Source organism: Ursus arctos, unplaced genomic scaffold, assembly GCF_023065955.2.
Source record: "Ursus arctos isolate Adak ecotype North America unplaced genomic scaffold, UrsArc2.0 scaffold_1, whole genome shotgun sequence".
NCBI lineage: Eukaryota > Metazoa > Chordata > Mammalia > Carnivora > Ursidae > Ursus > Ursus arctos.
The window spans coordinates 104,936,895-105,225,252 of record NW_026622763.1 but is presented as its reverse complement, the minus strand read 5'-3'; the positions used below and the strand labels follow the sequence as shown (position 1 = coordinate 105,225,252).

The 288,358-nt window shown below is 48.9% G+C and overlaps 2 protein-coding genes and 1 long non-coding RNA gene across 4 annotated transcripts; 1 reads left to right on the top strand and 2 right to left on the bottom strand.

Annotated features, from left to right (window-relative positions):
- Positions 1 to 45,560: 45,560 nt before the first annotated feature.
- On the bottom strand, positions 45,561 to 59,574 carry LOC130542442 (uncharacterized). The gene is made up of 2 exons (XR_008956995.1): positions 58,965 to 59,574; positions 45,561 to 50,837 (listed from the first exon to the last, which is right to left on the bottom strand). It is a non-coding gene; the product is annotated as an uncharacterized LOC130542442 (long non-coding RNA).
- Positions 59,575 to 83,843: 24,269 nt separating this feature from the next.
- ACKR3 (atypical chemokine receptor 3) lies at positions 83,844 to 95,386 on the bottom strand. Of its 2 annotated transcripts, none has more exons than XM_026491625.4 (2): positions 95,269 to 95,386; positions 83,844 to 85,738 (listed from the first exon to the last, which is right to left on the bottom strand). In XM_026491625.4, the coding sequence occupies exon 2, from the start codon at positions 85,710 to 85,712 to the stop codon at positions 84,624 to 84,626; it is 1,089 nt and encodes a 362-aa protein (XP_026347410.1). In that variant the 5' UTR covers positions 85,713 to 85,738; positions 95,269 to 95,386; the 3' UTR covers positions 83,844 to 84,623. The 2 variants fall into 2 exon arrangements, with proteins under 2 accessions (XP_026347410.1, XP_026347411.1); XM_026491626.4 differs by lacking the exon at positions 95,269 to 95,386 and adding an exon at positions 89,169 to 90,110.
- A 44,654-nt stretch (positions 95,387 to 140,040) lies between these two features.
- IQCA1 (IQ motif containing with AAA domain 1) lies at positions 140,041 to 286,494 on the top strand. The gene is made up of 19 exons (XM_026491627.4): positions 140,041 to 140,287; positions 148,903 to 149,227; positions 152,559 to 152,678; positions 155,880 to 156,071; positions 158,113 to 158,184; positions 175,010 to 175,215; positions 202,549 to 202,633; positions 213,248 to 213,379; positions 222,133 to 222,208; positions 228,190 to 228,296; positions 228,467 to 228,568; positions 235,898 to 235,965; positions 239,507 to 239,589; positions 247,326 to 247,433; positions 250,529 to 250,728; positions 264,587 to 264,673; positions 274,540 to 274,717; positions 280,838 to 281,076; positions 285,948 to 286,494. Exons 1-19 carry the CDS (start codon positions 140,277 to 140,279, stop codon positions 286,074 to 286,076), a joined length of 2,520 nt encoding a protein of 839 aa, XP_026347412.2. The 5' UTR covers positions 140,041 to 140,276; the 3' UTR covers positions 286,077 to 286,494.
- Positions 286,495 to 288,358: the final 1,864 nt, after the last annotated feature.

The window sequence follows — 288,358 nt, the reverse complement described above, 5'->3', positions numbered from 1 at the left end:
GAGCCCGATGCAGGACTCGATCCCAGGACCCTGGGATCATGACCTGAGCCGAAGGCAGACGCTTCACCGACTGAGCCGCCCAGGCGCCCTTCTTACGTGGTCTCCCACTGCTGTTTATTTCCGGCAAGGTCCAGGGCAGGTGACTTCTGTCATTGGCATGAAGCACATCCTTCCTAGGGTTACAAATCTTTCCTGAGGAACAGAAGTCATCAGCACACAGAAACACCGCTGGTCTCATCCATAGCGATTATACTTTTTCTCATTCCTCCACCGTGTTTTTACCTCGTTCTAAAAATAGATCCTAAAAATGACCTAACTCGGCTTTTGGAATCCTGACTGACTTTTACATTTGCTAACCCATTTTATGTTTTTCTTTTTCTCTAACCACTGCTTCTTGAATCTGCCATTCCCTTATTCATCTCCGCCTGGCGTGTCCTAATTCCCTCCTGACTGGGCAGAGTACGTAAAAGGGGAAAGACGCTGGTGTCTACATTTCCCTCCTGTTTCCTGTAGTAAATTCTTCTCAATGTGTTTGCTCCCTGTCGGTTGCAACATGAGTTTGCCTCCTTCTGTGACGTGGCCGCCTTCCCACGGGTAAGGACGCAGGGCTGGGCCATCACAGGATGCTGTCTGACCAGAACGGCATCTCTGGGAGTCACTTTCTGGGCGCCTCCTCCCTCCGGGCATGTCACCCACCCCAGTCTTCAGCTGGTGAACAGGCCCCTACAGATTTACAGGGAAGGTGCTGGGTCTCCAGGGCTGACAGCAGGTGTGGCCTTGCCCGGTCCCTTGGTCTCTGCCTGACATCTTCTCTCACTGATGAAACCCTCACATGGAGACCCAGGTGTCCAGCCAGGCCAGCGCTCCAGCACCCAGGGTGGCTTTGGCTGGCTCCTATCTGCCGAATTAGGGGATTACTACCTCCCACCTCCAGTGAGACTTCGGACCACGAACGTGCCCCATGAAATCAGATCTTCCTGGGGTCTGAAGGAGCCACTTGGAGACAAGCTCCACATCAACTGACTTTCCATTCGGCCTCCCTGAGGGTCACTGCAGGCAGGGCAAAGGGAACGCAAGCGGCGACTCCACCTGGGCCCAGTGTCACCTTAAGCCCTGTGTCCCAAGGCCCAGGTTGTGGTGAGCTTCCCTGAAAGACCACCTACCAACACCCCCGGCCGTCACTGACTCCTGGGGAAAGGTGAGGTGCCTCCTGGGACCTCTGCAACCTGTCTCATCTACACCACACCCAGCAGAAAGCCCCCAACATTGGCGGCCACGGAGCCTCCCACCTCTACGACTCCCAGCGCTGGTGGCGTTTGCCTACCTAGCTGTGTCCTACCATCAGTCTTGGCCTTCGGTTCCAAGGAGAGAGAGAGAGAAGCTGCAGGGTTGGTCTTCCCCCCACCCCCGACGTGTATAGGAATAACAACAGCTAGGACACGAATGAGGCACTCCTCGTGTGCCAAGAACAGTCTTGAGTGTCCAGCATATACCAACCCACCTAATCTTCACAAGGCAGGTGGCACTGTCAGGATTCCCACATTACAGAAGCAGTGACTGGTCCCCAGTCATACAGGCCTGAGAGGTGCCAACAATCGAACTCAACAAGCTGAGTCTGCCTCTCAGTGCCCTTCTGTACGTTCCCATCCATCCACGCGTGGAACTGGTCCCAGCTGCTGTCCGCTCCAGCATGTCGTTCCCCAGGTGACAGAGAAGGGAGAACACGAGGACCAGTCGTGCAAGCTTACATTCTGGCCCCTACCAGCAGTCTCAGAGCGGACCCTTGGACCTTACGTCCGCTGTAAGATAAACAGATCACAGGGCCAGGAGCCTCCCTGGAAGGGCTCGCCCAGCTTTGTGCCAGGGCTGCTCGAGCAGACAACACCTCTGTGGTCATCAGGGCAAGTCCATGAATGGCCCTTCCTCACCACGCTTCGGAGAAGCATCTGCAGAAAAGCTGCCACCTGGCTGCACGTGGAACACGACAAGCCCTTGGCCTACGCACAGACCCGTGAGCGAGCACTCACACCAGGACGTTCTGCTTCCCTTAACCCTCTTCAACCAGCGCGATGTGGCATGTTCTCCATCTCAGGAACAATGTAAAGTTTAACAGAAATATAACTTGGCAAATGTAAGAAGTGCAGAGAAAATGCCAGCTAACCATCCCCCAGCCAGTGCCCGAGAAGAGCAGATGCCTGGATGGTAATGACATTCGGGTCGATGCCTTCACTGGTTGGTGACGTCACAGCGCTCTCTCTGACACCACCCACCCCGCAGCCCTGTGATCCCCACTACATATACACATACACCCCCCCCCAAGGCCAAGTGCAAATTTACTCTGGAAGCCATGGAAAAAAATCACCACGATGTCTTTATCCAAATGGGATGTCTCCCAAACTGTTTATTCTCCAGCTACCAAAATGCTAACTTCATTGCCAGAGAATCCAAGTACTTAAAAGATACTTTGCCAAATGAATGCTATGACATACAGACGTAAGTGTTGTGAGGTTTTTACTTTCCTTAATTAAAGATCTCCATGGAGAAATAAACAAATACGTTCTATTCAACAACATTGAGATAAGAGGTTGGGAATGCATCACCATCTGAGGTACAGGAACTTCTAAATGTCAGGAGGTGTGTGGTTAATTTGGAGTATTCTGAGGTCTTCCTGGGTGATCTCAAGCAAGTTTCCATGCCTCGGTTGACTTTTCCAATCTGTAAAATCTTGCAGGGATATTAAGATCAGTCAAAGAATGCCTATAAAGCGCTTTGAACTCCTTGAGTTAGACATTAAATAAATACCCTGTGTTATTAGAACTCCATTGGGGCAATAGAATGTTCGAAATGGGACTTTATTATAAATACTCCCTGAAGTTTGCCAAGAATAAATTGAATGGGCAAAGCCAACATACTTGGCTGTAACTTAATCCAAACTTGGCATATTTGCCAAAACTTGGCATCACGATGCATGAATAGGGAACTCCGCAGCGAACATGAAAGGGTTCTATTATTTTGAGCCAACTGTTTTAGCTGAATTTCCATACCATTCATTTACTTGTTCTATCCTTTAAGTTGCAGACATATAGAGGAAAGCCAAAGTACGAAATAAAAATAAAAGTTCCGTAAGCCTGTTTGCATTTTCCTACAATTAATGTGACTGAATGTAAATTGGTTTAAATATCACAAAATCAACCTCCACGTTGATTGATGGGGATGGGTAAAAACCAAGACCCCCTTTCTTAAGTTCCCAGAGCAAAAGCTGCCGCAGCATGAAACTGCCTTTGCATGGTAATAACTATGTTCTCTGAGTTGATCAGAGAAAGCTATGTGGACAATCAAATTAGATGTATTTTAACGTCTAACATTTTACAAAGAAATCATGATTTTCCGTGAGTTGGAAGGAGGGGTAGAATTGCAAATTCAAACCTTTTGCATTGCCTCAAAGCGTGCATTATGATTTTGGAGTCTTTCTAAAGACACAACATGAGGCAATCACCGTTACTAAGGAGCTGGGTATTCGGTCTGTCAGGAGATCAATCAGGGGAGATAGCGGGGTGCACAGAAAACCCCGACCGATCTTGGACTTGGGACTTCTGGAGTCTGGCCTCACCTCGGTCATGAACTAATTGTGTGGGAGAGTTAATCCCCGCCCCGCACTGCCCTGTCCTTAGCTGTAAAGTGACCGCACAGATCCAGTGACCCCTCTTCTCTCCATGGTGTTCGGAGTTGAGGATGTGACTGAAGGATACATTCCAGGAGGAAACAGCCCCAGACTGATGCCCAAACCCTTACTCATACCCGAGAATAAAGGTGTGGGAACACCATTCTTGAATCCAACCTGATGGCTAAGTGTTTCCTCCCTCACCTACTCACTGGAGAAAGAAAATGACCTTATGTTCATTCGACGCTGTTGGGCACCTCCAGCAGCCGACCCCGGAGCCCGCGTGTCCCCGGGTTTCCACGCAGCACGTATTCTAGTTCTTGCGTCCACATACATACTCGGAGGTGAGATACGCTTAGCAGGGATGGCACCCCCGTGATGGACCGCAGGGGCGGCCTGTGACTTGGAAATATGAGTCGCATGGGTTCTGGGTGGACACGTGGGGGAAAATACCGGGTCTGAGAGATGAGTCCACAAAGCGGCACACTCAGGGTTTCCGTCTTGAGCACATGATTTCAGCCAATGAGAAAACCGTCCGAATGCTCTGTCTTAAGATGGAAAATAAACGCCCGCCAACATGGCCTTCAGCAAACTACGGGAATTAGAACCACACACGCAACCAGACCCACACCGCCTCCACCCAGCCTTCCAAGCTGCCTTCCCCCCACCCCACCCCCAAGCCCCCGGAGAGTGGACGGCCCACGGCGAGCCTGAGCTCTGCCTGGGGTCTGAGCGTGGGCTGCGCTGCCAGGCTCAGCAAAGCTGGCTGCTGACGTCTGCAGACCCGCACCATCTTCAAGAGAAAACAGACACAGACGCTGGAATTCGGGACGTGCCTGGCTCACCAGGAGGCTGCTGCCGTCAACGGGCATCACCCTCCTGCCAGAGAGGAACTGAAACACGTCTGAGTCCCACCCCGGGGCCCAATGAGGAAGAGTGGCCTCACTGTGCCCAGACCCTGGCAGGCGCCGCTGGCCCCTGAGGAGCGGGACCCGAAGCCCGCCCCCGCAGCTCGTTAAACACAGGCTCACGGTGAGGACTGAACACGATCGTGTACTGAGGTACTCAATACCGGGCCCAGGAGCTGTGGGCACGGGTTGCCTACTCTCTCGCAGAAGATGCAGATTCCCACGGCCTCGGTGGTCCCACCCCCAACCGGAACATCGTGCATCATTGCATCGAACTTCCCGGACTCGCGCCAGGCAGCAGCTGCAGAACCATCTGGGAGTCCTGTCTACTCAAGCTCCTCATGCCCTCTGAGGTTCACCGTGACGGTACCAGCCCAGCTCCCGCATGGGCTTTGCACTGACGCAGTAAGCAATAATAGCTATCAAACAGGAGGGGGAAATCGCTGTTTGGCTTCATTTCCCGGTGTGAAAGAAGGCTTCCCGAGAGCATCCTGTCCTCCCGATTTCCCCAGGCCACGGAGGAAATGTAGCATGTTCGCCTCATTGTTCCAGCCGTCCCGGCGGTGGGCTAATCTGAGCGTAAATACCACTCATCCCCTTTTCCACATCCTTGCCCAGAAAGGTCAGAGCGGACTCGTTTCAAAGCCAAGGCCTGGCGATTTCTAGCCCTCATCTGAACTTGGGGGATGTGAGAGAATGAAATCGGGAACGTTCGTCGTTCTTGTGGCACGGTGGGGAGAGGTGACAGGACTTGCACGTACACTCAGACACTCGCACATATGCCAACACAGGTGTGCACACCCAATGCTCACGCACTTGTGCACACGAACACATGTACACACCCACATTGCATGCACTCACACACACGCACACTCAGGCCAAGGCGTACACACACTCATACTCAGAGACACACGGGCAAACACAAACTCACCCACATGTGCACAGACAGCCTGTAACACCGCATGCTGACAGGCCAAGGTCACGGCCCAAACCCCTGTACCAGGCGCATCTCTACCCGAGCCTGCGGAACCCTCAGGCCACAGAGGAGCTTGTTTGTGGATGCCCTTTGTCGACAACACACCAGCTTATAGGGCAAGAAGTCGTCCACACTGTCCCTCAGCCAGCAGCCAGGCCACTGGCGGGCAGGCCTGGCATCACTGTTGCTGCAGAGCGTGACCCTGACCGAGCCCTCGGACCTTGAGACCTGGGTCTCCGCGCAGCAGAGTGCGCATGCCTGCACGTCCCTGCACACGTACGGACACACATGCATGCCTACACGTGCGTGCGCACACACACACACACACACACACACAGAGTTCTCAACCACATTTGTTCAAGCTCGGCGCCTGGATCTCGGCCTCAGTTTGCAGAGTTTCAGCTGCATCTGGAACCTTCCCTGAGTCCCAGTCCACTTGGAGGAGGTTCGAGCTCCCTGCTATTCAATGAACCTCCTTTTTTTCCTTGTAAGATAAAATTTGGCGGCACAGTAAACATCTTGTACTCTTATTATCATGGAGGACTGACATTTCAGTTTCAAAACCTGCATCACAAACGTTTGGGAAGCAAATTTTTAGCATGTCCACGTGAAATGAATTCCACTGCACTGACACAAGCAGGCTGTCAACTTACTCCGTGTCAAACAGCAAGATTCATCCCGAGATGGGCTGTCTCGCCCAGGCTGCACGCTGTGTCCGTGATGGTGGCTTCTCCCCTCTCCTGCGGGCCACCACTGACAGGCCCTGGGCTGCGATCCCTTACCGGGGTCCCACTGCACGGCTGCCATCCTCGGTCCCTCCATGTCAGCCAGCATGGGCATCAGAACCTCCATGTCCCACCCGGTCACAATGTGGGGGTTCCCCCGGAAAGACCAGCCAGAACCCAAAACTGTCCCCACCAGCCTCCAGGTGTGGCCACTGCCCAGAGGCGCCCTCACCCCCATCACCCCCTCCTTTGTGCAACGGAGACCCGTCTGGCACCCACCGTGCTGGCTCAGGACGAGGGGTGCAAAGAGCAGGGGACCCGCAGCTGTGCACTTCTGTGCTGACCGCCTGGGACAGGTGCTCTGGCAGAGGGACGTGGGGACACACGGTGTCCATGGAGGGGTTAGGAGGGGCTGTGGGGAGCAGGGACGTGTGAGCGGGTCCTGGCGAAGGAGCAAAGGTGCACACCCTGCTCACACAGGCATGGAGATGCTCTCATGGGATTATTTATAACAACAAACACACATGACAAGGTCTGCATTCCTTTGCTAGGACGGTTGTAACAAAGTCCCACAGACTGGGGCCCTTAAAGCAACATTGTCTCTCAGCTCTGGAGGCCAGAAGTCCAGGGTCACGGCGTCAGCCAGCCTGGTTCCCTCTGAGGCTGTGAGGGAGAACCTGCCCCAGGCCTCTCTCCTTGGCGTGTGGACGGCCGCCCTCTCCCTGTGTCTTCACATGGTCCTCCCTCGATGTCTATCTGTCTCCGGGTCCAAATTTCCCCTGATATAAGGACGCCAGTCATTAGGTTTAAGACCCACCTGAATGACCTCATGTTCCCTTGATTTCCTCTGGAAGGACCCTGTCTCCAAATAAGGTCCCATTCTGGGGCCTGCGATGCCAGCATAGGAATCGGGGGAGATGCAACCTAACCCACCCAATGTCCAACTGTGACGACTGGTCAAATAGGGGTAAATGACAAGCCATTACAAGGGTGAAGAGCACTCACGTTTGATGTGCCTGGGCTGTGATAGGACACGATACACAGGAGAAGACGCCTGAGAAGAGCGTGTGTGCAGAAGGCAGACGGTCGTCCGGGAGCCTGTCCCTGTGCTGTGGTCCAGGTGTTATTTGGTGGGTCCCACCACGGTCACCGCCGCGCTCGGCGCTGGAGCCCCAGCCTCTGCCTGCGCTGGCAGCAAGCGTCAGGGCTGCACAAACATTCCTTTCCGTTCTCGAGAGGCTGCAAACGCCACCAGGGGTCCACGGGGCCCCAGGCACAGCAGATGCCTCATGCCTGGTCGGGGGCCCCACCTCCAGTCCGCGGAGGAGCTGAGGTGGCTGAGCTGCCGGGTCTTCCTACAACCCAGGCTCCTGCACGAGGACATCCGGGGGTCTGCGTCCTGCTGGATGGGCCCCTGCATGGCTGGCCCAGGGGCAGGACGATTGTCCTCAGGCCTCAGAGTAGAACGTGCTGAAGGGACCAGGGAGTGAAACTGGCCATGCTTCCTCCAGCCCAGTGGTGTCCTGTGTCCGACAATCCAGGCGCTAGCTGGTGAGGGACCGGGAGCGGTGCTACGATGCCATCAGCATCTGCCTGACATGATGGCAGCCTGGCTGGTCAGGGGACCCCAGGCTCAGCCGTTTGACCTGGGCAAGGAGACGGCCAGTACAGGAGCGGGGAGCACGCCACTCAGAGTCAGACTAAGTACCAGGCTTCAGAAACCCTTACAAGCTGGAAAGGGAAGGACGCCGTGCAAAGTGGCAGGACATTCCTGTCTCTCCAGCTGGTCATTTGGCTTCATCTTTGAAGACAGATTGCTACTCTGTTTGGGGAAAAATAATGATAAAACACTCTCATAATCACTGTGCAAGGGAAAGTCAGACTCCTTCCAGGGCGGGAGTGTCGGAGATACCCAGGAGCCAGACTGCTGTGTGCGGGAAGAATGTCAAAGGCTGCCTTTGTTGCTGGCACATTTGTAACAGGGAAGACGTCATGACAAGGGCCCCAGTGGGACCGTGGGGGTGGGGAGAAAGCTGTCCCTCGAAGTGCTTAGGAGTGCAGACTCTAGGAAGGGAGGGCAAGGTCCAGGAGGTAGGAAGCACCCCTAAAACACAGCAACAGGGGGAGCGCTAAGAGCAGATGGAAAAGAACAGCCGGAAGTCCCCGCCAAGTTGACTTTCTGCTTCACAATCCCCCTGCTGGCCCAGCCTTCGCTCAAGCTGTGTGGGCCATGACAGCTCCATCTTTGCTGTCCTTTGAGTAATGAATACAAGGTGCCGTGGACTTCCAGCCTGGACTGGGGAGAGGCCAGGCACTCGGGGTAGTGAGCAGCCTCTCAAGACGTTCAGGGGAACCTGCAGAGACAGTGAGCCCAGCTCAGGGAGACCGCCAGCTCCGTACGAGTGACCACCAGGACGGTCTTGGAACGTGTATCACCAGGGGCCACCAGAATGTGGTGGGTGGACGGAGCGTGAATTTCTTGTGATTGGGTTGTTAAGAGTCCACCTGGGTGGCCCGAACATGTGGCTCTGGGGGCAGGAGCTCCAGGGAGATCTTGCCATCGTCACCGGAGCCGCTGACCAATGAGAGCTGGGGACAGTGGACAACAGAGCCAGTCCACGTTGTCTGTCAGGACAGACCAGGTTACGCTCATGATAAACCACCCCACTCAGCTCCTCCGGGCCCCGTCCCCATAGATGGACAAGGTGAAGCCAACCTCGTGCTTCCCCTCCAGCCGCTGGCTCTGTCTGAACGTAGAGGCAGGTTCCCCAGGGGCACAGAGCTTAGGTTCCCCCAAGAATGCAGGGACGTTGAACACAGTCCAGCCCTGTGGCTGGCTGACCAGCCGCCTGCGTCCTGGAGAAGCAGATCTACTCAAGACCTCAAGACCGTGCGCTGTGACCCACAGGCCACTCATAACAGCAGCCTGACTTCAGCTCAAGAAAAAATGATTCACCTTGAATTTCCTAAGGCGAAGGCCCGAGATGTTCTTTCTACTGAGAAGAGCAACCCAATTCTATCAGTAAATGTGGAAAATCCTTGTGGCAGCACGACGCCCAGGCACGCGGTCGTGTCCGTGTGCGATTACACCTGACCTCACATGGTAACTGCAGAGTGCCTGCAGACTCGATCAAGGCTGGGTGCCGAGGGCCTCAGCGTGTTCCCACGACCCTCGCTCCTTCCTCCCCGGGGCATGTCTGCAATCTGCTCCAGCTCTGGCCAGTGCTCAAAATCAGTAGCCAGTGGGCTGAATCCAGCCCCCCCAAGGTGTTCTGTTTGTCTCCGGTTTTTTTAAAAAATCAAGTTGGTTGCCAATATTTTAAAAGTCATCTTAATTTTAAGTATTTATAAACCAGTTCACGTTTTCAAAATGCCAGGTATCTGAAAACCCAGGTGATCCAAACTCCCCGGGCCTGCACCCCTGCGGGGCAGCCTGGCACCCACGTCAGCCTCCTCCACACTGCCCACCCCTTCCTGTACCCACCTGGCCCGGAGACATCGCAGCCTGCGGTCTCCGGAGAGAGGGTGGGTGTTATGAGGGCGCAGCAAGGCAGGGGTGCTCCCGAATCCCAGCTTCAGCACCTAGAATCATGTCCGGTCCCGGGAAGACCAGTGATCCCTGCTGAATGAATGACTGAATGAATGAGCGCTCACATCGAGACACATACCGAGCCTTTGAGCCAGGCACCTGGACTAACCCCTTAGCTCGGCCTCTCGCTAGTTTTCTGGGCCATTTGCTCATAACCACATACACACATCAGATCTGCTGGTATTAGTTGAAACACACAGATGGCAGTGCCCAGCTCTGCAAGCTGCAAGGACCCTTCCCAGGTGAGGAGGGTCCGCCCTCCATCGCAGCCCATCCTTGGGGTCAGCAGTGGCAGTGACCAGAATTGGTCTGGTCCTCACACCTGACTCTGGCCCACGTTTCCACCTTCCTTTTCCACTTTGAAGAGCCTTGTGATTACACTGGGGCCAGCACGATGCTCTCCCTATATTCATATCAATCAGTTAGCAACCTTAATTCCCCTTTCCATGTAACCTAACACCTTCACCAGCTCCAGGGATGAGGATAGGGATGTCCTTAGTGGGGCACTTTCCACGCCCACCCCAGGCACATCCCCAGAAAGTGATGGGATGACACGGAAGTCCTGCTTGCAGGATTTTCCTTGTGGTAAAGCTCCCCCCGAGCAGATGCGATCACGGCTTACATCAAACCGGGGCAGCCGAGGTCAGTCTTCAAGGGCACATAGGACGCGGTGGGTGCCTTTCAAAGGCCCGTTGCCAGGTGCTCACCACGTGGTAGGTGTGGCGACGGGGGCTCAGGGGAAGAGGAGAAGGGGGCCGCGGGCGCTGTAAGAGAGCAGGAGGGCCGGTGGGGAAGCCGTGGGCAGCTGTCCACACAGTGCTCCCTCCATGGCTGGTGGGGGGGCAGGGCAAAGAGCATGTCAAGGCAAATCATTTCATTTCCTTAAAACTTCATTTACTCAGCAGCAAAACAGAGTTGAGAATGGCCGCCTCACAGGGGTGTGGCCAGGAGGAAGACATGGGGCATGCGTGCGCTTCGCCATCCCCCGTTCCGGGTGCACGGTGGTCATCGGGGTGGGCTGGCTTTCCACGGAAGCCGAATGAGAGCAAATCGAGTCTGCACTCTCGTCTTCCCGCCCAGGGCTTGCTCACCCCGCTTCGATCCTGCAGAGACACAACCCACTCCCCCATCACTGCTCATGATACATCTGTTAGCTTAAAGGAAGAGAAAAGTGGCCTTCTTTAGAAAACCACCTGAGGCCAGCCTTCCAGCCCTGAAGAATTGTCCTTCTTTCTGAGTTCGGCACTGGTGCGGGTGACGCCTGGGGCCAGCAGCACCAACAGATCAGGCTCACGGCAGCTACCAGCTGTGTGACCTCACACCACTCACACAACCTCTCTGATCATCTCCTGTAATATCAGGCCCTGGGGCCATCCATTCATCTTGGTTCTCACTCACTCTGTGTGCCCCCAAAGACTGTCGACCTTTGTGCTTTGCCAGTTCACACCAAGGCCTGGCTTCTCTGAAGCTCAGCTGAAACCCTTGGTTCCACAAATCAAACTGTTATAACTTGTTCTAATTACTTAATAAATCTTGTAGGATGCTTAACACCCATCTGGATGAAAACAGCATTATTAATATAAAACATTATTATTACACCAACACGCACCATTTTGCCAAAATTCCCGAGTCCCACCCCTCGGGAAAGAGTATTGAGCGATGCCCTTGGTCTCCAGGTGCTGGTCCGGACAATGGGACGCCTGTCTGGATGGGGTGGGCAGGAGGGGGAATGGGAAGTGGTGTGGGTCTCCAAAGGGACGGTATTCCCAAGTCCGCGTTCCGTGAGCGCACAGAATCCAGGCAGGCTTTTGCTAAAATGTCAGCCACGTGCCTCGGTGATTAGGGCTGCGGTTTGGGCAGCCTTTCAAAGACGCCCCCAGGAGACACTCAAAGCCCTTCTCGGCCCCAAGCAGGCTGCACCGTGTTTTCATTGCAGGGCGATCCAGGGTTTCTAGGAGAGCAAGTGATATCCTATAAGCCGTGCACGCACACTCATTCCCCACTTGTGTCCTAAACTTTGCAGCAATGGTTTGCCTTTTCTCCTCCCCTTGCAGGCGAGCTTCAGGTTTGGCGGCGAGAGCCAGCCCCACCGACAGGACGCCGAGGCCGTTCCAGCGGGAGGAGAGCCAGGGAGACTGTGCTCGTGGCCTTGAAGCGTCCCGCAGGTCTGCTCCTGGAATTTCAACCCTCGCTGTCCCCGTTTGCCTCCCGGCCCAGCGTGAACATCACTGGGGCCAAAAAATCACTACACAGGAACAGGATGAAGCAGGGGCTGGAACAGAAGTCAGCAAAGCACACGAAGGAAACCTCAGGATTTTCTTAACTGTGAACTTAGGCAGAGCCATCGGCAGGGCTCGTGTGAACCTTCCCTCGGTGAGAGCTGGGTTGTGCTCGGAGAGCCAAGTCCGACCTCGCCACAACTTCCGTGTCGCTGTTCTGTGCCTGCCTCTGAACCACAGACTAAGCCCCAACTCTTGTAAAAAAAAAAAAGCCCCAACTCTTCTGTGCACAGAGGGCAGCCGCCACACACCCAGGGCTTCCCGACACGCAGGGGAGCTCCCTGGGTCTCCAGGCCCTGCCTGCTCTCACAGCTAGCCACCTGCTCCTTGAGGTGGGGGGGGGGGGTCTGGGGTGGGAGGTGCTTCTGCCCTGCACACTTCCTTGGGCTGCTCTCTCTCTGGAGCTGTCCAGTCTGAGGCTGGAAGGGATTCATTCACTAGGAAGACACACTAGCATGTCTCAACCTCGGCACTATGGACGTTCTGGGCTGGATCATTCTGCACCGGGGGGGGGGGGGGTGCCCTGTGCCCTGTAGGATGTAGGAGGCTTAGCAGCTTCCCTGACCTCTACCCACCAGAAGCCAGTAGCACTTCCTCTTGGCAGTGACCAACCAACCATGTCTGCAGACATCGCTAATGTCCCTCGGGAGACAAAGTCACCTGGTTGAGAACCACTGGGGTGGAATATTGATTAGGACCCCTCCACCTGCAGGGTCCTAACCTTGATGATTCCTTGAATTTCTTACCTTTTCCCGGATCATCAGCTCCATTCAGACAGTGAAACTACTACGAGCATAAGACTAATTGAACCAGGACAGCAACGAGAACAAGAAACTTGGTATTGTGAACATCCTCAGTGAATAGTACAAGGATGACGGTGCTGAAGATGAGGGAAAAACACACCCAGTTCCCGTGCGATGCAGGAGCAGGGGGGTGCTGAGCTGGGCGGAGGGCAGGCCACAGACACAGGGCTCCTCGGGACTTCCTTTGGAGCCGAGAGCACTCACAGCAGTCAGCTTCATAATGAACGCCACAGATGTCCTTCCCACCTGGAGATGACGGTTGCCCGTCATTCCAGCCTCAGGAAGGGGGAGGAACGAAAAGAGCCCATGTTTCGATGAAATGGAATAACTGGTGCTTGGACCTCGTCAAACCAATGGCCGGCAGGCTGAAACAAGGGAAGTTTTAAAAAATTGAGAGCCAGCCTTCAGACTCCTAGCTGCTGCTGGCTGTAGGATGACCAGATTCGCAGACTGGTGTAAGGATGCCCGGCAAAGCCTGACCCAAGATTTCAGAGCATGATTCTGGTTTACAGAGAACTCAGAAATCCACAGGAAGAACATCCACGCCTCCCACATCTCCTGTGTCGTGGAATTTCATTATCAGAGTCCTGAACTTGGGTTATAAAGCCAAGGACATGATTCCTTTCCCTCACTGCCTGCCTGGGGCTTCTCGAAAACATCCTTCTAGTTTGACTTCTTCAGTAGGGGTAAGATTGGTGGCTAGGATTGAAACGAGTGCTTTTAAAGAAGTTCCTGCACTGTTTTTATTCCTAAAACAGAAGTGCCTGGGTGTTGTCCGCGACAGGCACACAGGTGAAGGAATCGAGACGGAGTGTCAGGACTGGCTTCCCTGCCTGCTGCTCCTTGGGACTGCCTGCTGTCCCAGGAGCTCACCTGTGTCTGTCTTAAATGCTTGGTACATCTGAGCACAGACAAGAAGCTTTTCTGTTCCCAGAACTCAGCAGAATCAGGGTGTGAGTGAGAGGGTGCCAGCTTTGAAGGCTACTGATAAAACAACCCAGACCTCAGTGTATTCCCAAGCACCTGAGAAATGACCCATTTTGCCATCAGAGTCACCAGTGGGGGAGAAGGGCTGTGCACCCAGGTTGTGGTCTATTCTAGAAAAAGCAATGGTGTAGAGGCACAGGCTAGCAACCTCGGGGGTGGTTGGTGTGAACAGCCCTGATGTGCAGCTCTTGCCAAATGACTAATCCCACCATGGCCAATTTCAGGCTGCCCACGTGCAGCCAGCCAGCTCTCCAAATGGCTGAAAATTTAACTTTAAGCTCTTGCAAGCAAGTGTGAGTCACATCGGGCACGCCACTGAGTCTGGGGCTCTTTCTCCTCTGCAACACCACCTCACTCAGCTCCGATGTACCTTATTTACTCTTGTCTCATAAATGCCGAAGAATTAAAAACATTCTTTGGCGAGAGAACCAGACAATCTGGCTCTGGAAAAGACAAAGGGGATTTTGAGCAAATTCGAGGTTGCTTTTTTTTATAAGAGACATGGTAGCTGCAAAAGAGGGCAAGAAACTTGAATACTCTCAGCCGCGAACCCTAAAGAACACACGCTGTATCCAGCATCAAACGCAGCCAGATTTTATCTCCCAGAAGAGGGAAAGGGGATTTATGTTTCTTCAACTCTTCTCAACTAGGGAGTAGCCTGCCTCATAAAATGAAGCTAATCTTTATTATATATCAGGATTGCTTTTACCCAGTAATTTTTTATTATGGTCGAATACTGATAATGTCTCCAAAAACGACTAACTCTACTTTACCTGCCTTCATAAAATGATTTTAGAATTTTAAGTTTCTCTTTAGTAGCTTCATAGATGGACTTGCAATGTTAGGGTCATTGCTTCCTTATTTAAAAATAACTGACCACTTCTGATGAAATGAAGACCACAGGTTAACAAGGTACACTCCTTGAGAACTCCCCAGGGCAAAGAGAGCGTCTGAGCAAATGGGGACCCCAGGACCAACCATCAGGAAGAGAAATGGCCTTATAAACATAAACGCAGTAATAACCTAGAAAGGTTAGGGAGAGACCTTTACCACGACACATCAGATAACTTCATATAATCATCCAAAGCCACCGGAAGCCCCCTTCTCACTCGTGTTGCGCCTTCATGTTTATTCCAAATGACAAACAGCTGGAAAGAGTTGAGGAGATAAACAATGGCCATTCATCCTTCAGGATTTCCGGGGAGACAATGCGCATGACTTTATCTTGATGGCCTTTCTAACTGGGTTAATTTGTAATCCCTTCACTTAACCCTGGGCCGGGGCAGGGGGTAGGTGAGGGGTGGCCAATGGGAGATGAGAATGCCTTCAGAGCTAATTGCTGGGCTCCCTCTTAAGCAAACTCACCGAGCACTCATAACTTGGAACCAGTTCAGGTCACTCTAATTTGCTAGACATGTCCGCTATTATCCATACTTTAACGTACAAAGGCAACACAAGAGCCAAACGGCAAGGTGGTGCCAAGACTCAATCACCATTAATGTGCGTATTAAAGGTCAGCGGGCCTCATAGTTCAGTTTCACCGTGCAGTAATCCGTCATGTCTAGTGTAACCCAAGGACTCCTTGAGACAGCCCATAAAGCCATCTAAATTTGACTGTTTGTGAAGGTTAACCCAAGAGCACTGATTACAGCCACGGAGTTGACACACATAATTAGGTTAGAAAAGCTCTCTAAGTGAAACCGTAGACAGAATCTTATAGAAACAGATGTTTATCCAACTAATGCTGTTGGGTGAGTGCCATGTGGCCCTGGCCGCGAGATGCTCGAGTCTGGAACATCCTCTTACTCTCTTGCCTAATTGTAACTCAGAGGTTTCTGTTTAATGGCAAACGATTGCACGGCCCTGGGACCAGCCAAATGTGGCGAGAGAGGGCAGGCCTACCTGTTGCCCTGTTCCTCGCACCTCTTCTGCAGCCTTGGACTTAACACCAGGCAAATGACAGACTGGAGTCTCCCACAGAAAGAACCTGGCAGAGACAGCAAGGTCATAGGGAAAAGAGAAGCAGCTGTCCTGATATCAAAGCAACATGGCGGTCAATACAACCCCAACCAAAAGGCCACTTTCTCTTACACAATTAGTAGAGGAGCGAGTCACAGGGGAGGATCCCTAAGCTGGGGAAATGGGATAAGCCACAGGACGCAGCATTCAAGACACCGAGTGTCTTATCTTCTCACCCTGGGAGGGAAAAGGAAGGGAGTGGTGACTGATAACCAAGGTGGACCTCAGAGAGCAACATCAGCTCCCCACCATCCCACCACCACCAAGGGGTTTTCTTTCTGAGTCACAAGTGGGAGAATCCCTAGCCACAACTCAGCAGAGAGGAAACACTATCTCTCACCAAGGAACACACACTGGTAACCAGAGCAACCTGACAAGCAGCTCTAGTCTGTGCATGTGTCCCTGACGTCCTTGAGAAATGCAAACTCCCTTCCCATTCTGATTCATTGTCTTCCTCTCCCTACAATTTCACAGATAACAGAAGTCTAGTATATTACCATAAAGTATGATACCCATGGTTGCTCGTCCCCTTCTATCCCCAAACTCCCTCCTGCATTCCATTCCTTCCTTGCTAACTGGCCAGCCATCAGACAGTCTCTGTGGCCTCATCCCCACTGCCACACCACCACTAATTCTTATCAATTCTGCTTCCAAAATTGCCTTGAGTCCGTCCTCCTTTGCCCATCTCCTCTGCGGCCACCTGCTCCAGGCCTCTGCCCTGGTCTCATGCTCCATGTCCCTCCCCCCACGCTTGCCCACTGCACTCCATTCCCCATGTGACAACCAGAATGATCCGTTTAAATCCTTATTCAGTCAGGTCATCTCCCTGCCAAAACCCTTTTATGGCTTCCTACTGCCATTTGGATAACATCCAAAACCCCTTTCATGTTGAAAAGCACGATGGAATGTAATGAAAAGTAGTACAATTAGAGACCATCTTAAAGAAGCAGAAGGGGTGGGTGTCCCAATATCCTGATATGAGCTTATTATAACAAGTTAACATTAAATTAAGCCATAAGTTTCCTAAAAGCCAGTCAGAAGTAGAACACTCTGGGCATAATTGGCACTTTTAAAACAAAAGGTGCCATGAAAATACATCTGGAGAAACCACCTAACGCTAAACCAAAGGATTTAACTCAACCCTTGTCTAGTGACGGGAAACCCGTTCATCATGACTGGCGTGATGAACCTGTCTGCAAGTCCACAGGGAAAAACAGGGACTAATGCACGGCTCAAACAAGACGCCGGTGTACATGAAAGTGCTTCGTAAACTGCGAAGGGCGTTAACCAATCTTAGGTAGTCTGCACTGAAAGCCGTATTCCATTTCCACGCTGTTTGTGTTGCCCCTCTGTTCTCGTAACTGAATGGAAACGTTTCTGTGGGGGATCATTGAGGTCATGTGGTCAAGGTATTATGCTTCTTGATGACCTAAAAGTGTTTGGCGAGTTTGCTCATCCTAGAAAAAAAGAATAGACAAGATCTGTCTCCCAAAGCGGAGGCATGCGTGCGGAGGGGATGCTGCAAATTCAAGGAGCACGAGCTGTGGGTTCTACAGCGGATGTGAGAGCGGGCAGCGTCATCCGGTCGTGAAATTTGACACAGCGCTCTAAGAATTTAGTTGTGTGGGACTAACAAATCATTCATCCTTCCATCAATTCAGAAGAGACACCCAAGTAATGATCAAGTGTCTGTTTAGTGCTTTTGGCCATGAACACAAATCAAGAGCATTTTCAATGGAAAATAGTCAATCATGTCATGAACCCAAGGAAAGGATTTTGTTCCAACATTGTTGGAAAGTGATTCAGTGTGCTCCTGAATCCAAACCTCCCTTCCTTTGCTGCCTGACTCTCCTTCACCCTTCTCAGTTCTCTGCCTCCCACACCCCTCAAGTAGCCAGGAGGTTCTCTACTCCTCACCTGCCCAAAGCAGGTGCCTAAGGGCATGCTCTTCAGAGACATTTGAAACTTTAGAACATTGATGTAAGGGGAGGTGTCCTGTCCCAGGGCTACCTGCGCGATCATGCTGGTCTGTATAGCGCACATTCCAGTGAACACCTTGTTATCATGACTGATTTTCTACTGCACCCTGGACATCTGGGTAGTATATCGGGCAATCTGGATCTTCTATGAATCTCCTATTTTAACAGCAGTCACTCAGTCTATATTTAGTGCACAGGTCCTGGCCCATATGTGTGGGCTGTAGTTCCAGTGACAATTTGGATTGGAGCCCTTGCTGTTCTATTCTGGTCTACTTCGTACACTGCTCAGAGGCCATGTCCAGTTCTCGAAACTTCTGGTATGTTTATTCAGGTCATTTCATATTTGAGCAGTTAGATGTCTATCCAGGACTCCTTATGCGGGTTTTAAAAATCCCTTTATTCAGCTCCCTCCCATCTGAAATTCTTTCAGTCTCTGAGTTGGCAGGGGGAGGGGCACCAGCTGCCATGAGAGAGGAAGGCTAGGGTCTCCTGTTTGTCTTCATTGTCACTAAAACAGGGAGAAAAGAGAGAGCCTCTCCAGGTCCTCAGTGGCTGCCCAGAGTGGGTATCTGCACTCCCCTCTCAGGCTCTGCAGACACCACCTTGGGGTGGGAGGTGGGGGGCATCCATGCTATCGGGTTGGGGCACAGGGATGTTGCCAAAAAATTTTTCTGTCCTACTGGGATGTCTGTTTCCTGGTCTGACTTATCACAGGAGAGCCTAACCTTAATCACTTGATTAACGTGGCATCTGTGAGGCTTCTCCACTGCAGTGCTGGGATTCTTCCTTTCCATACTTTGTTTTTTGGAAGCCAGTCATTACGTCTGCCCACTTAAGCGTAGAGAGGATTTTCAGCTCCACTTCTGGGAAAGGGAGTTCTATCTGTCTGATTTAGAATTCTTCTGAAAGGAAGACTTGTTTCTTCTCTCCCATGTCTTTATTCAATTCTTTATTTACAACAGTATGGGGTCATGTGTGATTACTTCATGCTGTATGTTATAATCCAATACTACATTATCTATTTCGTTGCCAAAATTGTTTGAGCTTTGGGCACTGGGGCCCCTTTCAGGTCATTCTTCCTCAGTTCTAAGAGTGAAACTGGGGAAGAAAGTCCAAACCCTACATTTGTAGGATCCCCCATAACCCCGACCACACCCCTCTCCACAATCAACCTCTCATTCATAATGAATATTGAAGTAGGGATCTTTGGCCATATTCAAAGTTTCCGAAACTATCTTTTAAATTCAAATTTTGTTTAGTTAATCTTATAACTAGAGTAAATTCTTCCCTTGGTAAACAGAAATCAACTTTGAGTTTCAAATACCTCCAAACTTGAGATAGCTCATGTGAAATTCTCACTACACTGCTGCCATGGGCTTTGTTAAACAGCAACTGAAGTACTACCCTCGCACCAGTCAGAAGGAAAAGAGACCAGTGGACTCAGGAAAGTCACTTTTAAATAAGTTACATTTATAAGACATGAGCCTAGGGGCGCCTGCGTAGCTCAGTCAGTTAAGCATCTGACTCTTGGTTTCAGCTCAGGTCATGATCTCAGGGTCATGAGATCAAGCCCTGCATCGGGCTCTGAGCTTAGCCCAGAGTCTGCTTGGGACTCTCTCTCCCTCTCCTTCTGCCCCTCCCCCCTGTTCTCTCTCGCTCACTCTCTCTCTAAAATAAATGAATAAATCTTTAAAAAATAAAATAAAACATCATCCTAAGAATTATAATTCTACTGAGCTCCCACTTGAGCATTTGTATAATCACTTAACTATAGCATCAAATCAAATAGGACAAATTCAATATTACTTTCAAGAGAGACCAAACTTTACTCTTTCTGGATCAACAGAAGATATTGTTCAACAGTAGTAAAAAAAATACTGTTGTACCATCTACAAATAAGACAGGATGGAAACAATTGACTAACAAGATTCACGCTTGTATAATACATATTTATAAAACACCACCCCAAAAATTATGAATCAAGTCTCCATTCGAGATGTTTTATAGTTACTTCACAACAGTAAAACCAAAATAAAACAAATTTCAAAATTATTCTAGAAGAAAGACCAAATAAAATTCCTGCCATGTTTTTGGATGATTTTAGTTAACTTGTTAACAACAGTAAAGATACTACAATTGCACTATCTACACATAAAATAAAATGGAATCAAGTAATTCATGAGTCACATTTAAATAATCTGCAGTTGTAAAACATTATCTAAAAATAATAAAATCCTATCAAGTTTCCATTTGGGCCAATAAAAACTAACAGCAGTAAAACTAAAAAGCAAAAAACAAAAATTATTTTGGTGGAGAGAAAAGTGCCTCCCTGTGGTTCTGGGTCTTCAGAAGCAGCCTCATTGAAGGTGGGGGCTACTCAGAAGCAACTCACTTCTGCTTTCAGGCTGTGTGGACAGTGCTTGGTGTAGACATATTTCTCTGCACCTCAGGAGAAGATGTACTGGGCGAGGTGGGCCCCAAGGTGGGGAAGACCCCTGGACAGTTGTTTCCTCCTGGTCTAGAATCTGTGGAAGGACACAGTCCTTCTCCCAGAAGCTGCCCCCGCACCCCAGGGCTCCTGGAACCTGTGCCATCTGACAAAGGAGGATGGAGCCCGGGCCAGCCGCACTCTGATCTCTAGCAAGGTTGGATCAAAGCCAGCCCCTTCTCCTCATGTTCGGTGAACAGCTGCCATGTGGGGCTGGGACTGACCTAGTGAATGCTCTTAACCCAGGGCCCTGAACCCTGGCTCCCACCAGCCACAGTCCCAGGGCTCCTGCTCTCTCAGGTCTGCCAAATGCCCCATCAGCCACAGCAGGGACAGACGGATACTTTAGAAACCTTTAAAATTCTTCCTCAATATTTTTGGTCTCAGATAAGCGCTCTCATTTTTTAAGTTGTGTGGGGGTCTCTCAGCCAAAAGAGCACTCAATGCATTATCCTGAGCTTTTTCTCTTGAAAAATAAATTGCTTGGATAATAGCCAGTGAATCCTTCAAATTTTTCCAAAAGAACTTTGGCTTGTATTTTACAGGTGTCATATGCAACACCTTCACACGTGTGACTGCTCCTAGCATGTGCTTTGGAAGACTCTCCTGTACCCTGACAGGATAAACTCCCTCCAAATCAGATAACTGGTGAACATTCTTTCTTCTCCGTGATGCAGTCCAGGAGGACACAACCTCCTCCTTCAGACTGATTTTCTAGCCGTGGCAACACTTTCCCAGGGTAGTGACTTCTTGTGTGATACTTAAGGGCATCCATATTTTATCTGCTTCAGTTAAACTAGTACACATTTGGATTCTTTTCTCCTCAAGGGTTTTTACATAGGTATTTAACTCAGCCACATCAAGCTGTGTCTAGAATCCTTTGATTCACCCATGACACAATCAAATCTCTGTTAAGGGCTCAAAGGAGACTTGCCCCAATGAACCCTGCCACCTTCCTCCCTCAGTTCCAGAATCCAGCTCTGTACAAGCATTAGAACCTGGAATCTGAGTTTTCTACAAGGTGCAATCCAGTTTCCCAAACTAGTTTCCCTATAGCACCCTTGTCTGCCCCAACATCTCATGACTCTGATCAACATCTCCCAAACACAGCATTTCAGGGCACACAATGGGAAAGATAGATGTGGTGAGATGCAATCATTGTAGGTGTTTAACAAGGCATGTGAACTTGGATTTGGGACCTGTCCCATCCATGTAGAGGACATAGCACAGCATCTGACACCCAGACAGTACCCATTCTTGGAGAATAGGTCTGCTCTGTCCCACAAGCTCTGTTCTTTGGTTTGGGTGTCCTGTAGATACCCCCAGCCTTCTTGGGAAAAGATTCCTAAGATCTTGTCTATGACAGGGAGTGACTCCAACCCTTCTTGAACCCTTTGGATCTGACCAGAACCAGGTTGTTTTGACCTGCTGTTAATGGCTTTCCAATTGTGGCCTCCCTCTCCCTGTGAGCCTCACAACCAGAAGGCTGAGAAGGAGACTCCAACATGACTTTGCTGGACTTCTGGTGTTAGTTGGACATGTAAAGAGCTTGGAAGTCAGCATTCCATACTTGCAATAAGAAAAGCTGGATGAACTGAATATTGACAACTTTTCTTGGACCCTTCAGAGAACCGAGGTCTCGGGACAAACCACCACCCTGATATTTGAAGGAATAGGTGCCCTTAGGAGACAGAGGACCTTATATTGATTAACCTGGAGCAGAAATCACCAGATGCCACAAACCAATAGGAACATGAAGGTAAGAATTTCAAGAAATTGCTAGACTCTCAGTGAGGGATACTGAGTGAGACCCTCCTGGGAGCCATGGTTTTAGAGAAGGCCCCATGTTTCTTCAGGTTTTTCCTCCAGGAACTCCAACGAACCCTTGAGAGGATTGGGTGAATGCAAAGGGAATACCCCTGATACTTCCCATGGTCCTGATAGGAGGAAGGAAGGAGTGTCTAATCCAACCAGAACTTCTTCCTTACAGAACAAAGCCTTCATCTTGGGAAGGACATTCCCAAATAGCAGCAGTGACACGCCATCCAGTGTGTGAGCCAATCCCCTCCCCCATTCCCTAAACCACCTGGTTAGGCCTCCATCCACAATGCTAGTGGACAATAGCTGTGTTATTGTCAGAGACAAGCTCTGAGGAGACACACAAAGGGAGACAAGAACAATTGAGTTCAGTGGTGCCAGCCCCCCAACAACACTGTTCTACGTTCAGCTACCATGGCACATTAACTGAGGAATTGTATATAGCACAGGCTTCACCACCGGCTCTCCAGTCTACAGACCGTGACATAAATAATGACATGCATCATATCAGCCACCAGTCCCATCACTTCTTCCCGAGTCTATGGTAGATGGTCACACTCTTACCCAGTGCTTCATGGGCAGCAAATTGTCTATTTCTATTACCTCCTTTTGTCCCAGTGATAAAACCATGCAGTATTTACGAAGAATGGATAATCATTTTTTTAAGATTTTACTTATTTATTTAAGGGGGGGAGAGCATGAGTGGGGAGAGAGGCAGATGGTGAGAGGGAAGCAGACTCCCTGCTGAGCAGGGAGCCCAATGTGGGGCTTGATCCCAACACCCTGGGATCATGACCTGAGCCAAAGGCAGACACTTAACTAACTGAGCCACCAAAGTGCCCAAGGATGGATAATCAAAAGAGGAAATTGGCCAATATACATGTGATTGCATGAAATAAACGAAAAGTGGTTTGTTCAGGAAATATTCAAATGGAGCAGGAATGGATTTATAGAAGAAGTAGATGACCACGGCAATGCCGGCCCCACTGCCATGAAGAGGCTCCACACGTGAACCAGGAACTTAGGGAGGCACACTGCTCAACACACGTGAGGACAGTGGTTCTGACAAAAACAATGAGGATTTCCCAGTGCCAGGTGCTGGTTCAACTTCACACTAAAGGAATGTCCAGAGATATTTCATGACATTATAAAAGCAAAGGAGAAAATGTTGGAGGCTGATCAAAATGGCAACTTGCTGCAGCACAGAGAGGATCTCGGTGCCTACAGAAGTTACATGTGAGAAGAAGGCAAGCACTCTGCACACACTTAGTGGTTTCTTACAAAGAATGAAACACTTAAATTCTCCATGTTTCTAATGTTTTACATTATGGTACTCTAAGTAAATATTAGTTTTACTATTTTTTTCATTTTCCTATACATTTGTAACCAACATGAGAGTTTTTAATGTTTTGACAAAATATTTTTTTAAGTTCATGGAACCATCATATTTTTCACATTGATTATTGAGATCACTCCATGTGGTTTCAGCTTCCATGGTCATTTCTACAGCCCTACACAACTATACAAAGCAAGGATGCCTGTATATAAACAATCATCTTATTTTTTTATTTAATTTTTTAAGTAGGCTCCACACCTAGCATGGATCCCAAGGTGGGGCTTGAGCTCATGACCCTGAGATCAAGACCTGAGCTGAAATCAAGAGTCAGACTCTTAACCAACTGAGCCATCCAGGTGCTCCTGAACAATCACTTTAAATGCAAATGGTCCGAACACAACAGATAGAAGACAGAGACTGTCAAATAGATTAAAAAGAAATAAAAGGACTCGACTATATGCTATCCATAGAAACACATTTTAAATATAAAGATTCAAATATAGGGGTACCTGCATGGCTCAGTCGGTTAAGCTGCCAACTCTTGATTTCGGCTCAGGTCATGATCTCAGGGTCGTGAGATAGAGCCCTATGTCAGGCTCTGTGCTCAGCAGGGAGTCTGCTTGAGATTCTCTTTCTTCCTCTCTCTCTCTGCTCCTCCCTGCATATTCTCTCTCGCTCATTCTCTCAAATAAATAAATAAATCTTTTAAGAAAAAGACTCAAATACATTAAGTGTTAAAAAATAAAGAAAGATATACCATAGATATAATCTAAATAATGCTATAGCCACATTAGCCTCAGACGAAACAGAATTCTGAACAAGGAAGATTATCAGGAACAAAGAGAGACATTATATAATGATAAGTGATCATTTCTTATGGAAGACAGCAATACTAAACATGTATGCACATAATAATAGGATGGCAAAATACACAAATCAAAATCTTATAGAACTGAAAGAAGAAATCAATAATCACGATCAGAATTGGGGACTTCAACATTTCTCTCTCAGTAATTGACAGACAGAGCGGATAGAAAATAGGAAGGAAGTAAATGACCTGAACAGCACTACCACCCAACCTGGCCTAATTGACATCCAACAATATTAGAGTACACATTCATTTCAAGCACACATGAAACATTCCCTAAGGTAGACTGCATTCTGGGGCAGAAAACCCACCTTAACAAATTTTAAAAGACAGAACTCACACAAAATACATTCTCAGACTATAACAAAATTAAGCTGGAAATTAGTAACAGGTAGATAACTGGAAAATTCTTAAATATTTGGAAATTATACACTACTCTTCTAAATAACACATGAGTCAAAGAAGAAGTCTCAAAGAAGTCAGAAAAAATATTTGGACTAGGAGAAAATGAAAATAAAACAAAAATTTGTTTGATGCAGTGAAATCAATGCTTAGAGAAAAATTTATAGCATTAAATGCATATTTTAGAGAAATATATTTAAAATCAACCATCTAAACTTTTGCCTTGGTAAAATAAAGGAAGAAGAATAAGTTAAACCTAAATGCAAGTAGAGGAAGAAAATAATAAAAAATAGAACAGAAGTCAATGAAATTTACAATAGAAAAATTGTAGACAAAAACAAGAAACCAAAAGCTGGTTCTTTGGAAAGACCAATAAAGTTAATAAAACCTCTAGTCAGGCTAATCAAGAAAAAAGACAGAAGACACAAGTTATTAATACCAAGAACGAAAGAGGGTAAAAATAAACATGTAGATCTATGGGACAGAAGCGAGCGCTCAGAAAGAGACCCCCACGAAGAGGGTCAATTGATTTTCAACATGTGCAAAAGGCAATTCAAGGAAGAAAGGGTAGTCTTCAACCAATGGTGCTGGAAAAATTTGCCGTCCGTATGCAAAAAATAAGCCTGACCTGCATCTGCTATCTCATGTAAAACGTAAGTCGGTGGTCACAGAACTAAACGTACCTTGTAAAACTGTAAAGGGGTTAGAAAAAATGCAGGAAACAAATACGTGACCACGTGTTAGGCGAAGAGGTCTTAGGATAATGAAAGCACAATCCGTAAAAGAAAAAGGAGAAAAAACTGAACATCATCAAAATTTCAAAATATTTGTCCTACGACAGAGAAAGAGAAGACAAGCCACTTACTGAGAGGAAATATTTGTGAGTCATGTGAGCTGTGAAGAGGAAATATTTGTGAGTCACTGACAATGAGCGTGTATCGAGAATGTATAAACACTCTCAAAATTCAACAAAAACGACTTTTTTAAATGGACAAAATTCAAACAGACACTTCACTAAAGAAGATACACAGGTGGAAAATAAGCACATGAAAAGCTGCTCAACATCATTCCTGCCTAAGAAAACGCATATGAAGACCACAATGAGCTACCGCTGCATGCTCACCAGAACGATGCGAAACCTTTTCTTGAACGGACAGTACCAAGTGCTTGCGTGGATGCAGAACAGCCAGAACTCTCACACATCGCTTGTGGGAATCAAAATCAGACAGCTTTCCAAAGCAATTTGACAGCTTCCAATAAAGTTAAACATACTCTTCCCACATAACTCAACTCTCCATTTTGAAGTTCTTACCCGAGAGAAATGAAAACACATGTCCACAAAAAAACCAAAACAAAACAAAAAAACAGAAACAAACAAACAAAAAAACCCTGTGCAGGAGTTTCATAACAGCTTTATTTCTAAATGGCAAAAGCTGAAAACGACCAAAGTTCCCCCCAGTGGGCATATGGGTGAAGAAACTGATACAGCCATACAACGGAACTTCGCTCCTCAATGAAAGGACCAGGCTGTTGACAGGTACAACACGAACGACTCGCAAATGTTCTATACGAAGTGAAAGAAGCCAGACTCAAAAACTTACCTAAGCGTTAGTCTATGTATTTGATCTTTAGGCAAAAACCTGACTAACTCTAAGGACAGAGAACAGATCAGTGTGACTACGAAGAGCAGCTGGGGGATTCGGGGTGGGGGTGGGGCCGCTCTCTATCCTGATTGCAACGGTGGTTCCATGACGATGCGTTTGCCAAAACACATAGAACTGCACACCAGAAAGAGTGGATGTTACTTCATGTAAATTTTTTAATAACCTTAAGAAGTCAAGTCCATTGTAAGTATCCACTCATTTACGCACTCAGTGTTTACCGAGTGACTATTTTATGATGCAGACTTTGCTGGATTCTGTGCAGTAGCAAACAAGATAGATATGGTCTCCACTCTCTAAACTCACTCTCTAATGTACAGGTTGGTGAACTACAGTCCAGGGGCCAAATCCAACCCACCTCTTATTTTTGTAAATAAAGTTTTATTGGAACATAGCCGTGTCCATCTATCTATGTATTGCTATGGCAAAGTTAAGTTATCACAGAGACCTATGGCCCACAAAACCTAAAACATTTACTATTTAATCCTTTAAAGAAAATGTTTGCCAACTCCTAATATAGGGGGTCTCCAACTTTATATTGACCGAGTATCTTTTTGGAGTCTATTAAACTCAAGTTCTATCCAGAAAATTTCTAACTGAGGAGGTTTGGAGCAAACCCAATCATCTACAGATTTCTAGATGATTCTAAAGCAAGTGGTTCTGGACCTCACTTGGGAAAAGCTATTTTGGAAATACAGACATGAAACAAAGAATAGCAATTGAGTGAATCTTGTTTGCAGGGTTCAACTACAATTCATACATTAAACTCAAGCTTGACAGCCTGGCCCTTTTAGAAGTTGTTTCAACTATTTGAAGGTGGCACCCTCTGGGTAAAATAATATTTTGAAAACAGATGTTTCAGAAGAATTATGGGCACGGGGTTATTTTACTCACCTTATCTCCCATTATGAATACATATAAAACTGTTCAAGAATTTGGTAATAAAACCACACATTATTTTCTGCTTCAGTCCCAGTCCAGCCCAGCCAGGGTTCATCAGCGAGACAAGACGACCCCCCTGCAGGGAGGGCCATAGCTGTCTCCATGTGTAATTCTGGGAGCAGAGGGGTTGAGGTGGGGGGTGGGAGGCTGGGGCGAGGGTCATGGGGGTGCTGCGGGAGTGGGGAAGCCATGTTGGAAGAACCGGAGGCACTTTGGGGGAGACTTGCCAACAATGCTCACTGCACAACTACCCCCACCTCTAGAACTTTCCACAGTAGGCCAGTCTGCCAGAGCTCCCTGTCCCCACTTGGCCTGCTTCACCCCTCTGTCAGAGCGTGAAGGCCAGGTCCTAGCTGGGCCCTGGTGTCCCCACGCTCTTGCAGAACACGACATAAAATGAAAGCTCCAAGCAGAAGAGGGACCGTCCTCAAGGAGCAGAGGATGTGGGTACAAAATAATCATTGTCCGCGAACGCTAAACTTGCCTCTGACTTTCCTAAAAGCTAGAGTGGAAACCAGAATAAACAAACCACAAACTGCTCATCAGCAGAACGCCCTGGCCATGGGCAGTGGCAAGTCATAAAATGGGGGAAGGGCCTGGAGCCGAGGTGGTATCTGTGTTTCTAGCTGTGCCCATCGGCCTGTCTCAACCAGCAGCCCCAGGGGACCCGCCATTAGCTGATGTCTGTTCGTTTCAAAGGACAAGTTTGGGGGTCGATTTCGGGACTCTGCAGTCAGCCCAAAGTAATCCAGTCGGCTTTAGGGCTCTAAGAATAACTCTTTGAGAACATTGCAAGATGGGAATATAATTGCTTTTATTAGTAATTAAATGACATCATGGCTGGGAAGACTTTATTTTAAGAGTGAAGGTACCCAAGATGAAAAGTAAAAATATTTTTGGTCTCTCGTAGCATCTCCTTGACGGCTTATAATTCTGAAGTCTCACAGAACGTATGAACCATGTCCAACATGTAAACATCAACTTTTTTACTACTACTGACTTTGCAAATATTCGTAGCTTGAACTCTGCATCTGAAGCTAAAATGGCCTTGCTCTATAATTAGTAATGAATTCTTGTCTGTCTTCTTTCAATTATTTTCTTTCTGGTTATTATTTGACAAAAGTAGTAGGTCCAACAGGTGTCCCATCTGACCTTTCTCATCAGATCCCTTGACTGGAGCATTCCGCCGTGATGGATGGGAAGGAGATGAAGGGAATGTATTTGGTGCAGGCAGAAAATCAGAAGACAAATTTCAGACTGGAATGAAAAGAATCCCTATTGCTCTGTGGACAGTAGGGCCATAGTGAGGCTACCAGTGATTGATCCTGCTTGAAACAAGACTTCCTACACCCTCACAAAGGAGCAGAGAAAATCAGAACTCCAGGACCCTCTTCTCAATTAATGGTCATGGTAGGAGCTGACGTGAAGACAGAAAAGAAGTAGTTAAAGCTCCTCTGGCCCCTTGTGAAGTCATGACTCACTTACCTCTCTAGATGTCTTTAGAAAGATCTGTTCTAACACAATATAATAAAAAAATATTATTATAAAAAAAAAGAAATATCTGTTCTAGGGGCACCTGGATGGCTCAGTAGGTTAAGTGTCTGACTTTGGCTCAGGTTGTGATCTCGTGGTCCTGGAATTGAGCCCCAAGTTGGTGGGGGGGGGGGGGTCCCTGCTCAGTGGGGAGTCTGCTATTCCCTCTCCCTCTGTCCCTACCCCCAACTCATGCTCTCTCACTCTCTCTCAAATAAACTTAAAAAAATGAAATTTAAAATAAAAGAGGTATTTGCTCTATCTAGGACTGTCTTATCAAAAGCCATATTGAAAGAAAATACCCTTTCAGAGAACGTCAAACTCTAAAAGCTGAGAGATGAAATAGTGACAAAATGCATGATCTCCAGATATTATATCTATATTCTAGATCACACTAATAGTCATGGTGAATTTAGGGCTTTTACCCTCAGAACAATGTTCAAAATATGATTAGCTGTATAATATGCTGAAAACCTTTACGTTTTCAGTCTCAGAAAGGAAACACTGGCATCCCCTGTGCTGTGAAACAGTCACTATCTCAAAGTCAACACACACCCCCAAATGTGGGTAAGAAACATCATCAAGAGTCTTCATCAAAATCCAAAATGGCTCAAATCATCTTTAAAATCCCAATGATAAAGGACAGAGTCACAGAACATATTTCAAGGAGAAAAAAATAGAACATCTCAGAGGACGGCTGTGTGACAGGGTCTTGTAGTCGATGAGACATCAGGTGTGCAGTGGAACCAGGGCCACCAGGGGCAGCCTGGGGGCCTCAGGGGCAGACAGGCCAGGCCAACTGAGCTGGTTCCAGAAGGAGAAGGGCCCTGGAACCACAGGACAGTGGCCCCCATGAGGGGGCGGCCTAAGGGACAGGGTGATGAACTTCAGAACAGTCAGCTGAGCCCCTCCAGCTGCAGGGGTGCCCAGGCACAGAACTGAGGGCAGGACGGACGTTCCGGGGCAGTGACCTGGAGACTGAGGCTAAATAGTGGGGCGTCTGCTGGGCGCAGCGCAGGGCCGGGCTGGAAGGTAAGTAGAGGCCCCAGGAGGAGAGGATCCTGGTGTCTGCTGTGGCCTCCGTCCTGGCTGCCCTCTGGCTCCCATCAGGAGTCCAGGCCTCGTGTGTAGCCGGCTCACCGGGGTGCATGCATGCGTGCGTGTGTGTGTACGTGTTGTTTACGTTTCCTGGGGCCGCCATAACAAATTACCATAAACCGGGTGGCTTCAAACAACAGAAACTCTCACAGTTCTGGAGGTCAGAGTGTGAGGGAAGGTGACTGCTGGGCCACAGACCCAGGGTCCCGCTGAGGGCCCTTCCTGCCTCTTCCAGCTTCTGGCGGCCCCAGGCGGCCCTTGGCGTGTGATCACATCACTCCAGTCTGCCTTCCAGGTGTCTCTACGAGCACACTGGCAGTGGATTTAGGACCTACCAGGTAAACTAAGATGATCTCTTCACCTCAAAGACTCTCCTTAAATTTTGTGCATTTTCCTTATTACATATTTTATTAAAATAACATTCCCGGGTACTGGTGATCAGGGCACAGACACACCTTTCAGAGGTCACCATCCCACCCGTATGCCTGTGTAGTCCGTGTTTTAACGAAACGTTTTGCTCCGCTTTCTCACGGACGTCAACATAAGCTACGGACTCCTGTCCAGAGGGACTGAATCTCGAAAGGTGGAAAGAGGGTGCCTGGCAGCCCCGGTGGGCCTAGAGGTGTCATTCAGGAGACCAAGTGGCTCCAGGGACCATGGGAGCCCCAGGACACAGGACCCCAGGTGGGTCTTGAGTCCCTCCCAGTTGATCATCAGTGACCTTCCCAGAGAAGGGCCCAGAGAGAAGATGTTAGGTGTCTGCCTGAGATGCCAGGCAGGCAGCAACTAGAGCTTAATAAATGTGGTCCGGGACAGCTAACTGTTTGGGTTACAATATTTTAAACTAATAGAACCATAGAAAAAATGAGGTCCAAAATCCAAGCAATTCTCAGGAAACCAGCCCATAACACTTCTGAGACTGTTTTCTCTCATATTTTGAACAATTCACCTTTCTGTTTAACACACACAAAACGCACGTTGCTAGGCCAGGCTTGGGCTTTTTCTTGGAAAAGGCATGATTCAAGTGAACCCCGAGGCCGATTGTGAAATAGTGCTGAGCCGGCGGCCGTGACTCAGCACTTGGAGGCAAAGCCGCCCCAGGAAGACCGCCCTGCCTCCGTCTGCAAACACGCTTCTTTGAAATCGAGCCCATTTGTCATCCCATGGGCTATTTTTCCTTCACGGCACCACTAGGGCTCAAATGACCCTTCAGAAGGCCCAGGGCCAGCCAGCGAACGGGAAAACATCCCTCCCGGAGCGGAGGGGGTGCTGCGCGTCTGGGGTCTGGGGGGACAGCAGGTGTGAACGCAGAGCGGGGGCTCCGGGGTGGCTCCGTCTCACTCGGGAAGAACGTGCATGACCCAAGCACTGAGTCACTCCTTCGGCGTTGTTTTTCTGAACCTCGGAGACGTTCTGGAAGCCGCTTCACCGCCCCTCCCCTGGAAAGAGCTCTGCTGGACATCCTTCTGGTCAGGTGGTTCTCCAGCAGACACATGCGTCAGAAGACCCCGGGAACTCTTTCAAGAGTACGTGCCCGCAGGCCCCACCCAGACCTGCCGAAGAAGAAGCCCCAGGAGTGGGAGCCGGCTGTGTGTTTGGTGGTTTTCATTTTCCTTTCGTGTTCATGTTCCACAGGTGACTCTGAGGTTTGCCACTGGGCCACTAGGAAGCCCTGAGTCCACTGACCAGGACACAGAGCCCAAGGACACCAAATGAGCTCCCAAAGACCCCGATCCCTAACTCCCCAAAGTATTGACTCCTGTCACATGCCCGTGGACAGCCCTTTAGGGGAGAATCAACCCCCCGATGTCTGAGAATTCAGAATCCCTGCCTCATCCTGGCACATTGATCCAACCCCCGTGGGGGAAGCAAGGAGACAATGCTGTTTGGAAAAGAGAAAAGATGACCAGCTTACATGTGAAGGTGTTTTAGGAGGCAGAAACCCACCCGTTGAGAAATAGTTGTGAACTGGCCAGGAGGACGTGGATACACCAGTAAAATCTTCCATAGATTCCGGGGATCTAGGGGTCAGGTTATGGGACAACCGAATAAAGCTGATCCATCCCCCACCAGAGTCGGAGCAGGGAAGTGACCTGGTTGCCCCTCAGTGAGGCAGGATTACAGGGAACCACAGCTCGCAGAGCGCTGGCAGGCTCCCGCCAGCCAATGGGACCCTCCCGCCTGGGAGGGGGGGCTGGAGGGAGCCCCAGGACTCCAGCAGGCTGGAGGCTCAGTCCTGGGAGCACCGTTCCCAAGGCAACCACACGCTGCCGTGAGTGCACCCACAAACAGAAACCAGAACGGAAGAGCCCCCTTGGCGCTGAGGCTACGTTCGCCCTCCCCGGTTGTCCCAGGATGCCTCTTACAGAACTTGTACTCTCGCCCCCAGGATCCCATTAAGCTTCTTTCTCCGCATTTTATTGTTTTCATTTTTTTTCTCCCTTTTTTTAAAATTTTAGAACAGGTCTCCATCTACCACCGTCTGGTGTGTTTATTTTTCATGGCATGGAACGGAGTCCAGGCTGGTGTCTTGCAGAATGTCTGGAATTCTGGATCTGCCTGATTATTTCTTTATTAACAGTTTGGGGAGGAATGCCACACAGGTGTCACTGCCACACATAATTATTGTTAGGATAGACGGTCTGTCTACTGGGAGCCCGTCCTTGCCCGCCCCTGTGTCATTGCACATGTCCCTTCCAGCCCAGGAGCAGCCCCCTGGCTTCTGAAGTCAGACGCTCCTGATTTCGGTACGCCTCCCGGCAGGCAGCAACTGTCTCTCCAAGAGGGAGACCAGAAATAAAGGCAGGTCAGATCCAGATGGTAACTTGATGTCTACCTGTGATAGAATTCAACACGGCATGCCCTCTCTGTGGAAACATGGTGTCAGCAGGACAAAAAGGAGAAGGGGTCCCATAACGTCCAAGCAGCAGGGATGTTTTGCCGGCTCAGAAGCTGTCCAGACAGCCGCCAGAAGTGAGTAGAGGGGTTTCGTGGGCTACACCAGAGACACGGTCGTAATCGGCAGGTTAATCAGTGCACGGGGTGCAGTGTGTATCAGAAACAAAGTCAGTTCTGCAGATTAGAAAGTTGAAGCATTTACGTAGGATTGCACACACGTACGGCACAGTGACAGGTAAAATGACGCCTAGAAAAGCAGCCTCGTCCTCAAGAGCAGGGATTCTCAACTTGGGTATCCGTGAACCCTCCGAAATCCCTTGCAAAATGTATGCGTGGATTTTCGCAGGGGGAGTAGGCGGAGTTTTCATCAAGTTTTAAAAGGAGTTTGTGACTCAAAACATTTTAAAAGTTAAGAAACACTGATGTGGGGCCGGGACGCCAATGACGGAGCAGACGGCTGTGGTCTCGCATTGATGTAGTCAGTGTAGTCAGGGAGAAGGACCTTCCTGGGCTTCCTCTGTTAGAGACGCGGCTGTTCTTTGCCTACGTTATCTCATGCGTTCTCAGAACAGTGCTCTTAATTAGCCCTGTCCCAGAGGGATCGATAACACCCCCAAGGCCATGACATTGGCAAATGGTAAAGCTGGGATTTGAGCCCACACCTGCCTTATTCCAGAGGCCACACGCTGAAGCCAGCATCAAATGGCTTCTCACCAGTCTGGCCACGGCCGACGCACCACATCTAGTCCTGTGGACCTTACCTAGAGACCAAGTGGGAACATAGCCGGAGAGGAGTGTCCACATGGTGTGAGCGCTCACAACCCCATCACTGCAAAGACCAATCAGGTGCTCTTTCCGACTCCCCTCTCCTCATAACCCCAGCCAGCCGAGCCCCCTGCAGCCTCCCCCTGCCAATGCCTATATCATGGAGCTCCCAAGAGCAGAGGGGGCTGCTCAGTCCTCAGCCTACTGGCTCCGCTACAGCCCTGCTCTGGCCAGCCTCAGCTCCAGCTCCTGAGGCCAAGTCACCACGTTTGCCCCCCTCTGGAATCTGGATCCCCATGTAGGTCTGCATTCTGCTTTCCTTGCCTTCTGGACCTTACTCCTGCCTGCTGGTTCCCTCCCAGGAAGCCCCACCCCTCCACCTGCTGGCCCGGGCTCCTACCCCTGTCCAGAGCCTTGCTGTTGTGCCCACACCCTCGCCAGCATCGACTCCACCAGACCCCTCCTGCCCTCTGGACATGTCATGTTTTCTCCCAGACGGAATTCCTCCCAGAGCCTCCAGCTGGCTCTGCTGTTCCCAACAGCACCTGCAGGTTTGTCTTTAGACACATAATGTCCTTAAAGGTCGTGAAATGAGCTCTTCTTTCAGAAATGCATCGTGTTTGCAATCAAGAAATTAATGCCAAAAGCTAAATTAGGGTTTATTATTATTTTTGAGTTCATTCTAAAAACCTTGTATCACATGCCAACATTGTTGAAAGCGCCCCATCTTGCAGAGGAGAGAGTGTGGCAACCCCGCATTGCAGGACTGCCCAGCGGGCCCAGAGCCTCATGGATACTGAGGCCAGTAGATAAATAAATATTACTGATACTGAGGCGTCCGGTGTAAATACGACTAATATCAAACGGAAAGAATCCACTTATTTGAAATTATGGCAAAATGTTGTAATTCCACTTTCACTGGACTGCATTTTTCTTAAAATTGGTCTTTTTCCATGGCTTTTCTCTGGAGGGAAGTTAGGCATATTTTCCAATATTTAATAAGGAATCATCCCCTTCTTAAGGACATCCTTGTGTTTTAAATCCGGTGTTTGTCCTCAATTTAACAGATGGGATTTTCCATTAGCTCCTTCAGAGAAAACTTGGACCCTGTGTGTCTGTAGCCAGTCCTGAAGCCCTACCTCTCCCGATAACACCACCGCTCAGCTAGGTGCTTAGCAGACCCACATATAGCCCTTCGCATGCGCCAGGCACAGTTCTAAATGCTGCAAATAGTAACTCCTAGGTACAGAGGCATAACCCCGTAAAGTGTGTGAACATGGGGTTCTACGTGTCGTTTAGAATTTTCTAGAAATAGAATTTGTTTTTAATTTTATGCCATCTCAAGGGAAAAAAAGACGTGTACAATGCTATGGTGAGAAGTTAACAGGATGGGAGAGGGGTGAGTGACAAGCCACTGGTAACGGCTTTCTTTTGGGGGTGATTAGAATGTTCTGGAATCAGAGTGGTGTTGTTTGCACAGCTTTGTGACTATTAAAAAAAACACACAACTGATTCGTACAATTGGAAAGGGTACATTTTCTAACATGTGATTTGTATCTGGATTTTTTTTTTTTAACAGGATAAGAAGACAAGAAAAGCAACAGCTCTCCCACTCCTTCCCATGTCCTCATTGCTCACACTCCAAACTGGCCATGACTTTTTCCCCTCTTGCCTGGGACTCAGATGGAGAGGGAGGAAACAATAAAATTAAAGAAAGAAAAGAAGGTATGATGGTGTTGTCAGAGTGACCAGAGTGGCCATCATCTCTTGGAAGTGGGGACCATTTGAGCAGAACGCGAACATCCTGGCCCCTCCGCCTGGCCCAAGCCCTACCTTGCAGCCTTTGTGTTCAGCAGCTTTCACCATGTGACCACCAAGCAGGGCCGACAGACCTGCCTGGGTGCTGGAGTGGGGCAGTGGGGACAGGCAAGAGACAAGCAGAAAAGCAGAACAGTGTCCATGCCCTGAGATGCACGACCCTCAGGAGGAGAAAGGTGGGGAGGGAGGAGCCCAGCACAGGTAGACGGTCCTGAGACAGAAGCAGAGCTCAGAGCGGAGGGAGCAACGGGCTCTGCTGAGGACTCAGGAGAGCTTCCCAAAGCAGATGCATGTGAGCAGGGTCTTTTAGGATGATTAGAAGTCCACCAGGAGGCCAGGTGGACCCAGGCAGTGGGCGCACTGGAAAATGGGGGTCAGGAACGACCCTATAAGTAGAACATAAATGCATGATGGTGGAAGAGGTTAGAAAGACAAGCCGGGAAGGCCTTGCATGCCATCGAGAAGAAGATCCAGCAAAAGGCTTTCAGAAGGTGTGTCTGAGAACAGCCGCACTGGAGGGGGCACAGATGCTGGATCCAGGGACGACGGAACAAGATGCCAAGGGAGAGGACTCAGTGCAGGCCAGTCCCGGGGCTTCTGGCTTCGCAACAGGAATCCCTTTTTGGAAACACCAAGTTGCCCATGGCCATGGAGACATCCTGCATTACGCGTGGGTCTGGAGCTCAGGGGACAGGAGAGCCTGCACTGAAACAGTGGGGCTTAGCCTGCCTGGAGGACAGAAGCTGTGGCGAGAAGTATGGGAAGAGAGCTCAGGACAGACCCACGGGGGACAGAGAGAGGACAGTCCACAAAGGAACTGAGAACAGGAGAAGGACCATACCCAGGCAATGAGAGGTGGAGAAGTGGGGGGAGGGAAGGCCTCAAGGTGGTCATCCAGACACGCGGGGCTCCAAGGAGACACATCAGATGTGATGGGGAGGTGGCCTCGTCTAGGCTGAGCACTGCTCCCAACGAGATCTCATCCTATGTGCTCCCCAAGTACGCTACAACTCCTCCTAGAAAAAGAGCTCGTCTTCTCCTTCCTCAGTGGAAAGGATGAGGCCCAGCCAGACTCCTCACCCGAGCCAGGGGCGGACGCCGCACTCCCCACATACTCGCTCCCTTCATGCTGCTCTCCTTGCCCAGAGCGTGTGTTCCTGAGCCACGCTGGTGCTCCGGACTCAGGCTGCGGAGGACACCCCGGAACAGAGAGCTGTCGTGCCAAGTGGCTCACAGCAGCGCAGACGCCTCTTACAGACGGCGCTCCGCGTGGGCCCGGGCGGCTTCCCAGCGCACTCACAGAGAGTGCTTTCTGGGGGCCTTTTGTAAATGCAGGATTTTCTGCGGCTGGCAAAGGATCTGTTGAGGAAAAAAATGAGCCATCACGTGAGAATGAGAAGTGTATGGTTACATGATACGGGTAATGTAGGCATCACACGCACGCACGCGAGCCACGACCTCCTAGCTGCTTCTCGCTAAGCCCCAGCAGCGGACTCTGCGGCTCTGTCTGGGTTCTTCCTCTTCCAGGCTCCCAGGACCCCAGGCCATCTGAGCCGAAGTCATTCCACGTTTAAAATCTCATTTACTAGTTGAACAAATTGGTTAGACTTTAATCTGAAGCTTTGATCAGCTCCCCATTTAAATGCATTCTTTACCTGAAGGTTTCTACAAGGCTTGAATCTGCCAAAGAACTTTCCAAAATGGAGGTTTGCCGCCTGCCCTGTGGGCTCAGGAGTGATGGGCGGTTGGAAGGACCAGCAGCCTTGCAGCTCCTTTCTCTCTGTTCTTACGTCCCGTCAGTGTTTGCCCTGCCGGAGGGGAGGCAGCTCCAGTCCCCCTTCAGAGCCCCTGCTGAACGAGCATCTCCTGTGAAGCAGGCCGTGGACTCCGGTCTCTGGTTCTAGAGAGCTCCTGTGACCTGAGCACGGATGGTCAACTTCACCTGGGCTACCCCAGTAGCTCTCAAAGACTCCCAGCAAGCATGTGAAATCCAGAAGATTCTGACATAGTCTGGTGGGACTCAGGGGATCATAGTTTTTAAAATGGGTTTGTCCAGCCAGGTCATACTCTGATACAAGGTGCTGAAGAAAAGTCATTGTGACCTCAACTGTGACCGCTGGCCTTCCTTGGGGCCTCAGCGCCTCCCTCTATCACGTTAGCAAGACAGAAGCGGATGTTGGGGTGCCAGCGTGGTGCACTGGTTCAAACTGCCTGCTGGTTTGGGGGCTGAATTAATTACTGTGTGAGTCTACACACACCCCAGTTCATCCCACAAAACAGTTGATGTAGCTTGTCAAACATCTTCAAGTTTTTTACAATAAAATAATAAAATAGTGAAATAATGGAAAACTACTGAAAATAATTTTCTCCTTCCTGGCTCGGAAGATCTGCAGCCTGGTGGAGATTACTGTGATTCTGAGTGAGCAAAAACCCGAAGGGGGCCCCCAGGGGCTCCACGAAGCCCCAGGCAGGAGGCAAAGCACTTCCTTGGGCGCAGACGGGAGGGACGATTAGAAATAGTAAGAGCCAGTAGGGTCGAGCCCTGAGGCAGAAGTACTCCTCACTTCGTCTTCCCACCATCTCGAAGAGGGATGGGACAGTGTGTATGAGTTTCTGGCAGCCTCTGTAGCAAAATGCCACAACCTGGTGAACAAACTGGGAGGATTCACACAGCAGAGATTTTTTCTTTTCCTCACACAGTCCTGGAAGCCAGAAGTCCAAAATCCAGGTGTTGGCAGGGCCGTGCTCTCCCAAGTCTCTCGGGGAGAATCCTCCATGTGTCTTCCCAGCACGTGGAGGCTCTGGGCATTCCCCAGCTTGTGGCCGCCTCTCTCTGACCTCTCCACACACTCTTCTTCTCTGCACGTCTGTTTGTCCTCTCCTCTGCCCATCAACACACCAGTCCTTGGGTTTAGGGCCCACCCTAATCCAGGATAACCTCTTCTCAAGATCCTGAACTAATTACAGCTGCAAAGAACCTAATTCCAAATGAGGCCGCGTTCACAGGCACCAGGGTTTGGATAGGGACATATTTTTGGCGGGGGTGGGGGGTGACACTATCCAATCAACTGCAGGAGGTGACCATGCCGCCCATATTCTAGAGATGAAGACGTAAGAGGAAAACCCAGTAGCTGATAAGGGCACACAGCTGTCAAGAAGCTCCGAGCACAGCAGCGGTGTGTGTGAGTGTGAGTGTGTGTGAGTTCTGGAGAAAGAGAGACGGGTCTTTGATTTCTGATTATTCCCTAAGGCAGAACTGAGTACCCAGAAATGGCACTGGTGTTGAGCCTTCTAGAACCGGGGCGCTTAGGCAGACTGTCTATCCCTAGAACGCAGGCCACCCAACCATAGTGTGAGCGTGGCCTATGGCAGGCAGGGGCCCCCCACCCCGGTCTGTGCCGGCGACATCGGAGACAACCACCGCGAGATGGAAGGACGCGGTTCCCACAAACACACTCGCTGGCTTCTCTCCCTGAGTGAGCAAGGACGCTTCCTGCTAATTAACAAAGACTCACTGGCAGGGGTCTCACCTGGGGCTCACGAGGCAGCCTTAATTTATGAGGATTGATCATAAATCCTGATTTAATGGGAATCATTCCTCAGCGTGCGGGGAATATGTCAGCTGTCACAAGCACCCAGGGGCTTCGCTTTCCTCCTCTGGTGAGTTGAGCCTGATGCTTGGAGAGAAGGCGCCTGAACCATCCTCTGGAAAAATTACAGAGATCTAGGAAGAGACATCTGAGATTCCAGACCACTGATCCAAGACTGAAGGAATGACAGCAGAAACCGTGGCCGGGCAGGACGCTGCCGCAGCGAACTTCTGCCTCTGACTTAGAGGAACAGGGAGGCGGGAGGGAGCGGACCAGACGGGAAGTTAATTAACCTGCCAAATGGATAATCCGTCACCTGCATCTCAGAGCCGAGAAGAGAATGGCGAGAAGAGAATGGCGCAGGAACAGAGGGGAGCTGTCCCTAGAGCTGAGAGCACGTAGAAGCTGTCCTGGTTGTGCGAACTGGAGGCCGGAGAAATCGGGAGGCCAGCTGGAGGTCCAGGCTCATGACCCGGCTCAGCCCATCACGCCAGAAAAGCAGGCTTCCTGTTTCGTGAGCTGCCGAGCGGCCCCCATGACTCTACTCACCATCAGCTGGGACAGATTTCTTCTGAAAGCAGGAGTAGGCCTCCGGCTGGGTTGGCGCAGATTGTCATGGCATGGGGGGCAGGTGAAGCCGGTTGGGCAGAGGGGTGTCAAACAGAACCTCGGGTTCAATGAAAGTGGCACGGCTCGTTCTGCAAAGATGCCCAAGCGTGAGGAAGCAAAGAGCCCAGAAACTGGTTTTTAACGGATTGGAGTTAGCCTCTGATCCTACTACAGGAATGTTCCAGAAATGTAAAGCCATGGTAGCGGTATTTATCTACAACATCTAATATTGTTGGCGTGGTTGCATATTTGTAGAGCTTGTCAGCTTGCCAACACTCAGGCCCCGTGGACCCTGCTCCTGACCGGCTCCTCTGCGCATGCCCTAGGACCCTCTCTCCTGGTCCCTCGCCCCGGCCCCCCACCACACACAGACCGAGGACCTGCAGATTCTACTCTCCATCCCAGATCTGTCCGCATGTGTCCAACTCTGCAGGTGGAGCTGATCTCCTTCCGCCTCCTGTCACCTGGAAACCCATCCGTGTGGTCCCTGGCAGGGACAGCAGCCCCACCTTCTGTCCAACCCAGAGGAAGGGGCCACCGCCACCCCTCAGGTCTCAGGCTGGCAGGTCTCCACTCAATCCCCTGTTTGTCTTCCCTTCCCTTGTCTTAACTCTCTTGGTCCTTTTCTCCCAATTGCCCGTGGCTGAGGTCCTCCCCTGCCTCTGGTGAAGCCTGGGGCAGTCAGCTCCTAACTTCCCTCTCGTACCTGCTTCCACAAGGGCTTGCCACGTGGCTCCCTGAGTGCCCTCCACAGCCTCTAAGCCTACACGAGGAGGCCCAAGTCATGGCGTGACCCGCAGGCCTTCCACAGTCCCCCATCCCCACCGCCACATCAACACCATGCCCTAGAAACACAAAGCCACCCCAGTTCTGGCCCAGCACCCACTCATGTGCTGAGCCCCTTGTGCCACACTTCTCCCCACCACCTGCCAGGCCATCCTTTAAAAACTCTTTCCGACGAGGTGTCCATAAAGCCTCCTCTGACAGCTCCCACCCCACAGGGTCAGTTCATTCCCGCCCCTCCTTCCCCTCGTGCCCCTCCCCCTCTCAGGCCCTTGCACCTGTCCCCTGTCCTGCCTGTCACCTGCCATGCCCCCCCTATTGTTGTCTGCATGCTTCCATCCCTTTCAAACCGTGTCTGGGAGCTCCTCGAGAGACACCTGCCTCGTGCCTTTCCAAATCCCAGAGCCCACTGCTCTGCTTGGCATGGGCGTGTGGGTCACAGTCCCCCAGCAGGAACACGTCATGCTGACAGCATGGACCTTAGACATGATGTAACAAGAAGGGCACTTCAGCTCTGTGGGCTCCCCCCAAACCCCCCAACCCCGGTCAAACCATGGGAACAGCAGACAAACCGAGACGGAGGGACAGATGTGCTACAACACAGCCCTCTTTAAATCCCCCCACCCCCACCCCGGCAGAAGGAAAAGCTTGGCGACAACGTCCACAATGAGCCTGGACCCTTCTGTGGCCACAGAGGATTTCTGCACTTTCGGGCAAGCTGACAACAGGACTCTCGGGCTCAGGGCGGAGACCACAAAGGCGTGGCCACGCAGCCACCTCCTGCCCGGGCCTCACTCCAGCCTGAAGGCACATGGTTTCAGCAGTGACTCATGGAAAGCTACTCCCCACCTAAAATGGCCCGTGCTTCTCTCCGCCCTTGGAAAGAAACCTGGAGTCCACACTCGGGTCTGGAAGACTTGGCTTGGCGTGGCCCTGCCTCTATTCCTCCCTCCTCACCGCGGGCAGCCACACTGCGCCCCTTCTGCCCCTCACACACCCCAGCCTCTGCCTCCTGGGCCTGCCCTCCCCCAGCCCCACATGCTGGCTCCCCTGACCCTTCAGGCCTCCTCTTGATTCCCCCTTGGAGCAGCGGCCCCGCTCACAGGCAAACCAGCATCCCCCCAGCGGGGACTTTGTCACGACAGCAACCGCCGTTCTCGGTTATGACGTCCTGCCTCCCCTCCGCTGCCCCCACTGAACCCTGGGCCCCGTGCAGGCAGGGATCGCAGACCATCCCAGCGATCCAGGCCCAGTGGCTCACGGGGCTCCTGAAGGGATCGAGGCAGGAGGCCATCTGTGGCTCAGCGTCCCGGAGAGACCGTGTAGACTCTGGTGCCAAATACCCGGGGATCTGAAGCGGGACGTCGAGAAAGCGCATAGACGGCTGAGCCTACTTCCCCATAAAACTGCAGATAAAGACACTCCCTCGTCAGGTTGTCAGGATCACGTAAGACAGCGCGTTTGAAGAGCCAAGGGCCGCGTCTGGCACGGAGTGCGATGCTCTTAATCCCCTAATTTTTTAAAGATATGGGGAAGCCAACAGTGCGTGGTGCTTAAACCCTGTCCCAAACCGATCTCATTGCTGTCCTCCGTCCACACCCACAAAAGGGCCTCGTGTTTTATCTCCCCCCGGAGTCGCCAGCAGCAGCCCGTTTTTTTAAAAACGTTGACTTTCTACCTTTCCCATCTATCCTGAGTTCCAAAAAGATACTATCACAATACGTTTGGAAGCAAATGTTTCTTTTTCTGCCGCTAGAAAATACAAGAGAAATTGTGAACGTGCCCGAGGTGAGGGATGCCGGCTTCAGTGAGGTTGCCTTGCAGACGGCCCGCAGAGGAGGGACCTCAAGGGGAGGCGGATTGGAACAGACAACGGAAGGGGAGAAAATAAACCCACGAAGCCTCCATCCCACCTTTGCTTTTAAACTTACGCTGGTCAGGGGCGCCTGGGTGGCTCAGTGGGTTAAGTGTCTGCCTTCGGCTCTGGTCTTGATCTCAGGGTCCTGGAATCGAGTCCCGTATGGGGGGGAGGGTCCCTGCTCAGCAGGGAGCCTGCTTCTCCCTCAGCCGCTCCCCCTCCTTGGGCTCACTTTCTCTCTCTGACAAACAAATAAAATCTTTAAAGATAAATAAATAAACTTGCCCTGGTCAAATTATAAAAAGAAAGAATCCTTTCCTTAGTGATGATGATAACACTTCCCCCCAAAATGACTTAAATGATGGGAAAGGCATAATTTAGTGTAGGGAAGACAAATGTCCGTCTGGGGAAACAACGTGCAGAAAGGCGAAGAGATTGAGATCCCCCAAAACAACGAGCGGCGGGGGCGAGGCCTTGAATCGGGACACCGGGCCTGGCCCCACCATGCCCAGGAATGAAGGTAGAGTTGCACAACCGTTTGCCCCAGAAAAGGACACAGAAGAGTGCGGAGAACAGAGCCGTGCCGGAGAGACACGTCATGGCTTTGTGTCGGGGCGCTGGAGAGCTCGGGATGGATCGTGGGGATGTGAGGGGGCGTTGCGCACGGCGAGGAGGAACCATCTGGTGCTCTCGCTCTCCGCTCTCCGTGAGGGTTGGACGGGCCCTGCTGGGCCGTTTGTGCAGAGAGGCCCCAGTGCTCGGCTGGCTCACAGCCATGACCAGCCACTAATCGAAGCCAAGCCTGAACCTGTTTTTTCTGAGCAGAGTCGGGGTGCAGATTGTGGGAGCAGAAGGAACACTGGGGTCTTTGCTTCTAGCCCTTCAGACTGCAGGTGAGGACAGGGAGCTTGGGGCTAGAGCCTCAGACCCCTGAGCATGCTGGGCCAGGGCCCCTCGGACAGACCACGCTGCCTGGATTCTGAACTCAAAGAGTCAAGGAAAGAATCACTCCCTCTACCCAGAGACGCTGGCTTAGGAAAACACCTAAGATAGTGCTTTCATCACACAGCACGCCCCAGATTCCAGCGGAACAGCTTTCGGTCAGCTGAGTCACCAGAAAATGCACGATTGCTCAGCTAAGCTCAGGCCAGGGACCCGGGCACCTGGACTCTGGGGAAGGCAGGCACGACCGGCAGGGGCCATGGATGCAGCCAGCTCCACTGCGTGGTCAGAACAAGCCCTCATTTGGGCAGGTTTAGCAGAGCAGGCGTGGTTCCAGCCAAAGCACCCCAACTTCTGTGTGCGGCTGAGTGTTGTGGGTCGAATGTGCCCCCCAAAAGTTATGTCTACATGTTGGAATCAGAATGTGACCCGATTTGAAAAAAGGGGTCTTTGCAGCTTTCCTGGGGCCCATGTTCCTGCAGGCAGTGATTCCCTTCACCTCTTCCTCCCATGAAGGCCCCCTCAACTACACCCAGAAGTTCGGGGTTCAGCACCTCCCCACCCACTCCAGCCTGGGGGATGAGCAACATCCTGGCCAGCCCAAGCAGCTGTCGGTGGGGGGCTCCCGGGACACAGGACCTTCAGTGCTGAACCAGTAAGTAGCAAGGAAACCGGGACAAAGTGTTCCCCCTCCTCACAGCCTTCTTAGAGGGTCGAGGCCCCCAGAGTCAGAGAGGAGGTCTGCCCTGAAAGTCACCTGTCCTGGGTCACACCCTCTGACCCACATGACACAAACCCTCCCCACGGGTCACCAGCTGTCAACTCCCCAGACCCCACACCCCATAATAAGCATTGGTGGTATCAGGAGGACAGGGGTGGAAAAGGCAGCTGGTGTTTCCTCTGCACTCATCGGGAGGCTTCTGTCTTCTGGGGTCCCCCCAACACCATATCTTCTTACTGACATTGGCCTCTTGGCAGCCAGCAGCTGCTGATCAGTGCAGGGAAAGCCCTGGACACAGCTGGGGCTCCCAGTGCCTTTCCCACCATGTCCCCCAACCGTGGCATCGGGGATGGGACCAGCACCAGTTTTGCACAATCCTGCCTCCTTCATAGGGGAGGGGCAGACCCGCTCTGAGGGTGCAGAGCTGCAGACATGCAGATGTGGGGGGCGGGGGGCGGGAGCCACACCAGGAGGGATCGCAGGCAGGTCTGAACCATCCCTCCATCTGATCCCAGCACCGTAAGGCCATCCCCAGGGCAGCTTGCCTCCATTCCTGTCATATGACACCAGTTCCCCTCAACAAAAGAGCACACACTTGTTTTACCCTGTCCACACCCCTCAGGGTAAGGGTTTGCCTCCCCGGGCCCTCTGTGGAGACAAGATCTTCTCCCTTAGTCGCCCCTTAGCCTCCAGGTGTCTTCAGCAAGCACGGACCCTGGCACCCACTTTTCCCTTGGATTTGGGGCTGGAGGTCCCTGTCCTCCTGGAGAAACGCTGTTAGCCCATCCTAAGGTGCCTTTTGGGGTCTGAAAACAGGACCTCACATTAGTCTGGGGAAGCCCTTGCCCTGTGCCCCGTCCTCACTGAAACCCCCAGGCCACCACAAGGGACGAGGACTGAATAGGGACTCAAGGTGCATCCAGGTAAGTGCTCAGATCTACGGACAGGAAAACAGAGTGAAACCCGATGGGTGCAGTTCACGTCAAGTGGCCCAGTCACCCTACTTTCAAACACGCCACCCCACTGAAGAATAGCCTAGGATCCTCGGCATCTGTGGGTTCCAAGGTCTAGGTTTCAACCAGTCTACACAAGAAGGTATCTGCACCTTGCCAAAGCATCCGTCCGTCACTGGCAGTGGGAGCTGGGGGCCAAGGGCCTCGCTCGGCTGGCAACGGGCCTGACCTCAGGCGGCTGTGGCCCCAGCATGGCTTAGTCCCCTCCCAGCTCACGGGCGGTGACCCTAGGGGAGCAGGAGTGGCTCCTGAGGATGGTTTTGGGAAACACAGGGACAGGAGAAACCGCTTCTTGGCCTGACCTGTGATGTTTCTGCCAGGTTGATTCATTAGTCCAGTGTTCCCTTTTCTGAGAGATCAGATGGAACTGCAGGGAGACACTCCCCTCTGTGCCTTGGGGCACGTCCAGCACACGGGGGACATCACTCCTCGCAGGTGCAGAGCCCTGGCTCCACTATTACACCCATTTTGCAAATGAGAAAACTTGAGACTCAGATGTGAAATCACTTTATCAAGATTTATCACACAGTGGGGGCGGCTTCAAGCTGGGGTCCTGACTCCTATTCCGGAACTTAGTTAATCATTTAACAAATGTTCAGCATAGGCAGACATGAGCCAGGCCCAGCTTTCGGCGCGGGGGCACAACCATGAGCAAGACGAGCAGAAGCTCCCGCCCTTGGAGGTTCCCAACCCGGTCGGGAGGACAGGTGTTGACCGGACACGAGACAGCAGGTCGGACGGTGGTAACGAAGCATCAGGTGTAGGACATCCAGGAGGGCGCTGAGACGCCTTGTCTGCTACCCGAAGGTCTCAAACATTCCGTAAGCAAAGAGAAGTTAACGCTGACCCCAAAAAATCTTACGTAGAATTGCAAAAAGTAGAACTAATCTAAAGGGCTCTCCAGCTGAAATGGGAGAAGAATGGTCCTGTCAGTGCCCCCTCCCTGCCCTCTAGCTCATCCCTCACCCCTCTCTCTGAGGCCCATCTGGGGAACATCAGGATCTGTGGGTCCCAAAGGGAAATTCAGTCCAATGGCTGAGACTCTTCTCAGCTTGGATGCTTTGTACTACTCCACGGAGCCCCCCACACCAGCTGCCTGCTGAGAGCCCGGCCAGGCGGAACTGGGAGGCCGGGGGTGCCTGAGACCCGCCACTGTGCAGGCCAGCCTTCAGAAGCTGGCCAGATTCCCTAAGTGACACCACAGGGGCTGTCCCCCCTCCCACCACTCCACCCACTCCGAGGGGCTTCTGCATTAAGAAGCTGAGATCCTGGCACCCTGTTGGGGAAGGGGGCCACCTCCAGGGTGCTTTCCTGGAAACCGATGACCGTGACAAATGGCCCTCTGTCTAGAAGGCTCAGACCCCCATCGTGGTGAGCACCCAGGCCATGCTGCATTAGCAGGGTCCTGAGAAAGGGGGCCGCCCGGACTGCCTCCCCCCACCTCTATTCACACACCATCATCTTTCTGCCGTGGAGACAGAGCCAAACAAGGGGCAGCGAGGTAGGCGAGGCCGGTTTCTGAGCAGTGGGCAGCGGTTTCCCTCGGGGCTCACGGGAAGCCTTTGACTCTGCTTTCACTGGAGGCTGAGTTGCGGAGTGAAACACTGACCCACGGGGTTGGAGCTGGGGGAGGCACCCGAGAGCTCCCCCCATCTTCCCCACACGTGCCCAACACCAGGAAGAAGCCCACCCTCCCTGAGGGCTCACCCCACCCGCCTCTGTGTACTCGTGGGTTTTATAAACTTCCCTAAATCTTCAGGCTGGCTTCTCTCACCTGCTCTGCCCTCCCTTCTCCAAGTTGTATTATTACTGCCAGCTCCCTTCCCGGCTTGTGTGAAGCGCTCGCTTTAGAACCACTGATGGATTGGATTAAAAAGCTGGAAATTGTTAAAGGGAAATCAGCGTCAGGAAGCCCGGTCCCATTTGCGCCGGTTTCCAGCTCTGAGCAAATGGCGAGGCTGCCGTCCACAGCCCTAGAGTTAGGGAGGCAGAAAGCGAAGCGAGGTGTGCGTCTCTCTGCTGGCACAGTGGGCGCCCATGCCCCAGCCCCCAGCTGCCTGGATGGCCTTGTTTCCCCTGAGGGAATCAGGTGTCACCTCCTCTCTGTGACCCCACTCGCCCAGGCTCAGGGCCCTCATTTTGTCCCCAACTCTTCATGCCACACGCCCCCAATCCCAGGCGCTGGGACCTCCACGTGGCATGGCTCCAGGTCACCTTTCATGTCGTGGGGTGAATGGGTGGCACCTTTGTGTTTGCCTCCCCACGATGCCCCAACCCCTCCACCTGGGCCTCTTAAGCACAGGAATCCCATCTTCTTCACCCTGTACCCCAAAGCCTACCTGTGCTTGGCACATAGTGGGAGTTCAGCAGGGCTTGTCTTGGACCCCCGGCTCCCCACATTTCTATTGTGGAACTCCTCCTCACCTCTGCTATGAGCCGCCAGCCCCAGGCTGCCTCCCCTGGGGCATTGGGGGTCTCCCTGAGCACAAAGTGCTGTGGACCCCTTAGCTCTGCTCCTTACAAGCTCGGTCAGCCTCTGTGGAATATACACCGACATCCTGGGTGCATCTCAGGCTAGACTCCCAGTCGTGAACTCGGCGTCCACAAACCCACCACGCTCCCTCCTCACCCCCGAAACACAGGAGCTAATAACGCAAAGTCACCAAACGGAATAGGTCAAAAAACTGTTAAACTAGGAACCTTTCTGAGGCCGAAGCCATCCAGAGGAAGTTGAGGATAAAGCTGGAGAGCACATCCGAGGTTCCCGTTTCCTGCAGACAGTACTGCCTGGGTCAAGAAAGGCTCAACTTTGGAAACGAGGAGCCAACCGGCCCCCCGTTCCCTGCAACGTCTCCTCCTCCCTGAACATGCCCCGGATGGTTTCCAAGTCCTCAGCCTCCCATCCTCCTTCAGAACCTGCCCCCCAACCCGCACCAAGCAGACCAAGAGCAGGCTGCAGGGCAAAAGGTTGATTCCCAAACAAAGGTGAACACAGGGCAGGCTGGACACTGGGAACCGGAGCGGCCAGGCTGACCTGCTCAGATTTCCCACATCCAGAGGATGTGGAGTGACAGGCTTTCGAGGCTGGAAGCTCAACCCCATTTCATGCACATCCTCTACACTGTCCAAGATAAGTGGGTGAATGCCTCCTCTTGGATGCCTCCTTTGGCCGGGATCTCATCACCACTAATTCACATTAGGCACCAATGACCCGGGACATCTCTACACTGAGCTGGCCTCTGCGGCTACTCGTCTTGGAACCCTCATCTGGGAGCACAGAGAATGAGTTGAACCCACATCCGCACATACCGCCTCCAGGCAGCCCTCTCACTCCCTGACCAGCTCTGCCCGCCAGCTCGATGCACCTGGCCTTCCCCTCCCCTCTTCACATCCGGCCTGGGACCCAGGGCCACACTGCAAACGTGGTCTGAGTAGCGCACGGCTCCGGGGAGCCCACACCTTGACATGATGGGCTGTTTCCGTCTCGAGGCCCAGGACATTTGAGCAGCCTCCCCACTGTCCTGACTCGCTCTATATTTACAGCCCAATGCCCCTCGCGTCATTTTCAGAGGAACGGTTGTGCAGCCAGCTCTCTCAACTGTCCTTGCCCAGTTGGGCTTTTCTGTATTTAGTGTAAGACTTGGAAATAAGCACTGCTGTCTGTCTCTCCAGACACCTGAGTACCTTCTGATGAAGACGCACGTGCAGGCAAAGGGGAGAAGCTTCCCATACATGAAGGAAAGGCACGGCCAGTTCCACCTGTTCCTGGAAATGAGATGCTTATTGCATTGTGCAAGCTTTTGCACAGAGCCTCCTGGAAGACAATGCAACAAGGGAACATGGCAGGTTTCCACTGGCCGCTAAAAGGAGGCACTGTGGGCCCCAAGTCAAGACCAGCTTTTTCGGGGCAGGAATTCAGAGAGAAGTCTGTGTCACGTATTTGCTTACGTGAGCGCCATTAAGTAACATACTGGGGAAAACTGGTCACAGTGGGGTTCTTCGGGTTGGCGTTTCTCCTAATCAGACGAGGGGAGGAGAAGCCGTCTGGCGCTCGCCCTGGGACGCAGAGGCAGTCCCATCGAGACCACATTTCAGCACGTTCGGAGCACTGTGTGATCCAGCCCACTGGGTCCTTCTGGACCCAGAGATGCTTCCAGCAAACCAGATGTCCGCACAGCCCGTGTCATGAGCGTGAACACGAGTGGTCGCTGGAGTTGGCACCCGTGACACTGGCAGCAGGGTTGAGCAGACGGGGACAGGGCAGAGTCGGAGGGTGCCACATGCATGACTTGGACCAGAAGACGCAGGCTTGGCGCCCCGGAGCAGCCTCCCGCTGACCGGTGTCTCTGCGGCGGAGCACAAGGGCGGCCCCGCGGAGGGCGAGCCATCAGCGACAGAGAGGCGCCTCGAGAGGCCAGGAGGGCAGGCCCAGGCGCCCATCCCACACTCAGAACTGGCTGCCGCAGAGCGCACAAGGTCCGGGCAGGCTCTGCACCTCACCGGGCGGAGGTGTCAGGGCCTCAGAAGACCCCTCAGACCGTGTCAGAAAACCGTTTCGAGCCTAGATTATTGGCGCAACCATTTCCATCCATTCTTCCTGGCTTCCACCGCCTCGATCACGGTTTTCCTCTCTAGTTTATGTTTCTCATTTGTTTCTCCTAGTATTGTTTCCTACTTATTTTTAATGTTTTTAGTCCTAGTTTACAAATCAGGTAAGCAGGGTGAGGCGAGTCTCCACGCTCAGCCACCGGACAGCCTTCCATCCCCGTCCTCCCAGGATAAAGCCTCCAGCACCTCCAGCGGTGGATCCCCATGACATCGAACTGCCCTTCTAGACCCTCCATGACTCAGCTCCGTGAGAGCGCATGGGTCCTGCCAGGGCACGGTTGCTTCCCATCCCCGAGCCTCAGACACTTGGTTTCACCTGATCTCCGCCTGTGAACTCATGGACATCCATCAGTCCTCGTGACAGCCTCCAGCCAGCGTTGCTGCCAGCGACCCCAGTGGTCGATCGGCCCTCACACCGAACGGTACCTCCCATCCTCGTCCATGTGGTGGAGCCCCTGCTGGGCACCGACTGTGGCAATCTTACGTGGCTGCATGACAAGGCAGAAAGAGCATGCATTTTGGACTTAGATTCTCAAAGCAGCATGGCCTCTTCGGCCCCCTCCCCATGTGTTCCCAGGTAGCACCACTAGCCCTTCTGAACCCCACTCCCCGTTTGTGGTTGGGGGGTGCAGTCTGTTCCCACTCGCTGCAGAACGAGACCCACCCGTGAACGCCCTGCCATGAGTCCTCTCGGGCTAGATGCAAGAGGTGACACCTGTCATTATGATTAGAAATCTACAACAGGCTGCTTCCAGAGAAGTAGCACCCCCATCCCGGCCGAGTGTGCCCTCCTGGGGTGCCTGCTGATGCCCCAGGGGAAGGAGCTCGGCCAGAGGCCCAGGAAAATGCATGCCCCATCCCCGCCCTTCCTGACCAGCGATGGTCTCGGTCCTCGGGCCTGTTCTCGCCTGGCCTCTGAGCGCCGGCAGGGAGAGGGCGAGAGGCGCCAGGTCCCGGGAGGAGCTGTGAGGATACAGGGAAGCAAGAAGATCACAGAATCCAGCACCGAAGTCTAAAGGCCATAGAGCTATCAGAATTGAGATACGACTGGTCCGAAGAGAAGGGAAGGGCTTCAAGATAGGCGTTGGCCTCCGGGTCGGGTAGAAGAGAGGACAGGGTGGCCGGAGGTCAGGGTCGCGGAGCCAAGCATCATCACATCCCTGCAGGGCAAGCAGAGGCTTGTTTCACTCGGCCGGCCGGGGCAAACACCTTGGAGCCCCCTCTTCCTTCAGAGCTCTGGCTGCTCCCTTCTCTTCCTTTGGAAAAGGGGAGTGCTCCCACCGGCCTCACTGGGTCATCTCGCAGCCCGTCCTCAGCCGGTCCCACCACTTCCCTGACAAGACCCCGGCTGTGCCTTCCTCGGTGTCTTCCCCCCGCCCCGCCCCCCAGCTGGCCCCGATGTTACTGTCGCCACTCCATCCTCCTGCATGACTGCCCACTCTCTACCCCTTCCTCTGGACCCCCCCACGCCACCCCAGCCTCTTGAAGTTCTCCTCCTTGCTCCATTTCTCGGAGCTTACACCAGCCCCGCACCGGCCCCCTACCCCCCTACCCTCTGCTCCTCTCCCGTGTCCCTGAGATGATGGCAAAACTTGACACATGTCTCCGAAATCGCAGAGCTGCCCCCACGGTGCACGGCAGGACCCACGTCTAGCCCTCCCTCCCTGTGCTCGTCAGCGGCCACCGGCGGGGGTGGGGGGGTAGGTTCCGCCGAGGCTCCGTGGCTCGCAGAGGGCTGTCTTCCCTCTGCGTCTGTACTGATCTCCTCTTCTTACAAGGACTCCAATCAGGTTGGATCAGGATCCACTCCAGAGACCCCGTTGTGCCTTAGGGACCTTGTTAAGGTCAGCAAAGACAGTCACATTCAGGGGTACTGGGGGCTATGGCTTCAACATACAGACAAAGGGGGGACACAATGCAGCCCAGAACTTACCCTCTAAATAAGCACCTCAAAAGGCCGTCCTCTCCCTCATCCCCTCTGCTGAACGGTGATCCTCCCAGCACTGCCCGGCAGCTGGGGCACCATTCCCTGGGCCTCCCAGGCTCCAGGCTCCCCTTTCCCCAATTCACCAGTCAAGCTGCCCCTAGTCGGTCAGGCTGGCTCTCCGTTTAAATAGCTTTGCTACGACCCCGTTCCTTGCAGGAAGCAAACACTTACGGCTCGCCCCATCTGCCCCAGCTGTTTCTCCCCTCACCCTGCCCACCGGGTGCCTTAAATGGACACGTGAACCAACTTTGTGGCAGGGTCAGGGGCTGCCCTGGCCTTCCCGCTGGGCCCAAGGCTCCATCTGTCCCTTACTTCTTTACTGGAAAACCAAACCGCATCTCTTCCTTCAAGATCCCACCAAATGCCCCTCCACCTGAGGCCTCCTGCCCTGGCTGTGGCTAATGGTCAGTCCGTGCTCGGTGCGCCCAGGGCACTTTATGAAGATGCTATCTCCCGCGCGGAGCCGAGGGGGGCAGTTTGCAGGCTCCTCACCCAGCAGCTCAGCCGACAGGGGCCGGGCCCCTTTCATCTTTGTATTCACAGTGCCCGGCCCATGGCGCGGCGGACACCCCTAGGTGCTGGATCAACGAATGAATGATTGATTCAATGCACAAACCTACAGCCTGGTGTCTCCCCTACCGAAGAGTAAACAGAGTCTTACAGAGAGCTTATTTTGCACTAACTTGCAGGGGCTGAAAAATAAATAACTTGCTCAGAATTCTAAGAAATCCAATATCAAAGCCCTTAACAGGGGGCCGACGCGAGCATGTCACTGACGGGGCAGAGGAATTTTAAGGAGCCCTGGGTTTCCCAGCACCCGCTGGTCCATGTGAGCCCAAAGCCCCCCAGCCTTCTGCAGGGACAGCAAGGCCATTCATAGCGGCTGGCCTCAGCACCGGCTCCGGCTGGACCTTTCCCTCCGCGTGTATTTTGCAAGCAAACATAATGAAATGTGAAGGGTTCCAGCAGGTTCGGCGAATAAACAGTCTGCTGGACCGAGCGAGCAGGAGAGACCGCGCGGAACACAGCTGGCCCTGCGAGGCCCCGGGCCGGCCCTCCCGTCCGCGGCGAGTCTGGGGTTAGAGCTGGAATGCAGGGACAGTTCTGGGCCTGTCTCATAAGCAGGAAAGACTCCAAGAGAAGGAATGGTTTCTGAATAATAAGGAGTCTGCTTGTTGGCGGGGAATGTGTTCCTTGGTTTACAGAAACGAATGCTCAGGGCTAAGTCTCCCGTCTTCTCCTTCAGAAAGTGGGACAAAACCCAAAGCTGCCCACCTCGCAGCGTTCCCCTCTCCGCCTGCCAAATCCCCATCAGTATTCGCTCCACCGCCTTCACCTTTTCTCTGGGTTCAATGGAACCTTGCACAAAGCTCATACTCCACAGGCGGGCCCACGCCTCGGGAACAGAGCAGGTGGAGGGCTGGCCTCTGTCGGGGCCCCGTTCCCAATTCTGGCACAGGTCATGCCCAGCCCCCATCCCAGGTTCCCACGGGGATTTACAGAGCCTAGCATGGGGCGACGCTGGCCCAGGAGCACCAGCCCAGTGCCTGCTGTCCTAAGGAGGAATCTTTGCATTTATTCCTTCTTTCAACAAATTCTTGGGTACCTAGTTGGCACCAGACACTGTAGCCACAGTCTGAGGCACTGAGTGTCCCCCAGTGGAAAAGTCGGGCCAAACCCTGAGCTTTCTCCAGCCCAGACACCTCCTTCCCCTTCGACACCCACCCCGGCCCCGGACCACCGGTCAGGTGGGAGGGACGCCCTTTGCAGATGAAGAAGGGACCATGAGCCAAGGAACTCGGGCCTCTAGAAACCGGAAAGGCAAGGAAACATTTTCCCCTGAGCCTCCAGGAAGGGCCACTTGGCCAGCACCTTGATTTTAGCCTAATGAAACCGATCTCAGATGTGCGGCCTGCAGAACTGCAGGTGTGTATTGTTTTAACCACTAAGCTTGCTGTCATCTGTCACGGCAGCCATAGACCACTAATGCATGCCTCTTCCCTCGGGTGGGGCTTTCACTGTGCCACAGTGTGCAGGCCTGGGAGGGCCCCCTGGGCCCCCTGATATTTCTCCAGATTCGTGACATGCATCAGTTCACTACCTGGGCAAGTCTCTCGGAGCATGTCGAGTCAGGCCTGGTGCTGCTGCTGGGAGCCAAGTGGTCAAGAACAGCCCCAGGGCTTGTCCTTGTAGAGTTGCCTCCCTGCCATGAGGCTGCTTGCACACGTCCAGTGACAGGGAGCTCACTCCCATTTAGCGAAACCCATTTTATCCTAGGACCAATCTGGCTGTTAGAAAGTTCTTTCTAACTCCTTGGAAATCACTTCTTCCAATGATTTCTGAGGAAGCCAGCTGCCCAGGGATGAAGGCCACATTGCCAGGTCTTCGTTCCACACTCCACACATCTGTGAATGTGGCCACAACTGAATCACTCACCCCTGAATCCGTTCCTTCATCCAGAACCCAGCCTCTTACACACCTGCCATCATCAAACATATCCTTGTTCCTACGTAATATTGGTTTTTTGAGGCCAGGTCAGTTTTGCTTATGAAACTATCCTTTTAGGTATGATGTGGTATTTCTCCCGACTATGTCATCCAGCACGCCCATAGACCTCTCAGCTGTCTAATAGAAAAAGAGTTCTATTTTTGGTCAACGTAGAAACCTCAGTGATGTTTCTTTGCAAATGACATCTCCTGACCCCCAGGCCCACTGAGGGCCACTGGACGCACACTCCAAGGCCCCGCCATCGGCCTCCTACCACCGGCTCTTCTGCTGTGCTTTCAGGCAGCGCCGGCTTCTCCCAGAGCAAGAATTGGTTCACTCAGCCCCGAGCTCCACCACCTGGAGGCCCAGCTGCCGGCCCTCGCGTGCCCGCATTCCGTGAGCATTAGGGTACCAGGCAAACCCCCCCACCGGGATTCCACAGAGGACGCACGGAGGCAAAGAGCGTGCTCACCAGGACCTGGCCTCCCACAAAGACAGTGAGCATTCCGTATCGGTCTCGGGACACACACTGACCCCCGGCGCAGAACGGTCACCGGCAGTTACAGGCCAGCCGTTCATCAGACACGAAGGACAGTGTAACTAGGAAGCCCCGTATGGGAGGATGGAAAGGGAACAGTCAAAATATATCATTGGGGTGGCGATCCAGAAGGGGAGCCCCCCGAGATCCCTCCAGCCCCCCAGCGAAACACGTCTCTCCCCGCGGGTCTATGTGGCTTGTCGCTCACAAGTGGTTCACAGCACAGGAACCCAGAGATGAGCACAGCCTCCGTGTGCAAAGTCGGCGAAGTCCCGCGGGCCCGTCCGGACACCATCTTCCCAACGCCGGGAATAAGCGTTAACAACAACGTGTGGTTCATCCATGCAGATCCTCTCCTGGGCACGTACACACGGGACGCTACTGGGGACACATGCGTCTGTCTCGGCACGCGGACACTCACGGCTTCTGCCTTGTCCAGGGAGGCTCTTCGTCCAGTCCACGGTGCGGGCTGCGGTTCCCTTCGTGTCCGTCTGTGTACGCGGACTTCACCTTCACGGCAAGAGAGCGCTGGTCCGTGGAGACACCCCTCCGCTTGTCCCGTCACCCCTTTCATGACGAACAATGTGGCCGTTTCCAGGTATTTTCTGTTACTAACGACGCCTCCCTGAAGTCTTCATGAGCCAGCCAGCCCTGCCGTCGTGGGCTGAGGTTGGTGGCACTCCACCCAGGAGCCACGCCCTGGACACGTGGAGCTCCCCCCCCCCCGTGATGTGGCCCCGCAGTGGCCTGCCGGAATGCCCCCCCGCACGGCCTGCTGGTCCCCCACCAGACCTGTGTCCCCGCCTGCACACTGGGCCCCGGGGGGCCTCCGCTGAGCCTGTCAAGCATCTTCCCAGGCCGAGTCTGTGGCTCTCCGTGTTCAGAAAAGTCCCCGTCTCCTCACCCTGATTTTGCACCCAGCACCTGCCACGGTGCCTGGACTGCAGCAGGCGCTCGGTACCTATTTGCTGAACGGATACAAAAACAAATGAGGGGGCGCCTGGGTGGCACAGCGGTTAAGCGTCTGCCTTCGGCTCAGGGCGTGATCCCGGCATGATGGGATCGAGCCCCACATCAGGCTCCTCCGCTGGGAGCCTGCTTCTTCCTCTCCCACTCCCCCTGCTTGTGTTCCCTCTCTCGCTGGCTGTCTCTATCTCTGTCAAATAAATAAATAAAAATCTTTAAAAAAAAAAAAAAAACAAAAACAAATGAAACTTCACGCAAAACATGGCAGATGCAGGACTTCCTGCAGCCCACGCGCACCCCCAGTGGGACCCAGCTCAGCGCTGTGCACTTCCAAGGCTCCGCACATCTGCATTCCGGAGTCGCTATCGGCCGCCCCTCGATGCCACGGCCCTTGGACAACCATGTCTTCCATGTTCCGCCCCGTGGAAGCTCTTGGTGGCGCAGCAAGGAAAGTAAAGGTGCTTTCCGAGCGGCCATGTGCCAGATGCTGAGGCATGGTCTCCCTCAGTCTCGTTCAGGAATCACCAGGTCCGTCTGCACTGGGTTGGACAGTGTCCCTCAAAACTTCAGACCCACCCAGACCCTGGAGACGCGTCCTTGTTTACACATAGAGTCTTTGCGGTTATAATCCAGTTACGCTGAGGCCACGCTGGTAAGGGTGGGCTCTAAATCCAATAGGGTCAAACTGGGGTATGGACCGAATGATTGCGTCGTCCCCTAAAACTCAAATACCGAAACCCTCATCCGTGCAATGGTATGTAGACATGGGACCTTTGGGAGGTGATCAGGTCATGAGGCTGGAGCCCCCGGGAATGGGATCAGCTCCCCCATGAGAGGCGGCCAGCGAGCTAGGCCAGGATGGCCGGAAATAGATGTGTGACGTCTGTAAGCCCGCCGGTCTGTGGTCCTTAGTTCTAGCAGCCCAGACGAGGACCTCTGGTGTCCTCACAAGGAGCGAGGAGACACACAGACACCTGAGGAGGGGAGGGGAGGGCTGCCGTGCGACCAGGAAGGCTGGCACCCCCAAGCCGACAAGCTCCGAGGGTGGCCAGAAGCTCCCAGAAGCTGGAGGGAGCACGGCAGGCCTCTCCCCTGCAGGTTTCAGAGGCCGCGGGCCCCGCGACACCTTGATTCAGACATCTGGCCTCCAAACTGCTGGACAATGCATTTTCTTGTGCTCAGTGCCCAGCCCTCAGCGCACTGTCGTTGCAGCCCTTGGGGACCGACCTGCCGTCCTTCCTTCCTTCCTCCTTCCTCCCCTCCTGAGGTAATGAAGGCGGGCAGCCAGGCTACATGAATCCCCCGCTCGTGGGCCCGGCACTCCCATACCCTCGGAGCGGGGAGCAGACCCAGAGCAGCACACAGTCTGAGGGGCCCAGTGCAAAACCAACGCGCAGCTTCTCTTGTTCAAAGCGTTCCGTTTGCCTCCTCCGTCTGTCTCTACCACAGTGGGGTTTGTTGGCTATTCATGTCACCCTCGCTCGGGCACAGAGATGCGTGCCGGGTGACCACAGGCCTGCACAGGGGTCAGGCCCCGCTGCGCACCCGCCCAGGCCTCCGCGGGGGGTAGAGCACCGTGGAGGGGCCTGAGCAGGGTGGGTGGGAAATGGGGGCTCAGGGAGGTGCAGGGGTGCACGCTCCATCCTCCCATCGGATGTAGCTCACAAAACACAGATCCAAAGATGAAATCGGGTTTCCAGATGGCGAGCGCAGAAGTGCAGGCCCATCTCAGCGCACGTCCTGTGACGGGCTGGTCCCACCCCTGCTCCCACCAACCCAAGGCCACTCAGGAGAAGGGCAGGAACATCTCAGGAGCCTTTGCGGGCCGGCTTGGCAATTGAAAAGCCGTGTCTCCCATGTCCGCCAGGCCCTGGTGTAGCTGTTCCTTTTCCCAGATGAGCGCACTGAGGTTCACGGCAGCGAAGTTAAGGTGAGCCCTTCCCAGATGCTGGCATTGTCTTTCCTTAAATGCTCGGCTCCCTGGGACGGCCAAGCCACCAGCCAGCCCACACAGCGATGGAGAAGAAAGCGGCTTATTTCCGGAGAAGGTTTGGGGCCATTTACACCCAGAAAGATGCAACAAATCCCCAAGCCACTGCAGCATAAATTAAAAGACAGGGAAAGAATAAGGTGGAGAGGCCAATATTCTCACCAGAAAACCTAAGCGGAGAGAGAGGACCTCGGTGGCTGCACAGAGCTCGGCTCCGGGCTCTTCGGCAGCCGTGACAAAGAGAAGACATGATGATCCCACAGCTGTCATCTCTGAGAAATGCCCGTCTGCCAGGACAGAGAATGTTTCTCCTACAGCAGAGCCACGGAGAGAACATGCCACCTGCGTCTCCGAGGGACGGGCACAGAACAGCAGGATGGATTTCTAGAATTGAGGGATAGCAGTTTTGCAGAAACATGCAGAGGCTCCCAGTCTAGCCATTTCATAAAATCATGCTTCGTGCGAAGACGGAGGGCCCCACGTAGGGGTGGCCATGCAGCAGAGAAACAGTGACCCGGGGGGATCAGTTCACCAGGTCGGCACTGACACCCTCAGCCCTGAGACCTCGGGGGGCCTTTGGGAGGACTGGTGAGGCTGCCCTGCACGTTCTCTGTCAGTGGGGAGGAGACGGAGACGCAGGAGGGACCGTGCGTTCAGCGACAACCCCCGTGGACAGAAAGCACCCCTCCTTCCCCGCTGCTCCTGCATAGACACCCGCACATACCACCTCCAGACTCCAAAATCTATTTTCAGCACAACGAATGGTTCTAAAATAGTCCAGATAATATTTCCTTCTTTGAAAGGATGGTGGTTTTTGTTGCAGTTGAGAAAAGGGTATGTTGCTGACATAAGTGCTTTCTCGGCCAGGTAAAACGTGGTGGGGAGATGTTCATTTGGTGGCCTTGGCAAATGCCAACCTTGGAGAGACTCCTAGAGACAAAAACCAACCTGGCAGATGGTGTGAAGGACTCAGGTCCTGCAGTCAAGCGTGGAGAAGTAAAGGAGCAGCTGAGGTCAGGGTGGGAGAGCCAGGGGCCTCCCTCCAGGCTTGAAGCGCTCCGGGTGGACTGAGCAAGAGGCAGCGAGGCTGGGCAAGGGCTGCACCTGCAGCTAGACCATCGGCAGGGCTCCCCCCCGCCCGACACCACGGACCAGCAGGGCACCCACACGCACCCCCAGCCTCCCCATCTGTAGATCAGACCAGAACTGTTACAAGCCTGAGAATAAGCATCAAGTACCCACCCAGAGCTGGAAACACAACCTCTTGGCCACGCCTTCCCTCCCCACCCAGCTAGGGGCACCCACCGCCGCACACTCACCGGCACGCATCCCGTGAGGCACACAGAGCTCTGTATCCTTGTGAGAAGGCAGCAAGGCAACAAGAAGCTCTTGCAAGTACATCTCAGCCCAGAGTCTCCTGATTCCTGCACAGGACTCTCCGGGGTCCCTGCAAGGAGCTGGCGCCCTCCTCGGTCTTAGCAATCAGCTCAGAAAACCAACGGGGAGCCCTGACCGACTAGAAAACGCGACCGTGGCTCTTGCTGCTTTTCCTTGAATCTCACTGTTCCGTGAGTGCCAGCAGAGACCCTGGACAGGGCTCACCCTCCGCACAAGGGCTGGGCAGGTCCGCGTCCAAGCCAGCCACACGTGGACAAGCTGCCCAGGTTCCATGTCCTGTGGCCTTCCCATGAGGACCGCAGGGCCAAGAAGAGGCTGCCCCTTCGGAGAGCCAGAACAGAGGTCCCTCAGGCGAAACAAGCTGTTTCTTCAGGGGGAGGGAGAGTTGGAGGGGCAGGGCCCAGTTGATCAGAAGCACAGAGTACAGAGCAGCTGTGGGTCATGGGACCCTGGTTTTCTGATACAGGTGCAGGGAGCAGAGGCCAGAGTCCAGGAGGAGGCGAGCAGAAGGCAGCACTATGTCATGCTGAATAAGGCCTGCCAGAGGTCAAGGAGGAGCCCCAGGGCAAATGGCACTGAGGATTCAGGCAGCCCACGGACTTCCTGTGTGAGTCACGTGTGGACACAGCACTAAAGCTCCCTCAGGGCAAGGGGAGGCACAGAGGCAACAATTAAGGGTTTTTTTCAATCTGTGTGACTGATCCAAGAGCCTGGGAGCCTCTGGGTATCCGTCAAGAGATCTGGACGTTTCCAGGACCCACACAAACCTTAGCTGTAGACTTGCCCCGTGCCAAACTAGGTCCCTTGCAGAGAAGTGACAGGTGAGCGGCCCCTTAGCTTCCGTGCCCAAGGCCATTCATAGCAGAAACCTGTTGTGAACCCCAAACTGTCCTTCCGAAAGATAGAAAACCAGAACTTTAGTGAAGAAAGATCATTTGTGGCTTTCCTTTGAGTAAACTGGTCACCTCATCTCTACTGGACCTCCATTCCAGTCCATCCACCCAACATGCATGTCCTGAGAACCCCATGCCACATGCAGGTGCTGGGGCCGGTGGACACTTGAACGAGGTTCAAGCCTGCCCTCGGGGAGCGTGCAGTCTAACACAGAAGGAGACCACAGCAGGTGGCCCTCACGGTCAGACCCTCTATTAAGTAGCAGTGATTTCAACCCCATGTGGTTCTAAGACCAGACTTTAGCATGACCAGCAGGCAACGGCCAAGCTGTCTGGTCCCCAGTTCCCGCCCCCACATGACCCAATGGGTGACCCCCCAGTTTCAGGCTTCCTTAGTGCTGGACCCCTGGAACCAAGGCAGCTGACAAGTTTCACCTCCAGGGCCAACCCCAGCTGATTGGCAGAGCGTCTGTGAACCCTGTGTTAGCAGGATTTCAAGCCAAGCCCGCAGGACTGTGTGCGGGAGAGAACCGGGGTCGGTAAGCCATGCCGGCCACCGCCACCAAAGGTGTTAGCAATGCCGCACGTTCATTCCCCACCTACAGGTCTTTCAGCTGGCTTCGCTTCCCCAGCTCCACCCAAGCCAATGACCCAACTCCTAAAAAGAGCTCCTCTAACTCGAGACCACAGTGACCTTGAGAGCAGGGCAGCCTCCACCCCTCCCGACTCGCCACTGGGTCTGAGCTCGCAAGAGGAGGCCGGTCTGGCCCCAGGGTACAGCTCGCCTGAGACTGTTAGCAAAATACATTTGGACATAATTAGTTCGCTCAAGCCGTCCACCACCAAGAAACGGGCTAGAAGGTTTGCGCTGATGCATAATTATTACTGACATTGAAGGTAATTAGTATATAATGTTGAGCAGTTGAAATGGAACTCCGCTGAGCTTACATCACAAGACGAAGCATCGGGAAGGATTACTTTCAAAGGGCTAGTAGGTATCGCCGAACTTCCATGGGCTCCCACCTGCATCTGAACCAAGTCCAGCACCAAAGGCTCGCTATCAATTTGACGTTGCTTTAATAAAGCCTTTGTGGGACCACGGCACCAGCAGATTGCTTTATTGAGAAACCCCAAGGCTGAATCCAGGACTGAGAACACCTGCATTACGGGGTACACGTTCCACTGGCCGGTTTCCCCCACTGTGAGGCTCTCTGGTTGCAGGAGCTTTTCTCACAGTGATCTGAAGAAAGCCCCTGGACCTTGTCTTCTGAATTCTGCCCCTTTAAGACCAGAGGTGGTCCACGCCTTCCACTCGTGTACCTTTCAGGTGTGTTCTGTGTCAGAACAGGACATCTGGCCCTGGGCCCTAACTTCCCGAGCAAATGTGTATGCTGTAGGGCTCACTCCCAAGTTCCTGAACAGCCTGGATGTGCGTTCTGAAGAGTGGAAGCCGCCAACCTGTGTTCTCATGCGTCATCAGCTAATACACGCGGGGCCACCACAGGGGGAGCTGGCTCCGCTCTTGCGTGACGTCAAATGTATCCATACACAAGGCACGTGGAGGAGGGCCCCGCGTAAGTGCCCTCTAAGTCCTCACCTTCACCAGCCAGGCACAAACCATTCTTTATGATTCATCCCAAGTCACATCAAAAAGAAAACCCGTCCCACTCTACCCTGAAGAAAAGAAGGTCTTGGAATTAAGCAGACCCATGCTCCGATGCTAACAGCATCTCCCCAGGCATGCTGGCGGGAGAGATCAGAGGCATGCCATCTTGCAGAGTGGCCGAGAGCCTGAGGGACAACTAATGACAAGCCCTTGTCACACCTCGGGAACCCCGTGAGTTAGGGATGTCGTCCACGGGGACCTGGTGGCACAAAGGAGCAGCACCTTCTCCCGAATCTTCATGCCTAGAGCATGATTTTTCCCACCTGCCTTCGGGGCACAGCTTTGGTTTAGTGGTATCTCATTCAGAAGCTATCATCTAAAACCTTCATTTTATTTTGAAAATCAGCTTTACACAAACAGATGGGGAGCCGTGATGGCTTTGCTTTTCATTGTTTTTCTCATTTTTCCATTCCTTTTTTTTTTTAAGATTTTGTATATTTATTTGAGAGGGAGAAGCAGACTCCCTGCTGAGCAGGGAGCCCAACATGGGACTTGATCCCAGGACCCTGAGATCATGACCTGAGCCAAAGGCAGACATTTAACCAACTGAGCCACCCAGGCGCCCCTTCCATTTCTTTCTACAACAAATCCAAAGTAAGTCACAAATATAGACAATAACTTGATTTTTTTTAATACCAAACAAAAGTGAGAAAGGAAAGAAGTCAGGTGAGCCAAGAAGGTGGCTGGGATTAATTATAACTTGACTCTGAGTCTTGCATTTGTAGACGGCAGTTGGAGCCCATGGGCTTCATTCCCCTCCACCCTTAAGCATTCCCACGGAATTTTCTTTGAAAATAGGAGAGAAATTCAGTAGCTGAACTGGAAAATAATTTTGGTGTTGCCATGGGTAATAAATAACAAGGATTTCCCATAGGTATGTCACTGATGGGACAAGGACCCCACTTGCCATTGGGGACGTGACAAAGCCACACGGTAAAAGAGCATGGGTAAGAAGACATTACTGCAAATATCTTTGGGAAATGTGATCTGTCGTGGTCTATTAACTATTTTACCATCACCTGTGGTATTATCAGTTAAGGAACTAGTTCAAATAAGTGGTATGGAAATAATTGTTATTTATCTGTGTTTCAAAATAAAATTAATGCGGAGTTGCTGGGTGATTTTTCATGAAGGCGTAGAAACAGATCGGTGTCTCTCATCTATGGAACATAAGAACTAGGAAGATCGGTAGGAGAAGAAAGGGATAAAGAAAGGGGGGGGTAATCAGAAGGGGGAATAAAGCATGAGAGACTATGGACTCTGAGAAACAAACTGAGGGCTTCAGAGGGGAGGGGGGTGGGGGAATGGGATAGACCGGTGATGGGTAGTAAGGAGGGCACGTATTGCACGGTGCACTGGGTGTTATGCGCAACTAATGAATCATCGAACTTTACATAATATAATAAAAAATATTATTATAAGGAAAAAAAAAAAAGAAACAGATCAGTGAAGAGTAACCTGCACAGTAGCTTGCCTGGGTCTTAGCCTCGTCCTGTGGTCCTTGCACCACGTTCTGTGGCAGTCCCTGGCGTTCGCCGCGGAGAGGGGGAGGGGGAGCCTCCTTCTCCTGACTCGCACCTTCACCAGAACAGCTGTGATTTTTCTATTTTTCTCTGTATTTCATTTCACCTGAACAAAGGTCATGTATCTCAAAAATGTTTCAACCCCATCCAGCTAATCCCATCTGCCTTGTTTATAGGTAAGGAAATGGAGGCTGGACTCCGTGGGACCTGCTTAAAGCCCCAGAGCTGCCTGAACACCGAGCAGATCCCGGGGCCCAACTCTGTACCCCTCCCCGGGCGCCCCTGCTGAGACACCGGGCGGCCGCCACACGCCTGCGCTTCTGTACCGGCCCCCAGTCCCACCGCGCTCCGTGGGGCCTTCGTCATACTTCTAGGTCATCGGGTGCTTTTGTTCTTCGCAAGATATGAGCTTGAATTACATTGAATCATAACAGCAGAATCACACAGTGCAGGCAGACCTGGCATTTTTCTCATAGGACTTGACGGAAAAAGGAGCTGTTAGATCATTTTAGATTGTTTCAGAAAACTACATGCAAAACAAACAAGGCTGAGGATAAGCACGGCTCTTGGGTTCTGTTGGACCCTCAGAGGCCTTTCATCTCTGCCACACTGGCAAATAATGTCAAGACCCAAAAATGTCAGCGACATCTCTTACTGGAGACTCTGATTTTGTTTTGAAGAGTCAAAATCTGGTTGTTATCTCCCGTTTAGCTTGCAGAAATGTCCGGACACGCGCCCCGTGAGACCCAGCCAGCCCGACTCACATCCAGGACAGGCTCGCGATCCTGGTACTTCAGATCTCTCATCTGGAATTCATTATGCGGTAATATTATCAAGCTCCTAGTCAAGTGGAAAAAAGAACTGTATTCATTGGAAATGTGAAGGTATTTGAATGTCAGCAACCAGGCCCTACCTCGAGGGACAAGGTTTTCTTGAAAGAAGTGTTGCTACAGCAACAAGTCTGTTTTCCTGGTGATTTCACCATTTCCATGTTGCTGTCACCAAACCTCACTGTCAAAACTGATGTGGGATAGGTTACCAAGCTTCGTGTGGGTGGGGCACCGTCCCCCACTGTGAGCCAGCCTCCGGGACCCCAGCCCCGAGGCATGGGCAGGGCACCTCTCGGCAGGTCGGACAGGTGGATGGACGTGGCTGAGGTCACCCAGGTGAGACGTGGCAGAGTTGGTTCTCGAACACTGCTCCTCGGTCTCCTGGCTCAATGCACCACTCTGGGTACCCCCTCCACAATTTCCAAGCCCCAAATGCCTCTGCTGTACGCTGAACTGGGTTCCCCAGAATTCGCACATTGCAAACCTAACTCCCGATGGCACTGTGTTTGGAGGCAATGCTTCTAGGGAGGTCATGAAAGTTAAATGAGGTCACAAGTGGGGCCTGAAGCAGACAGGGCTGTGGCCGTACAAGCGGAGGGTAAGGTGCAAGAGAGAATCGCTCTCTCCCTCCTCCCACCCCATGTGCACAAAGGAAGGGCCATGTGCGGACACAGAGAAAGTGGCCGTGCACAAGCCGGGCAGTGGGCTTTCACCAGAGAGCATGTTTGCCAGCACCTTGATCTTAGACTCCTGGCTTCCAGAACTGTGAGGAAAAAACTACTGTTTGAGCTCCCTTGTCTGAGGGCTTTGCTTTGACAGCCCAGGCTGACTAGGAGGTGAAGGCCTTAGAGGGCCGAGGGAAGGAGTCCAGGAAGGAGGGCAGGGGTCCTTTCTGAAGGAGAGCAGACAGGAGTGGAGATGTGAGGGCCATAGGAAGGGATGGGGCCGTGTGGTCACTGCTCTGTGCAGGTGCCTGCCTTGAGGCCTGAGAGCAGGGCCATGTGTAAAGCCATGGCACTTCCCGTCTGGGTGGAGTCCACTGAACAACAGCCCAGCCAGGCTGCAAGGCAATGGGCCCCACTCCTGACCGAGGGAAGGGTGAGCTGGAGATCTGGGGGTTACTTAGCAATGCCGTGGGAACCTGGCCAGCCCTGCTAGGTCAGAGGCAATCTCAGAAAGGACCCAGGGTCAAGGGCAGAACTGGTGCCCTAACAGCCTCCCTGGACAGTCAGGCCCCAAAAGGTGCCTTTGGGATCCGAGCTGTTGTCCCTGGTCTTCCGGCCTGTGCCGGGAGAAACATCTCAACTCCTCCGGCTGGGGGGCGGGGGGGGGGGGGGGGGCAGGTGGAAGAAAAGAAGGTTGGTGTGGGCAAGCAGCTTTGTTTGAGTTCCTGAGAAGACACCAGGAAGTGTCCAGAGAGTGGGTAGGAACACGGATCTGGGTCTCAGACGGCAAGTGGGGACTGGACACGCAGAGCAAGGAGTCCACTGACTCCCAGAAGGGATTCGGAACCCACATATGCTAAGATCACCATGTCGTAGGTGACTGGGACCTGCACCCCGACCTGTTCGGGAGGCCCTCGCCTGCGTATCTCAGAACGCGGCCACATCTGGGGATCGGGCCCTTAAGGAGGCACGAAACTTAAAACGAAGCCGTCAGAGAAGGCTGTGCTCCAGTCTGGCTGGCGTCCTCACAGAAGAGCTGTAGACACACCGAGGGACAGCAGGGACACTCACGCGCAGAGGAAACAGCGGGTGCGGACTCTGAGAGAAGACAGACATCCGCACGCCGTGGAGAATGCTCTCCGCAGAAACCGACCCCCGCAGCACCCCGATCTCAGACCTCCCGCCTCCAGAACCAGGAGGAAGTTTCTGTCATTCAAGCCCGGGCTGTGGCACTTTGTGACTGAGGCCCGGGCCCAGTGACATGTCATCCAAGGACAAGCAAGGGGTTCTGCAGGAAAACAACGTGAGGGAGTTGGAGAAAACCAGCAACGGACGGGGACCCCTGTGAAGAGCCCCAGGAGCAGCAGGCAAGCTCCGTGCGCACCTCCTGGAGCAGATGCTCCCCGGGGAGGCCGCCCGCCCGCCGAGAGCCAAGGCCGCTTCTGTGAGCAGGAGGGACAAAGCGGGGGCTGGACCGAATGCGGTCAGGGGCAGGCCCGGCCGCGGACACAGCAGGAGGAGACACTCTTCGAGAGGCTTGGGTGAAGGGCAGACGGGACGGGGCAGCAGCCTCAGGCCGCCAGGCGTCCAGGGAAGATTCTACAAGTCCGTTTTCTTTTGTTCCCGGTAAAGAGCACGTACACTGTGTGGGAAACGCAAGGCTGCTTTTGGGCAAGAAAGGGGCGTGGGGCATGGCTGGGACACGACGCATCCTACACGATCCAGCAGGAAGCACCCGGCACACTCAGCGGCGCTGTGGACAGAATTGAGCCCTGGGAGCACGGCGGGCAGCGTCGAAGAACGGAGAGGGATGCTGAGACACCCACGGACAAAGTCAGTAAGCACTCAGGCCCAGACGGAAGAGAGCAAGAAACAGGGATGGCCACGTCAGGCAAGAACGGGAACCGTGGAAGGGAAGGGGTCCTGGGTTAGAGGCTCAGTCAGTTAAGCCACCAACTCTTGCTGTCGGCTCAGGGCATGATCGCAGCGTCCTGAAATCGAGCCCCATGTCGGGCTCCACGCTCAGCACGGAGTCTACTTGGGGCACGCTCTCTCTCTCCCTCTGCCCCCCGCCCCGCTGTCTCTTTCTCTCAAATAAATGAATAAATCTTAAAAAAAAAAAAAAAAAAGTCGTGCATTAGAGGACTTGGTGTTTTTCTCAGGACTACAGCATCGACGCAGGGAGGGACGGAAGGAAAGCCTTAACGTCTGCCTCTTTTCACCTCCGATCTCCTAGAGGCCCCTGTAGACAAACCCATCCAAAGACCGAGGGCCAGAATGCACAGCGAGAGAGCCAGGCCACAGGGGTCATGCCCTGGGGCACAGAGGGGATCACGAGTCTGCAGGATGTGATGGGTGGATTGTGTCTTCTCCAAAAAGATATGTTGAGGTCCTATCCCCCAGTCCCTCACACTGTGACCTTCTCTAGAAATAGGCTGGTTGCAGATGTTCTAAGTTGAAATGAGGTCACACTGGAGTAGGTGGGCCCTAGTCCAGCAGGACTGATGTCCTCAGGACAAGGCAGCTGCGTGAAGCCAGAAACACAGGCAGAACACTGTGTAAAGACAGAGGATTAGAAGGAAGCATCCACAAGCCCGGAATGCCAAGGATCACTGCCAAGGATTGAAGCAGAGAGAAAGGCAGGGGCAGACTCTCCCCTAGAGTCTCCGGGGAGCGCACGGCCCAGCTGGCACCTTGACTTCGGACCTCCAGCCTCCAGAACTTTGGAACAACAAATCTCTGTTGTCTTCAAGTGGCAGTTTGTGGTACTTCGTAAGGACAGCCCCACTGGGAGCTACTGGGGGATGTGCAGGCGAATGGGCGCATTTGGGAAACAGCCCTGAGCAAAGCCCTGACTGCAGGGCCGCGTCTGGAGTGGAGGCTGTAAATGAGCCTCCTGGGAAAAAGGGGGGAGGGGACATTCCAAAGAGGATTAAGGGCAAGCCCTTCCTTCTCCAGGGTGTGACAGGCAAGGTCATCTGCCCTGATACAGGGGTGGGGCTGGAGTCCAAGTTGGAAGGGAGAGGGAGGTTTCTGAAGAAGGACATAATTGTAAGGGTCTGGGGACCCCACCACATCCATGTGATGGGGACCAGTCTACATGGTCTAGGGATTTTTCTCCAGCAGCAACTGTCCTGGGACGGGACAGGATGGGGATGTGTGTATCAATCCCGTGCTGGGGACCTGCAGTGTGGACCCTGGGGAGCAGCACGACAGAGCAGGACTTCTGTGATGAAGGAAATGCTCTTTATTTTTTTAAATTTTATTTAAATTCAATTAATTAACATATAGTGTATTATCAGTTTCAGAGGTAGAGTTCAGGGATTCCTCAGCTGCATGTAACACCCAGTGCTCATTACATCACACGCCCTCCTTAATGCCCATCCCCCAGGGACCCCATCCCTCCATCCCCCTCCCCTCCAGCAACCCTCAGTTTGTTCCCTAGAGCTAAGAGTCTCTTATGGTTTGTCTCCCTCTCTGATTTGGTCTTATTTTATTTTTCCCTCCCTTCCCCTATGTTCATCTGTCTTGTTTCTGAAATTCCACATATGAGTGAAATCATATAATAATTGTCTTTCTCTGATTGACTTATTTTGCTTCACATAATACCCTCCAGTTCCATCCACGTCGTTGCAAATGGTAAGATTTCATTTTTTTGATGGCTGAGAAATCTGCACTGTCCAGTGAGAGAGCCACAAACCACACATGGCGACTGAATGCTTGCATACAGGCTGGTGCAACTAACCAACTGAATTTGTCTGGTTTCGTTCATGGAGATGGAAATAAGCACGGGTAGCTCTCGGCTGCCATATTGGATCCAGCATGCAGTAGAGCAGGCGAGGGAAGGCAAGGTCGGTTCGAGCCAACGAGTGCACTCAGGCAGCCGGCACCGCAAGGTCCGAGGCCCAGCTGGAGGCTCATTCAGGCAAAAGAACAGTCTGGAATCATTAGATTCTTTCTTTATCAAACTTTTCAAGGAGGAAATGGGCGCTGGCCTCGAAGCTGGTGGGCAACGCCTTGGACATTTTTAAGGGTGACAGTTGTATTGAGGCATGAATCCTGGAAATTATAATTATTCTCTAATACCACAGTTCTTTTCTTACTCAACACAGGCCACTGTGTCCTCCAAGTATCCTGGGCTTCTCTTACGTGTGAACAGCTTCCTAAAATGTTTAAAAGCTTCCCAGATGTGCTGAGGAGACGTGTCCTAGAGAAGCTGCAGTCGTGGTATTTTCATGGTGCTTCATTGTACTATTGGATGCTTCCTCCAATGTTTTGAAGAAATCCCATAGGGGGGATAAGATGTCTGTTGATTAATTAAACTGTGTAATAAGTCATTTGCCCTCTCCTGAGCCTTATTAAGTTACAGATATTCCATAAAGGAGACCCTAAAGGAACTGTAGTGTTTTTCTGGAGAAAAATATTTAACCACCCTGAATCATCTGTTAAATTTCTCACTGGTTTTCTCGAGGACAAAACGCATTTTTGGAAACTTGGCAGTTCCCCTCTGCTCACCCCCCATAAATTCTTGGATCCTTAAATGGGGGAGCTGTGCTTCCCAGGCATATTCCAGAAAAGCAAGCTGGGACAGGGTCTCTGGGCAGAAAGCACCCAACCCAGACCTCCAAACTCTCAATTTGGACCTCTTCTGCTACGTAATGTCACCTCCCAAGCACTACTGACCCAGAGCAAAGCAAAATTACCTTCAATTTCACCCCTCTTTTCCAAGTTCCATAAAATTTCCACCATGGTATTTGCTCGGACACAAGAGGAAAAAAAGAACTGTCTTATAAACAGTCATACGAAAGAATTCCAAGTACAGAAGAAAAATAAATGTTGGGGAATCTATACTTGTGCCAGTAATGGAAAGATGTGCCCACTGATACGTTTGAGAACGACTGATAAACTGTCCCTTTAAGAGAGTAGGAAACGTGGCCACAGGGCCTGGCACCGTGGCTCATACAGCCCTGGGGGACGCTGCTCTGTGCCCCACATGCCAATAACTGCTCATCATAAATTTCCAAGTGCAAAAAGCCGGGGGGGGGGGCAGGGGGGCAGCTGTTTCTGATGATAAAATTCACAAGACGAATGAAAACTCACCTTACACAATATTTTTCCTGGGTTGACAAAAGATACCTGCTAACCATTTGTTGAGGCCGGCTGTGGTCTCTGACAGCACCAACGCTGGGGTGGCGGTCTCAGAGCCCCACGGCCGCGTGCCCCCGGTGACCCTGGGCCCCCCGCGCACCCCATGCCCCCCCCCCAGCAGCTGCAGCGTGGGAGAAAGGGACCCCTTTGTGGTCACCTGCTCATCCGGTCTGTGGATTTTTCATACCTAACCCTTCAGAGCTCTGTTTTTGCTTTTCCCCGTTTATTCAAACATAATTGACGAGAAAAATCATTCAGAGAACCCTCATTAAATACTGTGGTTTTTATTCTAACATAGTGGTTATGATGTCATTTGAGCACTTTTGAAAAACAACCTTTTTTTCCCCCAAAATCTATGAAGCTGGCCTCACCTCTTGAAAGTCCGGGTGTTATCTCAGTAAAATGAGTATCCCCAGGCGATGTTTTCAGAGGGAACGGCCTGGTCAACCCGCACACAGGTGACCAAAACGGCAATATTTCTCTTCAGCCAAACAGCACATGAGGGTTCTCTTACTAAAGCAACATCCAAAGCCCGCCTTTGGCTCCTGCTGGTAAAAATCAGTTTTAGCGCCAGCACGGACGGACGGCGGGGCTTAGTGATGAATGGAGTCATTCTAGGTAGAGTGGTCGCGGAGCTAACGTCTCTCATGAGCTGCAGAGCTAAACAAAAGTAACTCACTCTGACTTGTGAGTTTTGTTCTCAGTAGGAAAACGGAACCATTCAAACTAGTAGTTTGTGTGTATCTTCCTCTGAAAGTTACCTGCCAGGTGCTGGGGTGGAGGTGGGCGTGGGAAGCGGCCCGAGGTTGGTCCAGAGGCTTCCCCATCATCCGTCGGAGCATCGTCCCCATCATCCGTCGGAGCATCGTCCCCGTCACGCCACTTTCCTAGGACGCCAGAAGGCACGGCATTGACAGCTACGGGCTCTGTTGTGATGATTGGTATTATTTGCGGATCCGTCGGATGTGCGGCCCCACCACCCGCCGAGGCTGCTCCCCACAGACACACTGCACGTAATTAGAGGGGAGCCTGCTTCCCCGGGGCTGTCGCCGGTGAGTCCTGGCACGATTTACGTTGTTTGGTTTTCATTAGGGAACCCGCAGATAGCTGCTTTCAGGAACGCAGGCTGCCCCGAAGCTGGATGTGGTCAGTCTCCGCCAAATTTCTGAGAGCTTCGTTCAAGGGCGTAAATCAATCAGCTGGGTCTGAATGAGTGAAGTCTTGTTCTCTCAAAGCGCACGGGTCCCATTCATTCATTCATTCCTTATCCCAGCAGGGACGCAGGGCTCCTCTGCGTGCTGGGCACGTTTGCGGACTGGAAGACATCAAGACAAGCCGGACGGTCTCCTGTTCAATGGTTCTGCTGCCCTCCTTTTAGGTGAAAACTACAGCAGGAGTTGGAGAACCCGCAGGTGAAACAGAACCCAGACCCATCTCTTCTGTGTCAGCGGCGCCCAGGTGGGCGGGGTGCCTGAGCTTCCCTGTCCCTTCTCTGCCACACCTGAGATCGCACAGAGATGGACCGTGGGAGGCACTGGGTGCTCAAGGACTAACAGAGGACAGCTGCCTCAAAAAGGCATGTGGGGTAGATTCTGATAAAGAACCCTCAAGGAATTCCACCTCCTCCAGGAAGCCCTCGAGGGTCTGTAGGGCAAGCTGGAGCCCCACCCGTTTCGTTTGCGGGGTGGGTGCTGTGCCACAAACCGAATTAGCTGACCTCTGGGAATGCTGTCTGCTGACCACCACATACTCAGGCCCTGGCTAAGACCGAGGGTAACGTGAATTGAGTCATCATAGGTGGGGACAAGAATTTGTTTTTTATTTTCCCCACTGTTAGCAATTTTTGGAAATATGTGAATTCCTCAGATATTATGCATGTAACCCCAGGGTGGAGTTTTAGAAACTAACCGCAAGGGGCTATTAAAATGGGAAAAGAACTTGACATTTGAAATGTAAGAACAAACAACCTCTAGTAAATCTGTATAGAGAGTGATGATAGGGAAAGAATCCCTCTTCGAGGGGACCAAGAGGAGCGCACGGCAATCAGCTGCATCCTGATAAAGTTGAACCTGCCAAGTGTCCTAATGGGGGAATGGAGCTAATCCACGGATGCGCGTGATAACCTCAGAGCCCCGCCTGCAGCCACAGGTGTTCCCAACGGCGTCCAGGCCTGCCTGTCACAGGCTTCCTCACACATCCTCCCAGCTGTCCCTTGACGAGAACGTCACACATTGAAGCGAGAGAGGAAGAAGAGACAGACAGGCGGGGGACGGGAAGGGGGCGCTGATGGACAAGTGTGAAGCCTGGACTGTCACAGAACTGTCTGGATCCCCTCTCACCACACACTTTGAGACAGATGCCAGAGTGGAGCCCGTACTCTAGAGGACAGAGTCAAGCTCGAGGGGCTGAGATGCTTGTCCAGAGTGAGAATTTGAATCTAGAGGGGTCTGATTCTTAAGCTCCGATGCCATCTCTGAAACAGAAGGTGCTGGAAAGAAAGCAACAAGCACTTGGCAGGCAGAGGCAGCCAGCTTGGGGGGATGGGCAGTCCTTGCTTCCAGAGCCCAGCTGTGAGCTTGGTGGGCCATCCCAGGGAAATCCGAAATGAAAGTCCGACTTACTGAGCTCCTGGCTTCAAAGACTCGAGCTGGAGGAATCCCGTGAGGACTGGTCCCCTGGTGCAATCTGGCCCACCCCAAAGCCAGGGAAGTTTGGAGAAATGCATCCCAAAGTGGAGTGAAACACACTTCATCTGGCCCAAAGCCAGACCTGACCCCCACGATCATCATCTCCTCGGTCTTGGCCAACTTCTTGGAGCTGAGTTAAAATCCAAATGGGTCCACTCAGTCTGCGTGTTCCCTAACTGGAGGAAGTGTTGCCAAAAAGAGCAGCCATTCAATTGTCTATGGAGTCAATGAGCCTCTGTGAGTCCGGCTACGTTGCCAGGCACCGTGTGAGACGCCGGAGCCACGGAGGTGCGGAAGCCGTCCCCCCAGCGAGGCCGCTCTTGGAATATGATTGAATGAGAAGCTGCCAAGCACAGAGAAACATGCAAAGACTGCTTGCTGGCCATGCGAATGCACGGTGTCTTCTGAATCAAGTAACCAAAGTAGGCACTGCACATGAGTCAATAGCTCGTTATAGAAATGACTGTTGAAGCAAAGCCCTGCTTTATGATCAGAAATGCAGTGAAAAGCATGGCCCCCTCTCTATAGAGGATCTTCATGGAGCAGTGCAGCCTCAGATTGGCCTCCCCTAAAAACATATCAAGTTTCAGGCATTTCAGGATTTTACACCAAAAAATAAGCCACGTCGTTTGGGGTTTCCGCCTTCCTTGCCTACCATCTCTCTATGGCAGCCATCCAGCTGCTACGAATAAGGTCTCCATCCATACGGCAATCAGTATTACTTTTATACATTGTCAGGAAGAAGAATGAATTGCCAGTTTAACAACCTCAGAGCAACCTCAGAAGACCAAATCTGGCTATTGGAGAGAAAGGAAGGGAATATGAACCCCCAAGTAGAAATTGATGAACTTTGCTTAGGTTTAAACCTACTTCTTCATCTGTCCATCCTTTTGAGTAGAACCCCAGAGGTCCAATTAACTATTTTCAAATAGTACTCCTGGATGGCAATCTTGTTTGGCCTTTGGATAACCTCTGACTTCGGCAAATTCTGTAAAATAAATGTGTATTTCATCGGGGTATCTGCTCTTGGGCACGGAGAATCAAGGACTTATGCTCAAATCCATAGCTCGGAGGGACGGGAGGAAAAAGAAAATTCTTTTGTAAATTGGGTTTGGGTCTCTGGCAGTGCTGGGGTTTCCTCTGGGCAGCCGGGCCAGCTGGCTCAGAGCACCCACTGGGTCCCTGCTACGGTCTGCTGAGACTGAGTTCCTTCCAGGGGCAGCCTAGGGGAGCGACCTCAGAACCTGCCAGGTTTAGGTTCAGATTTCGGCCTCACCCATTTGCCCTCCTTGTGCCAGCACCTCTATGTATGAAACAGATGGAGATCAAGTGATAGGCTTAGCCCAGCGTCCACACTGGCGTTTCCTCCTCCCACCTGCTGCCAAGGGTTCCCACTCCACTGTCTCCAGTGGCTGCTCCTGTGGCATTCACTGCCAGAGCCGCCTAAACACCCAAAGCTTGAGCAGAACTGCCAAGCTTTTATACGCTAAGAAAACAGTCGCTTTTTTGTTTTTGTTTTTTTCGGTTGTGTGGGCCTCATACTACTGTGTAAGTCAAAACACATGGAGATACTTCTTCTGCCTTTGCATGGAGAAAAGAAAATCCGTATACAGCTTAGTATCTCAGTTTCCAGGTCTCTGAGCAGGAAACCATTTGACACTGTGGGAGGACCAAGTCCAAGGCCACCTCCCACCCAGATCTGTGGAGTCGGATGCCCTATCTGCTCTCACTTCTGAAGGTAGCCACAGACGAACATGCATGAGAGCATCCCTTAATCCGCTAACACCAATCACGTTCCTGCTTTCACTGTGTCTGCTGTCACCGCGTTCCCTCTGCAGGCGAGGTAATGGAGGGCCAGCTCGGAGCGCTGTTCATCCATCTGTCTACGAACAGCTCCGCACTGAGCAAGCGGCACAGAGCCAGGCTCGGTGCTGGGCACTGGGGGAGCAGAGACGAATTCCCGGTCTCTCTGGAAGTGAAGGTGGGCAGGACAAAGCTCGTGGGAAGCCCACGGGACGAATAACGTCTGCCGACGGCACCTGCCCGATCGTGAAGGCCTGTGTTTGTCAGGCATGGTGCCGCGCAGTTTATACCCTTTTTCTCTAATTTAATCCTCAAAACGAGCCCATGAAGAAGATCCCTCCAGAATTCCCATATTACAGTCACAGACCCTAAAGCTCTGAGAGCTTATGTAACTTTCCCAAAGTCACACAGAGGGAAGTGGGGAGTAAAACCCAGATCGACGAGAACAAAGTTGGAGTTTGTGACAGCTCTTGTACCTGCTGTTTGTTCCACCTGTGACCTCTGCGTAGCCAGCCACACCTTTCTCTGGGTTGTCTGCGATTCAAAACCCCCGAGGCATCTTGATAGTGGAGGGTAGAAGGTTTAAAAAAATACATATATGTAAAGCATTATTAATAAATTCCTGAGTTTTCTCTACAAGGAAGTCCTCGGTGAGCTAAGTACGACTGGGTGCTTTCAACAACCCCGAAACTTAATTGGAAGATGAGATATGGTTGCTTATTAAACATAACTTATTCAGCTGATTTTCAGATTCTTTTGTGCGGCCAAGCTTAACCATACGAGGTTCGTAAGGCTGGCAAGGAGCCCTGCCCAGCCTGGCTCCAGCTCACTGCGGGGTCCACCAGGCAGGGTGCTTGTCCAGGGCCTTCTGGTTCTACTGGAATCACCCTTCCCTGGAGCTCCATTCCGTGAGAGCGGGAGAGCCCCGGTTTTGCCGGTCGCTCTGTCCTTCACGGAGGCCACAGCCCTGACAGCTGATCTGGCGGCCAGGCCCACCGTTCAAGCTCCCCTCTGCAAAGGGTTTGCCGGCCTAACTGCCTTCCCCGTTAGTAAGAGGTACTTTGTGGATCAGTTCTAATCCATGGCCTTGGGCTCTTCCTAAAGTAGTTTTAAATGTGTCCGCACTTCTCAGATGTCTCTTATGACTTGATTTTTCCGTGTCATATTGAGCACAGAACACATTTCCCAGGCTGGGTGGAAATGGGCTGTAAGCATTCGCCAGGTTGCCGGGCAAGCCAGGGATGAATAAACATTCGTGGAGGAGAACATTTCCTCCTGCTGCTTCCCGAAGGGAGAGCTGCTAATTTAGCAGTCCCGGGCAGTGCCTCTGGGGGAGACGTTTTCCTGCCACTCAACGTCAGGGCAAGCCCCCAGGGTAAAGCTGCCTCCCCCACAGCCATCTTCCCCAGCCCTTGAAAGGATGACTGCCCTGCCGAGGTCTGTCCTGAGACATTTCCCAGGATGCCCACGCACAGGGTGAGTCGGAGGACGGGCATGGGCCCCCACGGACTTCCCTCTCCCATCCACCTCTGGGATACTCAGACTTCAATCAAAACCAAGAAACAACTCGACTGTTGGGTTCTGAGGCCTCTAAAATGCTTCCATGGGCACGTGAGTCCAAATTCTCATCTGAATCATGATCAGAATCACCTGGAAAACTTTTAAAGAGTGTGGACTGCAGGGTGCACCCCGGAGCTCCTAACCCAAAACAGCAATGGGTGGGCCCCGGGAATCACGTTTGTCTCAAATCCTTCCCAGTGGGTCTCCCCGTTGCCAGGCTTAGAAACCCTGCCAGGTGCAGGCTAACCCAGCTCTGCGGGCCGGAAACACCAGCTCTGTGAGGATGGGGCTCCGCACAGCCAGCAAACCCGAGAGGGTTTCTTCACTCTCGGACATCGCGAGCATCAGCTTTCCCAGGTGCGGGTGAAGTTCCTGCAAATGCAAGACAGCGCGTCTCAAACCTGTCTGACCCCAGAAACCTCTTTCTCAAGGAACGCTCCGGGACTCTGGCGGGGCCGGGCACCCCTGGGAAACGTTGCCAGGACACAAAGGAGCAGGTATCCCCTTCATTCGTCATCCTCAGCGTTCATATTTGTGCCCTTGGAGCCCATGCTGCTCAGAGCTGACCGCGGAGACGCGTTCCCGTAAAACCAATCCCGATGACCCTGCTGGCGGACCTCAGCTGCCCCCTTGCGCTCGCGGGGTCTGTTTCTTCACCATACGACAGAGCTGCCTGAACCCCACGGGCTCACATCTGAGAAGGCCGAGTCTGTCACCTGTGAGTGTCCAGCCTGAACACACAGGTCCGGTTAGGAAGCCGGACCAGGACCAGGGGCAGTCAGCGGAGACTGAGCAGCCCAGAGATGATGAACAGCTTGAGTCAGCCTCGAGGCAGGCCACCAGTGACCACACCTAATTACTCACTGGCCACTTGGGGCCTCTCTGCTTGGATTCTGCATCCCGGCTCAGGCCACTGGGTGTGCTTCCTTCTCCAGCACGCGTGTCGCGCGGCTGTCCCAGACCGCTGGGTGACTTCTGTTAGCACCGCTGCTTTTGGTCACCATTGGTGACCCCCTGAGTGCTCGCCAGGTGCTATTTGCGGTCGCAGGAGTCTGCTTGGGCAGCATGAGAAATAACGTAAAGTTTGACCCACGGCGTGACAAGTATTGGAATTGACTCCGAGGAAAACAGACAAGAAAAATGTTGAGTGCAAAGGGAGAGGGAATGGCGAATGAGAATCAGGGATGCTCCCACGCCCACCCTGCCCTTGGCAGGAGACTTGGTCAGGTTTGGGGAAGGACTCACTAAGTCATCAGATTCAGCCAGCAACAAGGAGACCACGCCAGCCACCGAGGGAAAGAATGTAGCACGGGGGCCTTCATAAAAGGTGCTGACAGCCCTGAGAAGCCGTTTGAGGACAATGAGGCAACCCAGCCATCGTTGTCAGGGAGGGACACCACCCATAGGGCCCGCGGGACCCTGGAGGAGGTGGGTTACCCAAGCCAAAAGGTCAAGGCCACCTGGCAGGAGATGTTCTATGGCCAGGCACCACGGGTGCACACAAGGACCACAGAGGATGGAGCCACTGCCGAGACGCTGTGCGAAGCAGGGAGGGAGGAGAGAATGCCCTGGGTCTCCCTCCTGCCCCCACCGGCCCAGGGTGGCCAGAAGCCAGCGGCCGGGGATCCCCAGAGTGCAGGGCCCCTGAGAGAGCAAGTCTGACACTCGTATGAATGATGAGTCGGTTGGACGGAGACAAAGTTGGGGGCCAACCCACACATGAGACCGAGCCAAGAGCCATGGTGGGAGAGTGACGGGGGGCTGCCGACCATGTGGGGACAGCAACCCCATCAGACACCTGACTTAGCTCCACCGCTCCAGAACAATCAGGAGAAGAAATTGGAACAGAGGAAGTTCAATAGAAAGGCTTATAAACTATAGCAAGGAATCCCTGGCATATCTTCCAAAATCCTCACCACAATGGCCATGGGGAAAATTCACAGAAACATAAAAACACACATAGGCACGTGTATCATCTTTTAGTTTCTATCTTCCAAACCCAGAATGAAATCCAAAGAAGTTTTGCAGAGAGCAAAACCAATAAGAAACACATTTTATTTATGCCACAAACCCCAGAAAGCCTCAGAAATTTGAGCGGCCAGGTGCCAGCGAGAGGGCGGGATGTGACCCAGTGGCGTGGGGTGCTAAAGCCCACTCATACCAGCTTGCAAGAGCCCACGGTTGCACTTCTAGAACTTCCGTGAGTCAGGTACTAAACACAGCCATTATTAAAGCTATATTATATAAATTTCAGAATAAATGCCCTGCGTGAAAAACAAAGGCAATCAACACTCAGAACGCATCACTTCCTGATTCTTCGGTTCCATTTCACCCCTCTCTGCACTCTTGCGGCAATCGACAGGATTGCATCTCGCCGCTGGAAGGGCCACCGAAGGTATGCCACGGACCCTCTCGCCTCCACTCTGCCTTCAGGGACATCACACAGGAAGCGCGAAATCAGCCGCAGTGAGAATATTTATGCCGGAGGAATCAACAGACACTGGAAATCAGGACTTCTTCCGTCCAGAGGGACCGTTGTTGAACATTCAGCCAAGACACTCTGCGATCTAGACCCTTATGTTCCACCCCTACTCCACAGTCGGGAGACCCCCCTTCCCTCTCCACCCTAAACCAGGTGCCTCCCGTGGAGAAACAGAGTCAGAGTCTGGGCTCCGAGGCCTCAGGCGGAGCAGCCGGTGGTGAGAGGCAAAGGCTAGAATTGGGACAATTAAGCAAAAGTCACGTGGCCAGTCTTCATTACAGACCCAGAGCCCCAGGGCCCAGGACAGCAGCCTGAGGGTACAGCTCAAGTGCTGAGCAGCCAAGCACTCAGACCGGGTAAGAAAGGCAGGGGCAGCTGGGCGCCCGGGATGCGCTCTCCCTGCCACCTGTGGCAGCGTCCCGAGTGTGTTTTGTACATGGCACATGACCAAGCTCTCAGCCTGAAGACCCTGCGTGAGCTGGGAGGAGAGAAAGCAAGGAAAACACTGGGTTTCGGGGGTCTGGGGGAGAAGGCAAGAAGCCAGCACTTACGACGTGATCTCCGTCTCCTCCACAAGGCACCGCAAAGACCTGGCAGACGCCCGTCACCCGCGGTAGGTGCCACCAAGCAGGACACGGAAGGGAGTGTAGCTCACAGAGAACTGCCCTTTCCTTTTGGAAACGGCTCCAAGGGGGCCTTCCAGAGCTGGTGAGAACAGAGTGCAGATTCCCCCCAAGCCTCTCTGGCCACTCCCCTGACGTTCTTGTCCTAAAGCCTCATTTTCCGTCCTCAGGGTGGGGGTGGCCACGAAGACCTTTAATTCCCACTGAGAAATAGGCTGCCATCACACAGCGATGAATGACGCCAGTATGCGTTAACTCCTGGCCACCTCTTGGATGCCTTCACTTCTCCGTAACACACTCACTTTCGACAGTGACGGCATCCCAGCGACTCTCCCGAGGCCTGCTGTCCCGCTCCATGTCGCCTGGGCCTGCCTGCTGGAGTCCGCCCGTCCTCGGGCTGGGATAGGAGGACCCCTTCTTTGTAAGCCTCCCCTGATTCCTTCTGTAAAGGATTACTCCCTCCCGTCCGCTCTGAATATTTCCAGAAAAAGGCCACCAGGATCCTTCTGACCCCGCTGCCCCGTAACGATTTCTCTACGTCTCATTGTCCGTCTCCTCTTCCAGGCTGGGAGCCTATCAAAAGGAAAGACAAAGCCCTGGCCGTCTCTGACATTTTAAAGACAAGCACAGTGCCTGGCACACAGTGGGCTCTGCGCAGAGCTCGTCGGATCCGTGATTGAATGAACAAGGGCACAGATGGGTGAATACGTGAACGGAAGCCAGTGTGGAATAAATTGCAGAGAAAGACATCCATCGGTTGCACAGCTGGGCCACTGACGACTTCTCATTTACACTTCAGGCTCCGCACGAAATTCAAATTCTCATTACAGGACCGCATAAAACACAATCCGCACTTTCAACAACGACCCTGAGAAATGCGGCGGCGGGAAAACCTTTAATGTGCTCTTCCTATTGATTACAATGCTGCAAAAGGGAATGAAAAGATTTAGCTTCAAACGCTTTCATGTGAAAGGCTAAAAGGAAGCAAATCCAGCATGGTATAGCGGAGCCCGGGGCTCTTTCAGACGTGCGGCGGCCACCGACACGTCGTGTTTGCGGCTCGCCCCATGACATGTTGCCGTGCCAACGTACATTCTGAGTCACCCAAGCAGATTTAATGCCATTGCCACAATGACGCTCTCTTTGCTGTTTCTTCTAAAACTTGTTAAAGGGAAGATTCCGACCTACCTAGGAAATGATTTCAATCAGTTTAGTTCCGGAAATAGCTATGGAAATTCAGACTTCTCCATTCTGTGGCTTCGGCACGTTATCTTGTGACAAACGACGGATGATCACCGCATGTCCCCAACACGTTGGGAGACATGACATGATTGGCAGCCATCCTGACTCCCACATGGAAAGGTCTGAGGAAATAAGCATATGAAAAGCCAAAAAACTGAAGCTTTTGAAAAATAAGAAAAACACCAAATTTGCCCATCACTCTTCTCATACCATACGATGACCATCCCCTCCTTCGGTAAGAATCCACCCCTGTGGCCGTTTCTCTCAGTTTGGCAAGCACGACCCTGGGGCATCTAGACAGAGGCCACGTGTACCGTGTCGTGCAGCCATACACAGGTGAACAGAAACCCACTCGTAACGGTCCAACAAGCCTGGAAAGTACGAGAGTGCACCAGAGGTAGGACACACAGGTCTTCCCCGCTTAGGATGGGCTTACATCCCAAGAAACTGCAAAATCCGTTGCAAATGCAAACTGCCTACAATGACTAAGTCGGTTTCCTATCACGCCGTACGCGAACTACTATCGTTCCATATCGAGGGGTGTCAGGATCTGGGGCTGCTCGCAGGCCCTGCATATCTGTGCACCATCCAGGATGCAAGGAGCTCTCCCTGGGAATTCCGGGACTAGGACATGCGGTGGGAAGTGCTTTAGAACACTGGCAGATCTTCTCAAGCATTTAGGCCCCCTGGAAACCATCACCCTGGAAGGACAGAAGCGTCAGGGGCATGCATCTACCCAAAGACATCCCTGCAGTTTAGGAGCGAGGCCCGAACCTCCAGGAGAGGACTTCCTGCACCCCTCCGCCCTTGCACTAGACCCCATCTGGTGCACAACCGCAGCTCCCCTTGGGTCCCCAGGTTCTGAGATACTGGGCTCAGTGTGGATAGGGGAACCACCTGGACCCAGGAAGAAGCCCAGTGAGTCAGAATTGCCAGGTGCCTCGTAGATAGGCCACATCCTGGGCTGCTGCCTCAGACCTCCAGAAGCATGGAGATTTTAAATTTCTTGTTACCCAGTAAGAGAGAACACAAGTGTCCGTGGGCTCTCATGCCGGCTTGCCCTGAGCCTTCCTAGAGGGCTGAAGTCCATCATCCAGGGGCCAGATTTATTCCGTGATGCCCACAGGATTTTACAACTGGTGTTTTCGGCTGCGGTACTTTCCCTCTTTACTGGCAGGGACCCAGGAAGCCATTTATGTTGGCGCACAGGGAAAGCCTTCACTGGTGACTCCCTGACACAAGCTGCCATCAGGTCAGAGCCCTGGCGCTGGCCTGCCTCTGCCTTTGGAGCAGGGTCAGGGGGAGGCGGTAGAACAGGAAAGCCCCTCCTCGCTCCAGTGGAGTGGGGGCTCCAGGCCACTTCTCTCCCCACCCCATACCCCATCTTCTGCTGGAGCGCCAGCCACCCCTCTTGGGGTCCACATGCCATCGTGCAAGAAATCACTACCATGTCGCAAGGCTGGCATTTTCAAAGATCTTTCCATCAGAAGGGTTGCCAATCGAATGAACCTCAAAAGGGAGAAACGTCAGCATCAGGCTTTCTGGACAATGAATTTGAGGAGAACCGGGGGCTCCTGCCCCAATCTTCTTCCCCCTAGAGCCCACCTCCTACCCAAAATCTGGCACGGGGCTCCTTCTCCTAACCCCACATCCACATCCACATGGGTGCGATGGAATTTCTTTAGTATTAACTGATTATCCGCCCCCTCACAGAGTTCTGACCCTTGACCCGTGCCTCCATACCCACCTGCAGCGCCACAGTCCAGAGCCAGAGCTCCCAGGAAGGCTGGACAGCCAGAGATCAAAGGAAGGGCTTTGGAGTCTGGATAACCGGGATGAATCGAGCAAGTCTTCAAGTCCCAGGCAGGGCGAAGAAGGGGATTTCAAGGAGCAGAGAGATCTCAGTCACCGCAGCGTCCCCGAGACAAAGCTTGCACACCAGAGACCCCACAGAGCTCTGAGGGCACCACGTCCTGGGGTCTGGGGGGAGATGGGAGTCCCCACAAAGCAAGAAGTGCTGCGTGGTATGTCCAGAATCCGTTGAACATCTGCACGCCCTCCCTCCACCCCTCAGTGCAGGAGGGGGCAGCTGGGTGATTCTTGTGGGCCAAGGGTGGTCAGAAGTCAGAAAAGGGCCAGGGCAGTCCCCAAGCATCCCATGACCCAACGTGGGGTTGGAGAAAACAGAAAGAGGCCCTGCAATGGGGTGACACAGAGGAGACTTGTATAAGCACCAGGCAGGCAGTGATGGGCATTTCTGAAGATGCTGGAAGGAGAGTGAGGACGGCCCCCCACCTCCCCACGTCCCCTCCCTGCAGAGCTTGCCCCAAATCCCAGGGTAACTGGGCAGGGGTGCGGAGCCTCTGAACTGACTGACGTGGGGCGTTGAAGGAGAAACTCTCTGGAATTACTTTTATATTAAACCTACTGCACAGCGGAGCTTATGGCCTCTGCCCCCACCTTGAATTTACTACTTGGTGAGTGTGTTTCTGTCTGGACTTAGACCACTAGGAAACTCGGAGCAGACTGCAATCCTGTCCTATTGTCGGGAACATGTGTCTGGGGCATGATTCACGGACTCCACTGGGCCGTCTGCTCTTACTTGCCCTGGCTCTTGGGATCTTCGCCTGTAGTCAAGCTATTGTCCCACAGGCTATACTATTGTTATCCAACCGGAGTCCTATTTGGAACAAGGCAAGGCACATACGCACCTGAGAACATGTGTGTGTACCAAGGAGATATTTGGAGTAATTTATAACCGTGGTTTGAAAATTCTCAGCCATAAGCCTTTGAGGACATAGGAGCCCTTCTGCAGCAGGCTCCATCTATGGGCCGTGGGGGGCTGTGGGGTGTGGACGAGGTGCACGAGGACTTCCCTATATGGTAGCAGCCCCCAAGCTCACAGGTGAGAGCAGAGCTCCCAGCCGGGGTCCATCCTTGTGTTGGCAAATAGCTCCCTGTGCAAATCAGTCCCATCAGAGGTGGAGGTGGTAAGGGCAGCTTTGGGGAGCCGGGTCCTGCCCCGAAGCACCTGCCTGCTAAGGCCTCCACCATTCTCTCTTTTGCGACATCCCCCCCCCCAGAGCCTCGGTGAGGTCCCGGCAGAGCTGGCCACTCTGACCGTGCTCTTTCAAGCCTCTCGTAAACGGATTTATTTGGTAATGCACAGACTGACCATTAGCTCATTGCTCGGCCTCAAGAAGAGGGTCACTGATTGGTGTCATCTTTTAAATGAAGAATTTGTCCTGGGCACAGAAAGAGAAAGCAGAACTTAAACCACAGAACAGGGAAGCATCAAGGGGCTGTGACATGTGGCCCTGGGGGCACATGGGGGCCTACACGACAATGTGAGTCCTGGGCTCTGGACAGCTCTGGGCCGCCAGCAGCCGAGGACCTACCAGCACCAGCATGGCCTTGAGAGCCACACCTACCAGCCATCTCTTCTCCCACAAATACGTTGCACGACATATTTTTAAAAAACCAAAACCCTCAATACGCTCGAATGTTTTTCCTTTTATGTCACTGCATCCAAGTTAACCCCTTGGGTTTTGCCTTCGTGGTAGCACTCTTTTCTTAAGCATATTAGGTCAAGCTGACATGCGGTATATATCTGTACTATTATTATCACACACGCCACCTGAATGCCAAACATGCTTTTAACACGGAGACTCGGATGCCTTTTTAGGAAAAACAAATCTTTATTAAAAAAAAATAATAACTTACAAGTCGAGAGAACTCTCCGAAATACACTGTTCATTCTGTGCACAGCATTGCAGCCTGGAACAGCTCTGCTCCGTTTTGCTTTTTTAATGTAACTTTACAAAACTATGACTATCACAAGCAGCTTTATGGGGTCATTCCTGTTGCATGTCCCATGCCGGTTCAGAGCACCACACAGATATAAAACTATCGTAAATACAACATTTCAGCCAGGACTGGAATAGATTTATAGATTTATAGATTTTTATATATATATATATATATATATAATTTCAAAACAGCTAACAATTAATGTCATCCTTAGTCAGAACTGAAATCAAACTAGCCTTAAAACTACAACACTCTGAATACACGTCAGCGTTATAGCTCTAATACAATATTTAAAATATATTTAAACTTTCAAATACATTTATAAGGTACACCAATAATGAGAAAATAAAGTCTTAAGATTTAAATACATATCACCGTATAAAACCTCCAGGGAACACAGAACGTCCTATTGTACAGAAGTGCAGGCAAGCCTGCCCCGTGGCCGGCGTGGACACGTGACAGGTCTCGGACCCGTCAGGACGCACAGCTGCGCGACGGCCACCGGGGCGGCCCGAGAAGGAGGGGAAGGGTGCGCGGCGGCACCCGCTCCCCGCTCCCCGCGACTCCAGCCTCAAGCCCCGAAGCCACCTTGCTTCACTCTTGGAACGACGCAAGCCCGCTCGTCCCGGAGAGCCCCCGAGGGGCGCGTCACTTGGTGTTCTGCTCCAGGGCGGAGTACTCTGTTTCCGACACCCTGGAGGCGTCGATGAGCTTGGTGAGCCCCGTCTTGGCCGAGTACTTGAAGATGAAGGCCTTCATCAGCTCGTACCTGTAGTTGCGGCTGATGAAGCTGTAGAGCACGGGGTTGACGCAGCAGTGCACCAGCGACAGGCACTGCGTGACGTGCAGAGCCGTGAAGAGGAAGTTCTCCAGCTGGCAGGTGAAGGGGATGTAGTGGAGGATGGAGAAGATGTCCAGGAGCACCACCACGTGGTAGGGGAGCCAGCACACGAGGAAGACCACCACGTACGAGAAGATGATTCTGCGGCTGCTCTGCTTCTCCTGGTCACTGGACGCGGCGAGGGCGCGGGCCAGCAGGCAGTAGAAGACGGCGATGACGCAGAAGGGGATGGCGAAGCCCAGGACCACAGAGACCAGCTCCATGCTGATGAGCCACTCCTTGACGCTGTGCTCGGGGTAGAAGGAGCGGCAGTAGGTCTCGTTGTTGGACGCCGACGTGACGGTCTTCAGGTAGTAGGTGTCGGGCAGGGACACGCAGAAGGCCAGCAGCCACACCAGCACGCAGACGGCGCGGCGGACCGCCTTCTTCCTGCGGCTCGAGGTGCTGGCGAAGCGGGTGACGGAGAGGTAGCGGTCCACGCTCATGCACGTGAGGAAGAAGATGCTGCCGAACAGGTTGATGGAGAAGATGAGGTGGGTGATCTTGCACGTGAGCTCCCCCATGGGCCACTGGTTATGCTGCACGAGGCTGACCACCCAGACGGGGATGGTCACCACCACCCACAGGTCAGCGATGGCCAGGTTGAGGATGTAGCAGTGCGTGTCGTAGCCGGTGGTCTTGGCCTGGATGTTCACCCAGACCACCACGGAGTTGGCGATCATGCCGATCACGAAGATGAAGATGTAGAGGAAGGACAGCGTGTACAGCAGCACGCTCTTGCTGGGCATGCTGGGGCACAGCACCGTGTCGACGGCGATGCAGTCGCTGCTGTTGCACGGCCAGCCGATGTCGGAGAAGTTCCCCGGCTCCGGGTAGTCGAAGAGGTGCAGATCCATGGCGCTGTGGGCAGCGAGCAAACGGCCTGCGCAGAAATCAAACAGAAAGGATGCGATGGAAAAGTGGCTTCCTTAGGCAATACCGGAGGGCCGGCCAAGGCGCTTTTCCAGGGCCCACGCGCTCGGCGGTATCTTCCCAAAGAAAGGAGAAAAGGAAACGGTAGCAGAGCTCCGCACAACGACATAAAACAGGCCCAGCATCTAAGTTCGCGCGGTGCCTAAGCGAGAAAGAGGGACTGCCTTCTTTATCTCTTTATGGCTGTGTTCTCCAGCCATCACCAGCCTGGCTGTGCCCACAGTGTGAGATCAGCATGGTCCAGGGGCCAGAGAAACGTCTGAGAGCCACAGTGACGCAGACAGCTGACTCATTCTTGGCACAGGACAGCGGAGCCATCGTCCCCACGTCCCAAAGAACGGCAGAGTCCATCTGCTCCTGTTACTGCTGTATTACGAGTACCCCGCTCTGCTCTTAATGAGGTTCCCTCCCAAGTGCACATCAAAAATGGGGCTCAGTGCTTTTGACCTTCCTGCAAAATGTGCACAGAAACCTGGGTCTTGGGTCACCTTCGCTTTGCAGTCATGGAGATCACAGGTGTGCAACGCCCTGCAGCTTGACTGCACCCCAAACCTGCAGACCCTGGGTTTGCCGTGGGGTTTTTACGAAGGGCAGCCACCCAGCTGTCTGGAGCTGCGGGCCACTGCCTCGTTTCCCCTTCTTTTGTTTATCCAACTGTTTCAAGAGCAACTTGTGCCAAGACCCAGAGCACAAAAGTCACCACCTGCTGCACTTTTGGGGGAGGGGACAATCATCTCAACTCTCTTGCAAGTTCATCCAAAGTGGACCCCGGGTCACATAGGAGGATGGGTGACCCTGGTCCATGGGTCAACGCCCAGGTGGCTACGCGAACAGTATGAGGACACATAGCTGGGAAAAGCACCCATCCCGAGACCAGACCTTCCCGGGTAGGAATCCTGATTCCTTCCTCGGTGGTGTTTAACTTGACTCGCTAACCTGTCTTCGGCTGCATTCTTGGGACAGCATCTCACAAAGGTGCCCAAGAACCAAAAGGCCCAATCCAGAATCTAGCACACAGCAGATGCTCTGTAAATCCCCCCCACCCCGCCGCCCCTCCCCATCCCTTTGGCAAAAAGCACAGCCTCCGTTAATTCTTCCTCCACATTTCAAAGGACCTCTTAACAGCCTAAGTGACACACGTCCCTGCCTGGAGGGAGACTCGGGGGCAGCTGACGGGTTTACCTTCAGGATAACTGAACAAAATCCCTGATGAGTGAGACATTCTGCTGCCTCCCAGGACCAGCTTCTTGGCCTCAAAACTCACAAGAGGTGACCTAATCTTAAGTCTCAGTTAGCGGAGACCACCTGCAGGCTTCTGAGCAGTTCGTCTCTGCGGGTTCAAAGTGGCCATCGGTCCCTCTCCCAGTGACCTAAGCAGGTCCCCGTGTCCCCGCTGCTGAAGGGAGAAGGCTGGGCCTCCCAGGGGGGGTGGGCAGGGGCAGGGCCCAGAGCCAGGGAGCCTGGTGGTCCTCAGAGCACCCCACCAGGAGGATCCCCATGCCCTAGGACCACCAACTTGGGCCAGACCAGACAGACACACAAGCACACGGGGCACCCACGGAGACTCAGCACGACCACGTTTACGACAAAGAAACTCCTCACATTACCAGACTTTGGACCACCCCGTCCTAAGAGGCAGCCTAAGGACCCCAAAGGACGTGGGCACAAGAGGCAGCAGAGGGCGCCTTTGAGGAGCCAGGGCTCCCTGACCCACCGGACTGGCCTCAGGGTGGGCAGCCAGCCCCAGACGGTGCTTTGAAGCTCCTATTGCCACCTTCCCCTGGCCACTCACCTGCCTGGGGCTGACCTTCCCCTCCCCATTCCTTGAAGCCCCCAATTCCAAACTAAGCAAAGATTTCATGGTTCTCCTGTGGTGACCCCTTTTCCCCCCATCTCCTTAAAATGAAACACACATGCAGCACAGCCTAGTTTATAAAGGGCCTTCGCCTCAGGACCTCATCTGACCCTGGAGTCCCTGCAGAGCAGACGAGCTCTGCTGCTGGGCACGTCGCAGCCCCATCGGAAGGGTGGGCCCGGGTCAGGCGGGGGCGCCCTCCTCAGCCTGCTCCAGCACAGCCCTGCAAGGCCTCGGCAGCCACAGCCACAAAGCCTGGGGGTTCGCCCGTCCACGTCCACGGGGCGGGAGAGGAAGGAATGCGCCCCAGCCCTGGTTGCCTGACTGGGTCCAAGCACCCCCAGCTCTTCGCTCACCACAAGGAGACAGTGAGCGAGCTCCGGCCACCCGTGCTATTCAGTGGACAGGCGCCGGGCCTGTGTAGTATGGACAGCCAGACCCACGCAGGGGCAGGGGTCTATGAGAAGTCATCTGCCTCACACACCTTGCCCTTCTGGAAATTACCAGGTCAAGGTGTCCAGATCCACCCTCTGGGGCTGCCAACCATCATTATTCCCAGAGTTCCAGCTATGGTGGGGGAGGGGTCCAGCCCTATCCTTGCTTTCCACCTCTGCCCTCTGGGCAATGAAGATTTCGTGATCACGTCATTACGTGATCACGTGATCTGAGCCAGAAGTATTACCTGCTCTCAGGGCACGGCTCCTTTCCAGCCGTCCCGTCCCGTCCCGTCCCTTCGGGGGCACAGTGGGACTCTTCCAGCCAGGGCTGAAGGGGAGAGCAGAGGCTTCGAGGCTCCTGGCCTGAGTGCGAAAGCCAGCTGGCCCCCGATCACCGATCTCCTACCACCCATCAGCCCAGGAGCTGCAGCCCGAGGCCCTTGCCCTGGCCACCGCCTCCCCCAAGGGGACCCTTTGTACCCCCTCCCAGGGCGGAAGGCCTTAGTGGTCAAGAGAAGGAGGGAGGCACAGAGAGAAGATGAAACAAACTGCAGTCCTCAAACTCCTGCAAATCCAAACAGGGACGAAAGAGGGAAACAAGACTCCCAAAAGCTCAGCCCTGTCCTTTCGGTATTCTTCATGCATTTGGCTTTGGAAACAATCAAGGGTTGTTTCCAGAAAAGAACATGATTTGACAAAGACAATCTGCACGGTACGTCCCATGGGGTCTGCAGCAAAGGCCCGTCTGCCCCAGCGAGTGTCCAGGATGGCTGGGGCAGGTACGTCCACGTCACGCCATTCCACCGACGGTGCGTGGCCACCATCAGAGAGAGGACTCTTCCTCATCCACTGGCAGAGATCTTCACAAGCGGCACCCGCAGAGCCACCAATGTGGCAAGCCACGGAGTGTCTACCCAGGCCCCTGGTTTCCAAAGGCCTGGTGACAAAGCTCCTAGCAGGCCATAGGAAACCTCCCTTCCTGTCCCCGTGGAGGGAGGGGGCCGCCTAATGAGCCACAGGGCCACGTGAAGTCCCTGAGAGTCCCACCCCAGAATCCCAGCTGCCCTCCAGCAAGAGCAGGCCATCACCTGAGCCGGTACATGGACAGCCAAGCGCGTTCTGCGTCAGTCGGGAAGCATCTGCGCTCCCGTCTAAGCCGTCAGGCCTCCGAGCCAGTGTGCTGGTCTGTTCATGTTGGGAGGCAGGAGCGGTCTGCCCCGGACCTGGAGAAGACCCCTCTTCCCACTGGGACCAGCCGCTCTCTGCTGGGATAAGCCAGCAACTCCATTCCCGCCGCCGGGGGCCGGAGCTTGGAGTCAGTCACACTTGAGCACGGCCTGCGTCCCTGCGCGCTCAGAGCCCCCGCCAGCGCAGGCGGCAGGATGAGACCCACTTACAACCAAGTGGTAGGTCATCTGTGAAAAGAGTCCTGAGAGAAGGAAAAAAAGAGGGCTTTGCATTTTTTACAGCTTTTTGATTTTACAAGTTCACTCATTTCTCCTCTCGAAAGATTCGTGTGTCCCCAACTGTACACGCGAGTATGTTTACTGAAGCTCTCTCCGTTAGCAAAAAATCGGAGGCAACATAGACGTCCATCGGGAGAGGGGTGGTTTGATCAAGTAGGGCGTACCCACTGCCTGAAATACAACAGAGCTGTGAGAAGACAGAGGGGCCTGCGCACCTGAAGGGAAAGGCGATAGGCAGATGCACGCACTGAGCATAACCTCGTGGACGTAAAAACCGGAGCAAAGAGTACACGCAGCTTTCTATGTAAACACCTGCGCACAAAGGCACAGAAAAAAGACCTTCAAGGTTAAAGCTTTGGGCAGGCAGGGAAGGGTGGGGGCACAAAGGGGGGATTATAGATTTTACTCCATAAACTTCTGTACTATTTGAAATTTGACATCAGGAATGACGTCGATTCTGACGGAGGGATGTTTCACAAAACCTGAGCGGTTCAAGTTCCACTGTCCTAGAGCCCAGAGACCCAACGAGAGCAGAGAGCTGTCCCCCTCCGCTCCCTTCTCCCCGTACTCCCCGTGCTTTCTCTGACCCTCCCCCCTCTGCAGCGGCCACGGCCACGTGCTCTACACCCTGACCCCCACTCGCGCGCAGGGAGCGTCCCACCTCTGCTGGGACAGGAAGGGGAGCTTCCTACGGCCAGCGGAGGACCCAGTGTCTGGCCGGTCCCCCCCCACCAGCCTGGCATTTGCAGAGGGACTCATTCGCCGCCCCCCCCCAGCCCCCATGGAGGAAGGCTCCTCTTCGTCAACGGGAGGACTTTCCTGGGAGACGTGCCTCCCACATCTCAGGCTCCTTAGTCAACAAGTATCCCCACAACGACTGAACTACCACAAGCGGCCGGAGGCATCTCGCTGCCTCCAAACGGCGGCCGGAGCTCACCCAGGGAGCTGGCGGTCAAGCCAGAATTAGTCGTCCCCCAGGCTGGCCTGCACAGGGTGGCAGATGGCCTGCAGAAAACAGGCCCTCTGGCCCAAAGTCAGTCCCTCCGTGACGGAGACTGCCAAGTGTTCGGGCATCTGGACGCTCTTCAGTAAGACGGCCTCCAGCGTGTTTGCAAATCCCCATCACAGACCTGGAAGATTCTTCCCAACCAACCCCTTAGCTGCCTCTACCCCAATTAACGTGTCCCGCTTCTCACGCCTTGCCCCGCACCCAGACCATCTCTATGCAATGTCACCGCACCATCTTCCTGCCCAAGCCCCGCACCCCCACGAGGTCTTCACCCTCATGTACCATTCCCAGCACGAGGCGGGTGATTGCTGCATCCGGTCAGTAAGTCAGCAGTGACAATCTGGCTCCCCCAAGTCCTGGGCTCCGAGGCCATCCCTGGGAACAGGAGTCCAGAAGCACTTTTCCAAACCCTCATGGAGCTGAGACAAACAACAGCCTTTTCAAGCCCCAAATGTTTATGGAGTGTCCTCTGTGAGGGGCACTGCTCTGGGCCTAATAGACCAGAATCGCCATGCCCCGTCCCCCAAAAACTCGCCAGCCAACCGAGAAGGGCAAGAAGGCGGCAGGGTGGTGGTGGGTGGCCCCCCGAGCAGGAGGTGAGGAATTTCCGCTCCAGTGGTTTATGGGGGGAGAATGAAGCGGTGAGATGATCAAGCATATGCCATGAAGAGGGTCCCTGAATCTGGCTGAGGCCAAGCTCCCCACAGAGGAAAGCTGGCGACCAGAGTCAGGGGCAGGGGTGCGGGGAGTGGGGGAGTCAGGCTGGGCCTGCCCCGCAGGAGCCACAGAGATTCTGAGCAAGGGAGCAGCTTGCAGCAGAAAAGGCTCTTGGGGGCGGAGGTGACAGCACCCAGGTCGAAGGCAGGCAGTGGGGTGCCTTGGTGACAGGGTGCAAACAGGCTGGAGGAAGGTGCTCCTGCCCAGTCCCCGGTGGTGCAGATAAGATGACACCGGCCAGGCCAGGGCTGGGCACCAGTCGGACAGCGAGGGGCCCTCTGGCCCTCAGGGCTCTTTAGGACCTCTGCCTCCAGGTGACTTTTTTATTGGCCTTCTGCAATCTGGGATCTGCGTCCTCCCAGGAGGGAATCTCCCAGAGCAGTTCAGTGCCGCTCAGACCGAATCACCTCGTTCAGCCCCTCACTGCTGCGCACCCACGGGCCGAGGCCAGAAGAGACCCGCTTATCTCCATCTGTGGCTCACAACAGCTCTCCTCACGGTCCCAGCTTCTCCAGAGGCTTCGCCCAGGGGGAGCCACGCTCTGGCCTGCTTGCCGGAGGCCTGCCCCTTCTACTCTAGCTGGCGTGCGGTTCAGGTAAGGAGAACCCACAACTTCTAGAAAATCGTTAGGCAATTGTACGTCATTGGGGTCAGGGTTTTTTGGGGTTGGTTTTTTTGGGGGGGGGTTGTTTGTTTGTTTGTATTTTACCAATGCTGCATGAAATCTACGGGGAAGTCCAAAAAAGCTTCAGGCCCGGCAGTCTCCCCGCGGCCTCCCTGCGGCCAGCTGCTGGGGCTGACGGCAGACAGGGGATCAGTCCATCCCCCAGTGCCAGGCAAAGAGAAACAATGCTGTCTTGACTACAACTTACTTCACACAAGTCAGGAACTGCCCTAAATCATAAGAAAACCCTAAAAGTAATAAAGAGAGTCAAAAGGACAAAAACACCGTATCCTGATTCAGACGGAGGCCGCCTACCACTGCGGTCCTCAACATACTTCCTGTTAACACACGGGGTGCGGCATCCTCACCCACTTTTAAGCATTTGGGGGAGAAAACGAACCCCACAGCCAGAAACCCGATCTGGCCTATTGTGTTCAGCTGCCCACGGGGAAGCAGGGCTGTGCCCAGAAGGGCAGATCCAGAGATCGCGTCACAGAGCCTGCAGGCTGGGTTGGCCCCGTGTAACCAGAGCCCTCACTCCCACCCAGCTCAGGACCTGGATGAGGCAGTGGGAGGTCAGCCAGGCTCTGGGCAAGACACAATAGGGTTCCCAGGAGAAGACTACTCCATCTTGGCCTCTCCTCCTAAAACTCAGGGATGATCCCCACAAAGGTATGTTACCGTACGAAAATTCGAAGATGCTGGCTATCCAGACGCACAGCCCTTTACTTGTCCCTTAGCCAACAGCGGTCCAAAGTCACCGAGTTACTCTCAGTCCCTCCACCCTTCGAGCACAAACAAAACCAAGTCAGCTCCCAAACCTACCTGTGGCTCACCAGAATGTTCATCATAAAAATATGCAGTCCCCTCATTCATCACTTTAACAAGGAAAGCACCTACTTTTTTTCTCCAATTCTAAATTAGTAGATCCTTAGATTAAAAAAAAAAATCAAATATTCCCTGCAGAAAACCATCAAGTATTCAAAATCAGATAATCCCCCTTTTATTCCTTTTCTTTTCTTCTCTCCCTCTCACCCTGTCTCTCTCTCTCTCTTTTTTTTTCTTCCTTGTTTGTTTTTACTTTAATAGAAAATGTGTGTCCCAGGGCTATAATTTTCTGGACTTGAAAAATACTTGACGTAAGCCAGCTTTGGGTTTCTTTCTAAACTCTACCTACATGCATGGAACTCAACTAGAAAGGCGTTCTGACACCGTACTTGTTCCTAAAAGTAAAACTAAGTTCAAACCCTATACATTTTAGTTCCAAATTCCATGTGTGCCCGGCAAAACCACTGACAAAAATCTAAAGTCCTGAAATCTTGAAGGTTTTTCTCCTCCTCGGTTGACTCTTAGGGTTTCTAGAGTGACGGTCGGCCAGTCTCAGGTCTGAGTAACTTCAGCCAGCTCTCTCACGCCTCCCCGAAAACAGGAGCCCCTCTGCCTAGATGATTGCACAAAAAGCCACTGTTCCTGATTAAGTAGGTTTTTTTGTTTGGATTTTTTTTTTTTTTTTCCATCCAGAAAGCCTATACTCTGCCTGTTCTGGGTCTGATTAGAAACCATAATACCTTCTCAATTCTCCCAGGACTTGCTGTTAATAAGGGAAAAACTCACCTCCAAAGTCCTGACTCAGTTAGCACCGGCATGCTGCCTTGGATATACTCTCTGGAACTTTTTTAAAACTATGATTGCAATGCATGCCCCTTTTAAAAATTGGACAGGCAGCAAAACACAGGCATTTCTCAATTTTCTCTTACTCTTCCACACACCCCCGGCACCCCCCCCCCCCTTGATCCCCTGGAGGCTGTGGCATCTAGCTCAGCAGTTGCGCGCACACTCAAGTGTTTATGGCAGAGACGGGGGAAAAAGAGCAAATTGTTTCCAAGCTAGAGCTCCCATGTGCAACTTTGCTTCAGAGAAAGGCTTTGCATCTGGGGAAGCTCGGTGCTGATGGGAGGAAGGACAGGCAGTTTATCCATTTAAAATCTATAGAAAGTTAAGCACAGACCCCAGCCGCCTCCACTTTCTTTTCTGGGCAAGCCTATTTGATCTCCGCATTTTCCTGGAATAAATAAAAGGACACAAAGGCGGCATCTGCGTTTAAAAAGAAAAGAAAAAGTTACCACATTGAGACTCTGCAGAATGAAGTTTCAGGGGATGTCAGCGTACCAAATACCTTCAAAGAGCTATAAACCATGTCAGGGGGGCCCTCTTCTACTTCTGGAAAACCTAATGATCCTGTTGTGAGCAAGTGAATGGGGGGGGGGGGAGAGAAAGAGAAGAAAAGAAAAAAAAAAGAAAAGAGAAAGAGAAAGAAAGGAAGACAGAGAGAGAAAAGAAGAAAGAAAGAAAGGAAGAAAGAGAGACAGAAAAAAGAAGGAGGGAGGGAGGGAGGGAGGGAGGGAGGGAGGGAGACAGCCAGTCTGACTTTTACAACTTCTCATTCTGCCTGGAAGTTACAAGTCTTGGCTAACCACCCACCCCTGACCTCACTCCAAAGCTCTCACTATCAGTCACCCCTTGAATCTTTATGCATGCTAACAATATTGAACAAAAGTCATGCTTTACCTTAAGGGTATATTTAAATTACAAAATCCTAGACTTGTGTGTGTGCCTTTTTTTTTTCTAACTGAAGTTGGACTTACCTAGCACGATAAATACTCAAATCAGATTAGCAAGGATGCAATCAAAGCCACGAAGACCGAGTAGAATGAACATTCACCCTTATAGCTTCCGGGCTTACAGAAGCTGGTAATCCCCCAAAGCCCCGAATTCAAATACATTCTGGAATCACAAAGATTCACAGCTCAGTTCAGTGCTTCACTTAAGGAAGCCCCTTAATAAAGTGTACATCTTTCTGCAATTACCTATCTACTGGCAAGTCCCTCTATTTCCCGACGATCTATCAGTGAACGAGGTTAGCAGTGGTGCCAGGCTGTTCCCTATGCCAACTCTGAGCAAGCAGAATGGACAGTCTGCATTCTTGCAAAGTTCTCTACTTGCCGGAGCTTAAACACCCACAGCAACAAATAAACACCAGATGCCTAAAGCGAACACACACACGGAGCGTCCCTTCCACGAGTGACTTAAGGAAATCTGACCTTTTTACTTTCTGCAGCAGAAAGGCGAAGCCCCCAAGTTAGCAGACAGGCTTTGCAAAGCAGCCGCGCAGCATGCAGCCCTTTCGGAAACCAGACCTGCAGACTCCCAGCAACCATCACAGAGATTCAGAAAGAGTCGTCTGGAAAAGACCGCTTAGCTCAAGAACAGAAACCCTGCCCGCCGTCCTCCCCTTCCTCTCCAGGCACGGCTGCGGAGAGCAGTTTCCTTACCTCCCGGCTGGGCTCGGGCTCTGGGCTCCCCGCGCCGCCGCTGTGCTCACCGCCTCGGGGCTGCGCAGTGTTTGCAGGACTGAGCTCTCCGCCGGCGGACCTGCGTTATATACGCTGCAGGAAGGCGCCTCTAGGTGGCAGCTTTGTAACCCGCATCTCCCTCCCTCCCCACCCGCGCCGCGCCCCACACACGTGCAGGCGCGCACACACGCACACACACACACGCGCGCGCACGCGCGCTCATGCACGCACACACTGGCATGCACGCACACACTCGCGCACACCCCTCTGGTAAACCCTGGTCTGTCTTTTCCCGCGCAGCTCCGCACCCCACAACTCACTCTGGGGGAAACCCCAGCCGCCCTTGACTTGCAAAGTCTAATGAAGCCACAAGGTCCGGACCCCATGGGGAAATATGTGTCAGCAGAAGAAAAGCTGCAGAGAAACCCTAGTGCTTTGCGAAATCATCAAATATTTATCTGGTCTCAGGTATATCTTTAATAATCCCATTACCACCAAGAGTTCCTTTGAATGCGTCTTAGCTCCAGGGAAGACTTTGTTCCCAAGACAAATTGCTCTGACCTTCTGAACCTCGGTGTTCATTTATTTGGCCTGGGTTTTCTTTGTTAATTTCTCCAAAACAGAAGTAACACTTTTGGTATGAGCAATTAATCGGCACCATTTTACATACCCCAAGAGTGGGGGGAAAGAGCTTTAGAAATAGATTTTAAGGTTTTATTTGAATACTTTTATTTGTAAAGTATTTCAGGTCCAAAGTCCTTGAAAATCTAAACACTATGGTGTTCTGAAACACATACCCAGTGCCGGACACACATTAGGGTTATAATAAAGGTCTTTTCATATAGTCCTTTTTTGAAGTGAGTTTAACAAATCCATTATTATGATTTATTATTATTATTACTACTGAAATCTACATTCTCATCTAGAAGTGTATAGCTACAGTTCTGTCCACGGGGCAATTCAATATGGAATGTGTTCCATATGATATTCACCTCTAACACCCTATTTAGAAAAATCGACCATGAAACAACGACCTAAACTTTCACTTTTAAAACCTGTGCTCACTGAGCTTTTTCCCCCTAGATTATCGTGCAACGTTTTGGCTTTTGGCTTGCTTTCTGCTTCTCGTGGGGTTCTCTAAGGGCACCTAGGCGTGGAGGCACCCGCATGTTCCCACTTTCTCCTCAGCTAAAACTTTTTGAGATTCTTTTTATACTTCTTGCTAAAAATAACAGCAGACGGCGAAATGCCGAGCCTGGAGGGAGTGAGAGGTCAAACTCTCCTGTGGCTAGAAGGCCCTGGTGTGGAGAACGCCCTTAACAAAAGAAATACTCTGTTGAGATCAAAGCTTCCCATTTTTCTCCCGCGGGGGAGCAGCACCACGTGCATGCGCCAAGCGCACACCTGCTCCCCCCCTCCCCAGGGCTCACGGAGGGGGGTCTGCCCGCAGGGCCCGCCCCAGCCCCCGCACGGGTCCCCCGGTCGCCTGGGCAGCGGAACTCCACCTCCCGGCGCCCGGGCGAGAAAGCTGCGCCAAAGAAAAGCTGAGGGGTCGCGGTGTGCGCACCGCGCGCGGCCCGGGACTGAGCGCCCGCTGCAAGATCGCTTTGCCACAACTTTCTGGTCCTGGTTTCTTCTTGCGCGTGACCCTGTGTCTGAGCCTGCTGGAAACGCACGCACCGGCCAGCGAGCAGAGGTCGCCTCTGTGACACTGACACACAGGCCTGGCGTTCTGCTTCCAAGAACTTGACAGTCTCTTCTTTGGGAAACCGTTTCTGCTTTGGCAAGCTCGGAGGGACGCAGGAGCGCAGCCCGGCCGGGCTGGAATCCGCTCTCAGTGAGCGGCTCTCTCTCAAAGAAAACACGCACTGACGAGCAACGAGCAACGTGCTGCAGGATGCAGTCGCTCAAGTGGAGGAAGGAAAACCCAACGTAGTTGTCAAAAACAACAAACAAAAAAACCCACCCCGGTTTCGGCGGTGGGGCCGGCTCTCCACGGGTTTGCAGAGGCCCCGGTACGCGGAGCACCCCTGACCCGGCCCTGGCTCGGCTGCGTGCGCCCAGCCCCCGCCCCACCAGGTGCCAGAACCCGGCCCTGGGGACAATGAGAGGCTCAGTAAGCACCGCTTTGGAAGGGGACCGGATTCCAGCGGTCCGGGCCCTAAAATGTCTCTTGGAACCTTTGCGGGTCGGGTGGGCTCCAGCTCTGCGGAAGGCTCGCGTTTGTAAGGGAAGCGGCACACAGAGTGGTTAGCTGGGTGGGAAGGAGTTCCGTTACCCCCGCTAGGGAAGTCTGAGAAGGCAGGAATGGGCCGCTGTCGCTGGAGTTCTGTCCCAGCTGACTCATGACTCCGTTCTCGCTGCGTTTTCTAGCCCTGAGCACTGGGTGGGAGGCTCGGTGGAGGGGTTTTCAGCCGAGCTCGCCCCTCCTTCCCTGTGTCTAATCTGCACCTGGGATTGTAGACTCCACCGAGCAGACTCTCCCCCCTCTGACCTGATTTGCCTGCAGAGAAAATCATTATAATAGAAGCCTCTCTTCTTGCCTGGGTTGTAGCCACCCAAGGGGCCTGCTGCCTGAACCCCACCTCACTCGATCAGCGCGGGCATCCTTGGTAGGCTGGGTCTGGCCTCGTAGGGAGCACCATCAGAATGGAGTCAGCGTGGAATCTGACGGCTGCGGCTTGGCCACAGGGACGCTCAAGGGCACCATGGGCCTGAAGCTGGAAGGCTGACTTTGCACAACCTTGGGTCTTGGCTCCAATCTCCAGAGTATCACATTCCAGACTCCCGGAGTCATGCCCCTGGAAGAAGCTGCATCATCTCATCTCGTGCCTGGGCCTGTGGGAGTGGTCTCAGCTGGCACTGGATGTTCCCCCTGAAGGGCAGATACAGGCCCCTTCTCTGGGGGAAGGATCTAGAAATAAAGACAGAGCCCCGCCCCCAAGGAGATAGGGTCCCCAGCCTGGGCTCCCTCCAGACAGGTCTGACCTGGAGCTCCAACCCACGCACCACATCTCCTTAGGCAGCTTAGCCTTTTTGAAAATGAAGTTCCTATCTTTAAAATGATTATAATAGGGGTGCCTGGGTGGCTCAGTTGGTTAAGCCTCCAACTCTTGATTTCAGCTCAGGTCAAGATCTAGGGGTCATGGGATTGAGCCTCAGACTGGGCTCCACGCTCAATGTGAAGTCAGCTTAAGATTCTCTTCTCCCTCAGCCCCTCTCTCCCCACCCCCCCTCTCAAATAAATAAATAAGTAAAATCTTTTAAAAAATAATGATTATAATAAAACCTTCTATTCCTGCCAGGTGCTTCTCAGGATATAATGAAAGATTACATATTAGAGACGCCTCACAGGTCCCAGAGAGGCTACTTCTCTTCCTCCTCCCACCCCTGGCTAACGAAATTCCAGTGACACGGCGTGTTTTTTTTAAGCAATAAAATAGATATATAACCCAAGGCTTGCAACATTTTATGAACCCTTTGGTTAAGTCTGGACAGGTTTCATAATAAGAGCGTTTGCTCTTTGCTGACCTAAGTGTTTTGCCTACATTCTTTCACTGAATCTTTATGGTGACCCAATATTGGCACTATTTTTGTCCCACTTTTGTAACTGGGGAAGCTAAGGCCCAGAGAGAGTGGATAACCTGCCCAGCCTGGTGAGTGGAGGGAATTCGAACCCAGGTCTGTCTGACTTCACAGCACAGGCTATCATCCGGCACCACAGAAGACATACTCTTAAAAGAAAAAAAGAAAAGCCACGTCAAAATATAGATCAGGCTGACTTAAGCTGGGCTTCCTAAAGGCAGAAGAGATGAGAATTCGGGGCAACCCATTTATTACAGAAGTACTCCAGAAGAAACTAGCAAGGGAAGGAAAACCCACAGCCAAAGATATGTTCCTGGCCAAGTCTCAGCAGCAGCCTGACCCCCTTCATGAGCCTCCGAAGCCTGCAGTCCACCCTGATTTCACCCCAACTGCAGGCAAGAGTTCTGGCCTTTATACTCCTACGTCCTCCAAACCCTGGATCAGGGCTGCTGGGTGGGAAGGTGGGGAACGTAGCCTCCCCCTTCTTCCTGTTCCCACCCTGTGTGGGCAAAGCAGCTCCAGTAACCTGAGGTCAGTCTCTCAAAGATAAGTTCCAGTCACAGGCCCGGGCAGTAAACCCACATTAAGTGGACACCCAGACATATAAGGAGGTCGAAGGGATCTGGGAACACGCCACCCGTACCCACTGTACTAGGCATCAGTGGCACCTCTTACGTCAATTTTGACCCAAATAAGAGAATACTCACTAATTAATACTCAGACCAACTTGTGTCTACCTCAGGACCTTTGTACCTGATATTTTCTGTTCCTGGAAAGTTCTTCCCAATGATCATGGTATGGTGATATCCTTCTTTTTATTCTAAAGTCGACTTAAATATATATTTTTTAAGAAAAACCTTCTTTCACTGCTCTGGTTCACGCCAGTTACTCTGTCATTATCTTATATTCTTCACAGCACTTACTGCCACCCAATTTTCTAGTCTAGTGTTTGTCTTCTCCCCACCAGAGTATAAATTCCTTGAGGGTAAGAATATTGCTATTTTGTTCACTGCTGTGTCCCCATTGTCACACAGGGTGCTTGGCACATGGTAGGGACTCATAAATATTAACTGAATGAATAAACTCAGAAGAGTCTCATTTTTGAATCAGGTTCTTGCCCTCCCCATATTTCACTCACCTTCTGCCTCATAGAAGTGGTTGAGGGGTCAGTAAGGAAAGAGCCCCCAAAAAATGTTTCAGGAAGACTTAAAATACATATGTTGAAAGTAGGGAAAACACGTGAATAGGTACTTCACACCAAGTTGTGACCCCTAAAAATACAAAAAGTGTGCAATTTCCTTAGTCATTGGAAAAATACACGTTAAAACACAGTTCCATTACAACTGGACACCCCCAGAAAGGCTAAAATGAGAATTAGGGAACGTTAGCAAGGATGTGGAACCACCAGAATACTCCCACATCAGCGCATCTCAGACTATGTGGTGAAGGACAAGTGGTTTCGGGGGGGGTTGTTTTGTTTTTTGGGGTGTTTTTTGTTTTTTGTTTTTTAAGATTTCCAATGCAGTGCACACCAGGACATGGTCCCACCGAGCATGACTAGGGAGGAGCTCCTGCCACTGTATGTCATCATGCAAATGCGGCACATGAGTTGTCTATGCCTCAGGCTGTCACACAAGGCGGCTGACCATGTTTTTGTGTGTCACAAGAATGTCACATTTCTTTAAACCTTCCTGAAGAGTTTCTCATTCTCAATTTCTAACCCTACTTCTTTGCAGACTAGTAGCAAATAGCCCGCAGCGCACAATTCAAGGAACTTTGCTGTATCCCAATGGCAGAGGTGTCATGTGGCGCAATCATTTTGGCAGTAGTTATCAAGTTGAACATATACATACATATGACCTTGCAATTTCATTGCAGGGTATAACTTAAAGGTGTATACATTGGGCCAAATGAAATACACAAGAATGTTTACAGTAGGACTATTTATAAGAACTCCCCAAACCAGAAATAACCCAACACGAGCAGAAAAGAATATAATAAATCAATATCCTCATGGATGTAGAGATACAAATCCTTCAACAACAACAAAAAAAGTGTATCAAATATAGCATATATATACCATGACTAAGTGGGGCTCATCCTGGAAATGCAAGGCTGGTTTAACATTTAAAAATCAATATAATTCACTAAGTTAACAAAGCATTTGAAAAATTCAAAATCAATTTGTGATAACAACCTTCAGCAACCTAAAAATAGAATAATTTTGATTTGATTTAATTCTTCAATTTGATATAGGGACATGTATGAATTTGATACAGGGCATGTATGAATACTTAAAACTCACATCATATTTAATGGTGAAAAATTCAACACTCTACTTCTAAAACTAAAAAAAAAAAAAGGAAGATATCCATTTCCACCACTTTCCTTTCACCTATACTGGTGGTCCTAGCTATTGCCAATAAAGAATATTAAAAAATAAATAAAGACATATGAATTAGAAAGAAAGGTGTAAAATTACCTTATTAGCAGCTGACATGATTATTTACATAGAAAATCCTGATGAATCTATGAAACAACCTCAAGAACTAAATGGTAAATTTAGAAAGGCCTCAGAATACCAAGTCAGCACACAAAAGTCAATTACATTTCTATAGAGCAGCAGCATACAATTAGAAAATAAAATTGTAAAATTCCTTTATAATAGCACCAAAACTCATAAAATATCTAGGAATAAATTTAGCAAAAAACACATAAGACCTCTACAACAACAACCCTGAGCAAAAGAAGAGCAAGATAAATGGAGAGACATACGATGTTCATGGATTGGGGGCTTTAATACTGTTAATATGCCAATTCTTCCTGAATTGGTCTATCGAATTGATGTCATTCTATCAAAATCCCAGGAGATTCTTTTGTAGAAATTGGCAAGTTGATTTTTCAACTTTTATGGAAATTTGAAAGACTTCAAAATAGTTAAAACTGTCCTGTAATGGAAGAATGTTGGAGGACTCACTTTGTGATTTCATGACTTACTCTAAAGCCATGGCAAGCAATCTAGTGTGGTATTGACATAATAGGCAAATAGAGCAAGGGAACAAAACAGAGAGTCCAAAAATAGACTTGCACGCACAGGCAATTGATGTTCAACAGAGGCACCATAGCAATTAACAAAATTTAAGAATGATTATATTACTATAACATAGTAGAATAAAATTATTGCTGTTATAGGGGTGGGGATTAACTCGAAGGGAATTTTCTGGGATGATGGCAATGTTCTATATATTGATTAGGCCAGTGGTTACATTGGGTGTATATATTTATCATATCTCATCACCTGTACACTTAAGATCTCGGTGCTTTTCATTAAATTTTACCTCAAATTTTTTTTGAAAAAGTTGCACAATGAAAACATAAAGTAACACCATTTATTTAAAGTTTTAAGGCACTCACAGAAAAGTACATATTATTCATGGAACTATGCAAAAAGCCTACCTAGAGGTAAGAAAGGCTATACACCAACTTGAGGACAATGGGTACCTCTGATGAGGGAGAGAGAGAAAGGGGATGGAGTGGGATACACAGGAGTATCGACAGTCTCTACAGTATTTTTATTTCTTTAGGCAAAATATTCCCATTTGTTAGATCTTATTGGTTGAGCACACGGGTATACTTTATATTACTTGCTGTTCTCTGTGTTCAAGATTTTTCGTTTTAGCTTTTAAATTTTAAGAAAAGGGGGAGAAAACTTGAGTTGAAAGTTCTGAGTGAAGTCTTGCTTTCTCTCCACTGCATTGTGAAGTTTGACACAGAGAAGAATGTTTTCTGATCTCTGAGTGAGGCCAGGAAACTTCTACCATGAGAGTAGATCAAAGCATGGAGGGCCTAATGAGATAGCAAGCATATCAGGTCAAACCTTAGTCTCATTTTTCCTGAAACTTTGGCAACATTCTAAAGTGCTGTGATTTCACACTCCTCAAACATCAATATATAGATTTTAGCTTCAAAGCCTAAAAATGATTCAGCCCAAAAATATCTAACCTGAAGATAAAGAAAAAATATCTGAATATAGCTAATAGAGTTATTTCAACTGATTTGAGTTTTGAGCTTACAAATTTCATATATGCTAATAAAGTTATACATTTTCATTTCCACTGATGTTTGAAAATACCTCTAAAGACCTTAACACCATGTTATGTGAAATTAGCAAGCAAGACTTCCTTCCTGTCTTCTTTCTTTCCTTCCTTCCTATTTTTATGTTTGTTTTTTAAAGATTTATCTATTTATTTTATAGTGAGATAGAGAGAGAGAGCATGGGGGGAGGAGCAGAGGGAGAGACAGAATCTCAAGCAGACTCCCCCCTGAGCGTGGAGCCCCATGAGGGGCTCAATCCCAGGATCCCGAGATCATGACCCGAGCCAAAATCAAGAGTCAGACAAGAACAAAAATTCTTTTCTTTCCCTGAACCATTTGAGAGTAAGTTGTTGACATGATGTCCTAACATCCCCTAAATACTTAAGTGTGCATTTCTCACAAACAGGGATATCCTCTTTCTTTATCTGAATGCGGCCATCAAAATCAGGAAGTTAACACTGATACATTCCTACCTCCAAGTGCACAGATTCAAGTTTTGCTGATTATCCCAATAAAGCTTTTGCAGAGAAAGGATCCTCTGACTCATGTGTTGCATTGAGCTGCTACCTCTCTTCCATTTCGTTCCCTCTAGCACACTTTCTTAGACCTTTCTCGACAATTATAATATGGAACTGTTTGTGTGTTTTTATAATAATTTTTTATTATATTATGTTAGTCACCATACAGTACATCCCTGGTTTCTGATGTAAAGTTCCATGATTCATTAGTTGCGTATAACACCCAGTGCACCATGCAATACGTGCCCTCCTTACTACCCATCACCGGCCTATCCCATTCCCCCATCCGCCTCCCCTCTGAAGCCCTCAGTTTGCTTCCCAGAGTCCACAGTCTCTTTGAAAATAACAGACTGATTATTTTACAGATAGTCCTTCCTTCTGAGTTTGACTAATGGCTCCTTTTGATTAGGTTATATGTTTTTGGTGAGAATTTCACAGAAGTGAGGGTGTGTTCTCATTGCAACCCATCAAATGGTGAACAACATCAATTTGTTCCGTTACTGATGGTACTTGCTCTGATCTGTTGATTCAGAACTGTCTGTCAGGCTTTTCCACCGTAGTTACTCTTTTCTCCCATGTAATTTTGAGGGTAGATAGCTTGAATTTGTGCAAATATGTCATTCTTCTTCAAACTTTCCATTTATTCATTTACTTATTTATAATCTGTACAAACTTGTGGTTTCCTGTCTTAGTGAGTTATGATCCATTTCTTTTAGTATTTATTTTGCAGCTCAGATTTTTCCCTGATATGGGCAGTGGGAGCTGGCATCTGTGCCCTTTTAATAGACCTCCATCATTTTTTGAAACTCCCATTGTTTTTTGGCACAAGAAGATGATCCAGGCTCATCCTGCACTTTCTCTAACCCGGCTTGGAATCAGCCTTCCGAGGAGCCTTAGTAGTGGTATTTAGAAGCCAAGATCTGGGTACAAAATGTGCTTACAGCTAATGTGTATTGCAACTCCCTTCTCCTCGGTGACAATCCTGGCTTCCATGATCCTTATTCCAGTAATTCATTTGCTCATTCCCCTTGTACTTTCCTGTTGCTGTTGTAACAAATCATCTTTTCTTCCATTTGGGGGCATCATAAGCCTAAAAGCATTGTTCCGGTGGAGATTCTTCCTTTCTGAAGGCTTCAGGGGAGACATATTCCTGCTTCTTCCAGCTTCTAGAAGCCACCCACAGGCCTTGAATTGGCCCCTTCCACATGTCGCTCCAACCTCGTATTCTGTCCTCACGCCCCCTACTCCTGACTCAGATCTCCCACCTCCCTTGTAGAAGGACCCCATGATGACATTGGACCTACCTGGATAATCCAGATAATCTCCCCATCTCAAGATCCTTAGCTCAATCACATCTTGCCATAGAGGTAACATTCACAGGTTTGGAGGAACAAAAAATATGTTTGGGGATCAGAGATGTGGACATCTTTGGGACACCTTGTCATCCCTATTTCCCTTCTGTGAAAGTCCTCCTCCCTCTCTCTGGGCCCCAACACCCACCACAGGACTGACCTGTGAGAGTGCCCTGCTTATCCCATCCTGAGTCTCCATGGCTTCCTGCTGTGGGAAGGACTCAATTGCTTTCAGACTGAATTGCTCAGGAAGAAAAAGGAAAAGACAAGGAGGAGCAAGATCTTATTTTCTAGATACACTTTTTCTAAAAATCACTCTAACAACGAATTCCCAGAGTTACTATTTAAAAGTATATTAGCTTCTACAGAAACCCTGTATCAAAGAAGTGAGACAATGACATCCTTGTCGTTTTTTTTTTCCTCTTTTCATGTTAGGAAAGATGGAGTTGGTATTCTTTGTTAGTGATTCCCAGAAATCCAACTTGAAATAGTTTAAGAAGAAAAGAGGAATTTATTGGCTCTTATAGCCAAACCAAGGCAGAGGTACTGGGCCTGGCCTCAGAGATGGTGGGCACGGGGGACTCCATTGGCGTCCGGTGCCTTTTCTCTGCCATCTCTGCATCCCTCTCAACTTGGATGCAATCTCTTTGGCTGGAGTCAGGGCTGGAGGCAGTTTTTTGGGTTCATAACATCTTAGCTTCTTCATCCGGTGTGAAAAGAGATTTTTTTCCTAGCACCATTTTGAAAAGTGCCATTTCTGACATAGATCAGAAGTCACTCCTTAGATCAATCACTGTGGTCAACAAGACAGGGTCAGTCACAAGTGCTCCATTTTGTACACTCAGACCACATTAGAACAGGTTTTGGGGGAGAGATGGCCAAGCCTTGAATAAGACACATGGAAGTGCGTTCATCCTCACGCTCGGTAGAGTGAAAAGACTGAATTGTCAGAGGGGTCATAAGATAATGTAGTTTACAAGAGACAGAAGCTTTGGCAAAGAAGCAAAGCAGAAGGACGGGGTTCATATATTTGAGGAGCTTATCTCTGTCAGGTGGCAGACATAGGGTAAATCAGAGCCAGAACCAGAGACAGAAGGGGGCTCAGGGTGAGGAGGGGCTGTCTGACCATCCCAGGTGGTGGTAGGCGTCTTGCTGTGGATGTCTCACAAGCTTGACAACCACTCAATGAGGACGTGAGGATTGGGATACGATAGGGCTTTGAGAGTCCCTTCCAAACTTGACATTCAGGGAATCCCTGCTGGATGCTTACTGCCTTACTGCCTCTCAGCTGCAAATTCATCCTTTTTTATTGTTCTGTAGTGGGCTTGAGCCCCTTAGATATGTTTACTGTGTCAGTTGGCATGATGTGGAGTCTTGTCAGTGGAGGGGCCCCGAGGGGCTTGGCTTCCCAGTTTGGGTGGGCCGGGTGCAGAGCTCCCAGTGTGCATGGCCCCCAGCAGCCACCAGGGGCTTCCCCCAGCGCCCGACATGATCTTGTAGCAGAAACTTGGTGGGTTTTTTGTACAAAATCTGGGTTGCCTGTAATGAGACATTTCCTTGAGAACAACTTTCCCCAGTGCCCCGGAGGACAGAGTTCTGATGAGTCCCGACAGTGAGTCACCATAGCAACATCTCTGGCGTCCAGGAAGCCCCCGCCACGCCCTGTGCTGTGAGGTCTGGGTCTCAGCCCCCGGAGTGATGGCTGTTCTCATATCTGCCAATCCTGTCTTCCTTAGAGTTCTGGCTACTTCTTGCCAGCCATTCTGTTCTAACTCTAACCCTCTGTTGTAGTTAATAAATGCTCTACCCTCAACCGTCCCTGTTCAGGTTACCGTGTGGTCGCTCTCCTGTTCACACCCTGATGGGTGCACCTGCCTGTTCCTCCTGATGCTTTTCTTCTCCCTCCCATTCAGAGTGAATCACCCCCTCATGGATCCAGGGACCTCTCATAGAGATCTGTGCGCACAGGCCTTAATCATAATCCATACTACTTATGTAAATGTACAAAGGATTAATAACCCCTCGAGAGTAATCACTTATTTTCCCAGAATGGGAGAAGAGGCAGGTATCAGGATCACCTGGAAGCTTTTCCGAAGTAGACTTCAGTCCCACCGAATATGAGTCCGGGTCAGACTCCCAGCTGTGTCTCAGAGATGCTCCTTAAGACCCTATGTCCTGCCCTCAGAAACAAAAACAGCTTGTGAGCCTCTGTCCCGGACCCTGTCCAGCGATGGTGCAGAGAGCAGGGGTGCGAGAATTTCCTGAACAAAGACCTACACAAATGGAACAATGCAGGACAAATCGCCCACGGGGACTGCACAAGCCGAGATGAAACAATTCGACTACCATCAAGGAGAACACTTGCTTGTCCTGAAGGTCGTATTTTTTTGAGACCCTTTCCACTCCCTTGCCTGTGACAGATGCTTACAGACCAAACCGCCTCACTCCACAGCCCAGCACTGGCTCATTCTAAACTACTCTGAACACAGGCCTCCCGGGGCCCCACGGTGCACAGCCAGCCGGTCCCTCAGGCCTCTGCCCATCCGTGTCTCACGGGCGGCCCGCAGAAGCACTCGCAACCACGTCCACAGATGAGGGGTTTCCTTATCCATCTCAGATTTTAACCAGGGGCTTCTCTGTCTGTGCCTTAGTTTGCTGAACTTGCGATTCCGTTCTGAGCAACCGGGCCATATTCCAGCTCAGCCAGTGTTCTTCTTGACTGAGACCCTTCTGGAACCTGTCTTCTCCGTTCTGGCTCTTCTTTATTGGCTTCTCCAGATCTTGGTCTTTTCCACCTCTAGCAGAGCCGTCTTTAAAGGGTCACAAGCATAAATATGCCTAAGTGACACCAGTGGCTATCTTTATGGGGGCAGGGAATCTGGGGTGTCAAAGAGCTTAATTTGCCCTTTAGAGCCACACCCCACCCCCTCGCCCTGCTCCCCACCCTGGAGGCTGAGCCGGCGGTCACAACCACGGGCCCCGGGACGCTCTGGCTTCTGATGGGATCAGGCAGCAGATAGGAGGGGAATGTCACGCTGCTCTCCATCTCACCCCAGCGTGCCCTGCAGAGCCACCAACCCCACACAAGTCTGTCTCCCCCACAACGGTGGATCCAGGTGCCATGGGGCTCGTACAACTTGGGCGGTCCCCTTTTAGAAAAAGAATGCAAAATAACGACTAGAATACACCTGGGCAACTACAAACCCCCAAGCGGGGGTGGGGTGGGGGGGAGTATGCCAGAGGGAACTTGAAATCAGAATGGGAAGAGAAATGTGTTTACCCAATGGCCGTTAAAACGTGTTACTTCTACAAATATTCCAAACGACGGGATAATGTGAGCAACCATGGGAGCCTGTCCTCTCCTGGGGCCCGGGAAGGGGACTGGGAAAAGGCCGGCATGAGGTCTCCCTGGCTGTGCCATGACCCCCGGCTTCCGGCTCCGGGGACCACTCGGTGCTTCACGGTCTGTGCCACCCACTGTCTTGCCGCGTATGCCCTTCGTAGACACACGCACTTCAGATTTCCCTTTTCCGTTGGTGTCATCACTGTTGATGTTTTCTAATTTTTTCTTCCATTGGGATATGTTTTCTTAATTTTTTATTTACATTCAATTTAACTCACATATCGTGTATTATTAGTTTCAGGGGTAGAATCCAGTGGTTCATCAGTTGCCTAGAACACCCAGTGCTCTTTCCATCACGTGCCCTCCTTAATCCCCATCACCCAGTGACCCCATTCCCTCCAGCAACCCTCAGTTTGAAGAGTTAAGAATCTCTTACCTAATTTTTTTGACAAGAGCAGACATTTACAATTTTTTCCAAATAAAATACCCCTCCAGCACCAAAACAGAAGTTGCTTTGGGTCACTGCAGCCCGTAGCGATCACTGCTGTCAAAGAATAAAGCAGAGGAGGAAAAGCCTGGGAAATCACACCCAAACTCTCAAGGTTGTTTTCTCGGGTGGTGGGGCCACTGTTGACATTCACTTTACTTCTGATTTTACTAACTTCCTCAATTGTTCACCATGTGAAATAGAAACAATGTGAATGAACAGGATCGATGACAGGCAGGTGGGAAGAGATCCTGGCTCTTCCTGCCTCTGTCCGTTGCCGCCACCTCGGTGCACACCCGAGGACAAGGTCAGAGTCACCTACCGGGAAGCTCTCCCTCCCTTCTCACACCTCCTCTCGGGGTTTCACTAAGCACCTTTATGTCTTAGAAGATAGTCGCTACTTGCTCTGGGAAATCCCCCTGGACTCCCCTACAAAAAGGTAAATGCTCCGAATCAGGGTATTAGACTGGAAACCCAGCAGAAAGTCCCACCAGGGGAAGAGACTCATTTCAATTACTAACATGGGGATAGAAAGAAGAGTTTGATACTAAGAATCAGGGCCAGAGTCCAAATACTGGTACCTGAGTCCCAAGGCAGGTGGGACCCACGGCCTCCAACCCACAGCCCGGGACAGGGCAGGCTGGCGCAGAGGCGGGGTGGGGACCGGCCTCCCTCCCGGCCTCAGCTGCAGGAATCAGAGGACCCGGGGCACAGGATCCAGGCAGGTCTTGGAGTTCTGCGCTCAAATACAAACCAGGGCTGGTAAGCGCTGAGAATAAAGGCAAACAGCCCAAGGCACATTTTCTTGTTTGCAAATATTCCGTTTTCCTTTTAGAAGCCATCATTCTGTGGATTAAGGTGGCGGAGGGAGAGCAGGTGATCGGTCCCAACACAGCCTGCTGAGAAGTGGGGGTCAGTGAGTACATGCATTGGCAGGTGCCTGGATCCCACTCCCCCGCAGAGAAAGAGCGCTTTGGGAGCCAAGCTCCATGACAGCCCCGAGTGTCAGCTCACAGCAGTGTGCCAGCCTCCCTCCGTGTGCCTCAGACTTTCAGGGGGAAATGCTTTCTGAGCTCCTCCGGGCAGGGCGGGGGTTGGGGGGGGGCCGGCAGAAGCACACTGCCCATTCTGCAGCCACAATGCTGGCCTTGGGGTCAGCCACCGTCAACTCAATGTCACCAGCGAGGTCCCCAGACACTGGAGCAAGGGGCTTCACCTGGCCAGGCAGGAAGGGCACTAGGGCTCTGGAGCATGAGGAGTCACCATCCTGGCTGGGGCCCTAGGAGGAGCCCCGAATCCTGTGAGGGTGAAGGAGAAGCAGTTTGCTGGTCATGCAGCCGTGCACCGGCTTACCCAGGCTCCTCTGAGACCAGCTCTTGGGTGGGATGTGAAATGCAGCAGAGGGTGCCCCCCACACCCGTGGCAAGAGACCCGGACGGCAGGTGCATCTACAGTGCCGAGGGATGCAGGGGAGACCAGGGTGGGAACTCCCGTGGCAGAGAAAACACAGCCTCTGCAACAGGACTGAAGCCCCAGGTATGGCTTAGCAATAAGACCTGAGGAGCACAGGGCCCCGGCTTTCCAGCCGCGGGTGTAGGCAGGTGCAGGCAGGTGCAGATCACTGCGGCCACCCACTGGGACAGCCAGGTAGGGATGTACATGACACATCGAATGGTTTTATTAGCAATAAACGTAACACAGCAACAATAAGTCAATACCGAGTATTTATTCTTTGGCAGGGGCTGCTTTTATCTTTGAACCTGGTAACTGCCCTGCAGAGTATTCATACACCCATTTTACAGATGAGGAACCTGAGGCTCAGAGAGGGGCTGTGCCTTGCCCAAGGGCGTGTGCAACTTTTAGGAGTCATTCGGCCCCCAGCCTGGTGAGGGAGGCTGGTCTTTGCTGTGGGAGGACTGGAGCTGGCCGGCTTCAGGTTCACCCTCAGCCTCACCCTTAGCAAGTTGCACTTGCCCGGAACAAAGCACAGCCGTCACCCCGGCGCGGATTCCCTGGAAAGGGAACGCCGTCGGTCAGCACGTATTTCACTGCCCCGTGATGCGGAGAATGTTGACTCTCCACTGGACACTGAGACGCCGTCTTTAACCTGGCTCAGCCGATGGCAGGTGCAGAGGCAGCAGGGAGCCCACCCCACCCCCACGTCTCCTGCTAGGACCTCATCTGGCAAAGACGTGCTCTGGCATTCCAGGCCCACTTGTCCCCACACAGGGGCACGAGGATGATGTTACCGATTTCTCTCTACACCCCACCAACTTTGCACAGACTGGCCTGGGAAAGCCAGCCCCTCCCGTGCCCACGGGGGTGGGAAGAAACAGGGTACGAAGAAGGGATCCACGCTGCTGCGGTCTGGCAGGCCGCCTGCTGCAGAGCTCAAGCCCCTGATCAGCCACTTTCAAGGAGCACTTGTCAGAGGGGGCATCCCTGGTAGACAGAACCTGACCCGCCTCAGACGGTCCTGCCAGCATCGCCGCCCTGTGCAAGATTACATCAGGAAGCCTGCGGAGCTGGAAACCTCTCAGTCACACTGGAGAGACCAGTGATTTGCAAACCCCATTTACCCATTGATCCTCCAGAACTAAGTGGATTGAGATATGGTCCATAGCCCATTTTCTCCTACAAGCACATGACGTCATGTCCGCATTCGGAAAGCACCCCCAGGGAGGTAGTCGGCACTACAATAATCTGTACCAGCCATTACACGAGGGCACTTTGAGGTGGCTCGCTCCCTTGCACCTGCAGTGTGCATCGGGTGACCGTGGACCCTGCACAATCCCCAGTCCTAGCCTCACATCAGGAAATGCAGCCCAGGGGAGGACGTTGCCATGATGGACAGCTTCACTCCGTTGTAAGCAAGCTAACCATCAGGTCACCTGCAAACCTACTATAACATCCCTCCCAGGGATCCAGAGCCAACCAGTGGTCAAGGCACCCCATGGAGAAACGTCCTTGGGAGAGACGGACATGCCAGTGCGCTATGTGGGGGGCCCCGAGGATGGAGGAGGAGGAACACAGGGCAGAGGAGTCACCCTCCTGGCAGGTGCAGGGGACAGATGGCACACTCAGAAGGCTGGCTGAGCGGGGACCCATAAAGCATGATGGGCAGCCTTATAGAGAAAGTGGTCTGGGGCCAGCAAAAGTGGAAGCACCCCCTTTGTGCAGCCCCCTTGGGCCTGAAGAGTAAGGGCAGAGGTGAGAGGAGAGCCAGACCCCGGCAGAGCTAGACCTGCAGGAGAAGCTTACTCTATGGAAGCTGTGGGCTCAGACAAAGCCCCATCAGGCAGGGAGAGAGTGGGGGCAGAAATGCTTCAACCTTTGGAAACATCTCAACTCAATCTTATTGGAAAAGAGAAGATCTTACCTCATTTCATTTTTTAAATTTTTATTTATTTATTTGTTTGTTTATTTATTTATTTGAGATAGAGAGAATAAAAACTAGACAGCACAAGCAGGAGGAGAGGCAGGCAGAGGCAGAGGGAGAAGCAGGCTCCCTGCTAAGCAGGGAGCCTGATAGGGAGCCCGATGTGGGGCTTGATCCCAGGACCCCAGGATCATGACCTGAGCTGAAGGCAGACGCTTAACTGACTGAGCCACCCAGGCGCCCCTCATTTTAGATAATCAAAATTTATCAGTTTGTCATGGGTTCTCAGTAACTCACTAACGCAGTCTCAGATTCTCCCAAAGTTGAATGAAGATAACTAAGGTTCTGTATTTAATTAAACGACTCTAATTTTTAACCAAAAGCTGCTTAAGTTAAAGTCTTAGTAGTAGCATAAATGTGTGTGCCCTTGTTGTTTGTTTAGGAAATATATTCCAGAATGATAATATGTCCTCTTTAGATACATGTAAATGAGCTTTTAATAAGCTACTTGGCAAGGAACTCATTCAGCAAGTATAAATGACAATTAAATAAATACTGAACTGTGCTGATGTGAGGTTTTGCTGGCTGTCATGTCAGGAAGAGCTGACATCTGTGATTGTCCTCAACAGCACTCCCTGCTCTTCCCGTCCATGCATCACATGGAGCCCCCTCCCCAAGCTGAGCAGTGGCTCCGTCCAGAGGCTAGCAGCGTCCACTCCCGTCCTCTGGCTGGATTGATTTGCTCGTGAAAGATGGGACAAGGGACAGAGCTGAGAGGTTACATCAGAGTCCTCCACACACAATGCCACACCCTCGGTGGGACAATTAAGAAAGACGGTGAAGAGGGGCCCCTGGGTGGCTCAGTCAGTTAAGCCTCTGATTCTTGATTTTGTCTCAGGTCATGAACTCAGGGTCATGGGATCAAGCCCCGCATAGGGCTCCAAGCTCAGTGGGGAGTCTGCTTCTCCCTCTGCCCTCCCTCCACTCATCCTCTCTCTCTGTCTCTCTCTCAAATAAATAAATAATAAAATTTGAAATAAAATTTAAAAAATAAAGAAAACTTAGAAAAATCACAAAGCTCATGAGGAAGCAACGTACCATGAACATTGAGTCAGTGGACACCACAAATGGCAGATCCAAACCGCAAAGGCACAGATACTGGACTTACTGGGTACGGACTGGACAAGAGGGGTGTGGAAAACCACAGACGTGGAAAATGGGAATGACAGATGGAAGGGTATGGAGGGCCGGTGGAAGCGCCTGTCACGTGTCTAATGGAGGATCCAGGACAGACAGAAGAAAAAGAGGATGACACCATAATTGGGGGAAACCGTCCTGAATTTCCCAGAACTGGTGAAAGACACAAACCCACAGGGTCAGGAAGCACGAGGAATCTCAAGCAGAACACACAAAAACACTCAACAACCGGATACATTATGAAGAAGTTTCAACAACCGGACACATTACGAAGAAGTTTCAGAGCCCTACAGTCAAAAGTGAAAATCATCAGAGCAGCTCCAGAGAAAAGACAGACTAGCACGAAGAAATGGCAGTCAGGCTGAAACCTGACTTTTCAAACACCAGAAGAACACCATCATTTAACATGATGGAAGACAGTAGCCGTTAATCTGTAATTGTCAACCCAGGATAATTATCTATTAAGAATAAGTGCAAAATAGGGCTCCTGGGTGGCTCAGTCAGTGAAGCGTCTGCCTTTGGCTCAAGCCATGATCTCAGGGTCCTGGATCATGTCCCACATCAGGCTCCCTGCTCAGCGGGGAGTCTGCTTCTCCCTCTGCCTGCCATTCCCCCTGCCTGCGCTCTTTCTCTCTCTCTCTCTCTCTCTCTGCCTCTCTCTCAAATAAATAAAATCTTTTTTAAAAATGTGTGCAAAATAAAACTTGCTGTAGTTGCATTCAGTTGATCTGTTTGGGGGCACAATTCAGTGATCTCTGATATATTTATAAAGCTTTGAAACCATCGCCAAAATCCAACTTCAGAACATTTCCATCATCCCAAAAGATGCACTGAATTTTAAAAATTAGTTCCAAGGACTCATTTTACAAAGAGCATTTTTATGATAACGCATCACATATACAAACTGTCAAAAAATGCCTGTGGGGGTTATCAAAAATGGAGATTGTTACCAACAAACCTTCCTTAAAGGAAAAAATAAAATGATCTCGGGGGGGTGGGGGGAGAAGATCTGGTATGTAAGAAGGAAGGATGAGCAAAGAAAAAAAACTTGTGGGTGAACTATTCAAATTCTGATCGTGTGTCCGTGGAGCTTATCCTTTTTGGTTAAGGAATGTATATTCTTTTCTAGATAAACACAGAGACAAATTGCCTCCCTTCAGAGTGTCTCTCATTTAGGCCCAGAACTTTAGGAACTGTGTTTATATTTTTATAGTATGATTTGAAATATGTTAAAAAGGAAAAAACGTAAAATATTTTTAAAGTGTCAATATCTTGGCGGGGAGATGTTCTGGGCAATTTTTATGTCTTTATTTTCATTTTAATAGTTTCCCCATATTTTCTAGAATCATCATTGCTGAGGTCTGAGATGATGAAAGGAGACATCGCATGTCGTCCATGAAAGTGTGTGTGTCTGCGGCCAGGGAGGAGGGGTTCTCCTTAAGGGAGTCGGAGCTCCCCGTCCCCACCAACCCCCAACTTCCAGGCTCCAGAGCCTGCCCCTCTAAAAGTCTTGCAAGGGTGGGTCTACCTTTCGGGGGGCAGGCTCCTGTGCGAAAAGCCAGGGAACCAATGCAATATTAATGTACAGTGAGCATAAGGACCTCTCGCACCAAAGCACTCTCTCTCCCTGCAAACAGCTCGTGGAGAGAAGCCAAGATACAGTGTGAAGGTCTCCCTGTCGGGGTGGGTCGAGAGCAAAGGGAGGAGCTTAAACAAGCCCACTGCATTCTGGCTGCCGGCAAACGTTACTATGCGTCCTTTTCGCCACGGCCCAGGGGACCCGAAGTGTCCCGTCACAGGCTCCCTATCCCATGCACAGCGTCTGCACAGCCACTGCAGGCCCCCCTCTGGAACTCCACATCCCCCTGGGCTGACCGACATCCCCTCTTTCTTGACTGCATCACACTCAGTCAGAAGGGTGGCCTCGCTGGTGGACCTGGGCGCCCTCTCCAGGGTGAATGGGGTCCCCCCAGCCTTGCATTTTGCAGCTTAGATCTCAGAGGGCACCCTTGCTCCCTTAAATCTGGGTTCTCATTGTGGCCACCCAGAACCGATGTGTTTTATTACACTCGTAGTGGAAAAGTAGCTGTGTGTGTGTGAAACGTGCAAGACCCCCGCCCATGCACACAGAGACTAAGAGACAGAGAGGACATCACTGGCCCCTGAAGTCAAGGAGCCATCCTTCCAGAATGGGCCACTGACCCAGGCCGATTTCCCCTGTGGGTACGCCAGTCATCAAAGGACCTGTTTTACGTTTTTGTACCTTTTTCTCCAGTCACACATGCAATGCATCTCTGAAAAAGGAAGCAAAACTCTTGTGGTCAAAGTACAGCTCCCTCCTTTGTAGTCAGGCTGAAAAATAACCCGGAGAGCAGCTGCTCCCAAGCATCATTTCCTTTCTCACATGCTGTAAACTCGGGGCTTTGCAGTTCTCAGCACACCCGGAGCTGGAGGCATGTGAAATGCACCAGTGATGGGCTACACCATGCAAATCACTTCATAAATAAACATGACTTCTCTTTCTAGTAATCTACAAGTATTTGGCTTGGAGAACACAATGAGGTTGCCCCCAGAAGAACCATAAGATATATTCCCAGGGGTTTTAGTTTCCATCCCCAGGAAGAGGAGATCCCGTATGACATGCCATGAAATCTGCCTGTTTTAGAGTGGCTGTCCTGAGACCAGAGTCCATCCGGAATTCCCCCATCCCCTGCGCGCTGGTGAAGACAAGTGTCGATGGGGGAAGGGGAAGTAGAACTTCAAGCCCCACTGAACTTCCTGGCCTTTATTGGTTTGAACCACACTCAGAAGAGAAATGTTTTGTTTTGGCTTGCCACCGATTTCTCTTACGGACAATTGGCATGGGTTCCTAATATTTTGTCCATCCTGACCACCATATCTTGAACATCATTATCAAAATATTGATTATATGGCTACGGCACCCTGGCTTCGTGCTTGTGGGGTGTCAAATGTATGAAGTAGCATCTTCCTCTTTAACTGTAATGCTGATGGAGGGTTCCAAGGACCTAGACAGGCGTAACACGTTAAAGAGAGATCACACAAAGACACTGAGGATGGATACAACCTCGAGATGGTGCATAAAGCGGAAACATGGCCGTTGTATTCTGTGCAGGGTGACCAAGGGGGAGGCTGTGAACGCCCAGGTGTTGGGCGTTCCGGGTTGTGAATGACACTACACACGAATCCCGCAGCTTATGAGGGTGGCAGAGTCCCTGAAGGTTGGGGGGTTTCTCTTACATCCTTCAGTTGCAAGAAATAAAGATGCTCTCAGCCTCACTTAAACTTCCATCCATGAAGAATGTATAGAAAAGACCCAGAGCATCACGTGGAATCCAAAGGAAGCAAAGACTAGCAATCTGAGGGACTGCGGTGAACGAGGAACGCCAGCCCCTGAGATGCTGGGCTTCCCAGGGGTCCTATGTCTCCCCCGCTTTCTGCCGTGGGGGTTGCCACCATCTGTAGACCAGATTCCTCTTCTTGAGGGTGAAAAACAGTGGCCCCGTTCCCCTATAAATACGTCCAAATGTCTCCAATTAAAATAAAACAAAATCCACATTGTGTCTTGTAGATTTCTGCCATAATTTCTAAGTTCCTTAAAATAATTGCCTACATTCCGCGTCTCTACTTTCCACCAAAGGCAGCCCGGGTCTCTTTCCTGAGCATCAAACCCACAGGTACCCCATTCTCAATGTACTTCAAATTTTTCGTTGAGCCTAAAACTTCTCCCTAAAATCTGCTCCTCCTCTCCTGATCCCCCAGCTCGGTCACAAGCCCATAATCCATCCAGGTGCACTGGGGTCACCTCTACCCTGTCCCCTTCACATGCACCGTGTGCACAGGTCCTCTGCCCGTCCCTCCGACCTTCCCTAACACTCTCTTATCTGCCCTCAGCTCCACACTCCCAGCGGCAAGTCTTGTAGACTAGGGGCCATCCATGGGACAGCCACTGTGCCCACAAAGGAAGCCATGGAAATGACAAAGCTCTCCTGTGATGCCCCATAACACAGCTGAGTGGCCTCCAATGACTACAGCAGCAGCGAAAACCTCTCTGCATCCTGGGCCCATCTGCGTCTGTAGGAAGCTACAGACCCCTCCCCAGGGGACAAAAAATCATACAAATCTGTAACCATGACATTAATAAGCACAATTCATGGACAGAATAATACTGCAATTTTATTTTGGATGCCACTGGCCCTTCAAATTTACTCTGGGAGGCTGATTCTTTCCCTGCCCTTGGATGGAATTCAGGTCATAAAAATTTAGGACCACCACTATTCTGGTCACATCCAACCAATAACAGTACCCACGCCCATCAGTACTTAAAATGTCTGGTGTGGTGATATAATCAAAATGTGGGATTTCAGGGGCACGTGGGTGGCTCAGTCGGTGAAGCATCTGCCTTCGGCTCAGGTCATGATCCCAGGGTCCTGGATCGAGCCCCATCAGGCTTCCCGCTCAGCCAGGAGCCTGCTTCTCCCTCTCCCTCTGCTTGCGCTCTCTCTCACATGCACTCTCTCCCTCAAATAAATGCAATCTTTTTAAAAATGTGGGCTTTCATTTCAAGTCACTCCTCCTTGCGAGGCAGGGCCTCCCCCTGGCTGGGCATCTACCTGAGGTTGGGGGCTTCACTCTCTTCCCACACCGTGTGTATGTACCCATCCACCCCCTGGAGCTGGGGTTAGGATACACAGCGCATTAATAACCCCAACGTCTTCATCTCCAGCCCCTTTTTTGGAGCTTCAGTGGGGCTGAAGAGTTAAGAGAAGTAAGACAGCTTTGTCTTCACCAGCTCCTGCACAGTGGCTGCAAAGCCCCCTTTCGAAATCTGGCATCCATTCTGGGGTCATAGTTGAAACTGAAACAAAGTGGGTTCCATCCATCTCCCAGGGTCCACACCGCATGAGCGCTGTCCTCCCCAATGGGCACCTGCCACTGCTCCACATGCTGAGCCCCCGTGGACCCCTAAGGAGCAAGGCTCTTCCTGTGCACTTTCTCTCCCCCTCCCCGGGCAACCTCCCTATCCCATCCACTAGGATAATCCCACTCAGCATTTTATACTCCAAACAGCACCTCACCCAAAAGGATTTCCTGATTTCTTTGTTGCTTTGGTAAAGTCTGTATCACACTAGACTGTAATTGTTTTGTCTCTTTCCCACAGAAGACTCATATTCCTGGAGGCCAAAAACCACTTCTTTGTAGCTGCACTGGTCTTCACGGGGTATTGGACAAGTAGTTCCCGCTGGGAACAGAAGCCATGGCCAAGAGTGTGAAGAGGCAGGGCCTGCTCCAAGTTTTTACAGGACTCTCTCAGAACTCGGGGTAGGAATTCCATGCTGGACGCTCACGCATGGGTCCTGTCCCAGATCAGTACTTCTTTCCTTTCGGGTTCGCTCCGTGTCTAACAAATGTCATCTACTTTCTCATTTACATGTGAACTTAACTCTGAAACGGGACTTCTCTCGTAGCGTCACATGCTGCTCGGCAGGAAATCTGCGCCACTCCTTCCTAACCCAAAACCCCTGTAAATAGGATTCTAAGCTTCTTCCCATCGATTTCCTTCGATGGTGTGGAAGACCGGGAGATAGTCCCAGCGCTGTAACGTAATTATCAAACTACAGCGGCTGGGGAGGTTTCCCAACACTGTTTCTGTAGTGAGCCTCAGCATAAGCAGCAGGGCGATTTTGCAAGCAGGGGGTCCCTATCTTTCACGATCGCTGGAGTAAATGAGCGCGTGAAGGCGGGCGTGGATGGGGACGCACAGCCCGGGGGTGGCAGGCTGGTCGCGCCCACTGATTAGATGCCATCTCCAGGGGAGCCCGCTCTGCAGACAGACTCTGAGGTTGCCCAGGGGCCAGATCCCGTCACAGCGCTCTGCACGATGGTGCAGGTGGTTAGAGGGCACTCTGTTACCACAGTGCCCTCGGGCAGCTCTGTCTCCGGCGGTGACATCTGTCCCTGAGAGCCGTCTGCAGTGCCGGGAGCCTTTCCTCACTGTGCACAGCAGCACACGTGGAAACTCGGTCGCTGCCTTGTCTCGCCACCAGCAGGAAGGTGGAACCCAGGTAAATGTTGGCCAACTTTGGGGGAAAAGTCCTCATTGGTAGCTCTTGCCCATTTCCCTGGTGTAAATGCTCCCATCGCTGCAGATGGCCAGCTGCCAACAGGATGTCGCGGACCGTGGGCTGGAAAGACAGGAGGACAAGGGCTGTGAGCCAGCTGTGCAACGCTGGCTGGGCCCTCAGTCTTCATCACCAACAGGTGCCGAGGGCTGGCCTGTCACTCACCTGGGTCCTCTACGAGCATTAAGCCCTCAGTGTGTACCTGGTCCTGTACTGAGTCTCACGAAAGACAGAGCCGCAGATCTTCACTGGGGGCTGAGACCCACGCCATCTCTTACAATAAAGGATCAAGGTTTTCAAGTATTGACCATAGAAAACTAAATGGAGCTTTTCACTATCATAAGCCGAGTCCGTTGTTTTCACTCAGATGCACGTTTCTGAGCGGGAGAAACCAGGGCGACCCCTCACGGGTGCAGAGGAGGGGCTCGAAAGGCCAGCAGGACTATGGCCGTGTGTCAGACATGGGACGCCGCCTGTTCCACGTGCTCTGTGACAGCAAGCAAAAGCTGACACCTGGGCGGATGGACACAGACACCGGCCTTTGTCATCGTGGTGATGTTTTTGCAGCAAAAGTAAGAGAAGCCTGGAAGGTAGAAAGTTAAAAATGCCATGTGGATTTTACTTGTAAGAACTTTCAACAACGTTTATGTTTATATCATGTAAAGAGAAAACCATTTCTTGCAGGGAGGAAGGGAAAAGAAGCAAGGGTTCCGGAGGGACCCTCCAAAAGATGGCTGGAGTCCGTGCCTGTCACGTAGCAGCCGAGATACGTGCAGGACAGGATGCGGGTTTCCATAAAGGTGTAGACGAAGCTATAGGTCGGCACCAACAAGGAACCGTGCCGGGAGGTTTCCTCCCGTCGTCCTGCCTCGGCTTCCCCCAGAAGGCAGAGTCCTCTGTGATCGGTACTCGGGCCCCAGGGATCTCCAGACTTAACGCGAAGCCCCGGTAATCAGGACAGTGTGGCATCGCTGTAAAGATAGACCCAGGAAGACACACGGCCTGATTCCTCTATGAGAAGTTCTAGAACCCGAGAGCTGACTAAAGACTCCTGGAGAGTCGATCAGTGAGGAAAGCCGGCTCAGCCTGTCCGGGCGTCCTTTACCCTGAGCTGCAGTTGCCACGTTGAGCAAATAAAAATACAGGACACTTAGTCGTGTTTCCGCTTCAGGTAAACCACAAATCATTTTTTAGTGTAAGTATGTCCCGTGCACTCACTATTTGGGACATCCGTGGCACAGACACGCATTGGACATACGTATACTAAAAATTACTCATTGTTCACCTGCAAATCAGAATGAACTAGACGTCCTGGGGCCCCTGACTGGGTCGGTCTGTCAAGCAGCTGCCTTCGGCTCAAGTCATGATCCCAGGGTCCTGGGATCAAGCCCCACGTTGGGCTCCCTGCTCAGAGGGGAGCCTGCTTCTCCCTCTCCTCCTGCCTGCTGCTCTCTCTGCTTGTGTGCTGTCTCTCTTTCTCTCTCTCTGTCAAATAAATAAATAACATCTTTAAAAAAATTAACTAGACATCCTGTTTTATCTGGCAAGTCCACACTGTGGTTTCCTGTGGCCTTTCTAAGGGCAAGGCATCTACTGACTGAGACGTCCACAGGCCTGGTGTAACCCCCAGTCCCTTCTCAGAGAAGGGGAAAAAAAACGCGTGTGCCACAGACTCCTTCCAGCACGCAGGCCCCTGTCCCTGCTACGCCAGTTTTGCCCTTGATTTCTCAATAGTTTGCAGGGGTGCAAGACTTGGTCTGTCTGCAAGGCTCAGGTGGGGGGCCCGCACCCAGGGAGGACACAAAGCTTCTCCTAGGCGGGCAGAGCCCAGTCTCTGGCTTGAATGAGCCCTTTGACCACTTTCTCATGATTGCAAGTTGTGACAGTGTGTCATTACTGGGTGCTGTTTTATGTGGGCTATTTGCCTCTGTTCTGCTTTTCTTTTCCAGAGATGTCGAAAGCTCCTGTTCCTTCACAGCACACATTCAATCACGGTTAATCAAGCAGGGGATTACAGCACCCAAGATTTTTAGCCAGGCTCCAAGAAGTCAAATAACAGGTGTGACAGCCCTGATATTAACCGCGCCACGCAACCAAGGCAAGTCTGATCTGTTTACGCCGCCCTTCACGCTGGTAACAAAAAGAACCCTTTGAAAACCTGTTAAGAGTTATTTGGGGAATTATTTTTTAAAGAACCATTTTTTTTTTTTTAGAATGCCTACTTTGAACATAAACACTTTCTTAATAGGGTTTTTTTTTTCCTCGCCTGGCAACGAAAAGAGGGTGTAATTTGCAAGAGCCGATTCCCTGAAAGAAGCACATTCAGTTGCTTGAAAGAACATGAATATATATCAGTGAGAGAAAAGACATCTGACAAGAAAATTATACCTTTTGGGGAAAGAGCAAAAAATAATAAGGTGGTGGAAGGGAACACTTTGAACATAAAATTAATATGCATTTTCCCTCCCTGCTCTTCCCTGTGAACAGTCTTTAACCCTGGCTCATAAATAACAAAAAGATAAAAACGTAAAATGTGAGAGTAGGATGCATTAAAGAAGCGAAACGAGGGATTTAAGCTGTTGCAGAGGGCGGGTCGGCCGGGCCTCGCCTGTCCTGGGGTGCTCTGGGGGGCCCCGCACCTCTGGAAGCTACACGGGATGACCTCACGGAAGAGGCTTGCCGACGTTTGGGTCTCGGATCATGAAGACCCTCACGCAAATCAAGGAAAGGGCACGTTCGCCCACGTGCACCCACCGTCCAGACCCCTGCCAGGGGTTCAGACACTGCCTCCACATTTCCTCCCGGAGCCGGGTCAGGAGTCCTTGCGCTAAGCACCACCACCGTCTTTCCCGCTCTTCCCCTCCCCCACACTGACCCCTCTGGCCTCTTGCGCTGGGAGCTGAGACAGGCTGCGGGCACCGGCCCCCGGCCCCTGGTCCCTCCATCCCCCCGCGAAGCAGTCAGCAGCCTGGGCACCCCCCTTGTTGTTTCTAGTCTGACCACGAATCCTAGGACACCTGCCACAGTGTCACATGGCCGGCTGACACTGCGTGGTGAGAGATTAGGGGCAGGAGGCAGAGAAGGAGTGAGGAGAGCCCTGCTGTGCAAGGCCCTGGTCTCTCTGAGCTTCTGCAGCCTGGACTGTAAATTGGGATGATGGTAGCAACCACCTCGGGGCCCCAGTGAGGACGACTCTATGTATAAAAAGTGTCCGGCGGGGCGGCCACTGAAGGAGCCACGGATTCCAGCCGTGACACAGGTCAGATACACGGATGCTGACCCGTTACTAGCACTGCTACTTCACTCTTGGAAGGTGATTTGCAAAATGCAAAGCATCTCCCTTGGAAACTCACTACGGGTCATTTATTACTATCTTACAATACCCACGAGGTACAAAAAGTCAAAATTACAGGTGAGAACGCTAGAGTCTCGGGTTTGGAGGGCTGCTTTTCTTCACTCCCAAGCCTGGTGCATTGCTCCGGAACCAGACCACCGAGCAGAAACCCAGGACGGACAGTCACCAAGCTACCCTAGATAAAAGGTGCAGGCCACCTACATGCCACCAGCGAACTTCCCAACAGCCCAGGATGCTGCCCAGTTCTGGCACCAAAGGCCTGGCTTGGCATCAGGCCCTGGAGCTGCATCAAAGGCCCCTCGTTGAACCCCACCTCACATCCTCCCCACTGGCCTTGTGACCACAGCCAGCCCCCTGCACGTGCTGGCTCTCGGCACTTCGCTTCCACTGCCCCAAGGCTGCCTTGTGCCTCTGACACCTGCCTGTGGCCCATGCACAAAGGCTGGAAGGTACGAGGCAGTGACCCCCCTGCAGTGGGCCCTGACAGTGGGGAGCAGGAACCCCCCGAGTAACTGCTCCGTCTTCTGGCCTCGGGGAGACCATCCTTGGAGTCAGACTCCATGCAGCTCCTGAGGGGATCCCGGTGAATGGAATCCGACAGCCCACAGCAGCAGCCTGCGTGAGGAATTCCCCATGTCAGTACCCATCTCCCTACACTGCTCCCCACTGTTCTGTGCCCCCCTCCTTCCTCTGGCCAAGGGAGGGGAGCCCCCTGGCCAGTATGCAAAACCTGCTTTCCTAAAAGCCACTGTGATCAGGACTTAGAAGATTCCAGCATTGGGATCCCATTCCTGGTTGCCAGAGAAGCCACCGTCAGCCTCTCCTTCCCCCAGAATCTCCCACTGAGTCTGGACTTCCCTCGGTCGTGGCCAATCCAGCTCTGGGGGACAAAAGCACTGCTTCTCAGCCCCGCCCAGGACCACCGCAGGAGCTCACAGCGTGGTTGTCTGATCATTTGCTAAGTGCAGCAGGAGGTACCAGGGATCTCACCAAGACGTCCTGCTGAGAACCGTACTAGACTGGGGAATGGGTCAGTGCCTGCTCAGCAAAGATGAGCTCATCCGTCCATTCATACACCCACTCACTGATGCAACCCGCTTTCACTGAGGTCCAGCTGGGCGCGGTTCAGGGGCTCATTCACAGGAGAAGCTCTGCCATCGTGAAGCTTACATGATCGCACGGAAATAGGCACTGAACACGTTGAAACTACATATGACACCATCTCAGCAGATGATAATGGGAACAAGATGAGTTAGGGAAGGTCGGTGGGGATAAAGGCAGAGTGTCAGCTCCTGATTCCTTTTTAATGGCTCTATATCTCTACCGAAGAAAAGAGCAAAATAGTTCTAAGTATCTTCTCTACGTTGGACTATTTACATCAGACTAGAAGACTCATGCTGCTATTACTTTTGGTAAAGAGAACCACTTATAAGTGCCCACTGCCAAAATGCCTCTCAGACTTTATACTGATCAATGCCCTGACCTGCGATGTAAAGCTGAGCGGATTTATAGAATCCTCACCAGTTCCTGAGTGTTCTGTTCTTCTAATCACTGAAACTCTGGGGTTGGCAATATTTCTGAAACAAGAGCAATAGTTTTAATTTTCATCTCTTCCAAGATGTGCTCATCTTGGCCCTTTGCCCTTCTGGTGTGGTCTATACCTTCATCTTTCACCCAAGACTCACGCTGGTGACCAAGAAGGCACCCAGAGCTGGGAGCACCTCCGAATAGCCCGGGGTGTCGCACCCCAGGAGCCTGTCCTTCCACCCGACAGCTCTCTCTGTGCTCCCAGACGGAGGCAGGCAGCGCCACAGCTGCTTTCTGGATGAGGACCTGAGTGGCGCGGAGCAGGGAAGCACAGAGACCACTTCTAGCTCAGGGCTTAGTCCACTAAAGCGTGGGCAAGTCCACTGGTGGGATTAGAAGGCAAGTAGACAATGAGTGTGTCTGAAGGAACTGTGGGTTTCCTTTCTGGAGCAAACACAAATAAAACATTAGGTTGTAGCATGGCCCCAGATTCCCTCATCAGAACCTTCCAGGAGGAGATTCAAGGCACTTCAAGGCACGTCTAGCCTATTCCTGGCCAGGGCGTTTAGACAACTTGTGTTCAGCACGATTATTGATATGGTTGGTCTGGAGTCTGCCATTTTGTTCTGTGTTTTCTATTTCCTCCACGTTGTCTCTGTCCTCCTTCTCTTTTTGGAGAGCAGAACAGGCTCCAGTACAGAGGTGCCCTGTGAAGAGGCCCCATCATCTCCAGAAGGGAAGACCAGGAAGGGTTGACGCACCCCCAGATTTTCAGGACTCCGAGAAAACACAGAACATCAACATTTAGCCCTTTGCCACCCAAACTAAGTCTATTTGATAAAGCTAAAAGAGGTATTTTTCACTTTAGTAAGAAGAGTGGTTTTAATGATTCGAGCTGTGGCTTTCAGTTCTATTTTTCTGGTTGTGTGGAAAAAAATGTTATTTTGGCAAATGCTCTGAACTCATTTCATCAAACTAAACCTTCAGAAAAATTCAACAAAGTGAATTATTTCTTCCTTGTAAACTGGAAAAAGACAGGCAATCATCACCACGGATCAGGTGCTGTAAGACAAATACGTGAAAATACCACGCTTCTCAGGGTTGGAATGAACCCAACACCGGGGATTTTCAAACTCTAGCCCAGCTTGTGTTTGTGCATTTCAGAGTGTTGGTGCTTTTCCCCGGTTTGTTGCTGTGCGGTCGTCAACGCTCACATTTGTTAAGGACACTTAACAGACAACACTGTGCGTGTGAACCCTGTGCAAATGCTGGTCCCGTTGCACTAAGTCAGCTCAGGAAGAGACCGGAGCCTCCCAGAGAAATGCAGCAGTAACTGTAGAGGAAGGCGTTTGCACTGGTCGTAAGCACTAAAATAAATGAGCATTGCTCCTTGTCAGTAGTAACATAAATCATTAGTGGACTTCCCAGGGCCCAGAGAAACAGGAAGGGTACTCTAGTACTCAGACCTTCTATTCATACACAGGGCAAGAGGTGTTCATTCACACACACAGATAAATAGTAAGAAGAAAGCAATCCAGGGGGCGCCTGGGGGGCTCAGTCTGTTAAGTGTCTGCCTTTGGCTCAGGTCCTGATCCCAGAGTCCCGGGATCGAGCCCCATCGGGCTCCCTGCTCAGTGGGGGTCTGCTTCTCCCGCTCCCTTCCCCACCCCCCACTTGTGCTCTCTCTCTTTCTCTCCCTCTCTCCTTACCTCTGTCTCAAATAAATAAATAACATCTTTTAAAAAAAGAAGAAGAAAGTGATCCAAAGGAGACTATTACAGGTCCTAGAACCTTCTAAATTACTTGGTTCAGACAGAAACGCAGCTGATGAGACACGCTGGGGAAGAGTCCTGCCCTGAGCCACCACGCAGGGGCTGAGACACCAGCGTGTGGCAGCAAGAGGACAAACCTGACCGGCTTTGGGTGAGGGCCCCAGACCCACCTCTTGAGGTTTGCAAGTCAATAAACATCCCTTTTCAGCGAAGCCAGTTGGAGTTGGTTTTCTGCCATTTACAACCTAAACAAAATAAACAACAGCTCTGCAGGGGGAGAGCTGCTAGGAGAGGTCCGTGGCAACTGTGGGGGTCACGGGGTTCACGGGGGGGGGGGGGGGGGGGCTACGAATGAGGAGAGTGAAGGAAGAGAGCGGGCAGAGGGGCCGCGGTTCTCAGCTGCCAAACTGCTAGAGACCCAGACTTACAACGTAAGTTACGAAGACGGGAAGTACAGCAGGGGGAATGACGTGGAGGATGTCGTAATGATGTCATATGGGGACAGAAGGGCTGCGCTCAGTGTGGCGAGCGCGAGCCACACGAATCACTGTGTTGGGCGCCTGAAACTAATGCCATATGATACGCCCACCATCCTTCAATTAAAAAGTTTAAAAAATAAAAAGATAAAACCCTGAGAAGTCATTTATGACCCTAGTCCGGCCTGTGTCATTTAGGAAAAAGTAGTTTGGTGAAGAAACAGAATTAAAAGTTTGTTTTCTGGGGGCACCTGGGTGGCTCAGTCGGTTGAGCACCTGACTCTCGATCTCAGGATTGTGGGTTTGAGCCCCGCCTTGGGCTCCATGCTGGGCGCGGAGCCTACTTTAAAAAAATGGTTTTTTGTTGTTTTCTAAGAAGAAGGCTTCAGTATTGAGAAAGAAGACGTGGTAGTTCTGCTGCGTGTTTTGATTAATCTTCCACTGAGGAGATGAGAAAAATCCCTCGTCTGATAAACAGCCTGAAATTCCGAGGACTCCGTACTACAAGAATTCCTGGTGCGCTTTTGGTCTTCACCGCGGCCTCAAAAACCCACCCCAGCGGGCATTTCTAGTCTCCGCTGAGGCTTGGCTGGTGATTGTTATTAAAAGCGTTCCTAGTGTGTTTACAGTTAAGTAAAAGGCGACCCTCTCTGAGCCCGGAGAATGAGAAAAGCTATCAATAACGCCTCTTAACCTGCTACGAGTTCATAGCAGGTCAAAGCGCCGCGAATAATTCCTTCATCTCCTGATTTATGGTGTTTGCTGGACGCCGTGAGCGCTGAGCCTTCCTGCCACCTCCGCCAGCCCGTGCAAGCAGCCTTTCTCTGCCGATGGTTTCCGAACCCCACGCCACTCGCCTCTGTCAAAAGACCATCACACCCCTAGATTTACGTCCAAGCCAGACTTGCGTCCAGCGGTGCAGTCAGCGCTAAGGACTCGTGCACCCTGAAGGCCGCTGGCTACAACTGTGAACTTTGAAAGGACGGCCGCGGCCAGTCTCGTTTCCTTTCTTACTGTAAAGCCACCGGAGTTCGAAATGGGATTTTGTGCCCTGATGAAAAGCTCCCGTGCCGCGACACCGAGCGCATGTGTTTTGTGTTGTGTTGTTTTAACGCCGAAGTGTCTCTGCGAAGGCAGAAATCCTGGCAAGCAGCTTCACGTCGCTGGCATTGTTCCTGCCTGACCCCGGGCACTCGGTAAATGCTTCCTAAAGGAATCTGGAGGCTTCTGCCGAGAAGGGCCTCCCAGCCAGCTGCAGCCCGCCCCGCTGCACGAGGACTGCATTTATGGTGGGTTAGCTCCACTTATTTTTTGGTGACACCGGAGTGAATGCAGAAGTGAGCAAAGGGCAAACTCTCGAGTTAGGAAGTTTCTAAATTGGCCGGGAGCCGCAATAGGGCACAAAAGACATTACAGGACAAGCAGGAACCCGTTAACTTCCTAAAAGAAGCAAAGGTGCGGTGGGGGCTGGAAAGGGGGTGAGTTCACTTCCGAACGCAGAAGAGGGAGGCATCTGATAGCGCATGTTTTCCTGCACGCACCTGTACCTGCACACGCACACGTTCACACGCTCACTCTCTTACACCCCCAGAGCAGCGTCTGCAGGAGCTTTTCACATGCACGGCTCGTATAAGCAGTCTTGCAACAGCCCCCAGTAGGACACAGATTTCATATCATCTCTCCATGTTTTGAAGCTGGACATTAACAGATCTACCTCTCAAGTAATGTTTACTAATTTTTTCTATTAGCCAAAGTGGGTTTTTTTTCTAACCACCTGATTTAATAACCTGTGGCAGGTAGAATTCTATACGAAGGACCCAGAGATGCCCACAACCTTGGTCGATAGGCCTACATCATCCCCTCCCCTTGAGTAGGGATGGAGGCACAGCTGAGATGGGCTCCCTTGATCGGGGTACAGCCTATAAGCTCGTCCATGGTGGCCCATAAGCGAGTTCGCCAGCCGGCTTTGCAGAGGTGAGCTTCCGTGTGCAGGGAGAGAGACACAGAGCTGGGATCTCAGCTCTAAGCTCTGCTCTAAGATGTGAGTCCTGGGGGGCTCAGTCCCACACCACAGGGAACTGAATTCTGTCAGCAACCTGAATGAGACTGCAAGAGGAGGCAGAGCTCCTGAAGGGAACGCAGACTAGCCAGCCCTCAATTTCAGCTTTGCTTGACCCTGATCAGAGAGCCCAGCTGAGCTGCACTGAGATTTCTGACCAACGGCAAGTTCTAGACACTGAAAGTGTTCTGTTCTAACGCCCTGAATTTATGATAATGAGTTGTACAATAATAGAAAACTAATACAGACTCATTTTTTTTACCTAATTCTCCTTTTTTTTTTTTTTGGCCTTGTCTTCACCTCTGACCGTTTATTTTCTTCACTCACCTCTGCCTGAATTCTGCACCCATTATATTATTTAACAGTAATACAGCCCCCAAGTCACAAAAAAAGGGAAAGAGGCCCTTAGTTCAGCTTCCTGCTAGTTCATCCAGGCCTTGAAACAAGCAGAGATAAAGGTAATCCCACTCGCTCCTCAGCAGGTGAACATCAAGGATTTGATCTGGCACGTGATCATCCCAGACTAGCACACTGGCCCGCGTGAGAGAGCGGGGACAAGGCCTTTGTGCTAGCCTCTGATCATGAGGAAGCCAGGACCTCTTTCAGAGCCCGAAGACATCCAGCATCCAACCCCCCTCAGGGGAACATGGTCTCTCGATTCATATCAGCAGCGCAGAGAAAGGAGCAGTAGAGCAGGGCCTTTCCTGGCTCACCTCTGTCCTCTGAGCTGTATCTTCAGGCTTGCAGGACACTTCCATTCCTTTTCATCCATCCTAAGCTCTCTGTAGGGGAATATGGATAGTGATTCTACACTCAAGTCAAAGACGAAAGTTTGGGCATTCTGATGCCAAATCTTTCTGCACAAGGGAACTTAGAGATGGACACGTGTTTCCAGTGATTTCTCGATCTGAAGTGGAGAATTGAAAGGAGTATTCATGACCAATAATAGTAATAAATGGAGAAAACGTTTAAAAAGTTGAATGAAATAACTGAAAATTATTTTGACTATACATCATTCGTTTAAACCCTAGATTATTATGATCTCATAGCATAATACTTCATGCAAGACCCTCCACTTTTCTGATATGAATTTCTAATCCACACTGTTACAGTCACAGGAAGGTTATCGTACTTTAAATGTAGATGTTGCAGTTTCTTATCAATTTTATGTTACTATTAATCCCTGTGTCATTAAATCTAGATGTAGGTTAGGCATGAAAGGACAGATTTTAAGAAAATAGTCCTGAAACAAACAGTATAAAGGAAAAGCATCTGTCGTGGAAATAATCTATCAGTGTTTTGGAAGAGCGAGCCTAAAAGTTAAGGGCAATTATTTATTAAAATAAAAATAATCATAGTTCTGTCCAGCCCCGATGAATTAACTAGTAAGTACAGTGCTAACTCACCTGCCGTAAGCAACAATTGGATAAAAGTTGTGTATTAACTGTTTTTCAGGCGTTTCTAAACCAAGAGAAGACAAAAGCGGAAGTGATGCAATCATTTCCAGGAGGAAGCTGCAGACGGACTGGGGCTGCTGTCTTGCCCGCCCTCTCTCGCTTGCTCACTCCGGCAGAGTCCAGCTTCCAATCTGTGAGCTGCCCCGTGGAGAGGGCCATATGGGAACGAACTGAGGGAAGCCTCCAGACGACAGCTTACCCACAGCAGAATTCCCCAGTCCAACAGCTTACAATGAACTTAGTCCTCCTGCCAACAACATCCCCAGTAAGCTGGGCACCCCCCGCCCCGCCCCGCCCTGTGACCAAGCCGTCAGATGAGATGACGGCACAGCTGACCCCACGAGTGCAGCCTGTCGGGAGCCCGTGGGCAGAGGCACCATTGTGCTGTGCACAGATTTCAGACCCACACAGAGGCTGAGACAATAAATGTGTATTGTTGTAAGCCACTAAGCTTCGGGATAATTTGTTACACAGCAATAGAGAGCTAACACAGAACACAAAAAATAAAGATAATTAATAAAACCAAATTGCCTCTTTGACTATAGTAATAAAAATGATGAAGCCCTAGCAAGACTAATCGAGGAAAAAAAGAGAGAAAACACAAATCACAAATATCAGGAGTGACAAAAGGAATATTATCACTGATCACACAGATATTAAAAGGACAGTATAGAAATATTACAACCAATTTAGTATCATAAATTCCACAAGTTACACGAAATGATCAAGTGGCCTGAAACACACAACTTACCCAAACTAGGAAGACACGGAGAATCCAAATGCTACTATGTCTATTCGAGACATCGGATTCTTTACAAAACAAACCAACAAACAAAAAACTTCCCACAAAGAGAATATCAAGCCCAGATCACTTCTAGTAAACATTGCAGAAAGAAATAACTACCTTACACAAACGCTTTAAAAAGTACAGAAGAAAGGGAACATTTCCCAACTTATTTTGAGGCTAACATAACCATGACAGCAAAAACCTCACACAGATATCAAACAAAAGTTAAAGACTGAAACCTTCATGAATGCCGATGCAAAAAGCCTCAACAATATCTTATATATATAATGTTGCAGTGTACAATAAGGATAATCCATCAAGTGGGGTGATCCCAGATATGCATTCAAAAATCAAACAATGCATGAAGCATGAGAGACTATGGACTCTGAGAAACAAACTGAGGGCTTCAGAGGGGAGGAGGGTGGGGGAATGGGATAGGCCGGTGATGGGTAGTAAGGAGGGCACGTATTGCATGGTGCACTGGGTGTTATACGCAACTAATGAATCATCGAACTTTATATTGGAAACCAGGGATGTACTGTATGGTGACTAACATAATATAATAAAAAAAATTAAAACAAAAAAAATCAATGTACTTCGCCACATTAACAGAATAAAGGGGGAAATCATATGATCATCCCAAAGATTCAAAAATACCCAACGAAATTCAGCACCCACTCAGAAAGACACCCACACTTACACAGACACTGGATTCATGAGAAAGGTGTCGCAGGAGAGCAGGGAGGAAAGGCAGTCTTCTCACGAACAGTGCAAGGAGATTTGGATGTTCATACAGAAAAAACAAGATTTAATGTCTATGTCATACTTCATAGAAAAACTAATTCTGGATAAATTCTAGATCTAAATGTGAAAAGATAAAACAATACAGCTTCTGGAAGAGAAAGTAGAAGAATATTTTATCACCTTGAGGTAGGCAAAAAAAACCTTAAACAGGACCAGAAAAAGCACTAATCGTAAAGAAATACATGGATATGGTAGACTTTATTAAAACTAGGAAATTCTATCCATCAGAAGACATCATTAAGAGAGAGAAAAGGCAAACCATGAGGGGGGACGGGTTATGCTCAATAAATATATTAAGCTTGGACTTGTGTCAGAATGCATACATGTCTTCTAAAACTTAATAAAGAAAAGACAGAAATTCTAATAAAAGTTGGCCAATGATTTTCACTGGTGTTTCACAAAAAACACAAAAAAACAAAAAAAGGATATCTAAATGGCCGAAGAGGCACATGGAAATGTTCTCAGTACTGTTACTCATCAGGGAAATGCCAATTAAAACTGCAGTGAGATGATAATACCACAGTTTCAAAGAAAAAGAAAATTCCAAGTATTGGTAAGCATGTGGAGCAAGAAGAAAAGCTGAAAAAAAATGCTGGTGCAACCACACTGGGGAGCTGTTTGGGCCATATCTGCTGAAGTGACCACGCACACATCCTGCGATCCAGCGAGGGGCGTGCGTGTGTGCTAGAATACGTGTGCAAGAATTATTCATGCGGAGCCCGGGTGGCTCAGTCGGTTAAGCACCCAACTCTTGGTTTCAGCTCAGGTTACAATCTCCAAGTCGTGGATGGAGCCCTGCATCTGGCTCTCAGTGTGGAGTCTGGAGTCTGCTGGTCCCTCTCCCTGTGCTCCTCCCCCTGGTCGCACACTCTCTCTCTCTCTCTCAAATAAATAAATAAAACCTTTTAAAAAGGAATTATTCATGATAAGCTCAGCCTGGGAGCCCAAGTGTCCATCAGCAGGAGAATGGATAGATAGACTCGAGCTGTGTGCTTAAGGGTTACACCCTCTTCTGCACTTGCTATAATAAAAAGTATTTTAAAGGTTGAAGCTCTTACTATGTTTATCCCCATTTCAAGTGTTAAGACAACTAAAAAGTCTGAAGCAATGTCCTTAGCATAGAAGAGCAGAAGTAAACACCTCCCTGGATGGCTTTAATGTTTCAGCTCAGCACACAGCATCAACAGGCTGCACTGGGTATCTGAACCAGTACGATGCCTCGGAGGTCTGCCAGATGACACCATCCTGGTGTCCTGCCGGGGTACGGGGCAACACCCCTTCTCAGAAGTACTGCACTTCTAGGGAGAAGGGAGAAACAGACAAGGCCAAGCCGAGAGACAGCCGGAAGACTAACAGAGGATGAAATGTGCATGGGAAAATCTTACTAGCCTTTTGCCTGATTTTTTTAAATGGAGATTATATTTCTATTAAGTCTAGCAGAGAACTGCGATAAGTGAATTGATTGACGAACTATTTTCTCTGCTGTTAAACTGCATCTGACTGATGCAGTCAGGGCCACTGGCAATTCGAGTCTCTAAATACCTCTCATTAATGTAGCACTTTGTTTTATGAACAATGCAGCTGTTATTTGCAATTAGCTTTCTACCCTGGGTATCAAGAACTATTGTTTTATTATAAGCATTGTGAAAATTGCACAAGAGGAGGGAAATGGTTTGAGAGTCAAACAGAAACAAAACAAAACAAATTGGGCAGACACGTGCTAGTTATTCAGAAGGATTACCAAAATACAGGGAGACAGTCATTTCTGAGGCGGTTTTAAGACTGAATTTATCAATGGCTTGTGGAAATCATGTTCATTTTGAAAGACAGCAGGTGTTCAAACAATGAGAAGTGACCTCCTTTGCACCTGGGTTACAAAAGCTGCCTCAATGTTTGTGAGAAAACAGGATAATAATAATAATTTTTTAAAAAAAACATCCTGCCTTTGGCTAGTTCCTTTTTATTTTTTTCTCACACTGGACAGTTTTATTTATAGATAATAAAGCAGCTTATAAGAAACACACACACACACACACACACACACACTCATTTCCCAGTGGAAGTGATGTTTATTTGACGTAAAAGAGCTTTGCTCTTTGTATCGTTGTTATCTTTGGAATTCCATCCAGAATATAATATTCGGATTACTAATATCCATTTTAAATCTGTTTACTAGCATGGGCTCAACACAATCTATCAAATAAGACTCATTTCCAGTCCAATCTCCTTTGCTATGTCATTGTAACAGACTGGAGAGAAGCCAAGATTCACAACCCAACGTGTTGCTGTTTGGGCATGCAGACTTCAGCCATCGGAGCTGAGTTCGTAACGAATACTGTTATTAAGCCAATATCTATGCTCTGAGCACTCCACTGAACAACATGTATGAAACAGATCTTTGACATCTGGGATTTCTCCCAAGATCACTGAAAAACCCCCAAATTAGGAATACTGCTAATTGAGATGTGGATTTCGAGCAGACATCTTGGCAACGCCAGGGGCTTAAGGGATTAGCTGTCACATAACAGCAGGTGGGTTCTAATTTGTGCCAAGTGCCTACATCCATTATTCATTTAATTCCTATAATCATCCTCTGAGGTAAGTAGAACTGTCCCTGTTATGGATTATAACACGTCATGAATGTTGGAGGTTGGTCAGGAGGAGTCAAGAGCGTGAATGTTGGGTCTTGGGACACCAAGGTCCACGTTCACTTCCATGACCACGAACGAATGAAACGAACGCTCGTTCATTTCCAGTTACGGATGCGAATGTAACAAGCTTAGCATGTCACCGAGTTGCTTTCGTACAGACGTAACCTCGGACATAAAAGGCGGCATGTCACAGCAGAAGGCTTAATATCTGACATTTTAAAATACATTTCTTATGCAGAATGACATTTTATACTTAGAAGCATAGAAAATGTTTCTCACAGCGAAGGAGAGAAGAAAAGGCCTTCAAATTGGATTTGAACCTCACCAAACAACTTCATACATATCAGGGCTGGTGGGAAGATGGGCTTCCCCAGAGAGCCGGCAGCCTGATTAGGAGACAGTGTAAAAAGACATTTACATTTTATGTGGAATAAAACATCAATTGTTAGGACAAAACACAGTAACTGTGACAAAGATATTGATTAGTTTAGATATTGACCAGTTTAGAGGAAATTACTGGAAAGGTGAGTTTGAATAATGATTTAGGCCTCATACGTCTAGCAAAGCACAGAGTATGGTCACTAAACCAAATGAACTTAGTATTTTCATGGGGAAGAGAACCGAAGACCACTGAGGCATGGCAGGATGGGACCCTGGGATGGGACTGGGCAGGACGGAGCGCCAGGCCTGCTCTGGGTCCCTCGGAGAGCTAACTCCTCGGGGCAACGTGGCCACATTTGGTCTGTCCCCTGTCAGTGCCGCCTGGCTGGGGGCTCAGAGCCTTCCCTGGGCAGGGCGCCTGGTCCAGCTGCGTTTGGTGTGGACACCTTGGTCTTCGAGTAGAATGTACACCTGTCTTGTGTTTTAGTCTTGATGCCACTGGGCAGGATGAGGGGGTCATTCGGGACGGAGGAGGGCGAGAAAGCTGGGTGCTGGAGAAGGTGGTTCTGGAAGCGTTGAGCCGTGTTCCATGTGGATGGGGGAGCAGCCTGCAAGCCCCCTCCGCGTGTGGAAAGGCAGAGCTCACTCCTGCAGTCTGGGTTGTCGGGCAGAGGTCTACACAGAGGAGCTGCGGTGGGGTGTGGCACGTCAGGGGCCAGCTTCAGGGAGACTCGGGTGGGAGTGAGGAGCCGAACACGGCAGCCGAGTTCAGTGCAGAGGCTCAGAGCGGCCGGTGACTCCAAAGAGAAAAGAAGGTGGGGGGCTGGTCCCGCAAGCTTCACGTGGACCCAGAACAGAGCATTCAAATGATGTGTGAGTTCTCAGAAAAGGAAGCAGAGACAAGTGTTCTCATTCTGGGTTCTCTGAAAACCAAGGCAGAGCCGACGAGCCCGGTTTTCTGTTTCCAGGGCGCCAGCCGGGTACCTGAGGGCGACGCTGTGGGTACCGCCGAGCACCCATCAGCAGTGCACGGGACCACGTCCCCTCTCACAGTTTTGCTGCGAGACACGGGCCAGGTGACAGGGCGGCAGGGCCGGTGTCGAGCTGGCCAGCAGGTGCAAATTCAGACACGCTTCCGGTGCGGCGCTCGGGCTCCCTGGCTCTCTCAGGGAACATTCCACCTGGAGACTGGATGGCTCAGGTGGCTCAGCTGGAGACAGCAGGGAAAGAAGTCGGGTTTGGTGGACTGTGAACACCGCCAGAAGCACCAGTGTGGTGTGGATGCAGGTCCCTCCAGCCCCCACCTGGGAGGCTCTGTTTCACCGGCTTAAGTCTGACGGACCCGGACTGAGGACGGCGTGACAGCATGATCGCAGGGGAGCACAACGTGGGGCGAAGAACCTGAGGGAGCTTGGCCGGCATCGGAAAGCCCGGGGCAGGGGCGCGGGGGCTTCGACGTTCACGAGGCCGCTGTGCTAGAGGACAGTCGTCCTGCTTGGCCTGGAGCCTTGACGGGAAAGAAGAGCCGTGAGCGCTACAGAACCAGAGCGGACTTTCGAGAGGGGCTGGTGGTCCCCTCCCTGCCGGTGTGTGGGCAGCCAAGGGGCGCTCAACAGATAGGAACGTTCTAGGGCTTGAAGCGTCCAACGCCGTCGTATGGACAGTGTGTGAGGGCTCTTGCAGACCTGCCGTTCCTCTAAGCAATGAGCCCATGATAAGGAAGCCCGAGCTCTTCTAGAAGGTTATCACCTCCACTCCTCGCAGGCGGAAGGCAGCCAGCTCCGTCATCGTCATCGGTGGCACCGTGGCGACACTCATGCTTTGCTCAGAGCGAGCATCAGCCAATATTTGCCCGAGTGACTGCATATGTGAAAAGACACATGTTCCCAGAGACCTGGCGGTCTGATTGCGAAGCTGCATAAATTGTCAAGTACTGAGGACCAAGTCACCTTCTCCACTCTCTCTACCTCATTAGGCAGCATTGATTTTTTTCTTAAAGGATAAATTATTTGAGAACCACCGTTTTTAATAACATTCGTCTCACAGAAAACATTTATTTAAATAGATATTAAGATAGTTGTTGCTCCCAACAAAACGATAATAGTCAGGGATACGTATAGTCTTCAAAGTGAGATTATCAGGGGGTTTGAATGCCGACTCCACCATCTCCCGGAGCGTGGACTGGACATACTTAACCTCCCTCGGTCTCAGCTTCCACGTGTGTAAAATGAGGATGAAAATATTACCTGCCTCATAATGTTAATGGAAAGGTTTCGTGAATGAATATATGTCAGGTCCCACAGAGTCCCTGGCATAGAGTAAATGGCCAATAAGTGGATCAGCTTAGCAGCTGCAAAGCTCATGAGATATAATCAGAGAAAACTCTATTTGTTCTCCTGCTATGCAGACTTTGGGAGACCTTGTTGCACTGTCTTTTCGTAGCGAGTACTTGTTCATCCTTTAAACATGACTTAATCTTTTGTTTGCTGGATCTCCTCCTGATTTATTTTCTAGAAGAGCACAAGTTACAGCTCTTCCTGGATGTCGCCTACGCAACAGCCCGTACCGCCTGCTTCCAGGCTGGCAGAGCCCTGATTTGGTTCTCTTTTATCCACTGCTCTCTCTCGTAATGCAGGTAAACCCTGATTTCTCTAAGACGATAATGCTAGTCACATTTCCCAGCTCATCCTTTTGTGATCTCGAGATGTCACAGAGTGAGGTTGTAATGTCTGGAATCACTGCAGACATTTTATGACCATGAGGGAAGTCATCCAGCATCTTAAGGATGACAACTCCAAAAGACGGAAAGACCATCAAAGATGGATGATGTCACTGAATCCCTGAAATAACCAGCTCCAAAACTGTCTCGCCTCTATTCCTGTAAGGGACACTATAAATCCTTATTGTCCGAGCCATCAGACATTGGGTTTTCTATTACTTGTGTTTGAAAACATGCCAATTCATGCACAAGTGCTTTATTTCCTGAGCGCTTTCATATTTGGGAATATTAACTTCGGTGAGTAGAACTATCTTGGGTCACACTTTTCCCCAAAACCTTTGTAAATGTTGCCACCATTTCATCTGACATTGAGAGCTACCAAGGAGACATCTGAGGCCACCAGATCCCCCTCCCACTTCTCCCTGAAGTTCAATCACACATCCAGGAGAACTTTGGTGTCGGTTGTCCTACAGCAGTTTTTCCTGGAACACAGTGAGAGCTTTTGATCTGCAGATTTAGTTCTCTTCTTTCAGAGACATTTCCTTACATCTTTGAGAAAAATTCATATAGGAGGACTCCTTTTTAAGGAATATCAACTAACCCCTTTCTAACTGCTCAAACGACTCAGTCCTTTTCCTGTTCATTTCCTGCAGTTGATCCAAGCTTTTCCTGTAAGTCAGTAATTCAGATGAATTGTGCCCAGTCTGCTTTTTGGTCTTTCTAGTTTGCTTTCTCTATGGGATATTTCTGATTTTCATTTGGTTGCCTTATCTGTATCATCTCTCTCTTCTCGTTGTGCTGTTTTATCTTTTCTTCCAGCCCTTATTCTATTAAGTTAATGTTCTTATTATTTATTCTATAACATGGAACACATGTGAAGAAGTTTCTTCTATTTGGTTATATTTTCTTCCAGACTAGGTTCTTCATCTTTCTCACCCATGCCGCAATTCTTTTTTTTAAGATTCTATTTTACTTGAGATAGAGAGAGCACGTGCAAAAGCAGGGGTGGGGAGGGGCAGAGGCCGAGGGAGAAGCAGAGTCCCCTCTGAGCAGGGAGCCCAACTCAAGTCTCGATCCCAGGACCCTGAGATCATGAGCCAAGCCGAAGGCAGACGCCTAATTGACTGAGCCACCAAGGCGCCCTCTTTTTTTTTTTTCCTTCCCCTGTTTCTAAAGTCTTAGATTTGGATAGTGGATTTGTTGCTTCTATCTTCCTTATATCTAACACGATTGCTCTTTGTAACTCTTCTGTTCCAATATAATGTGAGCAAATTCTCCTTGACTGTTTTCTCACTATATCCGAATGAGTTTGAGAGCTGAGAGATTGCATTTTTACCTACTTTTCTATGACCTGTATACACAGTTCGGGTTAGGACTGATCCACTGGATGTGTGCAGGTCCTGGGCTCTGTTTGCTCCCCAGATTCTGGTAAATTTGGGCCACCATCCCCCACCCTTGTTAGGCGCCCACCCTGTGTCTATGACAAACTGTCCTTGGACTTTGAATCTTTACCTCTATTCAGGGCAAAGTCCTAGAAAGTGGCAAGCACCAGTGATTTTTCCTAGCTCTGGCCAGGTCCTGCGGGCAGTACTCCTGATAGTTTTGTCTCACCTGGATTCCCCAGGTGTCTTGCTGCTGTGCCCGCCTTCTCATCTCACTTTGCAGATCCATGTCTTCTTTATATCAAAAAGCATTAGTGAGAAATCTTGGTGTTTTGTCTACTTGGTTTCCTTCCCTAGTGGGGATTTTTGGGGAACGGGGTTGAGATTCAGGAGCCATTCTCCACTGCAGACTTCCTATTTCACTGAGCACAGTTTTTCGAAGTTTATGGCACACAGTTGTACTTAATTTTTTGTTTAGTGGCTCCTTTCTTTTGTTGTTGTTGCTGATTTTTGCTCTTCTTTTATTCATTAGTAATTGTGGGAGAGAGGGTCTGTGATCCAGAATCACACTGTCATTTTTATGTGGATGCCTTCTCATTAGTTCTGAATATATTCCTGTAGGAATTGCAGATTCTAAAACTTGCAAATAAATCTCAATAGTTACTAAAGATGAAGAAAGAAAGGCAGTGAAAGCAGACACTCATAGCGACCAGCTAATAACTAACACCACGTAACATTTCCCATTTACAACACCCTAACTCCTCATCTCACTTTCATTCCGCCCCAAAAGGGCAGGACTGCTTCTCCCCGGTATCCCCAGAACCTAAGTCTGCGCTTGGCCCGGAGGAGAAGCCCAGTCAGGTTCTGAACAAATGAATGTCTGTTACCCCATCTCACAGAATGGGAAGACCGAGGCTACAATCAAAGCCCTTGTCCAAGGCCACATATCTGAAAGCGGATGAAAGCGGGGCAAATAGGGAAGCGGGAAGACCGCGTGGAGGACCACAGGCCGGCGGAAGGGACCTGGACTGGACCCCGGGGACCTGTCCCGGGTGGGTCCGCCGGGAGGTCAGCCCCTCACCCTGGTCCCAAGCAGGCGGTAGCTCCTTTCCGTGGGACCAGCATTCCGCCGCGGCCGGGCGCGGTTGCCACGGAAACCAGGCAGCAGCGCAGGCGCGTGGAGCTCAGGGGGCGGGGACGCGCCCGGCCGGCACTGCGCCGGCACTGCGCAGGCGTAGCGTCTCGGTTGCTAGGTTCCGCCTCGCGTCCCGCTGAGTGGCTACAGTAAAGTTCCAGAACCTTGGGTGGCTACGGGTACGTTCGAGTTCACCTATCTGTGCCTGCGCGCTATCGCCTTTTCCTGCTCTAAGTGAGAGGATAGCCCCTATCCCCGTCCCCCTCCTCCAGAAGGACCTCTCCGTGGACGCCCCTGGTGGTGTCCCGACGCCTGCAGCCGGCCGCCCTTCGGAGAGAGACGGAAGAGCTTCCAGGCGGGCGAGGAAAGAGGGAAAGTAGTCAGCCATGTCGAACGCGTAAGTGATGGGCGGCCGGCTTATAAACCTGGGGTGGGCGTCTTCAGACGGAAAGATGGCTTGCTCTGCTTCTTTTCCTTTTTCTTTTCTTCTCTCCTCTCCCCTCCTTTTTTTTACGTGTTAGCAAATGAAGATAGGCCCAGGATAGAGTATCAGCTGCTTGTGCACAAGGAATGGCCTACGCCGAGGTCTCCCTCCTCCCCGTCGCGCTGCCTTCTCCCGCCATGGAGATGAGCTCCCGTAAGCCCGTGGCTTAGGCCCTTGCTGCTATTTGAAACAGCAGCCCCTTCAGGACATTCAGTACATTGCCTGCTTTTTTGTGCGTCTTTCTCAGTTATACGTGGGTTGCTTTGTGCAAACGCCCACGTCCCGTATTAAGTCAAGAAGGAGCCTGAGGAAGCTTTATGGTACCACTCTGCTTTTCACAAGGGACCGCAGTCGGGTGGTAGGGGTACTGGAAAGAGCATTCGCCTAGCGCCCTGCTGTTCGCCCGGCACTCGTTGGGTGGCGTGTTTCGTTTGGTCTTCATCAGGACCATTTCGGACGTGGGATGGTGCTGATTCTGCGGGCGCTGTGCTGAGTGTGCGAAAGATGGCCGCGCGCATGAGATTCACAACACCCAACGACGCAGCACCTGCTAATACTGTTATTCCCATCTTACAGCTGAGGAATCAGGCAGAGAGGGGCTAAGTGGTTCATACCAAGCAAGCAGACGGTGCCCTCCTGGCACTGGAGCTCCAGCCTGCAGGCACGCTCTTGCTCACCCTATTTGTAGGTGAGGAAACGAGAGCAAAGAGATCAAGGGCTTACTGAGATGTTGAGGGAGGGGAAGATGGGGAGCTCAGTTTTGGGCATGTTGAGTTGGAAGTGCCTATTGGAGATCAAGTAGGCAGTTGACTATTTGAGCCTTGAGTTCTGGAGAGAGGTCTGTGTATGAAATATAAACGCGGCAGGTGTTGCTATGTAGATGGACTTTATTAACACGGAATGAGTGCAGGCAGAGAGAGAAGGGGTCATCCCGTGGTAAGAGACTGGGGAGCAGACACCAGCAAAGGGATGGAAGGTGTGATCTGTGAGGAGGAAGCAGAATTTTGGTGTTCTGGAAGCCAGGTGAACAGGAAGTAATGCTTCTGGAGGGAGGGCGTGACAGACTCAAACACTGCTGAGACAAGTCAGAAGAGAACCGAAGGGGGTCATCCATTTAGCAACGTGGGGTCCGGTGGTGCCCTCAGCCCTCGTGGGGGATGCAGTAGGAAGATTGCTGAGAGTGGGAGGGAACAGGAGGAGAGACAGTGAGCATAGCCAACTTTTTAAAGGAGTTTTGCTATAGCTGGTGCAGGGAAGTGGGGCCAGGAGACAGGTTTGTTGTTGTTGTTGTTGTTTTTAATATAGGAAGCCGTGGCATGTTTCTTTGCTAAAGGAAAGGGGATGGTGAGGAGGAGGGAGTAGAAGGGTGATGTTGCCAGTGGGGGCATGAGCCCCAGTGGGTAGCTCGAGATCTTGGCTTTGAGGGGGGAGCTGCGTTGTTTATCACAGGGAATTGAGAAGGGTAGTCTGTCAGTAAATGCTATTTATGGGATAGACATCTTGTGGCGTTCTAGAAAGATGGTGTAGGGGGTAGATGATGGGGACAGTATGGAGCAGTGGTGATGCCTCCTGATGAAATGAGGTGCAAAGTTAGGGGGTGGGGCAGGGAGAATGATCTGGAAGTGGCAGTGAGGAGCAAGGACCTTGACCCCAAACCCCCATAATGGTCAGAGGAAAGGGAGCCTCTCCCATGAGGGCCGCAGGGAAGGACAACTGGGCCTCCCTTAAGCAAGAAGGCCAAGGGAATACTCTGGAAAGAGGACAAGCAGCCACATAGTATTGGAAGAATTTGAAGATTTATCCTATATAAAATATCTTGGGGAGAATTCCCATTTTGCAAGATTTAGATTTTTCGTTGAAGCACATGGTACGTCTGAATATTCCAGTCTTCCCCTCCCCCAGCCACCCAGTTACAGAAAATCTGCCAAGCTATAGAAATAACAGTCTGGCCATTTTCAACTGTCATATTCCGTCTTCTCCACCCCCAATCCTCCTGACTTCAAAATCTGCAACATTTCTTGGTCATATGCTCAAGTCTGAAACCAATCAAGTAGTTAAAAAAAATTCTAAGTAGTCTCATGGATAACATACCACCTTCTCATTACAGAGTGCATTTAAAATCTCAAGAACACTTTCACATCCGTTACCCCATTCCACAGTAATCCCGTGGGGTGTCCAGAGAGGTCATTATCCAGATCTGCCACTTGAGGAAGTGAAGGCACAAGGAGGTTGTGGCCAGCCTGAAACCCCTACCGCAGGGGACAGCTTCTGATTCTAAACTTACGGCACTTTTGCCTTTAAAACCCTCCTGGCTGTACCCAAGAAAAATAAAAACACATGTCCACACAGACATGCGTGCAGGAATGCTCACAGCGGCCTCATCACAACGGCCAGGAGGCAGAAGCAGTCCCCCGTCCATCAGCTGCAGCGTGGGCCGGAGACCGTGGGGTGCACGTGCCTGGACCATACCTGGCAGCAAGGAGAAGCGAGGTCCTGACGCATGTGCCTGCACACGCGCGCACTTGGGAAACATTGTGCTGAGTGAAAGGAGCCCGAGCGCAAGGGCCACCTTCTATGTGGGTCCATTTCTGTGAAATGCCCGCGGCAGGCAGACGGAGACAGAAATTAGATGAATGGTGCCCAGGGGCTGGGAGGAGGGGGAACAGAGGTGACTGCTAGTGGCTATGGGGTTTCTCTCGGGGAGATGAAAATGTTCTCAAGTTAGAGAGAGTGGTGGTTGTGAATATACTAAAACCCACTGATTTGTGCACTTTTAAAGGATAAATTTATGGCATGTGAATTATATCTCAATGATGTTCTTATTTTTTTTAAAAAAATCATCCTCTGGCATCCCAGGTCTCATGTAACGTTCCCGGGCACTGGCTCAGCAGGAGGTTGCAGGGACCATGGGGCAGTGAGGCGGGGTGGGGCTAAAGCGGGGCTGGGATTGCATGCAGGGGCAGTGGGGGCTCCCCAGGCGGGCCTGGCCGAGGCACAGTGACCAGGCTGCTGGCGGTGCAGAGTGCTGGGGTTGTGGCCGTCGGGTGCCCAGGGAGGAGCATCAGGACAGCAGGGAACCTGGAAGGCAAGGACGCCGAGGTCAGTGTTCAGAGGAAAGGGTGATGATGCGGGGTGGGCTGGCTCACGTGGCTGCCTAATATTTCCCACCACCCAACAACCCGTGCCTGGCCTCTCCAGCAAGGCTCTCCAGAAAAGCAGCAGGTGAGGAAGGAAAAGGCTGCTGCCCAAAAGCAGGACTTGAAAGGCTCAAGCCACCAGGAAAATCCTCAGCCCAGAGTTCCAATGAGGTTTTCAGCTCAGCCACGGCCCTGGAGGAGTTTCTGCTTCTTTGACCCTGGGTGGAAGCCAGTGAGTGCACTGAACTAGGGCAGAGTGCAGTCCCGGAGTGGAGTCCGGGCATTCCTAAATTCTGGGTGTGTTCCATCCATCAATGTGGGTGTGGTTGCCCCTGGTGGAAGCATCCTCTACCCAGCATCCCTTGCTCACGATGGGTTTGAGTCTTTGTGGAATACCTGTACCCCACAAGGCAGCCTCCCTGGGGTCTTTCACAACTTTAGTGCTTACTGGCTTGTGCAATGCTTTGAAGTCTGATAAATGCCCTCATTTTTCATTACCGATCCCACCCCCACATTTAGAAATTATGACTAAATTTATTTATTTATGCAGACTCCAGTATATTATTACCAAATTCTCGTTAATGTTAAATTTGCATGTCAGTCTCAAGAGTCTGCTTTCTTTTTATCTTGTGTCTCCAGCCTTCTGCCTGTTTGGATCCTCTGCAGCTAGCGTCCTAGAATTTTCTTCAGTTAACATCTTGTGTGGCTTAGATGTTTAATCAGTCCTGGGAAAGGGGTTTCATTTTTTGTATTTTTCTCTGCAGCTTTTATCCATGTCTTGCAACTTTGTTGCACAGTTGACCTTTTATATTTTGACGATTTCCTTGGATTTTGCAACGGTGTCATTTACAAGCAGTTTCTTAAATCTTCTGTATGAATCCCTTCTCTGTCTGCTTCATCCTTTTCCATTCCTGTCTTTTAGATTTCTAGTGTATCTCCTGAAAATGTTTTTGGTCTCTGGTGTTCAGCGTTTTGAAGGGCTGACAGCATCTGTTCTTTGGGGTATGCGGACAGTATTCTTAATCAGGCAGATGCCATAAATTAAATTTATCGAGCATTTTCTTGGCCTCTGTGGAAATAATCTTCAGTTTGTGCTGTTCTGTTGCCGTATTTAGCTCAGCTTGTCTTCATGCTGAACTCTCGAAGATTCCTGGGATGACCCCTCCCTGGTCAGAGGGAACCACTCTTTTCATCTGGCGCTGAGTCCTGTTTGCAAAGTGGAATTTCAGATCCGAGTTCTAAACAAAATTAGCCTGTAATTTTCTTCCGTAATGCTGTCCTGACAGGTTTAGGCCACAAAACAAACCACATGGTTTTCTGTTTTATGTGAACATTGGTTGGGCAGCCGGTGTCACCCGTCAGGTCAGGGGACGCCTGGGGGTGCTGCCCCCTTCAGATGCTGGAAGTCTGGGCTTTGATGAACTAGAAACATTCTCAGCTTCTTGGCACCCTTCCCAGCTTTACCTCCCCCTCCCCCCGGGGCAGATGCTTGATAAGGCAGCGTTCATTGTCCCCTTGGTTTCTTCTTCTTCTTCTTTTTTTTTTTTGGTGATAAAATTTAGATTTAGATTTAGCCAGCTGGACTCAGTTTAGATGATCCCAATTTTGTTGGCAACACCCAAAGCATAGTCAGGAGCCAGTCGAACATATGCCTTCTTTTCTCCATCAGGCCTGATCAAGGTGTTCATTGTCCCCTTGGTTTCTGCCTTTACCTCCCCTGTCCTGTTTGCCTGGTGTTTTAAGGCGCGGCAGGCAGAATCGCCCCCGTGCGCAGGCGGAAGGTGCTGCTTTTACTGTTCCAGGATGGGGTCCTTTCGCATGGTCATTTCTTCTGCAAGGAATGGCAAGTCCTGTGCTCAATGGAATCTAACCGCCCCCTCAAAACGTTCTTTTTTCATAAAGTCATCTAGCGGAATGTTCTTTCATTAGCAGTCTTTTTGAAATATGTCCCAGTTTGGAGACATGTGACACTCGCACCCCCCGGGGTGCGCCCGAGGCAGTATTCAGTACCCAGTACCCAAATTCAGTGGCAGGCTGCAGAGAGACATGTCTTTTCTACCATAAATCTTGGCGCATCTCAGCTAGGTCACCTGATTCGTCACCCTCATTTGCTTTCACCCTGAAGAATGGGGGCCACAAAGGAGCTCAGACTATGAGCTCTGGAGCCAGACTGCCTGGACGGAGGTCAGCTCTGCTGTGCCTCGGTTTGCTCGTCTATAAACTGCAGTGATGGTAACACCTGCTCGAGAGGCTGTTAGGGTTACGTGAGCTGCTCCCTGTGACGCACTTCGGACGGTGACCAGCAGTATGCACTTGTGAGCTGCTTCCATCCCCCTCCTCCTCCCCCTCATCATCTGAACCGGAAAGCATCTTCACACACAAGAGAAGCTTCTAACTTTTGGCCAAGAAGATGAAAGTCTCTCCTCTCTGTTCCAGGAATATAAAAATAAGAGATTTTTTAAAAGTTCTTTGCTTAATGTTTTATCAAAAATGTTATTTTTAGGGCCACCTGGGTGGCTCAATCAGTTAAGCATCAGACTCTGGATTTTGGCTCAGGTCATCATCTCAGGGTCCTGGGATCAAGCCCCGCTTAGGGTTCTGAGGTCAGTGGGGGAGTCTGCTTGTCTCCCTCTCACGCTGCCCCTCCCCCCTCTTGCACGCTTACGCACTTTCTGTTTCGAAATCAATCTTTTTAGAGTTTTAATTGTTCTTTTAAGTTTATATTAGTTAGTAACATACTAATATGTATTTATTATACTTGATAGTGGACTAGTACATTTTAAAATAAGTTGAAAATATTTTAAATTGAAAAACTAAAGAATTGGGAATTTTTTAATGTAAATTGAAACTCTGTGTGCCAGAAGCCACGTGGGAGCGCACAGCAGTGAGCAGGTGCAAGCAGGAGGCCCACTCAGGCTCTGGCACAGGAACGGGCACCGTGCCCTGGGGTTGCTGCTCCTACGGGGCCTGGCTCCACACCAGCCGGGAGGACTGCAGCCGGACTCCGATGAATCCTGGCAGGATCACCCCTCCCAGCAGGACAGAGGTGGAGGGCATCTGCCTGCAGGGCTGTGGTAAGACACCAGCCTCTCAGCTGGAAGCCAAGCTAAGAAATTCATAGGCACTCAGCATATATAAAGAACCCCCAAAATTAACAGAAAAACAATCCGAAGTAGAAACAAGCAAAGCAAATGGATAAACAATGGGGGAAGAGAACTTACCAACAACGAACACGCAGGTGGATATTCAATCTCATTTGCAACCAGGTGAACGGACACTAAAATGCTGAGATAAAATTTCTCACGCATCATCTTGGCAAGAGTTATGATTATGCCTTTTCTGGTGGTAGTGGTGGTTCTCTTATTTTTGGTCAAGGTAGAGGTGGCGGTACAGTGTTGAATAATGGTTCCGAGCTTAGAGTCCCACAGACTGGGTTCAGACACCGACCTCACCCCTGAGGAGCAGCCCACCCCCTCCCACCTCAGCGAGAGTAACAGGAGCCCGCTCATGGAACGTGGCCAGGGTCACACCAAGCACAGGTCAATTCCACACCAATTCCAGGTCAATTCCAGGAAGCGATGTTGACAATTTCTCAGAGGGAGGTGCGGAGCATGAGTGAGGAAGGGCAGGTGGGGGGCCAGGGCAGAGCGCCTAGAAGGGATGCCTGCTAATGACCTTGGGAAGGTCGATGAGGGGCTCCCAGTAAAACAAGGTGGATTTAATGAGCAATTTTATCTCCCACTCTTCCTGAACCACCTCAAAATAGCAATAGAGGATGTCAAAGGCTATAAACACATGAGGGCCAAGGGAACTTTAGAGCATTTGACAGGAGATACTGCGAAAACACAGAAGGAGGAAATGCAGATGAGATGAGGGGGAAGAGGCAGGCCAGAGAACGTGGGGCCCGAGGGCCAGCAGGGAGCAAGGAAAAGCCCACCTTCCAGCAGAACCCTGGGAAGAGAGGGGGCAGGGTCTGGTCCTTCTGAGATGGGGTGAAAGGTGGTAGGTCTGCCTGAGGGGCATTTCGCCCCCAGAGAGCAGGTGCCCAGCTGCCCCCATGCTGGTGGAAGAGGCTCCTGCGGGCAGCCTGGACCTGGGGTGCCACAGCCAGCTGAGCGTGGGGTTGGGAGCCAGGCTGACAGCGGAGAGGAAGGGAGAGCCCTCACTCCTTTGACCCACTGGCTCCATTCAAGCAGATTGTGCCCCCCTGGCCAGCACGGGAAAGACTTAATGGGTTGGGGGTTTCCCCCTCACCCCAGGGAAAGGATCAGGATCCTGCCCACTCTCTCACCCCTGGGAGAGTTAATAAGTCTCTTCCCAGACACACTGAATTTTCCATTAGCCTTTCGTCTGATTCTGGGATCTAAAGAGAGTCAAAAATCACCCAAAATTTCAACCAAAAAAAAAAGTCTGCTTTGGGTGTATTGGTAGGGATCCAGGCAGGAAAAGGATGGCACTCTCAGCAGGACGGTTAATAAAGGGACTGGCGGAAGAGATGGGGACAGAGTCTCAAGGAACCAACAAGGGACAGCTTGGCATCCTGGAGCAAGCAACGCAGGGCGGCCCCCACCCTGAGCCTTTGGTAGAAGGAGGCTCCCAACCCTGTGCTGACCAGCCAGGGAGGCAGTGGGAGAGGGCGGACCCGCGTCTTACTCTCCTCCCACCCTCCGGCTCCCTGTCTGCCGCTTCCACCGACTCAAACGAGGGCAAGGAGCCCGCTCATGCCTTCCTGGGGGCCGGCCTCCCACACGAGCCGCACCTCGCTGCTTATGCCCCGCATTATGGTTCTCAAGTTCATGGTTGTTGCTTAGCGCTGTAAAGCATTCGCTCTCCACTGCGGGGACTCGTCCACTGTGAAGACCCTGCAGTTTATTTATTCGTTCTTTTATTCATAAACAATTGGGTTAGCGCCTTGTTGGGCTGTTATGAAGAAACACTATTATGTTCATTCTCGATACAGATTTACAGGAGTTTCTCTGGGGAACGATTGTTCATTCATAGGGTCTGCCCCTATTTGACTTTACACAGTGGTGCAGAATTACTTTCCAATGTGGTTGTTCCAACTCAGCCACCAGCTGTGTGTGTGGACAGGTCAGTGGAATATTCTGGCTGACAGCTTCTTCACCTCTGAAATGGGTGTAATCCTGCGGGTTTTACAGGTACAGTGAGGAACCACTCTTATCATTGAGGTGAAAGGCTTCTTAAGCTTAAGTATTTGGCAGTGATAGCAGCGGTCATGTCCGAAAATCACATGCACCTCAACACAAGACATAAATGGTCTGAAGGGAGCTACACGCGGTGTTCCTGGTTCACCTTTGATGCTTGTTACTCCCGAATCCCATTTTGTGTGGCTCACAAAGGAATTTTCACTTATTCTCTGTCTTCCCCCAGAATGTATAATAAGATGTGGCATCAGACCCAAGAAGCCCTCAATTCTTTGCTTGACAAAGAGTCTCGGAACATGATGGAATCACAAAGCAATCAAGTCTTCATCTTCCAAATGTTAGCCACCTTCTACATAAAATACGTGCAGATCTTCAGAAACCTGGAGGACGTCTATGACCAGATCGTCCACCCGCAGAAGCGAATACTGATCCGGAAAATACTGGACGGAGTGATGGGTCGCGTCCTGGAACTGAAGAATGAAATGGTTGAATTGGAATTAACGGAGTTTCATTATTTTGATGACATCCTGCAGGATCTAAAGTTGGCTCCTGTAAGTACTCAGCTTCTCTTACCCATTTCTTATTGCTTTAAATAAGCTATGTAGGCCTGTAACCAATTTTCCACAGGCTTTCTAGACATCTTTGCTGGTTGTTGTAAGGAAAGTCGAAGCGTTGCCCTTCAGCTGGGCCGTCCCGCCCTGGACAAGGACTGGGTTCCTGTAGTTTTGGGCACAGACAAATCTTCCCACAGTCCTTGGGTCCATTGGACACTGAAGTTGTCGTCTTCCTTGTCACCATGGTGTCTGCCCAGATGTGTTGGCTGGAGTAGGCCAACTCTTCGATAACTGTCCTCGGACACAGACCCTCGCGATTTCCAGCCCCAGGGCCCCTACTTCTGTCTCCAGAGGAGATCTCCCTCTGGCCTCTCTTTCCCATCTTCTTCACAATGAGCAGCCTCTAGGTTGCTGGTTCCTTCTTCCCAGGGGGGTGCGTCCCCTCCTCCGCTTCCGGTCTTTGGTGACTCGGGGATTTTTGGCAATAGGCCTTTGAGCCTCAGACAAGAAGGAAGGGCAGCCTCCCTCTCTCTGATGCCCTGGAGCTGTGAACACTCTGTCCGCTGTTGCCCTCCCGACCTTCACTTCAGTGTCAAGGTCCTGTAAACTCGGTCTTCATTTTGAAAGGGACATTTCCCTAAAATAAAATTAAAAGGAGACAGTGTTCAATTTTCTACCTGGTATTTAACGCCTCTTCCTTTTGAAAATATTCGAGATTCTATAAAGGTTACGTTTCTGTCTGGACTAGAGTTTTCTAGCATTATTACTGCACTTCGTTGGAATGGACTCTCAAGAATATCTAAAATGATTGAAAATGTTGAACATCACCCCAAAACTTCTATGTTTATTGCGTTCATTTATAAAAGAGCAGATTAAAGCACCAGATTTTTTCAGTCAGGTCTACTTTACTCACCCATGTGAGTCTATCAAGAACACCTGAGGATAAACATGAGATCGAGTCATTAAATCATATCCCTAAATTGAATTAATAAAGCAATATTAAATGTGTTAATTTAACGCCAAGAATATTAAATAATATTCTCGAAACTCAAGAGTGAGAAATTTATGAAATTTATGTGGTGGGCTCCTCCAGATTTTCTGGTTCACCTGGTTCGTCTTTTTAAAGGCCACGAGCCCTGAAAGGGGTGACAAATGAGGGACATTGTCCAGGAAGCCTTCCTGGTGGGATACTCTCAACTGTGTTTTCCACCATTTCTGGAGGGTGCATGATGAGCCACGTGATGACACTGGGGTTCAGGTGGTTAGTGGTTACGTCCAACAACAGAAGCATGGACTCTGGGAGCAGTGCTGGGCCAGGGAGACACATGTGTGCCAGGTCTGGGAGCTCCTACGTGGCTCAGTTCTGCATCCCTAGGTCTGGGCCTCCGTGGCTGCCACCCGCACAGCACACAGCTCTCCGCACAATATGACCCGCAGTCCGACCACAGCTGGTCAGTTCAGGGATGGGTACTGGTGTCTGCGCCAGGCAACCCTTCCCTCAGAGATTCTGAAACCCAGACAGAGAGACCCATTTCTGTCTTGGAGTCTGAACTGTGGGCTCCCAAATTTGTGAGTAGTTGGAGCCTTCATTCTCAGATGCTTGGAAGAATGAAGAAAGCTGCTCTTGGGAGTGAAAGAGGGAGAGAACGAGAGAGAGAGAACAAAACAGACTCACCAAGAGGAGCAGAAGTAAATGGCAGAGTCCTGAAGCCATCTTCATCCCTGGACACATCCCTCCTGATGACCTGCCCTGGGTCCACAAAGTCCTGAGTCCGTCCATCAGTGTCCCCTCCCACTAAACTCACCGGAAGAGTGTTTCTGCAGCCTGCCGTGTTAGAAGCCTTCCTAATAGGTCCCTGATGTAGAGAAATGTGTCAGGGAGACAGAGGGAGTTTCTCTGCCACAACAAGTGTCCCACATTCCACCCTGCAGAGGATGGGAAACCCCAAGGTATCTGAGGTGGACGTAAAGGGTATCGTGGGCGGAGGCCCAGCACAAGCCCGAGCAGCTGATGTCTGTCTCCCTGTCTCTTCCATTCTCAACCGCTCTATTTCCTCCCCCTCAAAATCTTAACTAATGGGCCAGGTGGAGCCATGGCAACAAAATGTTATCTTAAAAGTTGGAAAAGTACAGCACTTTAACACATTTATTAATAAATGAAATCCCAACATTAAATAGAAGTGGAATCATTCTCCTCTGACTGTCCTCCATCCAGGCCACACTCACTCAGGGAACCCTGGAAAGTCACTCCAAAACTCTGTTAGTCTAAGATAAAGTTTGGTTTTCAAAAATAGTTGCCACCTGGTACTGATATCCTCTCACCAAGTCTTAAAAAAGACACCCCTTTACGTTACAATGCTTCTTTAAGGGAAGGCCTGTTCAAAATCCCCTGGATGGGGGAGAGAGTGTGGAGAGTCATGGCAGAATGGGAAGAAGGGGAGCTGACCCTGAGAACCAGAAGCTTAGCATTGCCAGGCCAACTGGTCTACCAGAGGCAGCCAGGCATGCCTGAGAGTCTAGGACAGTGTTTCTCAATGGGAGTGGCCATGGGCCCATCCCATACCCCCGAATAACACTTCTACACTCCTCATTGTTGAACTTGGGCTGGTAAACATTCGTGTGACCTCCACTAACTGAAATATTTGGTGATATGCATAAATGAAAAACAGAACTTTATATTTATTGCATAAAAAAACAAGTTTCCTAATAAAGCAAATGAACTTTACCAATAATTTTTGTAATTTCGGGTTATTTAGGTTAAAATAAAAAATTATTAGGAAAAAAACTGTGATCACTTACATGCAAATAATGATGCTGATGATAAATTATGAGGTTGAATTCAAATATCTCTACGTCAGCGAGAGAGGGAACACAAGCAGGGGGAGTGGGAGAGGAAGAAGCAGGCTCCTAGCGGAGAAGCCTGATGTGGGGCTCGATCCCAGAAGGCTGGGATCACGCCCTGAGCCGAAGGCAGACACTTAACGACTGCGCCACCCAGGCGCCCCTTAATTTGCATTATTATTTTAGGTAGGCTGAGATGATATTTCTTTAAAGACCTTCATTAAGTTATCATTAGTTAATTGAGGATTAACTGATGTGAGTTCTCAAGTTTTACTGTAACGATGAAAACAAGGGCCGTGGTGATGGTTTTTCCTTGTGACTTTGCGTCTCCTTAGCGGTAATGAATTCTCTTCACGCCCCCAGCCTCATCACCTCTTCAATCAGGATGGAAGGTAAAGTGCGTCTCTTTGATGTGCAGTCCTCACTGTATAGTGTAGACGGATTTGAGTCCTGGAATTGTGACAACAGTATTCTTTCTGTTCTGTAGCAACAACTAGACATTCCCATTCCCAAGTATTTTTTGAAGGAGAAGCTGGAAGTCATCAAAGGAAGAGAGAAAATCCTTGCTCAGATATTAGCCGACACTGGACTAAAAATACCTGATAAGGTTTGTATATCATTTTAATAAACGTCATTCCATAATCTATAAAACCTTTTTCTGTGGCTCCTGACTGTGAGACAGATTATGTCCAGTGGGAGGAAAGCAGTACCCGCCCCTCATGCTATTCGGCATGTGTAAGAAGTTGCTTACCTTAGGGAGGTATTTCTGATGATTCAAGACCATTGTTTTTCAAGAACTTAGGGATAGAGATCAAAACATAATGCCTCGTTGGTTATGTCAATATCTCTGAGACTTATCAGATTTATCAGCTCGGTTTGATTTTTCATCTCAGAGCCCTAACCTAAAGTCAGAAGCGGCATGTTTTCATATGATATAATTAAGTGTTAAGATAACCTACTGGTCAGTCTTTTCCTTCCAGACTTTTCCACACAGCACCTGCCACATCCACCTTCTGGCAAGTCTGCTTGTGCATTTCGGGCCCTCACTGCCTCCCGCGCCAGTGCCTCACAGCCCTGGCTGGCCATGGCCCACGCAGGGAGGTGGCGGTTGGCCACGCACACTGGGACAATTCTGAGGGAGGGGGCACTGTCACTAACTATGCTGAGGCTGCAGGTGCAGCCTCGGTGCCCAGGGGAAACCAGCATGTGTGGGCTTCCCCCAGACAGGCCCCTTTGGGTGTTGTCAGCCTGGGTCAGCCAGGGAAGCCTGTTGTCAGCCAGGGAAGTTTCCAAGCACGATCAGAACGGCAGTGGGGCGGGAGCGGGACGTGTCCCATCTGCCTGCTGCAGGAAGCACTTGGGGTGCCCTGTGCTCTCTCTCGGCCACGGGCATGCTTCATGCTGCACAGAGGGCTTGCTTTTCTCCCTACAGCCCAGCCTGTCGAATGGTACTCATTCAGCAGCACCCAGCTTGGTGCAGCCCCCACCCCCCCCAGAAACCTGTCCTGTCCCAGCTAACTCAGGACCGTCTCTCCCTCCTCCGCCTCTCCCCTAACTGACCGGCCCTCCCTCTGCGTTGCATTCCTGGAAGTCGGTCCTGGGGCTGTTTCGAGTAGGGGTCCTCTCACCATCTTTGCCCCTGTTGATGCCTTCCGTCCACACATCATTCAGAAGGAACCACTCAGCACCTCACCCAGCTCCCCCAAGGAATCCCCTGGCACAAAACATTGACAAGCAGGGCAGAATTCACGGAGGATTTTGTAGGGGAAATGGAGGAAGGAGATGACGTTGTACACCCTACAGTCAAACCCTAAAAATTCCTCTTTGCTGTTTCTCCCTTCTGCTGTCCCCCTCGGCTGGTGCAGGGTCAGCCTCAGGGACCTTTCTCTCTCAGCAGCCAGCTTGGCTGAACTAGGTAGAACCGTCCAGCTCTATCCCAGCCCCAACTTCTGATGGGCCCAACGTCAGCAACACGCCAGGCTCTGGGCAACAGCCCTTGACATCGGTGTGACTTTCTCAGACTGTCAGTGTCTCACGAGACCCTACTTTCACCTCAAGCTGCTTATTCCTTGAAGATATATGCAATATATATCCCAAAAAGAATTTTGAGAAGGAAATATTATCGTCCAGTCCTACCTCTTTAATGCTTAGTGTTTACTCTTGGGCTCTATGTAAATGTTCAAAAATCTTTGTTGTATCGAGTAGACCACTCAAAACCCTCAGGAGTCTTTGATAAGGGCTGTAATGACTTTCAGAGTGACAATATGGAATCTAAAGGAAATAAGTACAATAATAACTATTATTTGCAGGACACCTGCTATCTGCTTAAGCGATTGTGCATACCTTGTCCGGTTCAACGCCCACATACTAGTCATTCTACTCTAACCTGCTGAGTGCATTGTTGGAACTGTGCACTCACTGCAAATTGGAGGTGATAAGATCTCACTGAAAACCAAACTCTGAGGAACTGCTACGTGAAAGAGCTCCCTCAAAGGGAACCAGGGCACCGCCCCGAGGAGCTCTGTTGGGATGCTCTATTGGGAAGAGGGTCAGTCTTGGTTCACATTGGCTCCAGCCCTTACTAACCAAGGGAGCTCATGTCAATTCTACTTCTTCTGTCAGCCTCAGGCTTCTTAACTCTTGGCTGGTCACAAGAATACCCACCTGGGAGGTTGCTTTGTGAATTTGCTGAGATTATCTATGAAAAGCATCTGGCTCTGTAAGGTCTCAGTAAATAACCCTTCTCTCTCCCTGCTTCTTCCTGGGCACCGTCCCCCACCCCCACCCCAGGGCCATTACAGAGAAGAGATCATCGTGGGAAACAGGGGCCCTGGTTATGAACCGGAGCCCCTCACACTTGGGACCTCAGGGTCTGGCACCATGGCCTAGTAAGGTGGCCACACTGCCCTCCAAGACCTTGGCAAGGATTTAGCCCATGATTGGGTGTTTTCTGATTCAGAGGGTCTCTCCCTTCTGCCTCTGTCCCTGCGTGAGTCTCCACCCAGGCCAGGCCACAACCCCAGCTTCTCCCTCGCCCCAAGGACCACAGAGAGCCTCACCCCTGAGCCCACTCAGAGCTCTCACAGGGCTCCGGATGCCCCAGCAGCCTTGCTCTTGACCTTCCTTGGGAAAGGACATGGCCCTGCCCCTGGCTTTGCCTCCTGATAGCCCACCTGACATCCCCAGAGGCCGCATTTTATCCCAGGAGCCCTCGTGTTTCTCCAATCGTAATCTTCCCATCCTATTTGGCTGTTTTGAAATGTAAATTTGTAAGTACTAGAACACATTTCCTATGTAAACTGAATACTCCTAGAATGATTTTAACATCACCCATATTTACTGGATCATCCTGGAGTGGATTTTGAAGTCAGCATTTTACTTCATGTGTATTTTACATTTTAAGTTCTTGTATTAAAGATGTGCTTTTAATTTATATGTTTCTACTACTAAGTTAATAAAACATGAAGAGCAATTTTGAGTTTTATTGAATCCATTTTATTGGCATCCCTGGTATAATTTGCTGCCAACTTAAAATATTGTGGAACTAATTGGTATTTTTTTCGGAATGGTAGAGGAAAGCTTATGGGGTTTCTCAAATAGGGGACCAGAGCAGGAGCGCGGCATGTTATCAAAATTCACATAACTCATGAGTACGATGGTTAGTATTAAACCAGCATCAATCAGACTCTTCATCAACAGTTCAGGAACTCTTAGCAGGGTGGTGTCAGATGTAAGCATGTGATGTGTCTGGGATCAAGTGATGGAGTTGACATGTTGAAACACTGATTTAACTTGGAAGTTTTTACAGAAATACACCGTGAAGGGTATCCCCCTGGAAGAGGCTGTTAAACTAATCCAGATCGCTGAGAGAGCACGGCAAGGTCGCCTAAGAGCGATGTTCATGAAGCAAATCTTCCTCCAAGAGCACAGAGCAAAGCAAGCCAAGATCCTCGGCGAGAAAGTCGCCGACGTGGGAGTCGCCGCGCTGAGGATTCAGAAGGTGCGCGTGTGGTGCCCGTGGAGCTGGGGGACAGGTGACTTGACACAGCCAGAGCCGCACCCCAGGGTCGGGGGTGAGCTCTGAAACCCCAAATCCCCAAATCCTACCTTTAATAGAGCTGGGTTTTAAATTCTAGAGAGATCTTTTATCTTACCCTGGGGGAACTGTTAACTAAGGTCGGTCATGGTTTTTTGGGGTTTTTTTTAGATTTTATTATAAATAGGTATAAAATGCAGGGCATCTTGTTTAAATATTTTTAAAGGTCATTGATAATTGTTGGAAAGAACGTGGCTCAAAATTCGTGGAGGATTTATATCCTCAATGTGTATTCACACACAGACGTAATCACAGAAGGGGTGCAAAGGTCCAGACCTGCTGGCTTGTGCAAGTGTGAGCTGTTGACAATGCCGGTGACCGTCACTAAGCACCACGACATCGATGTTCCCTTTAGAAGCGGGCCCAAGGTTTCCTCCCCAGATGAGCACAGTGGGTTTGCACCCCGTCTTTTCCCAAGTGGAGGCTAAGGTCACTTGCAGGAAAATGCGGAAGCTGGCGTGTGGGACAAATGAGACTGAGAAGAGAGAAGGAAGGCACCGGGACACAGACCCCAGCCAGAGAGTCGGAACCCCGTCCCTGCTGGGATCTGAGTGAGGGTGGAAGGCGGGGGGGTGGGGGGCGTGGAGGGACCCACAACAGACTGCTTCCTTTCAAGTTTCTGTGGAGATAGGAGGTTCTAAACAAGCATGCGAGTTCGGAGCTGAGGTGTACCGGTCTTGGACGTGATCGTGTTCTATTTCCCCACATTTTAGTGGCAGTTTTTCTTTTCGAACTATGTAGTGCCACCCCTAGATCTAGCCCCACACTCCTTAAATCTGGAAGTTTTCTCTTGAAGACACCCAGGTAGGGGACTCTCGCTAATGAGAATTGTAAGCCATTTCTTCTCTCCCCCCTTTATCGACATAACACATTGTGCGCATTTGAGCTGTATGATGTCATGATTTGATAGACGTATATATTACAAAGTAATTATCCCTGTAAGCGTAATTAAAACATCCATCACATTACATCATTACCAGTTTCATAGTGAGAACACTTAAGATCCACTCTCTTAGCAGCTTTCAAGGACACAACATGGCGTTGGCTACAGTCACCACGCTGTACGTAGACCCCCAGAACTCATTCATCTGAAAACTGGAAGTTTGTACCTTTTGGCCACTTTCACGCATTTTCCTCACCGCCCCCCCAGCCCCTGGTGATCCCGAATCTACTGTTTCTGTAGGTTTGGTATTTTAGATTGCACGGCTCAGTGAGGTGATAGAGTCGTCGTCTTTCTCTATGACTTTTCTCACTTAGCACGCTGCCCTCAACATTCATGCATGTTGTCACAAGTGTCAGGATTTCCTTTTTTTGACTGAATGATATTCCATTATGTATATATACCACATTTTTTTATCCATTCATCGTCAGCTGAAGGGTTGCTCCCATGTCATATCTATTGTCAGTAATGCCGGGATGAGCACAAATCTCTCCAAGACAGTGGTATCCTTTCCTTCCGATATGTATCCAGAAGTGGGACAGCTCGGTCCTAGGGTAGTCCTGTTTTTAACTTTTGAGGACCCTCCCAACACCTGTTGTCTCTTGTCTTGTGGATGAGAGCTGTTCTGACAGGTGTGAGGCTGTCGCTGGGCCAGCAGTGGGCTGTGCAGTTGGCCGATTTGCTTCTGGGGTCTTGGGCGAGTGTGGCTCCTGTCCGGTCCGTGCGTGGACGGGACTGCCTCCGGCACCCCTCGTTCACTAGGGCGGCTCTGGGACAAGGCTCCACAGTCGGGTCCTCAGACAGTGAAAAGTCCATTCCTGTGATTTGTTCTTTCTTAAAATTGTTGCCTGTGATCACAGAAGAAAAAATATTCCATCACCGCACATACACATGCCCGGCCTTGACTGTGTGGTCATTATGCCATTTGAAATGGGAGAAAGGGTAGGACGGTGTTTTCTTTATACTTTTAATGTATTAGACAAGTAACCATTTCTTTGCTTTTAGGTTTGGCGAGGTTTCCATCAATGTAAGAAAACTGAGAAACAGAGAGAGGAGGAGATGATATTCCTGGGTATGGTAAGTCCTCGTACAGGCGGGATATGTATGTGGGTTTCTTAAGACTTGCATCTTCCTTAGAGAGTTACTGTGGGAAGCAAGGAAAGAAAAATAAATGATGAGTGACTTAAGAGAATGGAATGGCCTGTCCCGCACGGCAGTGTGTCCAGGGAGGGGGGCCCCCTGGACAGAGCGGGCGTGTGTCTGTTTACACATCTCTGTTAGAATTCGTGGACCGCGCCAAACGTGGAAACAAGCTGTGAGTTGCTCACAGGACGCCGTTCCTGTGTGATGTCTGCACTGCCCTCTGGTAGCATCTGTGGTCAAGAGAATGGGTTTTTCCTGAGGTAGCTGCTGTTGTCGGGTGATCTCCACGGTGATTACTGACTCAGAGTTGAGAGGGTACATATTAGTGACCCGTCGCCGTTGACCGTAGTCACACAATTTAGCAACACTCATCTCCTCGGCTTCTGTGGGTCCAGGGTCTGGGCTTAGCTGAGTCGTCTGCTCAGGGTCTTGCCAGGCTGAGGGCCGGGTGTCATTGGAGGCCCAGCTGGGGTAAAATCCACTTCCAGGCTTGTGTGCTTGTTGGCAGGACTTAGTTCCTCGTGGGCTGCAGACCGAAGGCCTGTTTTTTTGCCTGTTGTTTGCTGGAGGCGGCCCCGAGCTCCGCATTGGGTGGGCCTTTCCATGGGGCCACTTGCTTCATCAGAGCTAGCAAGGGAAAAGGGGGGGGACACCTACAGACGCATGCAAATGACCACGGAAGTGACGCGCATCACCTTTGCCCCCTTCGGATCGGTTAGAAGCAAGCGTGGTGTGCACCGGGAGGTGAGGGTCGCTGGGGTCCGTCTTAGAGTGTCCGTCTATGCAAAGGAGTTTCCTGCATCGTCTCCAGCATCAAGCCAAGGGCCTCAGAGGAGGCCTTGCTTGTCCCCTGCCTGAGCCCCTCCTGAACGCAGAGCCCTGCTTCCCAGGGCTGCCCATTCTGTTCCACTTTAGAAGCTTCTGCCTTTCACTCACCCGAAGCCTGCCCGCCAGCAGGTCCCGCAGCCTGGCTGTGGTCCCGTCCCCTGTGGCATCTCAGAACGTGTCTGCTTCCCCTGTCACCTGACGAGCCTTCAAGGATTTGAAGGCAGCTCTCGAACCCTCCATGCCAACTCTTCTCTGAGCCAATTACCGCCACCGATGGCAGCCATTCTGGTGAGCCTTGTTTCTTGACCTGCTCACTTTCCCTAAAAGGACATTACAATTTAAAGGAAAAGAAAGCCTGTTACAGCATTGAGTTGGTGCACTGGAATGATCTCCATTATTCAGGGCTCTGTGTTTAACGCCAGGATAAAAACATCGCACCGATAACGTTGATAGACACTGTGACCCAGTCTTTGAAAATGCTGACCAGGAACCAAGCTCTGGTGAGGCTAAAAGAAGAAAAGAAAACACAAACATACTATATATAACCACAGATACCAATACGTTTAAAAAAAAAACTGTTAGTATCATGAGTGACTAAGGTCATAAATAAGAAAATACTGAGCGGAGAAGATTATCTACGGAAATCTAAATATCAAAGCAGACCAAAGAGGTAAAATACCTCAATAAACCAATCACTGCAGCAAATGCCGGAAAGGTCTTTGGAGCACCAGGGTTCCTTTGGGTCCTGTGAGAGGCGGGGGCCAGGGTGGAGCTGGACACGCAGCACAGTTACTGGGAGGAAGGGAAGGAGAGGCATAGAGGCCAGGGGAGCTCTGTTGGGAGGCAGGGGTGGCGAGGGGAGGGGCGAGGAAGAGGGATGGGGAGGAAGAGGCAGCGCGCTTCCAAAACAGAGCACACTTCCAACACATCTTTAAAAATCTAGTTTATAAAAGAAAAGAGAACCAGGAATGGGGATGCCCTGTCTGGGCAAGGACCCAGGGACCAGGGTAGCACGGGGACCACTCTCGGTGGTTCGAGTGTGCACCCACTCGCCTGAGGACAGCTCGTCTCAGCACAAACATGAAAACGCTTTTGCCTGTTTGCTCAGAAATCCCGACCCTTTGCAACTTCTTTGCTGGAAAAAAAAAAAAAAAGAAGAAAGTGAGCAAAGTTTACAATATATAAATATTGATACCGGGATAGTTTTATAATTGTAGATTGGTGCCCAGAAACAGTTCATACAGTTAAAACATCCCATTGTGTCTCTCGAGAAGCGATGTTTAGAGTTTCTCTGTATGGTGCAAAGTGTGAACATGTGATCCTATTTTTATACTTTTAAGTAAAAGTATTCTTGCATTTTTCTGTAAACGCACATTTTATGCCTAAAAAATTACAGATAGGGGCGCCTGGGTGGCATAGCGGTTAAGCATCTGCCTTCTGCTCAGGGCGTGATCCCGGCGTTCTGGGATCGAGCCCCACATCAGGCTCCTCCGCTATGAGCCTGCTTCTTCCTCTCCCATTCCCTCTGTTTGTGTTCCCTCTCTTGTTGGCTGTCTCTGTCTCTGTCAAATGAATGGAATCTTTAAAAAAAAAATACGTGTTCAATATTTAATCAGAGGGGAAAAAGATAGGAATCATGGTTTAAACAATTTGTAGCTTTTTTAACTGAAACTTCACGTAAGAGATACTGAGCTCTAGGAAACAAACTGAGGGCTGCTGGAGGGGAGGCGGGTGGAGGGATGGGGTGACTGGGGAATGGGCATTAAGGAGGGCGCGTGATGAAATGAGCACTGGGTGTTATACACCACTGACGAATCACTAAGTTCTCCCCACTGAAACTTACTAAAAAAAAAAGGAAGAAGAAGAAGAAGAAGAAGAAACTTTAAAATTAAAAAATATCAATTCACAATACCTTTTCCCAATTCTGTGTACTTCTTTTTTTTTTTTTTTAAGACTTTTTTTTTAATTTATTTATTTGACAGAGATAGAGACAGCCAGCGAGAGAGGGAACACAAGCAGGGGAAGTGGGAGAGGAAGAAGCAGGCTCATAGCGGAGGAGCCTGATGTGGGGCTCGATCCCATAACGCTGGGATCACGCCCTGAGCCGAAGGCAGACGCTTAACCGCTGTGCCACCCAGGTGCCCCCCAATTCTGTGTACTTCTTATCAAATGTATATCTCAATAGGACAAAAATCAGGATTTAAGATTTTTCCTTTCTTTCTATTTATAACAGTTAATATGCTTAGAGAATAATGTAAGAAGTGAAAAAAATTAATGTAATTTATACTTTCTTAACCAGTGTAGGGATATGGGTTTCATTATATTACTCGTTTCTTTCCATGTGTAAGTTACATTTGCTAATACTGCACTCCACCTTCTCGCTGTTAGGGAAGAGAAATCGAGCGGTCACCGGTGTGTGGTTTATCCAAGAGCAGGGAGGCAGTTGGCTCCGTTGTTCTGTGATCAACCGTAAACATGTCCATTGAAGCTGTAGTTTCCATCAGGTCTTCTTGTATAAAAATATTAGATTTTCTTTTCTGAGATTTTGGGATTTAAATACGCTAAAAGATCTTCTCAGTGATATTGTTAGATATATAAAAAATATACTTTAGTCCCACATTCAGGATATTGTGTGTAACTTTCATCAATTTTTATGACGGCACGTTCTAAATAACAAATGGCCTGGTGAATACAATTCGTCTTGAGATGTCTTCTGTCTCCCTTTGGCCCCACATCCTGGACCGCACCGCCTCCAGCTGCGGCTCTGTGCACCACCTCTGTTGTCAGCACAGAATTAAAAAGGTGAATTATTTGGCTTCAGGAAGGAATTCGACTCCATGTTCCAGACACTTGGAAGAGCATAGTCTCCTGGTGAAGGGGCGTGGGACCACTGCATGTGTTTATAAAGTCTCAATTGTGACATTCAGCCTTTATTGTCCAAAAGAATATGGTAAATCATACCTGACTATGCATATATGATTTAAGAAACACCTTGATCTAGGGGCACCTGGGTGGCACAGCAGTTAAGCATCTGCCTTCTGCTCAGGGCATGATCCCGGCGTTCTGGGATCGAGCCCCACATCAGGCTCCTCCACTGGGAGCCTGCTTCTTCCTCTCCCACTCCCCCTGCTTGTGTTCCCTCTCTCGCTGGCTGTCTCTATCTCTGTCAAATAAATAAATAAAACCTTAAAGAAACACCTTGATCTTGATCACCTACATTCTTGGTTTCCCTTTGATCTTTGAATTTAAAAAATGAGTCAACATTTATTTTTGCAGTTGAGACCCCTGGGGCCGCAGCACGTCCTGTACTGTGCTGTTGTGTGGGGCATGCTGCGAGAGCCACGTACCAGCCGTCACAGATATTTTTTTTAAGTAGGCTCTTGCAGCAGCGAGGAGCCCAACACGGGGCTTGAACTCATGACCCTGAGATCAAGACCTGAGCTGAAATGAAGTCGGACGCTTAATCGACTGAGCCACCCAGGTGCCCTGGAGATTTTTATGATTTAACACATTCGCCGTGTGGCATATTATTTAGTCATAAAAAAAAAAAAAAGGAAATCCTGGGGCACCTGGGTGGTTCAGTCAGTTGAGTGTCTGCCCTCGGCTCAGGTCATGATCCCAGGGTCCTGAGTTCGAGCCCTGCATCAGGCTCCCTGCTCAGGGGGGCATCTGCTTCTCCCGCTCCTCTGCAGCTCCCACTACTTGTGCTCTCTCTCTCTCTGGGTCAAATAACTAAAATCGTAAAAAGAAGGAAATCTGGGGCGCCTGGGTGGCGCAGTCGTTAAGCGTCTGCCTTCGGCTCAGGGCGTGATCCCGGCGTTATGGGATCGAGCCCCACATCAGTCTCCTCCACTGAGAGCCTGCTTCTTCCTCTCCCACTCCCCCTGCTTGTGTTCCCTCTCTCACTGGCTGTCTCTCTCTGTCAAATAGATAAATAAAATCTTAAAAAAAAAAAAAAAGAAGGAAATCTGTCGCATGCATGGGCGAACTGTGAGGACATTATGTTAAGTAAAATAAGCAGTCACAAAAAGAGACACACTGTGCGACTGCACTTATCTGAGGCACCCAGAGTCGTCAAACTCAGAGAAACAGAATAGAACAGTGGCTGCCAGGGGCCGAGGGAGGGGGAGCGGGCAGATGTTGCCCAGTGGGCATGGAGTTTCGGTTTTGCGAAATTAAAAAGTTCTATAGATCTGTTCACAACAACGTGAATACCCTTAACACTACTCAACTGTCCCTTGAAAAATGGCTAAGGTGATAAATTTTGTTATGGTTTTTTTACCACAATTAAAAAAAAATTTTTTTTAATTCACCAGGACATTGAAATGTATACTGAAACGGTTCTATAAGAATCAGGAATATTCGCTAGTGGTCAAAAAATACAAATTAAAAATTAAATGAGATACTGCATTTCCTTAAATTCTGATGTCATTGATTTTAACGTGCTTATGAAGGAAGAAAATACTGTAAAACAAGCCAAGACACAACCTTGGTTGTAAGATACATCCATCCCTAAGTTCAGATACGTTAAACTAGGAAAACTATGCATCTTAGAATTGGGGAGACAGGGTAAGTTCTTTCTATCTTATAAGCAAACAAAAAAAGGTTTTTCAAGTTGTGATTATTGACAAGAGTGGGAGGAGACGCTCATTCTCCTACACCATGAGTTACACCAACCGGCCTTTCTGAAAGACCATGAGCAAGGTGCCCCAAGTTCATTAACATACTTAAATCCCTTCACCCCATTCTATTTCTGTCTTTAGGAAGTCATCAGAAATACAGATTTATGGGCATGAAAGTCTCCTATGGTGTTCTTTTTAATAATGAAATATTGGGAATAAAACCCATTGAGAGTAGGGACATAGTTCCATAACTCCTGGTGCACCTACATTAATGCCATAGTATGTCACCGTGGAAAAGCATGTTCGTGACTGATTTTTGATGACATGATATTGCTCGAAGTGAGAATTCAAGGTGTAGAATTATACATAGAATATGATTTCAATTAAATATATTCACATATCTATGCACATGCAAAAGAAAGAAAAGATACCACATTCAAATAGCGCTCTTTTTTTTTTAATGTGGGGACTTTGAAAGACTTTTTCTACCTGTATCTGTATTTTCCAATATGCTTAATTTTACTTCAATAGCTAGAAGAAGGTACACATTTAAAATGAAAGCAAATGGCTGTAGAATCATATCAATTTTTTGTCTCCTGAGATCTCCACACCCTTTGGTGCCTGCAGATGGGGAGCTAAACAGTGACACAAACCGGTTTCTCTGTCCGCTCTTCAGAGGCACACAGGTGCCGGATGTCATGATATTTTTGCAGTTGAGACCACCTGTTAACTCCACCTTTGTGCTTTCAAGACTAAACTAGCAGTTGAGAGATTCAATCTAAGCTCATCTAAGTTTGACATGAAATTTTACATTAGTAGTTTGATTCGACAGTTTCCTTTTCATTTAATCCAGCGTACATTGACCGAAGGTCCACTCTGTGTAGCATTCCAGAAACCTGGGAACGGCCCCGCGCTCTTTTATCCTGAAGTCTTAATTGCCTACGCTGATACCACACAAAGACAGAATTACATGTTTGTTACTGTGATTTTTCCATTTTACTTTGGAGTTTGTATCTGCTCAGCTCAAATCAAACAAGTCTGTATTAATTTTTCAGCAGTACAGGGTTTGGATACTATAAAGAGACCAACTTGTCTGTTTCATGTTAAATGTGACTTTCTTCAGTTTGCCTTTTTTTTCAAGTATGTCTCCTCCTGCTAGTGTGTGTTCTATTGAAACTTTACACCATTGAGAAATATATGGATTCAATTCTTAAAAGAATGGTATCTTCTGTTCTCTGGCTGATAACCATAAAAATCCATTATCCCAAATCCAAGAAATGTTTTCAATTGAATCTATTTCCCACTATGTCACTAATGAAGATATTGTCCACTCATTTTAAAATTTCACTTTTCCATTATTTCATTTCGTTACGTCATGCCAATGAATAAACCATTGACTTATCTGATCAAAACAGTATTTGTATGTTTTGGAAAGCTTGGCGTGTTTCCAGGTATTTAGTAAATGAAACCAAAATTAGAGTGAGAGACATCATTGTGCCTTCCATTCCTGACCAATTTTTCCTTTACCATTGCTGTACGAATGATTTTTTTGATATTCCCATTTTAAATATTTATATTCTAAAATCTACAAAGGAGAATAGATAGCACTCTAAAAATTCATGTGCAGTTATTTTAATTGGCAGAGCCAATGGAGTGGATCGAGTGGAAGGAAACTTAATGAATGTAATACATTTCCTTCTGTGGATATCTTTGAAATAATTTGTCCTACGGTCATGCCCATCATATATTTTATGTTACCCTGGAGCTAGCAATGTTTTCATTATAATAAAGAACACTGGGGGACACTTCCTAAAGAGGAAGAACCGTCACTTTGAAATGAGTCAACGAAGTCCTCAAAGCACCATAAAACCCTGCTCACCTTTGGATTCTAACATCAAACAAGCGATATTATCGATTATTTGCTGGTCAGTTTGGTCTTTCTTATTAACAAATAACCCGAAGTTGGAGCTTGGACACCCAGTAAGCTCCCAAAGGCAGGTCCCTCGAAGGCTCCCCTTGGGAAGCCAGAGCTTCCGGTGCCCTCTGTAGTCGTGGGCTAGTCTTTGAAAACTGCTGTCAAAGCCAAAATGAGTGAAGAATCAAAATGAAGTGCTCCTTATGGTCACATTTTAGTTCCAACCAAAACCCATGTCATCCAGTGTAGTCGGATATAGAATTCATTACAGTTGGCTTCAAATGACGCTTGTTTCTAGAAATAAATTTATTCTCAAAGAGACGCATTTGCCATTATATGCGGGCTTGTGTTTTGCTTTGTTTTAGTTTTATTTTACTGTTTGCTGTTCCCTAAGTGTCTCTGGGGGCGGCAGCGTCTTAGAAATGAGTGCGTGTCTTCAGGATCCAGCTTGGAAGGGTTTGCTCCGCCATGTTGGTGAAGAGCCAGGCATCTGGGATGGTCAGATGGGAATGTGCGCCCACCTCTACCCTGGGAGCCAGTGGGGGTGACTTACCAACGTACTTACCCTCCCTCTGGGCCTCAGTTTCTTCTTCTGTAAGAGCAGGATGATGCTACCTGTTTCACAGAGCTATTAGAAGGGCTTCAAGAGAGATTACAGGTAAAGGACCTATCTGGAGCTTGGGGTAGGATAGGCCTTCAAGAAATCATGGCCAACATTGGTCCTCTTGGGAAATTAGAGTGCACGGTGACAATAACTGAATCGTGACAAAGTGTGATAACTTTTCTTTGTGATGAAACACAATATATTCCAAAATAAGTTGTTGCATAAAATACACCTGCCACCAGTTTCCAAATATGGAACTCGCTTGGCCTTTGTATGGAACAGTCCACGGGCTCTGAGTGTAACCTACAGCCACCTCAGAGAGCTGCGGGGGAGATTCTGAAGATCCCAAAGGCAGCAGGTGCTGCCCTCACACCACCCGCACGATATGTGTTGCACCAGAAAAAAGTTCACAAACCAAGAAAGGCAGTGACTTGGTGCAGGGGTGCGTGAAGGGCGGTAGGCTGAGCAAGGAGGTCAGAGCTTGAGGGAGGATACCGTTTTCTAGTAAATGGAATTTTACAGTCTAGTTACTTGGGAACTTTTAGTTTGATGTTAAGTTGTGATTGTTGTGATTCTGCTTTAGTCTTGTCCCGGGTCCCCAGATCATCAGAAATTACATGACGGAAAGTATTCCCTTCCTTACCTCCCTTTGTCGCCTGATCCCAGGATTTCCTTACCCACACCCTAGGGCAGGGTGTTCGTCCTCGTCTGTGGTAGGTTAGGGCCCGTTACACAGTCTGTTAATGGCAGCAAGCAGAGTAGCTAAGGCCTGGAACGCTGGAGCCGGCCTCCCTGCGTTCAGATCCTGGTTCTGCCGTTTCCTAGCTGGGGGAATTTGGGTGCGAACTTGACTTCTGGGTGCCACGATTTCCACATATGCGAAGTGGAAATGGTCACAACACCTCTCGTAGATGTGTTAATTCCTAAAGAAATCTCTGTCTGTAAAGCATTTAAAATAGTGTCTGACGCTTTGCACGGTGAGCACTGGGTCAGTGTTAGTTGTTACTTTTCTTCAAATGGTTTAATATCATGGGTTTAGATGTTCACAACATTCATGACTCAGAAATGCTTACTAATTGCCAATTTTTTTTTAACCTATTTAAGTTAGCTAAGACCAAAAGGGTTAATGTCACCATGTTGGCAAAGGATGGAAAGACAGGCTCTGTCCTACACTGTTGGAGGGGAGAGTAAATCCTGTAACATCTTTGCAGGGCAGATCAGCAATATCCATCGAAATTACAAATGCATGGTTTCTAAAAGTATGATCTATAGTACCCGTAAAAAAAAAAATTTTTTTTTTCAGACAGAATAGGTTAAGCCAGAAGAAACCTATCAGTGGGGAGAGACAGCCACCCATAGAGGGTAAGAGCAGAGATCCCAGAAATAGACCCTCGGGCCAAAACCCCAGTCTACCCGGCATGGCCGTGTGACTCTGGGCAAACGCCTTGACCCTCCAGTACTTCATACAAAATGAAGATAATAGTACCACTTACTCATAAGGTTATTAGGAGGAATACATTAGTTAATATTTGTAAGTCACTTAAAATCATGCCTCATGACCTAGAAGTGCCATCATCCAAGTGTGTATTTAAAAAGATATTTCAAGAGAGTAAGATACAAAAGCAACAGACGAAGCTTCTATCACTAATCAATTATAAACTCAACTTGACCATTCTGGCCCCACTCCTAATTTAACAAATCTTAAAATCACTAGACAATTTTTAGAAGTTAGGCTTGAGGGCTAAAAAAAATTGTGTTATTTAATAGTTTTGCACCCACTATACTTGTGGCATCCTAAAATAAGGACCTACCGTAACCACTAGGAGCAGAGGGCCCAAGAAAACCGTTGGCTGTGGCTTTGCATAGTGTTTTCCCACTTCTCCTGCTGGCTTCATCTTTATAAGTAGGTATATTTGTATAAACGCAGACACACAAAGATAGATGTGTTACTCTAAATGAAATGATGGAACAAAATGGCTGATTTTTGTAAACTAAGGACCACCACTCGCCATCTTGAAACGGACCGACTGAAGAGCAGCCCCCCTCCGCAGCGTGAGGCGTTCGTTCCGTGGGCAAAATCACAGCCAGAAGCGTGTGGCGGGAGTGGGGAGCCGGCGGAGGCGCCTCCACACGCTTCCTAATGAGCCCCAGCTCACGCTGTGGTCAGGAGGCGCGGGGACTAATTAATCTCTGTGTTGGCGACAGCACGAGATTTCACAGGATGGTCAACTGCTTGGGGTAGATGCTTTCCCGAACCCTCCCTGCTCCAACTTTGCCTTCAGTGGCAGCAGAGCACCACGAGGAAGCAAAACCCCCAAGACAAGGAGCTTCTGGAGAAAGTTGCCAGCATTGAATCTCTCATCTGCAAGTGTATTTGTGACTGATAAACCGAGCAGATTTTCACGTGGACAAATGTCCATTTTATCTGACTAATTTGAACAAGGATTTTTAAAGACAAAGCCCATCAAACATTAGATAAGCATTTTAAGTTAATGGACCGTGGAGTCCTATTTCCCCACAAACCCGGGAAGCATCATCAGATGTCCTATTTTTACAGCAACATCAATTATTAATATGTATATTTTTGCTGACAGAGGACCTTGCTATAAACGTAGGTTTCGCTATCCCGTTCCGGGTCATTAACTGTGGAAAGCTTGTAAATATAATGGTTTATTCACATGGGAAGCCTTCATTAAGATGCATTATTCTACAGCTGATGTATTTCAATATATAGTGTATTATCATGTTCTCTATTTCCCTTTAATATTCGTAATTTATTTTTAAATGAGTTGCTGTTTATGCGGTGAGTTAACAAATTTGAATTCCGTATGACCAGAGTTGCTAACGAGGAAAAGATGTTTTAGCCCAAAGGAAAAGCTGCTCATTAACATAGGACCTAAATATATTATAACCTTTAAATTCAAAAGCAACTAGAGAAAGAAGCTACAAATGACCCCAAATGTATTTTTGTCAGAGAAAGTCTATATCAAGAACCATGCATGAATACACACATATTAACGGCGCAGCATGGTGTAATAGGAGAAACACAGAACGGAAACAATCGGGAACCCTTACTGCCAGCCTCTTCATTAATGTAGAACGACTTGGGAGAGCCACTTAGGTACGACCCTCAGTGTCCCCATCTGTTCAATGGGATAGTCACATCCTCATTTCTCCTCCAAAATGGATGTGAACATCAGTAAGGAAATGTAGAGGAAGAAGGCAGAGGACAGAGCTCTATGCCGCTGGGGTTGTTAAAAAAAATCCAGTGAGGTCTGAGAGATTCCTCTGCTCCGCTCGAAGATCATGGAAGTGCTAGGAAGTTGGTGGAACACTCGTCGTGTTATAGAGCTATTGCTAAGACCCAAATCAGAGTCACCTACTCATTGCTTCATTTTTAGGGGAGAAAAGGGGGAAACATCAGCTACAGTATAGTCTATATGTATACATCTGTGAAAGAAATCTGCTGTAAATTACCAGAAGAACAATGCAGTTGGGGGTAAGGCAATACCGTCTGATTGGTAGATAAGAGTAGAGAATCAGCCATTAACGCAAGACTTCAGCACAATTTTGCACATTCATCACAAAGAGATCTGGGTCATTTGTAGTAGCGATCTATTTTAACATCTTCACGAAAACAGTGAACTTTAAAATAGAGATACAACAATAGATCAGATAAAAATTTCTCCGAGAGTTATAAACTCCCACTTCGTACATTTGAAATGTAAACACTAGGAATAAAAAAATATCACCTGAAAGATATAAGAATTGGATACTTTTTTAAATGATCAAATAAAGGAAATTTCTATTTTGGCACAAGATACATAATATAGTCATGCCTTGAGCACCTGCATAGAGAGGGAATTGAGATCATTTGTTGTGAACATTGTTCTTTAAAGTGATCCTATAATTTTCATTCTAGATTCACTTTTAAATTGGTTTTAGTGGAGCGTCTCGGTGGCTTAGTCATTAAGCGTCTGCCTTCGGCTCAGGTCATGATCCTGGGGTCCTGGGATCAAGCCCCACATCGGGGCTCCCTGCTCATCAGGGAGCCTGTTTCTCCCTCTCCAGCTCCCTGTGCTTGTGTTCCCTCTCTCGCTATCCCTATCAGTCAAATAAATAAATAAAATCTTTAATAAATAAATAAAGTGGTTTTAGCATTTTTTCCTACCATAAAAGTTGGATGTTTCATTATACTAAACTCAGACAATTGGATTAGTTCTTTAGACTTTCTAATGCATATTTGTAAAGTATTATGTGTATAATATTTTTCATCTTTTTCACGGACTTTGTGTTAAGTGAGTGCTGTATTCTAATGGCAGCTCGATTGTGGTTCCTAGTTGAGAAGTCGTCTCAGAGGGTCACGCGTATCTCTTGGAGCTTGTGTGGGGATGTGGGTACCTGCACACTTATTATCTATTTCAACCATTTTGAATTTATTTTAGTATGTGGCATCAATTGAGTCTTTAAGAATATATTTTTTTCAACTAATTGATTTAAATTTATAACTTTGTTAATGTCCTTTGTAAGTAAGGCAAAAATTCGTCCTACACTTGAATTTTGTCCTGTATCTGTCTCGAAGCTCTTGAGATGAACTTTGATGTTTTTCTCTTATCCCTGAAATTTTCCTTGTACGGTAACTCCTAGCACTCCTGGGTTCATGCGCTTAGACGTGGGTGCACCTGACGTTATGGTGACAGTCGCCATAACAACCGCAGTAAACGCACCGAGGGGTGACTCAGTGCCAGGCTCTGAAGCAAGGCCTCACATAGACGGTTCCACTCAGTCTTTACAGTCTCAATTTGTACTCACGGAAGAGGAGGACACTGAGCCACAACTGTGTCCATGCTTTTTACAAAATCACAGAGGCAGCGGATGGCTGAGCCTCAGCTCGCACCCAGGCTTCTGTCCCAACCCCAGAGCGTGGCTTTGGCTCCGATAAACCAGGGGTTATTTCCTGCCTCTGCCATTTGCCGGCTCTGTGAATTTGGGAAAGCTAATTAGCCTCTCTGGTTCATTTCTTTATATTCTACAAATGCCTGCCTGGCCGGATTATTGTAAGGGTTGAGGATTACTTCTTTTTTTTAATAATATGATATAATATAATATAATATAATATAATATAATATAATATATAATTAATATAATAATATTTTTATAAAAAACCGTTCAGTTAGCCACTGTGTAGCAAGCACATCATTAGTTTTTGATGCAGTTTTCAGTGATTCATTAGTCAAGTATAACACCCAGTGCTCATCACAACACGTACTCTCCTTAATACCCATCACCCTGTTACCCCCTCCCCCCACCTCCCTCCCCTCTGAAACCCTCAGTTTGTTTCCCGGGGTCCATAGTCTCTCATGGTTCTTCTCCCTCTCTGATTTCTCCCCCCTCAATTTTCCCTCCCTTCTCCAATGGTCTTCCATGCTATTCCTTATATTCCACATATAACAGTGAAACCATATGATAATTGTCTTCTCTGCTTGACTTATAACCATATGATAATAGTCTTTATCTGCTTGACTTATTTCACTTAACATAATCTCCTCCAGTTCCATCCATATTGATGCAAATGGTGGGTATTCATCCTTTCTGATGGCTGAGTAATATTCCATTGTGTATGTGGACCACATCTTCTTTATCCATTTGTCTATTGAAGGACATCTCAGCTCCTTCCAGTTTGGCTATTGTGGACAATGCTGCTATGAACACTGGGGTACATGTGCCCCTTCTTTTCACTATGTCTGTATCTTTGGGGTAAATACCCAGTAGTGCAATTGCTGGGTCGTAGGGTAGCTCTATTTTTAACATCTTGAGGAACCTCCATACTGTTTTCCAGAGTGTCTGCACCAGCTTGCATTCCCACCAACAGTGTAAGAGGGTTCCCCTTTCTCCACATCCTCGCCAACATTTGTCATTTCCTGCCTTGATAATTTTTGCCATTCTAACTGGTGTAAGGTGGTGTCTCAATGTGGTTTTGATTTGTATTTCCCTGATGCCGAGTGATGTGAGGGCTTTCTTCTGTGAGTGTGCACTCATCCTCCTCCTCCCTGCTTTCCCTCTCCCTCTCCCCCTTCTTTGTCACTCTCTGCCACAACTATTCACGTTGTGCTTGAAGTGTGAAAGCAGCCACAGACAACATGTAAATGAATGGGCTTGGCCGTGATCCAGTGTAACTATTTATGAAAACATGCATGTGGGTCGGGTTTGACCTGTGGGCTACAGGTTACCAAACCCTACCCTGGGTGATTATCAGAATCACCTGAAGATTTTCCAAAACTACTAGTTCCTTCCTGCTTCCTCACCCCCAGGATGAAACTGGGGATCTGTTTTTTTAAGCTCTCCAGAATTTTGAGGGAAAAAAAGAAGACTTGGAAAAAAATTACTCACCAGTGTATGTGAGGATATGTTGTATCTAAAAAAAAATTTCCCCAAACAAAATGACTACTGAAAACAAGAAGGGAGCAACTACAAAATAAGAAAGCATTCTGGGAAAATAAAAAGCATGCCCCCAGAGGCAAAACAATAACCCCCCTAAAATGTTAAATAAATGCAAATAATAAATCGGCATAACTGAAAACGAAATCAGTTCTGGAAGATAAAGTTCAAGAACCCCCATAACACAGTGCAAACAGATCAAGGGGAGATGGAACATCTAAGAGAAAAGTCAGAGTTGCGGAAGATTCGTCTGGTGGCCTGCGTTGTATCTAATATTTGCTGCAGAGAGAGAAATGGGGGAAAAGGAAAGAACAGAAGGGAAATTCTCAGAGTTGAAGACATAACTTTTTATATTGAATGGACCCGCCAAAGGGAGAATTTGGTGAGTGAAGACCTGCCCACACCCAGACGCATTTCAATAAACGTTCAGAGCTCTGAGCGTAAAGCAGGAGGGAGAAGAGCTTATCCAAAAGGAACAGCTGTCCAACAAGCCAGTCACTGGGGGCTCTGCTTGCCAGAAGTCTCCTCCGGGGGGAAGCTGCCACACTGCCGTTCAGGTGGGAGGAGCCCAAGGAAACACCTCAGAAGGGCAAGTACTTAGCAGTTTCACGGCTACACGTATCCACTCTGAAGGTTACGCTCACAGGCATGCTTCAGCAAAATGAAAACTGAACGCAAGAAAGATGAAGAGTAAACAAAAAACTCAGAACAACTTAGGGTTACATTTAAATAGCATTTGCTAACTTCCATGCTGTAAATATTCCCATCATAGCCCATTCCAGCTACTAACCAGAATAACACAGTCAGGAAGGTGAGCATTCTGGCACACCATTATACAGTATTTTCACCATAGAGCTACAACAGTCATCGATAACGCCAAGAACGTAGGTGATATAGTAATACCCAGCAAAATAATTAGGAAGTGATGAGTTTTGAGTATTGAGAACTTCGTAATATAACTGGCTTCATGGTAAGTTTCTACAATTTAGTATTTTAGAATGGCTGTATTTAACAACCAGCTTGCAAAATTCTAGAAAATGTGTCAGTTGGCTCTCATGAGCTATCGTGGGCTGGCTCCCGCACTCCAGTGAATATGCCCTTTATTTGCTGAATGGCCTGGGCTGACTTTGAACTGTTTGGAGCTCAGATCCTTCATCTGTGAAGGAAGCAGTCCTTCAGCTTGCAGAGGTAGGATTCCACGCACCTCTGCCTCGTATATGTTTTCCTTCTCCAAGTCCCTTTTAGTTCGACATTTCCATCCAAACCCATGTTGTAAGGTCTAGGTTATCCGACATTGTTCGCTACTATGTCGTACATTAGTCTTCTCTTACCAACTCCATTTATTTAGAGATTCTAGAGAACAGGAATTTGTCTCAATTATTAGGGTTTTGTTTGTTTTGTTGTTTTTTTTTTTTTAAGTAGGCTCTCCACCCACTGTGGGGCTTGAACTCGCGGCCCTGAGATCAGAAGTCACATGCTAGGGGCGCCTGGGTGGCACAGCGGTTAAGCGTCTGCCTTCGGCTCAGGGCGTGATCCCGGCGTTGTGGGATCGAGCCCCACATCAGGCTCCTCCGCTATGAGCCTGCTTCTTCCTCTCCCACTCCCCCTGCTTGTGTTCCCTCTCTCTCTGGCTGTCTCTATCTCTGTCAAATGAATAAATAAAATCTTTAAAAAAAAAAAAAAAGAAAAGAAGAAGTCACATGCTAGACCAACGTAGCCAGCGAGGTGCCCCTCAAAGTAGCTCAACCCCCATAGTTGATAGATGACATAGACCAGTGCTGAGTGTTTGGTGCTTAATAGCCAGACTTCTGTTGACTTGATAATCAGCAGATTTTGAAGTAGAACATTCTAACAAAAAGATGTAATATCAGGGTGAATGTCTGGAGTCAGTTGAGAATTTCCTACTTGGGAGAACTTTAACAATAGAACAGATGTTTGCAGAGTTGATTTGGGGATAGTTTTTCTTGAAATCAGAGCACCCGAGCTTTTCATCTGTCTTTCTTCAAGTACTTTCTTCCTCTATATTCTTTGTTCTCCCATGAACCAAGAAGATTTGAAAACACTTTCTGGAGTTTGAACTGTATGTTTTTAAGGGTCCTTGACTATGCCTTTTTCAAGCTAACTCCCGCCCCCCAGATTCCGGGAAATGGTAGGAAGTGATCCCCGTCTTTCCTCCCCATAGTGGTGAATCACTTATTCAGATTTTCCTGCCAGAGTCTTTTGTTCCGTATTTATTTGTCGTCGGCCTTGACAAGACGGCATCAAAGATAGTCACGTACTGTATTACCGTCTGACGCCCTTCACCAGCACAACGATCTTTACGATCTCAAACCGTTTTGCTTGTGTTTTCAGAAGCCACCTCCTCTGTTTAATGAAGTTAGTGCTACAGTAATCCAGGCTGAAAAGGTGAGCTCCCTGAGGAATGAGGTGCAGATAAAGCATGAGGAGAACTACAAAGAAGCCTTGGTTACAATCAAGGAGGACCTGAAATTAATAGAAGGTCCAGACGTCAAGGAGAACCTTCAAGACCAGATCCGGCATTGGTTCATCGAATGCAGGTAAACGCGAGCCGTACAGAGCTCTATCCTGACAGTCTCTTCTGTAGGGGTTGAGGCCCTAGGACGTTTTCAAGCACAGAAGCACATCCATATAGGTTCATGGGGATTTGGGCTTCACTTTAGAAGAGTGAAATGTCAGGACTAAGAATTCAGTAACTAATTTATTTTTTTAAATGAGATTGCTTTTTGTGCTGGTGTTTGCTTTTTTAAAATAAGGTCCATATAAAGGGGTGCCTGGGTAGCTTAGTCGGTTAAACATCTGACTCTTGATTTCGGCTCAGGTCATGATCATGGGGTTGTGGGATGGAGCTCCATGTCGGGATTCGCACTAGGCATGGAGCCTGCTTAAGATTCCCTCTCTCCCTTTCCCCTGTCCCTCCCACCCCCACTTGTGTGCGCTCTCTCTCTCTTTCTAAAAATAAAATAAAATAGTAAGTATATAACATTGAAAATATACTTTTAAATAAATAAGGTCCATATAATGCTCCTATGATCACATGGAATTGAATGTCATGGGTAGATTTCATGGGCCAGGTCTGTCTGGAAGCCAAGGGGTCCAGGCACAAGCAGGTCCTGCTGCTCTCCCCTCTGGGGTCTGGCCAGCCTCTCTACTTGTGTGAGCCTCCCTCGAGATTCTCAATCACAGTTCTGCTCTGTCAGAATTCTCTGAGATGGCTGCTTAATCTGTGACCTGACATGGAGGCCCTGGGCCTCCTTGAAATGATGAGTGGGTAGCAATTCTGGGGACAAGGCCCCAGGCCTTCCTGCATGAAGTGTCTTCTTTAATGCTCCTGAGTGAAATGGTAAATGATTTAAAGCTTGCTCCCAAAAGAGCGTTGTTGAAAGGTATTCGTTTTTAGAGAAGCACACACAGTAGCTCGCACACTTGTGGAACACAGAAGTTTCCACACAGCAAAACAAAAGCTTGGCAGAAAACCTAGTTAGAGCAGTTTTAAAATCTGCTTTATAGGTTGCTGCCTGTGTATGTATGGAGAACATAGGCAGCAACCTATACGACATCGGCCAAAGCAACCTTTTTCATGACACATCTCCAAAGGCAAGAGAAACAAAAGATAAAATGAACTTGTGGGACTTCATCAAGATAAAAACCTTCTGCACAACCAACGAAACAGTCAAAAAAACTAAGAGGCAGCCCACGGAATGGGAGAATATATTTGCAAATGACACTACAGATAAAAGACTGGTATCCAAGATCTACAAAGAACTTCTCAAACTCAATACACGAGAAACAAATAAGCAAATCAAAAAATGGGCAGAAGATATGAACAGACACTTTTCCAATGAAGACATACAAATGGCTAACAGACACATGAAAAAATGTTCAAAATCATTAGCCATCAGGGAAGTTCAAATCAAAACCACACTAAGATACCACCTTACACCAGTTAGAATGGCAAAAATTGACAAGGCAAGAAACAACAATTGTTGGAGAAGATGTGGAGAAAGGGGATCCCTCCTACATTGTTGGTGGGAATGCAAGTTGGTACAGCCACTCTGGAAAAGAGTGTGGAGGTCCCTTAAAAAGTTAAAAATTGAGCTACCCTATGACCCAACCATTGCACTACTGGGTATTTACCCCAAAGATACAGACGTAGTGAAGAGAAGGGCCATATGCACCCCAATGTTCATAGCAGCATTGTCTACAATAGCCAAAGCGTGGAAGGAATGGAGATGCCCTTCAACAGATGACTGGATTAAGAAGTTGTGGTCCATATATACAATGGAATATTACTCAGCTATCAGAAAGAACGAATTTTCAACATTTGCTGCAACATGGACAGGTCTGGAGGAGATAATGCTAAGTGAAATAAGTCAAGCAGAGAAAGACAATTATCAAATGATTTCTTTCATCTATGGAACATAAGAACTAGGAAGATTGGTAGGGGAAGAAAGGGATAAAGAAAGGGGGGGTAATCAGAAGGGGAATGAAGCATGAGAGACTATGGACTCTGAGAAACAAACTGAGGGCCTCAGAGGGGAGGGGGGTGGGGGAATGGGATAGACCGGTGATGGGTAGTAAGGAGGGCACGTATTGCATGGTGCACTGGGTGTTATACGCAACTAATGAATCATCGAACTTTACATTGGAAACCAGGGACGTACTGTATGGTGACTAACATAATATAATAAAAAAACATTTTTAAAAATCTGCTTTATTTCAAGAGGGGGAGAAAACGAGGGCAGATTGTAGCAATCGGTCCCAGGAGCCGTGGAGGGCAGATTGGCCATCCGTTTCCTTTAATGGGCACTGTGCCACATCCCATTGGGTTCAGAGATGTTCAGATACCCACTTCGGTTAGCTCATCAGAACCAGAGAATTTAACTGTCAGCAACAGAAAATCAGACTTCGTCTCAAAAAAATGACATTAAAAGATATCCATATCCATGGTAAGCAGCCTCTGAGATGACCTCACCTTTTGCACCTCATAATGTCCTCCCCTTGAATGTGCTCTAGACCTGAAAGTTTCCTTCTGCAGGAAAATCAGTGGCAGAAGTGATGGCATGTCACTGCCTTCTTGCCTGCCTCTCTTGCCCTCTCTCTTGCTCTGTGCCTCGCTGCTCTGAGAAAAGTCAGCTGCCGTGTGGTGAGCTGGCCAGGGAAGAGGTCTGTGAGGGAAGGAACTGAGGGCCTCACTCCAGCAGCCTGGGAAGAACTAACTTCTGCTCACAGCCATGTGACGACCTTGGACATGGATTCTCCCCCAGGTGAGCCTTCGGCTGAGACCACAGCCCTGGCTGACACTTGGTTTGCAGTCTGGTGGGAGACCTTGAGGCAGGGATACCCTACACAGCCACATCCGGTCCCTTCCCATGGAAACAGTGACCACATAAACATTAGTTGTTTCCATCACTGAGTTCTGATGTTATGCAGCAATAGGTATCAAATACGTATCAGTTACTTTTACAACGATTTAGAGACATTTCAACACGATAAATCCTCTTGTGGTAACTTTGTATGGGATCCCAATATGATTTCCTCAATAACACTCAAGTTTTATAACAAACTTTATTTGATATAGCTTTTTTGATTAATTGCTTTTGATTGGGGAGTTCTGTCCTTCATTGTACAAATACAATTTTTAAATACTGATGGTTTTTAAAAATTCAAAATTGGTTAAATTGGTGAGATTTTCTTCTGATATCTTATTTGTTAAGGATATGTTACAGCAAACCCGGACATTTTCAATGACAAGATATTTAAGTGAAAAGTTAGAGATTGTCTTAATTTTGTGCCAGTAATGATCATAAAGAGGTGACTAAAGCTATTAACAGAGAGGGAGGCACGTATGTGCACATCCATCCTCTTTTCTCCATCACGTTCCTTCTTCTCCCCACTCTGGAGGTGGTCTCTTGGCTTTAGAGCATCAGAACTTACCAAACTGTACACTTTATGTGTCTATATATATCAATTATCCATCGATAAAGCTGCTAAAAAATGTAACAGCATTGTATCAGCAAAGATATCAGTGTTTTTAGCTCTTAAGATTAGCATGTTTTTCTGTCATCCAGATATCAAACCCAGTCTTCCCCTCACTAACCTTGTCCTCGGACTGCCCGCTCTCCTGCTCACGATCTAAGAAAAACTTAGCTCTGCCCATTGCAGGTAACTTAGTGTCTTCTGGTTTGAAATAGTCTCTTTCAGGTGAGCTGTCTGTTTCGAGTATATCTGTAGTTGATTCCAATGCCTATCAAGAATGTTGTACCACTTCTTCCCCTTACGACCTCTGATGACAAAGAGAAGTTAAACCCTCATGCCGACCGTTGAGGGCTGGACAGAGAGTGAATGACAACATCTGGGTGCACACTGTTGTCCGTGCCTGGCCAGGTCCCGCAAGCGTGCAGTGTAGTGATCTGGTCCAACGTGGAATGGCCAGCCCACTTGGTCCTTGGGGGGCTTCCTTCCGCTGCCTGTGATTTCCGTCACATGCCCCAATCACCGGGCCCCTGCAATCCTGGCCTCTTGTTTCTGAGCGCACCTTCGCTGGGATGCCGGTTCCCTCGAGAACCCCAAGTCCCCCAGGAGCACAGCCTCAAGGGCATGGGCGGGCTCGTTCAGACCCTCATCCACCAAGTCCCCTCCTCCCCACGGCCATCCGACCCCCTCTACCCCCATCCAACAAGCTGCACACACGGGAAGACAAGCACGACCCAGATGTTCCTAGATTCTCTGCAGCCGCTCTGGGGGTTCAGCTGGGATCTCAGCATTCACCCCCTCCTTCTTCAAGACGCCTAGAGAGTGAGGTTAAGGACTCAGGCGGTGTCCCCACTCACCCACCTTCTCTTGCTTCCTCCCACCCCCTCTGCCTCACCAACTTCTTGTTCAAGTCGAGACTCTTTAGGAAACCCTCCCTGAGGAGTCCCCTCCAGAATTCCTCCCTGTCTCCTGCTTGAGTTCTGACTAGCCCCGCGCCCACCACTCCTGCCCCTGGAAGTTTGCATAATGATTAAGAACACAGGCTGGAGATCGCCGTGTAGCCGTGGGCGGGTCATGTGGCTTCTCTGTGGGTCAGTTTCCCCATCTGTGCTATCAGAACAAGAGTCACACATACTCCATGGGGTTCTTAAGAAACACAGGGCACTGAGACCTGTACGCCAGGCCGTTACCGTTTCTACGGTGCTGTGGCCACCTGCTCACTCACGTGCCCCTCCCACAGCCACGGGGCAGACCCAGGGGCCGAGCCTGGTGCTGAGAAGGGGGTGGCGTGTGAATTCCACGTGTAAGCCACAACGCTGCCACCTTCCGCTCTTATCCAATTACATAATCGTGTCCAGAGGAAATACACTTGGGGTGATTTTGTGCAATCGTGGAAATTAAGGTAGAAGGGAATAGTTTCAAAAGAATGGAGTCTTCTGATGAAATCACATAGGTTTATAATAAAATTCATTCTTATAGTGAGAATGATACGCCCTGTGTTCCCTACCCTCAGTTACCAGGCCCATCCCTTCCCTTCTCTCAGGACTGAGGAGAACAGGTTTCCACAAATATGTTTTCTATAAATGAAATGATGCTTTACGTTTTATTTATTTTTGTATAATTCTTTTTTTAAAAAAGATTTTATTTATGTATTTGAAAGAGAGAGAATTAGACAGAGCACAAGAAGGGGGAGGGTCAGAGGGAGAAGCAGACCCCCTGCTTGGGAGCCCGATGCAGGACTCAATCGTAGGACTCCAGGATCATGACCTGAGCTGAAGGCAGTCACTTAACCAGCTGAGCCACCCAGGCACCCCAATGATTTACGTTTTAAAGTCCAATTTACTGTTAGGCAACAAAACCAAGTTGAAAGCACTGTGTACAATTAAAACCCCGAATAAGCTGAAATCTATAAAGTATACCTTCATACACACGTATATTCATACACATATTTAACTTATTAAGTATATGTTTGTATATGCATGGAAAATTTCTGGAACGATAACACTGGAAACTGTTAGCATGGCTACGTCTGGGGACTAGCGTGGTAATATGACTTTTTATTTTATATTCTGTGCTATTGGAAGTATTTCTTAACAAGTATTATTTAAGCTTCTTTAAAAATATATTAGAAAGCAAAGAAAGAGAGCAATCAATTTGGGATAATCCAAAATAAATATTTAAAATTTTAAAACCCTAATTTTCAGAAAGTAGGTTAATGCAATGGTGGCATAATACTCCTGGAAATCGTCCTTTGATCAAAGAATAGGGAGACATGAGGCTGGCAGCAAATGTGAGTTGTCTTCCAGAAGGTTCACAGGAGACCCTGGTGGGCCTTGGTGTCACCCTAGGAGGGGCCCCTTCCGTCGTGCCAGGGGTTGTGGGCTCCTCTGGAGACGCAGCCCTCGCTGGCCGGTAACCTTGAGAACACTTCCTCCCAATGTCACTGGACTGACATTTTGGAGGCCAAGTTAGAGTAGCTCCCACGGGTACGCTGGACATCATTCGCACAGACACAAAGATTCCTCTTTTTTTAAGAACGTAAGGTCAAGGGCACATTTATTTTCATAATTGGATTACATTTATCTGATTGACTTTGATAAAAATCCTCTTCCTTGCTTTTTTAAATCAAAGACAAATAAAAAGCAAATATTGTCTTTTGAAACATGAAACATGATCAGTCCTCAGGCTAAATTCCAATAGGACGTACAGTGACAACTTGGAAAAGTTACCAGAAGTTACAGTTAATACTGCTCCCACAGTTTAGAATACGTATGCTGAGCTCGTTTAACCAATGCTCATAGTTGCCAAATTATACTCGGATTTGTTTTTTAAGTCAATTTTTAAATTACTTCAAAGGAATCCTGTTTTGCCAATGTTAGAAGTAGCACAGGCTTGTGTAGAAAATGTGCAAGTCAGGGAAGAGTGTAGAGAGGAAGATTAAAATCATCCCGGTCTCGGCACGCTGAGGTCGTACTGTAAAAGTTCTCGGTAAATTTCCTTCTGTCTTTTTTCTCTCACATACGTATTTCATTTTGGTTTTATGAATCTTTTTTTTAATTTTTTAAAAGTTAACATTGGGTTTTCCCATGTCCTTAAAATATCTTCCAGAAGATGTTTTTAACGATTGCTTAGCATTCTACGGCATGGGTTTACTAGTGAGTGAATTGATGACTATCTTTAATGTTTTGTCAAGTTGATAGAAGAAAAATGCTCCTGCTAATCTTTCCATTTGCACCTGTCTTATTAAAGAGGGGGGCGCGGGGAGTGTGAAACTCTTTTGGGTTTTGTCAGTAACATCCCTTCTCTGAACGCCCTGTCCTATATGTTTCACTCTGTGACGCCATCTTTTTAAGTGCTTTCTAAAATGGAGTCATCTATGTTACTGATACTAAAGCTGTTTGGGACACATTATTACAATAATGACTTCTCAGTTGTCATTTGCTTTTGATTTTTTAACTGGCCTCTAAGAAAGCTAGAAAGAGAGAGGAAGAACGACACAGAAGGAGAGAAATCACACAGCCGTTAAGGACCCATTGCCCACGTTCTGTGCCCCTGGGTGCCTCTGAGCCCCACCCTGGCCACCTGTACCAGAATGTCACCACACCTGCCACCTGCGGTTGTTGTGGGTGGCTAATAAGACCGCACAGATGAACCACCTGGGCCCCATAAGTTTCTCATTGAGATTACAAATATTATAGGTATTTTCCTACTTTAAATGAGATTTTCTCCAAATATCATTTTCTACTATTATTAGTTGTATATTTTACTTATAAATTTTTTTATTATCGAGGTATAGTTGACATAAAATATATTGGTTTCAGGCGTGTGACATAGCGACTCGACAAGTCTGTACATTATGCGGCCCTCGCCACGAGGGTCGTCCCCATCTGTCCCCACCCAACGTTATTACGATACTACTCACTGTGTTCTCCAGTCTGTTAGTTGAATATTTTGTATTTTTTAAATTTTATATTTTGTCTATATACTTGCACCATCAGCTAAGTGAACTCTCAGGTTATTTCTAGTGGTCCTTCAGTGGATTCTCTTGGATTTTCGTGACTACGCAGTCATGGTAAAAATGTGGCTGATACTCTCTCCCTGCCCCATAGTTACTCTTCCGGCTCCTTCCCTCCTGGCGGGGGGGGGGGGGGGTGTGTGCAGGGGGAGGCTCCAGGCTTTCCACTCTGTTCACCTTGACACTCCCTCCCATGGTGTGTTTCCCTTCACTCACACTTAGGCTCCAGTTGCCAAGAATCTTCTGGATAATGAGGCAGTTGTGTTCATTGGGTCCTTTGTACAGGCTAAGTATTCAGAATAGCTGTTTTTGTCAAATACTGAAACCTTGGAAACGTGATTTCAGTTGGTGGGTGCCTCAGTTGTTCCTCAAGGAAGCACCAGCTCCCTCCCCCCAACCTTCAGTCCCCCCTCATAGCCCCGAAATCCCACTCACACGTGGGCGCCCATTGCCCTAGCTTGCCGCTGGCCTCCGCTGTGATTAGAACCGTTTGCTACTGGATGCGTTCTGTGCATAGTCACCTAAAATAATAATAGTAACAGAGACTAGCACTTGCTGAGTGGCTATTTGGTACCAGGAATTCCAAGTACTTTACACGTCAATTTAAGCCGGGCATTGATACGCTATTGCTGCTGTACAGATCGCCACAAACTTGGTGGCTTAAACCAATGGAGATGTATTTTCTCCCAATTCTGGAAGTTGCAAGTGTGAAATCAAAGGTGTCGTCGGGCTGTGTGCCTGCCCCCACACTCTCCCGCCCCCGCCCAGGAGCTCTGAGGCAGAGTCCTCTTCTCGCCTCTTAGAGCCTCCGGGGGCGGCCGCCGTTCCTTGGCTTGTGGCCGCATCCCTTCAATCTCTGCTGTGTGGCCACATGGCCTCGTCCTCTTCTGCGTGTCCCTAATCTCCCTGTGCTCCTCTCTCTGGAGGACACCTGTGATTGGGTTTACGGCCCACCCAGATATTCCAAGATAATGCCCCTGTCTCATGATCCTTAATTTAACCTTAATTTAACTTATTTCCATACAAGATAACATTTACAGGCTCCAGAGAGCAGGACACAGTATCTTTGGGGGCCATTATTCGGCTGACCACAGCCCTCAACAGCTCTGAGATAAGCGCTCTTCTTTTCGTCCTGTGGTAGCATTCCTGATGAAGGGCAGAACCACACAGGTTTGCTCTAGAACAGTGCTTTACTCTAGACCCCAAGCCACGTGTGGCTACTGAGCACTTGCAGGGTAATTAGGGAGGATCTGAATTTTTAATTTCATTCTATTCTAATTAATTTAGATTGAAGTTGAGACAGCCACATGGCACAAGTGGCTACCATGTTGGACAGCGCTAGCACGGGGACACAGTCTTCAGAAAATATCTTGCTACAATTGATATGTCTCTTGGCTTGGGACCTGTCATAAACGGTCATTGACATTTCAAAATCCACCAATAAGCTTTATTTTAAAGTATCATCAAGGGGTCTTAGAAGTGCCGTCCTCCAGCCCCTCAGGGTTGTGAGAACCCTGAAGCCCAGGGAGGCTTCCAGCCCACAGCCAGCCCTCGGGACAGTGGGCTCCTGTCACCGAAGATGCGGCTGTCTGCCTCACTCCCTCATGGGCATCAGGCCACCTGAAAACCAGGGCTGACCCCAGGCCTTCGGGTCTTGCAAGTTGTCCTGTTACGGAGCATTCCACTTCCTCCCCACCCACATTTTGTTACTCAGTGCGTGGAAACTATGCCTGACGTGCAGCTCACCCTTCAGCCCAGAGAGTAACGCCTGTAGATAGAGCCCTAGGATGGGCCCAGTGGCGCTTCTCAGACTCCTTTGAATCCACGTACTCTTAAGGAATCTGGAAGAGATATGAATTAGGTAGCCTTATTCCATTTTGCAAGGCAACACACAGTCCATCAGAAGGGATGGGCAAGAAGAAAGGCTCTAGGGGCTTGGGATGACCTTGGTCCTCAGCAGGGGGGGCCTGGCTGAGAATGTAGTAGAGCCACTGTCTCTAATTTTAATACATGATCTTATTCATGAGGAACATTTATATTATAAATCTCACACACACACACACACACACACGGGAGCTGAGCATGGGTTCAAATTGCAGCTCTAGGACTTACAGGCTGTGTGACATTGAGCCAGTTACTTAACCTCTCTGGGCCTCCACTTCCTCATCTTAAAATGAGGATCTTAATAATACCTGACCCACAGGTAGGATAACATCGACTAATTCATATAAAATCCGTGCAGCAATGTGTGGCACATGTTACACTCTCCATAATTATTTCAAGCATAGAGAAAGGCCATCATTTTCCAGACACAAAATTTGCAGTTTTCATTCCTAGGTGTGAGACCTTTATATTCCCAGCTGTAAGCACCTTTTCAAAATGCAGCATTGGGAATCTCCAGAAAGATAGACTGGCAGAGCAGGGAGAGGCAGGGCTCCCAGGGCTGGGGGTGGGGACAAAGCTGAGGGGATAATAACAGGGCAGGCAAACAAAAATTTGACAGTGTGGAATGTGTTCAGATCCCCAGGGCAGAGCGGTGACATGTCGACAGATCACCAGCAAATGTGCATTCTTTCTGGAAGACGTCTTGGAATGCTGTGTACTGGGGGCTTTGTTTGCTTGTTTCATTTTTTAAATTAGGATGTCATTGAAATGCAGTAAACTTCACCCTTTTGTGCACATTTTGTCACTTTAAGGTACGTGGGCCCAGAGAGACTCTTCTCTCACTCCCCCAGGGTATGCCAGTCTGGGCTCCAGGAACTCACACTGGAGGGGATTCTAGAACTGGGGTGACCATACTCACTGCCCAGCAGAGCCCTGGGCCGTGAGCAGAAATCCACTGAGGGTGAGTGGTTTGATGGAGGCAGAACGCCAGTCCCCCGCTGGCGTGGGAAAGTGGAGGGCTGTCCGGGCCTCACCCCACTCTGGCCTCCAGCGGTCCCCACCTGATTGTCCTCAGCCCTCAGGCCCACACCAGCTTCCACCATGATTTACTCCTTCAGAAGCGTGTCTGTTCGTCTCAGCCCGTGTGGCTCTCCACTCTCTTACGAGAGAAACTGCACTAGGAGCTTGTGGGTGCTCTCCTGGGATCCCAGGGTCCACACCAGTGGCTCTCTCGGGGCCCACGGCTCAGGAGAGGCAGGGCTGGAATTCATACTCAGGTCTCTGGATTCCAAAAGCCACGATGCTCTCACACCACCAAGCCTGTCTCCTTGTTCTAAGCATTCCAGAAGCAGAAACCTTGTCCTGTGTTCAGTGTCATCTTGCAGGAAAAGATGGCATTTATCCAAGGCCACAGGGCTCCTTAGACACCACCTGGAAACCCAGGGCTTTCCTTCTTTCTGATTCCTTCTCTTTCCCCTCCTCCTAAACATCTGCACAATGAGCATGTGATGGTTCTGTGTAGGGAGAAGGAGAGAGAGGCACCATGGGATTCGGAGACCTGGCATGCCCAGTTATTTTCTAGATTTCAGAGTGGGCTCTGAGAAGCGAGAAGTTGGCTAAAACTTAGCTATTTACTGGCAGAACTGAAAGCCGGCTGCTTGAAGACTTGCAGAAATGTGAACGTCTTATAAAACCAGAACTGGTTTCAGGGCAGGGTTCAGAATTGGGGCCTCTAAGGACTTTTCAAGACATCAAAAAGAAATCACTAGAATGTACATGGCAGATCTCGTCTGGGTAGTAGGGCCCACAGCTGGTTCTTTCCTTTATACCCCTCCATGGAGTTGCCTGCATGGGGCAGGAATAACTTTCAGAACAGAAAAAAGTTTCTGGAGGACAGGGAAAGGGTTGGTCACACACAGGGAGATGCGTGAGGGGCTCTTTATTTTGACTTCAATCGTCAGTAAATCCTCAAGAGCAGCTGTGGTCTGGAAAGGAGACGGGAACACGTGTAGGTTACTCAGACTGGGAGGCAAATAACTTTTCTGCCATCTGTTTTGGTGGAAAATATATCAGGTTGAGCACGGGACTTAAGAAGAGGTGGGATGAGAACTTAAGTGCCCGGCATTACCCACCGAGGCCTCGGGGACAGGTGCACCCCCCGCGTGAAATCACACGTATTGTACCAGCCGTCACGCTAAATCAGGTTAAGAGCACCCAGCAGCCAGGGGCTCTCGCCGTCTATGCAGGTGCCAAGTCATGTTGAAAGACAGGCCCTGAGGCTCTTTTGTGAATGCAGCGGCCAGAAGCCCTTTCCATGTGCCGGGGACGACTCTGGCTTGCACCCTCCACTCTGCTGTGTTTCTCTGCCTGTACCGCTGGACCACAAGTTTTGGGGGGCGGGATAGTGATGTCTTCCTCTGGTCCTTTCCCGACCAAGCCTGTTAGAACACAGGCTGCTGGGCCGCAACCCCAGAAGGTCTCGGGTGGGAAGGTCTTGGGTGGGAACTGAGAGTCTGCATTTTTTTTTTTAATTTTAATCACCTTCCACTCTTTTTACTTTATTACTTTGTGGGGGGGGGGGATAAAAACACTTAAGATAGGGTCTACCCTCTTAGCAAACATTCAAGTATACAATGTGGCATTGTTAACCGAAAGCATACAGCTAGACCTCTAGCAGGTGCTCGACCATACAACCGAACTTTGTACCCTTTGACTAATAGCCACCCCGGTCCTCCCTACCCCCCACCCCTGACAACCACCATTCAACACTCACAATAGTTCACTGCACCTGTGATCTCAGCTATGTGCGTTTTCCACACACAGAGCACTTTTCCTCGCCACCAGCCAGGTGCCCCCTAATTCAGCATAGCTCCAACACAAACCAGAGACCGCGCCGGACCCCGCAGATGAAGGGCCCTGTCCTGCAAGACTGCTCCCACTGCAGACGCCAGTCACGAGTCTCAGGCTGTCCCCTGTACTTCCGATAGATCAGCTATAAATTGGGGTTCCCAAGACTCCCTCCTTGGGTTCAGTAATTGGCTAAAATGGCTCACAGAACTCAGGGAAACATGTGTAGCAGTCTATTATGAAAGGAGACAGGTGAACATCCGGATGCACGAGATGCGGAGGGCCAGGTGTGGGGGAGGGGCGCCACCCTCCCAGCACCTGCGCGTGTTTCCCACCCCGGAATATCTCCAAACCCTGTGCTTTGGGGTGTCTGTGGAGGCTCCATCACGTAGGGATGATTGATCGTTAACTCAGTTTCCATCCCTTCTCTGCTTTCTGGGGAACAGAGAGTGGAACTGAAAGTTCCAAGCTTCACATGGCTCCGTCTTCCTCGGGGCGAGCCCCCCCCCCCATTCAGCAGCCCACCAGACATCATTTCAGGGGAACAAAAGATGCTCCTATCACCCAGGGATTTACGAGCCCCTGTGTGAGGAAGAGGGGTCAAAGAACAAATACGAAAACGAAGGAGGCTCCTAATGCTCTAATCACTCAGGAAATGACAAGGGTTTTAGGCGTCTGTGCCAGGAGCAAGGGCAGAGACCAATATATCTATATTTTCTATTATTTCAGTGTGCCTACAACTCTGAGGTCCTCAGTTCGTTACCTTTGGGAATACACCCAAAAGTGAGAAAGTGTTTTCATAATGGCTGCACCAATTCACATTCCCACTAACAGTGCACGAGGGTTCCCTCTTCTCATTATTTTTCATCTCCGATACTAGGCATGCTGACAGGTGTGAGGTGATAGCTCGTTGTGGTTTTGATTTGCATTTCCCCGATGATGAGTGATGTTGGGCGTCTTTTCATATACCTATTAGCCCTTTGTATGTCTTTGTTTGAGAAATGTCTATTCAGTTCCTTTGCTGTTTTTTTAATCAGGTTTTTTTTTTATATATGGAGTTTTAGGAGTCCTTCATGTATTTTAGATGTTAATCCTTGGTCAGATATGTGGCTCGCAAGTATTTGTCCCATGTTGTAGGCTGCCTTTTCATTTTGTTGATTGTTTCCTTTGCTGTTCAAGAGCTTTTTTGTTTAATATCACCTCACGTGTCTAGTTTTGCCTTTGTTGCCTGCATTTTTGGCGTAGACTTTGAGTTTCCAGCAAGCTCTGTGGTGACGCTGTTGCCCCTGCTCCTGGGACTGTACTTTGCGTAGCCCTGGGCCAGGTTAGTGCCACACTTGCACCCCGTCTAGGGAAGGGGACTGCGTAGGGAACCGCCTGAAAGAGCAGCAGAGCACTTCTGAAAAAATTTAAACCAGTATTATCCTGGAAATGTGAAAGCCTGCGGATCTGCTGACTGAGGTCACTAACTGGGAAAGCCAGATGACTTTGGAGCCGTCCGTTTTCTAGAGCTTGATATGCCGTGACCGAGGACAGGCTGAGTGTTCTTTGGATAGAGAGCCCTTCGGTTTGTTTTAGCTAGCGCTCAGTTCCGGTGCCCTGGGGTGACATATGGCAACATGTATGTGAAATTATCCTGCCTTTGTGCTTCACTAATCTGTATTCGCCACTTGACCAAGGAAGGTCAGAGAATCTTCAAAATTAACCTTTATGCCCTAAAGCTGCCCTTTTCTGTAATTCGTTCTGTTGCTGTCTATAACTGATGATTTATTTTTAAAAGTGGCACCTAAGAAATGAGTTTAAAACATAGACATCTGACTCTTTTGATAACTTACACTTTTGCTCCTACGGCTACCCTCCGAGGCTTCCTGGAGCCTTGAGATAGACAAGGGAATGCCTCGCTCCTTAAATGAGGAAAGGTTGGCGGGTGAACGACGCTGGGGTTTTGAAGTAGGAGGGTGTGGACAGAAACAGACGGCAGCCTATTGGAACGGGAAATCTCTGCATTCCTTCCTAGAGTGATCTTGCCTAGGTACCCATTTTTCTTTACAAATCACTATTTAAGACAGAAAGGTGAAAGCAAGCTGTGTGTGTCATTTTCTCAGCTGAAGAGTAACCAAAATCAGAATAGTAAATTACGCGATCACTAACATATTGTTTCTTTTAATAAAGTAAGAATGGGCAGAGGGTAAGGCAGGGAGGTTCCCATAGGATTCAAGCATGAGCAAAGGTATTACTTTCAAACCAAGAAGAAAGCTTCCATCTTGAACAATAACTGCTTATGATATCCGACTAATAAGTAGAAACATCAATGAATAAATCAGATTCTGTAGTGTGCCACCATGAAACTGCCTTGCTTTGCACACTCCTTTTTCCTCCTCTCCTTTGAGACGTGCCGAGCCCCTCAGTTTCCCGAGGAGGGCTGTGGTAATTAAGTCCATGTGCAACCAATTGCCTTTATTGAGTGTAAGTGAATTTATAGGCAGCAAGTGACACTTTTGGAGGCTTCTGTGCAGTGGCACAAGCTACTTTCTTTAGAACACAGGGGAAATTTACGAGCCTGCTGACGTTAATGGAGGTAGCTGGATGACTTGGCGGGGGGGACCGGCCGGAAGCCCCTCCATCCATATATTTTCCATACTTGATGAAACACAGATAAATCTCTGTCCTGGGAGTCTGAAATGGTGGGACCCGTTGAAGCAGTGTCAGACCTCAAGGGAAATATTTATCATTTTAGTAGTTCTGCTTTCTAAATCACCGCAAACTCTAGAGCTGGTCATTTTCACGTTTGTGCAAGACTTTTTGACAATATGCGTAAATTTTAATAGGCCCTCACTTTACCAAGCGTTCCGTACCTTACTTTCACTAACTGAAAGGTATAATAAGGCACGGGTGTTTTTCTCCTCAAGCTTCCTCAATAAAAGCGTATAAAGTCGGATGGCTATGTAAAATATATTTTTATAAGAAAGTAACATTAATCATGGAGTAGATTCTGTAAGAAGCTAACATTGCCTTTCCCCGCCAGCTTCCGTCACGTATAAATCATACAGTTTCTAGAGCTGAAAGGAACTTTAGAAATGGTCTAATAGGCATGCCATACTTATTTTTTAACAACTGAAGGCATAAACCTCGTTCGACTACACCATGTGGCCGAGGAAGGAGAGATAGGTGCCCACCGTGACAGAGTGCTTTGCTCGGCCACACAGCTATCTAGCACCGCGGCCCGGCCTGCTTCATTTCCAGGAAACGGCTATCTTCGCCATGCATCTAGCCACCAGATGCTTCTTTACCGTGTCTAAAGCTTTATTTTACGTTTTTATTACTCTAACCTCAACTAACCATTGCTTCCCGTCACCATAGGCTCAGTCCACGGGGGTCCTGAAGGTTCTGGAAGCTGCTCCGGGTCGGGCTCTGCAGGGCCAAGTCACTGAAACTTGCCAAGCCTCAGTTTTCTCCGAGAACCACTGACAACAATAGGAGTATCTAACTCGTAGGACCGTTGGAAGCAGTATACAGGGTGACGGTATTGAGTTCTGAGTACATAAGTGTTAATAATGAACACACTACTATGGAAGGTTCTTTGAAACTCATTTCAATGTTTACTAGGTCAGGTTATCCAAAAATTACACTGCATTTTCAAGGACCGTAGGTCGTCACGTTGAAGATGTTCAGGGCACAGGCAAGAAGCAGCAGCCGACGTGGGGAATGGACCTGTCAGCTGGGAGCCGAGGACATCGTCCTTTCCAGCTAGAAGCCCATCAGACTTGAAGTAGTCTCCCCTGGTTCCACGAAATCATCAGCTCTGTACAACAAACGCCCTATCTTGAGACTGACTTTAGTTACACCATACAGTGGGCAGCGCAATCATCTGAAAAGAGAGGGAAACATCCTGGACAGGAAGAGCTGATAGAAACTACCCACACGTGCTGCTGGCCCCTCCTGTTCTATCCCACCTCGGACAACGGGAGGCCCAGGGCCCAGGCCTGCATTCCCGACCCTTCTCTGTCTCCCCCACAATCTCGTCTGGGTGCATGGCTTTCCGTCCCATCCAGCCGTCGTTGACTTCCAAATGTGAGTCCCTAGCCCCGAGAGAGAGGCATGGAGATCCGGAGGTCCACTCAGAATCACTCAGATGTCCGGGGGAATCTCCTAGGCTCTGTATGTCCAGATCCTCATTCCCTCGAAGCTGCCCCACACAGCCTTTCCCATCCCAGCAGATGGAGAACCGCCCCCCTCCCCGCCAGTCACAGCCACAACCCTGACTCCTCTCCTCTCAGCCCAACTTCTAGTCTGCCAGAAAATTCCATCGGCTTTACCTTCAGAATATGCCCCAAACCCGCTCACTTCTCAGGCCTCCGTCTTCGCTGCCACTGGGTCTGGTCTGAGCCACATCAGCCCCAACCAACCTAGACTGCGTGGCCTCCTAACTCATCCCTGCAATCACCCTTGCCCCCCCAGATCTGTTACAGCATGTGACTGCTGCTAACCTATCCCTCGGGCTTACAGACTTAGAGGCCGAAAACCATACCCATTGGGGGGGTCTCACCCTGGCAGTGGATAAGGAGTCTGGGCTTAGCTGCATGCTCTGTTCAGGGTCCCGCAAGGCTGCAGACAAGGTCTCGTCAGTTTTCAAGCCCTGTGGCTGCCAGCAGCACGCAGTTCCTTGTGGGCTCGGTGCTTGCTGGCTGCTGGCTGGAGTCACCCCCAGCTCCTGGCTAGGTGGGCCTCCCAGCCTGGCAGCGGGCCCCATCAAGGCCAGCAAGGGAGAGAGTCTGGGAGCAAGGTGGCAGTTACAATTGCCTAGAACAATCAGGGAAGTGACATCCGGTCACCATGCTTGCTGTATTCTGTTGGTTCCAAGCCAACCACCAGTCCCACCCACACTCAAGGGGAAGGAAACACACAGTGGCATGAACGCAGGGGCTGCGTACAGTCTGTCCACCGCAGAGAGGAAGAAACGTCCTTTAAAACCCTCAGGCGGGTCATGACCCTGCAGCGGCTTCCTTTGCACTCCTGGCCTCACTGTCCTGCGGCATTGACCCCAGCCCGCTGCTCCCAGACGGCCAGATCAGCCCAGGGACACCTCCCTCCCCAGAACAGGTGCTGTGAGGACTCCGCAGGAGCCCCCTCCCCAGGAATTCTCGCTCCCAGACCTGTCCCAGCAGGATCAGGGAGAAGGGAAGTTAGAGGCAGGCGATTATGGTGCTGGGTCCTTATTCTCTAGGGTTTTTTTTTTTTTAATTACATGTTGTGATTTTCTTGTTGCTGTCCATCTCCAACCTGTTTGTGTGTTGACTTTTGTCTCTGGCTCAGTTGTTATTTCAGAGAGTACTTTTAGATTTCCAAGTGGCTCGAAATCAGACCACTAGTGTTTATTCCCACAGACATAAACAGTAAAGTGGTAGGAAAATTCAATGTTATGTGTACCAATAAAAGCAATATGACCATCTCAACTCATGCAGAAAAGCCATTTCATAGCATCAAATACCCACTTCTTATTTTAAAATTTAAAAATGGAAAGGCAAGGATTAATTCTTGGCATAATGAAGTGTAAGCTGAATAAAAACAAAGACTTTTATATCTTCTGTTTACTGCTTTTCCCCAGTGCCTTGAACAGTGTCTGGCACCTAGTAGACACTCAATAAATAAGCTCCGAATCAGTGAATGAATGAGTAAATGAATGAATGAAACATCCAGTATTTTTTAAAACAAGAGAAAGCCCTGCACTTAATGAAGAAACACTTTAGGCCTTCCCACAAAAGGAAAGGACAGTATGAATGGCTTTTGCCCCTAATAATAATGTATGCCATAACAGAAATTATTTGCAATAGGATGATATGAGAAAGAAATGAGAATACATATCTTAAAGAAAGTGGCAAGATGTATTTTTTAAATCAATGCTAACGATGAAAGAAAAATATGTGAAAATTTAAGAAGTCCATAAATGTTAAAAGGATGGAACAAAAAGAGACTTGAATAAATGGCCAGATAGACCACGTTCCTGGTTAAATGGAAAGAGGACATGTTTGCTCTAGATAATTTATCGAGAGAGTGCTATTCCAATTAAAATCCCAACAGGATTATTTATTGAACTTGAAAGCATAATTATTAAAGCCATTAGGATTAAAACAAAAAGAGAAGAACAACAGGAAGGACAAATGACATTGTGTTTTCAAGTATATTATAAAGAAAAATAAGGCAAACGCATTATACTGATATGAAAGCATAAAAACGTAGATCAGTGGAGCCAAGTAGAGAGCCCAGGCACTGCCAAACAGATGGAAATAAATAGTGTATGATAAATTAAATGAAAAGAAGTCAGGAATACAAACAACATAGTTGCAATAACTACATTGATTTAATTATTAAGGCCAACAAAGAGTAGAAAGCAGAATGGAGAATTTAGCCCTCCTAGAGACAGGTCACAATTTTCTAACTTACAGAAACAAAAATATTGTCAAAAAATATTAGACTGGTTCTACTGTAAAATTAACAAAGTCTGTATAAAAATCAAACCCTAAGGGGCGCCTGAGTGGCACAGCGGTTAAGCATCTGCCTTCGGCTCAGGGCGTGATCCCGGCGTTCTGGGTTCGAGCCCCACATCAGGCTCCTCCGCTATGAGCCTGCTTCTTCCTCTCCCACTCCCCCTGCTTGTGTTCCCCCTCTCGCTGGCTGTCTCTATCTCTGTCGAATAAATAAATAAAATCTTTAAAAAAAAAAATCAAACCCTAAAATAAGACATAAGAGGAAACCAACCAAATATGACATTTGTTTTTATCGTAATTTATTTTAGCTTATTGTTTTATTTAATTATCAACATAATTTCCATATGCTATAGCAAGGAGAGCAGTGCTAAAAGGTACAGGGAAGAGCTCGTTGGCCTTCCTCCGTCCATCCCCAGAGCTGTGCATGACCCCAGCTGCACCTTGCCGTGTCACTGTTCACTGGTCTCCATGCACCTGCAGACAGAAACACACACCCATGAGGCTCTCCTCCTCCCTCTTCCCTCTATAATGCACATCACTTCCCAGCCTGTTCTTCTCCTTGATATTCCACCAACATCCCCGCTATTCCTATAGAGCAGATTAGTGTTTGTGAGAGCTGAATTTATTCATCCACACGAGTGTTTACGAAGTGCCCGCAGTGAACAGGTAAAGAAGAACAGACGAAGTCAGGGGCAGAAGCTGAGTCCCACCGCGAGGCTTTACCATAATATAGAAGCATTCCCCAGTGGGCGATTATTTGTGAGATTTTATTACAGTTTTTATTATTTACAGTTTTTGCTAGTACGCACAGCGCATCACAGAGTTACCTCTGCTTTCATTTCTGTGAGGAGTCGTTAAACAGTGGAACTGTTGGGGCAAATAATGTAGAAGGTGTTTAGAGCCCAGAGGACAGCAAAAGTAGTAGGAATCCCTTGTCTAAGGACTCATGCAAACGCAGCAGTGGCTGTGATGAGCGGGGGCGCCCTGGGCACCCGGGCAGAAGTCCAAACCGGAATCCGGGCTCTTCCCGTAAGGAACCGTTTGCCTTCGGATGAGTTACTTAAACTCCCAACTTTCCAGATGTCCTCCTTTGCAAAATGGAGAGAAATGCTCATCTCGCAGAATTTCTGTAAGGAAGAAATGAGAAACTACTTTGCGAAAAGCATGTGTGAAAATGCGTTGTAAGCATTCGTGAAACAAGCATATGAGCTGTTAGAATTTCTGCTACACGAGTCGCTCCAAGGAACGAGGAGACACAGATGCACGGGGCACGTCGCGAAGTGTCAACCTCACGAGAGCCAAAGAAACTCAAATTCACATCTGGCTTCCATTTTACCCTCACACGGGTCACAACCCATCCAGGCAATGACAGAGGCATCAGAGGAAGGGGAGCACTAAGGTATTGGCACAACAGGTGATTGGGTTGCCAGAAAAGCCACGCCCCGCCCCCAACAGAAGGAGCAGCCGGAGTCAGGCTCGGGTCTCCTTTCTCGGCTCTTCACCCAGGGCTTTCTGTCGGCTTGTAGGTCTCTGGAGATCTTCCGGAAAACGACATACATCCAGGAGGGGAGCACGCCCCAAGCCCTGGAGTAATCTCACTGCTAAAATTCAGCATGAGGAAATACTTTAAAAAGTATTTGTAAGATCTGTCAGGATACATCCTGTGGTTATTTCAGGTATGGAAATAACCACCCAAATGTCCTGGAACAGGGGCTGAGACAATAGCTCACGGATCACTTTTTCTCAACACGCTGGGCTCTGGGCTGACAAAAGATCTTTTTCCATTTCCTGGTGCGGGAAGACAGACTGCGGAGGGAAAGCAGAGCCCCGTGGCGTGTGTGGGTGTGAATGCTCTTCTTTCAGGACGGGACAGGGGGCTTTGCGCAGTGTGCCACCCTCACCCTGCCTCCCCCTGGACAACAACCGCTTGCCCTCCAGGGCCGGTGGTTATACCGAATTGTAACTCTTCCCACTGAAGATAAGGAGACACAGGCGGCCCGCGGGGAGTCTCTGACTTTCCCGAACAGGTTGCTGCCGTTAGCAGGAGATGCCCGTGAAGTGTGAGCTCAGGTGACCTGAACTGGGTTAGGTCAGGTGCATGGCAGCTCCAGACAGACCAGGTCGGCACTTTGGCGTCCAAGAAGCAGTTTCTCTGCCCCGGTTCCAGCCGCTGCCTCCAGACTGTGGAGCCCTGGTGGAAACAGATTTCAGGCACAGTAAGGAAATGGCAACACCATTGCCTGAGTCACCCAGATACCAGGCAAACACTATTTGTACAAAATAAAATATGGCGTACTTCCCACTTCCCCCGTGGAGTTGGAGAGTGGGCAGGAGGGGCCGCTAGCCTCGGGCAGAATGCGGGCTTGGGTTCCATGTGCCTCAGGCAGGAGCTCCTCTTGGCCATCTCTGTAGGGCCCAAGACAAGGATTGGAAGAGGGATCATGGACCAAGGATTGGGGTGGGGGTGGGGAAGAACCAAGTGAGAACAGGTTAGGACCAAACCGTGGGATCGCTTGACACCCGTGAAACCCACCCGGAAGCTCAGTCAGGTGCCAAGACTTAGGAATATCTGATGAATCCAGTCTTCTCAAGCTGCATATCCACCTCTCAGGCTTTGTGTTCTCAGATGGTTTTCCCCTTTCTTGCTTCTCCTTTTCCATCTTGTTCTGTAGACTTAGTGAAATGAGGGAGCCGTCCCATGCACGGTCCAGGAGATCTTTCATGCAGCCACGTGCCGAGTTCCATTTGCTGCATGACTTGCTCCGTAGGTGGTCGGCGCCGGGCTGAAGCACCTGCCTTGACCTTGACTGTTGCAGCGACTGGAGGACAAACGAAGTTGGGGTGGGGGAGGGGCGTCCAGGAATGGCATCGCGGTTCAAGCTGCACATTAACTTGGCACATCAGCAAAACGATGACATTTCAGAGAGAATCAAATGTCTTTGGAATCAAGATTCAAAGTAGGATTGAGGGAAAGCTGTGATTTCAGTAATTATGCACAGAGGCAGCGTATTTAACGTAATCATTTTGCAGGCACTGTTGTGTTAAAATTTAAGTAGAGAAGATCCCCGCATCCATTAAAGGATTTTCCAAACTGCAAAGAGAAGCCGAAGTAATTATCCCAAAACATCCCCGTTCTTCTCTACCCCGGATATACCTACCTCAGCAAGGCCTTCGGCCGTCAGATAGGAGGACACATATTTTATTTGGCCAAAAATTTTATTTTATGCAAGATAGGCAGGGAAGACCTCTGATACGATGACATTTGAGCGTGTGCTATCTCTGCGGACGAGCATGTCTCTGCGGAGGGAGAATCCAGGTAGACCGAGGAGCAGCTGGAAACGGGTGAGCAGGAGGAAGGTGGTGGGGGTCAAGCGGGGAGGTGGCTGGGGAGTGTTCCGAAGGCCATCGCAAGTAGAGGAACCATGTCATTTAATGTCCAAACCAGGACACTTAAGAGTGAACGGGGGTGCATTATTAATTGCATATGAATGAGACGTGAGAAGCGACATAAGTTAACCTAATTATATGGACATTGGTTTCACTTTGAGAGAGTTGGCCGACTTTCGAGTGGAGACAGGACGTGATACGGCTTCTGTTTTGAAAGGATCACTCTGGCTGCTGCGAGGAGTATAGTGGGAACAGGAGCAGCGGGGGCAGCAAGAACCAGTTCCTTGTAGGAAGGCACGTAGGGGTGGTAGTGGCTGCGAACAGTGCAAGCCATGAGAGGTGGTCAGACTGCAGGTGTGGTCGGAAGGTAAAGCCAGCAGGGTTGGTGGAAGGACTGAACAGAGGTATGAGAGAGGAGAGCACGCCAGCGGGAGTCTAGGTTTTTGCCCCAGGGGCAACTGAAAGGAGAGTTCCCATTTTCTGAAGGGGGAAATGCAAGAGGAGGAGGAGGTTGGGGGGACAAGGTGAAAACAAGGGCTGAGTCTGGGCCATCTGAACCTGAAGAGCTCACGGCACTTTGGAGGGGGTACTGGGCAGGCCATTGAATGTAGGTCTGCAGCCCAGGGGACAGACAAGCAGGAGACTGGGGGCTGGGAGAGGTGAAGCCCACGGTGCTATTTGAAGCCACGAAACTGGATGAGACCCTGATGGGTGTGCACAGAAAAGAGCCTAGGGAGGGAGCCCTGGGTCCCCCAGCACCCACAGGTGGGAAGACAGGGAGGCCCTGGCCCAGAAGACTAAGCAGGTGGTCAGCGGGGGCAGAGAGCACGGAGGAAATCCAATTAGCACTTCATTTCAGAAGGAATGGACAGTGGAGAGCTCAAATATGATTATAGGCCATGCAATCTGAGCTCCTCCTGTGTGAAGCTGAGGAGGGGGGGCAGAAATGCCAGAGGAGGGGTGAGAGAGGCACGAGGAAGCCAAGAAAGAGAATCTTCCAAAAAAGAGGACTTGGCCATCTAAGAGATGCAGAGAGAGAGGAATGGAGTTGTAAAACACCCGCAGAAGTCAGCAACAGCAAACTCATCGCCAAACTCATGGATTAGCTTCCTTGGGTGACCGTAACAAGGACCATCACAGGGCAGCTGAAACAGCTGGAATTCACTCGCTCACAGTCTGGGGCTCCAAGTCCAAGACCTCCATGGTGTCAGCCGGGTTGGTTCCTGCACGGGCTGAGGGAAAGCTGTTCCAGGCCTCTCTCTTAACGTGTGGACAGCCGTCTTCTCCCTGTGTCCTCACATGGTCCTTGCTCTGTGTATGTGTGTCCTGGGGTGCGAATTTCCCCTTTCTATAAAGACACTAGTCATATTGGACTTGAGCCCACCCTACTCCATCCAGTATGACCTCCTCTCAACTAATGCTATCTGCAATGGCCCTATTTCCCAATAAGGCCACATTCTGAGGTCCTGGGGGTTAGGACCAGGCTGGCCCATCCTGGAGAGCGGTGGTCCCTTCCTCCAGTGAAGAGAGGGCACCAGCCATCTCTGCCTGATGACAGCTCCCCACTCTCCTTCCCCAGGACACATTGAGGCAATTGGTAGCAGAGTCCTGGGGAGGGGTGTGTAAGAGAATTTTCCAGACCAAGAGCCCATCATGTTGCAATTCCCATTTTTTGAATAATATCAATGTTCCCACCATGTGTCAGCCCTAAGCACAGCGTGGGTTTTCCGGATGGGGGCCCGGATGAGCACCAGTGGTGTCCAGACACCATGGGTGGTGGGCATACACCATGTCTGTGTCCAGGTGAAAGGACCGCCTCCGCCCCGGAGATGCGGGGACCGCGGAGAAGGCGAAGACAGGAATGACATGCCTGTGGGGGAGCAGAGTCCAACAGAAACCAGATACGTTGTTTCCACTTGTAGTCTTTCCTGACACCATGTCATTGGAGATCCTCGGTTACTCCCCCAGAAGTCCCCAGATGGGCTGCCCCCTGCAGCCGATGCTGTCAGCCCCCAGCTGTTTCTGCCAGGAACACAGTGGGAGCCAACATATTCTCTCCACTCGTCCCCAAGTCTAAGCCATCGGACGGCTGCAGGTTGTACAGCTCACAGGGCGCTGAGTCCAAGCGCCAAACCCTCATCACCTTGCAGCCTCCTTATCCTGAGCGGCAGGGGAGGTCAGGTGTGTCCGGCTCAGAGCACCCTGACTCGGGAGAGTAAGGCCACGTCCCCATCACAGCCACCGCACGCAACTGAAAATGCAAGGGTGAAACCCAGCAGCCAAGGAAACGTAAAATGAAATTCAAACCGTGTGTTCTAGTCTCAGCGTGCTCTCGGTGACCAAGGCACAGGGATGGGGCTGAGGAGAGAAGCCCAATCAGTGCAAACCCAGGGCACACTTGGAATAGCCCAAACCAGGGAAGCAACTGCTGTGGGGACAGCGGACTCCTTGCTGAGGGAGGGAGAACATGGGGTAGCGTGAGCACGGGGAAGCGTGTGTGTGCACGTGAGTGCATGTGTGCATATGTGTGCGTGCATGCGTGTGTGTGTGCGTGCGTGTGCACGTGTGTGTGCTCGCACGTGTGTGTGTATATGCGTGCATGCGTGCATGTGCGGAGTGAGACAAACCTAGCAGGCTACACTGTCATCTTCAGATATGAATTTTAAAATAGATCTTTTAAATGTGTGCCCTACAACAGTTTCTGTGTTATTTAAGGTCCAGACACCCAATTTCAGATTATCATGAATTATTTAAACTGATGTGACTAAAAAAACTAAATATGTTCTTTTACATATTGAAAATAACTATAGTTAATACTATTTTTGCAAAAAAAGTGCTATGAACAATGCAGTATTTTTAAATCTTACTATGACAATGGATGTGTAATATAATTAAGAATTCTACTTTAGAAATGGCACATGTCAATCCTTTTAGGTTTAGTTTATCTAAGTTTCTAGGTTTGTTCTGTGTCCTCAAAAACACTCAAGGTTTAAAGTGAGGAAATAAGGTGAGACGATGGAGCTCCCTGTGAAGGTGGCTGTCGGGGGAATGGGTGAGTGGGTGCACAGAAGGGAGGGTGCTAGAACTTTCGGTCCAAGTGTATTCTCAGTTCTTATCCAAGGCCTGTCAAGGCCAAGGGATGCACAGAACAAGACAGACTGTGGTCAGGCAGCCTAATGAGCCTCAAGATTTGAGCCTTGTGGACAAGCAGTGTCTGAGATCAACTATATGTACTAGCCTTGTGATTGTGAAAGCTGAGGGCATCCGGGCAAGGGCTGACACTTTAATCTTCAGATCACTCTCTCCTGTCACTGAATCCAGAACCTAGTTGGGACTAATCAGGTGTTTGTTGATTGATTATATGGTTGAATGGATGGATGGATGGATGGATGGATGGATGGACGGATGGACGGATGGACGGATGGCTGGGTGGATAGATAGGTGGTTGGGTAACTGAGTGCATGAAGCTACCAAAGTAGCTGCAATGACGGCAGCTCCGTTGACAGAATGGCACACTTAGTGTGTGATCTCCTCCGTTGTCCTTGTCCCTGCATTTGTCCCCACAAACCCCATTGTGTTCAGTTCCTTTCAAAGCAACGCTGAGGAGGTGAGTCACGTTGCTACCGAATGAGCCCACAGGAAAGGTTCGAGAGACCTGAGATACTTTGTCCAGACAATGATGTGACTATTTTAAACTGTTTCCAGAGCGATCCCATGGAAACAATGGGGCCTCCGCAGGCAGGGCGTGCTGGCACCTCGGCACGAACCCAGCAGTGGCCCCAACCCGGAATCACCACCATGCATCAGCCTCAAAACGAAGTTTCATTTCATAATATCCTCGAGGACCCCGTACAAAATAACTGTAGTAAGACCTGACCCTTGACTACACAGCGTTTTAGTCCTCCGTGTGACAAAATCGGGAGTGCAGCCCTGGGCGGCCGTGAGGAAGCAGCGCTGTGAGGTCATCTGCCTGCCGCCGAACCAGCCACTTTCCATGGAACACCATTTTTAATCGAGAAAATGACAAACTTTGGCTTTTGAGAGACATTGTCTCAAAAATGAACCAAATGAGCCCGAAAGGAAAGCTCTGACCTAGCAAAAATTAAAATTTTGGAAATCTCATAATCACCTCTGTGAGCCTGAGAGCTTCCCGTTACTTAGAGTTTCGGATTGGAGACCAGTGAAGTTTTTGATGAATGTGATTTTGATATGATGAAATGTGTCCAGTGTGAGGGCAGATGCTCTTCCCAAACTTCAACCGAGACAGGACACTGCAGCAGAACGAGTACAAAAGCGCGTACGAGCACGCGGCTACCTTCCTTCAAGCCAGACTTCAAGAAGATTTCAACGATGCAGAACAGGAACGCTCTTCTCACTACCTTTTTTTTTTTTGAAAATATACTAAAAATGTTATTTATGTGAACATATGATGAGTTTATTATTGTTATTTTTAAGTGAATTTAAAATGCATGTTTTAGAAATTTCCCGGTCTTAATATTTATTACAGGAAATATCAATAGTTATAACTCACATAAACAAAAGCTCCCTGAGATATTCAAAGATTATCAAGAGTGTAAAGGGCTCCGAAGGTCAAAAGTTTGAGAACCACTGCTGTGGACTCATCTTAAGCATGGCTGTCTCCTCTAATCCCTAGATTGTCTGCTTCGGTGGATTCATGGAACTTAGAAATAGTAAATACGCACGCCTCCTGAAATTCCTCAATATTAAATTGCAAAGTCTGCTTTTTTAAAATGTAGAAATTATATGGTGACACACAGGAAAATTACTATTTGGAACCCATATGAAATGGAACCTTAGCCTTATGGAAACCCAAAGCATGCCCACGTATTTCATGCACTATTACTAAATTTGTCGTCCGAACAACTCCATCCTTCTGTTTCGTTTCAAAATCCTGTGTTTATCCTAAGTTTTAAACAGGAAGAAGTGATTTGTGCTTCTGTCTTCATTCCTAAATCAAGCACAGAGGACCTCAATAATTTAAAAAAAAAAAAAAAAGGGGGAAGGAGAAAAATACAATCTGTTCTACAGAGAGGTGTGTCCATCCCGGAGTAACAATTACCTGGAGGAAGCAAAGCTCTAGGAACAAGGCCGGGTCCTGCTGCTCCTTGGAGACAGTGTGTCTGGCCACAAGAGGCAGGGAGCTTCCCCCCAAGAACCCTCCCCTGTTTCAATGACCAGGAGAAGAGCCAGGGACTGGGATGTGTGACAGAGAGGATGGAGTTCATTCCTACTTAACTTCCCTCTTTTTTCCTCCTCAGGAACTTAACTGGCACATTTCCTGAATACCCTAACGTGGAAGAAGGAGGGTCCGCCATTATCTTTTCCAACAAGACCCCACAACAGGTATGGAGATGCTTGAGAAACAAAACACAAATCTATTGTAATCCCATTTCTTTAACCTGTAACCTGAGTGGGTTCACTGTGTTATTAGGTTTGGGTTATTTTCCTGCAAATATTTACATGGAAATATTTTGATGTTTCATCAGTTATGTACCTTTAAGTTTATTTCAACATGAATTCGTTCTTTCTCCTGTCTTAACCTTTGAAAGAGACGTGACAACATGTGGGGCTTATTTTCTTGGTAAATTTTGAGCAGCTTGATTTCCAGGGCCCTTTATGTTCTGGTCCCTGCTTGCCCCTCAGTGTCATCTGCTGTCCCCTTGCCCCTGTCTTCCTGCCATGAGCCCCAGTGCTCCGCTGGCCCGCCCTCCTCATGCCCTGTGTCACTGCACCTTCAGTGCCTTTGTGCACGTCACGCTCTCCCCGCATCCCAGGCTGGCCTTCGACCCCTCTCCCCTGCTTCATTCCCACATCCCAGGCTGGCCTCCTACCCCTCTTCCCTGCTGCATTCCTGCATCCCAGGCTGGCCTTCGACCCCTCTCCCCTGCTTCATTCCCACATCCCAAGCTGGCCTTCTACCCCCCTTCCCCTGCTTCATTCCCACATCCCAGGCTGGCCTCCTACCCCACTTCCCTGCTGCATTCCTGCATCCCAGGCTGGCCTCCTACCCCTCTTCCCTGCTGCATTCCTGCATCCCAGGCTGGCCTTCTACCCCCCTTGCCCTGCTTCATTCCTGCATCCCAGGCTGGCCTTCTACCCCTCTTCCCCTGCTTCATTCCCACATCCCAGGCTGGCCTCCTACCCCTCTTCCCTGCTGCATTCCTGCATCCCAGGCTGGCCTTCTACCCCCCTTCCCCTGCTTCATTCCTGCTCACTTGTTGAGAGTCAGCTCTTCGGGATACTGATGTTCTTCCGGAGAAACATCTCTGTCGATGCTCCAGTGGCATCTGATGAAATTGACTTGTAAGGCTGTTTTTAGAGATATAAACTAGGAAGAGGAAAACTGTTCTTAACCTCAGAGTATTTATCATAGAAACCAAGGGAAAATTGACACCGTGCTCCACCGTGGAACACTAGACATTGCTATTAAAAGTGAAACTCATACTCATATACTCAAGCTGATATACTGGACCACATAAAACTCAAATGGCCAAAAATCTCATAATTGGAATTAAAATCATATGATAAGTTGGAGAAAATATTTGCAACATAGGTAACAGTAGCTATCTTTCATATGTAAAGAGTTCTTAGGAAATAATAAGAAAAATCTAAACACCTCAGTAAGAAAGAAGGCAAAAAATGTTAACTTAATTTTAAAAACTTTAAAACTCACTACCAAAAAAACTCAAATATAAAACAATGTTACTCTATGTCTTTTTACCCATAGAATTGGTAAAAATTTTAAATCATGATAATCGCTGGAGTTGGTGAGCATGTGGAGAAAAGTCACTCCCATGTTTTGTGGCTGGATACATAAATATAAAAATCAGCATGACCTTTCTGAGGAACATGGACCAAGTAAACATCAGATGTTTAATGCATATACTCTCTGACCCATAAATGCTATTAAGGAATTTATACAAAGCATGTAATAAGACAAGTTGCCATAGACCGGAGACAAAAAACTTTTTCTGTGAGGGGCCATACAGTAAATATTTGAGGCTGTGGAATATACATTCTCTGCCACAACTGCTCAACTCTGCTATTCTAGTGCGGAAGTGGACACAGACCGTAGGTAATGAATGGACATGGCTGTGTTCCAATAAAGCTTTATTTACAAACTGGGCAGCGGGCCAGATTTGGCCCGTGCGATATGATTTGCCGACCCCTGCCGCAGATGATTGAAAGAGCTGTTCGTGGCCACCCCGTTTACAGCACTGACAAAGAGCACAAACTATTGCTCGTGAGGAGGTAAGGAGCATGGAGCACTACACAGCAGTAAAAGCTCTGCTGTAAATCAGGGTTTCTCCACCTCAGCCCCCCGGTCAGCCTCCCGTCTCCCTGTGCTCCCCCGAGTGAGCCGTCGGGGTCAGAGGGACGTGCTCTTCCCCCACCTCCCTATCGGGAGCTGACACCACCAGCTCCTGCTCCAGCCTCTGGCAGACTCCTGTCCTCCTCAGACCTCAGTGACCACATACTATCCACCCTGCCCTTTGGCAGTTCATCAAGCCCTGCCTTGAGTGGCTGACCTTTCGACCTGGTGTTATTTCCCTTCCTTACCCGGTGAGGTCTTGTCCCTGCAGCTAAATTGTCAGGCCCAAGTTGTGTCTTGAAAGGCCACAGCCAGGGGCCAAATGCGTTTCCTGTTAGTTTAGAAAGGTAACGATTCCAGGATTAAGAATGCTGGTGCATTCCCACCAACAATGTAGGAGGGATCCCTTTTCTCCATATCCTCTCCAGCAATTGTTGTTTCCTGCCTTGTCAATGTTTGCCATTCTAACTGGCGTTAGGTGGTGTCTCAGTGTGGTTTTGATTTGAATTTCCCTGATGGCTAATGATTTTGAACATTTTTTCATGTGTCTGTTAGCCATTTGTATGTCTCCATTGGAAAAGTGTCTGTTCATATCTTCCACCCATTTTATGATTTGTTTATTTGTTTCTCGTGTATTGAGTTTGAGAAGTTCTTTGTAGATCTTGGATACCAGTCTTTTATCTGTAGTGTCATTTGCAAATATATTCTCCCATTCTGTGGGCTGCCTCTTAGTTTTTTTGGACTATTTCCTTGGCTGTGCAGAAGCTTTTTATCTTGATGAAGTCCCACGAGTTCATTTTTTCTTTTGTTTCTCTTGCCTTTGGAGATGTGTCATGAAAAAGGTTGCTGTGGCCGATGTCGTAGAGGTTGTTGCCTATGTTGTCCTCCAGGATTTTGATGGATTCCTGTCTCACATCGAGGTCTTTCATCCATTTGGAGTTTATCTTTGTGTATGGTGTGAGAGAGTGGTCAAGTTTCATTGTTTTGCATGTAGCTGCCCAATTTTCCCAGCACCATTTATTGAAGAGACTGTCACTCTGGAAAACAGTGTGGAGGTCCCTTAAAAAGTTAAAAATTGAGCTACCCTATGATCCAGCAATTACACTACTGGGTATTTACCCCAAAGATACAGACATAGTGAAGAGAAGGGCCATATGCACCCCAATGTTCATAGCAGCATTGTCCACAATAGCTAAATTGTGGAAGGAGCTGTGATGCCCTTCAACAGATGAATGGATTAAGAAGTTGTGGTCCATATATACAATGGAATATTACTCAGCCATCAGAAAGAACGATTTCTCAACATTTGCTGCAACATGGATGGGACTGGAGGAGATAATGCCAAGCGAAATAAGTCAAGCAGAGAAAGACAATTATATGGTTTCACTCATATATGGAACATAAGAAGTAGGAAGATCTGTAGGAAAAGAAAGGGAAGAAGAAAGGGGGGTAAACAGAAGGGGGAATGAACCATGAATCCATAGTCTCTATGGACTCTGGGAAACAAACTGAGGGCTTCAGAGGGGAGGGTGGTGGGGGACTGGGATAGGCTGGTGATGGGTAGTAAGGAGGGCATGTATTGCATGGTGCCCTGGGTGTTATACGCAAGTAATGAATCATGGAACTTTACATCAAAAACTAGGGGTGTACTGTATGGTGACTAACATAATATAATAAAAAAATTAAAAAATTTTAAAAAATGCTGGTGCAATGTCTACATTGTATACACGAGAAACATTCAAAAGTAGGGTTAATGTCAACTAAAAACAGAAGAAGATGAAGATGTCCTGGTTAACATGTTAAACTAAGACAAAGAAGGCCACGAAGCAGCATGACTGTAAAGACAAGTGATGGAAGAGTCTGGACGGGGTAGAGGGGATGAACCGCCACTCAGGGGACTCCTTCCCTGTGCACCTCCCTCCCTGGGCCGACGTCACGATTAGATGAGGTGACCCGTGCAGCGTACCTGCCGCAGGTCACACGGAAATCTCACAGGACGTCACAATAATTGTCACCAAGGGGAGGAGGAGGATGAAGAGGCAGACCAAGCATAACCATTACAGCCTGTACATAAAGAGTCAACTGTATATTTGTTCAAAAAACAAGCAAGACAAGCTTTCTACAAAGTGAGCGTAATCACTGCTCCCAAAGACGGCCCAACGCACAAAGCCACAGATTAGTCTTCCTTACAAGTATTAATCCAAATATGCAACCTGAAATATTAGCACCCAAACCCAGCAGCACATTAAATAAGCAAAACACCACAGTCAAGCGGCATTTAGTCCAGATTGCAAGAACGGCTGGGGTTGAGGATGTCTGTGAATACATTGCACCCTATAAAGAGAGCCAAAAGGGAAAACCATGAGTGCATCTCTGTGGATGCTGGTTGGGCCTTTTACAATTCAACGTCCATTCTTGATTTTTAAAAACGAAACAATTAGTTGTGACCAAAACCATCTGTGTGAAAAGCCTAAAATATTTACTCTCTGGCCCTTTACAGAAAAATCTGCAATTCCGTGTCTATGCGTATAAAAATACAGGAAGAAAGTAAACTGCATCTAAAAAGTAATTATTTCCAGGATGGGAAATTTTAAATAATTTTTTTTGTATTTTTCATATTTTCCAAGAGAAAATTTTTATGATGCATCATGTTGCAAAACTCTGGCAACAGAAGAACATGTCAACATTAGCTATATACTATATGTTTACAAAGAGTAGACATATTTCAAAATATAAGTAAACATTTTCTCTGGAAAAAAAATAAATGCATAAAAATAAAATAAAAACGAAACAAAAAAATTAGAACATAAGGATACTTCTTTAACATGACAAAGTATTTCTTAGTTCAAGGTCTAATATTATGCTTAATGGAAGTCACTAGAAATAATTCCACCAATGTCATGAAAAATGCAAGGATGGCCATTGTCTCTGCTGTCCGCTAGGATCTATGAACACTGTTGGACACAGAAAGAACATAGAGATATAGAAATTGGAAAGGAAAAGGCAAAATGATCACTTTTTGCAGGTATGCTCTACACTTAGAAAAGCAAAAAGAATAAATTGAAAATTAAGCGGTGTGAGAAGGAAGACGGGGAGTTACAGAGGGCAAAAGCTTTGTTGTGTACAAACAGCAGCTAGATAGAAAATACAACAAAACAGTCCATTTACAACAGTATCAACAACACAGAGATAAAGCATTCAGGAACAAACTTAATAATAAATGTGTGTTCTGGGTAAGGAAAAGTTTTAAAAAGTGTGAGGGATGAAATGGAAAGAGGGAAAAGCACACTGTGTTCTTAGGTAGGGATATTCCACATTGTAAATACATCACTTCTCCCAAACGTCATCTGCACGTGTGATGTGATCTAAACAAAAATATCAATGGCATTATGTTGGGGGCAGGGGCAGACCACACAGAAGGTGACCAACCTGATTGTAAACTTGAGGTGAAAGTAAATACTCAAGAATAACCAGTAAAATTCTGAATGTGATAACACAGTATAATGAGAAGGAAGTAGCCGTGCAATATTGAGCCATGATTAAGAGCCCATTGGCACAGGCAAATAACTAGAAAGACACATCAGTGGAAAAGAATAGAAAGTCAAGAAATATACCCAAATATATATGCGAATTTAGTACATAACAAAGATGGCATTGCGCCTTTCTTGGGGAAGGGGGAAAATTTAATAAATGGGATTAGAATAACCAGGTTGTCATCCGAAAAAAAGAAGAAAATTAAATCTCTGTTTCTTTATACCTCACCCCAGAATGATTCTAGATGGATCAAAGACTTAAATGCCAAACAAAACAAAAACACAAAAGAACTAGAAGAGGCCAAGGAAGAGATATTATAACCTCAGAGTAGGAAAGACGTTTCTACCTCTGTTGCACAATCCAGGGGTTATAGAAGAAAAAAAATGAAATTTTAAATGATACACACAAAAATTTTCTAACCTGCATGGCAAACAGACCCCAAATGAAGTCAAATGACAGATGACACAGTAGGATAATTACTTGTAACAAGCACTACACAGGAGATCATTTTTCTCATATATAAAGAGCTCCTACAGCTCTATAAAAAAAAAGATCAATAACCCAATATTTTAAAAAGCCAAAGGATATTAACAGACATTTCTCGGAAAAGAAAATGTAAATGGGTCTAAAACATAATAAAAGATATTCAACATATAAAAAGATCAACCCCACACATAGAAACGCAAGTTAAAACTACACTGACAGACAAAATTGATCAATTGAACCTCATCAAAATTCAAAACTTTTGCAGTTCAAAAGATGCCATCAAGAAAATGCAAAGACAAAAACAGACTGCAGGAAGATATGAAAATGAATCCCTGATAAGAGATTTGTATCCAGGATAAACGAAGAACTCTTGCGTCTCAAGAAGAAGACAATTCAATCAAAAAATGAGCAAAAGACTTCAATAGACAATTCACAAAGGATCATATATGAATAGCTAATTAGCACATGAATAGATGCTTGGTATCATTAGTCTTTAGGGAGGTAAAACTTAAAACTGCAGTGAGGCCATTTCATTCCCACTGGGATGGCCATAATCAAGAAGACAGACAGTAACACAAGTTGAGGGTGTAGAGGAAAAGGAGCCCTGCGATGGTGCTGGTAGGAGTGCAAAATGGTGCAGCCGCTTTGGGAAACGCTTGTCCATTTCTTAAAAGTTAAATAAACATGAACGTACCAAACGAGCCAGCTGTCCACTGTTGGTACTCTATCCAAGAGAAATGAAAATGTGTCCACATAAAGAAGTTTGTACGTAAATATAGGAGCATTACTCATTATAGCCAAACATTTGGAACAGCCTACATATCCATCAGCTGGTGCCTGGATAGGCCACTGTGGTGCATGCAGCAATGGAATATTATTTGGTGATAAAAAAGGAAAAAGCAATTGAGATGTGCAACAACATGGGTAGATTCAAAACCATGGTGCAAAGGGAAAGGAACCAGACCTAAGAGACCACACATGTTATGATTCTATTCCCAGGAAACGTCCACACAAAGTGAACAGAGGCCGGGAGGACATTAGCAGAGGCCTGGCAAGGAATGGAGGAAAAGGAAAGAGACTGACAGTGGACATGAGGGGTCACCCTGGGGTGATGGAAATGTTCCCGAACTGGCTGGTGGTGATGGTTCCACAACTTGGTAAATGTGCTAAAAATGATTGAATCGCACCCTTGGAATGGACGGATATACACTATATAAAATATGCCTCAATAAAACTATAATATATTATGTTATTATAAAAGAAAACAGGTGGTGGGCCAGATCTGGCCTTCAGACCGTACAGTTTACTGAAAATATGGTGGCTGAGTTGCTGGGGCATAAAGTGCGCCTCTCACTTCGGGAGGCTTTGCAATTGCTGAAGAGCATGAGCAAAATAAATTCAGCACCGACATCTTAAAAAACCCCAGACAACTACCGTGACAGACTATTTCTGCAGCCGTTCAGTTGACAAACATAACAGACTGTGTCACACGGTGTCAGAGCATATGGGGAAAGCAGCGCCCGCCCGCAGGCCTGGCAGAGGCGTGAGTTGGCACAGCCCAACAGAGGCAGTTTGACAGTATTACAAAAGTACATACATACCCTTGATCCAGCATTTCTACTTTTAGAAATTTATCCTGCAAATACGCTCAGGCACCTGCAAAATGATAGTTGCAGCATTTATGTGTGCGGCACTATCAGTAACAGCAGACGATTGGAAACAACCTAATTCCATTGGTAGGAGAACGGCCAGATCATCTAAAGTGCACCCATGAAAACAGAACAAGGACGCTCTTTCTGCACTGCTACGAAAGCCAGGGACATTATGAGGAGCGTAATGCACAACAGGACAGTGTGTACAAGACACTGACATTGCAAGAAAATGACCAAGCTATGTTGACATCGTGTGTGTATGTGTATACATGTGTACATATTTGTGTACTTCGGAAGATTTGCCAGAGTTGAAAATCAAGAGCAAAACAAATTCAACATTGGCTTAAAAAAGAGACAAACTCCAATCGCATACCATTTTCAAGCGTGTGGTTGGTGAACGTAACACAGTGATGTGTGTGCGCGTGCGTGTGTGTGTGTACGCACGCATATGTGCAGCTACCTATATAAGATGTCTCTGGAAGCACCTCCAAGGTATCGGGGCTGCTTTAGAAAGCAGATCTTGCTGGCTGGCTCACAGCGTGGGAACGGGACGTTTCACAACTTGATCTTTTGTAAGTTTTGAATTGTGGGCCGCGTGAATGTATTTATCAAAGTATTAAATTAATAAACTAAGGATATAGAGGAAATAAATAATACGATGGAGAAGGTTTTACAAGATACACTGAATTGTATGTTCCACAAATAAGGATTCCTCCTTTTTGTAGCTACTCACAGTTTATACATCAGGTCTTTTTTTTTTTTTTTAAGATTTTATTTATTTATTTGACAGGGAGAGACACAGCCAGTGAGGGAGGGAACACAGGCAGGGGGAGTGGGAGAGGAAGAAGCAGGCTCCCAGCGGAAGAGCCCGACATGGGGCTCGATCCCAGGATCCCGGGATCACGCCCTGAGCTGAAGGCAGATGCTTAATGACTGAGCCACCCAGGCGCCCCACATCGGGTCATTTTTTAAAAATGGTCTGTGCATTTCTGAAAGCTTCCAAACTTCCAAGGAGCAAAAACGTGTTCACCTTTCCTAAGTGCTCCAAGCGTAAAGGTCCAGAGCAGCCACGATTTGGCTCTATGAGTTGAAGGGAGCCTGATCCCCGAGGAAAACATTGCCACTTGGACAAGGGACTTTTAATTCCATCCAAAGACACGCTTTTTATTACCAAATCATATGCACAACACATACGTCACCTTTTAGGCTCACCAGCACCCTTTTCCTGAGCCTCACCCCACCAAGACCTTCACGGGAGCCTAGGGGAGGTTGACCTCTGGATAGTGGGAAGGGGGCACATGACTAATGACTATAACGTTGTTGTTTTTAAGTCCAGATGGGACCAAAATATCCTGATTTGTTCAGGGTAAAGCTGTCTTTTATATTTTTAAAAATGTGAATAAACTCCTGAGAATAATATATGTATAAATATCAAAAATATAATACTAGAGGGGCGCCTGGGTGGCTCAGTCATTAAGTGTCTGCCTTCGGCTCAGGGCGTGATCCTGGCGTTCTGGGATCGAGCCCCACATCAGGCTCCTCCTCTGGGAGCCTGCTTCTTCCTCTCCCACTCCCCCTGCTTGTGTACCCTCTCTCGCTGCCTGTCTCTCTTTCTGTTGAATAAATAAATAAAATCTTTAAAAACTGTATGTATATAATACTAGAAAATAAACTTCTGCACTGTCCTAAATCACTAACAAGGTATAAACAAGTAGACTTGCTCCCAGGAGGCTGGTTTAGTACAACGTAGTAGAAGAGAAAGGATACTAGCCCTTTTGTTTCGTTGCCTACCTTCCTCTCCAGAGGTAACCACTGCACTGAATTTGGTGTTTGTCATTCCCGCATATATCTTTGTGCTTTGACTACATATGAATTTATCCTGAAACTGTAGAGTGTTGCTTTTTTTATTTACCCAAATGCATTTTGTATGCTAGGATAAATTTATGTACGTTGTTCCACACCTTGCCTCTTTTCTTTCTACGTTGTGAAGTTCGTCCTGGTTAACGTCTGTTTGAATCCCAGCTCGGCACTCACCCGCTGTGTGTCCGTGGCCACGAGACCGCGCTCTTTGTGCCCTGCTCTCTTATCAGTAAACCGGGCTGGGGACAGCTCGCACCCCAGGCTGCATTTAGCAGTAACCGAGTGCATCTTTATGCGGCTCTTAGAACCATGCTTGGCTTATCAGAAGCCCAACGGATGGAAGTCCTGACTGGATTTTAGAAAATGAAACAAGGAAATTAGGTCCCAGAGATGTTATGCCACTTCCCTCGGTCACATGACCAGTGACGTGACGTAGCTTCTACCGCCTCACATCTCCCAGAAGTCTCTCTGCCACAGCAAGTGGGAGCTCAGCAAACATCTATTGTATAGAACAGATTACATGGTGTTTTACAAACCCTTACTAATTCTCCAGTGACGCTAACCCGATGTGAGCCAGGTACTTCTTAAGAAATATTTAAAATTTGGGGAGCATAAGTAAGGTTTTGTCACTGTAGAAAATACAGGGGAAAGAAACCAACCCTGAGAAGAGATGCGTGATCCTTCATGGGAAAGCAAAGTGAGAGCAAGAGCAGCTGTCGTGTGGTGTTCAGGCAGGGAACTCCGGGTGTCCTCAGCTCCACCGGGGAAGAGGTGAGGGCGGGCCGGCACCCTGGCTGCCGCAGAGACACTGAGGAAGCCATGACCTCCCTCACATTCACGGGAGCCCTGGGGGTGAGAGTGGCTCTGAATTGGCAGGGGGTGGGGAGCAGGGAACTGGGTTCAGAAATGTCCAAACTCCCCCTCATCTGCCCCCTGAGATCCGACTGCTGCCTCACTGATGAATCCAGCCAGAGGGAGGCGGCAGTCGTGATGAGCAGAGCAGGGAGGGGGCGGGCACTGACCAGCACAAACACTTCCTCCGGACAGGAAAAGCAGTCCTCGTCTTGATCGGGCTCCATGGAATCGTGATGCTTACTTTGTGTGTCTTGCCAGGTTACTGAAGATATTATTGCCAACCAAGAAGAAGAGGAGAAAAACAAAAAGAAGAAAAAGAAGAAGAAGGCCAAGAAAACCAAGAAACCTAAAAAAGAAAAGGAAAAGAAAGGCACAAAGGAAAAAACCAAGGTAAGGAATTTAGAATTTTAGAAGAAACTGTCTTTTAAGGGGCTTTTTTGCTTTGAATCTGTGGCATGGTCTCAAATCTCCTGAGATTGCAGTCATTCGTTTCCTAGGAAACCGTTCCACCAACTGTTTTTCCGTATTTTTTTATGTTGCTCCATCACTGGTCATCATCCTCTCTAGGACTTATAATAAATACCTATGAGGATAAAGGTGGTTTTAGTGACTTCGATACTTGATGTGTTATTCAAATATGTGATAGCTTTGAATTTTTTTCCCTCAAAATAAATGATCCCCCTCGTCTTTCCTCAAGGGTAGAGACCGGGTGACCACTGCAAAGTCAAAATAATAACTACTTTAACCAAGTGTGTTTGTTCAAATTTATCACTTCATGTTGACATATTGGATATATTTTGTTGGAAGTGTTTCTTACTACCCAAAGGAAATCAGAATTCAAACAGTGTCACTTTGGGCCAGGCCTCCCCTTGTACAGTGAAAGAGGAGGTGCTGCTATCTTGGGGCAGGAACTGGAGGGGTCTTCACCTTCGAGCACGTGGGGAGGTGTGCTCCTAGGACAGCTTTGTCCCAGCAGAAACCTCATCTATGGGAGATGGAGCTCGGGTTGGAAGCTCGAATCATACTAAAGCGTGATTATGTTTAAAGTAGCATTTCTGCACAGACAGCTCCTCCTTCACAGCTGACCAAAAGTCCGATCTGAATTGACTCAGGAGAATGGATCCTTACGGGTTATGGTCCATCCATGACTCTGTCCAGAGACAGAGACCCCACTCTTGCTTCAGGCAGCCATGGTCACATTCCTTGTGTGGGTTCAGGAGAGAAATGGGACAGGCTACATCATCAAGGACAAATGATTGGACCAAGGAGTCAGGAATTGTGAGCAGGCAAGAAAGGAGGATGGTGGATATACAATGACAATACCCAAACTCCTGACCTTAGGGGAAAAGCTCTCAGTTTTTCACCCTTGAGAATGATAATCGCTGTGGGCTTTTCATAGATGGCTTTTATGATGTTGAGGTATGTTCCCTCTATCTCTTCACTGTGGAGAGTTTTGCTCAAGAAAGAATGCTGTATTTTGTCAAATGCTTTTTCTGCACCTGTTGAGAGGTTCATATGGTTCTTGTCCTTTCTTTTATTAACATGATGTATCACATTGATTGGTCTGTGAATGTTGAACCACCCTTGCAGCCCAGGAAAAAAATCCCACTTGGTCATGATGAATAATCCTTCTAACGTACTGTTGGATCCTATTGGCCAGTATCTTGGTGAGAATTTTGGCATCCATGTTGGTCCATAATTCTCCTTTTGGGTGGGTCTTTGTCTGGTTTTGGGATCAAGGTAATGCTGGCCTCATAAAACAAGTCTGGAAGTTTTCCTTCCATTTCTATTTTTTGAAATAGCTTCAGAAGAATAGGTATTAGTTCTTCTTTAAATATTTGGTAAACTCCCCCTGGAAAGCCATCCAGCCCTGGGCTCTTGTTTGTTGGGAGATTTTTGATTACTGCTTCAATTTCCTTGCTGGTTATGGGTGTGTTCAGGTTTTCTATTTCTTCCTGTTTCAGTTTCGGTCGTTTACAAGTTTCTGGGAATGCATCCATTTCTTCCAGATTGCCTAATTTGTTGGCATATAGTTGCTCATATATGTGCTTAAAATTGTCTGTATTTCCTTGGTGTTGGTCATGATCTCTCCTCTTTTATTAATGATTTTATTAATTTGGGTCCTTTCTCTTTTGTTTTTGGTAAGTCTGGCTGGGAGCTTATTGATCTTGTTAATCCTTTCAAAGAACCAGCTTCTAGTTTCGTCAATCTGTTCTATTCTTTTGGTTTCTATTTCATTGATTTCTTTAATCTTTATTATTTCTCTAATCTTTATTATTTCTCTTCTGCTTGATTTAGGCTTTATTTGCTGTTCTTTCTCCAGCTCCTTTAGGTGGAAGTTTAGCTTATGTATTTGAAACTTTTCTAATTTTTTGAGAAAGACTTGTATTGCTATGTACTTCCCTCTTAGGGCCACCTCTGCTGTATCCCAAAGGTTTTGAAGAGTTGTGTTTTCATTTTCATTTGTTTCCATGAATTTTTTTTAATTCTTGTTTAATTTTCTGGTTGATCCATTCATTCTTTAGTAGGATGCTCTTTAGCCTCCAAGTATTTGAGTTCCTTCTGAATTTCCCCTTGTGATTGAGTTCAAATTTCAAAGCATTGTGGTCTGAAAATATGCAGGGAATAATCCCAATCTTTTGGTACTGGTTGAGACCCGATTTGTGACCCAGTATGTGATCTATACTGGAGAATGTTCCATGTGCACTTGAGACAAATGTGTATTCTGTTGCTTTAGGATGGAATGTTCTGTATATATCTGTGAAGTCCATCTGATCCAGTGTGTCATTCAAAGCCCTTGTTTCCTTGTTGGTCTTCTGCTTAGGTGATCTATCCATTGCTGTGAGTGGGGTGTCAAAATCCCCTATTATTATTGTATTATTACCAATATGTTTCTTTAATTTTGTTATTCATTGGTTTATATATTTGGCTGCTCCGAGTCAGGAGCATAAATATTTATAATCGTTAGATCTTCTTGTTGGATAGACCCTTTAAGTATGATACAGTGTCTCTCTTCATCCCTTACTAAAGTCTTTGGTTTAAAAATCTAATTTTCTGATATAAGGATTGCTACCCCAGCTTTCTTTTGATGTGCATTAACGTGATAAATGGTGCTTCACCCCATCACATTCAACCTAGAGGTGTCTTTGGGTCTAAAATGAGTCTCTTGTCCATCGACAGATGAATGGATAAAAAAAGATGTGGTATATATACACAATGGAATATTACTCAGTCATCAGAAAAAATGAATACTTACCATTTACATTGATGTGGATGGAACTAGAGGGTATTATGCTAAGTGAAATAAGCCAATCAGAGAAAGACAATTATCATATGATTTCATCATATGTGGAATTTAAGAAACAAAATGGAGGAGCATAGGGGAAGGGAGGGAAAACTGAATAGGAAGTCAACAGAGAGGGAGACAAACCATGAGAGACTCTTAGCTGTAGGAAACAAACAGGGCTGCTGGAGGGGAGGTGGGCGGGGGAATGGGGTCACTGGGTGACGGGCATTAAGGAGGGCATATGGTGTGATGAGCACTGGGTGTTACATGCAACTGATGAATTGTTGAACTCTACATCTGAAACTAATGATGTACTGTAGGTTGGCTAATTGAATTTAAATTTTAAAAAATACCCCAACTCCACATAAATGCAACATCTTGCATTTATGAAAGCCGACATTTTGTGATGAAAGCCAACGTTTTGTTAAAATCCCTTGCACGATTGCAGCTACCCAGCTGGAGGCAATTGCCCCTTTTGCAAGGCTCATCATCTGCACCATGATCAGCAGAAATCTTCCACCTGCCCCCATGTGTCTTTGTCCATCTCCTTAACCATGTTCCACTGCTGTGAACAAGAGAAGAGAGACCCCTTACTGATCACTCTGGGCACAACCCAGTCCACCTCCGTCCCCAGCTACCCGGTGTGTTGTGCTGACCCCTCACCTAATTCCTCCCCAGGAATTGTTCTGGGTCTAAAGGAGCTGCTCCATGCAAAGTCCCACCACCCACCCCAGGCAGCTGTATCCAGGGATAGCCATGTTTGGGTACAAAGACCCAACCCCCTCCTTGGGACATCTCTGAAGGGTTCTCCTAGCTCCTGGGCTCCCTGTGGGGTCAGCTGACAGCTCACATCCAATTGCATCACAGCTCAGTGGCACCAGCTTCTCTGCCCAGTGCTGCTTCTCTCCCTCCATCCCTGTGAGTGGTGTTCCCAGTAAATCACGGCCTCCATCTGAGTGTTTCCAGGGAACCCAACCCACGAGGCCACCTGTTCCCCTACTGCTCTGCTTGTGCCCCAAAACTTCTAACTTGTTGCAGAAAAAAATAAGAAGAGAGCTTAGTTGATAGTTAATTTTTAAAACCCTCCCCTCACTCTGCAAGATAATTTTGAAGCTGTGCCAAAGAATAAGGACAACTGGAAGAATTTCAATTTTATTCTAAGCATTCTCTTCCTCTAAATATGCATTAGGGAGTTTGACACTTGGTAATTAAAAATTCACTGTTAATGAAGCTTGTTCCATAAAAAATTTGAAATTACCAGCTATGCAATCTGGTCTTTGTTGAGTGAAGGTATTTTATTAACTAGCTATTAAAGAGTCATGTAATGATGAACAGTTGGGACAGAAATCAAAGTTTGAGGACATCAGCACTTACGAAGTAGTTGCAAATGAAAGGCAACATCCTTCAGAGTTACTTGGAACTGAATTTATTCGTGAAAAGTGCAGGTCCACACAGAGACAATGTGATCATAAATGGTAATCTCTAATGAAATTGATATATTTACATTCTATTGCTACTCATCTTTGAGGTCAGATTATCTTTTCTATTAACTTTTAGAAGTCTTCTTCTAGAATCAATCCCAAGGCATCTAGAAACATTCTCAAGACAAGCTATTGAAATCTTGGTATGAGAATTGGTATTTTAATCTGTAGAAAAAGGCATCTATTACTCATCCTGGTTAAAGGGTAAGGCAGGGGAGAGAGGAAACTAGTTTAGTTTAGCTTGTGTAACCAACTCACCCCTTACGCTGTCTCACAGCGGCGTAGCTGTGGGATTATCTTTCAGGTATTTTTATAAACTTCATCATTTCTCGATTTCTAGTCCATATATAGTCAGAAAACTTGGGAAAGACCTCATATTAAAAACAAAAAACAGGATTATTTGAATATTTCTACTCACCTCCATAAATGGAAAATAGACTCTTGTCAAAATATCACATGAGTACAAGCTTCGTCAGTCCACAAGATGGTTACAAGTGAGCCTAAGTGGCCGCAGAGGGCCTGTTGACAGGGGTCTGGCGGTGAGTGGATCAGAAGGCTGGACAGGGACCATGGATTCCAGGCAGGATTCCAGGCAATCGCTGAGCCGGAGAACCAGAGGACAACTTCAGAGCAGGGATGACAGACGCCAGGGAGGGTGCATGATGTGGGGTCGGGAAAGCTTGGAGCAGCCATGGATGAGGGAGAACCTTCTGGAGAAGTCAAGGGTCATCCTGGGGGTGGTGACTTGAGCAGACTTGCATTGCGTGAGTTGTAGTCTAAGGTTTGTGGTTTGCGGCCATGGTTGGGATGGCCTGTGGGTAAGGAAGTGACCAAGACAGGGAGACAGGTCCAGGCTGGGAGCACCATGAGACAGGAAGCAGGGTCAATGCAAGCCGAGGTCCCACCCAAGGACAAGTGTGAGCCAGGGGTCAGAGCACCTCAGAAGTTCGTATCCATGCACACGGGAGGATGCGTTTAAAGCCAAACGTCATTCACAAGGTCAAGATCGAAGCAAGTGAGTTCTGTTTACCTTGTTGATTTTTTCTGAAAATAATGAAGAAGGAAAGATACATCCAACTGGTGGTATGAAGATCTGGGCTCATAGTCAGCAGTAGGGTAACACCCTCCCCTAGCTCACAGAGACCCACGGTCACCCTTTTATGACTGCTTACCCTCCCACCTCAACCCCTTCCTGGGTTCCCCTCTATCTCCATAAATGTGTCTCAGAGTGACCTGCCCAAAACATCTCACCCCCTGACCCTAGCACAGCAGTGGGGAGCTCCTCTTAGACACTCTGTTTATTCAGGACTCTGAGGATTAATGAGTGTCCCTGTGGAGTCTTGAGACGTTTGAACCTGGAGGTGACTGGAAGGAAGTTTAAGGGTGAAGACTTGTAGGTTTCGGTGTCCCTGCTTGGATTTCAAATTTACTATGGGGCTGGCAGCATGAGAAAAGAGAGGGTCTCTCTAATTGTGCACAACATTTTAAAATAAAATAACTGTAGGGGGCACCTGGGTGTCTCAGTTGGGCGTCTGACTCTTGATTTCAGCTCAGGTCATGATCTCAGGGTCATGAGATCGAGCCCCGATTCGGGCCCTGCGCTCAGCGGGAAGTCTGCTTAAGATCCGCTCTCTTGGTCTCCTGCTGCCCCTCTCCACCCCCCAACCCTGCTCGCGTGCGTGTGCTCACTCTCTAAAAAAATAAATAAATAAAATAAAATAAAATAAAATAAAATAACCCTGGCTGGTAATCTTACATTCATTTGACTATTTCATCAAAAAACTTTGCAAACAATTTAACAGTGAAAGCATGAAAGTTTTCAGTTTCGTATCTGAACCCATCCAGAGACCCTCTATCCTGAGATGCGGAAGGACAGAAGCAAAGAGATCCGTCTAGGGGTTTTCCTCTTCACCGGAGCTAGCACAGGGAAAACATACAAGCACCATAAACAGCTTCAAGATGGGCTTCCAAGAATTAATCTTTTCATCCCCTAGACAAGAAAAAGAATGTCTATCTTGTACCTTATACAAAAATTAACTCAACGTGGATCATGGACTCACATGTAAAACCGTAAAATCTTTAGGTAAAAAGAGGGGGGGAATCTTCAGGATCTAGGGCTAAGCAAACAGTTCTTACACTGGACACCAAAAGTATCCGTAGAAGGAACGATTGATAAATTGCACTTCATCACAATAAAAAACTTCTGCTCTGTGAAGAGGATGAAAAGACAAGCTAGGAACTGGGAGAAAATATTTGCATCTAGAATCTATAAAGATTTCTCAAAATTCAGCAGTAAAAGAATTATCTTTCTGTTGGATCTTTGGTTTGCCAACCATCTCTCAAAGTGTTAAGGATTGCAGGTAAGGAGATCCCCTGTCAAGAACATGTGATAGAGGGGAATGCTAGCATGAGGGGCACATCTCTGCAAGCCAATAGCCATCTTTGCAAATGTGCTTTCAGCACCAAAGTTACGCCATTTGCCTGACAAGTCAGCCGTGTGGACCTCACGTTGGCTTTAGGAGCCAGAAAAGGAGCGCTATGCAATCCATCCTTACAACTCCTTTCTCTTTGTTATTTTTCAAGCCATATGTTAAACCATTTGGAACTATTTTAAATGGATTTTATCTGTCCTGAGCACATGATCATGTGAATACTAAAGAGTCTTCTCTATATTCACCCAACTTCGTGCTAAATCCTGGGAAGAGCCTGGCACCCAGATACAGGACCATTAGCTTTAAAAGCTTCTGTTTGTCTGCGGTGCCCCCCAGCCTTTCCGTGACCCCGTGCCTGGCCCAGGGAGGTGCTCCATACTGAACCACTGAGCCACGTTCTTGTATTATTTTAGGGGCTTTCAACCGAAGTTTTGTCCTGTTTCACAAAGATGGAGAAGTGAGTGTTGTGAATTTCCAGAGGCTGCTGTCCGGAATAAGGTCGTCATCGTGGGAATGTCCGTATCGAGCGTCCCCTGTGCCCGCTGAAAGGCAGCGAGAGAGGAAGATAGAAGGAAGTGAGGAGCTGCCGAGCTCCGGAGGAGACAGAAGCCCTTAATCCAGGAAACAGAGACCCCGAAGATAGACTCCCTGAAATTGTATGTAAACTTCTACGTGAAAATGCGTTCCTCTGAGAAAAGGGCGTGTGTTTTCTTCAAGTTTCCTTCTGAAACGCTCAAAAACCAACACTTCCAGAAAGGAACAGCATTTTCTAATTCCCGAAAAGGCATGAGTGACTTTGATTCTTAATCTCAGTGGAATTGAGAGAAAAGTGTGAGCCGAAAAGTAAAATGACATTCTTAATGCCAGCTTGAAAATAGGAGAGGCTTAATTTTTTTTTGCCACGGGCTATCACAGTTTTTCGTTCATTTTTTTTTATTATAGTTAATAGTAATGAGAGCTCCTGAGCCGATTTTCACTTCTGCATCTAGAATTGGAGTATAATTTCACTGCTAGTTGAGTGGGAAATAATCAGCCTCTTCCAAATCACAGTCACCCCCCCCCACCCCGAGGACGCAGACCCTAAGGGACCAATCGGATTATCTGAAAGCCACTGAGTGACCAATCTGACACTTGAACCTATATGTTCAGAGGTATTTGCCAAATGCCTGCACTTTAAAAATGTAACAGAGGTGGCCCTATTAGTACTTTGCCACATGCCGGTTCATGTGAAGGATCCCAGGTGGTCCTGTGCTGGGATTCTCGGACTCTCATTGACCAGGCTTTGGGACTCCCCCATCAGGTCACAGCACAGCCTCCCTTCCCGAGGTCTGCTGAGCCAGAGAAGTGGGTGCCAGGAAGCATAAGCAAATCCTACACAGTACGGAGAGAGTCTTTTTCACAGAAAGATCCCAGTACAGAAAGAATGGCTTCATGGAAGAGGACACATTGGCCTCAGACCAAAGAGGAATTTTACACAAAAGAAGATGGGAAAATGGAATTCTGATGAGAAAGAAGATGGCACCTCCAGCCTTTTCTTACTTTGCAGCCAGCTTGATGTCCCCACAAGCTGTTGGAGGGTGGCAGGAGGACTCGGGCTGGGATCAGCTTCCAGAGCAAAGAAGGAACCAGAACATCAGACGGCACTCAGGCCTGGGGTACTCTGGGAGAGGTGACTGAAACAGGGGCACCTCAGCGAGCCTGCAGGCAGAGCTAAGTTTCTAGAACCATCCATGCCCTGATTGGTGGACACAACACTCCCTGCTCAGACTGGCCAGCAAGGAAACTGCCCAGGTGGGTGGGCAAGGGGCTGGACCTTCACTCATAAACCAGCAAAAAGCCTGTGGGCCTTCCCATAATCCAGTCATCAGGATGCGTGCGCCTTGTACTGTCTAGTCCGGACAAAGTAGCCCTGTAATTAACAGACATGTCCTTCTTCTTTAACAGGAAGAAGATGAGGGCTGGAAAATGTCACCGAGTGTTTTCCTTCCCACGATGGAGGAAGGAAATAACGTGTACAAAGGTTGGTTTAGGAGAATACGCGGGGCAACTGGGGAGTTTCCCGGTCCGGCCAGCATGACCCCTGGCCCTGGCACCCGGCTGTGTGGGGACGAATTCGGCGCTCAGTCGGGAGAGGCTGAAAACATGCAGCTCATAGCCCGGGCTTTCTGTCCGTCTCGATTTTACAATTCCTTTGCGTCGCCTAAAGGCAGAGGATCGGTCAAAGAGCCGGATATCAATAGTACGAGAACACAATCTAAACCTCCGTTCTGTTTTCGAACCCGTGGGACTTCAGCTGAACATTCTCTCGCTGGGAATGAAAGGGATTGTCCTGGGTTGTTTAAATTAAGAAAATCAATACCAGATGTACAATAACATGTTTTAATCCTGTCAGACCAAGACAGGTGCCCGCAGACCGACACATAATTCTTTTGTCCATTGTTTGGCATAATTAGCATAGTAGCTAGAATCCGAGGGGAGCTGCACGTGTAGGAATTGGTCTCTCAGACGTTTCTATTACAATTTACTGGAGCAATTATCCAGCTCCTTTGGCTCCACTCCATCCTCAGGATGAATCCCAACACAGAAAGACCGGCCACGATGACCCCGGTCATCGGTGCTCTTTGGTAATTGCTAAAAAATGCAGTAAGGGTGTGGAGTATTTCCAAACGTCGGTCTTGTGTGGGCTTCTTCCCTAACTCTGGTCTTATCTGGACAGCCCTGGTACTATTTATACTTAACAAAATTTTCCTTGACTCATGGTTTTTACCCCGATACATTGAGCCTCACGCCCAGCAGCAATATCAACGTCATTTCAGGTTTAAGACACTAGTTGTATAAAATAAAAATGTCCGTGCACCACCCGAAATTCTCTCACTTTCCACTAGTGGCGAGGGTGCCACCCTGCACGCGATGCCGAACGAGGGTGAGGCCCGGGGGACAGGGGACATCAGCAGGATTTGGCAGCTGCTTTAACTGGGGAGGAAGGAGGTCAAAGCAGTAACCTCATGTTTTTAGACGCCCAAGGCACGCAAGCCTTTGATTTGCTATGCTCATCTCACTCGTCTTCCCGACAACCGGGAGCAGTAACACCACGACCCCTCTGTGGGCAGGTGCTGTTAGAACACCTGCTGCTGCTCAAGTTCGAGAAGTCGAGTCTTTGTTGTTTAACATTTTCTTTAAATTCAGGCTACTTAGCATACAGTGTATTATTAATTTCAGGGATAGATTTCAGTGATTCATCAGCTGCATACAACACCCAGTGCTCATGCCATCACACGCCCCCCCTTAATGCCCGTCACCCGGTGACCCCACCCCCACCCTCCTCCCCTCCAGCAGCCCTCAGTTTGTTTCCTATGGTGAAGAGTCTCTTATGGTTTGTCTCCCTCTCTGGTTTCATCTTATTTTATTTTTCCCTCCCTTCCCCTATGTTCATCTGTTTTGTTTCTTAAATTCCACATATGAGTGAGATCATATGGTATTTGTCTTTCTCTGACTGACTTATTTTGCTCAGCATAATACCCTCCAGTTCCAACCACACTGTTACAAATGGCAAGATCTCATTCTTTTTGATGGCTGAGTAATATTCCATTGTATATACACCACATCTTTCTCCATTCATCTGTCGAGGGACATCTGGGCTCTTTCCATAGTTTGGCTATTGTGGACATTGCTGCTCTAAACATTGGGGTGCAGGTGCCCTCAAATCACTGCAAGCCAGTGCAGAGCAATCACTATCAGACACATTCACTCCCTTATGTATTCATTCAACAACCACGGTGTCCGATGTGCAAGGCTACCGTGGAGATACAAAGATGGCACGTACCATCAACCTACAGCACATGGAGTGTGGTGGAAGTGGATGGGATGGGGACAGGGGCATAAGTTGAGTGCCTTGTGCAAATTAGACTGGTAGCAACAACATCCAAGGCCCGGCTAGGAACCGCACGCATCACACGGCAGGGTCACCGGCATGCCACGGATGCCACTGAACTCAGGTGTGTCTACAACAGGAGCTGCCCCTCGTTCACATGCTACCTTGTGCCACATTTCTTTTGGTCTTTACAGACACCCTCATAGCTTCATATTCTACACATCTGTCACCAGCCTCCAAGATCATTGTTTGCACCTTCGAACACATCAGGTCATGGGCCAGTTCGTGTTCTGCTGAAGTCCTCCCTCAGGCAACAGCTTCCCTCAGCCTGTGGAAGGCCTGGCTCCCTTCTCCTCAGAAATAACTGTCAGGAGAGAATAAGGGGAAAGACAGGAAGGTGAGAGACAGCAAAGCCCTCCTCCGCCATAACAGGAAGTCAGGGGCTCCTGTCGCAAACTCATACATCACAGAGTAGCAGTGCGACCACACAAGAAGCATATAACAACAGCAACACAGCTCGAAGAGCTCTCGGGAAGCTAGACCACCTCACACTCACCTCACACCCGCCTCACACCCGCCTCACACCCACCTCACACCTGCCTCTCGTGGGCTCTGTGCTCTTACGCCAGCAAGCCAGTCACTCCCACCTCAGGGACCTGGTGCTGTCCGTTCCCCTTGCCTGGAATGCTGGTCCCTGCAGGCCTTCCCCGAGACCCTTGTAGGGTCTCCAGCCTCACACCTGTGCCCACCCTCCTTTACCTACCTCCATCTGACTGGAGATGTGGGTGTCCCTGCCTCCCCACAGGGGACGTCAGGTCCCAGACGGCAGGGCTCCCCACTGTCTGCCCACTCTGAGAGCAGCACCTCCCCATAACCAGGCTCCACCAATTCATGAATTAAACTTATTCTTTTTTAAAAAGATTTTATTTATTTATTTATTTGACAGAGAGAGACAGCCAGCGAGAGAGGGAACACAAGCAGGGGCAGTGGGAGAGGAAGAAGCAGGCTTCCAGCAGAGGAGCCTGATGTGGGGCTCTACCCCAGGACTCTGGGATCACACCCTGAGCCGAAGGCAGACACCCAACGACTGAGCCACCCAGGCGCCCCTAAACTTATGAATAAATCAGATTTGCAGATAAATCTGAAACTATTCCACTCAATTTTAAAAGAATGAATGAATACAGAAATGAATGCCATTGGGCAATTTCTCTGAAAGGCAGAATTAGAGTTTTTTGTTATAATCCTTTCCATATTCTCCGACTTGGTCTAATACAATGTGAGTGTATTATTTTGATAAAAGCAAAAATTAACTTGGGGGGAAATCGGATGTTCCCGCGGGAAGCCAAGGCTTGCGACCTGCTGACCTGCTCGGGAAGTCTCTTGAGACTTTCCACACCGTTTGTGTAATATGTTTCCATTACGCTGTTTGTAGAATATCTGTTTCCATTAAGGCTAAAAAAAAATTTTTTTAAAAAACCCGAGCAGTGGTCACTTGGGAGCAGGAAGCGTGAAGGGCCATTTTCCTCACTGGGTTGTGGCGTTTCCTGTGTTATCTGCCAGGTCTCTGGTCATTTAAAGAAATTAAATGTCTTCATCTTAGAATTCTTTTCTCAAAAATCAAAGGTTTTCCTTTTCAAATAAGACATTAGCATTTTAATCACCCCCCTACGTGAGAAACTGCCCCGGCCAGCTTTTCACTCTCTGGGGATGAAAGCTCGTGGGGCAGTTGTTGTGCTTTGAGGGCCCTGAAAAGCTTCCTGCATTTGTAAATGTCCATGAAATTCTTGAAGGGATTGAGAGGTGCCCTGTGCAGAAGTGTCATGAGAAAAGCAAAATTTCCGCGCAAAACCAGGACCATTCAAAGGGCGGTAGAGGTGAACTCAGCAAAGGCCACTGAGCACCGCTTTATTCGTGAGACAGTTACAACTCCGGAATGAGAATTTGTTACGAGGTGCCACGGCTTTTACATGAATAATCGCCTGGTGTTCCTTCCTGTTCAATATTCTGCGTCCCTTTCTTTAGGAAATTCACCGCTTCCAGATTTAGCGAGTCTGTCTAGTGAGAAAGCAAAGTAGCTTCCTCGCCACAACAAAGCTGTTTTACTTTAAAATATCTTCATAAAAGCAGGTGAGCTTTGCTGTGGGAGATTAACGATCGTGTAAGGGGGGCATCTGTTAAACAAGAATTAGTGGTCAGTAGTACGTTTTAACAGGTTTAAACCCTTCATAGTATTTTCAAGGGGGAGAGCTTACAATTTCAAACACGTAAGAAAACAGCATCGTAGTATCCATACATTTTAAAGTTTTCCCCAGGGGCTCCTGGGTGGCTCAGTCGTTAAGCGTCTGCCTTTGGCTCAGGGCGTGATCCCGGTGTTCTGGGATCGAGCCCCACATCGAGCCCCACATCGAGCCCCACATTGAGCCCCACATCGGGCTCCTCCGCTGGGAGCCTGCTTCTTCCTCTCCCTCTCCCCCTGCTTGTGTTCCCTCTCTTTCTGGCTGTCTCTCTCTCTGTGTCAAATAAATAAATAAAATCTTTAAAAAAAAAAAAAAGGAAGTAGGAATTGTCAATCAGAAGGATGAAAACCATAAGATCCAACAGCCGATGAGCAGTAGGACGGCGGTTCCACCTGACCCCAACCATGGGCCGTGTCCCCAGGGCAGGCATCAGATGGCCAAGGCCCTTCGGCAATTTTTTTTTTGCCCATTGGCCAGCTTTGAGTCATGCATCAGAATCTCCTTGCTATGCTGTCCATCTCTCCAGGATCTGCGGCTTTTCCTGGGTCACACCGCATCTCGTCCCTTCTTTCGTCTCTGGTCTCTTTTGCTGACCTCAGACCCCTGGGACTGATTTGCAGATTTGACCCTCCCTTCTCATTTGTTTGCCCCAGTGTCTCTCCAGGCACCTTCTCCACACTCAGTCTTCATGGTTGACACCCCTTGCTCTTCACAGCCCCCAGAAGTATGTTTCTGTCTGTGACTGTGACTGTCCCTCCCTTCTCAGTTAGCTGCGTCAGGGGGACACACTCCTGGCCAGTCTCAGGATCCCCCTGCTATGCCTGTAAGGAAGGCCATGGTTGAGAAACCTCTGTCCATTCATTCACATGGTCACTGCCATCCAGCCCCGCACAGTCCCCCTTCTTCCCAAGTGGTAGCCATCAGTGGACAGTTGTGGGGGCGCCTCTGCCTGGTCCCCATAGCCCTCCGTTGCCTCCCCCAAGTTAAAGGGCATCATTGACCTAAGGATGAGCTCCCAATGAAGTAGCCGAGCTGGGTGGTGTTTGCAGGTGGAGTTCTGGAAAGTTTCCATCACATTCTGAACACAGATTCTGGGAAAAGAGCTCATTTCCCAGACTGTCGAGTCTCATTTTCCATAGGACACCACCCCACTTCCCACTGATCTGTACCTCGGCACACATTTGGAATTCCCCCTCTGAGAAATGAGTTTTAGTTCAATTTTTTCCAGTGATACAAAATTATCCTTATTTCCCCTAAGGGCACATTTCTCTAACCATCCTCTTCACTGCCAGGGCCAGGCAAAAGGGAAATGTTAAACATGTATGATTTCAAACACATCCAAAAAGGAATTTAAAATATATATATATACCAGGGGAAAGCCATGGGTGCTTGTATGTTCGAGCTTGTCTTTTAACAAGGGGCTGGGGTCAATCACTGGTGGGTTCAGCTAGCAATAAAGTCTTTCAGTGAATCTTTCAGTGAATCATCTGAACAATGAAAGTAATATAAAACATATTACAAAAATAGTCATCCCATATTTGTCTAATTATATAATCCCACAATTAATGTATTGTTTTTTACATGGTTATAGTCATTAGAATACTACCACTTGCATCACACTTTTTATTTTATGTTTTCACATTAGCAGTTTTCGTCTTCATTTTTTTAGATATTATACAAGCACATTTTTCCCCTTTGGGAAGTTGGGAGAAAAAAACACATGAGTCTCATCACTCTGCCATCACTAATCTCTTGATTATTTTATTCAAACTTGTATTCCACACAATAGAACAGAAAATTAGACCTGCGTTTTATATTGCAGTAACTGTTTTTGTTCATCTTCATGTTGAAAAAAAAGTTCATTTTCCTTTTCTTGATCCTCCCGGACCACAGACCTGTGGAAGAATAAAGACGAGTCGTGGAATTTCCCCCAGGACTATGACCTGGAACTGATCAAACAGGAGAAACGGAAGGAACTGGAGTCGGAGATCAGAGTGCAGGTAACACGGCACTTACACTGCACCAAGACAAGTCATCGGCGGCCGCCATTGGGCTTCCTCACAATTTCCCACCCATGGCCGACCCTGAGTTGAAGCCATTTTTGAACTTCACAAAGAAAACACAAGGCACAAAAAGTCACTCAAAAGTGGTGTGTTTTGTACTTGCCCAGGTGGATGAGCTCATGCGACAAGAGCTGAAAAATCTGAAACTGGCTGTGGACAGAGAAAAGGAGTATCCGGTCAAAGAAGCAAAGAAGAAAGGAGGTAAAAAGGTGAGTAGCAAACGAGCATGGGAGGGATGATGCGGATGCAAATTTGAGTCACGAGCAGGAACACCATCCAGGCGCCCGGTGCGGAGTCCGGGGTGCTCCCTGCACCCCAGCCAGGCCCAAGCTGCTGCGCAGGGAGACGCCTTCCTTGGGGGGATTTGCCTTGTTCCACCATGTAGCTCTCAGGGACGTGGGCTCATAAATGGGGTCCATTCAACAGTCTGAGAGTAACCTGCCCGCCCCCCACAGATGCGCGGAATTCCCGCTAGCCAAGCCAAGATAGGATGAGGACCATCAGGGGAGCCAGTGAGGCGCCTGGAATGCCTGCCCCTGTCTCCCTGTAGGAAGATCTGGAACGGCGGCCAGTGGCAATGAGCAAGTTCTTTGTGAGCAGGGGATCAGATGAGTTGAATTTTAAATTGCCAATCCATCTCACGGTGTTTGGGAGTAGCCAGTTAAATCCTCATATTCAAAGTTCATTTACTGGGCCCTGGGAGATAATAGAAAATATATATAGGTCTTTGCCTCCAGTTCCTGGCACAGAGCTCCTAAAACCCTTGTGAATCCTTAAGTCATGAGAGTACTTGGAGCACGTTTGTTCTAATGAGACAACTCTGGGTGGGATCCTGGATGGCCCTTGCCTAGGGGCCCGTCACCAGGAAGACCAAGCCATGATTACAAGCTTAGAATTTTCAGCCCTACCCCCCCCCCATCCTCTAGGAGGGGAGAAGGGCTTGAAAAGGAGTTAATAATTGATTGTGCCTGTGTGAAGAAGCCTCCGTGAAATCCCAAGAATGTCAGGAGGGTGAACACACACATGAACCAGGAGGGTGACCACCCCTGCTCCACAGGGACGGAAGCTTCTGTGCTCGGTACCCTCCCAGAACTCGCCCTAAGTACCACTTGGTCTGTCTGTTGGTCTGTACCCTTAACACATCCTTTAATAAACTGGAAAACGTGAAGTGTTTCCCTCAGTTCTGTGAACCACTATAACAAAGTAATTGAACGCAAGGAAGGGGTCATGGAACCTCAGATTTATAACCAGTAGGTTGGAAGCACAGGTGACAACACAGACTTGTGATTGGCGTCTGACACGGGGGGGTGGGGGAGCAGTCATGTGGGACAGAGCCCTCAACCTGTGGGATCTGATGCTATTTCTAAGTAGACAGTATCAGAATGGAGTCAAATTGCAGGACACCCAGGGCTGCTTGGTGTGGGAAACCCACACACACATCTGGTGTCAGAAGTGTTGTGTATGTGGTAGTCACATGGGAGCAAAGGAGACACACAGGAGGAAAGAATGGGCTTTTTTCTAACCTAGGCCCCTACTTCCACTTTCATTCCAGAGCCAGCCCAGCCACTGAGGCCAGAATCCTCCAGGGAGAGGCCAGACTCCCCCCCACCACCACCCCAACAGTGTCAGCAGGTGGATAAGCAACCTTTGCTCCTTTGATGGCTTTCTCAGGGTTCCATGGCTGATCAACCCTTCTTGCAATCCACGTACTCTCTTAGCACTTTTCATGCATCCAGCTGCAAAAGCGTCTAGTTCAGCCAGTCCCTTTAGGATGACACTGTCCCGATCCATTTTGTCTTGATTTTACAGCCTACAGTTTCATAGTTTAACTCTGACTTTTCTGTTCGACACCTGAATAGCCTTCATAGCCCTCCTTGAGGGTACACACCTGAAGCCTAACGAGGGTTGTCTGTAGTTATTCTCTCACCCGGGAGGGGGGGGGGAACGACTAATTGATGATGACATTGACTCTATTGATGTCCTGCACATCTGCATGAAAAAGCGATGTTTTTGATGATCAAACATGGAATTCAAGCCAAGCAAAGTGGGAAATGAAGGCAGGAAGTGGCTGTACCGCTCTGGCTGAAAATAGGCTTTCTCCTTTTATCCAGCAAGTTTCATTGTGCAGGCCCAACATCAGACTGGGCTTCCTCACCCTCTCACATGCCTGCCCCCTCTCATTCCTTGAAATCTGGTGTGTGCCCTTTCCATGTCATGACTCGTGATATGGCACAGGGAGGGGCTGCTGTGAATTTCCCTCTTGGAATTAATCTGGTTTAACATGCAGTGGGTGTGCTCAGGGTATCCCAATAGATTGATGGTAATTGTGTAACTACGGAGTTTTGAGTGCCCCAAATTCCAATCCAATGGCTTAGGTGTAAACTTTGGAGACATAAATTGGATGTGGTTTTAGTTTCGTTAGCTGAAACTTAATTAACTATACCAAATTCCATCCTCAGGAAGACCATTAGCAGCAGGGGAATAGTCAACTTCGTACATAGAAAAGAAGAAGAAAAAGGACTCAGAGGAATAGAGTTAGGCAGTATTAATCCGTCATCATTCAAAGAAAGTGACTTGATCAGAGACTATACAGCAGCCTGAATCTTCCTTTCAAAATATAAATCTGATCTTACCACTCCATGCTGAACCTGTTCGATGACATTTTAAGAATAAAGATGACAGTCTTCAGCCAGGCTTACAAGGCCATGTCTGACCTGGCCAGTGCCCTCTTCCCCAAGCTCTTCACCCACTCTCCCTTCCCAGCTGCACTTCAGCACCCCGACCTTCCTCTTTGTCTCCCAAACCCACTGTATGCCCTCCCACCACAGGGCCTTTGCACATGCTGTTCTCTCTCAAGAATTATCTTTACTCCCATGCCCCCAGTCCCTAGCCTTGTTAACTCCTACTCATCTCTTAGGTCTCAGTCCAAGCCTTTCTTCCTTAAGGAAGCATTCTGAGCCATCCATAGTAGGTCTGCTTTCTCTGCATACACTTGGTACTGTGTACTAGGTCTTCCTGGTGCTTTATCAGAGCTTTAATGTTATATTTACTAGTGAGATCATTTTGTTGGTATCTTCCTTCCCGAATCTACTGAAGGACTGTAAGTGCAGGAACTATATGATTGTCTTTTTGGCTTGTTCACCATTGTAACCTTTTCTGGCACAAGGCAAGTCCTCAATACATATTATCAAATAAATTAGTCAAAACTAGCTCCCATACAGATTGATCCCTATAAGCTAAATATGTGCCCCAAGATGTCAGCAGCAATCACAGCATCCAGCCACCTCCCTTGCTGATTCCATATTCACCAAGCAACCTCCTGATGAGTTATTATAGTTTCATGTTGATTTTTCTGTAAGATAGAAGTCTACAGGGTCTGATTCTCTTAGCAATTGTAGGTCTCATTCTAAATTCATCAACTTACATAACAGTCTGTCCCACCTTCTCCTGTTATTTGTAGATCCAAAATTAGGCTGCAGGGACAGACCATCTTTATTAATTTTTTTCATTCAATAAGTATTTATTGAGCACTATATGCCAGGTGTATTTCAAGGCCTTCAGAGTACAGAAGAGAACAAGACAGACAAAGCTTCTGTACTGGCAAAAGCAAGTTCCCACATCTGTAGGACCGGATCACTCTGGATGTGCTGTTTCCCCGTGATGACATCACTGGGTGAGGTCCTACCTCTCAGAAGCCCTTTGTTTCCTAAGTTCCTCTCCTGTTGTAATCACAGAAATTTTAAGGATATAGGAGTGTCTGGAGAAGCTAAGAAGCTCCATGAGGATAAAATCCTTGGCTGACTCTATTTTTTGCATTCCCCAGAGTGCTAGCATATATAAGTAGGAGAGCGAGGAATGCCATATTTAAAAATAAATTGAGAATCTACTTTTGAAAGAAACAAATGAACATTCTACAACTGAAAATGGCAGTAGCAGAAATTAAGAACTCCTTGAACTGGTTTAACAATAGCATGGACATAGCAGAAGACAGTTAGAGCTTAAAGACCAGCCAGTAGGAAATCTAAACCGAAGCATAAAAAGAAGAAGAATATAAAGAACAGAATGGAGAACAAGAGACATTTGAGACATGGTCAATAGTTGCACTATGTGTGTAGTTGGAATCCCCCCAAAAAAGAAGGAGAATGGGAAAGAAGCAATATATGAAAAAGTAATGTCCATGAATTTTCCCAATCAGATGAAAGACATGAAGCCACAAATTCAGAAGCCTTAGTGAGGTCTGAGTAGGATGAACACAAAGAAAATCACATCTCAACACATCATAGTCAGAATGTTAAAAGTCAAAGATAAAAGGCAAAATCTTACTAGGCTTTAAAAAAATTTTTTTTCCTTCAAGGAAACAAAAATAAGAATAAGAATTACTGCTGACTTTCTCAAGAGAAACTATGGCGCCAAAAGGCAATGCACGGCGTCTTTAGAGATTGGAAAGAATTAACTGCCAACCTTGAACTCCAGACCCAGTGAAAATATCCTTCAAAATGGAATGAAATAGAGAGGTTCCCAGACAAACAAAATCTGAGAGAACTTAGCAGCAGCAGATCCACAATATGAAAATACTAAAAGGATATGTTTCGGGCTAAAGGCAGTTGATCCCAAGTAAAAACAAAGAAGTGTAAGACAGAATGATCAGCTATTGAAAATATAAAAGACAACTTTAGAATATTCTGTTTTTTAAGGCAACAGTAATGACAAAGTCTTAGGTATTTATAACATGTAGAAATAAAATATATGACAATAGCAACCGATAAGGTAGGTAAGGGTAAGTGGACTTGTAAGGTTATTGTGTTGTTCTGGACACCATAAAGTGCTAGCTTAAGGTAATAAGTTAGTAATATATTTTGTAATTCTTTAAATGATACTAAAATGGGTAACAAAAAGTAATAGTGAACATAAAGTGAGAAAATAAAAAATACTTGATTAGAAAGAATACAGGAAAGGAAAAGGAAAAAGAACAGATTACACAATTAGAAAACAAATATGGAGATGATAGAATTAAACTTAACTATCGGTAGAGGGGTAGAGGCATAGATCCAAAGAAGAGAGCGCACAACCGTGAAATAGGCCAACACGAATATTCCTGACTGATTTTTGACAAAGGTACAAAAATTCAAGGAAGAATAACCTTTACAGTACATGGTGCTGGAACAATTAGATATCCACAGACAGAAAAATGAACCTTTACTTAAGTCTCATACATTGTACAAGAATGAATTCAAACTGGATCACGCACTTAAAAGGAAAATGTGCAACTATAAAATTGTTATTAAAATACAGGAGACCATCTTTGGGATCTAAGGCTAGGCAGAGTTCTTAGAGTACACATCAAAAGCAGAATTCATAAAAGGAAATTTGGACTTGATCAAAATTAGAAACTTCTCCTCCAGGGAGGATTCTACTGAGAACATGAGAAGACAAACTACAGACTAGGAGAAAATATTTGCAAACCACATATCTGAGGAAGAGCTAGTAACATAAAGCATACAAAGAACTCTCAAAACTCAGCAGTTAAAAAACAATCCATTAGAAAATGGGCAAAAGACCCAAGGAGGCATTTCGCTGGTGTGGCTGTACAGAGGGCAAATGAGCCCAGGAAGAGATGCCACTAGCCATGAGGGAGATGCAAATTAAAGTCACAGTGAGAAATCACCCCACACTCATTAGGGTGGCAACACCAATGGCCGGAGAGGGTGGGAAGAAACTAGATCACTCGTACGTTACTGGTGGGAATGTGGAATGGTATTGGCACTCTGAAAAGCAGCTTGGCACTTTCTTTGCAAACCAACTATGCAACTACTATCCACCCCAGCAATTGTACTCACGGGCATTTATCCCAGAGAAAGAAAGACTCACACGCACGCGTTTACACACACACACACACAGCCCTTAATTCATAATAACTCAAAACTGAATTCATGGCACCTTGATTCATAATAACTCAAAACTGAATTCATGGCACCTTCATTCATAATAACTCAAAGCTGAAAACAACAATAAAAAAGAACAGCCACTAATACATACAATGACCTGGCCAAATTTCCTGAGAATGATAACGAGTGAAAAGCAAAAAGATGCATACTCTGTGATTTTGTGGATACAACTTTCTCAAAAGGACAAAATTACAAAAACGGAAGACAGATTTGTGGTTTCCAGGGGTTAAAGGTGGGGTGCCCGTGGGAGGGAAGTGAGTGGGTCAGGAAAGGGCTATAGAGCAGTACTCCATCTATAACGGCGTGCCTAAGAGAACTCTCTCTGAGGTTCTGCCGCTGTAGAGCAGTACCTGAGGGATCCTGGCGGAGACAGAAATGTTCTGTATCTTGACTGTGCCAGCGTCAATACCAGTGTCTTGGTTGTGACCTTGTAAGATAGTTCTGTAAGATGTTACCATTGAGAGAAACCTGGTAAAAGTTACTCAGGATCTCTCTATTATTTCTTATGATTGTATGTGAATCTACCATTTTCTCAAAATAAAAATTTAATGTGTAAAAACCTGAAAATCATGAAGTATCGCTATGAGCAACCACATAAGTGAATCTTGCAATCATCATATCAGCTGAAAGAACCGGATACAGGGAGTTTCCATTGCACAGTTCCGTGTACAGCAACAGCAGTGTGAAGTCACGGTTAGGTCAGGGGAGTGGCTACCCGCAGACTGGAAAGCAGCATGAGCGATAGGTCATGTTGTAGATGTTGAACCGGCCAGTGTTTATATGGTTATATGTAGAAATTAAATGCGAAAGTCAATCAGCCTGGACATGGGTGTACTCACTGAGCATAAATTATACAGCAATAAAAATAATGAATGAATAAGGACGTGGACGTGGAGGAATGAAAGATGCTGAGACAGTAAGAAAGTACCGGATAGTCAGTCTGTGTGGTGGGGAGCATGGGGGGCCCGAGGAAGTCTGAGAAAGAAGACGAGCCAGGAAAGGAAGAGGGCCAGGCTGGGAGAACTCCATCCGCCATGCGGGTGAACTTTAACTTCATCCTGTGGGCAATGGGGAGGTACCAGTGGATGCTTTGAACAGAGGAGTGACACGATCAGCACTGTTTTGAAAGATCGTATTCCCAGCACTTCCCTCCAGCTGTCACAGTGATCAGAATGCAGAGCCCTCTAGGATCCAGATCCGGGGCCAGATGCTAACAGGGCATGAGATTCGGTGTCATAGACCAGCACAACTCGATGGCCTGGGCACGCAGCGCTCTCGGCCTTTGTAGATGAGAGCCCCCAAGAAGAGAGCCAGAATGCTCGGTGCCTGTTGGCAGTCAGGCCCTGTGCAGGCTTCGCAGGGGCGACCTCACTGTCTACCCACCCAGGGACATGCCCACATAAGCAACCTGCGATTTCCCAGGCCAAGCCCTCCGTCCAGGAAAATGTGGCAACCACACGTCTATTGTGCCACAATAGACGTTCCCATCCCGTTCCCTGCCACCACTACCAAAAAGAGCTGCCCTACCAAAGTTCTAGAGCTAATTTGCTCACTTGTTTTTATTAAATTGTTGGCTATTTCTGTTTTTTCCAGAAAAAGAAAGGGAAGAAAGGCAGAAAAGGGAAAAGAGGGAAGAAGGACAAAGATCTGACAGCTGACAGGTGAGGTGTGCTCTACCCTTGTACTGCCCATTGAGGGACCCCCTCCCCACTCCCGAGCAGAGGGTAGGTCACAACAAAAGTCCGTGGCCCCAGCCGGGAAAGGCACCCCTCTCTGCCCACCATACCTCCTCCACCCTGGAAGTGCTGGGGCCACTCTGCAGTCCCGTATAGAGTGGCCTCCTAGCCTGCAAAGATGTACACCGAAGGATGGATGCCAGAGGGCCTCTGAGATCGTGCAACTTTTTTAAGTTTTAAAATTTATAGGGTTCTTTTTTTTTAAGATTTTATTTATTTATTTGAGAGAAAGAGAGGGAGTGCAAAAGCACAGGGAGGGGCAGAGGGGGAGAGAGAGACTCCCGAGCAGACTCCATGCCAAGAGAGGAGCCTAACCCGGGGCTCGATCCCATGACCCCGAGATCATGACCTGAGCAGAAATCAAGAGTTGGATGCTTAACTGACTGTGCCACCCAGGCACCCCAAAATTTGGGGGGTTAAGAAATTGTTCAAGAAATGGCATCCTGATCCAACTTTTGAGGGAGTACTGACACTCCTCAAGGACAGAGACTGTTCCCAGTTTCTGCCCCATCCTGGGCCCGGCCCACTGAGGCACTTCACAAATGCTCGTTGAAGGGAAGGATGGAGTTTTGCCTCATCGAGGGGTGTTTCCATTGCCTTGAGCTCCACTGGCCAAATTTGATACTCTTGAGTCATTTTAAGTGCTCATTTTTTAAGCTGAAATGGCCCTTCAGTGCTTTGACATTGGAAATAAATAGGACCTAGGTTTTCAGATATTTTCAAGGAATGTAGTGGAATCTAAAAAACAGGCGCAGGAAACAAGCTAGTGGTCACCAGCTGGGGGAGGCCTGGGGGACAGGTGAAAGAGGGGAAGGGGATCAAGAGGTACAAACGTCTTATAAAATAAGTAGGTCATGAGGATGTAATATACAGCATAGGGAATATAGTCAATAATATTGTAATAACTTTGTATTGTGCCAGTCTAATAACTAGACTTACGGGGATCAGTTTGTAACGTATAAAAATATTGAATCACTACGATACACTTCTGAAACCAATAGGATATTGAATGTCAATTATACTGCAGTTAAATAAGTAAGCAAAAATAAAATAAGATGCAGTCCCTCACAAGTGAATGTCAGAAATCATTCTGAAGGTCTACTGTTCTTCCCATGGATTTTGTTAATGGATACCACGGATTGCTCCCCTGTGTGGGAGAGTTTCCTAGTCATCCCCTGGCTACCAGGGATACATTCCCAGACTCTGCTTGAGAGCAGATCCACGAGGAAGGAAGCCAGCTTAGAACCATCCAGAAGGAAATAGGAGATAAGAGTGCTCCAGGGCTAGTGCATGTGCCTGGAGCCTGGCAGGCAGCCTCTGGAGAGACAGCCAGAAGGGCATGTGGGCTTTGGCTCTAGAGAGGAAAGGCTCCTACAGGGCACCTGTAGGGGCAGCTCTCCTCACTTGAGGCTCCATCATTTGGGGACAGGTTCGAGGTTAAGACGCTGTGGCTGACTGCTGCCTAAGAGTGGCTTGGTCAGCATCCTGAAAGTCAGGTGCCCAGTTTCTGGGGCACCGATCCCTCCAGGCACCAACACTGATGGCTCCTGGGGACCCAAGGGGCATCACGGTGCCTTCTCTAGACGGGGGTTCAGCCCACGCATGCACATAGTGCCACAGGCCACAGGTGTCTTTTAGTAGCTTGTAAAACCCACTTTTCTCCTTTGCTCTTACATTAGTCCCAAAACCAAGTACAGTCTTGCAGGTGAAGAAGTTTATGCAAAGTGCCTTATCCAGACACAAACCAGAGCTAAAATCAAATCTACCAATATGACCCAATCACGAAATTAAAATCATTCATTCACCTTCTCATGCCTGTAAGGATGGGTTTGCCAAGTAAAATGCAGCTTAAACAAGGTAGACCACACACACGGGGCTGGTGAACAGAGCCATTAGACACTGAGTATGTTCTCGCCCGGGCCTCTGCACAGACGGACCGTCGTAAGTGAGCCGCGGGCGATTCTATAGCAGAACGAGGAGAGACCAGGATTATTTTCTTCACTTTTATGCCCAAAAGCACAGAAACAGCTGGCTGTCTCATTCCTGGAAGACTTTTCATTTCAATTTTGGAGACCCTATGTCTCTAGACTAGGGCTCATGCCTAGTAAGACAACGTCGTTTGTCTCATCAAGTTAACATCAACCTGACACCAGTACTTCTATCACATGAAGGTAGTTTGAAAGTTGAAAATGTTTGATTCCTTAACAGAAGCTCGTTTCACTGGAAAGATCCAAATATAGGCTTGTGTTCCAGGCTTCTTAATATATTTTGTTTTGATTGTTTTAGAGAATCTTCAATTTTACGTTAATATTTTATGCATCTATTCTATGTTTATATTGAATCAGTGTTCTAGTTAAAAACCTATATTTGGTACTTCCTTGCAGGTCAGATATTGTTATCCCAAATCCCATTACAATTAAAACCTTCGTAATTCGTGGCAGAATCTTAAATGCTATTTTAATTTAAACACTATTTTAAATATATTTGAAAGAATAAAATTCTAGTCAATCAAAGACTGGGGTCATTGAATTAACATTTATCCCAATGGTATTTGGCTTAAATATAACTGATATTTTTGATCGTACTAACCTGGATCGTAGAACAAAGAACTGGTTAAATGTAGTTATATTTACAATCCTTCATTCTAAAGAAAGACTAGGGTAGAACTAAAGCATAAGGCCCCTAGAAATGAAAAGGAAGTAAACAAAACATCTCAAAGGATTAAACTCAATACCTGAGCTTGACCTATCTAAATTCCTACAAGCCAAGCCCCAGTTAATTTCACTAGGAGTTTCATTCATTAAGTAGGATACTGTCTTGAGTTTTTCCTCAATGAATATAAATTACCAGTGTGCTGGCTATATGCCCAAGCCCCCCTTGGGGAGTGGTTTTAATATCTGTAAACACTATGGAAAAGTATAACATTCTCCTAAAAAAATCATCACAGTCACTGCATTAGACATTTTGTCTTTCGTAGTAGAATGAGTTCCCCTATAAGCCTTGGTTCTTTATAGATATTTCTTCTAAACTATTATGCTATTGGGTTAAAAGGAAACATCAATTCTGCGAAGGATTAATGATCTACTACGACTTGCAGATGCTAACTGAATATATAATTGTGGGCCCATTGCGCTACTTTTATTGGTCAATTTCTAATTCATATCTGTGCCATCACAAGGACTAATGAAAGGGCAGACTGCAGGAGCTGTGGCTGGTCTCAGATGCCCATGGATATAATTCTTATTAATGGGAAACGTCAGATGTACACATGGATGAGCAAAAGTATTGTTTTTAAAGCCTAGACTGTCCCCAAATTGTAGAAACGCTTCCAAAAATCAACTTATTTGCATAGATACAAATGCGCTTAGAAATAGATCTGGTGAAAGTTCTCTGCATATGTGGTGATTAACAGAAATGCTGGTTTTATGTGTCTGCTCACGGAATAGCCGGTCTGCTTTATCACCAGGACCATTGAGTCTCTGTATAAGGAACTGGTGGAAGAAGGGTTGCTGATCCAGGCTCTGAAAGTTAACCTCTCCGATTACATCGGTAAGGTACACCAAAATTAACACGCGTATGTGCCGTATATGTCGCCCCTTGGGTTTTGAGGTCCCAACAGCTGGAAATATGTTTCATTTGCATGTTTGTCCAAACCAAAACCTGGCCCGTAGTGGTTTGTAGTAGATTTTTGTTGGACTGAATGGATTTGAATTCATTCTGCGCCATGAACCCCCAGGTCCAGCTTTCTCCCCGAATGTGGTAGAGGCAGGTTTTTGAGCCTACTACCAACTCTCCTTGGGGCATTCCGTCTGGCATAAGCTAAGCTGAGGAAATGAAGACTTGTTCATACTTTCAGGTTTAAACAAAATGCCCCAGGGGAACAGCACCTGGAACTTGAACAACACACAGTTCTTACGGGAAGAATTCCTTCCAGAAGGGGCCACCACAGATGTAACTGGAAGGAAGGACGGGGGACATTTGCTATCACTGGGCCCACTGAATGTTTTCTCTTAATTTTTAAAAAAACAACATGATGACCTGAAAACACACTTAAAGCTTAAAATTTTTCATAATCCCAGCACCCTAGGGCAGGTTTAATGTTCGCTTTCTCGCATCTGCCATGAACCAGAACATTCTCCCGCATAACCACAGAAGGATAATCGCCCTCAGACATCTTGGCATTACTGCAATGCTATTACTTAATACCTAATAGGTAATCAACTCCCCTAATTGTCCTAATAATGTCCTTTATACATTTTTGTCTTTCTGAATCCGAAAGCCAATCAAGGACCGTGACCGTGGTGCTCATACCTGTTTAGTCGCCTTTCACGCCTTTAATCTAGAACTTCCAACCCGGCATCTTTCACGCCATTGACATTGTCAGAGTCTGAGCTGTTTCACAGACTGTCCTTCGACAGAAATGGTTTGATGGTTTCCTCATGGCTTGATTCGGGTTAAATGTTTCTGGCAAGCAGACCATGGAGCTGATAGTATGTCCTTCTCAGTGCTTCATGTTGGGGGCACGTGTGTCCCGTCACTGGGGATGTTAAGTTTCATCACTGGCCAAAGTGCTGTTCCCCAGATTTCTCCACAGTTAAGCTTCACTCTCCCCTTCCTAGTTAATGAATAATCTGGGGTGAGGGGGATTCTTCGAGGCTCTGGAGATGTTGTTCCCAGCTGGCTTAAAGTTTTTATCCTCCACCAGTGATTTTTGCCCGTATCAGTTACTGCTAGGGCAGGTGCAAAATGGGGGTGTTCTCTTTCTATCATCCCTTCTATATTTAGTAGGTGCCATTTTTCTAGAAAGAAATGTCCTTCCCACCCTCTTTTTAAATTGTTGTGGTATCAGTGTAGAAACATGGAATCTCTCGTTTTCATTGTATTATATTACACATTGACCTAATTTTGGCCTGTAGGAACATGAAGGTTGACATTTCCCTTTGATCAAAAAATGATTACTTTAATGCCTTTGAAATAAAGCCACAGTTCCTTCTTGAGGGCCTGGGGGAGCATTCGTATTTCCTAACAGTATAAGAATTTTACCAGGACATATACTGGACTATATATTGGGTTTCTATGTATTTTATGTGTTTCTTGTTCAATTACCAAAGGGTTCTCTCCTGGACTCCCTTGAGTTTGCTCTGTTAATTCTGTGCATATGAAAACATGACATTGTTAACAGAACACTGTCCCTTTCCTTGTGGCTGGGAATCCCTGACTTCTCCTTCTCCTTCCGTATTTTCCTTTGACATCCAGTGTTTTTGTTCATCACTGAATTTCTAGTGTTTAGACAGTGCCTGGCACAAGGTGGAGTCTCCAAAAATAAATTAATGGTCATATTTCTCATCTTCTGTTTGATGTCTTACCCATCTTGGACTTCGCAATGATCTTTCGGTTTCCAGACAGCACCTTTATGACACTTAAGGCCAAAGTGAACACAGTCAGACCTCAGGTGAAAACGACCCAGTCTAATGAATAGACCTGTCTCCAAAGAAGACATGCAGATGGCCAACAGACACATGAAAAGATGTTCAACATCACTCATCATCAGGGAAATGCAAATCACAGCCATGATGCGATCCCACCTCACACCTATCAGAATGGCTAAAACTAACAACACAAGAAACAACAGATGTTGGTGAGGATGTGGAGAAAGGGAAAGCCTCTTGTACTGTTGGTGGGAAGGCAAACTGGGGCAGCCACTCTGGAAAACAGTATGGGGCTTCCTCTAAAAGTTACAAATAGAGCTACCCTATGACCCAGCAATTGTACTACTAGGTATTTACCCAAAGGCTACAAAAATACAGATTTGAAGGGGTACATACACCCTGATGTTTATAGCAGCCTTATCGACATTAACCAAGCTATGGAAAGAGCCCAAGTTCCATTGACTGATGAATGGACAAAGACGTGGTGTATATACAGTGGGATGTTATTCAGCCATCGAACAGAATGAAATCCTGCCATTTGCAACGATGTGAATGGAGTTAGTATTGTGCTAAGCGAAATAAGTCAGTCAGAGAAAGAAAAATACTGTATGATTTCACTCATATGTGGAATTTAAGAAACAGAACAGATGAACATATGGAAGCAGGGGAAAAGGGAAAAAGAGAGAAACAAACCATACGAGACTCTTTAACATACAGAACAAATGGAGGGTTGCTGGAGGGAGGTGGGTGGGGGAGAGCTAGATGGGGGAGGGGATTAAGGAAGGCACTTGGGACGAGCACTGGGTGTTGTACGTAAGTGAGGAATCACTGAATTCTACTCCAGAAACCGATATTGCGCTGCAAGTTAACGAACTAGAATTTGCATAAGAAGTTTGAAAGAAAAAAAAATGAGAAGAAAATGACTCGGTCTAACAAAATCAGTCAAACTGCCACATGGGCTTTTCCATGTTTTCCTTATTTTTTCCCAGTTAAAATCCTTAGCTTGAAAGATGGCAGTGGATCGTCCCAAACCCCCACGTAAAAGCAGGCAGAGCAGCCAGAGAGCGAAAACAGAAACCAGCGGACAACATTTACAAACTAAATGACGAGGTGCCCCTCACACCCCAAAGTACAAGCCACTGGGGACACAGAGCAGAGGAACGCCAAAATAACCCACAGGCATTCAGGAGGAGGCGCAGTGGACCGGGCAGCAACTGCAGCCGAAACTGCGAGGGGCTTGGCCACCTCAAAAAACGCACACCACCCTGCTTCTGATTTATCTGGAAACAACAGAAGAGGGGGCTCTATGACATTTAAAAAGCTGCCCCGTGCCAAACTTTCTTCTAAAAGTAGAGAAGTTCTACCTCACATAAAATTAAGCAATGGAAACATCCAAGATCAAAGCCCATGCAATGTTTCTATCAAAAAGAAAGAATATGAGCAGCCCACGGAATGGGAGAATATATTTGCAAATGACACTACAGATAAAAGACTGGTATCCAAGATCTACAAAGAACTTCTCAAACTCAATACACGAGAAACAAATAAATCATAAAACGGGCAGAAGATATGAACAGACACTTTTCCAGTGAAGACATACAAATGGCTAATAGACACATGAAAAAATGTTCAAAATCATTAGCCATCAGGGAAATTCAAATCAAAACCACACTAAGATACCACCTTATGCCAGTTAGAATGGCAAAAATTGACAAGGCAAGAAACAACAGTTGCTGGAGAGGATGTGGAGAAAGGGGATCCCTCCTACATTGTTGGTGGGAATGCAAGTTGGTACAACCACTCTGGAAAACAGTATGGAGGTCCCTTAAAAAGTTAAAAATTGAGCTACCCTATGACCCAGCCATTGCACTACTGGGTATTTACCCCAAAGATACAGACGTAGTGAAGAGAAGGGACATATGCACCCCAATGTTCATAGCAGCATTGTCCACAATAGCTAAATCATGGAAGGAGCCGAGATGCCCTTCAACAGATGACTGGATTAAGAAGTTGTGGTCCATATATACAATGGAATATTACTCAGCTATCAAAAAGAACGATTTCTCAACATTTGCTGCAACATGGACGGCACTGGAGGAGATAATGCTAAGTGAAATAAGTCAGGCAGAGAAAGACAATTATTATATGGCTTCTCTCATCTATGGAACATAAGAACTAGGAGGATCGGTAGGGGAAGAAAGGGGTAAGAAAGGGGGGGTAATCAGAAGGGGGAATGAAGCATGAGAGACTATGGACTCTGGGAAACAAACTGAGGGCCTCAGAGGGGAGAGGGTGGGGGAATGGGATAGACTGGTGATGGGTAGTAAGGAGGGCACGTATTGCATGGTGCACTGGGTGTTATACGCTAGTAATGAATCATCGAACTTTACATCAAAAACCAGGGATGTACTGTATGGTGACTAACATAATATAATTAAAAAAAACATTAAAAAAAAAGAATATGGAGCAAATTAACATCACAAAAGGACATATAAATGGAGCCCACTCTTCCAAGCAAGCTAACATACAGTACGAAAATTACAGAAGAAATATAAGAATACATAGAATGGAATTAGAAAAACTCGGAAATGAGCTGACAAAACTCAAGGAATATTAGAAATAAAGAGAAAAATCACTTTAGAAAATAAATTATAATGAATCCAAGAATGAATAAATAATGCTTTAAAAGAAATAAAACGTGAAAGACAGAATGTCCCCTTCCCCACCCCTCACCTTCCGAAGGATGCTTGCCCTTTATGTGATCCTTCTGTGCCTCAGTTTCCACAATTAGGGGAACACTAGCAGCTCCTGCCTCATTAAATCGCTGTGAATAGTGAGTTAGGAGATGGGGCATTTAGAGGGTGTGCTTGGCTTGGCGCCGAGCAACCTGTTGTCCTGCTTTGCTGGTGGTGGCATTCTTGCCCAGTCTTTGGCAGGCTCGGGGGGCTGCCAGTCGGAGGGCTTGTGACTTCATGGTGTCTCTGTGGGTGTCCCCCCACCAGCCCGCATCACAGAAGCACCGAGCACAGGGCGACTGCCTGAGGCCAAAATACAGGGAGAGCACACACAATTCATATTCCCCCAAACTATCGGGCCCCACCCGTGGTTGTCACTGTGCCTTTGGGGGACATTGACCTGAGGACAGAGTTAGTGTTTCTTGTACTCTCCTTGGTGTTCAGAGCCTGCCCTACAGAGGAGAAAACTTAGCATCTCAGACGGTATGTCTTACATATTTATACACATGAAGCCCCCCAAAGCTTCGGAGGAGGTGGCACCCCAGTACGTCCTGCACAATCTCGGCAGAGCTGTCACAACACGGACTCAACCTCGTCCCGGGAGCTGGGCAGCCTGCATCCAGCATCCAGCTTATGAACAAGTCCGTGCTCCTGACCCGTCACCGCGTCACACACGTGCCCGTCTGCGTCGCTGGGAAGCGGTGCGTGTGCAGCCCTGGTGGAGTGGGGGGTGGCGGGGCGTCCCTGCGCTGAGGGCGGGGGTGGTCAGGAGGGGGTCAGTGTCTGCTCTTGGGCCTCCGCCTCTGGTCCCCAAGGAACGTATTTGGGAAGCTAGGACTTGTTATAAATTGCTCTCTTCTTCATACTCCCCTTAATGCTGTGTGGGGTAGAATGCAACATTAGAGGCTGATCCCCCCTTGTTTCTCAAATATTTTTTTATTTCTCATCATTTTTTTTCCTGCTTTGATGTCCCCATTCTCTTCCGTTATTTTACTCCTTCTGTATCGTTTGCTAGAGTTGCTGTAACAGGTGTCACAAACATTCCCTCCCGGTCTGGAGGCCAGAAGTCCAAGATCAGTGTCAGCAGGGCTGATTCCTTCTGAGCGTCTGAGGGAGAAGCAGTTGCTTTGCCGTAGCCTCTATGGACCCCCCCCCCAGCTCCACATCTCTCTTGCTTGACTTCCAGCCCTCCTGCGTGGCTGCCCTGCTGCCCCCGAGTTCCTGTGACCTCATCATTTCATCCCTGGGCTTGTCCCCTGGAGGTTTGCTGCAGCCTCTGGCGTTCCCCATCCCTGCGTCCATCTTCACACCTGTGTGCACATGGCCGCTTTCACAAAGGACACCCACCGGTCATATGGCACCGGGACCTGCCTTAATGACCTCACTTTCACTGGTTATATCTGCAATGGCCCTGTTTCCAAATGAGGTCACATTCTGAGATGTTGGGGATCTGGATTTCAACATGGGAATTGTAAGGAAACACAGTCAGACCCACCCGTAACACGTTCCCTGTTTCTCTTCCATCCACTGTTGTAGGCTTTCTTGCCCTTGTCCATGCCTCGTCGTTAAAATGCCTTGTCATCCACTGTTTCCTTCTTCCTTCTCTGGCGGAAGACCTGGGAACTCTGCAGGGAATCCTGAAGTTTCTGAGTTCTCCCTGAGTGGATGGGAAGGGTTTATGGTGAAACACAGCCACACGCTTTCCAGATGGGGCTCAGCGCTCGGCAAGCGGCCGGGGCTGGTGGTGTCCTTCGCTCCATCAGAACCAACACCCACTAATTCAACTTACTATGATGAGTCTAAATGAAATCTGTTAGGTTCTAGAAAATATGGTGCGTCTGGGTATTAATATGGATTTATTTAAGCAGGAAAATTGGGGTTGCTTTCAGATCATCTCCAATGTCCTGTTGACAGCAATAGGCACTGGATTTACTGGTGGCTACAGGATCTCCTCCTGCTCTAGTGAAGGTGAAATTAACCACTCTCCTGTTTATTGCCTGCTCATTAAAAAGCGCGGGGATCGGAAGCTGCAGTGGAAGCTTTCGCTATCACTCATTCTCTCCACCAATACCCATTGTCCTTGCCAAGGACTATTTTTTCATGTGGGAGCTTCGAAAGCCTGCCCTCCACAACAACACAGCGAGCGTTAGCTGGTCTTGAATTTTCTTAGCATTCGAAAATGCTTTCAAGCTTTCCTTCTTCCACATACACGCCTGTGCATTCTATTGGACATACGTGTAGAACATCGAAAGCTCTGCAAGATCCGTACTTCTTACAGAAAGAAAAAGTCAGAAGAAAAAATGATCAAGACACTGAGACTCACGCACTGAGTGTTTTTCCTTCAGATCCAGGTACAAATCAAGAGAGAACGGTCTGAGCATGAAAAGGTCCCTCCTCATGACAAATGGAGACAGGCAAACTAATTTTCCTGGTGACCTTATCTAAATTAGTTAGAAAATAACACTTCAGATTTATGACGAGTTACAATTAAGACCTTTGATGCCTTCTAATTAAACCTGTAAAGATTTATTTCTGTATTATTCCTCTGGTAATCCTTTGAAAATGATAAAAATGTAAATGAACATTACCCGCGAAAGGAGATGTTTCTATTTATCCTAAATTAGACTCATAGCCTTCCTTTCAAATGACTGCATTTAGGTTCAGATTTACACTGCTCCAGTACAAATTCCACATTGATCTTAAATAATTTATTTTTAAAGTTTATGCAAATGTTAGGCATAATCGCTTGGAATATACATATAAATTAAATAAAGCCTACCATATTTTAGTCTACTTTGTATGTCCTTCATTTGAGAACTTTGTTCCACTTCACATATTCGATAGGCAAAGGTTATTTTTGGAAATCCTGGAGTTTAGTGTCCTATGCAACGGAACGCCCCATCACTGAAGCCAGGATAGAGGCAGGCGCTTGCACGACTGGACGGATTTTCTCAAGCCTTTGTCTGAGAGAAGATGTGTTCTCCGTGACCCTCTGCAACCCCATTCTCTTTGCTCAGAAATGTTGACTATGTATTCTGCGTTAGTTTTGCAGGTGCCAAGCTCACGCGGCTCGGACCGGCACAGTCTCCCATTTACTCAACCTCTGTTTCTGTTCCCCCAGGAGAGTACAGCTACCTGGGGACCACGCTTCGCCAGGTATCCATAGAGCCCATGCCTTCCCTCCTGGACGTCCGACAGCTCATCGCCCTGTACGGGATCTTGCCACTAGGTAAAGGCTCCACACGCCCCGTGGGCGTTTCCTAGAAGCAGGGGCACACTACTTGCTGCCTCTGGCAGCATCTTCCTGGTTGAATTCTTGGTGCTGAGGATTTTGAGTGAGGGTAGTTCTATTACGACCGTGCATCCCGGAGAGCACAGGAAGGTGCTACCCGGGAGGTCGTCTGCACCACTTCTGAGCACCTGCTTAACATTCTGGGCGGAAGGTCCTGTCGGCAGTCATCTGGAGAGATAATAACCAGAGCAAGCACCTGCAATTAAAATTAATCAAATTAGACAAAGGGCTAATGTTAGGCTGGCCTTTTACACACAGGCTTCTGTTACTAGTTCCTTAACAAAGCCGGCCTTTCATGCACCAGCGAAAGTGTATTTCATGAATCTAAAGGATCAAGGCTCCGCCGGTTTTCACTGACATCCAATCTAACTGCTAAATAAGATTCGATTGTGGTTGTTCAGACCAAAGGCCCACAGTTCCGCGGAATGCCGACAGGTGCAGAAAGGGCGGGGCTCTCTGTCACAGCGCTCTCTGCTGCTCTCATTGGCTCTTACCATTAATAACCTTTTTATGTGTGCGACCTGAGTCACCTGGGGCAGCCAGGCTCTGCTCTGACGACAATTCTGAAATAGAAATCGTGTTTTATTTGTTTAACTGGCTTTAAAATAATATGGGAGTAGTTTGGCTTAGACTTATTGGCAAGAAACAGTTCATTCCTCTTTTAATTTAATGTCAGAAGTAGTAAATGGAATTGGGGGTCAACATAAATTTCATATATATGCAAAATTTATATCATAAATAAGTATATGATACTTTGGGGGTCAACAAAATTAATAAGCAATATTTACGAGGCCCATGCAAATAAAATAATTAGCCCTCAACCCTCATCACAGTGTGATGGAAAGCAGTAGAGCAGAGAGCACCAAGACCCAGCATGTTGTTAATGGAACTCTTAAAACATCATTGAGGGAGGCGGGATGTTCGATCCTTGGCTCGAGGATACAAAACGATGGATGTCGTTTCCAAGAGGGCCTAAACGCATCAGAAGAACGATACTCAGGAAGCATCCCACCAGAACCCGAAGTCCATATGGCTGCTGACCTCCCCGGGCCCCAGGGCCAGCAGGCGTTTCTTCTCAGGACTTGTGTGTGTATGTGTGTGTGCAAGGCACGAACTGGCCAGACAGACAAGGACATTTACGGACCTGCCTTCGGGTGCTTCCTTTGAATTTCATAGATCTAAAATCGTATCCAGTGTCAACACAGAATGTGTTTGCTGGCTCTGTGTTCAGGTCTCCACTGCCAGGACTAGCCAACCCGGCCATTCTGCAGAGGGCCCCAAGGACACGCCGTGAGGCCACTCTGCATCCTGGCCAGGCAACACAAGCACCCGCTGGCCTCCAAAGCCCCGAGAGCCTCAGCCAGGGCTCCCAGGACGAGGTGTGAGCTTTCCAAGCCCCCTGGGCAGATACGGGAGCACCCAGGACGCATCTGGTCTGCGTTCACCCACTCGCCCTCCCAGAAATATGACTGCCCCACAGAACGAAGAGGGAGAAAAGGAAGGGAGGAGGACACTCGGCCAGCACCCTTGGCAAATCTGCAACCCTCAGCCATCTCCCAGGGACCCCTACGGCTGGCACCAGTCTCCCTCCCCAGCCCCTTTCTGTCCCCTGCCATATCACCAGCAGGAATTATCTGCCGCTCGCCGGCACCTGCCTGACTTCCCACCCCAGGCCCGCAGTCACTGCGCCCTCTCACCCTGCATCTTCTCAAGGGTCCCTGTCTCTACACATTCCAGTTCTGCCCCTTCAGAGGCCAGCTTAGGTGACACTCTCTCCCGGAAGTTGGGCCTGAGGCCCCCATCCCACCTGGCCTGGAATTGGGTTCTTCTCCGAACCCTCCGTGGCTTACGCAGATCTCAGCACTATTTGCCTCCCTCCTGGTCACATCCACTCAGGTTCAGCGCTGTCCTGGCCATAAACTCTCTACAACAAGTCCTGACTCTTCCCCACTGGCCCCCAGCCAGGGCCACGAACTGAGCAGCCCCCATACCAGGTGCTCAACGGACCACACGGTGAATGACATGGCTCTCTTATCCTGAGCAACAGAATCTCCTTTATCACATTGCGTTCCCATACCCCTCACATATCACAAATAACACACACTGACGTCACTTCATTTTAAACAGCACTCGTTCAAAACTGGCTTCCAAGTTTATGTTCCTGATTATTTGGTAAATTTCCTATATCTTTTCAGTTACACTAGAAAAAAAAAGGCACCATAATAATCGTAATATGGACATAGTCACAACTGATCAAACTGCCCCGTCACTCCCCAAAGCAAAGTCACATGATAGTAGATGTCTTGATCACAACACTTTCCAGGATTTCACTTTATAATTGCTTAGTGCCAACGTGCGCTCCGCTTGGGTTCAGGACGACAGGAGGTGCTCGAGCCCGAGTCCCGCTCTGGCCCGGAGGAGATGGGCGGTGTGGCGGGCCTCCGAGTGCCTGCATAGTGACTCAAGGCACTTCATCAAGAGGTGTCGGGTTGACTCAGCCCCTGCTGCCAGGCTGGAACCCGGGGCAGATCGAGGAAGCCCGGCTACTACACCTGGCTCCTGCTTCTCCCCTTTCCCTCCTGAGAACCACAAATGAACATTCCCAGCCCCCCTCACCAGCTGTGTGTCCACATTCCTTTTCCTAAGCTTTCAAAGAATGTAACGCCACTGCCAACAAGCAGAGAAAATGCCCCCTCTAAAAAACATGCCAGAGGTAAGTGTTTGCAGGAATGTTCGTTAGAGTTAGGAGTTTGGAGGAAATTCTAGGGTGAGGGGTAGCAGGGAAGCCACGTACAGAATGAGTAAGTAAGGAGATCCTGTGGCCCCCACCTCGAGCCCTGACATACAAATCAAAGGGGTCACAGGCCGACTCCGACGGGGGATGTGCCTCCGGTTAGAAATGCTTTGGACACATTCATCACGGTTGCAGAAACTGGGGTCACGCGCTGCAGGAACAGCCTGGAGGGATCCTCGTCTCAGAGCCGCTTGGCTCCTCTGCAGGATTTTAGAGCCTTTGCCTCTGCCTTTCGTAGGTTCTGCAGCGGTGCACGAGAAGGCTCCTTTGGTGAAATCCCTGCTGCTGGCAGGGCCATCGGGGGTAGGGAAGAAAATGCTGGTCCACGCCATCTGCACCGAAACGGGAGCGAACCTCTTCAACTTGTCCGCAGCTAACATCGCGGGGAAGTACCCCGGCAAAAACGGCCTACAGATGATGCTGCACGTGGTGGTCAAGGTACTTGGTGCATTTCTTGGCTTCCAGCGCCCCTCCCTTGTTCAATTCCACGTTCAGATCCTGCCGCGAACTTTCTTACACCAACGAGCGCGGACCCTTGCCAATGATTTCCTTAGGCTGACGCGCCCATCTCTCTTAAACTCCCCATCACATCGGCTGTAAATCACTTTGTCCTTGCATCTGGCCAAGCACCCAACAGATAGAAACAGCTTCTTCCTTTGCATAAACAAGCCCTACTGTCCCGTCCACCGCAGGAATCCTTTCCTGAAATGCCCCACGTGTCACTGAAACCGGAAGCCCCGATTTCTATCTCCAGCCCACCTTCCTTCAGTAACTGCATCAATCACTTGCATTTTGGGGTACTCTTTCGCACATGGCGTGAGTTGCCAGGGTACGGTTCCCTGGGCATATCCGCTCCTCACACAGGTGATACCGAAGAGGCTGCGGGAAGCTAAGCTGACCACGGGGGGGGGGGGGGGGGGTACTGCGCCATCAGGTCTGGGCTGGAGGATAGGATATTCTAGAAGATCCGTGCACTACCCAGCCCATGACCTTAGACAAGTTCTTCACCTCCCTGCGTCTCTGCCTTATACCACCAAAATGAAACAGACCAAAGGATCCTGTCAGCCCTAAAAGCAAGGATTCTCCGATATTTAGATATGGACGATGATGGTGAGAGACAGGTGTTGATAGGTAGCTAGGCAGATGATAGATAGATAGATAGATAGATAGGGACACAATATGCTTATATACACATAAGGATTAGCAAGTTTTCAAGCATTTTGATACAGAATATTCACATTTAATATTAAAACTCGACGGGGTTTAATTTTTATTTCATGGAGTACCTCAAGGTTGTCTTTATGCTGTTTAACTCACTTTTAGTTGCTAGAATGCCACATAAGCCAGCTTTTCCTGCACGAAGGTGCTCACGAGCCAGGAGGCCCCACACCTGGTGCCGCATCAGGTGCATCAGCTCTCCGGGGCTCTCGGGCACGGCTCTATGTGAACAGTGGCCCGTTGCCCATAGGAATGGTTCCTTTCCCACACTGTGTTGACAGCCAGAGAGAGGACGTGATGCAATGGGATTTCATTCTCTTAGCCACGTGGCCGCCACCACTGTGGCGAGAGTCAGGACATTCCCCCCTCTCCTTTCCCCCGCTGCTTGTGCTGCAGGAATCCGTGGAGAGAGAATTTCGAAGAGCTGGGCGATGGGAGGGGCGGAAGGTGGGTGGGGAGTAAAGACCACTAAGCTGTGTAATAGAGCGCCTCGCCTCATATGGACCACCTGGGTCACCTCTTTATGGTGTTACGTTGAATGTTCGCAGCAGCCCCATGAAAGGTCCATCCTCAGCCCATTTATAGATCAAGACACTGGGGCTCTGAGAGCTTCAGTAACTTGCCCAAAGCCACCGAGACCACGTGGCCGAGCTGGGGCTCAAACCTAGGTCCTTCTTTGCCCTCCTGCACCATTCTTATCAAGGTAAAACTTATATAAGGTGAAATGCACAGATCTTAAGGATACATTTTAAGTGCAAGCTTTGAAAAACGTACACAACCGTGTAGCCACCCTTTTAATGGGTTGTTTGGTCCTCATATAACTTCTGCTTTGAAATATCCGCTCAAGTCATTTGCCTACTTTTCACCGCGTGGTTGGTCCTGTGTTTGCGAGAGTTCTTTGTATATTCTGGACACAAGTTCTTTGCCAGACGTACATACTGCAAACATTGTCTCTTGTTCTGTGACTTCCTTGTTCATTTTCTAATTTTTTAGTCGTTTACTTGTCCCATCACTTCCTGCCATAGGGTATCGAAACCTCCCACTGTGATCGTGAAATTCTGTATTTCTCCCTCTCCTTCTGTCGGTTTGTGCTTCACAGATGCTGAAGTGCCGTTGGGAGATGTGTCCACATTTAGGATTGGTGTGACCTCCTGCTTGGTTATTTTATCATTATGAAATGTCCCTTTTTGTCTCTGGCAGTACTCCTTGTCCTGAAGTCTACCTGCCCTGATGCTAATAGAGCCACATCAGCTCTCTTGATAACTCTCTTATTTTTAATGTCTTCAGAGTTAAAGTGCATTTCTTGTGGACAGCTTTCTTCTTCACCCTGACAAACGTATGCCATTTAATTGGAGCCTTTGCTCCGTTTACGCTAAATGCGGTTATTCATCTGGTTGTGTTAGGTCCGCCATTTTGCTCTTTGTTCTCCATTGCCCATGTCTTCTTTTATTCTTCTGTTTGTCCTTCCCTGTCTTCTTTTGGGTTAACTCAGTACTTTTCATTACTTTATTTGGATTCCTTTATGGTCTTTCTAGCAGTGCCTCTTTCTTACTTTGCAGTGACTGCCCTGCGGATTACAGTAGCCATTTTTTAACTTAGCGCAGTGTCCGTGGTTCATATCGCTCTATTTTACATAAAATGTGAGAACAATAAAATTCATCTGTGATCTTGTGTCCTTTATATTTTTATCATACATTTATATCTAGAAATGTTATAAACACCACCATAGAGTGGTATTATTTATATTAAATAGTCATTTGTCTTAAAGAAATTAGGAGGGGGGGATTTAGCATTTTGTACTCATCCACGTGTTTACTCTTTTCAGTGATCTTGTGTTCCCTTCCACCAATCCAAGTTCCCGCCTGCTGTCATTTTACTTTTAGCTGAAGGACTTCTTCAGCATTTTTTTGCTGAAGGTCTGGTGGCTACAAATATTTTTTAGCTTCCATTTGATTTATTTTTAAATGCCTTTATAGCACCTCCATTTTTGAAGGTATGTTTCGCTGGATATAGAATTCTGGGCTATATTTTTCTTTCAGTGCTCGCTTTAAAAATGTTATTCCATCATCTTCTTACCTCCATATTTCTGATAAAAAGTTATCAGAAATTCAAACTGTTGATCTCGTGTATGTCATGTGTCATCATTCTCTGAATGCTTACAAGTATTTCTCTTTATTTTGGTTTTCCTCAGCTTCACTGTGATGTGCTGGGTGTTTTTGTTTTTATCCTGTACTTAAACTGCTTGTGGCCCACTGTGATCATTGAATCCATAAATGTATGTTTTATACCAAATTTTGGAAATTTTGGCCACTGTTTCCTCAAATATTCTTTCTGCCCCATTTTCTCTCCTCTCCTTCGGATGCTCTAATCACGTGTATATTTGACTGCTTGACATGGTTCCACGAGTCCCTCAGGTCTTGTTCTCTCTAGTTTCCACATCGGATGATTACTATTAGTCTTTACTCAAGTTTACCTACCTTTTCTTCTACCATTGCCAATCTGCTATTAAGCCTATCTTGTGGATTTTTTCTTTTGTATTTCTCATATTTTTTCAGTTGTAGAATTTAACTTTGTTTATTTTTATAGACTTTTATTTCTCTCTTGCAATCCTCCATCTGTCCATTCAATATGACTGTCTTTTCCTTTAAGTCAGCTTAAGAGCTGCTTTACAGTTCTTGTCAGCAAATTCCAACACTGGGTCATCTTGGAGCCGGTTTCTTTTTCTTTTCTTTTTTTTTTTTTTTTAAGATTTTATTCATTTATTTGACAGAGACAGCCAGCGAGAGAGGGAACACAAGCAGGGGGAGTGGGAGAGGAAGAAACAGGCAACCAGCGGAGCAGGGAGCCCAATGTGGGGCTCGATCCCAGAACGCCAGGATCACGTCCTGAGCCAAAGGCAGATGCTTAACGACTGTGCCACCCAGGCGCCCCTGGAGCTGGTTTCTATTTGACTTTTTTCCTTGACCGTGTGTCACATTTTCCTGTTTCTTCATATCGTTAATAAGGGTTCTCTGCATATTAGACATCTTGGATGATATGTTGTTGATAATCTGAGCATGCTGGGCTTTATTCTGACAGGTAGTTAAATTACTGGCCAATCAGCTTGGGCTTGCGAAGGTTTTGTTTTCCATTTTGTTGTTGTGGGTCTATTTTGATTTTGCCCTTCGTCTAAGGTGAAACTCTTAGTCCTAGAACATCATCTTCACTTTAGTGAACCTTAAGTGGAAAGCCTGAGGTGTTTAGCAAGCACCTTGAACTTGGCAAAGGCTAAGGTGTATGCTCAGTTCTTCTAATTTTCCAGCTCTGGCTCTCCACTGAGCTGCTCAGAATCCTCCAGCATGCGAGCACATTTCTGAGGCTAGACAAAGATTTGAACATGAGTTGGAATTTAAGGCCCAGCAGCCTGGCTTGTGGCCTCGTGTGCTTACCCACCAAGCTCTAAGCACTAAGTGTTTCAGAAGAAAAGTCAAAGAAACCTGTCCTCTTGCCTCCTCCCCGACCCACCCACCCCTGGGAATAAAACCGTAAATTCATTCATTCTAAATACCTAATTTTTTGACATTGTCAAGTAACAGACAGAAGCATATAAATATTAAAATATTGACATTTCATTAGCGTCCATATATACCAGATCCTGTTCTAGCGCTTCTCTATGCTAACTCATTCAATCCTCGCAACAACCTTACGAGGGAAGCACTGTCATTATCCCCTTTTATTGATGAGAAAACCGAGGCCCAAAGCATTTAAGCAATTTTCCTGGCTAGCAGTGCTGTAATGGGAGCCCGTACAGTCTGGGTTCAGAGCCGCCAGTGTAATCGCTGCATGACTCTGCCTCTAACTGAAGTAGGGCGGAAGTAAGCCTCTTCTCCCTCCTACCGAGTGGCTCGCTTACTCCTGGTAGGACCCTAGGACAGAGCCAATGGCGTGAGGATGACGCGGTCTCTCTCAAGACGTTGTTGTTTCTGCTGCTGAGAGGTTACCTTGATATCGAGTAAGCTGTCTTTGCATTTATTAGAATCATTGTCCCGACATCATGTAGGCCCCAAAATGCCGAACGTCAGGTTATCAAAATGCGGAAGAGTGTGGTTGCCCACCGAGGCCGCTCCGTGTCGGGGTGCCTGACACATACCTCATTAAGCCTCCCCTTTACCACGTGTGTAACTGATGAATGAGAGACGCAAAGGTCTCGGGAGCGGGCGGCATTCAATTAAAAATCACGTGCAGTGAGGCCACTGCGTCCTGGTGTGACTGACAGAGCAGCGATCTACACTGCAAAGCGGTATTTGCTTTTAATTAACCAAAGAAAAGCGGGAAATTATGCCTGTGCCAGAAGACCAAGGGCAGGAAGCCATAGTGCCTTCCTGCGTCCCGGGAGCCGTAGAACGGGCTGTGGCTGGCACGCGGCAGAAGAGGGGTCCTCGGCATTTGCAGGAGAAGGTGAACCACAACAGAAGGGCCTGTTACTCATCACGTCTCCTTGTAAAGAATCCTTATCCCTGAATTAATCTCCAGGAAGTCAAGAATGCAACTCTTAGGAAACCGCTCCTAACCGCGCTTCTGGCTGGTGGCACTTAGGGCTTCACGCAGCTCCCTGTGCACACGCGGGGAAACAGCACGGAAACGCGCCTGCGATTTGCTTTCATGGGCACAGATTCCAGTCCATTTTGTGATCATGATTTTTGGCGGGTTCCTTTGCTTTACACACAATAATGCTAATGGGTTAACAGCTTGGATAAGGGAGTTCCTTGAAGAAATGAGTTTACTGTACAAGTGAGTAACTGTTATCTTAAATTCCCTCCTTTGCTAAAGCTATATGTGGAAAAGAATACACATCTGAATTAGAAATATATCTAACAACTGAGAAATGTCATAAATGCTTACTATTTAATACATGTTTTGTGAACAAAAGAAGTTATCAAGGAGGGGGCACCCGGATGGCGCACAGTCAGTTAAGCATCTGACTCTAGGTGTCGGCTCAGGTCATGATCTCAGGGTCGTGAGGTCGAGCCCCACGTTGGGTTCCATGTTCACATGGATGCTGCTTAAGATTCACTCTCCTGGGGCGCCTGGGTGGCACAGCAGTTAAGCGTCTGCCTTCGGCTCAGGGCATGATCCCGGCGTTATGGGATGAAGCCCCACATCAGGCTCCTCCGCTATGAGCCTGCTTCTTCCTCTCCCACTCCCCCTGCTTGTGTTCCCTCCCTCGCTGGCTGTCTCTATCTCTGTCGAATAAATAAACAAAATCTTAAAAAAAAAAAAAAAAAGATTCACTCTCCCACTCCCCCTGCCCCTCCATCCCCCCCACCCCAGTCTTGTTGTCTCTCTAAAATAAATGCATAAATCTTAAGAAGAAGAAGAGGAAGAAGAAGAAGTTGTTGTTGTCCTCAAGGCAAGACACCAGCCTCCAGGTCTTCATGACGGTAAATCGGGGTGGAAAAGCCGGAAGGACTCTCCCCTGGCCTGGAGTCTGGCACATGCGAAGGGGTTTTACACACACTGTCCTGTTTAACTGCGCCAGTCCCCGCTGAGGCAGGAATTAAAGTCTCCATTTTGCAGACAAGAAAAGTGAGACTCCAAGTGCTTAATTTGGTCCCAAATACTAAAGAACAAAGAGCCTGGCGTCTGGATCCGACCCCAGAGCTGTCACATAGGCCCCAACGGGCCCCTGGGGGAGGGAAGCGTCCTTTGTGCCCAGCCTGTGGCTGCCGTGCCCTCATAGTGACCGGAGGGCCAGGGCATTCCTGGGTCAAAGTGTGTCAGCTGAGGACACTTCAGCATGAGAAGGTGAGGAACTGGAAGCTACTGCATGCTGTCGGCACCCCAGTGGGTTCCCACAACTTCCGATTCCCCCTTGTCCGGCACCCTCTTCTCCTGACCCTCCAGGCCTCCCAGGAGAAGGCCGAGGGGACCCCAGCAGAGCCAGGAAGGCAGACCAGGCAGAGAACTCCTTGTCTCATGCTCCAGGTCTTGGGAGAGATGATTTCTCCTCCCTGTGGTCCTTGAGCCCTCCCTCTCCTCCAATGAAGGCCAGACTTGGAGGGAGGCCACCCCCCACACCGGGCGGCGGGTCTAGGCCACATGGCCTGCACTGGCCTGCATGTCTGGACAAAAAGAAGCCATTTGCGCCTTGGCACCACCCACCAGGGGCTCCTCGTTGGGCTCACAGCCAACAGCCTGTGGCCTCATGCCAAGGGATCGTGCCCAGATGTGCTGGTATAAACAGCTGGTCCAGGAGTCAGGTGATGGAGAGCCCAGCCAATTATGTTTCTACAGCTCATCCATGACTTATACTCTTGATTAATAACCCAAACAAAGACATTGTTGCTGTTTGTGGATGGTGGTTGTTTTTTTCAAACACACAGATATGTAGTAAATGTCATAACTACGGGATCACCTTCACAAGGAGAATTCAATCAGGGTAAAGCAAACACCTGGTCCACCTGACCCCACAGCAAGGAGCTGCTCCCGTGAAAGGAGGGGAGGAGGGAGAAAGGGGAGGGGAGGGGGGACGGGACAGAAGCAGAATTTAGGGGCTCTGGTGCAGCACCAGGGATGAAAATAAGAGGAGCGGGGGGGCGGTGACCCCAAGTCCTGAATGGATCTGCCGTCAGAAGCCAGGTCACCTTTCACTGCTGCATGGAGGCCGTTTCAGGTTGAGGAAGGGAGCACGCATGGACATCAGAACCTTTATTGTTTAGCGCACTTTGTATTTCAGAGCAGTTTTAGGCTCATGGCAAAACCGAGCTGAAGCTACAGTGTCTCCACATCCCCACGGAGGCCTGAGCGGACTCCGCAGGGAGGAAGGGCCCCAGACCGTGGGTGCCCCAAACGTCGTCTGTCAGTAAGGGACATGCTGGCATCCTGTGGACCGAAAGCGACCATAAATATCGTGTCCATCCGCTCCGGCTCTGTGGAAGGCTAGTGGGGATGGGCTAGGACCAGGGTCAGTCCAGCGGTATTAAAAGAGCGTTAACCAGTTTGGAAACACCTGAAGCCGGGAAGGCTGTGGATGTGGCTAGAATGTGCATGGGAAGTTGATCAGGGATGTACACACAGGCCTGAACCCTGGGCTGCTCAAAGTCGGCTCAGCCGTGCAGTTTGGCGTGAAGCCATTAGCCCTGGTGTGGCTGGGAGTGAGCTGGGGAGAAGAGGGGTTTCCAAAGGGAAGTGCAGGTGATTTGTAAGCCTCATGCCCAACAGCATTCAGACATCTTCCCCCTTGAAGACAGCCCGATCATCAGCAATCACATCGGTGTGTTCCTGTGGCTAGCACTGACCCGATGCCCCTCACAGCACAGGCTATCCACGGGACCTGTAGCTTGGCTCCCCCCTGGTCTTCTCCTCTGCCTCCGTTTACCTTCCTTCCCGTACAGGGTCAGCCCAGCCGGGCTCCTGACTCTTTAATACACCTCTGTGCTGCTTTCGAGTATCATTTATGGTTTATCCCAGTTAACACCCAGTGAGGACTTGAAGTAATTTCTGCAATCTCATAAAAGGTAATGCAAAGAAATTGAAATTTTAAATGTTTTTAAATAGTGGAAATACAGAACAAAATGTCTTCACATTTTAAGTACTTAAACAGAATCCAAGTGACTCGAGTCTGGGAACATGAGCTTCTCCTCTCCCCAGGTAACCCACACCTCTCCAGCTCCTCCCCAGCACGGCAGCTGCTCACTGGTGGCTGCCTCCCTGTGCCCACCAACTCCCATTTAGACACAGAAGCTACACACGCTATGCAGGCAGGGACCGTGTCTCTCAGTCCCCAGACACTCCTGGCTCCCACCACTAAGCTTCACACATCACAGCTTCATCATCCACAGCAAATGGATGGATGGATGGATGGATGGATGGATGGATGGATGGAAGAAAGGAAGGACGGGTGGGGAGATGTGTGGATGGTACAGGGGTGGATAGCTGTATGGATAGACAAAGGAAAAAAGGGTAAATAGATGGAAGGATGGGTGGGTAGATGGATGGTTGGATGGCGGGTGGATGGATGGATGGATGGAAGCATCTAGATAGAAGGAAAGAAGGAAGGGTGGATGGGCATTTAGCTGGGTAGATGGATGATGGGTGCATAGATGGATGGTGGGTGGGCGGGTAGATGGATGGTGGGTGGATGGATGGATGGATGTTTGGATGGATGAGTGGGTGGTCCTTTTCTGAGACTCAACCATTGGAGAAAGAATAGCTGGTTTTTCATCAGGTTCTCTAAGGCATGCAAAATAGGACATTTTCCGAGAGAACTCCCAAAGCTTCCAGGAGTCATTTGGGCAAATCGTATTGGTAATTCAGCATGCCAAACACAAACAACTTTCATTGTAGAGCCACCATATTGTAACCCAAGAGAATCCAATTCTGATGGTGAATTTTCGACATTTCTTTAGAGATTACAAAAGATCAAAGCACAAAACTCACATAGAAGGAGACGTCTTTAATTGTTTGACAGAGCTCCCCAGAATTTGAAAAACCACTGTTGGTGGAAATTTGTCTTCATTCCAGAATTGCCACAAAACTGAAACCCTGCAGTTACATTTGATAGGACTGAAGAGCCCTCTACTGGCAGCTTAAGTGAACTGTCCAGTATAACTTCGGAAAAGTTCAATTATGAATTAATTACATCTAATTGCCCATGACCTCAAACTATCTGTGGGTAATTTAAGTGAAGACTTTTCATTGCTAAATGAAAATTAAAAGAGCAAAGGATACCATTTTTCATTAACAAATTGGCAGAGTTTTTTATTGTTAATACTCGTTAAGGAGAGGCCTGTAGAAAAACAGATCCACTTACCTATGGCTGGAGAGAGTGTAAGCAGAGAATCTCCGGGAGGGCAGGTAGACAACATGAGCGAAAACGTGAACAACACAAGCCTTGCGACCCAGCAGCTGCGGGTGTGGCCTCGTTCTAAGGGAATGACCCGTCATGTGCCCCCAAAACCCATCGAACCACTGTTTAATTTCATGAGAAGGCAGAAACGTCCCAAAGATTCAAAAACAGTAGGTTCGGTCAGTAAATTATGGGACTTTGTGTTAAAATGATGTTGGAGAAATAAATTTCACCTGCGTGAACCAGAACGTAATGCAGTGCTGGAGGAACAATCTCGTTTTAGCAAATACATCGAGGAAGGTCTGTAAGGACAGGAAATGTTGGACGATTCACTTAAATGGAGGAGGCAGAGAGTGTTGTCTGTGTGTCTGAATATGCACTCTGAAAATTTTGCCAATGAATACTGCTTTTGCAATAACAATAAGAAAGGACCAAATTTCCGCGAATTTCCATGTTTTTAAAGCTTGGTCTGTCCTCCCTTTGTACCTGCAAACAACCCTTGTCTCAGAGACGTGCAGCCTGCACCAGCAACGATCCTTCTCCCTCCGAGGTCTTCTTCTCCTGACTCTCCTCCCATTCCATGCCACCTCTGGTCTCCGTGCTCCCCGTCCTTCTGAAAGAACGCTCCCTGTTTCGGTCTCTGACCATTCACACTTCAGCCCCCTGTCACCTGGCTTCTGTCCCCTCCATGCCCTGCCAAGGCCACCAGGGACCTCCAGAATGCCAGGCCCTTGGGCCAGCACTGGCCACCGTTGCCCCCTGCCTTCCTGCGCCCCTGACCTCCCTCGGCCCTGGGGACGGCTCTTTCTTCTGGGCCCTTTGTTCTCTGCGGCGCTGCTCTTCCCTGTCAGCCTGAGCCCTTCTGCTCCATCGGCGTCTTCACCCCTGGCCCCACTCGTGGGGAGCCCTCACCAGGCTCATCCGCTCTCCTCCTTCACTTATGAGCTCCTGCCATCCATTTGCACATGACTAGCCTGTCATGCCTCACATACCACCAGAGGGATTTTTCTAGAACACGGCTAGGATCAAAGTTCTTGATTCAAGTCCCTTATAGACTCTCCACAGCTTCCAGGATAAAAGCAAGTTCCGCAGCATTGTGACGGCCTCTGTGATGCGTTTGTGACCCCAGGCAGCCCCATGAGGAGACACTGAGCCCTGCGCCCCGGCTCCTGTCCCCAGCATGGCCGCTGCACCCCCCTCTCCGGCTCTGTGATCTTCTAGAAACCATCAGAAGCTCTGTCTGCTCTAACCTTTATCTGCAAACTCCATTCCTGGTCCCCTGCCTGACCCACTTCTCCCTCTCGCTGTCATTAGTGATCCTTGCCCATTTTCCTTGGGCCCCCCTCAGAAGCTGCCCCCCTGTCCATGGGCAGGGCCTTGAGGGCAGGGGCCCCAGCACCGAGCACAGCTCCTGGCACCTCAGAGCTCCTCCAGAAGCACTGCTGAGGGAAGACATGCGACAACAGCTCTCATTCCACATTTTGGGCCAAAAACTGTAAAGCCCTCTTTCCCTCCCACGACAGCCTTTCAACTATTTGAAAACAGCTCCCTCAGGCCCTTGAGTCTTCTTTTCTTCAAGGAACAGTCTCATCCCTTAGATGGCTCGTGGTGGGAGAGGCTGTCCTCTTGGGGGTGCCCAGGATCCATGCCTCTCTTCTGTGCCCAGAGCTGAGCACGGTCACCAGGGGTCCTCGGGCCAGCTCGCCACTGCGAATGTCAGGAAAATGAAAAGTGCACGCTCAGGAGGACAAGACAGTCACGGTTTTAGAGTTCTTCCTGCTGGAACGACAGGGGACAGAGAAGGAAATGCGTTAAGGGGAATGAGATGCTTTCAACCGGGCATCTTGTCTACCAACACAGCAGTGTGACCCCTGGTTAGTAGAAGGGCCCAGGGGTGACAGGCAGACCTAGGTCTAACGCCGGGTTCCAACATTTCTCCAGTGACCTCGTGTGTAAAGGGGGAGACGCTGGGACGTGCTTGGCACAGGATGTGGCACGCGGCCAGGGAGGACAGCAGTGATGTCGTGGAGATCGAGGCGCTTTGCGCATGATTATTCCTCATATCGTTGTTGTCAAAGCACTCGCGGGGGAGCCGTCTTCTGCTTCATTTGATAAGAACGGAGCCCCTCCAAACCACGTCATCACCAGCATCATCTGCACAGCCCCGTGGGCCCCAAAGCAGGTGAACGGTCCTGTCAAAGCCATTCCTTCACAGGTGCGGGTGCAAACTACAGGAAGTACGGAATTCCCCCCCCCCCCCAGTCTGTGACGGCGCAGACAAGTTCAGGGGACAATTGTTGGCTGGCACATTCAATGCGACGCTGTGACCAAAACAATTTTAAATCAGGTGCTGGAAGTAAGACTGCTAGTTTCGAAATTATCCCAAGCTAAGAAGACTCCTGCATTTCGGGACCATCGATGTGGCTTACGTCATTAGGAGCAGAAGGAGGGAAGTCACACGGAAATTCTGGGTGCCCACATCTGCAATTCCCATTAAGAAAAGTGGGCTGTGGAAAAGCTGCCGCTTGCCAAGTGGACATGGGAGGGGGGAGGCCCGCTGCCCCAGCGAGCACACGATCAGCCAAAGATGGGAGACAACGGTTTATGTGAAAACTGTTCCGTGGCTGCTTTCTGTTCTGAAGCTACGATTTTTAAGAGGGAGTGAAAAGAATAAGATTTTGCCTTTGTCATTATAAAGTGTCTCTTTTCTAAGAAGCTTAAACCCCAGCATCTCATTTTCTTATTTTCTTTGGGGGCTGGAAGTAGGGAAGCTTTGGACTTAAAATAGCTTTTAGCAGAACAATGCTTCTGTGGAGCCTGCCCTCGGCTGCAGGCCGGCCGCATTGTAAAGTCGGGGGGGCCGACAGCAAGGAGCCCAGAGAATGGACAGCTGGGGAGAGGGGCCAGGGGTCTGGCTTGAGTGCTTCCAGTAGACTCTGCAGCCAGCAGCCTGGTCTTGCCTCCTGCTTCTGCCACTCTCCAGCTGCGTGAACTTGGACGAGGTCCCTTGGCGTCTTTCAGCTAAGTTTCACCATCTGTGAAACCTGGTTGAGCAGAGTGGTTCCTGCCGCCTCGGGCCTAGCGTGAACGAGCTGTCATCAGGGAGGGCGTGCTGAGTCCACGCTGCGTCAGCGTCAGCCCTGACCGTGCGTGTGCTGCCGTGTGTGACGCGTGTGGCCCGGCCAGGCACACGGCTGCTCGCTGACTCACCGTGATGACCACATCCCGCCACGCCACCCAGGAATTGGGATTACAATTTGCCATTCTGCCTTCTTAAACTCTATGGCTCTGTGTCTAAAAATTAAGGCCTACCGAACAGTGGTCGGCTAGTCCTGCTTCCTCTCTGAACGTGCTGGTGAGCGTGGGGCCTTGAAGGCACACGGCCCAGGGGTCAGGCTGGCACCAGGATCAAGTTCCCTGCCCTCCTGTCTAAGCGTGCGTAACCCGCTTCCCCCCACACCTAATGCTGCAGGAACAGACCTGGCCACAGGGCGCCTAGTGATCTTCCCATCATTTATTAAATGCATGTCTTGGTTAAAACTCACACCTGCTGCCTTAATGATGCTTTAAGAAATATAAAAATAGGAGTACATAACGTTATATTTGCTGTGGCTGGAGACGGCTTTTATCTGTCACAATTTTGCACAAAGCACAAATTGTTGCAAAAATACCTGAACTTGGCTATCATGGGGGCGCTTTGAAGAGATTGTTCCATGTGTGGCAATTATTCACAGGCCCACGGGACGTCCCAGCGCTGGCACGAAGCCCTGCCCGCCGTGGAGGGGCTCAGAGCCACCTTCCAGGCAAAACCTCGGCCACAAAGGCACAGCCGCACAGAGGCGAACAAATGGCATCAGGGGGCCCCTTGTGCTGAAACAGCTTTTCTCATGATGAGCGAGTCTGAATGAACCTGGGAGCAGCAAGTAGGCTGTAATTAAAACTCGAGGCCCAAATGCCTGTTTGTGTGCAGCAGGACACGATCGGTTTATGTCGAGCCACTGATTCGAGGCTCCAGGTCCTAGAGCGGAATGGGCAGTGCTGGCGTGTGTCCTGCCCCGAAGGTGGGAGAGGAAGCAGGGTGGTACCCCCGCCCTGCTGTTCAGCGGGGGGGGGGGGGGGGGGGGTTGTGCAGAGGAGCCCCCCAGGCACCCCCACCCCCGAGAGCCATCTCAGGGAGCCATGGAGTCCTGCTGTTTGTTGGGGACCAAGAGAGAAATGCATTTACAGCCAAGGCTCTCCTTCTCCTTGCAGGTGGCCCGAGAGCTCCAGCCCTCCGTGGTTTGGATTGGAGATACAGAAAAAACCTTCTACAAGAAAGTTCCCAGCACGGAAAGGATGGTGAGGGCTTCTAGATCTTTCTCCATTTGGCCTTTTCTTTCCCCCCCGAGGGGACTCTTAACCAGGGACTGTCTCCACCTTTCAAGAACATCTTCTTTAAGGGAGAAAGGGAATGAAGGGGCAGCCGTCTCTCTCTGCCCTGTACATGTTTGTATTTGAAAAACTTCAGTGGTTTGATTTGATGAGGAATAATTTAGGTGAAAAAATGAAGGAAAGTGTGGAAGGAAGCAGGAGGAGGAGCGTTGGACCCAAACATGTGACTCAGAGGTAAGAAACAATTCAGAGAATTTTGCTTGGTTAAAGCAAATGGCACACATAGGAGTTATTATTAGGATTTCCTATTGTTCATAATAATAAATAGCAAAGGCCTGAAATTTATGAACAAAGACCTTCGACAGAACTGCTCAGTGCCTGTATTTGGGGCCCCTGGGGAGCCCGCTCTCAACTGCTTCCTTCCTTCGTTTCTCTCTTTCGAAGGCTCCCCTCCCCCGAACTTCCCCCCACAAATCACCAGCAAATTTCCCACAAGTTAAAAAAAATTTGCAGATACACATGATTGTTATTCCACATCAATTTGCACCAAAGCAAATAGTGGTTAGCTGTGAATTTCTGATTAAATTCATAAGGATTTTAATCACTTTCGATCCTTATGTATTATACATCATTTTTAGCAGGTAGAGATGATTTGGATAAAGAATGAAAGCTCCATCTTTTCTTCCCCAAATGAGCCTTGATTGCCCTGTCATTTCAGAAACTCTTAAGAGGACTCATTCATTATTAAATCCGGAAATCTGGGACTTCGCTCCCTCTGCTGGCCAAGTTGCTACATTGAAAAAGTCCCCACGTTTGAACACAGGAAGGCTGGCGTTACTATGAGCCAGACAAGAAATCTAAAGAGACGTACAGGGTGTGTGTAATCCAAGGTGTCACACACCCGACGTCATCTGAAACTTTTATTAATGGGAAAGCTCTCCTCACGCCCCCACTGGACATCAGCCTGGGGAGTAGGAGACGTGGGTTCTGGGCTCATTCTGCCATTCACCTGAGCTGGCTGTGTGTCTGTGAGCAAGTGACTTAACCTCTCTGAGCATCCACTTCCTTAACGACTTAATTAAAAGCTTCCAAAAACCACAGCCTCCCGTTCACGGGGCGCCCCTAGCATTCTCTGCCGTGACCCCCCCGGGTTGTGGCTTTGCTATCAGCAGTTAGAGCCGGCTGCTCGTCTGCACCCCGGAGTCTGTAGGGAACGAGGCGACTGAGCCAGCAGAGCCCTGGGGGAAGGGCTGATGGCGGGGAATGAAATACGGGTTCGGCAGACACCTCCCATGAAGGCAGGCCCGGTGCAAGGCAGGCGGCTGGCAAAGGAGAGAGACAAACACTGAGTCTCCAGACCTGAACCGGCCCTGCTGTTGCTGGTCCCAAGAGACTCAGCCCAAGCGCAGAGTCCCCCACACATAGCCACGGGCTAGTGTTATTCCGGTAAGAAATGAAAGCCTTTGGGGGCAGAGTCCTGGCGGTGGACAAATCGGACCTTTATTCTGTCCAGCTCTGCATTAGAAGAGTCGGTCATCTGTCAGGGGATTTAACGGTGCTGGAGAGCATGAATCACCCCGAGATAATTCCCAGGACACCTTGGGACCTTGGGTTGCCAAACGTCCTGAGCCACCCCAGGCACAGACAGAGCTGCACGAGGCATGCACACCCCAACCAGAAGGAGATAGGGGTGGGGGGATCACTGCGTGCGTCCTCCAGCCGTGCATGGATACATGGGTCCCCACTCACCCCCGAGTCCTGGGCCTGCCCCTCAGGCTGCCCCTGCTGCCTTCCTGGAAATGTGGGGCCAGGGCTGGGCCCCCTCTGCTCTCCTTCCCCACATGCAGCCTCTGACTTAGGTTCTTACCAAGTCCCTCAGCCACCGGGGCCAGAGCTGCCTGGTGCTTGTCTACCTGCCTTCCGAAGGTCACCACAGCAGCAAGGCCAGCACCTGCATCCACAGGTGACAGGAGCCGGGAGGCGCCCCAACCAGCTTCTCATTGCTCACCCGGCCACCCCTGGGAAAGTCAACAGCCTTCCTTCTACCATGGTTCGGCCTCTGTCCCAAAGGCTCCCTGATCCCAAAGGCACTGAGGCACAGAGAAGAAAGTCCACCAGCAAAGAAACCAGGAGGCTGCCAAGCCCACCACCCACAGCTCCAGCACAGACAGCCCCCCAGGGACTGCCGCCTGGATTGGAGGGTTCCCGAATCTCCCCATGGAGAAAAGTCTCACTCACAGTGACTGTCTCCCCGCTTGATGCCTCAGCCTTTAGCTTAAGTCTCCCGAGGTGGTGAAACGTATGAGGATCACCCAGTCGTGAGCAGGAAAGCAGTGCAGGCTGGCGGCGATGGCTCCTGAGCTTGGCTCGGCCCCGGAAGGCTGAGCTCCCTGGTGCAGGGACCCCACGCCCAACACCTAGGACAGCTGTGGACAGGAAGAAGAGGTTCCTAGGGGCACAACGCTTATGTCAGGGAAGCTTCCAGCAACTCTGGGAAGGAAGCAGTCTTCCCCTGTTTTGCACAAGAGGACAAAGGCTCCAAGGGAGCCACAGTGTGTTGGGGATCGTGCTGGGACCCAGGCACAGGTTTGTCTGACTGCGTCTGGACGGTGCTCCCAGCTGCGATGCCACTGAGTGCCAGGCGTCTACACTCCCGTATGCTTCCACCCACTGCGTGGACACCCACGTCCACCCACCACACCTCCTCAACCCCCCAGCCACTCCAGACCACATCCTGAAACCGCCCGTGGGGCCCTCTGGTCTTAGAGACGAGGTGCCCTGCTCCAGAATTCCCGCGCTCCTGCCCGCACCCTCGTGCTCTGCCGTTGTCCTCCACACCCCGAGAAGTCCTTCACCTCTGGACGTTCAGGAATGTGCAGGCTCCCAGGACGCCCCACCCCTGCCACTCTCACAAACAGCCGGCCGGGCAGATGCCCGGGCACAGCCCCCTTCCCTTCTCCTCCTCCCGGGAGCAGAGCCGTCCCCTCCACCGGCTGTGGCTCAAACCCAGCCAGGCAGTCGCTTGTGGACGAGGCGAGAGCAGGAAAGAATGAGAGCAGACAGGCTGCGGCTGCATTTTCTGCACCATTACCCTGCGTTACTCGATCTAGCGGGAGCCTTCCCGACTCGGCCGTGGCCTCCACGAGGGAAGCTCGTGCTTTCTGGAGCTGCAGTGCGGTGTGGTGACGCCGGCTGCAGAAAAGCAAACTGAAGTTGCTGTGCGGACGCTAAGCACGAATTTGAAACTGCCCACAATGATGCAGCTGTGCGGGGGCTGGCAGGTGACTGTGGGGGTGTTGGCTGGCGTGATGGATGTGCGCCAGGGTCTCGTGCATAATGGACAGGCCTCTGAACTGGAACGGGTGGCCCGGGTGCAGGGGAGTGCTGATTGCATGGACCCGCCTTCCATTTTCATCCCCTCCTAATGGGACTACACCTCACCAGCAGCAAGGATGTCACTCTGGATGCGGCCCAGGATCAACATTCGTTATCCAAACAGGCTGATTAAGTTCAGGTGTCCCTGCCATTTCAGGACGCGCAGGTAGCGATATCCTCTGACTCAGAACCGGCAGACTGCACCGCCGTCACCATGGCAACCAGGCTGCTGGGGACGGGCTCGGACCACACAAGCTTGTCTCTCACCACGCAGAGTGGCAGTCTCCAGCTTCACAGGGCCTGGGATTAGTCCTCCTTCCACCAGCCTTTGGGCAGCTCCCATGGGCACCCCGCACATCCCAGGCACCCCAGCCACCTGCTTTGTTCTCCATCAAGCTTCTTAAAAGACCAGTCTGTTCTCACCCTCCCCACTCACGCCTCAACCCACCACCGTCTGTTTGTTGCCTTCCAACTCCCTAGAAACTGCTCTCAAAAAGTTCTTCTTGGACACCCATTCTGCCAACAAACACTTCGGTTCCATTGCTCTCCCTTTATGCCATGTTCAAGTGGTTAAATTCCACCATTTTGTAACACTCTCTCTCCCCTCATTTTCCATAGCCCTGGCCGCCTCCTACCCACCAACACTTTTTTCTGTGTCTCCTCCTTCTGTGTCTTCTGTGTCTCCTTGAATTTCCATCCCAGGCCCATGGCCCATTTCTCTCTCCTTGCCCTCCTTGGGCACCATCTCATAGCTCGAAAAATCACGCCCCAACCAACGACTGCCCCACCCCATCCGCAGCCCGGTGCTCTCCCCCGAGGCTCGGGTGCAAGCCTCCGCGGGAAGCTCCCACACGGTGCTGCAAAGCCCGCCCAGACTCTCCGCCCTCACTGCCCACTACCCACCCTGCTGCTGCTCCGCGTTTTCAAAAGGTTGATTTTATCGAAAATAACCACTCTTCATAAGAGGGCTTTGGATTCACTCTGGTAAAATGAACCCTGAAGACCACCAAAGTCTCCAGGCCTCATCTAAGTGCAGTGGATTGTTCCCTGGCACAGGTGTAGATATTCCCATGAGGTCTCTTCTTCCAGAATCTCAGCAGAGGGCTTTCTTCAGCGGCATGGGGCCCAAGGGCAGTTTCTCAGAGCTAAGCAGATGAAGAATTATCATTTAATATAATGGAAACTGATGAGAGCTTTTTACACAGTCATTTTGAGCTCTGTTGGCAAATTGCTAGTTACCTCCAAATGGCAAAGCCCCCGGTTTTTCTGTCTCTTCCCTTTAAAAACCTTGCTCTTCAGTAGAGCAGACCTGGCATTGTTTCCCACCAGCACTTGTATTTCAGAATAAGACACCAATTATCCCTTCGTAAGCACTTGGTCAGATCGATGCATCATGCCAGGCGATCCTCGCAGCACCCCTATAACTCAGGCTCTGTGATTATCCCCATTTCTCAGAGGTAGGGACTAAGGTTCAGAGAAATCGAGCAATCTGCTCGAGGTCACACAGCTGTTAAGAGCAGAGCCAAGACTGCGATCAGATATGTCTGAATCAAAATCTGTGTATTTAACTATTTGCCATATCATCTACCTATCGTTATGGAGTTTCTTCCTTAGAGTTTTGGGGGGGTGGGGGTGGGGAGGGAGTTTGCACATAGCCTGGCCCCCAGGTTAAGTTCAGTATCAAAGTAAAAGCCCAACAAACAGCCCTCCCTGTCCCAGGACAGCCCAGAGGCTGGGTCTGAGAGATGGCAGGTTTCTGCAAAGACCCGGGTGGGGATTAAGGAGCAGTCCCTTCATGAGCAGGTCCTCAGCCTCATTGTCAGAGCTGTCCATTTCTAGGGTTCCAGGAAGTCTCATTCCATCATCCCTCTTCTGTGCTTTCCCCTCTTTTAAGCGCCTCTGTTCTCCTGGGTGGAATCATGCAGGGCCATTGCTTCCTCCTGGTGGAGCTGGGGCAGGCTCAGGATTCCTGCGGGTGCAGGCGGAAATGATAGAAGATGCCTGGTGGTCTGGCCTCAGGCCCAGCCTCCAGGATTTATTTTGCTGTAAAAATTCCATCTCTTTCTCTGTTGTGAATTACATTATAAAAAGTCTCCTCTAAACTGAATCCAACAACACAGAAAAAGGATTATACGCCATGACCAAGTGGGATTTACCCTGGGTTTAACATCCAAAAATCAATTAATGTAATATACTATTATATCATTGGAAGAAAAGACAAAAACCATATCATCTCAATACATGCACAAAAAGCATTTGACAAAACCCAGCACCCCTTCATAATAAAAGACTCAACAACATAGGAAGAGGAAGGAACCTCGTCCACCTGAAAAAGGGCAGGTAAAAAAATCCACAGCTAATATCATACTTACTGGCAAAAGACTGTATGCTTTTCCCTTAACGTCACCTCTTCTCCCCAGTGTTATATTGGAGGTTCTCAGCTGGGCAACTAGGGGGGAAAAATGACATAAAAAGCATCCATTTTGGAAAAGAAGAGGTAAAATTCTTTATTTGCAGATGCCATGGTCTTATGGATAGAAAATCCTAAGGAATCCACTAAAAAAGAATTAGAACTAATAAACTAGTTCAGCAATGTTGCAACATACAAGGTCAATACACAAAAAGCAACTTATTTCTATACACTTGCAATGAAAGATCAAAAGTGAAAATTAAGAAAGCATTCATAATAACATCAAAAACCAAAAGATTTAGGGATAAATTTAACAAAAGAAGTACAAGATTTCTACTCTGAAAACTACAAAAACGTTGTTGAAAAAAGTTAAAGAAGATGTAGATAAATGGGGAAATACATCAAGTTCATGGATTGAAAAAACCTAACATTGTTAAGATGGCAAGAATTCCCAAACTGACCTGCAGATTCAATGTAATTCCCAAAAAATGCAGTCTGACATACTGGCAGAAATTGAAAAGCTGATCCTAAAAGCCACATGGAAATTCAAGGGACCTTCACTAGCCAAAACAATCTTGAAAAAGAAGAACAGAGTGGGAGTACTTACACTTCCCAGTGTCAAACTCACCACAAAGCTGCAGCCAGCAGGACGGTGTGGTAATGGCATAAGAAGAGACGTACAGATCGACAGGATAGAATTGAAAGTCCAGAAACAAACCCTTCTGTTTACAATCAGTTGACTTTTTGACAAAGGTGCCAAGACAATTCCATGGAGGAAGTTTAGTATTTTCGAAAAATGGCCCTGGGACCATTGGCTAGCCACCCGGAAAAGAATAAAGTTGGACCCCTACCTCACACAGTATTCAAAACTCAACCCCCAATGCATCAAGGACCTACAAGTAAGAGCTGAAACTCTAAAACCCAGAGAAGAAAGTAGAAGCATCAATTTTTGTGGCCTCAAATAAAGCAACGATGTCTTAGATATGACACCAAAAGCACAAACAACGAAAGAGAAAATAAGTTGCACCTCCTCAAAACTGAAAACTTTTTTGCTGTAAAGGACATCATCAAGAAAGTGGAGAGACGACCCACAAGATGGAAGAAAATACTTGCGATTCATAGATCCGATAAGGGCTTTGTGTCTAGAACATGTAAAGAACTCTTAGAACTCAATAATAAAAAGACATATGACCCAATTTAAAAAGTGGGCAAAGGATCTGAATATGCATTTTTCCAAAGATAACAAATGGCCGATGAACACATGAAAAGATGCTGGACATCATCAGCCATCAGAAAGACCCAAGTCAAAACCCCCAGTGAGATACCCCTTTACGTCCACTAGGGTGGTTAAATTTTTTAAAAACGGGGAAAAGAAAGAGAAAAGAAAAACACATCATAACACGTGTTCACAGGATGTCGGGTAAAGTGAACTCAGCCACTTTGGAAAGTAGTCTGACGTTTCCCCAAAAGGTTGACCATAAAGTCACTATACGATCTAGCAACTCGCTTCCTGTGTGTGCCCAAGAGAAATGCTCGCAGCGGCACTATTCACAACAGCCAAGAGGTAGAAACAACCCAGATACCCATCAACTGATGACTGGATGCATAAAATGTGGCCTCTCTGGACAATGGCTATCACGAGGTCTGAATGCTTGCTGCAACGCGGGCGAACCCCGAAAATATTATGCGAAACGAAAGGAGCCACAGACACACGCGTGCACACAGACACGACATGTTGGATGATCCCATTTCTATAGAAGATCCAGAAAACACACATCTGTAGAGATAGACAGTGGATAACTGGTTGCCTAAGTCTGGAAGAAGGGGTGAGGGTGGGAACATTCAGTGACGGCTACTGCAGTCTTTGGGGGGTGATGAAAATGTTCTAAAATCAACTGTGGCAATATTTGCACAACTCTGTGAATATACTAACAACCGCTCAATTACACATTCTAAGTAGATGAATTGTATAGTATGTGAGTTCTATGTCAAGAATGCTGATATGAATACGTCATAATAACACATATCTAATAATAAAATATGGCACAGCACAATATAATGATAATAAATATATATTTTAAGTCTCCCTTGCAGCCCTCAACTGAGATAGGCCCATACCCAGGAAGGAGGCTCGGGAGGGGGGGGACAGGCAAGCCCCCCCACGCATCCCGTCTGAGAGGGAGGGGACCCCAGCAGAGCAGAGGGAGGAGCGCGAATCTGGGAGTTGGGGTCCTGCTCATCAACTCTGAGGCTCGGGACGTCACTCAGCCTCTCTGGGTCCCAGATTCTCATCTCTGAGTGAGGGGAGGACTGGCCCCTTCGGGGAGGTTCTGAGAGCTCAGTGCGGGAGTCCATGTCATGCAGAGGGAAGTACCTGGAACCCAGTAAGCCCTCTCCAGCTGCTACTTACTAGGATTACTCAGCTGGGAGATGCGTTATCAGCCTGAACATGAGAAGTGCCAAGTGCACGGTCGACATCGGAGAGGACCAGCTTCCTGCCTTGTCCTTGGACAGCAATGGAAGCCCCCAGCCTCGTGCCTTGTTGGGGCCAGAGCTCCCCGTGTTTCTGCCACTTCCCATCGGGCTTTCCTCCTAACAGCCCTGCGGCCTCTGGGCACCTGCCCTTTCCCACCCAGCCTCCCTCCTGCACCTTGTCAGTGCAAACGTAGAACCAGGCCTTCTCACTGGTCAAAAGGAAAGAAAAAGAAGAATGCCAGCCACCACTGTGGGCATGCACGGCCAACAGCCTCACGATGCAGAACGGTCACCCCTGCACTGTGCAGCTCCCCTGGGACACCCCTGCCCTCCAGGGTGCTCGGTCACACCTGACTCCCCCTCCGATGTGCAGAGCATTTGGTGGGTCCAGCCTTGACTTCCAGCTCTGCTGGACCCACCAGGGGGCTTCCTGTGGGACAGGGTACCATACATAGCCTGTGAGCATCCCTGTCCCCAAGGCCCTGCAAACCATCCACAGCACTGTCACCCCACTTGCCAGCTGTGGCTCAAATACCTTGCCACTCGCCGTTGCTCCTGAGTGTGGAGTTTAGCAAACACCCGCGCTCCCCCAGGGGTCACAGGCCCTGCCTGCCTGCCTGCAGGGCTGTCTCTGGGCTGGGCTGGGCTGGGCTGTGCAGGGACCCACGGGGACACCAGGGCCAGGCAACAGGGGCCGGTCTCTGCAGGGTGTTCACAGCGAGCTCAGGCCTGCTCTGCTCCAGGAAAGCCAGGCGCTGGCTTCTCTCGCTCCCGCTCAACATTCAGATTCTAACTGGCTCCATCACCCCCAAGCCAAGTGGGAGCAAAACCAGCGGAGACCTCTCAGGGCTCCTCTGTGGAGGCTCTCTCCATCACCCCAACTGTCCTCCTCCTCCCCATGCTTCCTCCTCTCGAGGCTGTGCCAGTGGAGGCTAATTGAAAGCTGGTGCGTTGCCATGGCAACATGACCACATCTGACCCCCATGGGCAGGAAGTCATCCGCCCTGGGGTACCTCGCATCCTGCTCCTCTCCCTCATTAGTGTCGAGACTTTACTAAAATAATACAGATTCAGACTCTTCCCTAACTGCTTCCGAGAGAGAAGCATCCCACTCTTTTGTAACCAGGTGCTTTTCAGACACGAGATCCAGGACCTTCGGAGGGGCGCTGTCAGGGCCGTCAGCAACGGCGGTCTTGGGTTCACCCTCAGAGCAGTTCAGAGGAACTCGGGTCACCACCGCGCGTCCTCGCTCCGGCCGGCCTCCTTCCGCTTGGAGACCCGCCCCACTTCCCATTCTGAGGGTCAAGGTGCTAGAAAGATCAGTCAGGTGCTTCCTTCCTTCCTTCCCCCTTTCCAGATCGGAATGCCAGAGGTGGAGGAAAGGCAGAGCGTGCAATTCCAACGACCCGGACCAGGATGAGCTCTGAGAATTGTGTTCATCCGAGCTTTGAGGTTCGCTCTAACAGATGCGCGCCCCGTGCCTTCTAAGACGAACTGTCCTTCCATCCGTAATTCTTTGTTCTGTGCGTGGGCTCATTTCTCCCTTCTCCCTCCTTCTCCCTCCTTCTCCCAGATCGAGCCTAAACGCCTCAAAAAACAGCTTCCAAAAATCCTGAGACTCCTGAAACCGGACGACAGGATTCTGATTGTAGGGACAACACAGCGCCCTTTCGATGCTGAACTTCGATCTTTTTGCAAAGTTTACCAAAAAATTATTTTGGTTCCCAGACCAGACTACGCCTCGAGATTCGGCAAGTACCCCTGGCCCCTTCCCATGTGTGGTGACGGAGGGTCAGCTGGGTGGCGTTGGTGTGTAGGCGTGTGGCACCGGGGTGGGGACCCCGGTAACGCAGCCCCCCAGAAGGTGGCAGACGTGGGCAGAGCCTGGCGGTAAGTACACAAGAACAGGTCGTAAGAGCAAAACCTGCATGTCTGTTCTGTCGCTAACATCGTTCTTTTCACCCAGGACAAAAGGAAACTGAACAGGGATTATTATTTTGGGCCCTGAAGGTGACAAAAGCCATCGCAGGTGCTAATTTTTCTTTCGACAGGTGAATTAGGATGATTTGTCTCGGGCCCACGGTGACGGTGTCTCTCTCAGAGAGCATCATTCTGGCCACAGGTTGATTTTTTTTTAGTTTTCCAGTCTCAAAGTATTAGTCCAGGAGCGTGTTGACTTACTTAAAATAACCATGAAAGATAAGAGCTCCTTTTTCAGTTTTTTCCTCTTGAACAGAGAAATTCAAAATCTTCTTTTGAAACATATTTTTAAGTGGAACTGACACTACAAAAGTGATTCTGGAGGCAGTGCAGTGAAACCATAAAGAGCCGCGAGATACAAGCCCTGAGGAGACGTGGTTCTGAACCCTGGCTCTGCCATGGGATAGCTGGACGACCTTGACAGCTCAGTGGACCTTCTGCGCCTCACTGTTTCCTCTGTAAAGAAGACTGTTTAGTCCCCAGAGCTGTCGTAACCCTTATGTGAGGTGGGCAGCAGGACGCCCAGCACCGTACCAGCTCCCAGGAGACCCTGGGTGGTGCTGGGCTGGGAGGAAGCCAAGATGGTGGCCATGGTTATGGAGAAGGAGTACGTGACCGGGCAGTGAGTGGCCATGGTAGTGAGGTGGTGGTTTCTATCGTCTGCTGCTGTGGACCAAACCACCCTGGCGGCTTAAAACAACAAATCATTCCATCTCATGGTTCGGACGGCTCACAGGCTCAGCTGGAAAGTTCTCCTTCAAGTCTCTCAGGAAGTTGCAGTCGGGTGTCCGTTTGGGCTTCACCTGAAGACGCGACAGAGCTGGACATACGCAGTCATTCGGTCCTGTGACTGGAGTTGTTGCTGGGAGCTCAGCTGGGGCTGCCAACCAGGGAGCCTACACCCGGCCTTTCCATGTGGCTTTGCCCAGCGCAGCGGCGCGGTCCCACAAGAGAGCATCCTGAGAGCAAATGTTTCGAGAGGTTCGGGCAGAAGCTGGAAAGATTCTTGTGACCTAGCCTCAGAAATCACACAAAGTCCCTCTCACCAAACTCCACGGGTCCAGAGCAAGTTCCAGGCCATCCCAGATTCAAGGGCGGCGGACCACACAGGGGCTGAATACTATAGTGTGGCTCAGGGAGGGGTCATCTTTACCGCTCATGGTGGTGGTGATGATGGTAGTGGTAGCAGATTTGATATCGAGGTGGTGATGGTGGTGTCAGTGTTGCAGGTGGCAGTGATGGCGGTGGCAGCCTGGTGCTAGGGAAGAGGAAGGTGGTCGCATGGATGGTGGTGGTGGCAGTGGAGGTGGTAATGGTGGTAGTGGTGCAGCGGTGGTATGGACAGGAAGGTGCTCCCAGTGGAGTTGGGGTAGAGGTGAGACAGCCTATGGTAGCAGTTAACATTAATAGGAATAATGAAAATGACCAGGTCAGACTTGGTTTCTATGCATCCTTCTCCAGTCACAATAGCACCCCCAAAACAGAGGGACTCTGTGACCTTTTCTGGTTGGTCTTAAGCTCCTGGCCCATGTTATCTGCTAGAGAACAACAACTCCATGTGCAGTGCCAGCTCATTTCAGTCTTGATAAACCGTGATCCTGGCTTCACAAATCCGTATTATACTCAAAGTACAGGAGGACATTGGTCTCGATTATTTCTCCATCATTCTAGTGGCTTCTCCATCTCCTGGAGCCTCCGGGCCCTCCAGTGGGTCCTTTGCATTCAGCCAGCATCGAAGGAAGAGAGAAAAGACAGTAGAGAGTATCTCACAGGAGATTTTAGGGACAAGACCCAGAAGGGCTAGGTGTTGTTTCATTCCTGTTGCATTGGCCAGAATGATTCCCATGGCCTCACTGAAGTTCAAGGGGTCAGGGCTGTGCAGTCCCACCAAGGAAAGGTTTGGCACAGAGCTGGTGGGCGCCAGCGGTCTCCACCCACTGGGAGTCTACACAGAGCATCCCCCACTCCTGGCTTTCTCAGAGCTTCCCTGCTCTCATTTCTGTTGGTCAGATTTCCTCTCACGATCCCAGGGTTTGGTGGTGTTTGGGTTTTTTTGTTGTAGATACATATTTTAAGCTATCTTAATGGAACAAGGTAGGGTGTTATTAATTTTCAGGGACCAGAGCATTATTCTTGACTTTGGATTGAATAGTTTCTATTGTTCGACAAAACCATAGGCCCTTTAAAACTGAAGCTGTTGATGCATAACAAGGACAGTTGTGCTGTTTTGATAAAATGCCAGGCATCTGTAAGGACACAGATCAGATTAGAGATTCCAACCCGAATCTCCCCGTGGCGGCATCACAGGGGAGGAAGGAGAAGGCATCCCCTCTCCTGCCGGCAGAGGATAACCCTGCACGCGGGAGTCCTCTTGGGCCCGGGGCTCTGTCCACTAAACCACATGCTTCTCATATATTTCCTCCGTGATGGGTGATTTGTTCAGGTCGCCTTTCTTGCTGACATCATAAATGCTGTCCAGCGTTTCCTCCAGTGACCTTGAAGTTTTCATAGCTACAGTGGCTGGGACATCCATCTTAAAGAAAGACTGTTCCTGTCTTTGCAGTGATCAAAAATGGTCTCTTCCAGCCCATAAAGCATGGGCTGCAAATCCATAACCTGGGCCTCTGCTTGGCCATCTATCTACCAGCAGCAGAGCAGGGAAGGTGTTGGGGAACATTCACCATCCGGCTTCTCAGATCCCTCCAGGCAGGGTGGGGGAGTAACAGCACTGAGAAGGGAAGGGTGGGTCAGCCTGAGGAAGCATAATCCTTAAGGTTTACCAAATAGAATTCAATATCTACCTTCTTTCCCCAAATCAAGCTGTTTCCTTCAAAATGTCTGCAAAGAAAATCCACCCGCAAGGTTGATTAATGCCTCGTCTAGTCCCCAGAAATCCCTCTGGGCCTCCTCTCCCCATATTCCTAATGCTTCCTGCTCTCGCCTCTCTTCCCGGGGGTCTGTTTCACTAATAACCCAATTCATCATAGGCTCCCACCCCAGACCCAGTGTCTGGTCGGATGAGTTCAGTCCATGTCTTCCGATTTTTCTGGAATTCTAATCTTCAGAGACCAGAAGCTCGTCCAAATCATATTATCACTTCCTGGGCTTTTGTAAAATCACAAATAACAAATGAATTTTAAGATACTACGTCATCTCAAGAACACAGTTGGGAGCCAGGACAGAATCCATTTGGAACATCAAAAGCAGAGAAGGCGATCCAAAGACCAGATTCTTTTCAGTCTAAAGAAGGGAAAGAGAATGTAGATTAATTCAAAGAAGCGAGGAGCCTTTGCATCCAAGAGAAGGAAGGTAAAAGACAGTACTCAGTCTGGAGAGCACGTCGGCTGCCTTCACCACACTCCATTCGCTGATCCGGTCCTCCCCACCACCCCACGGCCAGCACCCACGTCTGTTGTGCTCTCATCCTCTCCACCTGCACTGCTGGGCCAAGGACCAGGCAGCTGTGGCTGCAGAGCTCATGTGGGGTTCCCACCTCCATGAGCCCCCCATGCTGTGACTCACTCTGCACCTGACTCCTCTCCTAGCCCCACCACGGGTGGCTTTGTAGAAGCAGTGGAAGCTATTCTTTTAAAGGCAAGTCTAGTTCACCAAATATGAGAAGTCAAACTGCTTCTCTTTCCCATTCTCTGGAGTCACTGTGGGCAAGTGGCCATGTCCCACCATAACTGTGACTGCCTCCAGTTGCCCTCACTGGGCCTCCACTAACAAATGGTAAGCTTTGGGGGGGGGGGAATCAATGATGTGTGTATTTGGAGGACCCTTGGCCAAAACCCTACGTATCAAGGATCATACATTCTAAAGAGTCAATAGTGTGTTCCCATGTTCTTGCTAGACCAGAGTAATTGTAGTCTTTGCTCTGTTTCTAAAGAATCTTTACTTGTAGAGAGACCCCTTGTGTTGGGAGGATGGAAGGCTGTGACTGTCATGGCTTAGCAGGGAGGCAGGGATGGGAGCTGGGCGTTGGTTTCTGGCAGCCCTAGCCCTCCCTGTTTGCTTACCCACTGGTCCACTCTATGTCACGGGTAAGAAGTTTGCCCGGGATGCCCAAGGCTGAAGCTGTCTGCTTTCCAGCCTGGGGTATCTACTGGGTCCTCGGCTGAAGGGGCTACACCTTGTGCTTCAGCATAAAGCATGCTCCCTGCTCAGCTTCCAGAGTCACCATTCGGACCTGTTCACACTTTTTTTCAATGTTATAAATCTGGGCAGGGACACACATCCCAAGGGATGATGCTACCTGGTCATTGTTCTTACTTTTCCCATGCGTTATATTTTCTGATTTCTAAGTCTTCCTCATTTATGTCCAGGTAAGGGTAATCTGTTTTACAGAAATATCCTTAGATATAGTCTGTATTTATGCTTTAATGAGCATTAGGAAACTTTGGTACAAAATGGAATGACTCATGATAATTACAAGAACAACAGTAACACCACTACAGGAAAATAAACTGCCCACCGTGTGCGACGTCAGTGCTCTTCTAAGCACTTTCTCACAGCAGCCTGAGAAGTAAAGCTTTCCACTTGCATTTTATAGGTAAGCCTGAGATGGATTCAAGCTCAAACAGACCCACCAAAGAAAGTAGCAGAGTAAATCTAGGGGGTTAGGTCCGTTTGGTGGCACACGTGGCCCTTGATGCCTAACCTTACACAGTTGGGAGACACAGTATAGCCCCAGGGTAATATGCACCCCTTCCAGCAACTCAGCTCACCACAAGGCCGACGACCACCCCCCCTCCATCACCACCAAAGTCGATGGAGGAGGAGGACTGTTAAAATGACTCATGACCCAAAATCCCATTCTATGATGTGGCTCATAGATACACGGCAGGTCATTCTATTCCTGGACGGTAATTAGACCTTTTCGTTTCATCAAGTATTTGTGGATCGATGTATGTAGGTGAGCTGGTCAAAGAGCAGACCTGACAGTGCTCAGATTATATAATAATGGTCATTAAAAAACTGTTTCAAATATTCCTCAAAGAAGGTCAAAATGCTTGAGAGACATTTGAATCAGATCCTCCCAGCACTGCGAATGGCTCAGAGACAGGTGCCTTGGCAAAGCCTCACCTTTCTAGCCGTCTGGATACAACGAAAGAAGCCACGGTGAATCTCATGTACTTCTCTCTCTTTGTGGCCTGGATGTAATTCCCTGAGTGTGATATTATTTCAAATGCTGTACGCGAGTCCATTCCATCTCTCAAGTTCAGTAATTCCATAATTCATGTTCACCACATCCCTGTGTTCTAAGAGAAATCTCTCTGTTACCCTGGGTCCCACTAACCCGAAGAACCACCGGGAACCCCCCCAAGGGATTTCAGTCAACCTCTGCCTGTTTACACTGGGGGGAGGGGAGAATAAGGGTCAAGTTGCACCCAAAGGGAACTGAGCCCACTGGTGATGAATGGAAATTAGAATCTGCGTTCCAATTCCACATAGAAAAATAATGCACAAAAACTTTATAACTAAAAAAAAGTGAAACTCCCACTCCTCCAAACACTTTGGAAAATAAAATATTCTGATGAGCAGAGATCCCATATATACTTTATCTGAATTTTCCAATGTTGAAAGATTTTGAACATCTTTGAAGATACCACCCTAAAACTATACTGAATGTGATTTCATTTTTTCTTCTTTTGTGGGTCTAGGACCTCAGGGCCATCGGTATGCATGTCTTCTGGTTGAAAATCACTCAGAGGAAAAAAAAGTACTTAGTTATGTGGCTTCCTGCTCATTTGAATTACCATTGAGTGGAGTGTTCCCCCCGGACATTCCTTTCTTGATGAGATGCAACTTTGTACAAGAACCAGATAACACTGCTTTCTCTGTGGTGACCTTTGTTCTCTGTGTCTTTTCTACTATCTTGGATACAATAGTTTTGTGGAAACAGATCATTCAACGCAACGGAGGCGTCATTACCAATGCCTTGAATATAAGTTGCCTGGCAAAGGTCACCGATGGCTTCACCCAGGGACACATAGTCGAGGCGGTTACAGGTGTGCTCACAGACCGCCGAATCCGGCAGCAAACTTACAAACCGCTCATGGCAGTGGAGTTCATTGCAAAGCTAACCAGCATGAGCCCCGTGTACCAGGAGGAAGAAGAGAGCTTTAAGGTAAACGGAACACCTGTGCGGCCAGGTTCTAGCTGCAGACGCTTGTCACATGACCTCCTCCCTCTGGTTCCTGAGTTTCATGAATTTGTCATACACAGTGAAATTTGGAAGCTTGAAATTTTTAGATCGCAAATTCATTCCAGCCTTGCCAGTAAAGCATGTGCCTTCCAAAATTTAGGAAAAATTGTGGTCTGTGACCTTATAAATTAACAGCCAAATTGCAGAATTAAATAGTAGCTTTGAAATCACTGGATTCACACACACACACACACACACACACACACACATGCATACACATACACACCATACGTACGTGTACGTGCCTTCCCCTTGGTTCTCCCTGGTTTTTACTTCATGGTTTATGCGATGGAACAAGTTGGCCATAAAGAAAACCATCCCTCAACAGTGCGTTTCAAGCCCGCGTTGGGTTTGTCCCAGATTTGCTGTGGCACCTTCAGTTTTCAGCGCATTTGCAATAGGAAATCACAAAAAAACTCACCAAAGTTTAATTTTCTAATTTTTTATTGTATTCTGTGATGTTCACAGAATTTTTTAGATCTAGAGGAAACTGAGAACCAGCTCTTCCAAATCCCTCTCTTGCAGGAGGAAAAGAAGTTGCAGAAAGCTATGTGCCTTATCCAAGCAAATCAGCATGCGAGCCTAGATGCCCCGGCCAGCAGGCATACTCACACTCCTTTTCATCAAAATGAGTATGGTTGTGTTCACTTTTCTGGACCAGGAGGCAGTTTCCTTGGCCAACTGGGAAAACAAGGGTGGAAAGTTATATCCATGCAATTATACCCACCACCACATTGGCCATGCAATCATCAGAAAAAGAATCAGAATTCTCGGCTAAGCCTTGCGTGTCTGGAAGCCTGCTTAAGATTAGGAAAATTTCCCTCTGCAATGTATCACTTTTCCACCAACTCTAAAACTCGTGTTTCCCTCCTGCTTTGCTACTAATGTTTCAGTACGAGGTGGAAAAGAGTCACAATACTGATCCCCCCCAAAATTATCCAGCATAGCGATTGGCAAACTTTTCCATAAAGAGCCAGATAGTAAATATTTTAAGCTTTGAGAGCTCCACAGTCTCTGTCACAACTATTCTCTCCTGTATCATAGTACAAAAGCATTCATACACAATATGTAAATGAAAGGGCATAGCTGTGTTCTAATAAAACTTTATTTGCAAAAACAGTCAGCAGGCCAGATTTGGACCATCAGTTATAGTTTTGCTGACAGTGGTCTAGAAAAACTGCAAAGAAATATTTCCAACTCCAAGCTGGAGTTTTTGCCAAGGATTCGAATTAATGTTCTTGTTAACTGTTGAAACCTTGTTAGAATTAATTGCAAATATTTATCCTCTTCATGTGATATATCCTAATTCTTTTCTGAAATTCCCATTTTTTTTCCTTTGTAAAATGCTCATTTTCCTTCTTATTCTGAGGACTAGGTTTAGGGTATTAAAACCTATGCTTTCTCTTAGCTGGTTTTTAACTTTCCAAAGTGATTTCTAGAAGTTTTTCTGTTACAGGTACTGGAGGTCCGGTAATCAGAACTGATCACACTATTCAAGAGAAGGGAATGCTCCCATTGTATAACCCGAGATGAGAACACATGTGCTTCTCACTTCCGTTCTTGGCATATTTGATCACTTTATTCTTTTTTTTTTTAGCCAACTAAATCATTTTTCCAACACTGCTAGCACACCCCCCATCAATTCTGCTCCTTATCGTAGCCCAAGAGCTCGGCACGGCACCCACCCCAACTAACTGTTCAATAAACATTTTTAGTGGCAAATTTATCGAGCAGTTGGGTTCACACCTGTGAATAATGTGATACTGTGGCTATAGTCGCTTGTGATGAGGCCAGTCATTTCGGCCCTGAGAAATTGGACCTAACCCTGCTTCTGACAATGCATCAGACCAGGACCTTGCAGATTCTCCAAACACATCCTACCCGCTCCGTGTACATGACGGAGAAAATATTTGAGGATAATGATGGTAATAATCATAATAATGTTAGCTAATACTTATTGACTACTTATGTGCCAGGCACTCTGTTTTAACTCATTTAGACCTCATAATCTCCCCATTTTACAAGTGGAAATTGAGTCATAGACAGATAGGCAGAATAATGGCCCTCCAATGATGTCTACATCCCACTCCCTGGAACCTGTAAATACGTTCGGTCACATGGCAAAGGGGAGTTAAGGTTGCAGATGGAGTAAGGTTGTTAATCCACTGAACCTAAAACAGATTATCCTACCTTATACTGGCGAGTCCAACGTAATCATAAAAAGTAGAAAAGGGGGGGCGCCTGGGTGGCGCAGTCATTAAGCGTCTGCCTTCGGCTCAGGGCGTGATCCCGACGTTCTGGGATCGAACCCCACATCGGGCTCCTCCGCTATGAGCCTGCTTCTTCTTCTCCCATTCCTCCTGCCGGTGTTCCCTCTCTCACTGGCTCTCTCTCTGTGTCAAATAAATAAATAAAAATCTTAAAAAAAAAAAAAAAGTAGAAAAGGGAATCAGAAGAGAGAACCAGAAAGTTAGCAGCGTGGGAAGGACCCACTGGTACTCCAAATAGCCCCATGTTGCTAGCTTGAGGATGAAGGAGAGGCCACAAGCCAGGAGAGCAGGTGGTCTCAGGAAAGTGCAAAAGATAAGGGAATAGATTCTCCCCCTGGAGTTCCAGAAAGGATTACAGCCTGCAGACACCTAGATGTTAGCCCAGTGAGATCCATTTTGGACTTCTGACCTTCAGGACGGAAAGACGATAAATGTTGTACATCACCAAGTTCGAGGTAATTTGCTACAGCAGGAAAAAGGGGGCGGGGCAAAGTGGCTTACTCCTAGTCACACAGCTAGAAAGGAGTAGAGCCGAAATTCAAACCATAGTCCAAAGACAATTTTCATACCCATATTCTATACTGTGTCTCAATAAATTAGGAGTTCCTCACCTTACATTGAAAGCAGAGCCAGAGCAAAAAGAAAGATGAGAATAATCCCCAAGAGCCAGAAACAAAGATAAATCTCAAACACAGGGACAACTCTGTGCCTGGCACGCAGCATAGAGAAAGTCAAGGCTAGGAAACAAAAAGAGACTCGGGGCCATGGACGATAAAGTGGCAACACCTCCTGCTTCTGTGACCAGCTCTGTGGTGTGTCGACGTCACCGAGGAGCATTACCTTCAAAGCGTCACTACAAGACGTTCCTCTGGATCTGGCTTTAGAGGATCGTGTTGAAGCAGCTGCAGTACTGTGAGGGAGGGAGGAATAATGAGGGAGACCAAAACAGAGCATCCGACTCAAAATGAACCTGAAAATAAAAATTCCTAAACATTTTAGGAAATCTAGTGCTGAGTTCAACCTGACAAAGATGTTTAAATTCATATAATTCAGATGTTCCGAAACCAGTAAAGGAACGCATCATGTCCGGTAGAGACGTGCAGTATGGTTTAAAACAAAGACAGAAATGGAATAAGAAGAGATAAATTATGGGGGGGGAATCACAAATAGAAAGCTTAGAAATCAAAAACACAATAATTTGAAATGGCAAAAAAATGAGGTGTGAACTCTAGCCCAGACATGGTCAAAGAGCAAATTTATGGGCTGGAGGATGTGGCCTCACCAGAGGCAACACAGAAAACCAAAAAGATAAAATCTATAAACCGCAATTAAGAACCTTTGAAGACACTGACACCTAAATTATACACATTCTGGGAGTAGAGAATGGAAGAATTACCAGAGGAGCAATTATTTGAAGAAATATTTGCTGAAAATTTTCTTGAATTAAAGACGTGAGTTCTTAGATTAAAAATGAACTCCAAGTGACCAGAACAAATTTAAAAAATCCACACACACATGCATTATTGTGAACATAGGAATAAGATAGCAAGCCAGTCTTCAAAGATGCCAGATTGCCTACAAAGGAAAAACGATGGGGCCGTCAGGCAGCTCTTTGACAGAAATCTATTCCAGAAGACGGTGCGGTCATTTCTGCAAAGCGCTGGAGAACAGTAACTGTGTACCTGACATTTATCCCCAACTAAACTAGCACCCAAGAGACGGGAGACGATAAAGACATTTAAAGACTTAGAAAGACTGAGCTAGCTTCCCAGCTAGGGATTTCCCATAGAAATCCTATTTCTATGTATGTGCCCTAGGGAAGTTTTCTCATAACCGTACCAGGAGATACGTACAAATCATGAATTCCAATGTGGTTCCTAACAAAAATTTGGAAATGGCCTATACGTCCATTAATAGGAGAACTGATAAACAACTTGGAGTGTAGTCATTCAGTGAAATATTATGACTACTATGAAGTTTATAAACTAAGGTGTTTCTCAGCTTTCAAACAAAAAGGGAAGGTTGAGAAAAATCCATTCACAGAGCCAGTCGGAGCCCCGAGACGCTTTGTGGGTATATCGGCTCCAGTATTTCTGCCATGTTTTCAACAGTCCCCCTCCCAGTGTTCGTGTGGCCTCCCATGGCTCCCATATGGCCACCAGTCCAGCTTCTGGTGGCCATCTGTGAACCACAGAAGGTCATTCACGTTACCAAGAGAGCCCACACCTTCAGGATAGAGTAAGATCCCCAGAAAGAGGTGACAAGTTGATAGGAAGAGCTGCTGGTTAGATTTGGTCTGTGATTCTCTGAAACAGTTAACTCCTTGAGGTGGAAATTTCACGTTGTGTCAAAATACAGGTTGGAAAAACCCCTGAGAAAGAATTTGTATTAAATATACATTAAATGTCCAAAGTTTAGTGGCTGCTTGCCCCTTCCTTCTTAGAAGGCTTTTCTTCACTTTTAAGAATATTCCGGTGAATTTGTGCCATTTTGATATTTTGCTAAACATCTGTTTTATTTCAGGACTGGTATGCCAAAACCCCCATGGGTAAAAAACGAGCCTTGGCGCTAACGGGAGGAAACACTGAAAAAGAAAAGGAAAAAGGGAAAAAGAAGGAAAAGAAAGGGAAAAAAGAGAAGAAGAAAAAGTAATGCCTTTCTAAGGAACCATCCTTGAGTGTCTCGGGGATGGAGGTGGTCCTGACCCGCCGGGGAGAAGGCTCACCATTGCCTGTCTGAAGAAGACCCCGGCCGACGCCCCGAGCTCACCTGCCCCTGCATCCACTCAGCTCTTCAGTAAGCTGGACACCAAGTTCGATGTCCATCACAATTGTTTCTAGAGCTTGTAATTGTTTCTCAGTCTGTGTAAAGTTTGCGTGTAACCGAAATCCACTCCATACACGATCTTTCCATCCCATCAGTACTAGTCGCCAAATTCACAACGTGATAGTTAGAAAATACTCTAATTTGACAACTAGTAAGTAACTTGAGTCTGTCACCAGCACTCCGGCTTTTTGTTAATCCATATATACTGTATATTATCTTGCACATATTTTAATACATTAATTCTTTGCCCTGTTAATCTATTTTATAGAATGGAATAAAAACTGTTGTCTTTGAACCGACTCAGTAATTTGGTCGCTGGAGCCAAAAAAGATGTTTAAAATTAGCGAGTTTGGGGGCACCTGGGTGGCTCTGTCGGTTGAGCATCTACTCTTGATCTCAGCTCAGGTTTTGATCTCAGGGTTATGAGTTCAAGCCCCATGTGGGGCTCCACGCTGGGCATGGAGCCTACTTAAAAAAAAAATTAACGAGTTTGATCTTCTGACTTTGAAGATGGAGGGACCTAAGCCCAGGGTCACGCAGTGGACATCTGGGGAAGCGGGACTGAGGTCATCCTGCCTTCCAGCCTCGTGATCTTGAGAAGCACGGGGACACGAGTGGGCCGATGGCGAGAGGAAAAGCACTACATAAACATAGGGTAATCGCAGGAAAGAGGAAGCCTGAAGGAAGAAGCAAGAAATGCTAAATGAGAACAAGACCAAAGAATAGAAAAATAATGGTCCAAAGATAAATTGAAATTTTGTATGAATATGAAAGTTTGTTTGGTGGAAGATGGTAAATAACCTGCTTCTAAGTTTTGGTGAGAATGCCATTGGAGGAAGCAGACCTAATTTAATTGAAATTGAATTTATTTATTTATTTATAGATTTATTTATTCATTTTAGAGAAAGAGCGCACATGAGCAGGGGGAGGGGCAGAGGGAGAGGGAGAATCTCCAGCAGACTCCCCACTGAGCACGGAGCCTGACATAGGGCTCGATCCTGTGACCCTGAGATCACAACCTGAGCTGAAACCAAGAGCTAGAGGCTCAACTGACCACACCACCGAGGCACCTCGGACCTAAACTGAATTTCATCTGAAATTTAGGAATACCTTATCTGACCGTTTTGGTCACGCCATGGAAGGTTGTAGGATCTCCATCCCTGTGAACCAAGCTAGCTCTCTGGGTTTTCCTGGATTCCTGGTTGATTAACTCTTCAATGCCCCATGCTTTCCGGGTGTCTTCTGGTCCCCAGCACGTCCCCCCTCAGCTGGTGTCTGCATGGGAGACAGGCACAGATCAGGACAGAGACAGCCACAGGCCCGTGTGCTGGGGACATGCTCTTCACACACCAGAAGGCAACCTCCCGAGTCTGCATTCGTAATGAGCTCAGCTTTCCAACTGGCCTGCTGCAGACGTGCCTCCTCTTCCCAAAGGAACCCAGGTTTCCACAGACGGTGGGCCTGCCCCCCACTACCTGCTTCAGGCTGCGTCTGGCCAAGCCCCGAAGGCAGCTTGACAGATGGGCAGACTCCCCACCCCCACCTCAGAGAAGAGTTCAACTTTCATGCATCCCTGGGCGGTGGCACCGAGACCCTTCCTGTCATGTAGCATGGGAACCAGACCGTTGGTTATGACCCAGGAAGAGACTTGAAGGCTCTAGCATTTGATGCTCATTACAAACGAGTAGGATCTGCATTGTCAAAATCTGAAAGTCATGAGAACTGTAAAGAAATAGTGTTAACATGCGACAAGGAGACAAGACCATGCAACTTGGTTTAATAACAAGTGCACTTGGTCAGAGCTCATACGAATTTGTGTTAAGTTTAATAAACAATAATTAAATGGCAAAAGTGTAACAGACGCACGTGTGTTCCAGCAGCCTCCATCCAGGAGGACCACCCGCAATGACCAAACGGCGGTCCAGGTCTGTGCTCGCCCACAGCCGTAGCCAACAGTCACACGCCACTGCTGAGCACTCGGAATGCGGCTGGTCCAACTGAGGAACTCGACGTTTATCTCACGTGGCTAGGTGACCACGTATTGAACAGTTGGCTTCAGAGTCATTGGTAGGGATAGCCTAACTCCCGTCCCAATGTCCCCTGCTCTT

What these genes read in the sequence shown, in the direction of transcription:
- IQCA1 (XM_026491627.4), top strand. An exon ending in AGGATCTAAAGTTGGCTCCT is followed by an intron (nt 149,228 to 152,558) that starts GTAAGTACTCAG and finishes TCTGTTCTGTAG; the next exon opens with CAACAACTAGACATTCCCAT. An exon ending in TAACCTCTCCGATTACATCG is followed by an intron (nt 239,590 to 247,325) that starts GTAAGGTACACC and finishes CTGTTCCCCCAG; the next exon opens with GAGAGTACAGCTACCTGGGG.
- ACKR3 (XM_026491625.4), bottom strand. Translation starts at nt 85,712, where the DNA reads ATGGATCTGCACCTCTTCGACTACCCGGAGCCGGGGAACTTCTCCGAC.